Here is a 217,599-nt window from a genome sequence, read left to right as displayed (position 1 = left end):
TTCCCATGATCGCATGAATGTCCCATATGCATTTCCATCGCTGAGTTATTGATGCAGTTTTGTTCAAAATCGTGTGCTCTTTCAGAAAAGCCTACAACATCCAGTACTTTGCTCTAGAAATCTGGAGGAAACCCAGTGTTTCGCGAAAACTCAACAGTATAAGCTATTGTGTTTCATATGTTTATATGGCCCATTAAAAAAAACTCCAGATATTTTTTTTTAGAAAAAAAAATTACAGTTATCATTTTTCTCAATTTCATATCTCGATGCCCACATTTCAAAAAGCATCATGTGCAAACCATGCGTTTTGAGAAAAACGCATTTGAATGTTGAGCATCCATTTTCAATTACCATTTTTATATAAAAGCAAAATAAGATGTTCTAATGATAACAAACGATGAAAAACATTGCTTTTGGTGATACTTGATCATCCATATTCAATAAAACATTATTTCCGTAATTTTATTTAAGAAAAACAAACATAACTTCTTTTGAAATCACCAACGTCGATATCACCCTTCTGTCACTGAGGGGGGCGCTTTGTTATGATTTGTTTTTCTTCGCCGAATGTACATGGCGCTTTTTTCATGTTGCTTTTTTTTTCGTCACGAGGTTTATGTAGCCTTTTGTTTGACAGGTTGACAGGGCTATATAAACAGGGACTGCTGATGGCAGAGATTTTGTTTATGTTACTTTATTTAAAATCATGATTAAACAGACTTTACTGAAGTAACTTTTGTTCATTTTTTGTGGAGAGGTAGCTTATTAGAAGTACTTTCAGAATATACAATAACCCAGAAAGTGTCAAAATGTACATGATGCCTTTTGAAATGTTGCCGTCGATCTAAGCTATTTGATTGATTTTCAAGTGAAAAATAAAAATAAAAGTTAAAAGAGAGTTTTCTCAGCTGGAAGATAAAAATACATTTTCGAAATGGACACACATACACACTTTTCTCAATAAGGCCCAATAAGCTGAATATTTCCCCCCTTAAAATCGGCTTAAAAAGCTTTAAAATGTTTATGGAAATAAAAGTCTGATCTATTAAAAAACAGCGAAGTGAATTTCTCGCGTTTCGTTTCGTTTTCGTTTTCGTTAATTAAATAAGAAAATGTAACTAATCGGAGATTTATACAAAGGAAATCTATAATGTATTTCAAATTTAAAGGAAATTAAAAAAATACTGGAAAACAAAAGATGAAAACTAACTTGTCTAGGGAATATAAATCTTGAGGACTTTTTTCTGGGCCCCGTCCTGTCGCGTCCGTCAGTAGTCTTGTCGTACATTACAATTAGAAGCAGATCTGCCAATAAAATAGTACACTTTGACCAATTTATCTAATAATTTATGCCCAATTATTCATTTTAGGAAAACTAACTAACTTGAATCAACAACTACAACTAAACTGTCTGAAAGTAACTTGAATCTCAAATCCCCGAAATTTTAAATACAAAGGCAAACATTCCTTTACCTAGTTTTTAAACATGACTTGCCGCTTCCAAAACCAACAAACATAAATGGGACCATCCATAAACCACGTGGACAGTTTAGGGGGTATGGCGAAGTGCATTTCTCGCGTTTATAATAATATTAAGCACATTTTCAAGGCTGTTTAACGGTGCACATCAACCACAGCTTTTTCACCCAGATTTTTGTTACAGACATATTAGTATCTTCTAAACTACGGAAACTATCGATATGTTTTTTATTCATCCCCTAAGCTACTATGTCCATAAAAATTTACAGCAAAATTTGTCAATTTTTAAAATCAAATTACTTCAGGATTGGGTCCGTAAGTTCAACAATTTTAGAATAAGAAGACAACAACTTCCTTGGTTGCTGTGTACCCTTAAAAATATTTTGAATATCTAATTATTTTTGTATGTACAGTACCGCGGAAAGTTTTTATTTTAAGAGAAAAATTCAATCCAAAACTTAAAGTACTTTACGATTGTAAAAAAATTGACTATTAAAAATTATTTTAAAAAAAACCAAAAAATTGATTTTTAGGAATTATATTTTTTTATAAATAAAAATACATTTTAAAGCAAGTAAGATTTTCGTGATCCCTTAAGAAAAATTGACAGTTCATTTTGTGCGTATGTGTCGGTGCGTGCGCTTTTGAAATTCTTTGGGAGAAAAATAGAAAGATACAAATATTAAAAAACCTGAATTGAAAATTATTAAAATTCAAACAACAAATAGTAAAATTTAAAATGTTTGAGCCCGGATATTTGAAAATTTTGAAATTTGATTAAATTTTTATTGTTTTTTTATTGCTGAGTTTACATTTTTTTATTTTGACATTTTTGATATTTTTAATTAAGAATTTCTAAATTTTACAGACAGACATCTTGATTTTTTGAAAAAAAAAAATTAATTTTTTTTTGCTAGATTTATGATTTTTCAGATTTTTATTTTTTAAATTTTTGGATATTTGTATTCATGATTTTTTTTTCATTTCATTTCATTTTATTAGGTTGCTTACATCGGTGAAGTTGTTATCCTGAGCACTAGCGTGCACAGGGTGGGGCAACTGCCCTACCCTCCCTGAGAAATTTGTTCTTAATTTGGTCAGGGGGTGTCCATATATGACGTAATTTTCAAAACGTTCATATTATTGCCCCACCTTCCTCAAAGAGCTGGGCACGCTAGTGATCCTGAGTTGAGATATGGACTACCTTTCAACAGTTGATTTGTTAGAAATGGGGAGAGAGTTTACTGGTACTAAGGAGAACGAATACGATGGAGAAGGAAAAAAAATGCAAAAATAACCTTCGAAAATTCATGAAGTTTTAAATTTCATAATGTTTTTCTTTCTTTGTTTTTGAAGGTTATTTTTTTTTTAATTTTTCTTACGCTTGTTAGTGCTTCAGTTAAAGAAATTATTGTTATAAAACGGATTATGATGCAACACACAGCTGATAGAAACTCCAAAAATATGTTATTAACCCTCTACTGGCCAAATTTTTTTTTTCGAGAATTTGTATTTTCCCGTGTTTTAGAGGTCATTTTGAACAACTTTTGTTCTACGAAAAACTTTACTTCTCTTGCTTTATGTTTTTCTTGTTTCATTTTTAGTATTTTAATTTGCATTTATCTTGTTTAGTTTATGTTTGTTTTTGGTAGTATTTGGCCTACTCTACCACCTTCTATCATTACATTTTTCCTATCTAATTTTTTCATGTTTTTACAGTCATTTTTTTTTTTCAATTTTATGTTTGTTTTTCACATTTCTGCTATAAAATGGCACCATTATTATTTAAATTGTAAAAAAATGCCTAGAGGCATAGTCTGGGAAACTAGAAAAATTACTGCATACTTCTTTTTACTTAAAATATCGGAAATGTTGGTAAAGCACACAGCCAAAGTAGACCCCTAAAAAAATTACATTTTTAAAAACATTGGCAAAGTCACATAAAACAAGTAAAACTTCCAACTTAAAATTTTCTAAATTGTCCATGCTCCATACAAAAGATTTCCAAAAAAAGTGTCCACGTGGTTTGTGGATGGTCCCCAAGCCAAAAATAAAAATAGCAAAACCAAATTGAGTCATCAACACAAAAAAAAGTCAAAGTAGTTATGTCACAGACATAACCGGAATGGCGTAGACTACGTAAAGTTTTGAGATGTGGACATAGAGTTTTCCATATCTTAATTTTGAAGAATTAGCTAGATACTTGAAATACATTAACGGAATAAGATCGTAAATGGGAGATAGACCCCCCAGTAAAACAGAACTTACACACTCCAGTCAACTCTATCGGACCGCAACTGCCATGTAACCATACTTTGAATGTGTTGGTAAATCTTTCACTAGAAAGCCTTATTTAAACAATGGAAACATAGAATGGAGTGAGGCAACTCCGAAGAGTTGGGAAGTCTTCCCCTCCTACCACGAAAGATCCAAACGGTCCGGCCATCGAGAGGCAACTGGCTGACGGTGACGACGAGAAGGCGATGCGCGCTTCTTTTGCAGTTCTGGTCCTTCTCTTTCCTGCTGCTGCTGTTCTAGGCTGAGCTTTCCTGCTGCTGCTGCCGGTCCGACGTCTGAGACGTGAATGATGGGCTGAAATCTGGCGCTGTTTCTTATATATGTTTTCGGCCCGCTACTTCCCCTCGTTTTTCGCGACCGGTACCGGTCGCGCTGCTTGTGTGATTTTCCCCTCAAAATAGGTACTTGACCTTCCCGTCCGTGAGTGGGAAGCGCTCATTTTGCTTGCAAAGTCTCTGCATTTTGAAAATATTTTAAAACATTGAGTTGTTACAATAGTAAAATTATTTTGCCAACATTGAAAATTTAATAGCAAATTGCTGAATAATTTTCGAATCTAATGGAACCAAAATCGTGCCGTTTCGATTTGAGGGAAGGAAGATATAAGCGATTGACGGATGACGCAATATTCCAGGGCCTTCGGCCCGGGTTTTTTGGAATGGCACCCCAGTACCTTCGACAAAGACGTAAGTCTACGTCAAAAACACAAATAATTGTGCTAGAAATGTTCAATAACTTAAAATATTTTTACAGTTTTCCACCAGATGGAAATAAAAATAAATAACCATTTTTGCAATTCTGTCGTGAAATTACTTACTTTTCCTGTCATTCTTGAACGACGAAATAGCCTACTTTTCTGTACCAAAAATAACAGAATCGAATAGCAACACTTTTCAAAATAAATGCTGAAAAGTTCTACTTTTCAGCACTCAAATGTTTGCTGAAAAGTTGAACTTTTCAGCACTTGTTTCGAAAAGTAACACTTTTCAACATTTTTTTGTTTTAATCGATTTATTGACAAAATACATGAAAATTTGACATAAAATTTCACTCAGTGTGTGTTTTTTGGAATTGCAAAAAATGTTGTATGGAACTCGTTGCAAAACTTGATTTCTTCAGCACTCTTCTTATTTATCCAACTCGGTGAACCTTGGATTGGATAAATGTACGACTCGTGCTGAAAAAATCCTCTTTTTGCAACTTGTTGCATAAACTACTATTTCCTGGCTACTTTAATCTGAAGCCAATTTTCGGATAATCGAGTCTGGATTGTAATTCAGATCAATACAAGAAACATTTTACTGTCCCACTAGATGGATTAATCAAGGACATTCTATTAATATGTAGATTCCATAGATTCACGATACAGTATATACACAGTTATAGACCACAAAGGAACAACAGGTTGAAATCCCTGGAGAGAACGACCGGTCGTTCGTCGTGACCATTCACAATTGGAAGTCGCTTCCAACAGGACGCACGACAAGCGGCACTGCGCGGAAATGTGATTTATTTCCCAGTGTGTATTTTATTGACTTTTTGAAAGGAAAAGGGCGTGTTACATCCTACATGCTTTGTTACGCAACTTTCGGCAATAAGTTACTGTTCTAAAATCTAAAATTAAGTGATTTGCTAAAGCACTTTAACCGATAAGTGATAATGTTTTAAAAAACAATATACATTCCATTTTTTTCTGTGGGCTCTCATTGCTCTCTCTCACACTGAAGTAAACTTTTCCCAACTCAAACTCGCCAGGTGAAAAACGCAAAGCCGAACAAAGTGTGAGGTCATGTGGAAAGTGGTTGCAGTTCAGCAACTTCCGCTCGAGTGCAAGGACATCGAGGACGCGCTTCAAGTGTAAAGGACACTCTCTGGAGTGGACTCTCATTTGTGTTGTTTGTCGGCAGACGACGACGACGACGACGATGATGGCTCAGTGAATAAACTCATTAGATATGACCTGGTTGCACTTCTTAGGGTGGTGGTGAGCGTTTTGTTTTGGTGTTTCTGTTGGTGTTATCACGAGTTATTGATAAGATTAGAACCTCGAACTGAAAAGAGAGAGAGACACACAAGTTCACTGCCAGCAAACTGTTGCGACGACGTCAACGAGCTTTTTCAAAGTGCGAATCAGAGCAATTTGTGCAATTTAATCAGTGAATATTTAAAATAGTAAAAGTAGTTAAATCAGCATCAACTATGAGTGGCCCACGACCGAGAATCCTGCAGAAATTGACCGCCCACGGCAGTGACGTCACGTCGGTGGACTTTTTCGGAAACTCGCTGCTCGTTACAGGGTCAAGGTAAGAAGAAAGGTTGAGCGAAACCTGTGTTTGCCACATACGGCGTGCATTTCATTCATTTAGCCGTGAAGAGCTAATTAGGGGAATGATTATTAATTCACTGATTCACTAATTTCGTGCTGAGCGATGTGGATCAATTTGTTGGCATGATGGCTAAAAATCTTCATGGAAAGGAAAATTAATGAAAATAAAACCTAATTTAGTTAATTTTAATCTTCAGACTTTTCACTGAAACTTCAACTAAACAGCATTGCTCAATGGTTACATGATAGGTTGCATTACAGCTTTTGTGTTGAGTTTACAGTTTGTCCAACAAAGTACACTTTTTGAAAAGGTTTTTTGAACAGACAACAGTTCACTCTCGATTATCTAAAGCCTCGATTATCCGAAGTTTCGATTATCCGAATGTTTGTCGAGATCAAGAGAAAGAAATAAAAAAAACGTTACTTAATCCACCTTTAGGTGGTTGGTGCCTTCCTCACATTCATAAAGTAAAGACACTAAACATCCTCAAAAAAGTGAATAAATAACACTTATTTTTTATCAAATTATCGTGTATCAAAAAGTGGATCTCGTGGCGCAGGGGTAGCGGCTTCGGCTGCCGATCCCGATGATGCTATGAGACGCGGGTTCGATTCCCGCCTTATCCACTGAGCTTCTATCGGATGGTGAAGTAAAACGTCGGTCCCGGTTTCTCCTGTCTCGTCAGAGGCGCTGGAGCAGAAATCCCACGTTAGAGGAAGGCCATGCCCCGGGGGGCGTAGTGCCAATAGTTTCGTTTCGTATCAAAAACACTAAAGTACTTATAACTTTTGATAGGGTTGTCAGATCTTCAATCTTTTGGGCTTTTTGGAAAGGTCTTTTGATTACCTATCCAACGATGGGTCGCATGATAGATCCGGACATCTTTTTCATCAAAATATATGAGATCCGGCTTCAAAAAAGTCTATAAATAACACTTAAGTGCTCATAACTTTTGATGGGGTTGTCAGATTTTCAATCTTTTTAACGCGTTGGAAAGGTCTTTCAAATACCTTTCTAATAATATATTGCATGATGGGTTTTCTTACAAAAACCACCCTTTTTACAATCTTCCGAAGTTTAGCTAAAATCGTTTTTTAGCATAACTTTTGAAGTACTTTTCTAAACTTCATAATATTAACTAGGGTCTTGTGGGACCCCAAGACGGATCGAATGAGACCAAAACTGTCCAAATCGGTTCAGCCAGTCCGGAGATAATCGAGTGCATATTTTTCGGTGCACGGACTCACATCCAGACACACGCACACACATTTGTTCAGAATTTGATTCTGAGTCGATAGGTATACGTGAAGGTGAGTCTACGAGGTCAAATAAAGAAATTCATTTTTCGAGTGATTTTAAAGCCTTTCCTCATTGAGGTGAGGAAGGCAAAAAGTCAAGTTCAGTTTTAGAAAATCTGAAGCAACAGTATTACAAATCAAGAAAAAAAAATATTTTTGTGGTTTTCAGATCTGAGATCTAAATTAAAAAAAAAATGTTTCTCAAAAAAAAAAAAATATCGTTTGTTCAATAAAACAACTAAAATATATTGTTTTATGCCAACATGATTGAGAAAATTTTAAACAGGAAGAAATAAGCCTATTAGGCTGGTACAAATATTTTCAAAAGTTTTTGTCACCCCCTTCAAAATTGGCCCGAAAAATCAGGGGGCAAAAAAAATATTTTTACAATAAACTTTAAAATTTCAATGAACATTCAAGTGCAACCAACTGAAATCAAATTAAAATACATTCTTCTGCGTTTAAAATCATTTTTAGCATGTTTGGGTTTATTAAAAAATCTTAATATTTTTTGAAAATTTTCGATGCAAAATCTTTTTTTTCGATACAATTTTTGTTTTTGTCAGATCTTAGATTTTTTGAAACCTAATGATTGCAAAACAACTGAACTAGTGTAAAATGCATTTTAAAACACTTTTTTCATTTAAATGTGAAGACTATGGCTTGTTATTTAAATTTTTATATTTTTTTATTTTTTTGCCCCCCCTTGACCTCGGCCAGGGCCGAGGGACAAAAACTTTTTTAAATATTTGCATCGGCCTTATGTCATACATGATCAATATGACAAATAACTTTACAATAAGCTTTTTAAATCAGAACCTTATTTTTTTTTTTTTTTTGAATTATGTTTAATACCCTGTAAGGCTTTTTTTAATACCACAATATTCCTAATTACTGGTCGAGCTCTACAAGGGAAAAAAAGGCTTTGGCCGGCATTGCAATAAAAGGCAAGTATAGTTTGAATCAGGCTTGGGTTCTTTTAAAATGTCAGGCATGTTAAAAAAATGTAAATTATTATTACCGTCATCAGGGGTGACATTGAGTCTGGGATGTGAGATTGGGTCATGCAAATTTCAGCATTTTTGTATGAACCAATCTCAACCCAGACCCAATGTCACCCCTGATGACGGTATCGAAAACGACATAAAATTAATATATATTTTCGATTTTTCCGAAAAATATGTTGAGGTCCAAAAAAAACTAGCTGAACATTTGAAAAGGTCCTATGAAAATTTGATTTGTCGATTTCAAGGTCTCGGGACCAAAGAGCCCATGTCTGAAATATTTTTTCCTGATTTCTTGTAATATTTTACACAACATATCAAAAAATTGCGAATATCCATTAACACGTTTCGGAGATATGATTTTTTAAACATAATAACTGGGGTTTTCGACGCGCCGCGCGCGGAAACGGCAAAATGACGAAAACGGGTAAAAATCAACTGTTTTCACTAAAACTGCAGTTTGGTTGTAAATCGTGTGCTCTTTCAAAAGAGCCTATAACATCCAGTACTTTGTTCTAGAAATCAGGAGTAAATCCAGTTTTTTTTTCGCGAAAACTTAACACGTAGCCTTACGTATGGGACAAACTTCAAATGCGTTTTTCTCAACTTGCTGTTTTTGTCCCATATGCATTTATGCGAACATGGGCAGTATACATGTCTTGGTCAGGTTGTGCAAAAAATCTTTGAGCGTGTTATGAATTTTTGAATCAATAGGGGAGAGTGGGGAGACTTGATCCCCTTTTTTTGTATCGCACATAACTCTGTCAATTTCTCACAAAACTATAAACTTTTTGAATGAATTGAAAGCTTAAACATTCATCTATGTTTGGCTAATAAGGATATTTCATCAGATGAACTCTTCGAATCATGCCAAGCGTTTTAAAAAAATATTTTAAACCGGCATTTTAAAAATGTTAGGGGTAACTTGATCCCCCTTTCAACATTTTGAAGAAATCTTAAGCAAAATGTTTCTTATTCATCCAAACTTTTAATTTTCTATAAGTTACAGCAATTTCACATTAAACCTGTACGTTTGTGTTCAAAATATAACAAGTTTATTATGTTAAATATTTAAAAACTTAAAATATTATTTTTTAGACCAAAATTAAGCATGTTTACAAAAGCTGGAAATTTTTGTTTACGAAACTTTTGAAAAATGGTTCAAACTGCAGTAAGTTATGTACAACTATACTAAAGGAAACTATGTATGAAAACCCTGCCCAATTATTTAATCTTGAGGCTGATTCCAGTGACTGTAAAAATGCAGGGATCAAGTCTCCCTAAACGCACTTTTTTAAACAATTGATTGTGAAAATAGTATGACGATAAATTTAACATCAAATGCGTAAGGGGTTTGGAGTTGATAAGTTTATCAAACAATTCATGTATAAAAAAATATTTTTTTGAATAATTTTTGAGTGTTTTCTATACATATCAATACAAAGAAAAAAAGATCTCTTGGAAGCAGCGCCGTACCTAGGGGTTGGCGCAGTTGGCGACCGCCAAGGGCGCCAGCCCTTGGGGGGCGTCGAAAACGATGATTGTACAAATTTGTCACGTTATTATAAAATCCTAGAAAGGTATTCAGAACAAAAGGGGCGCCAAATTTTAAAGTAGGACTACAAAATAACTCGAAAATCTTGGTCGGAATATTACAAATATTACTTATAACACTTGGGGCGCCAAAATCAACTATTTCAATAATTGTACCAGAAATAAATTTAAAATTAAATTCTCTCAATTCATTTATCAAAGGGGGCGCTCAAGTGGCAAAAATTTCAGGGTTTTATAACAATTCTTTGAAATAGCTAGAGATTTTATGTTCCAACTACAGTATATAAAATTCAATTTAAATTTCACCATTTTTCCAGCATCAGGAACCATCAAGCTTTTTTATGTTTAGAAGTATTTTTTTTATACAATCAGCTATTTAATTGAAATTTACACATTTCTATTGAAAATCTGAAATAAAAAGAATAAGATATTTCAAGTTTAAAGAAAATGGCATTTGAGATATTTTTATCGTTTTAAATGCAAACTTGTGCGTTGAGATTGGCCTACGTTTTCGAAATACTGAAGTGTTTAAATTGAATATTTCTAACACAAAAAATGCTTTGACTTTTGTTAAATTTCTAGCAAAATATATTTTTTTTAAACATAAAAATGTTGGTTTTTTAAGAGCACATAAATTGCTCTAAATATATTATATTCTGCTGCTTGTATTCAATTGCTTGTAGCAAGAGTGAAAAAGTAAAATGTGGGTGTCTTCGACAAAGTTACATAGATTGGCATGCCCACCAACTTTTTAATCGTAAAAGTAAAATATTATACTATTTCTTGTATAATTTTGATTTGCAGAAACACCATTATCGCGGACACATTAGAATTTAAACCAAAGCAAAATTCCAACTCCAAAAACAGCAATTTTTTTTGGGAAAACACAAAGTTCCACTTAATTTTGCTTCTAGGGTCAATAATTTGAAGAATGTTAGTAACATTTTCCTTGAAGATTTTTGTTTTGTTATGTTTTAATGGAATGGATAAAGTTGCTTATCTTTCACATACATTTTTTTTATTTCATGGATTCCATGTGTTGGGCTATCCAGTGTAATTTCGCCTAAATTTTCACATTTACACAAACTATTCTAAAAGCTTTGTGTGTAGAGGGTGACTATTCTCGAGATTTTCAATTTCCCGGGAATCGAGAGTTGAATTTGGAAATTTCCCGGGAATTCCCGGTACCTGGTAGTGTTTATAACTATGCCAATAGTGCCAGTAATGTATAAAGAAAAGTTATAAATGTGTTTCTTTTCAATGAATTCAGTTACGATTTATTCATGCTTGTTTAATGAAACGTTAATTAGTAGTCTCATTATTTTTGGGAACTATGATCTACTTCTTGATTTTTTTCTGAATCTGCAATACAACTTGTTGTATGAACTTGTTATTAGATTTTTGAGAAATAACAAAATAGCTAATATATAATTTCCCAGTATCGGGATTTTTACAATATAATAAATAGCGACTCAAAACAACAATTTTAATATTTTTTTTTCTTTTTTAAAACTGTAAATATGCATTGAAGAAATAGTGGTCCGGAAAACCCGAATGTTCACATTTGGCGGACTTTACAAAGATTTCCAGAGTTTGTTTTTTTCTAAGATATAATTTAATATTGAGGTTTAAGCGAAACACAAAATTACTCCATGACATCAAAAAAGGAAATTACCTTGATACAGCGAAATTAAAATAATAAGAATAAAAAAAAATGGATTATAAGAATTGCTATGATTGAAAGAGGATATGAAAATTATACTCTTGGAAATAATAAACAAAAATATATAAAAAATAAGACTTTCTTCTTGTGGCTAACTGCTAAGTATGCTTTAAGTTTAATTTTGGGGTCCACATTATTTTAAGTTTTCCCAATTATAGTAATTGGAATTTTTAATAAGTTAAAATTTACACTTTCTGAATTAGAAGATAAGAGAAGCATTGGTTCATTCGAACTTGAACATCTTACATTGAACACCCAATGTTCTGAACAATTTCGAATTTTCAATTTTTTTTATTTGTTTATATAATTTTGCTTCGACCAAATTTCCCGGGAATCGAGAGGCCCAAAAATGGTCGATTTCCCGGGAATTCCCGCTCGTCACCCTCTATTTGAGTGTAATGGTTTTTATACAAAATTTTAAGAAACTTTAGATGTCGAATTTGCCTTTGTTTGAAGCTATGAATTTTCAAAAAACAAATTTTAGGAATTTTATATCAATCAAAAAACACAGTCACAGAGAAAAGAAATATTTTTTTCAAAAATAAATTGAAAAAAAAAAAAATAGTTTCAAAAGGAATCCATCCAAAAACAAATTTGAAAAGGAGTCCATTTTCTAATCAGTTAAACTATTTTTTCAGGAATGCAGGAAAATGCTGATACAATGAAATTTAGGCTAGGTCAGATCAAATTCTGTTCAAAACGATAAAACAACACTCTGCTATTTTCAGTCAACATTAATCCTAAAGCACCTTTTCGTTACAACCTATCTGTATTGGAAAGATATAAATCGATTGAAATGGTTTAAAAATAATAAAACATTAATTTGAATACTCTTCAAGGAATTAAATTGTGGTTGGATTTTTTAGCTGTTATATTTTTATTCAATCAATTACCATTATATTATTAAAACTCTTTGAAGCAATCGCTGAAAATTTAAGTAAACATATCAAAATGATGAAAAATTTGGAGGGGCGCCAAATTGATGCTTCGCCAAGGGCGCCGTGGACCCTAGGTACGGCTCTGCTTGGAAGTTTTTTGCAGCTCGTTTTAGAAAAATGTGTGTAACTGAATCTAAACATTTTTTAATTTTTTTCTTTGTTTTCTACAATGAGTTTTAGTTGATTTCGCACAACTTTCTAGAACAAAGCTAATTGTTTTACCCACATGCTGACGAGATACAGGCTTGGGATCAAGTCTCCCCGGGGATCAAGTCTCCCCACTCTCCCCTACAGATTTTTTCAAAAAATCGAAAAATCGGTCTGTTAACGCACATAAGAGCGTCTGTTGCTTGGGTCTTGGCATAATCGGATCTGGACAAAACTGAAAATCGCGGTTTAACTAGTGCACAGTAATTTATAATCGAAACTTTATTGCTCTTCGTTTCTGTCGGTTTATTGAACTGTACTGGACGGTAATTAGACGAGAAAACTGTAACTTTCTACATCTTAAGCTGTATTTCAGAACAGGACGGTTCTGTTCTGTCTGATCTGTTCTGTACTGTGTTTCGCGGAGCAATAGCCACTTCTAGAGAAGATTCTTGTGACCAAAGCTGGTAGTTCTAGCGGGAAATTCTATAACAATGCCAAGAACTCATTTGAAGATGCTTAGAATTATTCTGTAGTACTAGATCTAACTGAACTGATACAAATCTACAATCTGAACCTTTTGCATGCGCAAACAGGTCGTAAAAATTTTTCAACTTCATTTTTTGATGTAAAATTAAATTTGCAATCAATAATTACTTTAGTGAAATTTTGATAAAGTGCACCGTTTACAAGTAAAATCCATATTTAGGTGACTTTTTTGAAATTAATCGCAGTTTTTCATTTTTATAAATTAGTGCACATGTTTGCCCACTTATGAAAAAATATTTTTTAAAAACTGAGAAAATTCTCTCTATTTTGCTTTTTTGAACTTTGTTGATACGACCCTTAGTTGCTGAGATATTGCCATTAAAAATTGTGAGTTGTTTGGATGAGACTTAAAAACATCAAACAACCCACCATTTTTAATGTCGATATCTCAGGAAATAATGGTCCGATTTTCAATGTTAAAATATGAAACATTTGTGAAATTTTGCGATCTTTTCGAAACAAATATTTTCAAAATTTTTAAACCAAGACTGACATTTTAAAAGGGCGTTAAAATGAATGATTGACCCTTTTGAAATGTTTGTCTAGGTTTAAAAATTTTGAGAATATTTTTTTTCGAAAAGGTCGCCAAATTTCACAAATGTTTCATATTTTAACATTAAAAATCGGACCATTTTGCTAAGATATCGACATTAAAAAATGGTGGGTTGTTTGAATGAGACTTAGAAAACATCAATTTTCTTGTTTTTAAACCTTTGCATGGTAATATCTCAGCAAGGGTCCTGATTGCTCAAAATCAACCACTCCATTCGCGAGCACAAATAGCAGGCGACGCGATACTGCCCTGATGAATTCCTACTGTTTGTCACTTTGAAACCATTCGCTCCCGAACTCTCTCTTTTCTACTCTCCTTCTCTCTCCGAACGGTTCAGACAGGCCGATCGTCTCCGATCACTCTGAACTGAAAACATTTTTTCTCTGATGCGCTGCGTTATACTCATTGATTTGGGTTGCCTAAAATCAATGTTATCAATTAAATTGTGCATTTATTTTGATTTCATAACATTATAGACACCATTCAAAGAAACTTCCACCAAGAAAAAATCAAATTGATGGCAAACTGAGGGCGTGAAGACAAAATGACTGCCACGCTGGCATTTTGTGAGAGTGGCTCTTCGCTGAGCATGGTAGTGTGTGAGTGTCGTCGAGCGACGGAGTAGGCAAATATTTTCACGATGTATTTGTTCGCTGAGTGAACAGTTCGGGCCACTCGCTGGCTGCTTGCCAGACTCATTCGCTCATGAATGCTAGCGGGTTAGAATAGGCGACGAATGGATAGGCGATGAGTGAGTGGTTTCCAGTAGCGTGCCCAGCTCCTCGAGGAAGGTGGGGCAATCATAAGGACGTTTAAAAAATTTCGTCGTTTATGGACGCCCCCTGACTAAAATTAGAACAAATTTCTGAGGATGGTGGGGCAGCTGCCCCATGTTGCCCCACCCTGTGCACGCTAGTGGTGGTTTCTGTTCATTGAACCGAAAATCAGGACCCTTGTATCTCAACAACTAAGGGTCGTATCAAAAAAGCAAAATATAGAGAAATTTCTCAGCTTTTCAAAAGTGGGCAAACATGTGCACTAATTTTAAAAAATGAAACACTGCGACTTTTTTCAAAAAAGTTACCTAAATATGGATTTTACTTGAAAGCGGTGCACTTTATCAAAATTTCACTGAAGTACTTTTTAATTGCAAATTTGATTTTACATCGAAAAATGAAGTTAAATTTTTTTTGCGACCAATATTTCGATTTTTGAAAAAATCAGTATTGATAAAAAAAATTCATAACTCGGTCAAAGTTTTTTGCACAACTTGGAAATTTCTGAAAAGTTGCCATTTGATGTCCTCTTAAATATGTATATTAAAAAATAATAAAAATAGTGTTTTTTGCAAATCAAATTTTAGTGATAAAAAGTTAAATAAAAAATCACCAAAAAAATTTTTATATTGTGTCATTTTTTTCCAGTGTAGTCCGTATCCATACCTACAACTTTGCCGAAGACACCAAATCGATGAAAAAATTCCTTCAAAAGATACAGATGTTTGAATTTTCATACATCATTTTTGTATGGACAGCAGCCAAATTTGTATGGAAAATTATATGAACAAACTAATGATGCAAAATGGTTCTATTTGATTGGAACATTTACCTAAGAAGCTCCATTGATTGCGACAAATGCAAAAAATCACACCAGACTTGACTCGATTGGTCTTCAACTTGTTGAAGGTAGAAGGAAGGACATTGTTAATGGCATTGAAACAATGTGAGAAAAGTACCATTTCCGGTACATTAAAACACAAAACACAAAAATGGAAAAATCGCCAGCCGGTCGACTAAATAATTCATAACTTCCGCACGTACGAACGGCGGAAGGGTGGAAAAAGATCGATATTAAAAAGTGCACAGACGCCTATCGGCGATACTTTTTGTTGTTTTTGTTCCCACCCACACTCACCACTCATTCATCACTCAGAACCTGTCGAGCAACAGCCCTTAATGTGGGGGGGGGGGGGGCGGTTGAATGAAGATTTTTAAGGTGATCTATTTATTAACGAAAGGTTTAATGCTTATTTTTTTTTTCTTTTTTCAGCGACAAAACCGTTCGCGTATGGCGCTGGACCGCTGGAAGCGGCTTCAACGAGGAGTCCTTCTCGCCGCTGCTGGGTCACAAGTACGGCGTGACGAGCGTCCGGGTGTCACCGAAGGTAAGTGTAATTATTAAATTGGTTGATCAAAATTTATGGAAAATTCGGATAAAACATAAATTTTAATTAATTTTAAATCCCGTGTGTATTTCAAAAGAACAACCCCAAGTACTCACGCGCCGTCGGGTGCTGCTGCTCGACCTGGCGGAACCGGTACGCGTGCTGGTTCCGCTCGGTGGCCATCCCTAGCTCATGGTAGAACCGGGCCACGTACCCGTGCACGTCCTTAACCTTCACGAAGCACTCGAGCTTGGTAAAGTACTGCACGGCTTGTTCCAGCATGGGCAAACATTTGGCCATCGCGGCCAGCTTTTCCGGCGCGTCTTGTTCGACGGCCACCGTGCACTTGGTGAAGAGGAACAGCACCTTTGCCTTGTCGTAGATTCCGCCGTTGGTGAGGATGTTCTCGAGGCAACCTTTGACGGATTTGAGCGCTTGGGTGGGCAGCTTCATGGTGAGCAGGACGTGGCCAAAGTGCATCTCGATGAGGGCCTTCTCGTAGTCGAGGTAGTTTTTGTTGGCGATGACGAGGGCTTCGTTCAGGACGTTGATCACCTCCATTTGGGTGGTTTGCGGGGTTTGGGTGAGGGTGTGAGCGACGAGAATGAGGGCACGTACGCGGGTTAGAGGTTCCAGGGAGTCGTCGTCGAGCAGGAGACGGAGGAGTTGGTCGGCGGATTTCGGGTTGAGCCGGGCGAGGGCAAGATGGGCTCGTTGGAGCAGGGAGAGATGCTTGTCCAGCGGGTAGAGTTGGTAGCAGGCGTTGCTGGCGTCGGTCCATTCGCCGCGGAAGATGGCCTGGATCGAGCTGATGTAGAAGTCGGCAATCATCCAGGACTTGGAGAGCGGATAGCGGGGGAATCGTTCGCGGGTGTGTTTAAGCACGGTCAGCGAGAGGTTGAATTCGCCTTGGATGGCCAGCCAAATGATTAGTGAGCACAGGGCTTGACAGATTCCTTCGCCGTTGTAGGTTTTGCCGAGGGTTTTAAGGTCCGAGTTGAGCAACAGCTGGGAGCAGAGCGAAGAGATCTCGTTCTTGCCGTAGATTGCCCAGAGAGCGGCTCGTTCGGCGATACCGTTCGCGATCAAGTCCATCATCGACGTCTGGCAGTTGAGAATGTCCGATTTGAGCAGAACCTCAAACAACTTGGCCGGAGTGTAGCCGGTAGAAGCGGACGACTTGACCAGCGATTGAATTCCCAAGGAGATGGAGTGAACCAGGGTCATCAGCTCCTTGTTGGCGATGTTCTTCTCGGAAAACTGCGACTTGCTCGAGTCGAGCAGGCACAGCCAGGCGTGGGCCAACTGCAGACAGATCTTGTCACTGTTTTCCTGCGCCAACATTATACACTCCTTAATGCTCGCCAAAGCTTCCTCGTTGTGGTTAAACTGAGCATGAAGAATCGCCAAGTTCAGCGCCGAATACTGGTACTCCTTGTTGTCCTGAACCATCGTCATCGAGTGCAGCGTACTCCGATCAAACGAGCGATGAAGCGCATCCGTCGCGTTGAAGAAATCCCTCACCCTTACGCTGTTCAAATAACTCAAAAAGTAAGCCTGCGAGTACAGCGGATGATCGTGGATAATCTCGTTCAACCGAGCCTGCATCTCCTTCGGCGACAACGCCCCAATCTCATTATTCTGCAGCAACGCACTCTGCTGCGCCACAAACAGCTCCGACTGCTTGGTGGACCACTTACTAGTAGCGTTCCGATCCTTATAAACCGGCTGCGTCTCCGGCTTCATAAAACAATCGCTGTTCGAAAACGCACTCGCCGAAATCTGCACCGCCCTCGCCCCTTTCTCATAATACGACACAGAATTCCTATACAGCGCCATAAACTCCGGAAAGCTCATCTTATCCAGCGTGACGTAAACCCGCCGAAAGTACAACCCCACGATTCCAATCTGATAGCTGCTCGCATTATCCGTAATCAGCTTATCAATCACGTTGTACAAATCAAACAGCACCTCCACGCCCACCGTCTTCAGCAGCTTCATCAACTTCTCAAACTCCTCCAAATGAGCCCGATGAATCCCGTAAACCGGCGACGTCAGCAACCCGTACAAATCCTTATACGCCATGTCCGGGTACTGAATCAGCTTCAACAGCAGCATACAAAACTTCCTCCTATCCCGAGCCGTAAACTCCACCGCCGGATTCTCCTCCGCCAACTTTTTCAGCGACAAATACTCCTGAATCAGAAAGACCACGGCCAGCTTGTGCGGCGTCAGCTGGTCCATCGTCTTGGCCGTGCACTGGTTCGGCAGCCAGAAGCCAAATGATTCCGGTTCCTTTTTCGCGCTCATCGTTGCCACCTGAAAAACAATCGCGTCAATAATTGAAGGTAATTATTGTCCCTCTCCCCCTAACGCAACTGAACTTACCCCGAGGGAAAATCGATGGAAATTCACGAGTGAAAAAAGCCCGGATGCCGGCTCCGAGAAAGTTGTTTTTGTTATGGCCTTTGCGACGGTTTGTGTTTTGATCGCGGCGCAGTTGACGTTTCTCTGCTGTTGTAAGAGAGAGCAGAGCGGAGAGAGTAAGCGTCGCGACGCCTCTCTCCGTGAGAGAGGGAATGGACAGTGAACATTGCGCGCGAGGTGATGGAGAAGCACGTGTTGCGCTGCGGTTTAGGGTGGTGTATTGAGGGAGATTTTTTTTTAAATGTTCGAGGACTGATTTTGCTTTAGAATCAATTAAGGCTGTTGCAAATATTTATGTCCCTCGACTCTGGTCGGAATCAAAATATAAAAATTAAAATAACAAGCTGTGGTCTCAACATTAGCCCAGTTGTTTTGCAATCATTATTTGCGGTGCTGTACATTATAATTACACAATAAATTAAATATTTTTGATCGATCTCAGACATGCTAATTATGATCGTAAACCAGGGGTGCCCAAAGTTTTTAAATGGTGGGCCAAATTTGAAGCTAACATGAGCTTGCGGGCACAATTATTCATAAGCTGTTTATTGCATTTTTCATGTCACATAAAATATTGGAATTTGGTTAGGCCGCTGCAAACATTTGGCTGACGACAATGTTAATTTCACACATATAATGAACATGACAAAGATTTTTTTTCAATGCAATTGTATTTTCAATTAAATTTTGAAAGATGTTGAAAAAAATATTTAGAATTTGTGACATAAACTTATGGTAGGGCGTATTTTTTTTAATTAAATGCAACTTATGATGAAAAATCATTGCGAAAGCTCTTTTCTACAATTATCTTTTTAATTTCATTAAATTTTGGTTTGCCTGAATTATGTGTAATCTAAATGTCATGAAATCGAATCCTGAGGTAGGAGTTTTGTATGTGTAAAATATGGTTAAGGCCCAGTCCAAGAAAATGATGCGTTATGACTTTTGTAATAATATAATATACTATTTTTTATATCTTTATAATTTTCTGCTTCAGTAATGTTTGAATGTTTCTTAACTTATTATAAAATATGTTTGATGAACATTTTGGCGAAATTTACTATTTTTAAATTGATTCAATGAAATAGATTAATGAACAAAATATTTGTGTCGTAAAGTCGGGAATGCGAATAATTTATAAATTTAGTTAAAAAAAACATAAAATAATTTCACAGATGGGTCAACATTTGGCCCGCGGGCCATACGTTGGTCACCCCTGTTGTAAACGCAGGAAAATGGATTCCTAATTGTATTAAGTTGGTTACACTTCTATTTCCTTTAAAATTTTAAACTTTTTTGAAGTTTTGATTTTTCGAACCGATTTTGAATAGGGGAGGGGGAGGCGACATAAACTTTGAAAAATATTTGCAACGGCCTAATATTTAAAAAATTTAAAAAAAATCAAAGCACGCCTTCAACGATTTTTTGTATTTTAATATCAATAGGGTCCTAAAGCTCTAGGTAAATTCTTATGTACAACGGTAAAAAAACACGATTAAAACCCATTTCTGATTTTTTTACATCTTAATGCAAAAAAAATAATTTACAGGACAACATTTTTTCGATGCATCAACTAACGATCTGTCAAAGACCCTAAAGTTTAATGTTTTGATATCGTGTTTAAACTTTATAAAGTCTATAGAGTAATACATTAAATAATATAATAGAACAAAGTAAGATTCTTTCACGGATTTTTTCATATTTTGATTTTAAAAACATCCCTCTTCAATCACTCAATAATGTAAATTGGGTGATATTCAATCAAAAATTAAGATAACAGAGCAATTCCAGCCCAAAACAGGAATTTTTTAGGTACTTTTTTCTCGACCCTCTCCGATTTCAATGAAACTTTGTAGACATGTTATCCTAGGCCTATAAAAGCCATTTTTGTGTATATGGAGCCAGTTACACTCGATAATGACATTTGAGAAGGGTGTATGTTTTTAAATATTTTTTGTATTATGCAATTTAAATATTGCTGTATCTCGAAGCCATTGCATCGTATCAAAAAGTGGTCAAAGACAAACTTGAAGGAAATTTGACGGGCTTTCCGAAAAAAATACACTGAAAGAAAAAAAGCACTCCACTTTTATGAGATTTTTTGATTTTTAAGTTTAAAAGTCAAATTTGAAGATGAGCCCACGATTTTTTTTCGTTCAAAATTTTTTATGAAGATAGCCTAAGATGTTACAAAAAGACTCACGAAAAGTGCAGGATGTAGCAGCTCACCTAAAAAATACAAAAATCATTTACTGAAACTGTTTTTTTTTTCAAAAGTGCTCTAAACGTCAAAATTTTCAAAAACCGAACACGAGAGTCAATTCTCCAGACAATTTTACATAAAAGTCTCCATATTGACCATTGTCCTAAGTCCAATCCTTGTGAAGCTACAGTGGTTTTAAAAATAAAAATGTTGAAAAAATGGGTTTTTGGCAATTTCTATATGACAGACTTGATTTTTCAGTCTTGAAAATATTTTTACCGGAAAGCTCGTCCAATTTCCTATAAGTTTGTCTTTGACCACATTTCAATTGGATGTATGGGCTTACAGATATAAGCTAATTACATTGCTCATGACTGAAAACGTAATATTTTTTCAGTGTAGTGTAGTAACCTGGATAGTAAATTAACTTATATCTGCAAGCCCATGCATCCAATTGAAATGTGGTCAAAGACAAACTTATAGGAAATTGGACGAGCTTTCCGGTAAAAATATTTTCAAGACTGAAAAATCAAGTCTGTCATATAGAAATCGGCTCAAAATTTTTCTGAAGACTCGTTAAACCAGTTCTGTGTGCATGCCGAAAGCCGATCTTCAAAAAACTTTTTTTTTTAAATTGGTCCATACCATCTCGAGATATCTTGGCACCCGTAAATCAACTTGGTGTTTCGAGTAAAACGCTCAGAAAGTTTGCCAGTCCGCTTTGCACACGGCAAAATGTTTAGCTTAAAATGTTATCTAACTCAGTTTAATCATGTCATATCTTCATGAAACTTTCAAAAGTGATTGAAAATCAACTTTTTAGTGGATTTTAGTAGGGTTTATGGTGGTGGTGGGTCCGGTGGTGTAGTGGCTAGCGTGTATGGCCTGGGTTCAAACCCAGACGGACCCGGTGGCCTCGTGGCGCAGGGGTAGCGGCTTCGGTTGCCGATCCCGATGATGCTATGAGACGCGGGTTCGATTCCCGCCTTATCCACTGAGCTTCTATCGGATGGTGAAGTAAAACGTCGGTCCCGGTTTCTCCTGTCTCGTCAGAGGCGCTGGAGCAGAAATCCCACGTTAGAGGAAGGCCATGCCCCGGGGGGCGTAGTGCCAATAGTTTCGTTTTCGACCCGGTGGCATTTTTCGAGACGAGATTTGCCTGATCACGCCTCCTACGGATGGGGAATTAAAACGTCGGTCCATTTGCGTAAAAAGAGGTATTGGATGACTAGAGTGTGATCACCACATATAACCATCGGACGCCTTGAAATGAGCAGAAACTTGCAACAGAGCCCACAAAAGACCCGGGGGTCGTTAAAGTAAATTGCTTTACTTTTTTGGGTTTATTCAAAAATCTTTTAACTTTTTGAAAATGTTCGATGTTCAGTATCCCAAAAAGTTTTTTTTCAATAAAATTGTTTATTTGAACTAGTGTAAAATGCATTTTAAAACACTTTTCCCATTCATTTTTTAAATGACTTGTTATTTCAATTTTTATATTTTAAATTTATTTGCCCCTTTTCAAAACAAAAAAAACATTGAAAATAAATGTTAAAATCGTTTAATTATTGGCATATTTCTTCAAGTTTTAATTTAGAAAAAATAAATAATGGAGAGAATTTTAGTTAATTTTCAAAACTGTCATCAAAATTGAAACCACATTCACTTCTTTTAAATTGCCTTCCTTCTTTCCCCAAAAAGGGTGCCGTGCTAGCCTCAGCCTCGGTCGATGGCACCGTCATCTTGTGGAACCTGTCCACCGGTGAGGAGACGCACGTCCTCACCCAGGCAGCTGGCGAAGCGATCCGGGCGTGCATTTTCAGCCCGAACGGGGGTTCGATCGTCAGCTCCGACGACAGTGGCTCGATCTGCGTTTGGGGATTCGACAAGTCGCTGAAGCGGTAAGATGTGGACCACGCACAGACTGCGCAATCAATCGTAGAAAAAATCGCTCTAATTCGAGCGCCACGTTTTGTTTGATGTTCGGTTCGCGGTTCATGAGATTATTTGTAAATTGTAAACAAATATCCACTAATATATGTATATATTTTTTTTTATCTTCCAGCCAAATGAAGATTCATGACGAGGCAATTCACACCATCGCTTTCTCTAGCGACTCGAGCGTACTGCTGACGGCATGTACTCTTGGCAACATTCGATTCTACGCCGTCGAGGATGACTTTGATGGTGAGATACAGGGATGCTTTACTTTACTTTGTATGTTTGTATAGTTTTTTTTCTGTGCCCTGTTTCTTATAATCTTTCTCAAATGTTATGAGCATTTGAAATTGACCCTTTTGAAGATCTCATTGCCTAAACATTACGTCCAGAGCTTTTCGGGATTTGTTTGTCACGCACTACCTTTAACACTGGTTGGCATAAACCAAATAACTTTGCCGAAGACACCAAATCGATCAGAAAACCCCTTCTCGAGATATAGATTTTCGTTTTTTTTACAAAGCACTTTTTTATGGACAGCCTCAAATTAGCATGGAGACTTGTATGAATAAACTAATGATACAAAATGTCTTTTTAAAGCATAAGGCATCGATGGACAACGTTTTGTTTAAATAAAAAAAAAATAATATTGTAATGTATAAATAAAAAATACATTTTTTTTTAAATTTTTAGTACGACATTAACCCTCTACTGCCCATTTTTTTTCAAAATTTTTCATTTTGAGCAACGTTTGTTCTACGAAAAACTTACTTCTCTTGTGTTGTGTTTTTCTTGTTTCATTTTTAGTATTTTAGTTTGCATTTATCTTGTTTAGTTTATGTTTGTTATTGGTAGTATTTGGCCTATTCTACCACCTCCTATAGAAAATTTACTGCATACTTCTTTTTACTTAAAATATAGGAAATGTTAGTAAAAAAACACAGCCCTAAAATAATGACATTTTAAAAACATTGGCTAAGTCACATGGAACAAGTAAAACTTCTAACCCATAAATTTTCTAAAATTTAAAGAGTTTCTCCTTCCAATGCTTTTTAAAGATCAAAAATTGATTGAAAATTTGATTTTTGGCGTTTTTTTTTTAAATCGAAGCCCATCTAAAGGCGGGGTTGGGTTGTAGAGGGTTAAATCAAGCGAAAAAAATTTAAGTATGAAATACCTAATCAATGCGAATTTTTATTTCAAGCTGAAATTACAAAGCCGGATTGTTCTATTGACGCCGCTCACGACATGGGCGTCCTCTCGGCGGATTTCTGCAAGATTGTTCACACCGACCGTAAGTATTTCAAGCAAAACATTGTAATAGGACCGAAACCGAAGTGTAAACAATGAGTCTATCCTGCTCACGTCAGTTCATGTTTACATTAGGAACGAGCAGGATAGACTTTTTGTTTACATTTCGGCTTCGGCCATATTACAATATTTCGCTAGATTTGATCATAGTATACTTAAACATCTATTAATTTATTCAAACATCATCCCTTAAGCCTCCGATCACGTGTCCTTCATCTACACGGTGGCCACGTGCGGCACGGACCACTTTATCAAAATTTGGCGCCTGTTTTACATCCCGGCCAATGTGGACCGGTCGCGCAAGTCCCGACTCATTCCAAACACGCCGCAGGAACACTTTGCCGGCCAAGCGACCATCTACAGCACCGAGGTGATGAATGCCAGCTGCGTCCAGACGATTGCCGCCCACGGCAGTTCGGTGACATGCGTTAGGTAAGCGTCTTATCAGGGTGGACGAGTCCCGTATGACCAATCGATGGGCTGATAGTACCAAATGAACAAGCTTATTTGCTGTCCAATATTGGCCTATTTTTCTTTCTTTTTTTTTCTAATTGCAGGTTCAACAGCACCGGCACGCTGCTGATATCGAGCAGCCTCGATAAGACCATCAAAATCTGGAACCAGCAGGGGTCGTGCCTGAAGACACTGTCTGCGCACACGCGGTACGTCAACTGTTTGGCCGTCAACAGCGACTCGACGGTGATTGCGTCCGGGTCGAATGACCGGTCCGTGGTTATCTGGGACCTCACGGAAAACCTCACACTGGACTCTCACATTACCGGAATCCGGTCGCTGCTGTTTACGTTGGCCTCCAAGACGGCCGACACTCCGCTCGAGTATATCTGCCCGATTACGCACGAGATCATGCGGGATCCGGTGTACGCCGAAGGTAAGGTTCGGGGTTAGTTTTCGGATTGACCGCACCCGTCCACCGTGGCGCTGCTATGCATTTCGAGCGAAACTATGCATCTGATCAGTCTGTGTTGGAAAAAAGTTGCGTTGTGTTGCGATACAATTATGCTGCAATGCGGGACACTATCATCAGGTGACTCAATTGGTTTGGTTTTTCGGTTTCTTATCTAATCTGGGAGCAATTCAGCCCAAACACGCCCTTATTAATCGATACGCGGTGGTCCCTCTGCAGAAAGTAGCGCATTTGCTTCAAAGGATTTTCTTACCGCCGCAATTGCGATATTACTTTCTAGTGTTTTTCTTTGCAAAATGATACAATTTTTACGAGGTGGGGTTGATTCACCTACCGATAAATGCGAATTTGCGACCTACAAAAATTTCTCCAAACAAACTTTGGGGAAAAACCATTCGGCCCTGTCTAAATATTTTTGAAAAATTCAAAGTGCACGTGATTCTGGAGACCCCAAACATCATGCTTCCCTCGAGTTAAAGACTGCGCAGTCATTTTGTTGGACGGTGTTATTAATAATGTTTGTTTTACGATTTTTCATAGTATTCTTCAAAAAAGATCGTAAAAACAAACAATACCAAAAGACAAAGATCAATACATTTTAAATTTAAACAAACATTAATACCACGCCTTTTTGTCAGTGGTGTTCAGTGTTGAAAATTTCATTTTCAAGTAGAATTTTTATCAGAAGTGGCATATGATTTAATCAGGGCCTCGCCTCGAAACATCATACAGGAACAAAAGCGGCGAACCGAAGATTCGCGTGACGTTTTGGAATTTTGACAGTCTGGAACGCATGAATTACCCCATTATCGGTTTCCCGCACGGGTGAAATGAAAATTGTTGCACATGGCTGAAGTTGGAAATTTTGCAAATTATCTTAATTTATGCTAAATTTCATAATTTAAACAACAATCTAAAGCAAACTTGTTTAAAAACTAAAGATAAACTATAGGCACGATGATTTGTTGCGTAATCTTGCTTAGAATTGCGATGAAAGCGGTTTAAATTGAAATTTTTTTTTTCTGTTCTAGAATTCAACGTAATTTTGTTTATTATGTATGACTTTAAAATTAGTACGCAACGATTATAGAAAATTTTACACAAAATGATTTTTTTGGTTCGTCCACAAACAATCTCATGTTGGTAAACAAACGACGCCATATTGCCAATGTTGTTCGGTAGCTTATATCAGGCCATCGCCGGGGCCCTGGATTTAATAATGTTGTTCTACAAAATTAGGTTAAAAAACTTGTTTTTAAAGAAGTTTAAAAAAACGTAAATTTTAATGATTCTTTACATTTAAGTGGATGTATCTCTGGAACAAAAAGTCAAAATTTAAATGTATCTTTAGACGATTTTATAGGAAATATTCGGAACTTTTCGAAAAAAAACTTATTTACTACACTCAAACCCCGATTGTTTGACACAAATTGTTGTCAAACGAACGGGCCACTTTTAAGTTTGACAACCTCTTTACACAGAGCTCACACGCACACACACTACCAAACGATTGGTTTGATAGTAAGTGTGTGTCCCGTGTAAAAAGTAACAGTTCGTCACTTTTTAGTTTGATTTTGTGAAACCAACGGGGTACACTCAACCCCCGGTGATTGGTCACTTTTTCGTTTGACACTTTTTTAGTTTGTACCTCGCTGGATGGTCAAAGTCAAACTAAAAAGTGATGAACTGTCACTTTTTACACGGCGCCCACGCAAACTATCAAAACAAACGTTTGGTAGTGTGTGTGAACTCCGTGTAAAAGTGGTGTCAAACTAAAACGTGACCCCGTTCGTTTGACAACAGTTGTTGTCAAACCGTCGGGGTTTGAGTGTACAAACTAAGAAGTGTCAAACGAAAAAGTGACCAACCATCGGGAGTTTAGTGTAGCATAACCGACCACGATCGCATAAATGTCCCTTATGAATTTTCACTTCTTCAAAGTTTCACGTCAAAAAATAATAATAAATTTCTCAATAATTTTTGCCGTTTGATTTTTATACAATTTTTGAAGGAAGGGGTGACAATAACTTTAAAAAAATTGCATTAACTTAATAAAAAAAATAACAAATAATCTCAATCTTCTAAATTCCAGACGGCTTCACGTACGAGCGTAGCGCAATCCAGGAGTGGTTTGGCCGCGAAAAGGTCGTCTCGCCGATGACAAACGCGGAGCTGACCACCGACGAGCTGGTCGAGAACGGGAAGTTGAAGCAAAAAATCGAGGAATACATCAAACTGCTGGACTTGGACGGCTTCGAGTGAATCGTGATGGAGGAAGATTTTTTTTTAATTTCATTGTTTGAAAAATAATGTTTTTTGTTTTCCTTTTCTAAGTGTATTTTACATCACTTTTCTCTTGTGATAACAATTTAACACGAAATTGATGTGTATCTATACATTGGTAGGAATATATACTTACAATATACTGGCACGAAGATAATATAATACACAATTACAGCCATATCTAACTTTAAGGTGTTAATCAGCGCCGTTTTGTAGAGAGCGCGGTTTGTTCACTTATTTGGATATACCCAAAACTTTCATAAAACAAATAACAACAGTCGTGGTCAAATGCTGTGGAGCGAAACGATTAGTAAAATTAAAAAAAAAACTAATTAAAAGACTATTGAGCAGTTCTCTACGAAATTAGTCTTTTTTCTTTAATTTTAATTTTTGTATTTTAAAATCCGGCTGAAACTTTTTTTGGTGCCTTCGGTATGCCTAAAGAAGCCATTTTGCATCATTTGTTTGTACATATAATTTTCCATACAAATTTGGCAGCTGTCCGTACAAAAATGATATGTGAAAATTCAAAAATCTGTGTCTTTTGAAAGAAATTTCTGATCGATTTGGTGTCTTCGGCAAAGTTGTAGGTACGGATACGGACTGCACTGGAAAAAATTATACACGGTGAAAATTTTGTTTGGTGATTTTTAATTACACTTTTTGTCACTAAAATGTGAGTTACAAAAAAACACTATTTTTATTTTTTTTTTATATTCTGATATGTTTTAGGGGAAATTTCCAGAATGGGCAAAAAATGTTTGACCGAGTTATGATTTTTTGAATCAATACAGATTTTTTCAAAAAATTGAAATAATTTTTCAATTTCATTTTTTGACGTAAAATTGAATTTGCAATCAAAAAGTACTTTAGTGAAAATTTGATAAAGTACAGCGATTTCAAGTTAAATCCATTTTTAAGTAACTTTTTTCAAAATTGTCGCAGTTATTCATTTTATTCAATTAGTGTCCATGTTTGCCCACTTTTGAAAAAAATATTTTTGAAAAGCTAGGAAAATTCTCTATGTTTTGCTTTTTTGAACTTTGTTAATACGACCCTCAGTTGCTGAGATATTGCCATGCAAAGGTTTAAAAACAGGAAAATTGATGTTTTCTAGGTCTCACCCAAACAACCCACCATTTTCTAATGTCGATATCTCAGCAGCTAATGGTCCGATTTACAATGTTAAAACATGAAACATTAATGAAATTTTGCGATCTTTTCGAAAACAATATTTTGAAAAATTTTAAATCAAGACTCACATTTCAAAAGGGCGTAAAATTGAATGTTTGGTCCTTTTGAAAATTTAGTCTTGATTTAATTTTTACGACCAATTTTTCGATTTTTTTGAAAAAAAAATTATTGATTCAAAAAATCGGTCAATGATTTTTTTCCCATTCTGGAAATTCCTGAAAAATTGGCATTTTATGTCCCCTATAAAATATCAGAAAATAAAAAAAAATAAAAATAGTGTTTCCATATCCATACCTACAACTTTGCCGAAGACAACAAATCGATCAAAAAATTCTTTCAAAAGATACAGATTTTTGAATTTTCACATATCATTTTTGTTTGAACAGCAGCCAAATTTGTATGGAAAATTATATGTACAAACTAATGATGCAAAATGGCTTCTTTGGGCATACCAAAGGCACCAAAAAAGTTTCAGCCGGATTAGAAAATACGACAAAAATCGAATGACCAAAATCTCAGAGAATTGCTCTATTTTTTAAATTACGATCCCAATTCTTTACATTTTCAGGGAAAAAAGTATAACAAAATGCTTTACACATCATTACAGTTATGCGAATGTTACTGTATTTTTCCGATGGTCCAACATTTAAAAAATGTGAATGGATTAAAACACATTTTACTGATTAAAAATGTATAAATAAGAAATTTTTCCTAAACTTTCAAAACGTTATCAATCAGAGAAGGATTATTTTGTAAATTTAATTAGAACCGTTTTCCGGCGTCTGACGTTTTATTCAGTTTGGATATCAGTTAGTACAGGGTGGCCACCAAATTTTGATTTTAAATTTGCGGTTCTCCACGGTTTTCTCCCGAGAATAAAAGGAATTTTCCCAGAATGTTTTATATCATTTTTTTATCTAACCTGTGCTTTTTTAATGCTTTTTTAAATGCATGCTTTTGGCACAGTTTTTTTTTGTATAATATTTGTTATTTCTCAGGCTAGCTTTCAAAAGGTTGTACTGGTTGATCGTATTTCAATACAAAATCCAAACAAAATCCTAACATTCATAGAGCTTGGGATTTTTCATCTTTTTGCCTCTATTTTTTTAAACTCAACACAATAAAACGTTGTAACAGGACGTTTTGTAAATCATCTTCATTTCAAAAAATTTAACTTAAAATTTTTTAACTTTTGTGGAGAAAACAGTACTTAACATAATTTATGCAAATACTCTACAATACTTATGCCATTTTCTTTGGAAACAGATGGTATAAATTCAAGAAGAGTAATTCTTATAAAATAAACTACTTCTTAGTTTTTTTATTAGCTGAAATTTATGGTGTATTTCAACCAAAACAACAATTTGGTACATACAAAAATACAATAAAAATATTGTTTCTGATCAATTTTGTATCTTTGGCAAAATTGCCAATCACCTAACTGTGAGCTCAAAAAAAATAATAACAAACCATTGCAAAGTGGTCCAAATCGCAACATTAGTGGAAAATTGATATTCAGAAAAAAGGCAAAGGTAAACTTTTGGTTTGGTTAAAAATTAGAGTGATTCATGATTAGGGTGATTTTGGAAATCTAACTTTTCAGGAATATTTTTTGATTTTTTTGTATTCTAGAAAAGATTGATATTCGGGCACTATTAGAATTTAAAAAAAACATATTCGTTTTTCTTTAGACTTGAGATATCTTCATTCAAACTTTGAAAAATATTTGCAACAGGCTAAATTAATATTTAAACATATTTTGTGAAATAAAAAGGATGCATTTATTCAATTGTAGAATTAAAAACACAACATTTTTGTCTAAATTTTTCATTTCATTTCACAGGTTGCCAAAGGGAACCACGTGGCCTTTAATTTTGTAATTTTTAATTTTTAATTTCACAAATCGCTCCCCTACATCCGACCACGACTGCACTTGGCAAGTTTAATTTTCGTTTTCACAGTAGCGAGGTTATTCATAATAGGAATAATAGAATTCATCACACGTTAGTTTATGACGCAGAAAGGGGGAAACTACTATACATCTCAATGGTAGAAAACTCTATAGGTGCGTGTACTTTTGGAGAGCAATCAACGGGGGAAAAAGAGAGGAAGAGAGCGCGCGAGAGTTTTGTGTGACAAGTGATAAGCGGAGGCAATTACCCGCCACGAGGGCGCTGTCGGTGATGATTTTTACAGATGGCGCAATATGAAAGGTTATAATTTTGGGTGTAAATGTGGGTGAACGAGCGAGAATGTGTTTGTGATTAGGTGTCAGGTGGAAAAAAGAACGATCAATCTTCAAGTGCCTAAACTATGAACCATTTTCAAATTTTTATACTGAAGCACGATTTTTTTTGGTGTAGAGTTACGTCGTTGTTAGCCATGTGTCCTTGTTCGATTTGTTAATGACATAAATATACATACCGATACCGGTGGGTATCTTTGAAATTATCGGAAACGTGTGAGTTTTGCCTTTTCTTTTCGTCGAGTAGGCGATGACAGCATCACGTGGTCCAAGGTGACGAAAGAAAGAAGGTGCACACGCTGTCAAAATCATCTTCTTTCTTCCTCGTCACCTCACTGTTGAATATCGAATTGTACATAAAGAGAGCAATTCCATGACAGTGAATCATATCCCTACTGTCGACGGATAGCTCTCTTTATTTTCACATTCGAAACTGCAGAAAACTTTAAATTACTTCCAGGTTATGTTCCACGGTCCCGGATGACAGCTCCGATTCAAAGTGACAGCTCGAATCGCTCGTGCGTGCGTTGCCACTCGTGGTCGGTACTAAACTAGCGCACCCTACCGACGGTCACCGTCGATTTTATCACCACCAGAGTGTTTCAATTTTATCTTATTGTTATCACAGGCTTATCGCGCCACCTGCGTGAATGTGTGACTTGTGCACACAACCAACCAAGTCAGGAACTCGCGTTTGTAGTTGTAGCTGAGCAAGTGGCTTAGCGTGAATCTTCACCTCTTTCCCTGTCTCCGGATTCCCCTCGTGTCCGGTAGGTAAATTTTGGTTCCACCGAGAATGGGTTCGTTGAGGTTATGGTAGCTGAACACTACTCTCTCTCTCGCGCATCTCTCGGCGTTCTGTTTGTACACCTCGGATCTTCGCCGGATAAAACAGGTACCCATCGTCGTCGTCATTGTTTGCTCATAGTTACCCGCTCGGTATGGCTGTTGTGCTGCACGATGTCTCCAAATATCCAAACTACTACCCGAGGAACACTTCTTGGACCGACACGCTGGAGAGTCACACATCTGGCACGTTCCACGTTTCGGAACCGAATGAGCTGGTACGATTCGACAAGTGGCACTCTATAGCTGCTGACGAAGGTGCTGCATGCAGGTACTGCCGCCTCCGCCACCGCCAACGTCCCGGAAGCCACCTAACCCGGGCATCCAACTCGCACTTGTGAAATAAACAAATATGTGATAATTGATAAGATACCACCCCACAGACACACATCGTCGGTATAGAGTTGAGCTGGAGGAACTTGCAGGTACCCGCACTGTAACCGCCTTACTAAATCCGTAACGGTATCACGGGCACATGGCGCATTGAGTAGAGAAGAAGATCATCACAGCATCTAGCTGAATAATAGACTCGCAATGTTTGAACAATGTCGAAATGGACGAGATGGAAAATTTCCATCAAGCTGACGACGCTCCGGTTCAGAAAAGGTTTGAAGCTAAGATCTTGAACATAAACGGCAGCCGAGGGTCCTTTCAGGGCTGCGGAGTCGGGTCATATTTCATGCGACTCCGACTCCGGCTTTCTGAGATTAGCCGGCTCACGCTTTCAGCTCCAACCCACTCCGACTCCGACTCCAACTCCGGCCTACCAACTCTAGCCGACTCCGACTCCGACTCCAGCTTTCAACAAATTGTTGGCTCCGACTCCGACTCCACATATTTTTGAATGTTTCAAAAGTTAGTTAACTATTATTTCGAAAACATTGATAAATAGGATTCTAAAAACTCTCTAAGTTTAAAAAAAACGGAAAAAATTCTAGTTTTACAAATTTTTTACGTTATTGAAACATAAATCAAAAAATATCTCCAGTTAGTATATTTGGATTGGTTTACTTAACCTCAAATTTTCATTAAATTTATTAAAAGTTATTTTTGAATGATCATTAAAAGAAAGCTGGTCCTAATGATCGATTTAACATATAAATTCATTTTGCTCATTTTTAGCACAGACAAACGGACATGAAAGTCAGAACTAATTTTTGTTCAAAAAGTTTAAATTTGAATTTGGTTTGCTCACTAACGACATCTATCTACGATTATTAGAATCTCTCTCTCCCAAATGAAAGCTGGACATGTGTATGTATGTATGAGTATTAATGACAGATAACCAAAAGCGTGCATCAAAGGCAATCAGAACAAAACGTTGAAAAGGGAAAAATGGTTTGCTTTCGATACAAGAGAGAAAACGTTCCGCTTCGACGGAAATTCAGCATGTCACTGTTCAGACGACCAAAGGAAAATCGAGGCTGAATGGACAGTTTATTCCTCCCGGCCAAGTAAAGTCTCACAATGCAAGCGAGTGCCGTGTAGCTGACAACAACAAAACGGTCGCCAAAACATCTTCTCCTGCCGGTTGTGAAGGAGATTTAAAAGAATTAGTCAACAATCGGTTTCTAGCTTAAAAACGATGGGTCGGAGTAGGTTGGCGGTGGAAGACTCCACCCACCTTGAAGTCATGATTTGGAGCCGGATCGATCATTACGGAGACCATGCACTTGATTCCGCCGAATGAATAGAACCACGAGGTGGTTCCGTCAAGCCGCTTTCAGAATCTGTTGCATCGGTGGATTAAGCTGCGCTTTTTTATGCGGAGTGCTGGTTTGCCTGGTCAGAAGGTTCCATCGGAGGTTCCATAAATGCAGTTCTTTAATAATCGCTGCAAAAGCGGAACATGCCCCCTACTGCACAGTGGGAAGTTTGTGGAAAGTTGGTGGAAGACCCCACTCGTCTATCGGTGGGTAAACCAGCACTTCGCATAAAAAAGCGCAGCTTAATCCACCGGAGCAACAGGTTCTGAAAGTGGCCGGACGGAACCGCCTCCGAGTTCTGTTCATTCGGCGGAATCAAGTCTCCGTAATAATCGATCCTACTCCAAAACACGACTTCGAGCCACGTGTTGTCGACAACCAAAACAAAATCAAAATGAATGCTTTCATTTGAAAGAACTGTTGCTGAGCACAAGGGCGCCTCTGGTGGTGAATCCGAAAGGTATTCACCATGCTTTTCGATTTTTGAAAAATTACCGTTACATTTTTGGGACAAGCTAGTGACATCGACTTTCATGTCTGTTTGGCTGTGCTTTTAGGGTGGCATTTATCATAAGCGCGGTGCCTAAACTTTATTTTTTTTAATAACAATTTAAAACGCAACTATTTTTTAAAGCTCCATTGATTGACGTACATGGACATCAAGCCATGCCTGAAGAAGATTATTATTACTTATTATTATCTTCGTGGTAAGGACGCTTAAGTGGTCCATTTCAAATATCCGTGACCTAGAAAATATTTTAGCTGGGAAATTTTATTTTTTCTAATTTTAAAATTTTCTCTACATTTAAAAGGAAATTTTGAAATTAAATATGTCTTTAATGAACATTCTTATAATAATTACATTTCATTTACATTCTAAGTGGTATGGCTACATGCTCTTCATCTTTGTTATATTTTTCGTTTTCTTATTAACTGTTCACATTCATTTATTTACTTCAAATTGTTTTACATTTTTGCATTGAATCGAATACATTTGGGTAAAAAAGAAAAAAAATCACTTTAAGAACTAATCCTAACTTAAAACTAAAAAGCAAATTCATTGAAATATTCAAAATCATTAGAACGAGTTAACTACGAACTGTATTTTAAGATAAATCCTCCAAGGGTTCTCACTTGTTCTGCACGAGTTTTGCAACCACGCAGTGTTGTTGTCATCTCAATGAAAATGTTCATAAGTTCTTGTGGTGAAAACAGGTCACTACTGCCTTCATCCGTTGATGTTGGTTGGTTTTCCTTCGGTTGCTGACTGAAGCCAGGAGGTGCTGTATTCTCTGCAACTTTTTGCCGCTGATTCAACGGCAATGGCTGCAGATTTGGAACCACTCGAACAGATCCCGCTCCTGGCGACACCAAAGCAGGAAAATCCACGTCCGTGAAAGTTTGTGGTGTTTTGCGACGATTTGGTTGGTGTCTCGTCGTCGCTTGCTGCCGAATTCTCACAAACTCAGCACGTTTTGGGCAGCTTCGATTCTTGGTCGAATGGTCGCCGCCGCAATTGAAGCATTTTGCTTCGATGTTCTCGTTGATTGTGTTGCAAGCTTGAGTTTTGTGCTCACCTCCGCAGGTTGCACAACGACTCTTGATGAAACAGTTCCTTCCACCATGTCCAAACTGCAAACAGTTCGAACACTGTGTCACGTCACGGTGCACTGGACGATAACGTTCCCAAGACACGATGATGTTGAAAATTGCCCGAACTGCTTTCAGCTCAGACGGCGTTGTCGATTCTTTCTCGAGATGAACCAAGTATAGTTGATCACGATACTTGATGTCCTTGTTGTGTCTTGTCATCTTGAAGACTTCGATTACGTTCAACTTAAGAGTTTTGAGCTCTTCTTTCAGCACACTCACATCCATGTCGTACAGGCCACGGAGGACCTGTTTCATGGGGCGTTTACCTGGATCGTCATGGCTGTAGTATTCAATCTTTGTGTTGTTCAGGAAATCCCGAACGTAGTTGTAATCCTTTCTGGTAGGTAACAGAATTTTGAGTCCATCAGCACACAAGCGAATGGAAGCTCGTAAAGCACCAGATTTGATAAACCCGGTTAACCACTTTCGCACCGAATCCGATGACGATGTTTTCACAAAAATGGGTGGCAACTTTTCCCGTCGTTCAAATTCTTCTTTCTCGCTCACGTTCACTGGGAGGGTAGCGAACTGGTTTCCAGACAATTTTTGAGCGTCCTTGCTCAAACTGCCTGGCTTTGCAGGTAGCGCTTCGGAATTCTTTAGCTTCTTCAAATCTGCCGATCCTGCTGGTGAGGACCGCCTCTTTTTCTTGCCGTGAGGCATTTTTTGCACTTTTTAGCACTTTTTTGGTTTGTGAGGGATGCAGTCTGACTCGCTTCTCTGCTGATCGCAGACTGACATTTAAAAGGAGGCGCGCGATACATCTTGAATCTTCACCTTAAACGAAGCTTTATGCATGGTCGTGCTCCATCAAAATGTTTGAAAAAACTTAGAATTGGATAAAAAACAAAAATCCACAGTTATTTTTTTTTAAAGTCACGGAAATTTTGAAGGGATTCTTAAGCTATCATTCCTAGAAAAAACTAACTTAATCCACCTATGTGGTTGATGCCTTCCTCACTTTTTACCAACAATGGGTAATAAGAGTTTTTTGGACACATATTTCAGCTATTTTTTTTAATCCAGAAAAAACGTACACACATATAACTTAAGTAATCATAACTCGAGACAGGGTTGCCAGATCTTCAATGTTTTGGACTCGTTGGAAAGATTTTTCGATTACCTAAACAACGATGGGTCGGATGATGGATCCGGACATAGTTTACATACAGTTATGTGAGATCCAGCTTCCAAAAAGTACATAAATATTACTTAAGTGGCCATATCTCGAGACATGGTTGCCAGATCTTCAGTGTTTGGATTCGTTGGAAAGGTTTTTCGATTACCTAACCAACGATGGGTCGGATGGTGGATACGGACATAGTTTACATACATTTAAGTGGGATCCGGCTTCAAAAAAGTGCATCAAAATCACTTAAGAGGACATATCTCGAGACAGGGTTGCCAGATCTTCAATGTTTTGGACTCGTTGGAAAGGTTTTTTGATTACCTAACCAACGATGGGTCAGATGATGGATCCGGACATCGTTTACATACATTTAAGTGGGATCCGGCTTCAAAAAAGTGCATCAATATCACTTAAGAGGACATATCTCGAGACAGGGTTGCCAGATCTTCAGTGTTTTGGATTCGTTGGAAAGGTTTTTTGATTACCTAACCAACGATGGGTCGGATGGTGGATCCGGACATAGTTTACATACATTTAAGTGAGATCCGGCTTCAAAAAAGTGCATTAAAATCACTTAAGAGGACATATCTCGAGACAGGGTTGCCAGATCTTCAATGTTTTGGATTCGTTGGAAAGGTTTTTTGATTACCTAACCAACGATGGGTCGGATGGTGGATCCGGACATAGTTTACATACATTTAAGTGGGATCCGGCTTCAAAAAAGTGCATCAAAATCACTTAAGACGACATATCTCGAGACAGGGTTGCCAGATCTTCATTGTTTTGGACTCGTTGGAAAGGTTTTTTGATAACCCAACCAACGATGGGTCGGATGATGGATCCGGACAAAGTTTACATACATTTAAGTGAGATCCGGCTTCAAAAAAGTACATAAATGTCACTTAAGTGGCCATATCTCGAGACAGGGTTGCCAGATCTTCAATGTTTTGGACTCGTTTGAAAGGTATTTTGATTACCTAACCAACGATGGGTTGGATGATGGATCCGGACATAGTTTTCCTGCATATAAGTGAGATCCGGATAAATGTGAAAACACATTTTTATATATAACTTTTGAACTACTTATCGAAACTTCAAACAATTCAATAGCGATGTATGGGACCCTAAACCAAGTCGAATGCAACCGGTTTGATCAAAATCGGTCCAGCCAGTGCTGAGAAAACTTGGCAAGAATTTTGAACACATACATACATACACACACACACACATACACACACACACAGACATTTGTTCAGTTTTCGATTCTGAGTCGATAGGTAAACATGAATATAGGTCTACGAGCTGTATTTCAAAAGTTCATTTTTCGAGCAGGATTATAGCCTTACCTCAGTGAGGAAGGCAAAATGTTTTAGGTACATTGAGTTGCACTGTTCTATCATATTGGCGTGGGGAAAACAGTATGAGAAAATTCTTACCGGTTGAATAATATTTTGATTGTTTTGAATAATGTTTGAAATATTAATTAAAATCCTATCATTTTTCTATACATTTTTTAACCTTAAATCGAGCCTTAAATTCTATCCTATCCTGAAATCTTAAGATTTCTTCAACGATAATATGAAACAATATCAAAATAGTTTGCCTAAGTATCATCAATCTCAGATTTTAATAGAAAAATAGTAAACATTAGGACAATCGATATATATAACATATTCAATGATTAATTCAAAATTAGTTGCAACTTTTTTTGATCCTTTTTGTCAGTTTCAAATATTTTAAGCGCGACACTTTATTTGTTTTTACTCAGTTATAAACCAAATGTTCTTGTTGAGTTCCAAGTTATAGATTGTTATAATAGTTGATTATTTGTTGGAAGAGTTATACTGTCAGTGATTTTTTTCCGATTTCCATAAATAGTGTTTATTATTTTTTATCTTTCTGTGTACCCATCCAAGACATTCGCTATCGGTGTAAAAGATGACTGTGTGTGTACTTTTTTCAGAAAGAACTAGATTTAATTTGGTCAAATTTGAATTGAAAGGGTACATAAATGTAGGCTAAAGGAAGCAGTCGAGAATCAATTAAATATTTCTGACTACAGAACCAATATTGTTTTTTAATATTTGAGTTATGATGATACTACATACTTGGGTAAGAGTGGACATTTAGTGACCATAGATCTCTAAAAAATGAAAAAAATGACAACGCACGCGACTTGAAAAACAATTCAAAATATAGGAAGTTTAAAAAATTAAGCAGTTTTATAGCAAATACTGAAAAATAAAAAAAAATAAAACATCAATCAAATACTTCTTGAAAGAAAATCACCTTTTAATCAGAGAAGATTGTCATAAAGCCTCACATAGAATCGATGAAAATAAATTTCTCTTAGTGTCACCTAACTAGCCTGTTATTTTCAACTGACGATGTCTCGGAAACTATAGGAAACTTTTGCCACAAATCTGTAAAAAAAAAACTAAAATTTATTTGGAATTTATATATAAACGCTTCGGGAGAAGGTGGGGAAGTTTGTAAGCGTGTTTGCTTCTCAACCCAGCTAACTTGGATTCAATATCAGTATTAAAATGTTTGATCAATTTGATTATAACATAAGTTTCATATTCAACAATGTAACGAATTCAGTTGAGTGTCTAGTAAGTTGAGATTGGGTCATACAAAAATGCTGAAATTTGTCTGACCCCATCTCACTTTAGACTCAATGTCACCCCTGATGACGGTAGTAAAATTTATTATTTAAAAACCAAGTACGCATAAATCTAGGTTATATTATTCAAAAGTCAATAAAACAGTCCAACTATATTATACGAGAAAGAATTAATTTCCTTTTCAGTCCACCTCAGCTGTGAACTCGTAGCATTGCCTCATTTCGCAATTATTTGACGAAGGATGATAAAATATGGCGCTTATCTAAAGTCCCGCACTCACATTCCTGGTTGGTAAAGTTAAGCACAATCACGGTCCACAATCCGATCTTCTTTGCAAGCTCCGGACGCAGAGATACCAACTTGGGTTGAACAAATAATAATTAAAAGTGTACCCAATTTACATTGCTTATCTTATCGCGGCCCATTGTAAACACAATGCCGTCTTGCAGCATCCAATCTTTCCTACATTTCAAGAATAAAGTCGTTATATAAAGTCAGGTCAGGGGTTTTACCCAAAGTCATTTATTAGATGGCAGTCAGATTCCATTTTCACTTAAAAATGTTGAAAAAAATATTTTTTTTTGTAATAAATACAAATTTCAACCAAAATAACTTCAATTTAGGTACAAATTCAAATTCGAAAATCAATTCGATTGGCTCGATACCCAGAAGCTCCGCGAGAGCATGTTGCATGCATCATCTGTTTGTCCAAAAAATTAACATTTCTTACTCAATGTTTTCTCATTTTTAAGCGAGATCAGAACAGCAACAAAGACGACCACCACCAAAATCGGTAGCAGTTCGATTTTATGTTTATCATGTGGCTACGGATTTTAACACAATTTTTAAGTTGATTATAGCGTAAAATTACACGTTTTCGATCTGGGTTAGTCTTGGGAAAAAACATCGAATGACAGTTATTTGTGGCCCAAAAACGTGAAATACGTTATTTTTTCGTGTGAATTAAAAAAAGTTTTTGGGAAACTGGCTGTTACAAATCAAAAGAACGAATTCTTGTCACTAATTGTTTGTCAACCAGATTTCATTTAAGTCGTTTCTCGAAACAACTGTCAAATGCATGTAAATCTCAACTCATGTCATCTATGGTGAAATCAAAGTTGCAGTGGTGAATTTCTGATCATTCAATATGGCCGTTAAATTGTTCAATGGTGACTTAAAACGAGTCTGTTTGTCTGTGCTACGAAGTAATAAACTGCAAACATGAAATTTATAATTTGTTTTGGATTCTGGCTAGGAAAATTTCTATAAATCGATTTAAACTCTGAAATTGAGCTATTATTTTTATAAAGGCACTGAAAATCATACCAACGCAAAACGTGGCAAAATATTTAAACTAATTTGAGACGACGAATCTGCAATGCCGTTGACTTGACAGCAGTTGAATATAATTAAAGTCAGCGCAGACAAATTTATGAATTAGTTTATTGTACCAGTATCGCACCTTCATATGATTATAAAAGGATTCTTGTTTCTATAAAACATCCCAACTCTTTCTCTCTCACTCTCTTAAGTTTGCATCAACCGTCATTGCGCCATGGCGACCTCATGTGTGGAAAAAAGATGCTTCTCCACGAATTCTTGTCTCGCGTTGTACGGTGATAAGATAAGACAAAGTTACCTTTCTTTTAATAATCATATATAAACGAACCATCCTAGGCGGTAGACATTGTTTTGATATCACATTAAGCGCACAGGTGCTGGAGTGACAGAACTGTGTGCTCGCATCGTGACTTTTAGGTTTGAATGATGGTCGCATGATTGTCTCATGTTTGAATATTTAGTTGCTCACAGTAGGAACAATTACACACGTGAATTTAAAAAATAACAATTTTATCTTAAAAATAATTCATCTGAGCACTCTTTCAAACATATGAATAGTTTTTAAGGAAAACAATCCCCACAACTCGTAAAAAACGTTTAAAAGACCTCTCAAATGTTGTACAAAAACGAGGTTACTGAAGCTGCATCCCACCAAATTTACAATATTTGTTCTTTTCACTTCACGCACCTGGTAAGGAACCGCGGGCAAGGAAAATTTCAAATAAGCAGCAGCGGTAGCGAAAGCAAGCCGGAGAGGGTGAAGAAAAGCCTCATGAAATTGCTCCCTCTCCTTTGTGCTGCGGTTCGTAAACTGTTCCTTAATTTATTTCCTTTGCAGCTGCGTACTGGCCTTTAGTCCCGATTTCACAGACACTGTTACCAGATAGTCAACTTTAATGACTCGTAAAAAAAAATCTTCAATTATCATTGCTAGATGATGATATTTAAAGCATGTTCATTTCTAAAAAGGCAAACATACATTTTTTTAATCCTACCGTAAATTTAAGGTAATATAAGATATAAAAAACAAAAGCATCTAAATTGGACAAACATGCGATCATGACCATAGCTTAGCAAGTTCAACACGAAGCAGCACTGATGGTATGCAACCTGATTATTGCACTGATTAGTTGATGAGTTGTCCTCGACGGCGTTGGCGCCACCTTGAGTCAATACCTAATTCAAACGAGCTTGCATTGTTTTATCAAAATGTCGAGATCATTGTTTTGAGAAGAAATTTAATCCTGTAAATTGCTGTTTTTTTATTTAATTTTTCTATTAGTTTTACAAAAAAAACTAAACTCTACTAAAATATTAAAATGTTAGGCTTATGACATTAAAGTCACAACAAGCATAACTCGTCATCGACGTAATCACATGCAGAGCAATAAAACCCGATAAAAAAGAGTACAATTTTAAAACAAGCGGACTTATCGGAACCTACTGCCACAACAGATAAAAACACACTGAATGGAATAGAAATTATCAACCTATTTGTTTTGCATTATTATTGTTCAAATCAAAAACTCAAATTATTCGCTCTCTACAGCATTGCCTTGGCGTTCCCGATTACGAAATTCCTTTTCGAAACTTGATGTCCGAAGGCTTGATTGTTGAGGCAATTGCAAGCCTCTTTTACACCTAAGCTTCCATCCACCCCTGGATTCGAACTGACTACCTTTGGATTATTAGTCCAACTGCCTACCAGCGACTCCACCGAGGCAGAATCCAGGGAGAAGACTCCTAACGACATAACCTCTAAGTTTGACCGGGACCAACATTTACTTCCCTGTCCGACGGAAGGCGGCTGGAGGGTACAAAATTTAACCTCAATATTTTTCGTGTACGTGCACGCAACACATGCGCACGTAGATAACTCTATGGCAGCTGCGGTTTTGTTCGGATTAGATTTGCCATCTCTTTCTAGTGAAAGTTAACTAAATCGGAATTCAATTCGAATCGTATACGAACTCCATTTCAACAACCGGTACGTACACGGTCCGATTGAGTTTACTGGCCCAAGAGTGTGTAAGTTCTGTCATGTTGGGGAGTCCATCTCCCATTCACGATCTTATTCTGTTAATGTATTTCAAGTACAGTCATCCCTCATATTCGGAACAGATTACAGATCTGCCAATGTTCAACAAATCATAGAAAATCGATAATTGAACATAATGATTGGCTTTTTCTTTCATGTGAACGCTTTTCTTGCGATCTTTCGATTGATGTAAAGACCGGCTGTACGTTTGTTCATTTATACCAAGTTTTTAAAGAAAAACATTGGCCCTTGAAATCCACAAATTCGGAACACTTCTGGAGTTCTTTTTTTTTTTTTTTTTTGAAAAGGTTCAATAAACCAAATTTTCAGTTTTTGCTTTTTGGGTGTTTTTGAAACCGCCTTGAGTCAGGGGTATTAAAAAACACCCATAAAGCAAAAACTGAAAATTTGGTTTATTGGACCTTTTCAAAAAAAACTCCAGACTTTTTTCTTACGATGTAAACAAACTTTTTTTTCCTCTCCATGAGTACATATTTTTTTACAAAATAATGACTTTGCACTCTTAAAACTCACGTTTAGTAATGTTTTATGAATGGTCTGATAACTTTTTTGGGAAAATATCAGCTAAATTCAGGTGTTCCACAATTGTGGGAGATACAATAACATCCCACAATCATAGAACAGGCAATTTGGAGGCAGTGTTTTGGTGCTCTGGACAAAATAGTCTGAAAATGCAGTTTTTGTTTAAAAAGTATTACTTTTACTAGTGAAATAGCAAGAGAGTGTCAAAATAAAGGCCCTAAAAATAGCAGGGTCGGCAGAAAAGTTGCATTTTGCATTCTATTGACAAATTACGACAAAATTGTTCCGAATTTGTGGGTGTTCCGAATATGTGGGATGACTGTACATCCTAAAAAATATTTACAACAAGGTTTGTCTATTTTTAGAAATCAGATTGTTGCAGGATTGGGTCCGTAAGTTTGTCAATTTTGGAATAAGAAGACAAAAATTTCCTGGGCTGCTGTACACCCTTAAGGAAAGATGACTGTTTCTATTGAATGCTACTATTATATGAGCAACTCTCTACGAAATCGGCCGATTTCGACCATTTTTATTTTTTGTATTTTTTGATTTGGCTCAAACTTTGTGGGGGCCTTCCCTATGACCAAATATGCTATTTTGTGTCATTTGTTCACCCATACAAGTCTCCATACAATTTTGGCAGCTGTCCATACAAAAATGGTATGTGGGTAATTCTCTACCAACTCACACGAAATCGGGAAAAGTTGCCCCGACCCCTCTTCGATTTGCGTGAAACTTTGTCCTAAGGGGTAACTTTTGTCCCTGATCACGAATCCGAGGTCCGTTTTTTGATATCTCGTGACGGAGGGGCGGTACGACCCCTTCCATTTTTGAACATGCGAAAAAAGAGGTATTTTTCAATAATTTGCAGCCTGAAACGGTGATGAGATAGAAATTTGGTGTCAAAGGGACTTTTATGTAAAATTAGACGCCCGATTTGATGGCGTACTCAGAATTCCGAAAAACGTATTTTCATCGAAAAACACTAAAAAGTTTTAAAATCCTCCCATTTTCCGTTACTCGACTGTAAAAATTTTGGAACATGTCATTTAATGGGAAATTTAATGTACTTTTCGAATCTACATTGTCCCAGAAGGTCATTTTTCATTTAGAACAAAATTTTTCATTTTAAAATTTCGTGTTTTTCTAACTTTGCAGGGTTATTTTTTAGAGTGTAACAATGTTCTACAAAGTTGTAGAGCAGACAATTACAAAAATTTTGATATATAGACATAAGGGTTTGCTTATAAACATCACAAGTTATCGCGATTTTACGAAAAAAAGTTTTGAAAAAGTTACTTTTTGCGTTTCTCTTTGTTTCGTCGTCCGTGTCTGTCGCGGGTGACCATGAACGGCCATGATCGATGACGACCAACTTTTTCAAAACTTTTTTTCGTGAAATCGCGATAACTCGTGATGTTTATAAGCAAACCCCTTATGTCTATATATCAAAATTTTTGTAATTGTCTGCTCTACAACTTTGTAGAACATTGTTACACTCTAAAAAATAACCCTGCAAAGTTAGAAAAAACACGAAATTTTAAAATGAAAAATTTTGTTCTAAATGAAAAAATGACCCTTCTGGGACAATGTAGATTCGAAAAGTACATTAAATTTCCCATTATATGACATGTTTCAAAATTTTTTACAGTCGAGGAACGGAAAATGGGAGAATTTTAGAACTTTTTAGTGTTTTTTCGATGAAAATACGTTTTTCGGAATTCTGAGTACGCCATCAAATCGGGCGTCTAATTTTACATAAAAGTCCCTTTGACACCAAATTTCTATCTCATCACCGTTTCAGGCTGCAAATTATTGAAAACACCTCTTTTTCGCATGTTCAAAAATGGAAGGGGTCGTACCGCCCTCCGTCACGAGATATCAAAAACGGACCTCGGATTCGTGATCAGGGACAAAAGTTACCCCTTAGGACAAAGTTTCACGCAAATCGAAGAGGGGTCGGGGCAACTGCTGTGTGAGTTGGCGGAGAATTACCCATGTAAATATTCAAATAGCTGTAACTTTTGAGTGAATTTTCTGATCAATTTGGTGTCTTCGGCAAAGTTGTAGGTATTGTTGAGGACTTTTGAGAAAAAAATAGGTACACGGAAAAAAAATTTGCAGATTTTTTTATCAACTTTTTTCACTAAAACTCAATTTCCCAAAATACGTATTTTTTGATTTTCGAGATTTTTTGATATGTTTTAGGGGACAAAATCCGCAACTTTTGAGCCATAGAGAAACATGGTCAAAAAATCTGCCGCCGAGTTATGAATTTTTGAAAAAATAGTGATTTTTGGAAAAAATCGAAGTTTTATGCAAAAACAAGTTTGACATTACTTTTTAATGCAAAATTGAATTTGCAATCGAAAAGTATTTTACAGTTTTTTTGATAAAGGGCTCCGTTTTCAAAATATAGCCACCGAAAGTTTGATTTTAGCGAAATATTTGCAGTTTTTCAATTTTTAAAAATAGTGACCATGAGTGACCATTTCTAAAAATATTTTTTTTGAATAGTTCAGAAAATTTGCTATAAAATTGTCTAAGAGACATTGAAGATTGGACCTCGGGTTGCTGAGATAGAGCCGCTTTAAGAACAAGAAACACGAAAATTGAAGTTTTCTAAGTCTCACCAAACAACCCACCATTTTCTAATGACCATATCTCAGCAATTAATGGTCCGATTTTCAATGTTAATATATGAAACATTCGTGAAATTTTCTGATCTTTTCGAAAAAAATATTTAGAAAATTTTTAAATCAAGACTAACATTTTAAAAAGGCCAAATATTGAATATTACGCCCATTTAAAATGCTAGTCTTGATTTAAAAAATTACAAAATATTTTTTTTCGAAAAGATCGGAAAATTTTACGAATGTTTCATATATTGATAATCGGACCATTAGTTGCTGAGATATCGTCATTAGAAAATGGTGGGTTATTTTGGTGAGATTAAGAAAACTTCAATTTTCGTGTTTCTTTTTCTTAAAGCGGCTCTATCTCAGCAACCCGAGGTCCAATCTTCAATGTCTCTTAGACAATTTCATAGCAAATTTTCTGAACTTTAAAAAAAAAAATTTTAGAAATGGTCACTCATGGTCACTATTTTTAAAAATTGAAAAACTGCAAATATTTCGCTAAAATCAAACTTTCGGTGGCTATATCTTGAAAACGGAGCCCTTTATCAAAAAAACTGTAAAATACTTTTCGATTGCAAATTCAATTTTGCATTAAAAAGTAATGTCAAACTTGTTTTTGCATAAAACTTCGATTTTTCCAAAATCACTATTTTTCAAAATTCATAACTCGGCGGCAGATTTTGACCATGTTTCTATGGCTCAAAAGTTGCGGATTTTTGTCCCCTAAAACATATCAAAAATCTCGAAAATCAAAAATACGTATTTTGGGAAATTGAGTTTTAGTGAAAAAGTTGATAAAAAAAATCTGCAAATTTTTTTTCCGTGTACCTATTTTTTTCTCAAAAGTCCTCAACAATACCTACAACTTTGCCCAAGACACCAAATTGATCAGAAAATTCACTCAAAAGTTACAGCTATTTGAATATTTACATACCATTTTTGTATGGACAGCTGCCAAAATTGTATGGAGACTTGTATGGGAGAACAAATGACACAAAATAGCATATTTGGTCATAGGGAAGGCCCCCACAAAGTTTGAGCCAAATCAAAAAATACAAATAAAATCCATTTCCGGTTTTGGTAGAGAATTGCTCATATGAATGTTTACTTTTAATTGATTTCTAATAATAAGTCTTTCAAAAACTTATCACAAAATACTTTAGTAAATTTTAATAAGTTTTGGTATATAAGCCAAAATAAAAAAAAACTATTTGGTAACTGCAATCAAATGATTGATGATATCATCCTTGTGATAACTGGATGATTCCGAGAATATATTTTTTAACTTGACTGATTTATGTTAACATCATTTAAGTATTCGTAGCATTTACTTCTCAGTAAAAGATTATATGATTAAGTATGTATAGCTAACAATTCTTCAAATGATTTTTCTAATGAAAACTGATAAAATTTACTTCATTGAAGAAATATTTATTATGGTGTTATTTCTAAGCAATGATTTGAGGAAATTAATGAATTTCACGGAAATCTTTAAATTTAACGAATTTTACGCTGTCCGCGAAATCGTGAAAATTCACTAACCCTAGTCATTATGCAAAATAGTCTCTTCGGTCATAGAACAAGCAATAAACTATTTTTTTTACTCTATAAATTCAAAATGTTATCTTTAATTTCATGCAGTTAATCAACATTCATAAAGACGCATGTTCAACCTTAGTTTAACAAGAATTTCATAAAAGAAATTCGCAATTCCCAATTCGCAATTTTCAGTGTAAGAACGGGCCTTGACCGATCTTATGCACTAGGTTCCCGACGAACACGCACTGCCCTTACACCTACATCTCACCCTTGCTCTGAGTCAGTACGAGCAGCACGCTAGAACACGCTTTGAGTGTTCGTGCCAGGCATGCACACCTTCTTTTCCGGTTACGCATTTTAACTCGGCCGGGGGTGGTACATTACGTAGGGTTTGATGTAAGTATAAGCGCCTAATCATTTAAAGTGTGCCTAACAACTTTCATTAAAGCAAATTAGTTTGAATTCTAAAACTAATTGTTATTTTACTGAGTACCTACTGTTTTCTCATGAAATATTCCATAATGTTATGTCGTGTTTATCTGCTGATATTTCTTATGTCGCGGTGTTTTGTTACAATTTTTTGGACCTAAGCATGTTATTCAAAAGTTTACCAAAAGTACAATAGTAGTATATGTGTTAATCCTTCAATCATTCCATTAATTGAGTAAGGGCTCGAACCTCACTTGTTAGCAAACAATAGACAGTAAAGGAGAATATATTTTATAAAGAAGCAGTAGTAAGAGAATCATAATTGTGTGCTAAAAAAAAAAAAAAAAAGAATAAGCTTGATGTAGTAGATGTAGAAATAGGCAATAGTTAATAAATAGAGATAACAAAAAAGCTTAGATTATTGTTATGATGGGCAAGATAAAAAATTATTCAAATGAATAAATAAAGAAGGAAATCAACAAAGAATAGGCAAATGATAATTAGACTTGGTATCACTAGTACATTAGGGCAAGGTTTATTTTAAAGAAAACACACAGTTTGTTAAAGCAGCATTATTTGGAAAAAAAAGAGTGACAAGCATTGAGAGATACGAGAATCAAGAGTCAATAAAATCAAAACCAAATGGAAAACAGAAGAATCAGTGAAGAAGTACGAATCAGTAGAGCAAAATAAAAACAGGAGATAGATGGTAGCTGGAAATGGAAAGGAGAGAAACCCCGTTCTGCGACGTTCAGGTACATCCACAGCAGTTGACTCAACATACTGCAAATCAAAACAATACCGTCTACAATCACAAATAACTTCCCTTTCCCACATTGTCGCGCCCCTTTCTTCTGGCCGTCTCGACTCTGACCCTCGCTGGTCAAAGGTTTACGATCCGTTTCCACAGGCCACCAGCTAGGTCATCATGAAAACCAAGCCGTGGAGGTGGAGGTAAGAAAATAGGACACTTGCAAGGAACCAGAGCTATACTGTCCTGATCAAGAATGATCTAACAGGACTACGGACGTAGTCAGTGACGCTCCTTCCAGGATGTTCCTCGCCTAAGCGTCAACTGAAGAGGTATTATCAGTATCATTCGCCCTTGGCCTGCAACAAGAATTTCATAAAATAAATTCTGACAATTTCGGGATGTTATATGTTTTATTACATTGGTTTGCTTCGTAAAATAACAACTAAAAAAGGACAGTGTAACGATTTTTAGGTCTCCATTCAAATTAATAACAACTTGTAAAATTTAAATAATCGCCAGATAGTTAAGGTCACACTAATGTTGCATCCATAAAAGTACATGCAAGGCCTACCCCAAAAAGCTTAAAGCGAGCATCATTCGATTGCGTTGCCTATTCGTTGGGCGCATTCCAACAACGTGAACGAACGAAAGCAAGCCGAGAGCAATTTGAAATATAGTTTTGGAGCGTTGTTCCAAGTGCTTTTCTTTTTAGAATAATGGATGATTTTTAATTTGTTTGATATTATTACACATTTGTTTTACAGAAACTCTAATTGAAAATAAGTTCAATTCTAGGTTTTGAAGAACTTAAATTGTGAAACAATATGAGTTATATAATTTTCAACTCTTAGATTAACAAGAAATTGCGACGTTTCTTCATTAGATGTCTCAATAGCAGCGCACTGGAATTGCGTTCCAAGGGTCGTAAGTTCAATTCCCGAAGCGGAAGGGCTCTAGTTGTAATCATAGATATCAAGCTGCACACAGAGAATGCCGTGACCTATTGGCACAATTGAGTGAGAAGATCGTTTTCATGTAATGTTGAAACCAATGAAGTAATGTGAAAACATTGAAATAAAAACCCAGAATTTTAGTTTGAAGTTGAACAAATTAAATCAATTGAAATTAATCAAACGTTCGTAACATTTGGAGACGCTTCAAGCTGTATTAGTTAGTTCCAACAACCAACACACCCGAAACTAGTGTCAGTCGAGCCTTCCACCGTGCGTTCGACAGTTTTCAAAATAAAAATATACACATATATTCCTTCATTATCAATTCTCGTTCGCCGGTCGATCCCGAAAAGTTTCTGCCCGGCGCAACAAAGTGGTGTGCGTACTCGACCGCGCGACCGACCGCCTGACAAACAGATCCTCCATATTTTTTCGCGCGACTGTATCGCCGAGTTCAGTCTGCAAATATCGTTCGAACGGCGTGGGCAAGGCAGCCGGGATTCTATAGTATTACCTCCAGCAGTGTGGTGCCAGAGTGATAAGTGCAAAATGGCCTTCCGTGTGATGTCGACCAACAGCCTGAAGCAGGCCACCCTTCTCGGGGAGCTGCTGGCCCGTTCCTTCTCGACCGGTCCCAAGAACATCGGTTTTATTGGGCTTGGTAACATGGGCGGACCAATGGCCAGCAATCTGATGGCCAAGGTAAGGTGCTGGGGATTACTTTTTTGTTGGGTGGTGTTATGTAAGAAGAAGTGGAGAATACCAGTTTTGGGGAAGTCGTTACGGGTCGGCTTCGTGGCAAGGAAGGTTGTGCATGTGTTGGCCAACTGGCTTCCACCAAGGAATCTGGGAATAACTTACCTGAAAGAAGAAGAAAATGCGGAAAATTATGTAATATTATATTCTTAAATTTCAAAATTTCAGTTTGGAAGATTGTATAACTAAACCAGATTATTTATGCTCCAATTAAATTTAAATTTGGCACAAAGTGCCAAGTCATCGTGTTAGAGGTCATCTTCAAACCGGCTTAAGTCCAGCCTCCAAACCAGAATACGTTATCATGCTCCTCCAGTTTCAATACACACTTATGTTCAGTAAAGAATCGACTTATCAACTTCAATTACGTAAATAATGAGGTGGCGCAAATTTCGGCTCACATGTTGCCGACCGCGCACTTGAAATCGGCTGATTCTAGCAGACCAAAGCCCTGAACCGCACACCACCAATCCTGATAACAGCGACAGACTGTTTTGAACAAATATTTCCAAAGCAATCAGCATCATCACTAGGAGGAGTATCCATCCAGATGTCCAATTTGCATTTGTGTTGTTGTTGCTGACGCCAGTATAAAAATACTAACACTTTTACTTTTACACACAACCTACATACTAATGGAAACTGCCGCGTGGTGTGTTGTTGGCTCTTAAAATAATCACGACGCACGCGCTAGCGACCTTGAACCGAGCCGTGCCGAGGTTTGTTTTGAAGGGAAGCTGTGATATAATACAATGTAGTGTGGAGTAGAATTAGAGGATTAGAGGAAATTGTTAGGCAATCATGAAAAAATCAAAACACAATTAATCTCTGTTAGTTTGCAAAAAATCCTAATAGTTATCACGTCCTCTATAACCAATCTGCATTTTTTTCTGAAGCATAGTAAATTATCATTATTAAGATTTAGATCATTTAAAGATCTGTAGATAACCAATTTAAAGCATTTTTGAAATTGATTGTGTATAAATTTACCGAAAACCAATAAAAAACTGCTTTGTTTAAAAAAGGTAATAGAAATTGCAATTAGCTCGAGAATTTGCTTTTTTTTTTATAAAAAAAAGAAACACTTAACTGTAAAGCCAATCTCCCCACCCCATCATAAGAAAAAATACCAAAAAGTTTGAGTTTTAGGAAAAACAGTTCTTGATATGTAGCTGGGCGGAGAACAGGGGGTAACAGATTCCCAAAAAAGTGTCCACGTGGTTTATGGATGGTCCTTGGTCCCTAAGTTAGGTATTTAAAAAATACCGCGGCAAAAGCAAGGTTCCTCCTATGTAGAGATGGGCTTAATTGAGCGAACCGTTCTTATGAACCGGCTCAAGCTAAAGAACGAATGAGCGACCGCTCAGAAAAAATGAGCGGCGGTTCATTTTGTGAACCGGTTCTTTTCAAAGAACCGTCAAATCAAAGAGCGAGTCGAAGAACGAACCGAACGAGAGCGAATGAGCGAGAGCGAATGAACGGAAAGAACGAACGGAGCGCTTAATTAGCGTCGCTCGCGCCGTCGTCGACGTCGTCGAACGGCGTCGTTTTCGTTCACTCATTCGTTATTTCGCTCTCGCTCATTCGCTCTCGTTCGGTTCGTTCTTCCACGCGCTGGTGGTGACGGTGCGGTGGAGAAAAGAGGGGAAACTAGGTTCTCACCGGTCGCCTCATGTTCCAACATTATGGCGCACTTTATGCTTGTTGCTAGCCCGTGTCGAGGCGCCTGTGATTTTGAATCAGCTGACTGTCGCCCGATGTTGCATGATCTCATTATGAAAATATCGATACATTTCTCAAATGTTATGTATACATGAAGTTGTTACACGCATTCGAACATAGTTCGTATGCTAGTTTGCGGTTTTAATCCATGTATTGGACCGTTTGTGATTTAAAATGTAATTTACCACAGCACATCACACAAACTTGGTACTCTTTTGTGGTAATTGCTCAATAGTTTACTTAATGCATTTTTTTCTGATCTTCTTTTGACGCTTGTTTTGATCATTCATTTGCTATAATCAAAGTTGTCCTTTTTAACAAAAAACTGCATTTCCATAGTATTTTATCATGTGCAGCAAAAGCTACCTCAAATATGCCTGTTACTGAACACCAACTTAAATCTTTTGTTTCACAAAATAATGGAAAGATAATTATCAAAACGATAATTCAGCTTACTTTTCATAACTTTTAACGATTGAAAGCAATAATTTGGTTGAAAAACTTTTGAAACTTTTGAAGAAAACTCAAGTTTGTTGAACAAACAAATTTTGTTTATCTATCTATGAAAAAAGTTTTCGATATTTGTAGATTTCAGAGATCAATGTTTTTCTTCTTTTTCATATAAAACGTTTATATTTATATTTGAAATGCTTTCCAAAAAAGGATAAAGCAAATCGACGATTTTCTATGTTTTATGGATGATCTCCAATCTGTTCAGAATAAGTGCGATGAAAACATATATTTTTTAATTATCAATCAACAAAAAGCATACGAAGCGTGACACTCATGGACACTCTATTGGTCGTTCGAGCAGATGCTTCAGTTCCTTCCAGTCTATTTTCTGACTTTGAGCGAAATGAGCGGATGAGCCGTTCAAAAGAGCCGCTCATTTAAATGAGCGAACGAAAATGAGCGGCTCACAGAAATGAGCGGTTTTGCCCACCACTATATAGCGACTTGAATTTTCTTTTGAAAAAAAACTTCAAAAAGAATTTTTATTCGCTTAACTTACTTTTTGCATTTTTTTTATTTTCCTTGATTTAAAATTTCGGCCAGAGCCGGAGCAAATGCACTTGAACTTAAATTTTATAGGCCGAAAAAATATTTGATATTTTTTATTTATGAAAAAGACCAAAAAAACAAAACAAAAGTTCAATTTGAAATTAAGTGACCAAAAAGCACTATTTTTGATAGTTACCGGCTCCGTGGCTTAATGGTTGCGGCTTCTGCCTCGAAAGCAGAAGGTTCAGGGATCAAATCCCGGTCGGCTTCCTTGAAATTTGGAATCAGGAATTGAACTTTGAATATGAACAAAAAACCTTTAAGAATCAGGTGGGATTCGAACTCCCACCTTGGGATTGATGGTCTGGGACGCTAACTAGTCGGTCATCATGGAGTTAATGCTCTAGAACTGAACTGATCCGTAGTGGCGAAATAATGTCACAAGGTATAATATATCAAACCATTATATAACTACTAACACCGTCACCAAACACCAAATACATACATACAAAAAGTACTATTTTTGATAGTTTTTTTTCTATTCCATTTTTAGAATTAGTGAAATTAGTGGTGTTCCATTTTAAGATTCAATTTTTTGAAAACAAACTTCACAAGACAATTCCGAGCTTCAGACGATAACGATAGAAGTATTGTTATCGTTAACGAAATAAGATAACTTTATTTGCGATAGGTTATCGGAGATAGCATATTTAAATTGAGTTTTTCAAATGAACTTATTCTAACGAAATCCTCTCCTCTTTTTTTTTTCTTATAATGTAGCAAGTTCAAAACTAGAAGTACTAAAATTTTTATAAAATAACATATTTTTGAAGAAATAGTAAAACAATGCTGTTTTCATACTAATTGTTCTTAGAATTGCCAGCGTGACAAAGGGGGGGAGGTAAATTTTGGCTGATTTTAGCGTGACGTACTTTATGAATGAAGCCTTTGCGCAAAGTGAGGACTAAACCAATCGGTCCCAAACTTTGGGGAGTTGTTTAGGACCCCAAAAGGAACTGAAAAAGTGCTGTGCTGGAAAATCGATTTTGATATTACACCCTAATGAAGCGCTCCACAGGTAAAAAACAGAAACATTTGCTTTGACAATTTTCCCATACAAACGTCATGCGGTTAGAGGAAGGGTTCCCGTGGTCTGAATGAGCTCAAATTTGGTATTTCGACTAGGTATGGGTCCATCTTTGATTCCAGGGGGTCGAAGCCCGAATTTGGGCCACCCTAATACTTATACACTTTACTTTACAGAGTATGCCCAATAGTATCAGAAAAAAGTAAAATAGACATAAAAAATAATTGGAAAAGAAAGAGAGAACAAAAGTGCCTCAAATAAAACTCCAAAATAGAGAGAAAATTTAAAAAAAATATCGATGAAAATTGAGAAGAAGAGGAGTGTTTTATGACATCTTTACTTTAATTCCACAATTTAACTTCCAGGGCCACAAGCTGCACGTGTTTGACATCTCGGCCGACGCCAAGGACGCGCTGAAGGCCAAGGGAGCGACCACCTACGACAACGTGTCCGAGCTGTCCAAGGCGTCGGACTTCGTCGTGACCATGCTGCCCAACAACGACATCGTGGCCAACACGTACGATTCGATCCTGGCGGGTGGCATCAACACCAGCACCTTCTTCATCGACTCGAGCACGATCGACCCGAACGTGGCCAAGGCCGTCCAGCAGAAGGTGAAGGCCGCGGGGCGACCTTTGTCGATGCGCCCGTTTCCGGTGGAGTTCCCGGAGCTAAGAACGCCACGCTGACGTTCATGGTCGGTGGAACCGCTGACGAGTACGAAACGGTGAAGGGAATTTTGGAGGGCATGGGCAAGAAGATCACCCACTGCGGAGGATACGGAATGGGACAGGCCGCCAAGGTGTGCAACAACATGATGCTGGGCATTTCGATGTGCGGACTGGCCGAATGCATGAACCTGGCCATCCGTCTGGGACTGGACCCGAAGGTGTTTGCCGACATCATCAACGCCTCGACCGGACGCAGCTGGGCCTCGGAGATCAACAACCCCGTGCCCGGAGTCATCCCGACTGCCCCGGCTGCCAACTCGTACGCTGGCGGTTTCGCCACCGGACTCATCACCAAGGATTTGGGCATTGCGTCCGCCGTTGCGACCACAACCAACACGCCCATCCCGCTGGGAGCGCTCACCCACCAGATCTACCGGACGCTGATGGCCAAGGGGCTGGCCAACAAAGACTTCTCCGTCGTGTACGATTTTATCAAGAACGATAAGGCCTAAGACGGTGCCAGGAATGTTTCTTTCGCAAATGAATAACGTTATGTCTTCCAGAGATTGCATTTAAACTTTGAACAACTCGTTCCGAGGCGATTCTCCGCGTGGGGAATCCGGAAACGAGCCGCAGGGATTGATTTTTATTCTAGAGTAAATAGAGATGATGATAATAAAGTGACTCGAACTTTAACACTCTGGGTGTCTTTTACTCGTGACCAATTTCCGGTGGTGGAGCCTGGGGTTCGGTATTGACGACGTCCTGTTTGTAGACAAACTCTCTGGCATAGCCACAATCGGCCGGGTCACAGCTCTGCTCGCACGTGTAAACCGCCAGCGTGCCCCAGTCAATGTTTTCGTTTTTCAAACTGTTTAGCAGCTGGGGCATGATCTGAAGGAGGGATAGTTGGTTGATGTGAAACTTTTCTTAGTCTTATAGAATAATTGGGTACTAAAGCCCTATGTCAATTTTTATGTACAACGGTAAAAAACACGATCAAAAACCATTTCTGATCACTTTTTTTTTCATTTTAATGCAATTTTTTTGACAGGACAACATTTTTTTGATGGATCAACTATGGTCCCCTTGGAACAAGCTGTCAAGAGAGTTATCTACGTGCGTGTGTATTGCGTGTACGTACACGAAAAAGATTGAGGTTAAATTTTGTACCGACCAGCAAAACAAATGGCGTGCTAGTGTGCGTGAGAGCGGGTTTAGACAACTCTAGAAGGACCGCGAGGTTAGTTTTTTAAAAAAGATTTAAAAATCCATTTTAAACACTTTGTGGTCGTACAAAAGGTCATTGTACTCAGGAAAATAAGCTTTATCGCTGTAAACAATAATATCAGCCACCTAAGCTTCACTTTAGGACCCAATTAACTAATTAAGAACAAAGTTGTATGTTTGTGTTTGCGTTTGACTATTTTTTTCATTTAAAATAATTTAAAAAAAATAAAATTTCAGATTTCTTAGATTGAATTTTCTATTAAAAATCGGTTTTAAATATTCAAAAATCTATATTTTGGTAAGGGATTTTCTGATCGATTTGGTGGCTTTTCAAATTGAGAAAAATATTTTTAAAGTAATAAATAATTGAACCTTGTTGATTTTTTTTTTATTAATTCTTTTAATTACAAATATTTGGCGAATTTTTAAATAAACCCATAAATGAAAGAAAATTCAAGTACCTAGAATGCACTTCTCGAACACAGATGTGAATGTGTTAATTTTTTAAGGATAATTTTCGTTTTCAAACCATTCAAATCATTCAATTTCTAGTACCTCCCGGTACGAACTAAACTGGCATAAATAACGACATTCCGGTTATGTCAAGTCAAGGCATAAGTACTTTGACTTATTACAGTCGACTCTCTGGCTGTCGATCTTCTCGATATCAATAATTTTCCATCTATCGATGACTTCTTCAGTCCCTTCAATCTGCATACTTCAATTATCTTCATTCCTCAATATTTTCCCTTGCTTGAAGGATCTCTTCCTCGACGGTCCCTTGGATTCTGTTTGTTTTAAAAATCTCTTCCGGTTGTCAATAATTTCACTTTCTCATGGCTTGCATAGACATTTTTCTTGGCGAAACGAAGCTTTGAAGGGTGTTTGACATTAGTTTGTTTTTGTTTGATGGACGTTGCCATGATTCTCTCCCATAGCTGGGTACCAAGAAAAACATATTTTCAATCGAGTCTTCATTTTGCATCGTTCTGTAAACTGATGATTCTCTTCCACGACGGTCCCTTGGATATTGACAACCAGAGAGTCGACTGTATTTTTGTTTTTCAGTATTTTCAAACTTTTTCTTAGATTAAACCAATCACAATGAATTCCAAAAATGTTATTTATATCCAAAAACTCACCTGGAATTCGAACTTCCGAGGTCCTCCACACTGGTCACACGCTGGAATGCTCTCCGGAACTACCGGAGATAACCATAGAGGGGCACCTCTCCGATCGTAGCGTAAAATCTACATCGCCACCAAAAATTAACAAGTAATTTCAAAATACACAACATTTTATTCAACAAATTTACCTGATCTGGATCCGCCTCGATCCGCTTCTTGAACTTGTCAAAGTGCTTGTCCTCGACCTGCCCCGAGTAGTTGTCCAGCTCGCTTTCGGGCAGCTCGCTCAGCTCGCCCGTTTTACCCTCGCTCACCAGCCGCTCGTACTCCTCCATCTGTTTCCGCTCCACTTCCGCCGCGGACAGTTTTGGCTCGGCGTCCTAGCCGGATGAAATCAAAATTATTCAAAGGTGCTTTAAACTTCGTCGATGAAGTCTTACAATCTCCTCCGGTTCGGTGACGATCTCATACTGCGGAAACAGAATGGGAGAATTTCCTGACGGAGGACGCTCCTCACTTCCGCAGCTCGTCTTGTGGCCATTTTTCCAGTCGATTCGCTGGTGGATCACGCCACAGTAGTTGACCTTTTTACAGCGCGAACACTGCTGGGAGCCCCGGCAGCCGCAGACGGCGCACAGAGGGACCGGGGATGGAATTGGGTCGGACTTTTTCGATTCGTCTGGTGGATTAAAGCCGTAGAAGTCGTTCGATCGCGGCAGTTGGCTGCGAAACGCTAGGATGTTTCTGAAATGGGATTTTTAATGTATATTTTGAATTGCTTGTTCAAAAATTTAAGTTAATCTTACTTGCTCTGATTGTGTTCGTAGCAACTGGCCTTCGCGCAGACGAACAAGTAAACCATCCGATGAAAGCAGCTCTCTTTCTCCTCTAGAGGTGCATAAACCTAATGAAAATATGTTTGAATATTATTTTAAGACGCAAATTTAAATAAAAAGTATTATTACATCAAATTAAGTCAAATAAATTGTATTTTAACAAAGCCTAAACGAAAAACCTTATAAAAAATCCATCGAATTGAAATTCAACCTTGTTCACATACAAATTTAACTAAAGTACCAACATCTCATGGCAGGGTTGCCAGCTCTTTAATCCGATCTTTGAACATAAAAAATAGATGCCTAAAATAAAAGGCAGTGTTGCCTGATCTCGCATGCGTTAGTACATCCAATAAAGGTCCAACATTAAAAATGTCAGAGGTCCCGACAAATTTTCCCACATTAAAACCTCTTACCCTAAAATAACAGACCAAATCCCGGCACAACTCACCTGACAGAGAAAAACGCACGGCTCGCCGCACACACCGCAGAGCAGATCCTTCGCGGCGGGCAGGTTCTTCAGCTCGAGCCAGGCCGGCTTGCCGCCCACCTTGCTGCGAAAAAACTTGTTCGCCAGCAGCCACTCCTCGCACGGTTCCAGAAAACCCAGATCCACGGACGATTCCATTTCGGACGCACGTGCTGGGACTGTTTTTGTTTTCATTCAGTGCTGACAGCGCGCTCTTCGTACACGATGAATCGAACAGACGCAACTTTTGGGTGAAACGTCGCGTTTGACAAATGTGTTACTAAACGCACCCGCAAAGTTTGGCTTTGTTGTTTTCGATTTGTTGGTAAATTTGCACAATCTGTCAAAAAAGAGTTTGCATTTTTTGGGCTCTGCAGAAATTTTCGATTTTTCTGTGAAAACCCTAACAAAATTCAGCCGGAATGGCCGCGTTCAACCTGGCCAAGTTTCCGGACGTGTGCCGGGTGTGCATGAAGCCGGAATCGAAGCAGTTGATGCTGCGGCTGGACGGGACAACCCGCCGGAGAGGTGGCGGCGGTGGAGACAGTCTGGAAAAGTTCCTGGACGAAATTACCTTTCGCGTTTCGGAGGTTTGTTGAGTTACATTTTGCGGAAAATGTTCTTGTCCATGATCCACGACGGAGAACTTTAGATACTTGAATAGCACATCTCGAGATGAGAAAGGTTGTTTTATGAGCGTTTCATTTTGCTTTAAAAAATTGGATTTCGATCTAGTTTAAGCCTTCCGTATTTAACTTCGATTTTTAGCTTTATTTTTTCTCTCCTTTAGACATTATTTTAAAATTTGCAAAAAATGGCATTTTGGGCGCCCTGGGGCCTCCTGAGGGGGCGCTATATCTTTTTCATGAAGGCGCAGCACAAATCGGCAACTTGGCAAATTTGCAAAATGCAAAGTTTCTCTTGGGCCCTGCTGAGGGCGCCAAATTGTTTAAGGAGGGCGACATTTTTTTGTAAAGAACTTGTTAGTCGACGACTAACCTACAGCTCAGCCCTGTTTTTTCAACCATTTGGTTAGTTTATTTATCTCCGTTTTCTATCTTAAAGTTACCTTCTTAACCTGAAAAAAAGTTGTAAACTAACGGGCTCTCGTTACAAATAAACAATCAATTACAATTACTTTTATATATCCCTAAGACCACAGATGAAGTTTGTTTTCAAAAAAAAAATATGCTCAGTTCCTCCAATTATGAAACATCAATAAAGAGTCTTTTAATTGGTTGTAACTAGTCACTACCTTTCCTTATCGAGTTATGGAAGCTACGCGGCTACAGCCTTCCGTGGATGCTGTAACCATTTCTCAGATTCCCTCTCCGGAAACGGATTCTCCTTGCAACCATGGAAGCCCTCTATACTACCATCAATAGTTCATTGCTAAAAGGTTTCATAGGGCAGATATTTGAAAGATTTGTCCCCATTGCGAGGCCATGCGATCAACAAAATTATCCAGATTTCAACTCAAGCGCCACTTTATTTGCAGCACAAAATCGGCTGTTTGCCAAAAATGATTTGCACCGGATGCTCCGAGGAGCTTCAACGGTTTGCCACCCTCCGGCGGAGGCTGGTGTTGACTCTGCAGTTCATGGAGGCACTGATTGATCTGAAGAGCGACTCCAACTCGGAACCTCTGTCGAAGCTGTTCAAAAGCAACCAGCGCGAGCTGGATGCACTTTTCAAGGAGCTATCCCTCTGCAACAAGGAGGAAGCTCTGGTGGATGATTTGCTGGAGGAGTTTGCATCGTACGAATTTGCCACGATGCCGCTGGAGTTCACCATCAAGGAGGAGGATCCGGTTGAGATGGATTTTGGCGGCGACGATGACGATGATTTTCGGCAAGCCAACGATAATGGGAGCGACGACAGCTCGTCTGAGGACATCAAACCGGAGATGGTTCTCGTGGCATCCGATCAGGACTCGGACAGCAGTAGTAGCAGTAGCAGCAGCAGCAGCAGCTCCGATGCGCCGCAAAAGAAAAGACCCTACCGTAAAGGCCAAAACTTCAAGAAGAAAACCGAAGCGACCGGGCAGCGGCGAGGCCGGGGTCGCCCTCGTCTCTACAACAACGGGACGTTCCTCGACGAGCCGTGGTCGTGCGACAAGTGCAAATTCACCACCAAGTATCGGAACGCCGTGGAGCGGCACAAAAACGTGCATCTCAAGCGCGAGAATAAGATCTTTCCCTGCACAGACTGCAGGGAAGTGTTCAAAACGTACGATGAGATGCGCAACCACAGCTTGACCCATCCGGAGAACCAGGTTGTCTGCGAAGTGTGTGGGATTGCGCTGAAAAACAGCTACTCGCTGAAGGCGCACATGGAACGGCACGAGGATGGCCGGAAGTACTCTTGCGAATACTGTGACTATACTGCCCAGACGAGCTTGAGTTTGAAGGCTCACATGCAGGCCCACATCCGGGACAACTGGAACAAACGGTGCGAGGTGTGCGGAGTCGTGTTTAGGACGTAAGTTGTCGATTAAAATTTTCATAGTTAAATTAATCAAGAAACATACATTTTTTCAGAACGAGCCGCCTCAAACGCCACATGGAAAGCCACGACAACGAGCGGAAGTACGCCTGCGATCAATGTCCGGCACGGTTCAACACGTCAAACGCACTGCGTAATCACCGAACGCGCGTACATCTGGCCATCCGACACGCGTGCGAGCACTGCGACAAGACGTACGACCAGAAAATCGCTCTGCGTGACCACGTTGAACGAGTTCACCATGTAAGAGCTCTAACTTGAAACTCAAACTTGAACTCCTCACTTAAATCACTCATCTTCTAGATCCAATGCACCTTCATCTGCGACGTGTGCGTGCAAACCTTCGACAGCCAGCAAAAGCTGGACGTGCACCGAACCCGCCACGCCAACCCCAAACCCCTCGAGTGCAGCATCTGTCTTGCACTGCACACAACCCAGGAGGACTTCGATAACCACCAGTGCATCACCTACCAGGAGCACTACTTCTGCTGCGGAAAAGATCTTCGCAACCACCTGCAGTACAACAAGCACATGATGGTCAAGCACAACCTCAAGACGAACGCACGCGTCAAGCCCGTCCCCGGAATCCTGCTCTCGGGAACTCCGCGGCGCCCGGAAGCGACTCGAGCAGTGCCGCAAGTGTGACATCGCCTTTCCGACGCGGGCGCTGAAGCTGCAGCATTTGGCCATCTGCAGCCAGCAGGACGGCGCCGGAAAAGGTACCGCTGCCCGATCCGGTGCCGGTGAATGTTCCTGTGCCACCGGTGCCGGTGATATTGCCGCCGGTAGTGCAAGGGGGGCAGATGCATCAGCAACAGCAGCATATTCAACCGCATCCGGGGATGATGATGGACATGGATGGAAGTGTTGGCGGAGTGAGTACGGCGGGGGGATATTAAAACTTACTTTAAGAAATATTACTCTATGATTAACTGTCGTGTAGTGGAGATTTGCGTGTAAATGTGTTATTTATCCGAACGTTCCACAAATTGTTCTTTTAATTGTAAAATTTTCAACACCGCAAAGTATCACTTACTTTCTACTTTTACTGCTCGGACAACCTTCTCTGATGCAGCTGTCGTCTTTATGGCTCCAGCAGGCCACCAGAGACACTGCAGCGTGCTCACCCTCGTCAGGCAATGCAGCTTGATCGTTTGCGTCGCCGATGACAATCCTGACATCGTGTTTTGGACACTTCCTGAACTCGTGATCAAGAAGCTCGTAGTCATCGGCGTCGCTTCCCATGAGCGGGCGAGTGCGCGTTGATGATGCTCAGGTTGAAGAAACGGCCCTTGATACTCAACCGGCATATTCTGTCGTAGACTGGCCACCAACTAATCACGCGTTTCGCCATTACATAGTGTAGTCACCGTACTTCCGGTAGTCCTTCCCCTTTCAGCTCACCTCAAAGTTGAGAGACTTACAGTTCTACGTCACAAGTTTCCAATCCGTGGATCCCCAAAATCTGGTCGGCGTTTTCCAAAAATTCAACCTTTGTGTCGAAATACGTGTAGGTGGGTCTCGTGGCGCAGGGGTAGCGGCTTCGGCTGCCGATCCCGATGATGCTATGAGACGCGGGTTCGATTCCCACCTTATCCACTGAGCTTCTATCGGATGGTGAAGTAAAACGTCGGTCCCGGTTTCTCCTGTCTCGTCAGAGGCGCTGGAGCAGAAATCCCACGTTAGAGGAAGGCCATGCCCCGGGGGGGCGTAGTGCCAATAGTTTCGTTTCGTTTCGTCGAAATACAGTCCAAAGGTTTTTGTGGGACTTCGGATAATCAAATCATAAAAAAAAAAAAATCAAATTCGAATTCTGCAACCCCATTTTATGCAAATTGGAAAAGACACTGAAACGGAACGCCCGAGCCTCCCAAAAAAGTTGGAACGGTAACTTCAACTTGCTGGTTCTCGGGCATGATTTAACCAATCGGGGCGATTCTTGTTTCCAGTGATTTGTAAGAATGTCTACAAGATCCTAAAATTTTGCAGAACTTGTTTTGAACTAATCTGTAATTTCGCGAATTTAAACAATCCCGTCTACAATCACAACGTGGAGGTAAGAAAATAGGACACTTGCAAGGAACCATAGCTAAACTGGTTTGACCAAAATAATCTGACAGCACTACGGATGTAGTTGGGCTCCTTCCAGGATGTTCCTCGCCTGGGCGTCACCCGAAGAGGTATCATCAGTATCATCCACCATTGGCTTGCTGACTTAAAAGCATTGTAATTTGATGTGAACTGTCACTATCGCAGATTCGCCCTATGGAACTGTTTACTATGGATTTGGTCTCATTAGAAAACCGGAAATGAGGGAAAAGTCATAGCAATAATTTTGACCAAAATAGGAACCAAAAATATAGGTTTTTTTTTTATTTTAGATATTTTTAATACCTAAATAAAATTTAAATCCAAAGATTAAAAAAAAAACTAAAAATTATAAAATAGGAAAAAAATAAAGTTCCAAAATTTTATAAACCTAAGGATTTGATCATTTAAATGTAAATCGTATTCGATGATCCTCGCAAAAATGTCATTAAGAAAAATAAAAAAAAAACTTTTAATAGTGACACAAATTGTAACAACTAAGAATTTAAGAATTTTGCCGATCTTTTTTAAGGTCCAGAATATAAAAATTTAAGAATTAAAGAATCTAAAAATATAAGAATTTTCATAAGAGTTTTCAATTGTCAATTTTTAAAGTTTTAAATTTTCATTTTTAGATTTTTATTGAATTTAGATGTTCCGCATTTTTTTTTTTTGAGCATTAAAAAATCTGAATTTTCAAATTTTGGATTAAACAAGTATAAACATTAAAAAAGTTTTGAATTTTCATATTTGTGTTTTGAATGTTTTTGCAATTCGCAATTTGCAATTTTCAGTGTAAGAACGGGCCTTGACCGATCTTATGCACCAGGTTCCCGACGAACACGCACTGCCCTTACACCTACATCTCACCCTTGATCTGAGTCAGTACGAGCAACACGCTAGAACACGCTTTGAGTGTTCGTGCCAGGCATGCACACCTTCTTTTCCGGTTACGCATTTTAACTCGGCCGGGGGTGGTACATTACGTAGGGTTTGATGAAAGTATAAGCATTTAAACATTTATAGTGTATCTATCAATTTTCATTAATTCAAAAACTGTTTTATTTTTAGTTTGAACTCAAAAACTTATTTTTATTTACTGTACATTGTTTTCTCCTGAAATCTTTCCTAATGTTGAGTCGTGTTAATCTGTTGCTGTCGGGGTGTTTTGTTGCAATTTTTTGGACCTAAGCATGTTCTTCAAAAGTTTACCAAAAGTACAATAGTAATATTTGTGTAAATTCTTTCATCATTCCAAAAATTGAGTAAGGACTCGAACCTCATTTGTTTGAAGAAATAGATTGAAAAAAAAGGGACCGTGAAAGAAATATACTATTTAAAAAAACAAATAGTAAAAGAATGATAGCAATTTATTAAGCAGATAAAGAAATAAACAAAAATTAATAAATAGAGGAAACAAACAAGCTTAGATTGTATTAAGGGTAATTTATAGGGCAGATGAAAAATTATTCAAATAGATATATAAAGAAAAGGCACATGACAAACAAAATTGACATCGCTGCCAAATTAAGGGAAAACAGAACAGCAGCATCAATTGGTAAAATAGAGTGGAAAAGCGTTGAGAACTAAGATAATCAAAAAAGTAAAATCGAAAACAAATGGACGATTATAAACAGAAGGCATGTTAGAGAATCAGTAAAACAAAATAAACAGAATATAGATGGTAGATAAAAATGAAAATAAGAGAATGCGATGTTCAGGTACATCCACAGCAGTTGACTCAACATACTGCGAATCAAAACAATACCGTCTACAATCACAAATTACATCCCTGTACCACACTGGCGCGCCCCTTTCCTCTAGCCGTCTCTACTCTGACCCTCGCTGGTCAAAGGTTTACAAGTCGTTTCCACAGGCCACCAGCAAGGTCACATTTTGTCCGGAACACCAAGCCAACGTGGAGGTAAGAAAATAGGACACTTACAAGGAACCAGAGCTATACTGTCGTGATCAAGAATGATCTAACAGGACTACGGACGTAGTCAGTGACGCTCCTTCCAGGATGTTCCTTGCCTGAGCGTCAACTGAAGAGGTATCATCAGTATCAATCACCCTTGGCCTGCAATGTCATTCAGAAAAAAAAAATAAAATAAAAAACAGAAAAATCGAAAAAAAAAACTTTTAATAGTGACAAAAATTTAAGAAGAATCTACATGCTTTTTGCTTTCCTCGCCTCACTGAGGCAAGGCTATAAAATCACTTGAAAATTGAACTTCTTAAATATACCTTTTAGATATACCTTCACGTATCGAGAAATTAGTGCAACATGGAGTTAAACTTTCTGTCAAGCTGCTGTGAAGTTTACCATGACAGCTGCGAAAGTTTCACTCCATGTTACCGGCTCACATCTCTTTTTAATTTCTCGATACAAATCGACTCAGAATGAAATTCTGAACAAATGTCTGTGGGGATGTGTGTAGACATGATTTTTTTTCCACACGATTTTCTCCGAACTTGCTGAGCCGATTTTGGCCGGGTCAGCCTCATTCGATTCGTTTTGGGGTCCCATAAGACCCTATTAAAATTTATTTTGTTTTGTTAAGTATTTAAAAAGTTATGCTAAGAAAAAGATATTGGTATCTACAAAAAAGGGTGATTTTTTGCATAACCTCAAAAGGCTGGGTCTTTTTGTTTTCGTGCGAGAGTCGCGCCAGATGCGAAACGCCCGGTTGCCACAATGCTTCAAGTGAGAGTCTGCATGTTTTCTGGAAAAGTCTGTATTAGGTATTTATTTTTTCATAAACTTATTTTCATTATTACTTTGTAAATATGAGGAAGGCACCAACCACCTGATGGTGGATTAAGAAACGTTTTTTTTTTTCAACTAATTGTTTTCAATTGTCAATTTTTAAAATTTTTAAATTTCCATTTTTAGATTTTTATTGAATTTTGAATTCCTGAATTTTTCGAGTTTTGAATTTTAGATTTTTTAAATTTAGATGTTCCGGATTTTTTTTTATTTTTGAATATTAAAAAATCTGAATTTTCAAATTTTGGATTAAACAAGTATAAAAGTTTTGAATTTTAAAATTTTTGTTATGAATGTCGGCGCATTATTTTTGAATATTTTGATCTCTTTATTTTCCCCCAAGAATGTTTAATTTTAGAAAAAAAATACTTTCTACGGGTTAAATCGCATCTACAAATATTAAAAATGAGGTTAGAGTAAGAAAAAAAATTATTGAGGAAATCTTCAACAAAAATAATCTCTTCTTGAAGATTATTTCGACTTTCTTATTTAGAAATTACTAGCAAACATTTTTGGAGTTAAATTCAATTTTGTTTCGTCATCAAATTCTAAATTCTTTTTCAAAAATTCCCAAGTTCTAGGTTGGCTTTTCGGCTCATCTTTGAAGGTTATCAGAAAATGAGTGTGATAATAATAAAGAGTCATTTAACCTATTAATTTCAACCAGAAATTTAATCAAACTGAACAATAACAAACCTTCAGCGAACGCTCTTACACCTTAACCTCCCCCGCCACCAGCCAGGCACGTTTCCTGGTGCTGCTTCTTGGCAATCCGCGTCGGGAAGCACGCGTCACAGTTCTGGCAGATCTCGAAGCGCTTCCGCTGGGCCCGCAACGTTCCCAGCAGCACCCCCGGCTGGGGCTTAACGCGCACGTTCACCTTGAGCCCGTGCCGCAGAAACACGTGCCGGTTGTAGGGTTGATGGTCGTGAAAGTCCCGGTCGCAGCAGATGTAGTTGTCCCGGTAGGTTATGCACAGATGGTCGAAATACTGCTCCTGGGTGCCGAACACGAACAGGCAGCGTGCGCACTCGAACATTTTCGGATTTTCGTGGCGCGACTTGTGGATGGATAGTTTTCCTCGCTTTCGAAGCTGGCCACGCAGATGTCGCACAGGAAGCGCATCTGGATCTGAAAGATGGAGAGAAATTGTTTTTTTAGAACGTTGGCTTTTGGGGATTTGTGGGTTGCCTACCCCGTGGACGTGCTCGATGTGGTTCAGCATGTTGTCTCTGGTGTAAAACGGCTTGCTGCAGTGTTCACAGTGGAAGAACGGATTTTTGTGTACTCTCCGGATGTGTTTCATTAGTTGCGATCGCAGTTTGAACTTTTTATCGCACTGCTGGCACGGGAAGTTGAACACGTTGGAGTGGCAAATTTCGTGCGAGTCCCGGGTGCACTTGCGTTTGAATTCCAGCCCACAGGTGCCACATTTGAACATCGTTTCCGCCAGGTGGACACGTTTGATGTGAGACTGCATGTCCAGCTTAAGTTTGAAGACTTGTTGGCAATATTCACAGCTGAAACATGGTGGATTCTTGCTGTGTTGACGAACTTTGTGCATGGTCAGGTAGCCTCGATTGCTACACTGTAGGCCGCATTCGTCGCAGATCCATGTCCGGTGTTGTTTTTCAACGTGCGACGCCAAATACCGACGATCGGTAAATTCTGCGGAACAACCCTCTACCTTGCAGATGTGCTTCTTATTTTCACGCAACAGATGCGTTAGCTGGTGTGAGTGGAAAGTGCCCTTGCGGTGTGTTTTATACGGACACTTTGGACACTGCAGTGGCTCTTTGGACGACGGACCTCCGTAGATTTTAGTTGCCTGTGCCACTTTTGGATCTTCGATGCTCTCAATTGTGAGGGGCTTAGCGAGAATAGTTTCCCAATCGTGCCGCACGTTTTTACGACTCGTTTCCGGCTTCTTCCTTGGCTTCCTCCTGGAAGCCTTTTCGGGAACGGCCATTTCTTCGTCGCTATCGTCTATAAATTCCCAATTAACACCCGGTCCAACCTTCGCGGGCCCCAAGTCCGTCTCGTTCGTTTCAACAGCCTCAACCATATTTCCCCCAGTCAATCCCAGCAGTTCCTCCGGCGAGCACTCCTCGGCATACAAGACGTTCTCCTCTGGGTCATCATCCTCAGCTTCATCCTCCTCAGCAACCTCCACCGGTTCCGCGGCAGTTTCCTCCGTAACATCCACACCGACAAACCCACTCCCGCCCAACACCGCCGGCAGCGAGGCAATCCGATACTGCGGAAACTCTTCAATCAGTTCCTTGGCCCTAGGACGGCCAGTCTGGCACACGCCCAACTCCATCAGCATGGCCCGCATCGAAAGCTTCAGCGTGCGCGAACTCGTGAACAAACTCTTCATCGGTGCCGTGTTAAAGTCTCGCAGCTCGACCAGTGCGTTCATAAACAGATGCACCTGGCGGACCTTGGCGCGGAACCGGGCAAACGTCCGGAGCAGATCCTTGCACGGTGCGCAGATCGAGCGCGGGAACAGATGCCGTTTTTCTTCTTCGACCTGGAACGTGAGCGTGGCCAGGTACTGCTCGTAAGTGGCGCCCCCCTCGAAGACCTCGTCCTCGGTGTCCAGCGAAGTCATCTTGCGGTGCTGTTCCGGCATTAGGCACAGCCGGCACACGAAGGGAAACCTTTCTAGTTTGAAAATGGGCATTTCGCCGGCTATTTCATGGAATTTTCACTTGAAACTGCTGGAACGCGACTACGGACACTTGTGCGAGATCGAAACAAAAACAGTACACGTTGATTTGCAATTACTCACTTTGACAGCAAAGAACTGTTAAATGTGTCGTTTTAAGTTACCGTGCATATAAAAAGTTTTTATCTTTTTATGACTAGGGACCTAGGCTCTCTATTTATGACAGGTAAATATGTAACGTAGAATTACGTTTTTTGTTTTACTTCTGTTCAGTTCTTGATATTTTTTATTTTGGTTTTTTTTAATGTTTAAAATTTACATTTTTTGATTTGTAATTTTTGTGCTCTCACAAATTTAAATTTTGAATTGCCTTTGCCTAATATTGTTTTTTTAAATTTAGGTACTGTTATTTAGATTTCTATTATTTTTTTTTTAATTGAGATATTTAGAGTTTTAGAATTATGGAATTTTATAATTTTCGAATACTTTTTGTTATTCTTCGTCCACTACCTAATCTATACCCTAACTGGTTAAATCGCCCTTGCCATCACGGAACCGTGCGTCAATTTATAGATCCACAATCGAGGGGTGAGACACAAGCTCTAATCAACGATAATTAATCGGTTAGTTGATTAAAATTTACAGTTAGTTGATTAGTATTATTGCTAATCAATTAGCGTATCCCTCCTTTTAACTTTTATCTTGGGCTGACGAACAAACGTCAAAGCATCAAACAAAACAAAAAAATCTTCTCGGCTTGCGAGTGTTTTGCAAACGTATGCAACGCAAGTGGCCTACCTGGTTCCGGAACCGATTAAACCACCTCCAGGACAATCGCCGATTGAAGAGCTTTCCTAGCGTAGATGTTTTCCGAACAACCCATATTTTTAGAGAAGCTGGAACCAGTCAGGTTAGGTGCAAGTGGCTACCGAGAGCAGAGGAGGGAAGCCGATGAGAGCATAGGTCGTTTCCGTCGTAAGAACCGACTGCCAAAAGAGGCCAAGGAAATTCTTTCTCTGAAGTTTCAACTTGCAACAAATCTTCCAACAGTCGAAGCCGTTGCCGCAGTTTAGGGTGGAGAATAGGTTCGCGGTCAAGATCCTACCGGTGCGTAGCCGAATGGAATCGTAACGGCGTCCTTACGGACAGGTTATTCGTGTCGTAATCGGAACAACAAACCACGGCGCAGGTCCCGGAGTTAATCTTAACGTTCACGTTCAACCGGTTTCCCGACTGTCCTCTATCCCAAAACAGCTCGCATCCTGCTGAAGTCTTGCCACAGGGTTCACAGATTTGTGGCATTTGGGATTGAGTAAAATTAAAACTTCATTTAGAAAATTTTCTCATTTTTATTCGAACCTAAAGTTTATTCATTACGGTCGCTTTCAGATTTTTCAAAATACATTTCTATTTGTCGTCGATTAAATCGTCCATCTCGGAGTCATACTTGGTGTCGGTGTCCACAAATACGAGCGGTGCTAGCCCTGGACGTCGGGAGAGGAAAACTAATTCGTCTGTTGGATGTTCGCCGGGAGAATGGGCGAGATTTGGGCTGGCCGTTAATGGTAGCGAGGAGGATTTGCCGGGAGTTGAATTTGAGAGTGGCGAGGGAAACGGATCTTGAGGGAGCAACGAAGCGCTGTTTTCCAGGTTCAGAAGATGAAGTTATAGTGGCAAGGTTGTAGGTTTGCTGGTGGAAGTGACCGGGCAGCTGGTTTATAGGTTGCGGAACTGAGCTTCGGAATGTGGGCGTTCCCAGCCATGATGTTAACTGGTTTGGCCGCGTCAGTAGCTTTTTTTAACAGCCTAGGCTGTTTTCTCCCGACTTTCTTCACACGGATTGTACCGATCTGGATTGACCAGCTTGCGAATATTTCCGGCCGTTTCCTCTCTTGTGCTATAGTTTCCACTCCGGTCCCGTTTTTCTTTCTGGTTCTTGGTACATTTTCCTCCTTCTCCAGCTCTCGGCGTGCCTCTTCTCCTTTTAAGCTCTTCTAGCATTGCGTTGGGCCACGCTCAGCAGCTTGCCGTAATCCATGCTACGGCGGAGCCTGTAACCTGCCTGCACCGGATGGAACCGCACTCGGGCATAGATTTTACAGATAATTGGGCGAAATAAATGATTTTTTTCTGATGCAGTTCTGTTTCCTCCGTCTTATGCAAAACACGTTTTCAAACTGTCAAAATGGCTCGTCTCCAGATGTCAAGGTTATTTGATGTGGGATAGGAACGAGATATCAGATCAGCGATAATCAATTAGCTAATTGACTAAAATCAGCTCTAATTAACTAGTGTAAAAATAGTCGATTAACTGTGTCCTGCCCCTCGTCCACGATCTATAGATAGATATTACAATTCTGGAGTTTTTTTGTTTTTTTAAAGGTCCAGTAAACCAAAGTTTCAGTTTTTGCTTTTTGGGTGTTTTTGAAACCGCCTTGAGTCAGGGGTATGTATTGGACCTTTCCAAAAAAAAAATCCAGAATTATTCATTGTCTTGATTGATGATGATGTTGAAAGAGTCTTCCTTCCTTTCTTCACGCGTTGTGGTGTGGTTGTGCGGGTTCCGGGCAGCAATCTAATTGTATAAGAACAATGTTTGGATCATTCTGGCACCCATACAGCGTGGTACAGTCCGGTGCTCCATTGATGAGCAATAAAAAAATGGTTCTCACAATGTTGACGGCTTTTGTAACGTTTATTTTTACATTTTTTTTTTTTTAACAAACTCGATTAAAAAATCCACGGTCTCAACTTTTATTTTCTCCTCCAAGACACTTTTCCTGGTGCTGCTTTTTCTGTGTTCTCGTCGACAGGATGATGCCACACTTGAGGCAGCTCAAGATTCGTTTCTACAAGAAAATAAAATTATCAGCATCAGAACACCTTTATCGAAACATTGCCATTTTCCTACCCTTTTGGCGCGTATTTGCCCGAGCAAAAGGCTCAAATCTGGCTTAACCCGGGCGTTTACCTTGACGCCGTGCTTGTTGAACATGTGCCTGTTGTACTGCACAAAATGAAACAGATCTCGACCACAGCAAACGTAATCTTCTCTGTATGTGATGCACATATGGTCTGCTAACGGTTCCGGGGCGGAAACGCCGTCAAACATTGGCCACACTCGAGCTTTTGGGGTTATCGTGACGGGCTCGGTGGGCCGCCAGCTTCTCCTGGCTCTCGAAATTTGCCACGCAAATCTCACAGACGAAGCGCATCTGAATCTGAAACATAATTAGTCCGCATTAAAAAAGCGACAGTTGGAAAAATCTGACAAATCAAACCTCGTGTACGCTCTCGATGTGGTCCAACCACAAGCTCTTGGTGTGGAACATCCTGAGGCAGTGTTCACACTTGAACGATGCTTCCTTGTGCGCTCGGTGAACGTGGTTGTGCAGCAAGGGGTAAATTTTGAACTTTTTATCGCACTGCTGGCACGGAAAGTTGTACACGTCGCTGTGCGTAGCTAGGTGGTACTTGAGGGCAACTTTCCGGCGAAATTCCATCCCACATGTGTCACATTTGAAAAGATTCTCCAAAAGGTGCACATTTTTGACGTGAGTGTGCAGGTCGTTCTTAACCTTGAACGTTTTCTCGCAGTACCCGCACGGGTGCCGGTCGTTGCCGTGAGACCGTCGCATGTGGTCTTGCAATCTACTGGTGGATCCACACTGTTGACCACAGGTCTCGCAGACACACGTTACATGATTTGCCTCCATGTGTACGCGTAAACCCGCTCTAGTTGTGAACTGTTCAGAACAACCTTGCTCCTTGCACGGAAAAGTCCGATTTTCACGCCTAAGATGCGTCAGCTGATGCGAGTGGTAGTGCGTCGTGTTGATTGTTTTGTACGGGCATTTTGGACACTGCAGCGGCTCTTCCGCCTTTGGTGCCAAATCTCTTTCTTCCGGTTCGAGGCTGTTGAGCAACTCCAGATTGATACGTTTCCTTTTATTCGCAACCGTGATCGGGTTTGCTTTAAACTTAGGCTTTTTCTTGGTTGGTTTCTTAGCTTTATTATCTACAGCATCTAAGAGTTCCGTTTGGTCAATTGCATCCTCTTTCTGCGTAACATCTACCTTGATGCTTCCTCAGCTACAACTTCCCATGTCACCTCCTCAACCACCTCCTCGAGTAAGCATTCTTCAGCGAATGCATTGTTCGCTTCGCGTTTGTCCGACTCCGCGACACCTTCCGGCTCTATTTCTATTTCCATTTTGATTTCCTCGTCCAGATGGTAGTCTCTCGAAGCCGCCGGAAGTTGGGCGACTTGAAACTGCGGAAATTCGTCAATCAGATCCTCCGCTTGGAAGTCAGCGTTGGCACATAAGTTCAGCTGTTTGAGCATCGTCTGGACGGAGCCTGGTTTCGAATTGAAGAGATCCTTGATAGGGGCCGTGTTGAAATTCCGCAGCTCCACCAGAGCGTCCATAAACAGGTGAACGTTGCGAATTTTAGCGTGAAAACGGGCAATTGTTCGGAGCAGGTCCTTGCACTGGGGGCAGATCGAGCGCGGAAAGAGTTGGCGCCTTTCCTGGGGTTTGCGAAGTTTATAGCATAAAATTTATTTTTAAATTATCCGGAGTAAAATTTTGACAAGGACGTCGGATAATGGAGTACGAACTGTTTGGAAATATTTTAAATCCCTAGATTTTATATTTATGATAATTTTTATTATTATTTCAATTTTAACTTTTTTGGAAACGTAATTTCATTATTTTTTTCTTATTTCAGCGTAAATAAAATTTGCAAATTTTAAATTTTTTGTACATGGCATTTTCTGTTCGCGCATTTCGTCGGATGAGAAAGAAAATGTTGGCCCCACTCTAACCAAGAAGTTGTTAGGTCGTTTGCTCAGTCCAGGTATAGGAGTCGTCTCCCTAGAAAATAAACCTTCCTCGATTGAGTCGCTGGTCGGCAATTGGTCTCACAATCCAAAGGTCGTCAGTTCAAATCTCGGGATGGATGAGAGCTTAGGTGTAAGAGGGGTGTTGGATTGCCGCCTCACCGTTTGAAGCCTTCGGACACCTAGTTTCGAGGAAATTTGCAATAAAGAACGCCAAGATTGTCGGTTTTGAGCGAACAATTTGATTTTTAAAATAAAATAACGCTCCCAAAAATTTAAAATTAATTGTCAAACGTAGTCCTACGTCAAGACTAATTATCATATATTATAAATCGTGTTATTATTTATTAGCATTTAATATTAAAACTTCAACCATTTAAAATATTGGAAATAAGGAATTCAAAAGTTTTTTACCCAAACTACTCACCTCCTCTATCGGGAACGTGATTTTGGCCAGAAACTCCTCGAAGGTGGCACTCCCCTTGAAGCATTCATCCTTAGTGTCCAGCGACGTCATCTTCCGGATCTGTTCCGGCTTTAGGCACATCCGGCACACGTAAGGATACCTGTCCAGCCGAAAAATTGGCATTTCGCTGGTTATTTCATGGATTTTTTACTTGAAACGCGACAACAAAATTAAATTATTTGTGTACAATTTAAATCAAAGCACAAACAGTAAACGTTAAATTAAGATTTCGACATTTGTGAGCGTATCAACAAATGACTCGTTCTGATTGACAGTGTACAAAAAGTCTGCAAAAACTAGATGACGTTGGCTTACGTCTTTATTTTTCTTTATTGTTAAAGTTTGTGAAAATAAAGTTAAAAGAAAAGAGCACACTCAATTTTGTGTTTCTACTCCAATGCATGTTTCCTGGTGCTTCGTCTTTGTGTTCTTGTGGGAAGGATGATCTTACACTTTGGGCAGCTTAGAACTCGTTTCTGTAATTGATAACGACTATGTAATAGAAGCACGTTTTTCAACGGTTTCATTTCTCACCCTTTTGGTGCGTATATGCCCCAGCAAAAGGTCCGGATTCGGCTTAACGCGCACGTTCATCTTGACGCCATGCTCGATGATCATGTGCCTGTTGTACTGCACATGATGCCGCAAATCTTTTCCGCAGCAAACGTAATCGTCCCTGTACGTGATGCACACATGATGTGACAATTGTTCCTGCGCGTGAAACACAATCAAACAACGGCCACACTCGAGATTTTTGGGACTATCGTGGCGAGCTTTGTGGGTCGCCAGATCGTCCTGGCTGTAAAACGAAGCCACACAAACATCACAGAAGAAGCGCATCCGAATCTGAAACGCAATAATCCGTGTAAAATTTGTTCAAGAGTGATTTGGAGAAATCAAACCTTGTGCACGTTCTCGATGTGGTCCAGCAGCTTAAATTTAAAGTGGAACATCTGGAAGCAATGTTCGCACTCCTGCGTTGCTTCCTTGTGGACTGATTGTATATGCTTGTGCAGTAGGATCTTAACCTTAAACTTTTTGTCGCACTGCTGGCACGGAAAGTTGTAAACGTCACTGTGTCTCGCTTGATGATTTCTAAGTGCCGTTTTTGAACGATATTCCGTCCCGCATGTTTCACATTTGAACACGATTTCTCCAAGGTGAACAGCCTTGACGTGTTCCTGTAGGTCTTGCTTCACTTTGAAGATTTTCTGGCAGTACTGCACTTGAGTCGGTCGTTGCCATGAAAACGTACCAAGTGATCCTTCAGCTGGCCGTTAGAAGAAGACTGGTAACCGCAAATCTCACAAACACAAGCGGTATGCTTAGCCTCCACCATGTGCTTTTGTAAAGCCACTCGGGATGGGTACTGCTCCGTACAGCCAGGTGCGTGGCACGGGTAACTCCGACTTTCCCGTTTCAGATGGGTCCGTTGGTGCGAATTGTAATGCGTCTTTCGGGTTGTGGTGTACGGGCACTTTGGACACTGCAGTGGCTCTTTCGGAGTCTTGGTTTTGTATTTTCCTCTTTTCTTAGTTTGTTTTTGTGATAGGTGGTCTTGTACTAGTCGGATTATCGTCGTAAAATGAATACTAACTCGGAGTAGATTTAAGCACATTGTTTATTTACGCACGTCGAGTGCCGAGAGCGAGACGGCCCAGTGGGCTTGCATGTTTATGAATTGGCATGAGAATCAGCACATTACCACATCTCCCTTTTTATGGAAATGCTTATCTTCTTCACATCACAAAATCATTAAATTTGGTCGGGCAACGGCGGGTGCGCTTTCCTTTCGGAGGGGACTTCTCCTGAATTTCGATTTGATCGAATCCTCTGAAGTCTTCTCCGTCCGTGTCGGAATCCGCGAACTGTTCTCCGAGGTCTGCTGGCGGATCAACCACTCGCTTGAGATGAGCCACGTTCCGTTCGTAGGTTTTCCCGTTCTCCTGGTCCGACACGGTGACTCGACCACCTGAGCGATCTACTACGGTGAACTTCGTCGGATTGAACGTTGTCGTGAGTTTGTTGCCTGTAATAAGATCGATATTAGATTTGTTTTTTTAATGTATGATACCGTAACTTGAATAACCCAATACAGAGTACTTTTACCTGGTAGTAAGTTTTTCACAAGAACTGTATCACCTGGTTGAATTTGGACCTCTTTGGCACCTCGTCTGCTATCCTCTCTCTCCTTTTGCTTTTGCTTCAGAATGTAATCGCGATCAGAATAATCAGTGTTCACAGGAGCCGTTTCGATGTCACCCACTGATGGCATCTTGGATCTAATCGTTCTCCCGAACATCAGCTCAGAAGGAGTCTTACCCGTTGTTGTGTGTGGTGTCGTATAATACATAACAAGATAATCATGTAGATCCTTCTTCCAATCACGATGAAGAGCATGACTGATCTGTAATCTTTTCAACAGCGATCGGTTCTGTCTCTCCACGAGCCCGTTTTCTTGCGGCCAGTATGGTGTACTGTGATTGAGGGTGATGCCGTGGGTGTCGCAGTAGTCATCGAAGTCCTTGCTCACGAACTGTCTGGCGTTATCCAGGGTGATCGTTCTGGGATACCCGAGACGTGTGAAAATTTTGTCCAATCGGTTCACAGTCTCTTTAGCCGTTATCTTGATCATCACTTCAACCTCTTTGTATCTACTAAAGTAATCTATTATCACTAACAGATACTCGTTCGACGGAAGTGGACCCATGAAATCAATCGCCACGTCGACCCAAGGTTGGGTTGGCATCGGACGGCGAACCATCGGGGCAGGCTTTCCGGGTAATCCGACCAGCCTGCAGCCTTCGCACGCTTTAGTCCATGCCTTTGCCTCGCGATCCATGGATGGCCACCAGACCCGATCTCTCAAACGACTAACCATCAGTGACTCGCCCGGATGTCCTTCGTGAGCCAGGCTGAGAATCCTGTTCCTCAGCGTATGCGGAACGACCAGCATGTGTCCTCTTATCAGCAGATCACCAATCAATCCGAGTTCGTTGCGAAAATCTCAAATTCCTTCACCTCTGGATTACCCCACTTTCCATCCCGCAAGCACTGTGCAGCTAACTGCAGTTGACGATCTTCCCGCGACGCACGTTCTACCTCCTCTACATCTACCGCAGCTGACTCCTTGATCGCTAGGATCAAAAACTTGTTCTCCTTCTCAAAATCCTCGCCTGATGTCTCGTCCTGCACCAACCTCGAAAGCGAATCTGCAATGTTGTTCTGACCTCTCTTGTACTCCACCCTGTACTTGAATGATTGCAAACGTAACACCCAGCGCTCAATCCGGGCGCACGGCTTCGATGTCGGTGAGAATATGGACTCCAGCGGTTTGTGGTCAGTTTCCAGCTCGAATGTTCTTCCTATCAGATACACATCGAAACGTTCCACCGCCCATACCAGAGCGAGAGCCTCTTTCTCTGTCTGGCAGTAACGTTTCTCTGTGTCCGACAGACTTTTACTCGCATAGCTGATGATACGGGGGTTGATGTTGTGAAGGTCTTCGAACTGAACCAAAACTGCCCCGAGGGCCACAGGCGAAGCGTCTGCAATAATCCGTGTGCGCAGCGTATTATCGAAGAATTGCAGCGTTCGGATATCGCTTATCATTTCCTTTAGCTTCTGAAACGATCCTGTGTGTTGGGCTGTCCAGGTAAATCGTTTGTCTCCACGAAGCAGCTCACGAAGTGGAGCAGTGATTGTTGCGAGATTGGGCAGGAACCGCCCCACATAGGTAACTAGACCCAAAAAACTGCGGACTTCTTCGACGGATCTTGGTTCCCGGAACTTCTCAAGCGCTTCTGTCTTACCGACCGTCGGCCTTATTCCGTTGACAGAGATTATATGACCCAGGAACTCCAGCTCTTGCACCTTGAACAAACACTTCTCGTGATTGAGGAGAACGTCTCTCTCCTTCAGTACCTTCATCACCTCACTCAGCGCTTGGTCATGTTCCTCTTCGGTTGCTCCAAAACGATGATGTCGTCTATGTAGTTCACCGTGTTGTTGCAACCGACCAGAATTTGTTCCAGATGCTTGGAACATCTCCGGTGCGCAACTTATGCCGAACATCAAACGCGTGAATCTGAACAAACCCTTATGCGTGATGAAGGTGGTTATGTTACGACTCTGCTCCGCCAGCTCCATTTGGTAATACGACTCCCGAATGTCCAACCGGCTGAAAAATTTCGCCTCTTTCAGGCGTGGCAAGAAATCCTCGATAGTGGGCATCATGTGGTGCTCTCGTTTGATAGCCTCATTCGCCCTGCGCATATCTACGCAAAGCCGCAAGTCACCATTGTCTTTAACAATAGTAACCAATGGCGACACCCAATCACTCGCACCTGGTGTCCGTAATAAAACAATCAATGTACAACCCTAGCAAAACAATCCTTCGCCCTTTCTTACCTTTTACTGGCTCGATTATTTCCGATGCAAGCAGTTGATCCAATTTCTCTTCGACCCGAGTCAATAGCGCGATAGGAGGTCGTCGAACGTTCTGAACCACAGGCGTGACACTTTCATCAACCGGGACAATCAGCTTTATGTCCTTCATCTTGGGAAACGGTCTGCGTTCCTGAACTTCACCAGCGTTGACACTACTCGCCGATCTTCAAAACTCCCAGTTTCTTCGCCGTCGTTCTGCCCAACAACGGTTGCGTTCCACCTTCAACCACATAGAACGTATCGCTTCCTTCAATCCGGTCGGCTGCTCCATCTATTGCAATATCCGCTTCGAAAACGCAAACGATCTTCAGAGGAGCTGATTCCCGTCCGTACGCTCGGAAAATCTGATCACAATCGGTTCGGAAGTTTGTTGTCACCGCTCCTTGTACTCGCAGGTGCTCCCAGGCTCGATCATCCAGAATATTCTTAGCACTTCCGGAATCGATGAGCATCTGGATAAGAACACCTCCAACTTTAACCCAAATAAACTCATCTCCATCGCTGATGTTGTAGACGAAGCTTGTATTTTCGTCAGGGTCACTCGTGTTGTCTTCCACCTGCGCAATGCGTTCGTGTCTCGGATTGTACTTCGGCTTTTTGTTATCCCAGTGATTCTGAGAACCGCCCGGCCGCTTGGCGGGAACCACGTTCTGTGATTGCGGATGTGTTGGTCGCCGGCCGAACTCAGTTTTGCACCGTTTCGAAAATGACCATACCTCTTGCACCTGGTGCACTGAACGGATCGTGCCGGACACCTCGGATCATTTCCATAATGATCTTTATGGCCACACCGGTAACATTCACCCGTGGTGGGTGGTCCTCTTGAGGAGCTCTGGACGTTGAAAAGTTCACTCTTCTGACCGCCACCGCCTCCGTGCTCGCTGTATGCAGGAGTTGATCCCGATTTGCCTTCCATCAGCATCGACTGTTTTTTCACAGATTCGTACGAACTGACCACTCGAGTAACATCGTCCAGCGTGAGTTTTTCCTTCTGCAGCAATTGTTGTTTCAGTTCGACCGGAGCGTACAGGATCACTTTGTCAATAACAGCGATTGAACGGCTTTCTTCCAACGTGGTGCCGAAATTACACTTCTGAGCTACTTCTAGCGTCCGCCACAGAAACTTCTCCATGGTTTCCTCATCTTGAGGTTTCAGGTTCCAGAAAGTGTTCCGCTCAAACGCCTCGTGCTGCTTCGGCGAGAAGTATTCATCAAGCTTCTCGATGGCCACTTTGAACGGGTCAATATTCTTGGCTTTATCCTCCTCCACATCAGCCCCCGGAAGCGAAGCGAAAACTTCCTGGACATCTGGTCCAGCTTTTGCCAGAAACACATTCTTGAGCCGGGTCGCATTTTTCTCTTCATTTGCCGCCGCGATGTACTGGAAATTCCGCTTATATTTCACCCACTCATCTCTGATAATACTGTTCGGAATCGATCTGAATTTGAATTGTGGAATCTCCCACTTTTCCATTTTGTTCAAAGGACTAAAATAAGTAACAACGACTATTATTTCTTATTCTTTTTCACTGTGTTTACATTTGCTCACCTCAGTTTCTGTTGTATATTTCAATCCATTCGTACTCTCCTCGGTTCGGTTTTCCAACTTCGCGGCTTCCTATCTTGATTTCGGTTTTTTTTTTCAACCTGACGGCTTCCTGCCTCGGTTACGGTTTCTCCAACCTAACGGCTTCCTGCCTTAATTTCGGTTTTTCCAACCTGACGGCTTCCTGCCTCCACCGTGCAAAGCACCGGTTACTACTGTGAAGTAGTATGTAAACAATACAATCTTATTAGATTTATGCAAAAGTCCAGTTGGAAATAAAATTCCAGTTAAAAAGGAAAACAAAAAAAATGGCCGCCTCGTGGCTTTCGGTGATCGCATCAGCCGAAATTTGATTTTTCAACAAAACATCAAATATTTTGTCGATTTCCATAAACTCTTACCTGTAAACTGAAGAAAACTATCCCTTCGTCGCCAAATGTGATAGGTGGTCTTGTACTAGTCGGATTATCGTCGTAAAATGAATACTAACTCGGAGTAGATTTAAGCACATTGTTTATTTACGCACGTCGAGTGCCGAGAGCGAGACGGCCCAGTGGGCTTGCATGTTTATGAATTGGCATGAGAATCAGCACATTACCACAGTTTTACTTCAGGGTCATATGTTTCGCCGGTTGGTTCTAGAAGTTCACATCGTACTTCTTGATTTGTTTCATCGACAATTTCGATCTTCGGCTCGACCAGCTCTTCGAGTGGGCACTGCTCGGTAAATAAAGCGTCCGATTCGAGTTTTTCCGGCTCCACTTCTATTTTCACTTCAAATTCTTCGTTAAAAGAAGTATCTTTCAAAGTAGCCGGAAGCTGAGCAATTTGAAACTGTGGAAATTCTTCAATCAGATCCTCCGCTTGGCAGTCTGCCTTGCTGCACAGATCCAGCTCCGTGAGCATCGACCGTACGGTGTCTGGTTGCGTTTGGAAAAGATTCTTAATCGGTGCCGTGTTAAGGTCACGCAGCTCAGCTAGTGCGTTCATAAACAGGTGCACATTGTGGGTTTTGGCGCGAAATCGTGCAAAGTTTTGGAGCGAGTCCTTGCACTGAGGGCATATTGAGCGCGGAAACAGATGGCGCCTTTCCTGTGATTGATGATAACAATTGTTGTATAAGACAAGCACATCAACAAAATTACCAAAAGATTAATACGGGAAATACGTCTCAAATTGATATTTGGAGGCCGTTAAGCGATTGCCGAGACTGAACGTCAAGAAAATCATGGAAATCCAATTCATAAATGAAATTTACATATTTGAAAACAAACACATATTTTTGATAAACTTTTCTTTATCATAAATATTTTGAAACATAAAAAAAAACGTCCATGCTAACTAGGGGACAGCATCTAATTAAATCGTGCCTCTAATGTTGCCATATCAGGACTTAGACGTTCGATTACAGCTCCATTAAAAGCGTTTTTAACTGAAATCAAGTGATTAATAGCTCAATAGGAAGTGAGCAAGCAAGTTTCTATAAATACTTTTGCAAAATAAGTTGTTTAAATAGTGAAAATCAGCAAATTGATGGAGTTAGGTGCGCGTGCTTAACCTGCCGAACATACGAGAATTTCCCTATTTTGAAATTATTCAACGTAGTCCTACGTCTTTTAACTGCTCACCTCCGCAACCTCGAACGTGATCGTGGTCAAAAACTCCTCGAAGGTGGCACATCCTCGAAGCCTTCGTCCTCGGTGTCCAGCGGTGTCATTTTCAGGGTCTGTTCCGGCTTCAGACACATCCGGCACACGAAGGGATAACTTTCCAGCTTGAAAACGGGCATTTCACTGACAATTTCATGCAATTTTCACATGAAAATTACAGAACGATTCGACAGTTTGCGAGTGTATCCGAAACCAAAACAATACACGTTGATTTGAGATTGACAACTTGTTTCGACAAAACACATTAAATGAGTCGTTTTGATTGACCGTACATAGTTAGGACCAGTTTGACAGTTCAGACAGATTGACGTAGGAATACGTTTTTCAATTTTTGTATTCATGATTTTAAAAATCCAAGAATCTCGAGAATGTAAGTATTATTATTTTTTTAATTCAAGTTTTACACCCCGACAATACGCAAAAAAAAGAAAATTTCTCAAAGTTCAATGTTCAAGATCCCATCATGCCTCAAGCAAATGAGCTCAATCGAATCGAAGCGAGCTTCTTAGGTTATGGAACTGTGATATTTCGATTGATGCAGTTTTACAGCATATTCATTGTTTTTTTTTTTTTTATTTCGTAACAGAACTCATAAATCAAGTCGTCATTCAAACTTAAACCTGAATGTCACCAGCAAGACACGTTTCCTGGTGCTGCTTTTTCATCGTCCTCGACGGAAAGATGGCCTTACACTTGTTGCAACTCTCGACCCGTTTCTGCAATAAACACGAACGAAAAATAAGGTGACTTTTAAAAGCATAAATGCGCTGATCTTACCCTTTTTGCGCGTATTTGGCCCAGCAAAACGTTCGGCTCCGGCTTAACGCGGGCGTTTATCTTGACGCCATGCTTGACGAGCATGTGTTTGTTGTAGTGCAAATGCTGCCGCCAATCTCGCTCGCAGCAAACGTAATCCTCCCTGTTGGATGTCATGTATTAAAAATTTGAAGTTCAATTCAGAAATTAGAGAGCTACCTGTACGTGATGCACAAATGATCCACCATATTTTCTTTCGAGGGAAATACAATCAAGCAAAGACAGCACTCGAGGTCTTTGGGATGATCGTGACGAGCTTTGTGGGTCGCGAGCTCTTCCTGGCTATCGAACGTTGCAACACAAACGTCGCAAACAAAGCGCATCTGGACCTGGAAAGAATTTGCGCTATGAAATAAAGACTGTCGTTGAACAAAAAACTGACTTTTCAAACCCCGTGTCTGCTCTCGATGTGATCCAGCAGCATCCATCTAGTGTAGAACATCTTGGAACAGTGTTCGCACTCGAGCGTTGCTTCCTGGTGAACCCTGATGATGTGCTTATTCAGTAAGTTTTTCACCTTAAACTTTTTATCGCACTGCTGGCACGGAAAGTTGTACACGTCGCTGTGGGTAGCTTCGTGTACTGTAAGGGTACTTTTTCGCCGAAATTCCATCCCACACGTTTCACACTTGAAAACCCTTTCCGAGAGATGCACATTTACTATGTGGTTCCGCAAGTCTAGTTTCAGTTTGAATGTTTTCTGGCAGTACTCGCAGTTCAGGGTTTCTTTGTTGTGATAACGTTTGTTGTGTTCTTTTAATCTGGAGCCAGTTGAACACTGGAACCCACAAGTCTCGCAGATATAAGTAAATCCGCTGTGTTTCCCTTCCACGTGCATTTGTAAAAGCCGCAGGTTCGCGCACTTTTCGTACAGCCAGGTTCCTTGCAGGCATAACTGATATTTTCCCGCTTCAGATGCGTCAACTGATGTGAATGAAAATTTGACCGGTACATGGTTTTGAACGGGCACTTGGGGCACTGCAGCGGCTCTTTCACCTTCTTGGTGCCGTACTTTCTGTTTGCCAGCGCCTCACTCAAATCTCCCAGCTTGTCGAGCGTTAGCTCCTCTTCTGGTTCGCTGTCGTTTAGGAATTCATATTTTGCTCGCTTCTTTTTGCCGCTGTTGACGCAGCTTTTTCTTGGTTGGGATCTTTACTTCTTCATCGCTATCGTCTAGGCACTCCCATCGAAACTCGTCATCAACTGTAGATTCCTGCTCCGGAACACGCTCCTCGGACAACTCAACTTGACAAACAATTTCATTGACCAACCCGGCCAACTCTTCGGGCGGACATTCCTCAGCAAAAAAAGTTTCCTCTTCAGGTTCTTCGAATTCTTTTATTTCTTCGCAGCATTGCAGATCGACTTCTTTTTCTTTAACCTCGGCAACCTCGTCAACACCGTTCTGTTCCATCGTGGCCGGAAGTTTAGCAATTTGAAACAGTGGAAATTCATCAATCAAATCCTTCGCCTGGCAGTCATCCTTGTGGCACAAATCCAGCTCCGCGAGCATCGTCCGAACCGATTCCGGTTTCGTGTGGAAAAGTTCCTGCATCGGTACCGTGTTGAGGTCCCGCAGCTCGACCAGAGCGTTCATAAACAGGTGCACGTGGCGCACTTTGGTGTGAAAGCGGCCAAACATTTGGAGTAGGTCTTTGCACTGGGGGCAAATTGACCGCGGAAACAAATGGCGCTTTTCCTGGGTGAATTAATAAAATGATTAACTCTCTAACGCCTGGAATAATTTAGGTAATGCTTAACTTTGACCCGTTGAAAAAAGATATTTTTTAAGTTGTGCAACAGAGCACACCCAGGGAGATGAGAAACTTACGTTTAAACTTAAAAACTTGTTTTGTGAATATGTTAGAAACCTTATGTTCTGCACTTGAAGACAATTTTTTCTTAAAAATAAAATTATAATTGAACTATCTTTTAAAAATAATGTTATGCGTGGTTGTAAAGCTAGTACTTAATTAATGTGGATGAAATATGATCAGAAGTTAGTTTATATGTTTCCTCAAGGCTCTGAAAGGCATCATTCCCGATCGGCCATTTGGCGGCCATTCAAATCTTGATTCAGAATGTTTCAATCAAAAAATGGTTTTCTTTGTGTTGTTTGTAGAAGCATTTTACATATAGTGATTATTTTTTCATTTCAATTTACTTTTTCTGGACCGTGAATTCAGAACCATCATTGAAGTCATTGCCCCATGACCTTAATATTAGAGAGATCCTAAATAGGGAGACTGGTCTAAACTTGCTAAATCGATCTGGCAACGTATGTTTTGAGCCTGGCAACACTGATAAAACGCAAAGGCAAACGCTCGTTTGGATACGTCAAACTCGTGTCTGTTTGGGTACGTCAAATTCACTTCGACCAGTACCCCTATTTAGGATCTCTGCATAATATATGCAAAAAAAAAAGCAATTGGGTCCTAAAATGAAGCTTAGATTGCTGATATTTTTGTTTACAGCGATAAAGCTTATTTTTTTGAGTACAATGACCCTTTGTACGACCACAAAGAGTTAAAAATGGATTTTTAAATCAATTTTGAAAAATTAACCTCGCGGTCCTTCTTGACAGAAAAGCTCCTACTTGACAGCTCGTTCCAAGGGGACCATAGTTGATCCATCGAAAAAATGTTGTCTTGTCAAATTTTTTTTTGAGTTAAAATGAAAAAAAAAGATCAGAAATGGTTTTTAATCGTGTTTTTTTACCGTTGTACATAAAAATTGACACAGGGCTTTAGTACCCAATTGAAAATATTGTCAGATCTTAGAGAAATTAAATCCCGAAGTCTTGGTGCTCTGGTAGCCTTAAGCGTTAGAGGGTTAAAACAACTTTATATTTTTTTCTGGTCTAAAATCGAGAAAACTAATAATAAATAATTCTTTCACATTTTTATAATCGTTGCTACTAAAAAGGTTTTACGAAACGTAGTCCTACGTCAACATAAAACAAACGTCAGAATGTTTATCAAAAATGCAAAAATAACGAGAATTAACTAGATTTTTTTCACGTTAGTCAAAGATTTTGTTAGGAACGAGCAGGAAAAACTGTTTGTTTACTATATAGCTTATAAGCTCTTGGCTCATTGTTTTGCTAGAACTCACCTCTTCAACCTGGAACGACATCGTTGCCAGAAACTCCTCGAAGGTGGCACATCCCTCGAAGCTTTCATCCTCGGTGTCCAGCGACGTCATCTTGCGGTGCTGTTCCGGCTTTAGACACATCCGGCACACGTAGGGGTACCTTTCCAGCCTGAAGACGGTCATTTCGCGAGCAACTTCATGGAATTTTCACTTAAAACTGCGGGAACGCGGTGACAGCAACTTGCGAGTACCGAAATCAAAACATAAACAGTGCACGTCGATTTGAGATTGGTCACATTGTCAGCATGGTAACATTAAATGAGTCGTTTCGATTGACCGTACACAGTTTAACGTAGGGCTACGTTTTTGAATATCTTTTTTGCTGAGTGTTTTAGTACAATAGTACAATAAAGCATTCTTTGACTATGCATTTTTCATGCGTAAAAAGAAACGAAATAGCACGATTTTTAAGATCACCAGGAAAATGATAAGTTTCTCAAAATATAAATTAAATCTTTTGAAATTTTTTCAATAGTAATTTATTGAACAAATTTCTATTAATACGCAATTGAAAGCATTCAATTCAAACCTCTCCAGCTGTACACGTTTCCTGGTGCTGCTTCTTTTTTGTTCTTGAGGGAAGGATAATCTTACACTTTGAGCAACTTTGGACTGGTTTCTGTAATAAAAAACAACAATGTCATAGAAGCACAATTTTCCACAGTTTTATTACCTACCCTTTTGGCGCGCATTTCTCCCACCAACAGGTGCGGATCTGGCTTAACCCGAGCGTTTATCTTGACGCCATGCTCGAGGAACATGTGCCTGTTGTAATGCACGTGGTAACGCCAATCTCTCTCGCAGCAGTCGTAATCTTCCCTGTTGTTGGAAGCAAGGAGCAAAAGTTGAAGTTTTATTTAGAAACCACAAATTATACTAACCGGTATGTGATGCACATATGATCTTGCATCTGTTCATGCCCGGGAAACACTATCAGACATAGGCCACACTGCATGTGTTTGGGATTATCGTGACGAGCTTTGTGGGTCGCCAACTCATCCTGGCTGTTGAATGAGGCTACGCAAACATCACAAACGAAGCGCATTCGAATCTGAAACAGGATATTTTTTAACAATGTGTTTAAGTGATTTAGCTTAATCATACCTTGTGTACGCTTTCGATGTGATCCACCAGCGTCGATCTAGTGTAGAACATCCGGGAGCAGTGTTCGCACTCCAGCGACGCTTTATTGTGAACTACCAGCACATGCTTAAGTAGCAGGTTTTTAACCTTAAACTTTTTATCGCACTGCTGGCACGGAAAGTTGTAAACGTCGCTGTGAGTCGCTTGGTGGTTTTTAAGAGCAACTTTTCGCCGAAATTCCGTCCCGCATGTTTCACACTTGAAAACGTTTTCCGACAGATGTATTCGTTTGACGTGATCCTGCAGGTCCACCTTCACTTTGAACGTTCTCTCGCAGTATTCGCACTTGAACCTGTTGTTGGTATGAAAACGAATCAGGTGTTCTTTCAATTTGCCGTTCGTTGAACACTGGTATCCGCAGGTCTCACAGACGCACGCTATATGATTGGCCTGCACCATGTGCTTTTGCAAAGCTCGTACGTTTCCAAACTTCTCCTTACAATCTGGTTCAGTGCAGACAAAACTTCGATTTTCGCGTTTTAGATGCGACCGTTGGTGCGCATTGAAATGCGACTTTCTGATTGTTTTATACGGACATTTTGGACACTGCAGTGGCTCTTTTTCTTTGTTTTTGCTATATTTTCTGCGTACTTGTACTGCATCCAAACCTTCTTTTTCCGGCTCAGAAAGTTTTTGTTCAACATCCTCGCAAGCAACATTTTCAGAAACAGTTTCCTTTGTCGGCTCGACCAATTCTTCCTCCGCTGTAAAATCACCCGCGTCAGGTTCATCCAACTCCTCGACATCTTCCATATCTACTTCCACTTCCATGTTGAGTTTCTCGTCAGAACAAGCGTCGTTCAAAGTAGCCGGAAGTTGAGCAATTTGAAACTGCGGAAACTCTTCAATCAGATCCTCCGCTCGAAAGTCAGCCTTGTGACACAGGTCCAGCTCCGCGAGCATCGTCCGAACGGTGTCCGGTTTCGTCTGAAAAAGTTCCTTGACCGGTGCCGTGTTCAGGTCCCGCAGCTCAACCAGTGCGTTCATAAACAGGTGCACGTTGCGGACTTTGGTGCGAAAGTATGCGAACTTTTGGAGCGATTCCTTACACTGGGCGCAGATTGAGCGTGGGAACAGATGGCGCCTTTCCTGAGTTTGAGATTTTTGATACATTAGAAGTTTTGAAGTTGAATTGCATTCAATTAAATTAAATTCAAGAGCAAAAATGAACTTCGTCTTAGGCTATTGCTATTGGGTAGCAATTTTCAATTTCGTGAAGCAAAACAAAACGCCTGAACACCCTTTCCCATCTCCATCTCGGGACGTGCTATTCAAGTATCCAAAGTTCTTCGTCATGTTGGTTATCCTTGTACCGTTAACACTGCATCTTTTATTATCCAGCTCACCTCTTCAACCTGGAAAGTGATCATGGCTAGAAAGCCTTCGAAGGTTGTTCCCTCCTCGAGGTACTCGTCCTCGGTTTCAAGCGAAGTCATCTTGCTGGGTTGTTCCGGTTTTAGGCAGAGACGACACACGTAGGGATACCTTTCCAGCTTAAAAAATGTCATTACTAGCTATTTTATGATATTTATGATAAAATCGAAAATTTGAAACAGTTGGAACGTAGATTGAGATTGTGAAATCGAAATCAAAACAAAAACAATACACTTTGATTGTGGTTTATTCTTTTTCTTTACTATAGCACCGAAATGGATTGAATTTCACTCAGATCTGAGTCAAATTTCCCTAATTTACTCATTTCTGAGTAATTTCGGAATTCACGTAAACTGGGTGATTTCAAATGAGAGTGCATGCTGCTTATTTTTCTGTATACATAAATTTGACGTAGGATTACGCCTGAACGAATTTTTTTTATTAGGACCTATAAACATATGAAAGATAATAGCTTATTGGTCCTTTAAAAAAACTCTGCAAATTATAATCAAATTAAAATAATAATCAATCGCAATGTCTTCAAAAAAAAAAAAACAATGTTTTTATTACTAAGAACCACAAAACTAATTCATTAAGTCACAACCTGAAATCTAGGTATTCAATTCTGCAGTACACGTTTCCTGGTGCTGCTTTTTCAGTGTTCTTGTAGCGAAGACGGCCTCACATTTGGAGCAACTTTCAACTCGTTTCTGCAAGTTTAGTTAAAAATAATGGTTACTCTGCAATTCGTTTTTTCCAAACAATCAAATTATTGTCTTACTCTCTTGGCACGAACTTGGCCCTGCAAAAGGTGCGGATCCGGCTTAACCCGGGCGTTTATCTTGACTCCATGCTTGAGGAACATGTGCCGGTTGTATTGCTGATGCTGTCGCCAATCTCGCTTGCAGCAGGTGTAATCGTCCCTGTTGGGTACAGCAGTTAAATGATGATTTCTTTTTTTGAAGAGGTTCAAAAGAGCTACCTGTACGTGATGCACAAATGATCTTGCATTTGTTCCTGCGCGGGAAACACTATCAAACATAGGCCACACTCGAGATTTTTGGGATTTTCGTGACGAGCCTTGTGGGTCACCAGATCGTCCTGGGTGTAGAATATGGCCACGCACACATCACAGACGAAGCGCATCTGAATCTGAAAAAAACAGGATTTAACTATAGAAAAACGACTATTGTTTGATTGAGCAGCACTGATCTAACCTTATGCTTGGTCTCGATGTGGTCCATCAGCAAGGCTCTTCGGTGGAACATCTTGAAACAGTGTTCGCACTCAAGCGACGCCTCGTTATGTACTGTAGCAATGTGCTTTTGCAGTAAGTTTTTTATCTTGAACTTTTTATCACACTGCTGGCACGGAAAGTTGTAAACGTCGCGATGCCTGGCTTCGTGCGATTTAAGAATAGTTTTTCGACGAAACTCCATCCCACACGTCTCACACTTGAACACGCTGTCCGACAGGTGTATATTTTTGACATGGTTTCGCAGATCACATTTTGTCTTGAAAGTTCGCTGGCAGTACTCGCAGGTGATGCGCTCGTTACTGTGATAACGTAGGACATGTTCCTTCAATCTGGTAGTGGTAGGCATCCTTTCGCCGCAGGTCTCGCAGATAACCGATGAGTGTGATTCCATGTGGGATTGTAACAGCCGTAGTGACGCGCACGTTTTCGTACAATCAGGCTCCTTGCACGGGTAAGTCTTGTTTTCACGCCTCAGATGGGTCAGCTGATGTGAGTAAAAATTCGACTTGAAGATGGTTGTATACGGACACTTGGGACACTGCAGCGGCTCTTTTGCTTTCGCAGTACCGTACTTTCTGTTGGCTAGTGCCGCATCCAAATCGCCCACTCTTTCCAGTGTGAGTTCCACTGCTGGTTCGTTTTCGTTGAGAAGGTCCCACATGTCGCCCTTTTCCATTGCTTTTTTCCTTTCTGACGCTTTCAACGCTCTCAACTCTCTCTTTGTTGGTTTGTTGGGAAACTCTACTTCTTCGTCGCTATCATCAAAACACTCCCACCTTACATCAGGGTCAGGTTCCTGCTCCTGTTCAACATCAACTTGGTCAGGCTCCTGCTCCTGTTCAACATCATCTTGCATAATTTCTTCGGATGTCACATTTTCATCAGCAACTATTTCTTTAGTCAGCTCAGCTAATTCTTCCGGTGAGCATTCCTCAGCGAAAATATCATCCTCCTCCGGTTTTTCCAACGCATTAAACACTTCAACGCCTAGCGGTTCATCTTCTTCGACTTTGATTTGAACAATCTCACCAGGACAACTCTGCACCATAGTGGCCGGAAGTTTAGCAATTTTGCAGTGGGGAAATTCATCAATCAAATCTTGCGCAAAGAAGCCAACCGTGTGGCACAGGTCCAACTCGGCGAGCATCGTCCGGACCATGCCTAGTTTCGTCCTGCATAGCTCCTTAATCGGTGCCGTGTTGAAGTCTCGCAGCTCAACCAGTGCGTTCATAAACAGGTGCAGGTGGCGGACTTTGGTGCGAAAGCGGCCAAACATTTGGAGCAGTTCCTTGCACTGGGGACAGACCGACCGTGGGAAGAGATGGCGCTTTTCCTTGGGTTGGTGAGTTTTTTCATTAAAAAAAATCAAGTAAGTCGCACAATTAGTTATTAACCTATAGGGCCAATGGACAATTTTAAATCTCAATTTTTTAATTTCTGATGTAGGGAAAATATATCAGTTCCGGAAATCGCTTTCCGCATAATTGATCGACGCCATCAACATTATCAGCACAGCCGACAACAGTTATCCAAACTGCGAACAAAGCTAAACTTCGTTTACCTCGCCAAGATTAAAGCAAGTAGCTCGATTAATGCTCAATAAGCAAAAGCTCAGGTTACTCTGAGGGACTTTTCGATTACAATAAAATCAGAACGTTTTGGACAGTCAAACTCAACACTTTGGCGTAAACAATTAAGAGAAAACCACCCTTCCATCATGGAACCTTTATAACTTATCCATTCCCATCCTACTGAGCGGTCGTGTCTGAATGATGCTGGATAATCAGGTGTGTTCTTTGAAATTTACTAGAATCAATTACACCAACCAGTAGAGCCGCTTTATGTGAACATTTCTGTTTAATATGACTTTTACTAAAAGTGTTTCGTATTCCTTTAACAAGCATTGAACAAAAAAAAACCCAAGTGTATTCTAATCAGAGAAATCTTTTATCACAGACAAACAGACGTAAATCATTGAACTAATTTCGCTAAAATCCATCAATCACTAAATGCAACAAAAATTCATTAGTAACTAGCTCAATCTGGTGGCCAATTCTAAAATTGAGTGTTGCTATACAAAAGAGAAAGTGAAAGTGCACGTACACGCATGTGGTAGTGAGGGTAGGGAAATTTGTTTACTAAAACCAACATGTGGGTGGAGCAGCAGCAAGGACAGCCGAGCTATTTTGTTTCAGGACAAATCGAGAATTCAAAATATAACAGTCAGCACCGAGGTCAGCACTATTGCTGCTAGTGACCGGCGTGACCGGTTGATTGGCTTCGGAAGCCCGGTGAGTGCGATCGGTTCCTCGCATGATCAGGACCAGTCTTCTCCGAGAGGCAGAAACGAACAGCAAGTGTTTTAATTTTCCTCTGCCAACAAAGTGTCCACTGGATAAGACTCTACCGACATGTAAGAAAATGGTTTTTTTTTGACGAGTCAAATTGAATGTTTTCAGAAGAAGGTTCACCTCGCAGGAAGGTGGCAGGGTGGCAGGAAAATGGTTAAGCCGTTATCAATAACATGTCTGGCGGAGATTCCCGATAGAAGTCAGATAACTTAGCCCTGAAATCATTATCCGATTATGCGTGCGGAAAACCACCCGTCGCGTTCCGTTCCCGATCTTACTCAATGCACTATCGTTAGCATTATTTCGTTTTCGTTTAGCATTAGTCTTGATTGCAATGTATACCCGATTTTTCCAAATTCTAACACAAAGTTTGGATCAAGATGCAAAAAATCGTTGAACAATTTTTCTCTGCATGTCGTTTCTCATCTTTCACTGTCGACAAACAAAGGCAGAAATATTTTGGCGCGCTAGCTGAAACGTCAGTGTGATATGCGTTCTGACTGTAGCGCCATCCCTAGCTGGTGGACGTTCCGAAAACTTCATTTAAATTCAAATCAGCCGTTATATTCCTGATTGATGAACATAGAAAGAGATTTACGTCTGTTTGTCTGTGCTTTTATTATCGCTCTTTTGTGTTTGCCTAGTGCTGCCATTGGTGACGAAATTTTAAGCGAACACTCACGAAAAGTGGCCTTTATAGAGAAAGTTTCCTGGCCTCACTGGCTCACTCTTACTGGTGGTGGTACATTTGATCTTATTGGCATAAATTGCGTATTGACATGCTACAATGTAGTTAGTGAAGATATTCAAATATTTAACAACTTTTCGAGCAATGGCAACAAATATTTGAAAAGTTATAATTTTTCGAGACGTAATTTTTGGCCACAAACGGGCCTCGACATCAAACAGCTGTCAAATTACATATTTTTTAATATGAACCTTAATTTTTTAGCGTATAAAGTTTCATTGGTTGGAATCTGAGAAATCGCAAAACTCGTCTAAAAATCACGCTGATCCAATTTTAACGTCGCAGTTTATACGCTCTAAAAACTGAAAAATGTGTTACTATTAGCTGACCGAAATGGCACAGTTTTTGAACCATTTGATTCGATTTTTTTAAAGAAATTTCCCATTAAATTTTCAATTGCTGTACTTTAGTTTAACTTCAAAAAATATTTATCATAATTTACGGTATTTGAAGGCTAAATTTTAATGTAAGCTTCCTTAACATTTTAAACAATCAAAAGGCATAGACTTTGCTCCAACTCCAACAGAGGTAAAGTTCAAGAACACATTTTTTATTGATCAAAACTACCCTGAAGATGTTTCGATTGACTTAACGGACTTAACTGACATAAATTGCGTTATCCAACGCCATTCCGGTTATGTCTACCAAGATGATTACGGCATAAACTACTTGAACTTTTGTTTTGTAAAACGAAGTTCTGAGTAAACATTTATTCAATGTCGCCCAATAAAAATTGAACCAAAATGAACAGTTTTTGAATTCTAAAAAAAAAACAAAAACCTACCTCCTCAACCTGGAACGTGATCGTGGCCAGAAAGTCTTCCAGCGTTCCCCCCTCGAAGCACTCGTCCTCGGTGTCCAGCGACGTCATCTTCCGGTGCTGTTCCGGCTTCAGGCACAGCCGGCACACGAAGGTACGCTCGCAGCTTGAAGATGGACATTTTTCATGCGAAATTCAACAAAAAGCCAATTTTTTCTCGAAAGTGGCAGAGACCGCGAACGGACAGCACGGATGTAAACAAACGGTGACAGCGGCGAGCGTGCACGCTCAAAAAGATTCCTTCGTGAATGTATTTTTAAAAGTTAAATGACTGGTTTTACTTTAACGTGTACTGTGCGATTTGTTTTTGTTTACCAAATTTTACCGCGGCAGAATCGCGTTCTGAAACCTCTGGAGAATAAAAATGTCCTTCACCAAGTTGCAAAAGTACCCGTTCGTGTGCTGGCTATGTCTGCGGCCGGAGGCCGGCCAAACCATGACGCCGTTGGACACGGCTGAGGACTGCTTCGAGGGGACCACCATCCAAAACTATCTGACCGCAATGACCGGCAACGTGGATGAGGTGAGTGGGGTGTTATACGTTTAAAATGATTTAAATTAAATGAATCTTGTTGTTATACAGAACAAACGACATCTGTTTCCGCGGTCGATTTGTGCCGGCTGCAAGAAATCGCTGGAATCCTTTGCTCGGTTCCGAACCAAAGTTCGAACCGTATACGAGCTCTTGAATGGATTGGTTGAGCTGAGACATGCGAACGCGGAACCGATTCGAGAGTTTTTCGGTTCCAATTCAGCTATGCTAGCTGAGCTAAAGGTGTCCAGTGACGTCGAGGATCTGATCGCCGAGTTTCCACAGTTTCAAATCGCTTCATTGCCAGCCTCCATGATCGACAGCGTTTACGTTGAGAAGATTAAAACGGAGCAAGACGGTTTTGAGGAGGTTTTATTTGCCGTAGAATGCCTACCTCAAGAATTGGCCGAACTGAAGCAGGAAGCGTGGTTCGAAGGGTTAGATTACGAGCCAAGCCTCCCAGATCATGATGAAGCCTTTGAACCGGAAGACTTGCTCGGTGAAAATGAGTCTGAAAGTGAAGTTGACACGAAGCCGGTACTCAAGAAGAGGAAGTACACAAGACGGGATCCCAACGCGGAAGTCAAACAGAAACATGTCAAGCTGGACGAACCGCTGCGCTGCTCCAAGTGTTCGTACAAAACCCACTGGGCTTATCGAATGCAAGGCCACGAACGGACGCACGAGAAGCGTAAAAACAAGAAACATCACTGCAAAATGCCAAACTGCACGGAATGGTTCGACACGTACTCTCGATTAATGATCCACGTTGAATCCAAGCATCGGGCACACATTTGCGAACTGTGCGGCCAACAGTTTTCCTTCCGCGCCTCGCTGAAAGATCACATGGTTCGAGCTCACAGCGATGGCGAGCCTAAATTCAGCTGTGAGTACTGCCAGGCAAGCTACAAACTGAAAACGGATCTGTATGTGCACGTTCGGAACATACACCGGCCGCTGATGACGGTGCACAAGTGCGACATCTGTGGGGCAGAATTTAGGTTCAAACATCTGTTGGAATCTCATAAAAGATGGCACGGCGACTCGTACGATTTTCCCTGTACGCAGTGCGATAAAAAGTTCAAGAACAAACATTCCCTCGGAAAACACACCACCAAAGTGCACCGGGAACGGCTGTTCGCATGTGACCACTGCGAGCGGATGTTAGGTACCAAAGGTTCCTTGCTCGACCACATTGAACACGTTCACGAGATCCAAATGCGCTTCGTGTGCGATATCTGCGTGGCCGTGTTTGAGAGTCGCGACGTGCTGGCCACCCACACCGCGCGCCACCAGCACCCCAAACAGCACGAGTGTGGCCAATGTTTGGTGGTACTTCCGACGAAGGAGCTCTTCCGGGACCACGTGTGCATAACGTACCGCGACGATTACGTGTGCTGCGGGCGGGATCTGGTGTCGCACCAGCAGTACAACAAGCACCAGCTCGTCCAGCACGGCACCAAGGTGAACGCCCGGGTCAAGCCGGTTCCCGGTGCGCTGCTGGGACGGTTGCGGGCAACGAGGGTAAGTGCAAAATTTCAAAGATTTCCTTATTCTTAGGTTCCAAAAATCTAAAACTCTACAACTCTGCAAATTATATTCTGCAATTTTAGAATTAACAAGATTTACAAAATTTACAAGCTATACATAATTTAAAATTTACAAAATTATGTAAAATTCTCAAATTCAAAACTAGAAAAATAATCAAACTTCAATAAAATCATGATCTAGGAATTTTAGAGTGTAAAAAATGATAATAATAATTTTAAGATTAATTGTTTTGATTTTTCAATTGAACAACTGGCCTCTTGTTTGTTTTGAAATATTAAAATTCTTTATATTGCTCTATTAGTTATCCCAAGGAAAAAAAATCCAAGGCCTTAAGAAAATCGAGTCTGAAGCGTATACAAATTTTAAAAATTGAGAAATATGAAAAGTTTTATAATTTCAGGCAATTTTAGCGTGTTCAAACTTGAAAATTCTGTGATCAGTGATTTTCTAAATTTTGATGTTTTTCTTTTAATTTTGAATTTGAAAATTTTAAAATTTTGTAATTTGTCGTCAAAAGCATTAAGGAAATAAAGTAAAATAATTTTAACTGTCATGAATCGATTATCCGAAGTGCCGAGTATCGTGTAAGCAGCAGTGCTGCGATGTTTGATTTTTGTTGTGTTTTTTTTTGTGCTTCAGTTAATCAGAACTTCGAAAAAATATTTTCACAAAATTTATAAATTTCAAACGTTTTAACATTGTTAAATTCTTGAACGTTTAATAATTTCATATTTTAAATTAGAAATTTAAAAATCTATTTAGAAAAAATAGAAAAAATCTTATATTCTAAATTTTTAGAAGCTTAGATATTCTACAGTTCTAAGTAAATTCTAAAATATTCAAAATCCTAAAATTGAATATTAAAAAAAATGATTTAAAAGTACAATCTCACAAAACTCCTAGTTCCCTAATTCCATTGTTAATTTAAAGATTAAGGAAAAAATATTTCACAAGACTCTTGAATTCCAAAATTTCACTGTTTCAAAATTCTGAAATTTTTTAAAGCTTAATAATATTATAAGATTTACCTACCTATTTAAAATTCCGACAATTTTGTTAAAACGAAAAAAAGTTTACTGCATTCAAAATTCATACATTTATCAATGTAAAAATTTTTAAAATGCATCATTGGAAAAAAATCATAAATTCCAAAATTCCTATGTTTTAAATTTAAATAGATTTAAAAAAAGTATATTTTCACAAAATTCATAAATTCCAAACTTCCAATGTGTTAAAATCATGAATTCCTTAAAACTTTATATATTTTTTATTTTGAATTTTACAAATACTTAAAAATCCTAAAAATTTTTAATTCCAGATTTCAAAAAAATACAATACTTAAATCTTATATTAGAAATTTTCTGAGGATCAATTATTACAAAATATTAAAAATCCTAAAATTCCATGAAAAAAGATTTAATGCCTAATGATTTGATGCCTTTCTCGCGTTACTGAGGAAAGGCTATAAAATCACTCGAAAAATGAACTTCTCAATTAGACCTCCTAGACCCACCTTCATGTATACAGTATACCTATCGACTCAGAATCAAATTCTGAGCAACTGTCTGTGTGTGTGGTGGGATGTTGATCAAAAAATTGTCACTCGATTATCTCGACATTGGCCGAATCGATTTTGTCCGTTTTGGCGTCATTCGATCCGTCTTGGGGTCCCATAAGTCGCTATTAAAAATTATGCAGTTTAGTTAAGTAGGGGAACTTTCTCAGCCTATTTCTATTATCGGCCTATCAGCACTTTGATCATGAATTACAGCTTATATAAAGTGTTTTTTACTGTTCCAAAGTAATAAATAGCTCAAATAAAAGTGAGCAAGCAACTTTCCATTGTTGAAACATCTGAAAATGTTGATTTAATAGCAGAAACGGCAAAAGTGATGAGAATTGGTCGAACGGCTTAGTGTGATTAAAATGGGTATATTTCCCCTACTTCAAAAGTTATGCTAAAAAAACCATTTTAACAAAAGTCCGGAATAGAGGGTGACGATTCTCGAGATTTTAAATTTCCCGGGAATCGAGAGTTGAATTTCGCAATTTCCCGGGAATTCCCGGGACCCGGGATTTTTTTTTGCAAAATCAATGATTTGAAAGAATAATATCAAATTTACAACATTTGTATAAATTCTTTATTATCAAGTCATAGTTTACAAACACAATGTCAGTTTAATATCGAAGTTTCAATTACTTCGTGAAATTACTTGTTGAAAAGTTCATTTCAATGGTTTGTTGGAACTCAAAACTGCACCAAATTATTATTTTTTTTAGATGTTAAATTCTCACTAAATGATTTTTACTAAGTTTAATGAACTTGTCTGTGTCGTAGTTGGTGATGGTAGACATCAACTTTTTATTCGATTTTTTATAAATCTTAAGAAATATTTTAAATATCATTTTTCAAGATCGAAATTATGCTGTTAGACAAATATGAATCCTAATCAACATTTGACTGTAGTTTTTTTGCTCTCAACTGTTAATTAGCAAAAAAGGAATATTTACATTTACAAGGAAAACTGAACTGAACATTATAAAAAATGCCAGAGTTTTACTTAAATAAAAATTGTTTTATGGTGCCTTTTCGAAACTCAAAATTACATGCCTCCAAATTTCGAAATAAACTATAATGAAAGAAGTTTATTTACTTTCATCAAATACCTTGAGTTTTAATTTTTGGGCAGTGACTGCTAGTTTTTCAACGAAAAATTTGGGCCTCCCAATTTAGTGGTCGTGTCAAAAATTTCAAATGTTGAGATTTCTTTACAAGTTTGATTTTACACTTTCTGAATTTACAAATCAAAAAAGCAGTGGTAGAATCGTAACTAATAATGGTTTTATGTTTGTCTTCTGTGAATAGAATTTAACGTATCATTTTCCGTTGAAAAACTAGTCAAAGCCCAAAAATTAAAACTTGTAAGTAAACTTCCTTCATTAAAGGTTATTTCGAAATTTGCAGGCATGTAATTTTGAGTTTCGAAAAGGCACCATAAAACAATTTTTATTTAAGTAAAAATCACTAATATGATTTTTTTTTAATTTTATGCCTCAATATTTATAAGTGTGAAAATTCCCGGGAATCTCGACCAAATTTCCCGGTAATCGAGAGGCTCAAAAATGGCCGATTTCCCGGGAAATTTTTCCCGGGAATTCCCGCTCGTCACCTTCTAGTCCGGAAGATTGTGAAAAGGGTGGTTTTTGTAAGAAAACCCTTCATGCTATACATTTTCAGAAAGGTATTTAAAAGACCTTCCCAACGCGTCCAAGACATTGAAGATTTGACAACTCTATCAAAAGTTATAAGCACTTAAGTGTTATTTATACGCTTTTTGGAGGCCGGATCTCAGATATTTTGATAACATCGTTGTCCGGATCTCTCATGCGACCTATCAAAAGACCGTCCAAAACATTGAAGATCTGACAACCTTATCAAAAGTTATAAGCACTTAAGTGTTATTGACGCACTTTTTGGATTTTGGATAGCACCCTTTAAATGTGAGGAAGGCGCCAACCACCTAAGGGTGGATTAAGTAACGTTTTTTAATTCCGCTTTAAAATCTAAAATTCTCAAAAGTTTAATAATTGTATATTTTGATTTTTTTGAAATTCAGTAAAAAATAACTAAAGCTTACTACATTAAAAATTCTCAAATTGTTAAATTTTTATATTCTAGATTTCTAAAGTTTTACAATACAAAAATTCGAAATCTTTTATTCTAAATTTTCTGAGGTTTGAATATTCTACATTCTCCTTTTTGTTTGTTAATTTTAGAAACGCGTCGAGACTTGTCCAAAGTGTAAGGCCATTTTCAGCACCAAGAAGCTGCGAGACGAACACAAGAAGGTTTGTACGGTCGGAGAAAACGATTGCTAAAGGTATGTTTTGCTGCGAATAAAACATCCATGTTAATACGATCTGACGGAAGTGTATTTTTTTTTTAATTTTAGTTGTGAAATACATACCATAAAAAGGCATAAGGGGATTTTCTTTCGCTTAAAAAACTTGTCTTTTTTGTTTATCAGGGGAAAAACACTCAACCCCCGGTGGTTGGTCACTTTTTCGTTTGACACTTTTTTCGTTTGTACCCCGCTGGTTGGTCAAAGTCAAACTAAAAAGTGACGAACTGTCACTTTTTACACGGCGCTTACGCACACTATCAAACAAACGATTGGTAGTGTGTGTGAACTCCGTGTAAAAGGGGTGTCAAACTAAAAAGTGACCCCGATCGTTTGACAACAGTTGGTGTTAAACCATCGGGGTTCGAGTGTATTCAAATTTTAAAATCAACACTTCTGCAGCCTTTCAGCCTTTTTGGAATTCGTCAAAAGGAAGTTGCTTACTAATAATAATTTGGACTATTTATTACTGAGTGACACTTTTAAGAAAACTGTGGCTGATAGGCTTATTATGTAAATGTGATTAGAAAAGGAATATTTCCCCTACATGTTCATTTAATTGCAAACATAGAATCCCAAAACTAATACAACTAATGTTTTAATATCTACAGTACGAAGTTGATGAAATGTGTGTAGTAGTTGGCACTTGCATAAAAACCCTAAAACTCAAACCTAATTTTAGGTTTATAAAAAAGATAAAAAAGGTATTCTGTGAGTTTTCTTTAAAATCACAAATGTTCTTAAAAACTAATAAAAATCAATTACAGCTCAAACAAAAAAAAAAATGTCTGGAAAGAAAATCCATGCAAATTAGTTTTAAAAATACTTAAAATATGGAATGCGTTATGCATTGATTCAAAAATTAATCGTTTTTTTTTTGTTTATAAGAATTGGGTCCTAAAATAAAGCTTAGATTGCTGTTATTATTGTTTACAGCGATAAAGCTTATTTTTCTGAGTAAAATGACCCTTTGTACGACATCAAAGAGTTTAAAATGGATTTTTAAATCAATTTTGAAAAATTAACCTCGCGGTCCTTCTTGGCAGAAAAGTTCCTACTGATCCATCGAAAAAATGTTGTCTTGTAATTTTTTTTGCTTTAAAATGCAAAAAAAAGTGATCAGAAATGGTTGTTGATCGTGTTTTTCACCGTTGTACATAAAAATTGACATAGGGCTTTACTGCCGTTCTACGCATAATTGTCCCATGTCAGTTTTGGACGATTTTGACTTTGTTGCATTTTTAAGTTTAGTTTTATGTGTACTTTAAGAAAAACACATAAAATTTGGTACTTTGTTCGCAAACTCATTAAAAACAACACCAAGTCTGTTTGTCCCATCGTTGAACTTCTACGCATAATTGTCCCACCAAGTATTTTCTTACACGGAATCATCAGTTTTACTAAGCATTATGTCTTGTTTACCAGTTGTATAGCAAGATAATCACAAATAAGGGTGATAAACTGCTAACTGGGGCGATTAGGGACACATAGGGCGAATAGGAACCCATGGGACAATCATGCGTAGAAACACAGTAATCGATCGAAAAATTTCAATCGCGTTTTTCTCAGTTGCACTTTTTTGAACATGGGACAATTATGCGTAGAACGGCAGTTTAGTACCCAATTAAAAAAAGTAAGCAATTATTGAAGTTAGGGAAACATCGAAACATGTAGCATCACCCGAGGTCATTGGGCATTGTCTGGGCCCGCCTAAGCATATAGCATGGAGCTACCAGAAATCGGTGTCTTTCCTATGAATCTTCACCCGAATCCGTGCCACATTTATCCTCGTGTCGCTGCTTTGCCTGCCTGTTTGGAAAGACCTTTTCACACTTGAGGCATGTTTCCAACCGTTTCTGAAAAGAGATTTCTAAGGTCACACTGCTTAATATTCGAAAAGCTCGTAAGTTTACCCTTTTCGCGCGCAACTTTCCAGCGAGTTCTTTCGACTTTGGCTTCACCCGCACGTTCACCCTGACGCCATGCTTCACGAGCTGGTGCTTGTTGTAGGTCTTGTGATGGCCGTGATCCTTGCCGCAGCAAATATAATCTTTTCGGTACGTGATGCACAGGTGGTTGAACATTTGATCCTTGGAGTTGAACACCAACAGACAGGTGCCGCATTCCATCTGTGACGGGGATCGGTGGCGTGACTTGTGAACGCTCAGTTGATCTTTATCGTCGAACACTTCGACACAAACGTCGCATGTGAAGCGCATTTGGATCTACAATCAATGGGAGCCATTAAGAAAGGTCAACAAAAGGATTAGTAATGAGTGAAACTTACGCCATGGATAATCTCGATGTGATCTAACAGCACAAACCGACTGCGGAACGCTTTGCCACACTCGTCACAAATGTGGGACGGTGCCTTGTGAACCCGGTACTTGTGGGCGTGCATTAGACGTCTAGCCTTGAATTTTTTGTCACATTGCGTGCAAGGAAATCCGAACTCGTCCTTGTGGGTGAGCTTGTGTGCATCAAACGTAATTTTACTGAAGGTTTAAAATAATCAGGTTAATATCAGAACTCCGCTGAAAAAGTCTAAAAGATGCCACTCACTGTTTAAACTCCAGCCCGCACGTTTCGCAGCGAAACTTTTCCCTCGCCAGGTGTATCTTCTTGATGTGGTGGTTCAAGTCCTCCTTCACGTTGTACAGCCGCTTGCAGTACTCGCACTGGAACTCCTCTTCGTTCTTGTGCCGTGCCCGGTGGTTATCCAGGCCCGGCTTCGACGCCCACTTGAGGCCACACTCCTCACAGACGAACGTTTTGTGGGCGGTCCAGCGGTGATGATCGTACGCTTTCTTGTCGTGGAACACTGCGGTACAGTTTGCCATCCGACAGCACAACGTTTTGATCTCCTTCCGGGGTCGGCCCCGCCTTCGCTTCTGGGGCGATTTGCTTTGAGCGTCGGCAAGTTCGATCTCTTCGCCCAACGCGATCTCGTTTATGTTGATGGCACAGCCCAGGAAATCTTTGTTCAAAGTAGAATTTGGATTTATACAGGAGTCGACTGCTTCTTCTGCATGCTCCGGATCATCCACAATTTTCTCAACAATGCTTGGTGATTGATCGCTAGCATGTTGGTTTTCTTCTCCAAGTGCGATCTCGTTCAGGAAGATAGTAGCATTTCCAAGATCCTCTAGATCGCTTGAGTTAGGTTTAGATTGATCAACTTCCGGATATATCACTCTATAATTTTCACGAAGTTCATTCACTTCTACCAACGGAATCTGGTCTACAATGATCGTTACGCTATCACTTGCAAGGTCATTTAGATTGTTTGTGTTCGATTTAGTGTTCGGATCCCTTTCATGTTCCAAAATTTCATTTATAACATCAGCTGCACATGTCTCGACACCGTAGTCGAGTTGTAGCTCTTCAAAAAGTTTTTGCATAAAATCTCCCTTCATTCTGAAGAGGCCTTCTAAAGGAATTCTATTTCTAGCATGTTTCAACTCCGCTATAGCATACATCAGCAAGGAAATGTTCATAACATTGTTTAGATACTTTGCATGCAATCGTAGTCTCTCTAAGCATGGTTGGCATATCTGCTGCGGAAAAAGCTGGGACTTTTCATTTGCATCAAACGTAAGAGACGAGATATGATCTTCTACGGTTCCGTGAAACAGATCGTCACTTGTGTGGATTGAGACCATCGTGTCTGTTGTGAGATCTGGCAACTTGAAGCATAGTCGGCAAACGTTCGGGTAATGCTTCAGCCGGGAGATGACCATTTCAGTGCTTTATCGAAGGCAAATTACTTCCTATATTGCACCACATCTAGCTCAAAGTTTGGATTTTGATGCAGCTGTTGCACTTTGTTTTGCTGAGTTTTTTGCGAGTCGTTTTTGTGTTGTACGCTGAAAGAGAAACAATAATATAAATACCTACTGATTTAAAAAAAAGTTTGACAAACTTCTGCACCTTTATCACAGCCAGACTTGTACCTATGACATAAGTATTCTAATAAAAACTCAAATCTCTTCCGAGAAATTCCATTGAATGTTGCATTTTTGCATTATGATTACTCCGTGCAACAAAATTGGAAAAAGAAGAAACATAAACAAACTTTTCGGCACCCTCAGCAAACGTCAAAGCAGTATTTACCATTAGGTTTTACACCGTGACGTCATTTGACAGCTCGCGTGCACTGTTTACATAGACTTGGTCGTGTTCGAAACGAAAAGTGCTGGGTATTTTTTTATTCAAAGTCAATCGAAATTGCAAAGCTAAGCGGTATGTATATTGTTAGTGAATTTATTTGCAAGATTTCAAGTTTTTTTTAAATAACTTGCAGGTAACCGAATGCGAAGTGGGCGGCAAACTTGTTTACATGACCTGCTCGCTGAACCCGAACGAAAACGAATCCGTGCCGCTGGCGGAGATGGTCGAGCAATGCCTCGTTCCGACGTTCAAGCAAAGCCCTGGGAACCGACCACCAAGGACATGCAAATCCCGGAAAACTACCGCACCGTCTTCCGACCGCTTATGCTCCAGCTCCAGCTCCCGAGGACTTAGTCAAGTTTAACCGGTTCAACCTCGAGCGCTGCAACCTCGCCCTCCTCCACCAACAAAACACCGGCAGATTCTTCATCGTCCTGTTTGAGAAGAAAAAGAAGCTGCTCTCGGAGGATTTCCATCAAAAACCGCCGTCGAAGGCCTGCGAAGCAGAACCACCCCAAAAGAAGCTAAAACGCTACCACCGCAACCCGCTCAACCTCCTGACTCGGTGCCACGAAGACAAAAAGAAGAACATTTACTGGCCCAGGAGGGTCTCCAGATTGTTAACGGATGTATCGGCGAAGGATGGAGGACGCGTATTTTAAAGGACGACTTGATCAAGCTACTGTTTAAAAACGATCCGGAGAAGCCGCCGGAAATCGAAGGGCTGGGCGAGGAAGAAGTTGGAACTGTGCAGATGTGTGTCGGAGTATCGGCGGATCCGTTTGCGGTGCGGAACTATTATCCTCCTCGTAGGCGATTCTAGACGTGGGCCTGACGGAAAAGGACAGTTTGTCCTTGGTCCAAACTAGTACCAGGAATTAGGATAAAGCTTCGATTTCTTAGAAGTTGTTAATGAAATAAAATTAAATTCAAGAGTTTTTTTATTAGGTCCTAGGAACATATGAAAAACAAAAGCATATAGGACCTTTAAAAAAAATCTAGAATTTTCCGCAAATATTTGTTAGTATTTTCTTAATAAGAAACGTCGAAAAAATCTGCAAGAGGAAATTTTTTATGTGATGTTGAGGATTTCTCAATTAAATTTATTACTACACTCAACTCATTTTTAAACATCTGCTTACTGATTCTAAAAAAAATAAAAATTTTAGTTTTGATAACTTTTTAACCATATTTACTGTTTGCTTTATACATTCCATTTTTTATCTTGTGAATCATATTTCAAACGTTTCTCGAAGATATAGACATTAGAATGTTACAAAAATGATTATTGGAGCTAGTTTGGGTGGGCGTGCTGTGCTCAAATCCCAAATATGAGCTTGATTGAACGTAACTGGAGCAGCCTCTCCGCTTTTAAATTTTTATGGGTTTTTACCCGTACAATTTTTTTCTAAATCTTAACATTCTTGGGTTAAAAAATTATAGATCATAACAATTAAAAAGCTCTAGTATTCAAAAATTCAGAAACTCCAAAATTCAAAACTTTTTTAATTTTAAATGTTTTTTTTATCCAAAAATTTAATTTTTTAAATATACAAAAATTAAAAAATACCCTACATTTCTTAAATTCATATATTAAAAAAATCTACATTCAAGGCTCAAAAAATATAAGAAAAAAATTCAAATTATATGCAAGAATTTATAAAGTAAAAAATTAAAAATTCTAAACGCTTGAATGTTTAAATGCTTAATTTCTTAAATCCTTGAATTCTTATATTATTAAATACTTACAATTCTTAGTTCTTTAAATCAGTAATTCCTTGATTTCTTAATTCCTTAATTCTTAAGTTCAACCAATTGAAAAAAAGAACTGCAGAGTTCTTAAATTGTGAACCTACAAAAAATCAAAAAAATGTACAATTCTTAAATGCTTCCATTTTTTCACCATCTTAGATTACAGAAAAACTAATAACTTTGGAGTCATATTTCAGGTTAGAAAATTTTGGAGAAGAAAATAATACAAGCTTCGCGTTTCGATTTTTCTGAGTGACTCTTTGGTGAGTATCATCGGGTACGAACTGTATTTATTTTTTTTAAACAGATTTATAAATTTTTAAGATTTTCAAAATCATATATTTTATATTGTTTTAACCTGTTTACATTTTTTTAATTTAATTTTATTTACTTTAATATTCAAAGTTCTAAATGTTTTAATTTCTATTTTGGATTTCTTTTTTTTGCAAAAAATATTGTTATGGATTTTTCTTCTGGTTCACTTCATCCGAGCGAAAATAAATTTGTTGCGTTTCATGATTTTAAAATTGTATTGATTGAATACAACTCTAGAGATTTTTAATAGGTCCTATAAACATATGAAAGACAAAAGCTTATAGGACCTTTTAAAAAAAAACTCTGGAACTTTATTTAAACGTTTGTGATTTTTGCATTCCTCTTAAACGTAGAACGTGTTTAATTTTTGTTCTTGAACTTTTTTTTATCTCAGAATTTTTTTTATGAAACTCTGTGTATTTTTTTTATGTGGCGCGGAGTTCGCGCGGATTTTGTTTTTGGCTTCTCCGTAACAACCCTGACGACATGGTCCGCTAGACTGTAGTTGACCAGCACCCGAAGTACGGCCAATCCGAAATGCAAAAAGGTCTTGGTCTCCACCCTCCTGGGCCAGTAAATGTTCTTCTTTTTGTCTTCGTGGCACCGAGTCAGGAGGTTGAGCGGGTTGCGGTGGTAGCGTTTTAGCTTCTTTTGGGGTGGTTCTGCTTCGCAGGCCTTCGACGGCGGTTTTTGATGGAAATCCTCCGAGAGCAGCTTCTTTTTCTTCTCAAACAGGACGATGAAGAATCTGCCGGTGTTTTGTTGGTGGAGGAGGGCGAGGTTGCAGCGCTCGAGGTTGAACCGGTTAAACTTGACTAAGTCCTCGGGAGCTGGAGCTGGAGCATAAGCGGTCGAAAGACGGTGCGGTAGTTTTCCGGGATTTGCATGTCCTTGGTGGTCGGTTCCCAGGGCTTTGCTTGAGCGTCGGAACGAGGCATTGCTCGACCATCTCCGCCAGCAGCACGGATTCGTTTTCGTTCGGGTTCAGCCAGCAAAAACAAGTTTGCCGCCCACTTCGCATTCGGTTACCTGCAAATTATTTTAAAAAAAACTTGAAATCATGCAAATAAATTCACTTACAATATACATACCGCATAGCTTTGCAATTTCCACCGACCTTGAATAAAAAAAATACCCCGCACTTTTCGTTTCGAACACGACCAAGTCTATGTAAACAGTGCACGCGAGCTGTCAAACAGAAAAACACGATTGAGGTTAGCCGCGACGGCGTAAAACCTAATTGGCTGTCAGATCTTTTTCCGAATCGTAGTTTTTGAATACCTCCTTTCTCGCGTTTTTTTCGTCTAATGCATTTGTTTATGTCATTATCGTGTTCATAACAAACCGCAAAAAGTGCTCTCGGGTCAAGTCACTTGTCCGAAATTCGCCGGAAATGTTCCCGTCCGCAAAAGAAACCCACTACAGACTGGAACGCTACCCGGACGTATGCCGGCACTGTCTCCGGCCGCAAGAGGAGGCGGGAAGCTTTATGATATCACTGGAAACCCGGGATGAGCTCTTTGAGGGTAGCCTCGGCGAGTTCATTGAAGCGATCACCTTCCGGACGGATAAGGTAAGCCGGTTTAAATTAGATTAGCTTATCAAATTAACTATATGAAAGTAAAAATCACTTATGTTTGGCCGGTTCAATTCACGGATTATTCTCCTTACAAATCAAAATATTCAGCAAAACTTTTGACAGAAATTTGCTTGTTCCATTTTTACATCCGCAAACGACGTAAAATTTTGAGGATCGTCGTTCGTCGGATCCTCGAGGATTTTTGAATCCCCCAAAACCACCTAACAACTCACCCTTCTAAAATACTCAAAATACTACGTAATTTGTGAATGACGCAAATACAATGTTGTTCAGAGTACCCAATAAATAAACGTTCTCATAAAAAAATTAGTGTCAGTCGGCTTTATCGGACTGATTGAACGGCCTATGTCGACATAAACTTGCGCACATTGGTATAAAAAAATATCTTCAAAGATATTGAAAATGTAGTAATAGTAACCTATAGTAACCGCCGCTTTATTTTGATTGAAAAATGCATGTAAATGTAAAAAAAAGTTGGAGCTACTAGGAGTCACTAAATGTTCAAGATCGGAACATTTAAATGAAGAGTCGTTTAAACTCTTTCAGGCCAGATACGTCATATTATGACTCCAAAACCATTTCCAAATCAAGCCTGTAATTTTCGTATGGCCATAAGAGTAATTTTCCCATCATTAACTTAAACAATATTGAAAATCAGGCCTGAAAAGGTTAAAAGCTATCCGACTCTGCTGCCCTGTTTTTACCGAAAAGTATCTCTTTTTTAACATAAAAAAGCACACAACAAACTGCATCATTTGTTTCTCCCTCGTTTATCCAGAATAAATCCCATCTCTACCCGCAAACGGTTTGCGAGCCGTGTTTGGAAAATTTAAAGTTCTTCGCCAGGTTTCGCTCTAAACTGCTTTCCATTCACCGACTGATGAACGCCATGGTTGAACTGAAACACTCCAACATGAAGCCGGTGATGAATCTGTTCGAAGGCAGCCCAAATTCGATGAACGCGATTTTCCGCGACCTGCAACTTGTCCGCAAGGGTGGTGATCCCAAGGCGAAAAACCTGATAGCTGACTTCCGACAGTACCACATCGCTTCGCTGCCAAACGTTCTTCTTGCGGGAAGTGTCACGACGGAAACGCCGGTGTATTTCGACGACACTGCGAGTGTCGAGGGAAGTGACGATCATCGTATAGAAAACCAGCCGGAAGTGCAAGAGTGTGACCGCGTCGAAGTGTTGGAGGAAGAGTCTAGCTCGAAAATCCGGGATGATTTCGAAGCTGAATTTCGAGATGAAATAATCCAGTGCATAAAGTGTGCCTACCACACGGTGGATCAATCACTCTTCGAGGCTCACCAGAGGTCACACTTCCGACGCGAAACCGGAACCTACCTGTGCCGTGACTGCAGCGAAACATTTCCGAACCCCAAAGCGCTGAACAAACATCGTGCTCAGTCGCACAAGAAGCACGTGTGTGACGTGTGTGGGTTCAGAACTACAGGCAAAACTGTCTGCTAGTGCACATGGAACGACACAAGGCAAGTGGCGAGTATCAGTGCGAGTTTTGCCAGAAGAGCTTCAACGTGGAACAAGATCGGTTCCTGCACATAAAAAGAATGCACGAAAAGCAGGTCGCCTTGTGGAAGTGCGACACGTGTGGGCTGGAGTTCAAGCGGTAAAATGAGACGATTTCATTAGTTTAGGTTACAAGCACAACTCACAGAGTTATTTTTAGCAAATCAACACTGGAATTCCACGAGCTTGTACATCAGAACGTGTTTGCGCATCTGTGTATGCAGTGCGGAAGCAAGTTCAAAACTACGATGGCACTGAAACGACACATCTTCAAGGTTCACGGCGAGAAAACTCGAGCTTGTCCGCACTGTGACCGCAAGTACCACGAAAAGTACGCGCTGACCGATCACATTGAGAGCTCGCACGGGGTAATTCAGCAAAATACCTTGTTAATATCTGCAGAAAGTCTTAACCTACCACATTTCAGATTCAAATGCGCTTCTTCTGTGACGTTTGCGTCGAGTGGTTCGACAGCCAGGAGAAGCTGGCGATCCACATGGTGCGGCACAGCAGTCCGAAAGAGCTCGAGTGCGGTACCTGTTTGGTGGTTTTTAGCTCCCAGGAACTGCTGAGCGACCATCTGTGCATCTCGTACCGGGACGATTACGTGTGCTGCGACGAAGACTTTAAGTTTCACAAGTTTTACAACAACCACATGTTCATCAAGCACGGCACGCGAACAAACGTCCGCGTACGGATGAAGCCGGGCCAGCTATTTGGGGCGATGCGAATCAAAAGGGTAAGTGATGTGGTAACATATTAATGAAAACATAAAAAAAAGATATTTTTTTTTGCAGAAAAAAGTCATCAAGTGTCCCAAATGCCAAGCAAATTTTGCCTCTTACGCCAAGAAGTTCGAGCACATGAAAAATTGCAATGGATAAGATTATCGAACCAGAATGTTACCTATTAAGGCGAATTAAAAAAAATCACGAATATTTCGATAATTATAAAAAGTGTCTTTTCATATACCGCGAATATTACACGACATACACTGCCGTTTTGCGAATAATCTTATGTTCAAACAAGTGCAACTGAGAATAACGCGACTGAAATTTTTGACTGATTTCTGTGTTTCTACGCATTATTGTCCCGTGGGTCCCTATTCACCCCATAAGTCCCTAATCATCCCAGTTAGCAGTTTATCACTCTAATTTGTGATCCTCTTGCTATACAATAGGTAAACAAGACACAATACTTCGTAATACTGATAATTTCGTGAATGAAAATACTTGGTGGGACAATTGGGTCCTAAAATGAAGCTTAGATTGCTGATATTATTGTTTACAGCGATAAAGCTTATTTTATTTTTTTAACAGGATCAACAAATGTAATTACAAAAGCCGACTCGGTCCTAACCAGGTCCAAGTACCGAAAAGGACCTCATAATAAAAAAAAATAAAAAAAATAAAATAAAAAAAAACCTAATTTTTCTGAGTACAATGACCCTTTGTACGACCACAAAAAGTTTAAAATGGATTTTTAAATCAATTTTGAAAAATTTACCTCGCGGTTCTTCTTGACAGAAAAGCTCCTACTTGACAGCTCGTTCCAAGGGGACCATAGTTGATCCATCGAAAAAATGTTGTCTTGTCAAAAAAAAAAAAAATTGCATTAAAATGAAAAAAAGTAATCAGAAATGTTTTTTAAGCGTGTTTTTTACCGTTGTACATAAAAATTGACATAGGGCTTTAGTACCCAATTATGCGTAGAAGTGTACGAATGGGACAAACAGACTTGGTGTTGTTTTCAATGAGTTTCCGAACAAAGTACTAGAGTTTATGTGTTTTTCGAAAAGGAATCGTCAAACTAATCCACAATTATGCGTAGAACGGCAGTACACGACTTTGACATTTTTTGGCTATTTGATCTGACTGTTTGATCGACTGAATGTCTTGACACTAGGTTGACAAAGTTCGTACAGGGAGTTTGTGATCATCATCTGTCATCAACAGTCATCAGTGTTTATATTTTGAACTGCCCTCTAAGCAATGCTAGCGAGATGTCGAGCCGATGTAAAATCGTCGAAGGGCAATAAGGTCGATTGATTTTTAAATAGACTTTTTGGTTAACAATAAAAATAATTCAATATATCGACGCCAACATTTCAAACCATGCGTTTTGAGAAAAACGCATTTGAATGTTGACTGCTGATGCCAGATATATTTGGTTTATGTTACTTTATTAAAAATCATTATTAAGACTGGTTGCAACGCGAAGTTTTATAATTGTTTCAAATTGCGAGCAGTTTTAATTTTTTAGAACTGGTGGAAATGAAACTAGAACACGGTGCTCGCAACGCGCTGATCTAAATGTTGTTTCAAAAAAATGCTTTTAATTGTGTGCGTATGATTATCAACACAGCATCATAGTGTGTGTGTAAGAATACGTGGATATCTCCATATATCTGATTTTTTGACAAAGAACTTTGTCCTAAGGTTTCTATACGTGGTGTCAATCCAAAATTTTCGCGAAGCGAAAACGTTACGTGACGAATTCCCCTCTCGGCAAATTTCCCCTCTTTTGGTGCACGCTGGTTGGATGAACGAACGTTTCCCAATCAGTCAATCGAGAGACGTGAGATTGATGTATCTAAAATCACCCCCACTCCACCTCATAATTTTCGGATCGTCGACGAGCCAACAAAACTCGGCTCGGTCGGTCCCGAAAATTCATTCTATTGCTGGACGTCGACGAGAACACATCAGAAGCAGACGGCCTGGAGGTCCGGAAGCAGATGGCTTGGAGGCAAGGACCAGCTAAGACATTCCAGTCGCGGGAGTCGATCATTGGAACTGGACACCACCTGGACTGGAGTGGCCGGAGGTCCCGCGGATGTTCCGATGGGGGGACATTTGCCGGACCGTAAGATTTGGGGCAATATGGGTATCAAACTTTATGGTTTTTGATACCGGACATGAAATTTGACATATCGGCAGTAGTGGCCACAATCCGGAGTGGCCGGAGGTCCCGCGGATGTTCCGATGGGGAGACATTTGCCGAACCGTAAGAGTTGGGGCAATATGGGTATCAAACTTTATGGTTTTTGATACCGGACATGAAATTTGACATATCGGCAGTAGTGGCCACAATCCGGAGTGGCCGGAGGCCTCGCGGCTGTTCCGATGGGGGGACATTTGCCGGACCGTAAGATTTGGGGCAATATGGGTATCAAACTTTATGATTTTTGATAATGGACATAAAAAGTTGCATTTGGCCATTATCTGAAATTAAGCAGTTAAAATATATTGCTTATTAGGCAGGAAGTAATAAATAGATTACTGCGATACACATTTTTTGTGCCACTGCGAAAATCTGTTTCTGAAAATTTAGAATAACTATCTCGTAATCATTAAGAGCCCTGTAAAGGGTAGTTTTTAATGTCTGCTGTTCGAATTTCCTTTGCTGCCGCCAATTGCTTGCAACAGCCTTGCAAAAACATTCCCGCATCTTGGTAACTTTCGAGTAGTGAAGGATAGTAAATTGATTTCACTTTGATTTCTATTTCAGCTCCACTTGCAATTTCCGTCCCCTTAGTTCGATAGGACGGTTATTATAAGGGGGAAGTTTGGACCGGACATTCTAATCGAATTTCAACAATCATCTTGCAAAGTTCTTTGTCATACTGGTCATGTGTAACATAACCACCTGCACCTTTTTTGAAACTGAGTTCTATTCCAGTTCCAAATCGTCTCACGTTTGAAACAAACTCGTCGAGCAGTTTTATTCCGGTTTCAAAATACTGCTCGAAAAATAAAACTCCGCGTTGCGGGTGGTCTGTTTCAGTTCTATTTGAAAAATGAAACAGCTAGAACAAAGTAGAGCCGCGTTGCAACCAGTCTAAACAGACTTTAGTGAAGTAACTTTTGCTCATTTTTGGTGGAGAGGTAGCTTATTAGGAGTACTTTCAGAATATGCAATAACCTAGAAAGTGTCAAAATGTACATGATGCCATTTGAAATTGTGCCGTCGATATGTTGTAAAATAAGTTTGATTTTTATTAAATTTTATTAAAATTCTTTATTTTCATATATCCGGACAATATGATTAAATGCACTTTTGGGCCAATCTGTTAGATCTGATCTAACAGTGAAGTAGCAAAGCTACTTTCTGCCTGATCCTTTCCGCAAATTTCCATGTGCTGCTTCTTGAGCGTCCTCGTGGGAAATGTTTGCTCGCAACGGGCACATACCTCAATTCGTTTCTGAAAATCGAAGAAAATTAAAAATAGAGCAACGCTTCCACCCCGATCACTCCCTACCCTCGAGCAACGAATCCGGCCAAATAGCTGGCTCTGGTCCGCTTTAACGCGAACGTTCGTTTTCTGGCCGTGCACGATGAACATGTGCTTGTTGTACATCTTGTAGTAGCGCAGATCTTTACCGCAGCAAACGTAATCGTCCCGGAAGGTGATGCACAGATGGTCGCTCATTTCGTCCGTGGAGCCAAACACCGACAGACACGTGCCGCACTGCAGTTCCTTTGGTGCGCTGTGGCACACTCTGTGGGCGTCCAGCGTTTCCTGGCTGAAGAACAGCTGGACGCAGATGTCGCAGTAGAAGCGCATTTTTATCTGAAATGTGAGTTGGGTTAGACATTTTGTGATTGTGGACTGTTTCGTGGAACCTACCCCGTGGATGTTTTCAACATGATCCAGGTACAAATAGTTGACGTGGAACTTTTTGTCGCACCTTGTGCATGCGTGTCTCGGGGTTTCGTGTACCTTTATGACGTGATTTTTTAATGCAGAGGGTCTTTTGAACTTTTTGCCACATATTTCACACGTAAAATTGTAGGCTTCGCCGTGAGCTAGCTCGTGATCCTGCAGAATTGCTTTCCGCCTAAACTCCAGGCCGCACGTACCGCAAATGAACTTTCTGCTGGCAATGTGAACCTCACGGACGTGCACGCTAAGGTCATGGTGCGTTTTGAATTTTTTCTGACAGTACTTGCAATTGTAGTCACGTTGTTGGAGGTGGCGTTCCATGTGAATCTGAAGATGTCTCTTGCTATGGTGCCGGTAGCCACAGGTGTCGCAGACGAACGGTTTGTGCGTATTGTTCCGATGGATTCGTAGCGCGTACAGATTGTCGAATTCTTCGATGCAACCTTCTGTCTTGCAGTGAAACTTTTTCGGTTCTTCTGGCTTTTCAACCTCCGCTTTGGGTTTGGCTCTTTTGATGTATGGTCGCTTTCGAGGAGGTTCAGGTACGGACGGTTCGTTTGCTGGCTCTGTTCCCACTTCCGACGCTGGTAGTTCCGGGTTGACATCGATACTGAATGTGGCAATGTCATACTGCTTAAACTCGTAGATTAGATCGGTCGCCGTTGGATCGGGTTTATCGCAAATACTCAGATCCTTCAACACTGCTCTGACGGACTCTCGCTTGGTATCGAACAGGTCAACCAGTGGTCTCGAGTTGATGTGTCTCAGCTCCACCAAGGCGTTCATCAGTAGATGAACGGTTACTATTTTTGACCGGTATTTGGCAAAGAACCGGAGCAATTCCATACAAGTTAAGCACACTTGTTGGGGAAAGAACGGTGCTCTGTCCTAAAAATATTGTCAATTTAAACACCTCTCTTGCAAGGCCTTACAAAAACGACATCAAGTGCATTTCCCAAACACAGACGTGAAATTCAAGTCACCTGTAAAATGACACTTACCTCCGCAATCGGGACCGTGAACGAGGCCAGAAAGTCGCGGATCGTTGCCCAGTCCAGCGCGGGATCCGCCGAGTCCAGCGAGAACATCAGGCCGCCCGTGTCCGGTTCCAGACAGAGCCGACAAACGTGGGGGAACTTTTCCAGCTTGAAAACGGTCATTTTTTTTCTTGATTTCTTTTTTTTTAACTCACCGCTTTGCAGTGCACCTGAATACCTGAACATAAACAACTTTTGTTTTGATGATGAAAAATGACAGTTGCATTCGTCGAAACGGTCGACTTGGCTATGTCGACCAATTTCTTATTTCAACAGCTGTGAAATGTCTTATCGGCCCAACTCGTTTGTTTACATTGATTCCAAGAATGTTTTGAATTTTTTCGGCGGTTTGCAAGTTTTTTTTTTTAAATTAAAAAAAAATTAAATTAAACCCTTCATGGAAGTTCAAACAAAAGCCGTCAACATTCCTATGTTCAAGCTGCAACAGTTTCCGCACGTTTGTCGCCTTTGCCTGGAATCGGAATCCGACCATCGAGCGATTAATATGGTCCCACTGGATTCCGTGGACGACATGCTGCAAGGCGGAACTACCATCGAGGAATACATCGCGAAGGTTTCGTGTGAGGTTCCGGAGGTGAGAAAAATCATTTAATTTGATTTCCAACCCATATTTCAATGCTTTTTAAATTTTAGGGTAAGGCAGCCTTCTTCCCCCAGAAAGTTTGCCAACCGTGCCTGGAAATGCTCCGGTTCTACGCCAGGTACCGGTCCAAAATGTTGCACGTGTACCTTCTGACGGATGCGCTGGTCGAGCTTAAGCAGGGCAACACTAGACCGGTCGTGGATCTGTTCCGGAACCAAGGTGAAACGGTTCAGGCTCTGGTGAAGGATTTGGCACTTAGTGAAAAAGAGGATCCTTGCGTAACGGATTTGATCTATGAATTTAAGCAGTACGACGGTGTCACCATGCAGGGTGAGATAGAAGAGGATGATTCGAACGTTGAGATGGTCCAAGATCAAGATGATCAAACTAGGGTTGAAGTACTAGAACACCTCATCATTGAGCCTGTTTTCCGGAAGGGAATAGGGAGACCACCAAGCGAGGCAGGACAAGCTGACCATTCGAAGGAACCAGCTCACAAATTCTCATGCAAAGCTTACAAATGTCCCGAAGGATTCGACGATAAGGAATCCCACGATAAGCACTTTAACGAAACGCACAAAACGTTTGTGTGCGAAATTTGCGGCTTCAAGTTCAGCCAGAAGGCTCGCCTCGTGACCCACAAGCAACGTCACGCGTCCGAGCGAAACTTCCACTGCCAGTACTGCCGGAAAACGTTCAAAACGAAGCGCGACGTGGGCGTGCACACTCGCGAGATTCACATCCACCGGACGTTCAACTGTGAAATCTGCGGGCTGGAATTCAAGCGCAAGGGAGCGCTCAAATATCACGAGCTAACGCACACCAACTCGTTCGACCATCCGTGCCAGATGTGCGGCTCCAAGTTTAAATCCGATACAGCGCTCACTTGCCACGTGAAGAAGGTGCACACCGAGCGGCGGTACGGCTGCACAGAGTGTGAGAAAAAGTTTCACTCCAACCATCTGCTGATGGATCACATCGAGCGGATGCACGGGGTAAGTTTGATTCTTTTGGCTGAGGTAACTGAATTCATGAGAAGGAATCTGGACTGGACGAATGGAACGATCCTTAAGCGGTGTATGCACATCGGAAGGAACCGGTCAAGAAAAATTTCAAATGGGCAGCAGCGGCAGCGAAAGCAAGCCAGATAGGGTTAAGAAAAGCCCCAAGAGGACGCTCCCTGTCCTGCTGTTCGTAAAGCTGTTTCTTGACCCCTTTCCTTCCGATCTGCATACTAGCCTTTATAAGGGCATCTCCACCGCAGAGATCTAATTGCGTGGCAAACCTATCAATTGGATCCCCAGTTTTAGGTTTGCTCCGTACCTAATGCACGTTTTCGCACCGCTGGGAGCTAATTTGGCTACCGAATCAAGCCCACCGCGGGGATCTAATTTATTTATTTTCAAATTCTAGCCGTTTAGTTGATCGAAATCAATAAAACTACATTCTAGCATGATAGAACATACTTCCAATTGCATTATATGTCCTAATTGTTTACTTACATCAATAAAATATCATTTTCAAATTTTTAAAAGAGTTCATCCGATTTGCTCCCGACATGTTTGCACCCCAACTTTCGCACCGCGGGTAGCAAAGCTAAAGCTAAATTAGCCTTCGAGTTCATTCAGCGAAGAAAAAGTTCATCGGGATCCGTCGAGTAGCCAAGATAGGTGCTCGAAAAGTCCCCGAGCTGCCGGTGGCTAATGTTTTCAGCGATTTTTAGAATCATTTGTCTTTGTTTGGTTGAAGGTACATTTATTTTGATTATCAAATTTGAATGAATATTGAAAAAATCAGTAATTTGGTTCAAAACGACTTTATTAAAGCGGTATACGCACTTCGGAAGGAACCGGACAAGAAAAAAAATCAAATGGGCAGCAGCGGCAGCGCAAGCAAGTCAGAGAGGGTGAAGAAAAGCCCCAAGAAATCGCTCTCTCTCCTTTGTTCTGCTGTTCGTAAAGCTGTTTCTTGACCCCTTTCCTTCCGATCTGCATACTAGCCTTAAATTGAAAAAATGTGTTTTTTTATCATTATTAAGTATTTTTTAAATAAAAAATAATCAACCACCGATTTTTGATATAGGCAAATCATCACAGAAAATTTAAACATTTTTGAATTATGTATTAAAATTCAAATATATATCCAGAATTTTCCTTTTTGTATGCGACAAACGTTTTAATAATATTGTATTCGATATAATGATATTGAAAACACCCGCCAAATCTCTTGCAGAATTTTGAAATTAAATGGACAGATCTGGAGTTTTTTTTGAAAAGGTCCAATAAACCAAATTTCAAGTTTTTGCTTTTTGGGTGTTTTTGAAACCGCCTTGAGTCAGGGGTATTTAAAAACACCCAAAAAGCAAAAACTGCAAATTTGGTTTATTGGACCTTTTCAAAAAAAACTCCAGAGATATAGTTTTTTGGTCGAAATGAGTAAAAACAGAAGTTGTCTTTATAGCTGTCGGCCACTATTTCTAGTACCAACCAGCAACCTCTGGATTGTGATTCCAGTGCGCTGTTCAATTGATCCACACGGATCGAAATGAAGTAAACCAGAACGAAAATAAACTTGACAGTTATCATACAAATATCTTTTAACTGACTGAAAAACTCAATAGTAAAAAAAAATTGGAAATTCTAAATAAAAAGTATGCAGCATTGAATAATAATTTTAATATTAAAGTATTTATTTTATTTAGAAATTACATGTCGAAATTACCAAAGCTTAAAAATCTGAAATTAAGAAATTCAAAAATATAAATTTACGAAAACTTGAAATTCTAACATTCAAAAACACTATTTTTGTCAAAAATTGTATTCAAAATCAGGAATTTAAAAAATTATGATTTTAAGAATTTGTGAATTTAAGGATTTAAGAATTTCAGAATTTCAGAATTTCAGAATTTAAAAATTTAAAAATTTAAGAATTTAAGAATTTAATTTAAGAATTTAAGAATTTAAGAATTTAAATATTTAAGAATTTAACAATTTAAGAATTTAAGAATTCAACAAATTAAGAATTTAAGAATTTAAGAATTCAAGAAATTAAGAATTTAAGAATTTAAGAATTTAAGAATTTAAGAATTTAAGAATTTAAGAATTTAAGAATTTAAGAATTTAAGAATTTAAGAATTTAAGAATTTAAGAATTTAAGAATTTAAGAAATTAAGAATTTAAGAATTTAAGAATTTAAGAATTTAAGAATTTAAGAATTTAAGAATTTAAGAATTTAAGAATTTAAGAATTTAAGAATTTAAGAATTTAAGAATTTAAGAATTTAAGAATTTAAGAATTTAAGAATTTAAGAATTTAAGAATTTAAGAATTTAAGAATTTAAGAATTTAAGAATTTAAGAATTTAAGAATTTAAGAATTTAAGAATTTAAGAATTTAAGAATTTAAGAATTTAAGAATTTAAGAATTTAAGAATTTAAGAATTTAAGAATTTAAGAATTTAAGAATTTAAGAATTTAAGAATTTAAGAATTTAAGAATTTAAGAATTTAAAAATTTAAAAATTTCAGGAATTCAGAATTTAAAAATTTAGGAATTTAATTTAAGAATTTAAGAATTTAAGAAATTAAGAATTTAAGAATTTAAGAATTTAAGAATTTAAGAATTTAAGAATTTAAGAATTTAAGAATTTAAGAATTTAAGAATTTAAGAATTTAAGAATTTAAGAATTTAAGAATTTAAGAATTTAAGAATTTAAGAATTTAAGAATTTAAGAATTTAAGAATTTAAGAATTTAAGAATTTAAGAATTTAAGAATTTAAGAATTCTAAGAATTTAAGAATTTAAGAATTTAAGAATTTAAGAATTTAAGAATTTAAGAATTTAAGAATTTAAGAATTTAAGAATTTAAGAATTTAAGAATTTAAGAATTTAAGAATTTAAGAATTAAGAATTTAAGAATTTAAGAATTTAAGAATTTAAGAATTTAAGAATTTAAGAATTTAAGAATTTAAGAATTTAAGAATTTAAGAATTTAAGAACTAAGAATTAAGAATTTAAGAATTTAAGAATTTAAGAATTTAAGAATTTAAGAATTTAAGAATTTAAGAATTTAAGAATTTAAGAATTTAAGAATTTAAGAATTTAAGAATTAAGAATTTAAGAATTTAAGAATTTAAGAATTTAAGAATTTAAGAATTTAAGAATTTAAGAATTTAAGAATTTAAGAATTTAAGAATTTAAGAATTTAAGAATTTAAGAATTTAAGAATTTAAGAATTTAAGAATTTAAGAATTTAAGAATTTAAGAATTTAAGAATTTAAGAATTTAAGAATTTAAGAATTTAAGAATTTAAGAATTTAAGAATTTAAGAATTTAAGAATTTAAGAATTTAAGAATTTAAGAATTTAAGAATTTAAGAATTTAAGAATTTAAGAATTTAAGAATTTAAGAATTTAAGAATTTAAGAATTTAAGAATTTAAGAATTTAAGAATTTAAGAATTTAAGAATTTAAGAATTTAAGAATTTAAGAATTTAAGAATTTAAGAATTTAAGAATTTAAGAATTTAAGAATTTAAGAATTTAAGAATTTAAGAATTTAAGAATTTAAGAATTTAAGAATTTAAGAATTTAAGAATTTAAGAATTTAAGAATTTAAGAATTTAAGAATTTAAGAATTTAAGAATTTAAGAATTTAAGAATTTAAGAATTTAAGAATTTAAGAATTTAAGAATTTAAGAATTTAAGAATTTAAGAATTTAAGAATTTAAGAATTTAAGAATTTAAGAATTTAAGAATTTAAGAATTTAAGAATTTAAGAATTTAAGAATTTAAGAATTTAAGAATTTAAGAATTTCAGAATTTCAGAATTTAAGAATTTAAGAATTTCAGAATTTAAGAATTTAAGAAATTAAGAATTTAAGAATTTAAGAATTTAAGAATTTAAGAATTTAAGAATTTAAGAATTTAAGAATTTAAGAATTTAAGAATTTAAGAATTTAAGAATTTAAGAATTTAAGAATTTAAGAATTTAAGAATTTAAGAATTTAAGAATTTAAGAATTTAAGAATTTAAGAATTTAAGAATTTAAGAATTTAAGAACAAGAATTTAAGAATTTAAGAATAAGAATTTAAGAATTTAAGAATTTAAGAATTTAAGAATTTAAGAATTTAAGAATTTAAGAATTTAAGAATTTAAGAATTTAAGAATTTAAGAATTTAAGAATTTAAGAATTTAAGAATTTAAGAATTTAAGAATTTAAGAATTTAAGAATTTAAGAATTTAAGAATTTAAGAATTTAAGAATTTAAGAATTTAAAAATTTAAGAATTTAAGAATTTAAGAATTTAAGAATTTAAGAATTTAAGAATTTAAGAATTTAAGAATTTAAGAATTTAAGAATTTAAGAATTTAAGAATTTAAGAATTTAAGAATTCAAGAAATTAAGAATTTAAGAATTTAAAAATTTAAGAATTTAAAAATTTAAGAATTTAAAAATTTAAGAATTTAAGAATTTAATTTAAGAATTTAAGAAATTAAGATCAGGATTGCTAGAATTGCTTGTTTTCAAACCCGTATTGGCTTATTTAAAATATTATGCTTGAATTTTTATTTTTACTCAATACAAATGACTTGTCTCTTCCATGTCCGGCAGTAGATCGACAATGCGTTGACCAAAATTAAACAAACACAGCCCCAATCTGACCTAAAAAACTAAACTGCATCACCCCAGATTACCAGATTAGTCATTTTTCATGCGTAAACTTGCAGGCACGGAAGGGAAAATATCTCCAAACTCGAATAATTGAAAACGAAAAATCAATCATCACTCCTAATGTAAACATTTACTGACGTGAGTAGGATAAACTCTATGTTTACAAGTCACATTGGCCCAATTACATTGTTTTGCTACGCAATTAGGTCCCTGCGGTGGAGATGCCCTAATGAAAACATGGACACAAATTGAAACATGGAATGCGTTAACAAGCGCCAGGCTTAAAGCTAAAATGAAGTCGGTAATTCTTAGTCAGCAAAACGCAAGATGTCTTCTGATCAAGTTCTGTTATTTTCTGGTTTGCAAGCAGGCTTGCCACAAATACAGATTTTTTTGGCACATACCAAACACTCAATCGAGTATAACTTTAAAGAATAATATTCTTACCAAAAACTGAACATGCCAAAAGATGCTAACAATGTTTATCTTTTTGGCCAATATAACAAAAACTGCTCAAATGTATTTTAACTGTAAAAAAAAATCGTTTGTGTTTCGGACCTGTGCTAAAAAATCTGTATTTGTGGCAAGCCTGTTTGCAAGCATGAAATGGCTAACGTGCTTACCGAGTACGTTATGTAACATGTAACTGGGCTGAACGAAAAATAACGAGGGGACTACCGATCCATAATATTTATTTGATGAAATATAGAAATATAAGTTACTCAAATTTGTTTACAATGATTACTTTTCATATTTCTTTAATTGTGACTTGAAATTACATTAAAGTTTGAAAAAAGTTTTTTTATTTGTTGACCATGATTTTTGCATCCATTAACCCCTCGGTGATTTCGGTTTGTTTTGGTTTTTTGACGTTTGTCTGCTTTTTAACTGGGCTACGGCCCAGTTATCGAGCGCCCAGTTACCGAACAACTACTGTAATCCATAACTTACTTTTAAGAAGAAGAAAAATCTTAGACTTTCCTTCCCTTCTTAAATTTGTAAAGCGCCAAATGCGCTTCTTCTGCGACGTTTGCGTCGAGGTATTCACCAGCGAGCAGCAGTTGAACGTCCATCTGGCTCGTCACGCCGCGCCCGGCGAGCTCGAATGCGGCACCTGCCTGCGCGTGTACGGTTCTCGTGAGGAGCTGGCCGCCCACCTGTGCATCGAGTACCGCGAGAACTACGTGTGCTGCGCCAAGGACTGGCGCCACCACCGGTTCTACAACCGGCACGTCTTTATCGAGCACGGCGTCAAGACGAACGCCCGCGTCCGGATGCAGCCGGGCCAGCTGTTTGGCAAGATCCGGATGGCACGGGTGAGGAACGGGGAGGATGAGGTTGAATGTTATTTCTTTAACATTTGTTTATTGTGTTGTAGAAAGGAACGGAGGTTTGTACGCAATGCCAGCAGGTCATCAAGAGCAGCAAGAGAGAGCAACATCTGGAGACCTGCGTGGGAATTAAAACTGCTACTTTGTAGTTGATCTTGGTTTGTATTTATTTGTCTCAGTAGTTGAACATGGGAATCAACGGCGCGTCCTGAGCAGTATTGGTAGAAGCTTCAGGCGCAACCGCCGGCGGACCGGTGCAGGTTTCCTGGTGTCTCTGCTTTTTCGCCCGAGTTGGAAACACAGTTTCGCACTTGTGGCACATTTCGATGCGTTTCTACAACAGAAAAAAAGCAAATTTACTAAGATTTAATCTCGTTATTTACGATGACACTCACCCTCCTAAGCTTGGACAACCCCAGCAGTTCGTCGGGGTTCGGTCGGACGCGGGCGTTCGTCTTCTGGCCGTGCTTGATGAACATGTGCTTGTTGTACGCATAGTGGTACCGGAAGTCCCGTCCGCAGCAAAAGTAGTTATCTTGATAGGTGATGCACAGGTGGGCGGCCATGTCCTCGGCGGACAGGAACGCCACCAGACAGCGGCCGCACTCGAGCTCCTTGGGGTTGTCGTGGCGCAGCCGGTGCGTGGCCATTTCTTCCGGGTTCGTGAACGGCTGCACGCAGACATCGCACGGGAAGCGGCACTTGATCTGGAAGAATATGGTTCAGCTTGACCAGCTGTTAACTAGTGGAGATTCACTTACCCTGTGCACCGACTCAATGTGGTCTATCAGTTTCGTCCGGGAGGGGTATCGCTTATCGCAGTGACTGCACTCGTGCCGTAACTTGACTTGATCGCAGTAAATAATACGATGACTTTTGAGATTCTCGGACGATTTGAACTTCTTGCCGCAAGTTTGGCACGCATAACTCTTATCCACGTTGTGCGTTTCCGAGTGAGTTTTCAGCATATAATTTGAGGTAAATTTTAGTCCGCAAGTCTTGCATTCGAAATTTTTCTCACTCAGATGGATTCGCCGGATGTGCGTCCCCAGGTCCTGCTTCAAATTGAACCGCCGATCGCAGTACGTGCAGGCAAAGTTCTGATCGTTTTTGTGACGGGCCATGTGGTCCTTGAGGTCGCTCCGGCTGCTCAACCCGGTTCCGCAAATGTCGCACACGAACGGCTTGTGCATCTTGACGTTGTGCTTGTACAGCAGGTACGCATCCTTGAACACCTCCGGACAGCCCGGTTTGTCGCAGTGGAACTCGCGGCTCTTGATCTCGTGTTCTATGAGCTGATGAGCTTCAAACTCCCGCAGGTACTCCGTCGTGTAGGTACACTTTGTGCAACGTAGCTTGTACTGCAGTTTAATCTCCTTCAAATGTCTGTCATCTTCTTGGGCAACAGGCTGATCAATTTCATCCGGTTGGCTTTGATCAATTCCCGCAGGTTCTACACTACTCTCAACCGATTCATCTGGAGTCGACTCAACCGCCTTCACCCTCTTGACTCGCTTCACAACCACCTTCTGCACTGGGACCTTCCTCTTAACCCTCCGAACCGCTGGTCTTTCCGACTCCACCACATCGTCGCAAACCGGCTCAACGACATCGATTTCATCCGCCCGCTCCACGCTGGCGATCGCGTACGTCGGAAACTCCTCCATCAGCGTCTGGGCCGTGGCGTCCTCAACCTCCTCACAAACCCCCACGTCCTTCAGCAGAACCTCTATCGCGCTCTGCTTTCTCTCGAACAGATCCACGAGCGGTCGGCAGTTGGAGAACCGCAACTCCACGAGCGCGTTCATCAGCAAATGCACATTGGCCACCTTGGTCCGGTACCGGGCAAAGAACTTCAGCAGGTCGAAACACGGCTGGCAGACCACCTGCGGGAACAGATGCGCTTTGTGCTGCAAGAGTTCAAAACTAGCATTTCCCAAACACCAACTCCACATTCAAGCTTTGTTTGTTTTACCTGTTCGATTTTGAAGCTGATCCTGGTGATGAAGTCGCCGATGGTGCCCCCGTCGAACACGGGATCCCGCGTCCGCAGCGAGACCAGCTTGCCCTCCGGCGCGACCAGACACAGTCGGCACACGTTCGGGAAGTCGGCCAGCTTGAAGACGGGCATTTTCGGTTGATTTCGTTTGTAAAAGTGGCAACTCGACTGGATTATGTTTTTGTTTTGGCTTGCTGACAGTTCAATCGTCATCGCGATTAATGATCGAAATCATTACCTGTCAAAAACGGTTGGTTTCGTTTACATCGACTTCACTGAACTTAGCAGGCGCTGAGATGTTATTCCGGTAAAAGGTGTTGAAATTCACAATTTTTCTTTCTCAAAATAAATATGAAAAAAAAATATATCGTAGCATAACTTCATGTTAAAAAAATACAATGAATGTTTTTTTAACGGATCTTTTCAATCGCTGAGAACCACCTGGATGGAACGGCTACAAACGAAATTAAGATATTAATTCTTAAAATAAAAGAAATGGAGTTAACCCATACTCCGAAAGATCCATTTTATGCAAGAAAAGACCCGAGCATTGTACGATCACCACCAGTGCCGAATCCAGCTGCAACTAGTGCCACTTCCGTCGTCCAACAAGGCGTTCGGCAGCCTGTTTCAACGGTCAACATCTCAACTTCTTCTGCAGCGGATCCAGCTGAGACAAATGTCGACACTCCGCTTGTCGACATGTAACATGGCATATAAGTCAATGTCCTGGCGCCGGTTCTAGATAATAACCAGGACAACATTGGCTTGGTAAAAAATCTTGAAAAACAAAATCCTTGTTTCACAATCAGCATGAAAAAATAATATATATTTATTACAGGAGGACAGCGTAGACCAAGAAGAAGTGCCTCTGCCAGTAATGCCGGATCCAGCAGGGGACGAGTAAGTCAAGTTGACAACCATCGGCGATGACCAGCACATGATTTTTCTTGGTCACGTGAATGACCTGAAGAAGCAGTACGTAGCCAACTATGGAGTGGGAGGACATGAAAGAAGCAAAAAAAGCCACGTTGCGGAGCAACTTAAGATTTATAATGCTCTTGATAATAAGGTAACAGCATCCTCAAATATCGTAGAACTGAAGAAAGGTACTTGAATCATACGTCCCAAGCAGAGATGGTGTTTGCAACACAACAGTTTTCTGTTGCGTGGAAGCAGCAATATGCCTTGCGATACTATATAAGCTAACATTCATCAAAGATGGTCCCCACGAACATTCTTCGTTAGTAAACAAGTTACTAAATGGTACACAAAAAACGTCACTTTGCGGAATCCTTTATTAAAGTATTGTAAAAACCTAACTCTAACGCACTAACATTTACCTTAAACGCGATAGGTACGTGCTAAAAGAAAAGAAAGTATTTTTCACGACGACTTTCAGCTTAAAACACAGCTGGCAAAGCAAAGCGCGCCTCCCACGCCGACTAAACCAAATTCACCTTCCGCGCAATGTCCTCCTTCGAATCGTAATTATCCACGTACTCGATTTCGTACGTAACGCACCCGTCGTCGTCCTGCTGTTGCGGATTGGTGGTGCCCAAAAGCGTGCCTCCGCCAACCACGGGCTTTTCTCCCTCCACGGCCATCACGACGGGGATCTCCGTCGCACCCATAAAGTCCTGACCGTCACCGCCGCCGTCGCCACGACACGCAATCATGTGCTGCTTCTTTTGGTTTCTTGTTGGGAATTCCCGCTCGCACCGGGGACACCGCTCAGCTTGTTTCTAAAGGAGGAAATGGAATCAATACAGTTGTTGCTGACCGTTGCTCGAAGACACCTTACCCTCATGGCGCGAACCTGTCCCAACAGCAGTCCCTGGGTCGGTTTGACGCGCACGTTTGTCTTTAGGCCGTGCACCAGGAACATGTGCTTGTTGTAGTAAAAGTGATACTTGAAGTCGCGCTCGCAGCAAACGTAGTCGTCTCTGTTGGATGAAAGCGAATTAAATATTTCACCAAGTATCAATTAGGTATATCAACGTGTAATTACTTGTAGGTGATGCACAGATGTGAGTTGAACTCTTCCTGGCTAACGTACGCGGTCAGGCAGACTCCACACTGCAACGGTTTCGGGTTCTCGTGGTGGGTCTTGTGCTCCTCGAGCTTGTCGCGCGCATTGTAAGACTGCAGGCATATGTCGCACACGAAGTAGGTTTGGATCTGAAAAAATTGAGTGAAATAATTAGAAATAATAAGGTTGGGAACAGTCAGCTAAATTATTATTAAGAAGTGAAACAAAGTCCATATTGCGAGCAGTTTTTGAAACATTTCATGAGCCAATCAGTTCGTGTTCCAAGGGACAACTTTACCGAAGAGTGCGCAGAGATTCATCTACTCTGAAAAAAGTTATAGCAATTAAAAATTCTAGAGTTTTTTTTATAAGGTCCTATAAACATGTGGAAGACAATAGCTTATAGGACCTTTTTAAAAAAAAACTGTCTAATCTAATCTAAAAATTCAGAATAATATAAAAAATTAAAATGTAAAATTCAAAATCAACATTTCGATGCCAACATTTCAAAAAACATCATGTACAAACTACGCGTTTTGAGAAAAACGCATTTGAATGTTGTTCCATTTTCAATTCCCATTTTAATATAAAAGCAAAATAATATGTTCTAATGATAACAAACGATGAAAAACGTTGCTTTTATTGATACAAAAAAAAAACGGAATCGACGTAACACCTTATAATGTGGCCCTCTTAAACCTTGCGGTTTCGTCGACGGATCCACAGGCGTGTATCGTTCTTTTTGCGACAAGACTCCGCCTCCCGGGTCTCCTAAGTGTGAAGGTATGGGCACGGGGAGAGGGCACCGAATACCTATATTTACACTTAGAATTTTTTGCGTCCGCCCCGGGATTCGAACCGGCAACCTCTGGATTGTGAGTCCAGTGCGCGGTCCGATTGATCCACACAGGCAGACGATTGATACATGATCATCCAAATTCAATTAAACATTATTTCCGTAATTTTATTTGAGAAAAACAAACATAACTTCTTTTGAAATAACCATCGTCTATATAACCCTGCTGTCATTGAGGGGGACGCTTTGTTATGATTCGTTTTTCTTCGCCGAATGTACATGGCGCTTTTTTCATGATGCTTTTTTTTTCGTCACGAGGTTCATGTAGTCTTTTATTTGACAGGTTGACAGGGCTATATAAACAGGGAATGTTACTTTATTTAAAATCATGATTAAACAGACTTTACTGAAGTAACTTTTGCGCATTTTTGGTGGAGAGGTAGCTTATTAGGAGTACTTTCAGAATATGCAATAACCCAGAAAGTGTCAAAATGTACATGATGCCTTTTGCAATGTTACCGTCGATTTGAGAATTTTGAAAAAATAAAAACCAAGAATACAAAAATTAAAAAAAAAATTATCATTCCAAAAATTAAAAAAAAAATCCGAAATTTTATTTTTTTAATTTTTGGGTTCTATTCTATATTAGTTCTGAAATTCTAAATTTCTAAAATATTCTGAAATTTCAAAATACTTAAGTACCTAAATTTCAAAAATTCTGAGATTCTAATATTCTTATCGTTCATAAGTTCCAATATTTTATTATTCTTAAAGTTTGACGGTAACATTTCAAAAGACATCATGTACATTTTGACACTTTCTGGGTACTTGCATATTCTGAAAGTACTCCTAATAAGCTACCTCTCCACCAAAAATGAGCAAAAGTTACTTCAGTAAAGTCTGTTTAATCATGATTTTAAATAAAGTAACATAAACAAAATCTCTGCCATCAGCAGTCTCTGTTTATAAAGCCCTGTCAACCTGTCAAACAAAAGACTATATGAACCTCGTGACGGAAAAAAAGCAACATGAACAAAGCGCCATGTACATTCGGCGAAGAAAACCGAATCATAACAAAGCGTCCCCCTCAATGCAAGCAGGGTGATATAAACGTTGGTGATTTCAAAAGAAGTTAGGGGAGTGTGGGGTAATTTGGACACCCTAAGGAAATTGCTCTGTTACGGGCTGTATGGATATTTTAAAGGAATGTGGATGACACCAGAGGATAATAGAGACCATATTTGATGGAAAAATGTCATTCATTTCGATAAATTTTGATGAAAACCCCATTTTTATCGCAAAAATTAAAAGGTGTCCAAATTACCCCCACATTTTTGTGTGGGGGTAATATGAACACCCCTATGGGGTAATTTGGACATGCCTTGTGGGGTAATTTGGACATACCTTGTGGGGTAATATGAACACCTTTTGTGGGGTAATTTGGACACATGTTGAAGAATAAGTTTAACATTTGATTTTTTGAGCATGTTTCTTATCCTTCAACCTGGTTTTGTAATTGCTTTATATTTTGAAGTGTTGCTCACAATATTTCATCAAAGGTTGAAATAATGATTTTGTGATAGAACTATAATTCAATAGGAAGATAACAAATAGTTCAGTGTAGTATACATAATTTAATCATTAATACTGAAATTATTTAAACATTGATTCTGGATCAGGCACACTATACTTGTTTTGAGTGATTAAGGTATCGTTTATGTTTATATAAATGAATCTTTATATAGAACTTATTAGCCTGAAAATATTATATTTTTTTTTAATTTTACATTCTGTAGCCCTTCAAATTTAAATATTATTGTAAACCAGCAAAGAAATTAGAAATGTCAAAGAAATTAATTAAAAGCAATCAACACTAGAGTCTTGTTGAACGCCAAATGTACAGTAAGCAGATTTTCATCAATTCGAATATTGAAATAAATTTATCTAAATTTAAAAATAGGGGTTTTATGAAAGTTCTCTTTGCTCACATTCATTTTTGTTTGTTTTGACATATTAAATCCTTCTAAATTTATCTAAATTCCCCAACTCATCCAACCATGAAAGTTACTTTTTTGTTGCCTGACAGGTAGACTTTCAGGTATGTCCAAATTACCCCACAAGCCATGTCCAAATTACCCCCATAACATATTCTATCATAAATTGCGATTTTTGATGATAAAAATGGATAAAATGCACTATTTTTATACGTACATATCTCAGGCATCGTCCAAGCATCCCCCTTAAACAAAAAATGTCCACTTTTTTGCCATATAACTCCTGCAAAACCTTATTTCTTAACCTTCAAATATTAGAATTTAAGGCAGTGCCAACCGGCCTTTGGAAACTTTTACATATAATACCAAAACTACTTAACCTATTCCAACTTTTTTGGTTTGTCCATACTCCTAGGCCATTACTAGTACTAGCCTTATCACTTAAATTGCCGTTTTCACTTTATATCCGAAGAAAACGTGATTTTTAAAGGGGTGTCCAAATTACCCCCACTGTCCATATTACCCCAAACTCCCCTATGTTTATTTTTCTCAAATAAAATCATGGAAATAATGTTTTATTGAATTTGGATGATCAAGTATCAATAAAAGCAACGTTTTTCATCGTTTGTTATCATTAGAACATCTTATTTTGCTTTTATATTAAAATGGGAATTGAAAATGGATGCTCAATATTCAAATGCGTTTTTCTCAAAACGCATGGTTTGTACATGATGCTTTTTGAAATGTTGGCGTCGAGTTCTCAAACTCAAATATTAAAAAAAAATTAAACTTTTAAATTAAAAAAATAATAAAATTCTGAGATTCTTAATATCTGAAATTTCTAAATTCTAAAATTTCAAAAAAATTAAATTCCTAAATCCTTAAATTTAAAAAAATATATATTTATAAAATAAAAAAATGTTAAATTGAAGTTCAAAATTTAAAAAGCATAAAAACATTCAATTTTTTTTTTCTAAATTGAATATTTCTAGATTTTTTTTTGAATAGGTCCTATAAACATATGAAAGACAATAGTTTATAGGTCCTTTTTTTAAAAAAAAAAAAAAAACTCTAGATTTGAAAATTTTAAAATTTAGATTTAATTTGGTCATTTTGGTCATGTCTATAACACAACTTAAATTGATCTTAAGGTTCATCTACTCACATTGTGCACCTTCTCCATGTGCATCCGCAGCTTGTCCTTGCGTCCGTACGAGATCTCGCAATGTTCACACTGAAACCGGAAATCTTGATGGACCGACTTGACGTGCCGGTTCAAGTGCGTGTACGATTTAAACCCAAAACCACACATTGCGCACGTATGCGTCCGTTGATTCGTGTGCGATTTCAGGTGCTGGTTGAGGGTGGACTTTGTCTTGAACGTCAAATTACATTCCGGACACTTGACCTCGAACGCGTTCAGATGGACCTGTTTGGTGTGAAGAAGCATTTCCGGCCGCGTAAAGTACTCCATCGGGCAGTAATCGCACTTGTACTGACGAACGTCGGCGTGACGCTTCCGGTGCGTTTCAGGGCAAACTTCTGCTCGAAGGAGAGGCCGCACGTGTCGCACATGTAATCCCGATGCTCTTGCCGTTTGTGTTTGTCGAGTGCTTTTTTGGTTTCAAACTCTTCGTCGCACCGCTTGCAGTGCCAACCTCCGCCAGAGTTTCGCTCCTTGCGATCGTGCTTCTCCATGTGGGCTTCAAAGGTTCGCGGGTAGTAAGTCTTGAATTTGCACTTGGTGCACTGTTGAAGTGTTCCCTTGCGTTGACTTCGCGGTGAGGAGTTCCGTTTGCCTTTTTTAGACTGGCGAGATCGTTCGAGCAGGTCTTCGTCCAGTTCAAACTCCCCGTCGGAATCTTCCATGCCACCGTCAAAGTGTCCGTCTTCGGCACTTTCCAACATTTCCACAAGCGCGTGCCCGGCAAAGTGTTCCGACGCGTTCGAAAGCCGCTCGATCAGCATGTCGTTCTCGGACAGATCGCCACCGTCCTCCGTCACCCCGGAGGATTCCAACATTTCGTTCTTCAAGTTCTGCAACGGTTGATCGTCGTCGTCCTCATCCTCATCGGAATCCTCGATAACCTTCCGTGGACGACCCCTTCTCTTCACCTTTGGCGATCCCTCCACTTTCTTCGGACGACCTCGCCTTCTCTTCACGGCCGACTCCAAATACTCCACGATCATACTACCATCATCGACCTCGACCTTGACCAAAGCATCCTCCAGAAAATCGGCATCGAAATCCCCCTCTTCCCCCGACCGTTCCCTCTTCACGTCCGTCACCCCATTGATATCATACTTGGAAAACTCCCCGACCAAATCCTCCAACCTCAGCTCGGCCTTCTCCAGAATCTGCAACCGCTTCAGCAGTGCCGTCACGTACTCTTTATCTTCCGTGAATAGTTCCTTCAGCGTTGTAACGTTACCCTTCTTCAGCTGGGCCATCCCAAAGATAAACTTTAGCACGTAATTCAACCCCTTCCGATACTCCAAAAACTGGTCCAACTGTTCCAGACAGTCGCCGCAAATGCTGCCGGGAGTTAAATGGTTCAGCTCCTGAAAACAAAAGCCATAAAATTTCAAACCAAATCAAAACCACCACAAACAGACAGCTCAAACCCACCTCCGGGATCGGAAAGGTCAGCTCGTCCAGCAGGTCAATCAGCCGGGTACCGCCGTCTTTGTCGCGGGTTTCCCCCAAGCTGGTCATCTGGGACTTGGCTTTCGGCTGCAGACACGTCCGGCAAACGTGCGGGAACCGTTCCAGCTTGAAGGCGATCATTTTGATGACACTTTATTTCTTTCTTGTGAGTTTTCCTAAATGGCAATCGTTGGGTTCATGGTTCGCGGACCGGAATTTTCACAAGTTTCGGAATTACGGTGGCAGCCAGACAGCGAAGCGCGATTTCTCGTTAATTTTTTCGCGGAATATTTTGTAAACACAAAATTCACAACTGTCAGTCGCGTGAATGAAAAATTTTACAAACACATGCAGGGCTGTATACATCGTCGAATGTCGGAGTCTCAGATAAACAACTATTTTTTTTATTGAAGAATGAAAACAATAAAAACTAAAATTGGGTCCTAAAATGAAGCATAGATTGCTGATATTATTGTTTGCAGCGATAAAGCTTATTTTTCTGAGTACAATGACCCTTTGTACGACCACAAAGTGTTTAAAATGGATTTTTAACTCAATTTTGAAAAATTAACCTCGCGGTCCTTCTTGACAGAAAAGCTCCTACTTGACAGCTCGTTCCAAGGGGACCATAGTTGATCCATCGAAAAAAATGTTGTCTTGTCAAAAAAAAAAATTTGCTTTAAAATGAAAAAAAGTAATCAGAAATGGTTTTTAATCGTGTTTTTTACCGTTGTACATAAAAATTGACATAGGGTTTTAGTACCTAATTGGGTTCTAAAATGAAGCTTAGATTGCTGATATTATTGTTTACAGCGATAAAGCTTATTTTTCTGAGTACAATGTCCCTTTGTACGACCACAAAGAGTTTAAAATGGATTTTTGAATCAATTTTGAAAAATTAACTCCGCGGTCCTTCTTGACAGAAAAGGTCCTACTTGACAGCTCGTTCCAAGGGGATCATAGTTGATTCATCGAAAAAATGTTGTCTTGTCAACATTTTTTTTTTGCATTAAAGTGAAAAAAAGTGATCAGAAATGGTTTTTGATCGTGTTTTTTACCGTTGTACATAAAAATTCACATAGGGCTTTAGTACCCAATTCATGTTTTTTCTGGTTGCAGCCAAGTTCACTGAAAGAAACCGACATAGCAATGTCACATGTTTTCCACATGAATCTACCCCATACTACTTTGCATGTGAATGTCATGTGCAAAACACTTGAAAATTTTCAATCGTGCGCCGTATTCATTTCAAGTGCAAATCACGTTAGTTTCGTGTGACTTCGCACTTGATTTTGAAGTGCTGTTTACTTCAAATTTGAATGAATTGCTAATGTAATCCACATGTTTTTCTAATGAAAACCATGCGAGAATATTTTAGAAATGTGATATTTATGCAGTTTAAAAAAAACATTTTATTAATTTTAATAGATTTATTTTTTTTAACATTCTTTAAGGCAATGATTCTTCACACACTTTTCTTCCCAATAAAAATCACTGTATTTGCGGTCATGGTCTAAAATCTGTGTTCTTGAATCAAAAGTACTTTTAAGACACATCCCGGCCACCAACCCGACGGATTAAACGACGATTGTAAAGATCTCCGGCTTGAGGGAATGTCCTCTTGGTGAAGAGGCCGATGATAGAACCTTTGTTCCGATGTTCCAATTCTCTGCTCAGTAATCATCTTCTTGATGTAAATTTCTTAATGTTCATCTGTAAATTTAACAAATATACATCATTGAATAAGAAATTAATCACGGTCATTAGTTAGGACTTACCTCAAATATAATTTACAAAACGATAAGTCTTCTTTGCATGATCCTGTGCCTTAAACCTCAACAATTGGGTCCTAAAATGAAGCTTAGATTGCTGATATTATTGTTTACAGTGATAAAGCTTATTTTTCTGAGTACAATGACCCTTTGTACGACCACAAAGAGTTTAAAATGGATTTTTCAATCAATTTTGAAAAATTAACCTCGCGGTCCTTCTTGACAGAAAAGCTCCTACTTGACAGCTCGTTCCAAGGGAACCATAGTTGATCCATCGAAAAAATGTTGTCTTGTCGAAAAAAAAAATGCATTAAAATGAAAAAAAAGTGATCACAAATGGTTTTTAATCGTGTTTTTTACCGTTGTACACGAGGGGGATGACACTTCCGCGTTGACCGAGCGATAAAGATTCCTTTGCTAACCTTTTCAGCGTTCACTTTTATTTTTCCGCTTTTTCATGCTTTAACTTGCGATAACCGCGTTAACTCGCTTTTTCGTTTACCTTTTCTTGCGTTTTCGCATCACACTGCTCGATTTTTTTTGACAGCGAGAACTGTCAAGAGCAAATGACAGTTCTCGATGTCAAATCAGTCGAGCAGTTTTTTTGCCAATTTTTTCTCCGTCACCGGACTAGATCGTCGATTCAAAAAAACGGGGGCTCCCGGACAGGAGTAAGCAGGACACAGCGGCCCGGCTTTAGCATGTTGGCAGCATCCGGACAGAACGGCAGCAACTGCAACCTGAAAGGTCGGCATTGTTTACCGTCCGCTAAAAAAATTTAAGAAATACTAATTCACGCGTTTTGTCTTGAGTTTTGCATAAATCCGGTCGCTGGAGTACGTTGCGGACCCGGGAGAAGTGGAGTTCCGGCCCTGTGGTCGCTTTTCGGTGAAATTGATCGTGTCGCAGATTGAGGTTAGGATGAACGGATCCGACCGACGCTCGATCAATTCCAAAGGTGGAATGAACGACAAGTCGACGAACTCCGAAACGGCGAATTCCAGCGTCTCACAGCAGTTGCAGGAGATTTACGCAAAGCTGCAAAAGCTGGACGACCTGGAAAAGCTAAGCAAGGACCTCCTTGGGAAGCTGCTGCAGCTTGCGCATCGGATCGACGTCGTCTCCGCTGAAAACCTGCTGAAATGGGGAATATAGGAACTGCGGCAAGATCGGTTGCAGGAGGAAGTCCTTATCAAGGGAAAAATGTTGGAAGTCCGAATCAACACCTGGAGGTGTTCCGTGGTGTCTGCGGGCGCGCTGGGTTCAACGCGCCGGACGACGTGAAAGAACCTTCAAGTACAACAAACGTACTGACGCCGTGCTGGTGAAGTTCTGGAGGGTCGAGGACAAAGGTCGGTTCATTCGGTGCATCCTCAAGAACCTATTGCGCCATGAGACGGACCAGACGGATTCGGTTGAAAATAAACTGTTGTTGAACGAACTTCACGTGACCTCCACCACATTCCGGACGAGAGTGTTAGCGGAAACAACCTTGAAAGCGGAATTGAAGCCACCTCACTGGAACATCCTGAAGTTGCGATCCTGAGCTAGTGTGATGTTCAACTTTGCCAATGTCTACTTCTAGAAAAAAAGTTGTATGCGTACTTGATTGCTCAGTCGCTGCAATTGATTGCACGAGCCGGAAGTCTACCCTGCAACTGTTCTACCGGCTGAAACACAAATCTGTCTGCTGTGGAGGAAGCGTCTACAGCAAGAGTGTCGGTAGCGCTATGAGAGTTTTCCCAGAACGCGGTTGGATTTCTTTTGAAACAAGTTCTATTTTTAAGTATATTTATAATGTTAATAAAGTATTCTAACTATATTTAAAACTCATCTGACTAGTAGTTTTGTTCATCTTCATAGAAACAATCATCTTTTCGTTAAATTTTTGCTCCAGCAGCATAATCCGGCTGTCCAGGATGTCCAGGTCCGGCCATCGCTGCAGCGTCCTTCGATGGGCATGTTGATTACACGTGCACCTGCAAAGAAAATAATCATTAACATAAAAAAAGTCCTGCAAAACCCCTCTCCAACATTCTTACTCTTCGTTTAGATAAGCGTTACAAACGGTGCTCTTCGTTGTCGGCGATCGTCGTCGTCGTCGTCAGCTAGAGCAGAGCGAGACCGAACGCTTCCATGGCTATCGATTCCTCATCGGATGTTTCCGCGGCCAACACGCAAAGAGCGTCGTGCAGCGAACGATCCGCCTCGTCGGAACAGGCCTCTCCGAGGGGAACTCCGCTGAAGCGCAGTAGCGTGTCCTCGGCGATCATGACCTGTTCGATCAGATCGCAACGACCGAGACGAACCTGGTCCGGGTTATCACCTTTTCCTTCATCTTCTCCTTCTCGGCAATCTTCGCCATCGAGTCCATCTTGATGCTCGATCCAAAAACCTTGATTTCAATTCCCCGGATCACTTCAACCGCATCACGGCATCGACGGCCAACTTGGCAAAGTAGTTTTGCTGAGACAGAATCTTCGACCTGAGCGTCATCCAGGCAATGTTCATTAAATCCTCTAGGAACTTTTACACCTCCTTCGAGTTGTCCTGAGCCGCGGTAATCAGCGCCGAAGGTGTCGCCTTCGTGGTAGCTCTCCACCCGGCGATAATCGTCTGCGGGTGCAACTTTTGCTCGATCAACTTTTCCGCCTCTCGCAGCAACTCTGACGCCAGCACCGTCACGGAAGTCGTTCCATCGCCAACCTCATCGCGCTTCCAGGACTTATGTCCACGATGGCCCCCTCAAACGAGGACAGCCGGGCGAATTCGCCCTTCTCCTCGGCAAACGTTTCGACGCTTCGCTGGAGGAGGGTCACAATCAGGCCAAAGCTAGTGATGCAGCGTGGTGGTGCGCCTTTCAGCGGTCAGGCTGATCTACATCCAAGCGACTCGATTATCTGGCTACAAAAACAATAAAAATCACAACTAAAATCACTTAATCGCACTGCCAAAAAACATTACCCAAAACTTTGCTCCTCCTTGAGTTTGCGTCAAGATTTTCCGCCAAAGTCCGTCTTAAGCACTTGATGTTAGAGCCGCCTATCACACCCAACACACCGGGAGTAAAGTTAACTTTTCCGGTCGTCAAAATGTGCGGCGTGCTGTGAATGGTGGAGCCGGCGATCACACCGGAGCAAACTTTTCCGGCCGTTGACAAAAATCGCAATTTTTGCATTGTATTTTCTTTCTGTCAAAACTGCTTGAAAACAAACCAAAACAAATACCGAGTTGCCAAACATGACCAAAAACTGCTCGACGGCAAGGTTGCAAGATAGATTTCCCTGGCTCAAAAGTCGAGCAGACGCTGGTCGCTTTAACTCGCTTTAACGCGCGTTAACTTGCGATAACTTGCTTTAAGGTGGCGTTATGTGAAAACTCGGCACGATGAGTAGCGTTGATGCTTTTCGAGCTCGTTTTTGTGCGTTTTAGTGTGTTATCGCGGAGTGACGTCCCCCTCGGTTGTACACAAAAATTGACATAGGGCTTTAGTACCCAATTGCAGGAGCAAAAATTAACAGCTAATTCTCGTCTGCACTCTTCACCATCTTGATTTATAGGCAAAAGTTCAACGCTCGACATTCAAACCCAACACATTTCAATCTTAAGTGTTTTTCACTTAAAAATCATGGGAAAAGTCAAATGGGGCAAATCGAAGGGAAATTCATTTGAATCCAAAGTGAATACCATGCGATGCATTAATGAAATGTTTTTCGCTAACGATCAGCTGATTTCAAATGATTTTCTCATTCATTCAACATGCAAATCATATTTGAGTCATAGGAAAAGCATGTGATTTTATCGTGTTGTTTTTTGAAGACGCTCACGTGAAAAAACACATGAATTTGCTATGTTGATTTCTTTCAGTGTTGCAGTTGCGGTTGCTGCACCTTTCGGCACTGAAAGGGTCAATCGGCTCAATCCCACCCCTGCCGGATTCGGGCTGCCAGCCGCCAACTCCGACAAACTGACAGGTTGCGCGAAAGCTTTCCTGAACTCGCAAAACGCACATCGCCGCGACGGGAGCTTTCCATCAACTCGTCGCGCACAGCCGTCAGAAACGAAAAAGATGTCGGGAAGGAAGGCCAGCTGAAACCGCTCCACAAAAAGTGGCCAAGTGCAAGTGCAAGTGAAATTTCGACCCGTATTTCCACCCGCAAGCAGACTCTGGTGACGTTCCGCCGGGAAGGTATCGTGTGCGGAAGTTCTGGTAGAGCAGAAGATTAGTCTTTTCCGTTTTTTTGGTGTCGCTCGCTGGCCCCCATCAAAGTCGTCGCGATTTCTTCCTTATTCCTCGTTTTTCACGGGCGCGGGGGGAGACGGGCCAATCTCGGATCGTGGGGTGGTGTGTAAAGTGGCCACCAATACACACAGGCAACGTCAGTCGACCGCACACGAGATTGTGTGCCGACACACGTACAGCGGCAGCAGCAGCAGGGTGTGTTTGTGCTTCCTCGGGAATCGGTGGTAGTGTGCGGCGGCAGAAGTGGCCGCGGCCAGCAATAGTCGTGAATCGAAAAAGGATTTTTTTTTCTCTCCCCTCTGTTACTGCTGAAGGGGGTTTGGTAGCAACAGTGTTGCAAAGTTGATTGGAAGAGCAGGTGAAGAAGTCGAAGGAGGAGGAGGACACCATCCGGACTCGGTGAAGACGAGTTTTAAGGTGGCCACCTTCAGTTGTGTGGCTTTTTGTGCTGCGACGGCCGGCACTGACAACGGATGAGGAATCGACGCAGAGTGGCTGATTTTTGGAGCTTTTGAACAAGGAACGATTTTCAATTTTTCCGGATGGTGAGTACTCCGGTGTTAGCCTTGGGAATCTATTGTCCTAAATATGTAAATATCACATCACATTCTCATTTCAGTTTTTTTAAAGTTCTGTGGATTTGAGTATGGTACTCAGTTGGTTTTCAATTGAAACGTACTTTCATTAAATTAGTGAGACTCTTTCATCAAACAGTTCGAATGAAATTCCTATTTCTTGAACCAAACATAACTAATCATGCTAAACTGACAAATTTCTATTAATTTCAATTCTGTTTGCGAGAAGGTGGGATGTTACGAGCCTTTTTCGAGTAGTTAATTTATCTCTGTGGTTTTGTTTGCCTTCGTTCGGTGTGGAATTTAAAATATTTTCTCTTCTCTTAAGATAAATCGAACATCAAGTGGATGATGGGAAAAATAATCTTAGCATTTCAGCAAAAAACGCAATAATTTCTCGAAATTCTAAATTTAAATTCAAATAAAATATTACACTTCTCGTAAAAAACATGAATTCTAGAGTACTTTTTCAAAAGGTCCTATGTGCAAAAACCTCAATCTGAGAAATTTGATGATAAAGTTTTGGTGCACATTTTTAAATCCCATTCAAACACGTTTGGGTATTTTTCGATTCTGAAAACGCCCAAATGGGTCTAGAGTAATGCTTTTCAAGTGTACATCTCGGGATTATATAAAAGACAAGATTACGCTTAGTTCTGACGCAATTTGGTTCATACAACCTGTGAGTGCACATAGGACACGTTTCATAGAACAATTTTTGCACATAAGACATTGGCATTGGACTATATTCATGTGGCATTGCACATAAAACTTTATCAAATAAAATTTAAATCTCGATTTAAACAAAAACTAAATTTTGTATTAATAATGTATTTCAACCCTCTCGCAACGTGTAGGCATCAGCTGATGAAGAGCATGAAATATTTCAATGCCTCCAGCGCGTGAGAGGAGAGAGAAGCCGTTATTTACCAATGAGCATTCTGTCAGATGGGTGGCGGGTAGGATAATTTACGATGCCAAATTAATGCGCCAATGTAAACAATCAATATTGTTTACTTTGGCGCATAGGATAATTTGACATGGTAAATTGTCTTATCCGCCTATCGAGCTGTGAGCGCACATAATACATTTTTAATCTTTCGTTTTGAAAGTTTTGGCCCAAGTAGTGTAAACATATTATTTAACACTTATAAACAAGTGTTCCGATAGCCCCAGCAGCACTGCATGCGCACAACTTTTATGCCAAAGTGATTACCACGTCACGGATTATTACCATGTCCGATTATCACGCCACAGTCTCCCGCCTTGTCACACTTGCGACAACTCTCCACCCCCGACGTACTTGACGCCTACGGCCTAACGAAGGATGCAAGATGTTGATTCAGGAGCGGCCCTGAGAACCTTGCTCTTCGCCAAAGAATTATTCCGATCTCAGGGGTTGGATCTCCGAACGGGTTCTACGGCTGTTGCTTGGCCGAGGGTGAGGTCAGCTTGGGACTTGAAGAGCGCAAGTCGCACAAAACTGGAATCAATTGCGTTGATCGAGATGCTTATGCGGCGGTCCGAATCGCGCGCCTCGAAGTCATGTCCCCGAGCAAGTCCAGGATCTCATCCGAGTACTGGGTAAAGTGCTCGTATGAATCGAACGCCGCTTAACTGCCAGGGCCATGAACGAGTCGGTTAGGTTGCCGACTTGATACCGTTTGGGAGGAGTCTGGAAAAACGGAAAACATCGGGTCACAAAAAAAAAACAGAGGCACAGAAGAAAAACACTCGTAACGTGCTGTTGGCAGTTCATCAGCGGGACTTTGCCGGACAGCTCCAGATGCTGCAGGCAGGTCAAATCATAGGACGAGTACGCCCAATGGACGTAATCCAGCATTGCATTGCAGACTGCACGATAAGAAAGGTAGAAACGAGTAGTCGTAGAAAGGTCGAAAGGTAGTCGTGCGGAATATCCAAGATGGAAACATCCGAAACGATCAACCACTGCAGGTTTTCGTGCTCTTAGACAGACAGATGGACTTTATCTGGTTGTGACGTAGTTCTTAAGCTGGCTGATGAGCAGCTATTAGGACCTGTCGAGCGCGAAGAGTCACAAGCGATTCTTCAGCGAGGTAAGTTCGCTCAGATTAGCAGCCAATTCCTCCGTAAAACCAGTTCGTTTATGGCTGGCTGTGAGAAAAGATCATCACGACGACGAAGCCGCGACGCACTTGTCGTAGTGTCCATGCTGGAACTGAAAAACCACGGCGTAGTACTGACAGATCGTGCACGGCCGCCATGCGACCGCGTATTCCGTTACGGTGACGCTGCTCCAGCTGGACGATACCCTGCGTAGTCAGGAACAACACGTCGTGATCGGAGCGCTTCTGCAGAGCCTTTGTTACATACATGTAAATCGATAAAAAAAAAGTCAGAGGTTGGTGTGAGCACACACTTAATTTTATTAAAAAACTGTTATCAGGGCATTAAAAAACACATTTTCATCTATTATCAAAACATATTTGAAGACATTTGGTTGTATCACTGCCGAAATATACACAGAAAAAAATATTCCTAATCATCTTTTAGTGGATTCAAAAAAAATCTGTAATATGACATTTTGTGATTTTCTACATGTATGTAACCCCTTAACCGCCGCAACCTCTATGTTTCCGCCCACTCCGGTGGCCTCAGAAACACTAGTCTCAGCAGCTCGTGCATTTTGGATTCTCGGACACGTTGTCCCAAGCGGCCCAGACGACCTGCATCTGCGTGCGTAATTATGAGTTTGCCGTTGGCGAAGTTGTTGATAGCCGATCCGCCCGGGTTCCGGCAATCTTAATGTACTCGACGTTCGTCTTGAGGTTCTCTGACAGACCATGACCACGAAGCGGATGGCGCGCTCTTTTTTAAGGTTTCTAGAAGCGTCCTCCGTACCACGTCCGCCGCCGCTTGGTTGGTCGTTGTCGGGGGACCAGGTACCGTAAAGCAGTGCTGCGGGTGATGAAAAAGTAGTTTATGGTTAAGGTTTATTAAATTTAACAGCATAACATTTCCCTCCTGAAATGTGTTAACCGGTACCGTGGCCATCCGAAGTCGTCCCTGGCCAAAAGGTGGGATGTTTTCTGGCCTTCCGGATGTTTTTTGGTCGGTTCCGTGGCCATCCGGATGGCTTCTCTGTGCAAGAGGGATGATGCTTTTTGGCCATCCGGATGGCCACGGAACAGACAAAATCTATCCGGGCGGCCAAAAAGCATCCTCCCTTTTGGACAGGGACACCTTCCAGATAGCCACGGAACCAAGAAAACCCATCCGGAAAGCCAAATAATGGCCACGGTACCGGCAAACCCAACCCGAAAGGCCAAACAAATATTCGCCCTCTTGCACAGGGACGCCTTTCGGAGCCGATCCCAAGGTCCTGGAATCATCTTTGGGAATCACGGTAATTTTCCACCCTACTTACCGTATTTTTTTGTTCCGCAATCCTTCGCCCTCCGACACTTTTCTTTAAAAACTCAGACAGTCCACAACAATGATCTGTCCGGGATCCTATCAACCAAAACAAAAAACATATTTTATGCTGTTTTATGAGTTGTTTTGGTATGTCATGCTGGGAGTCGTATCCGCCAGATTCGGGAGAGAGAGCTCATTGGTTAAATTTTGCTCTTCTCTTTTGCTGTGTCAGGCATTGAAACATTTCATACTCTCGTACAGCTGACGTCTACACGTTAACCGGAACCTAGGCAAACATTATTTTTAAAAAGATATATGGATATAAAAAAATCTATCATTACTTTCTAATTATTCAAAAAAATGCGTACATACGTCGTTATTATATTAGCGTATGTGCATAATGATTGAAATATATTTAAAATTGTACATAGGTCGATTTGTTATTGTCGTATGTGCATCATTTTACTGAATGCACATAGGACACTGAGAGGTAAAACGACGTAAATTATTTTGTATGAAAATTTAAGAGAATGCTCATAGGTTATTTTGCATTTCGCTAATAATTTTAAAAATTAAATACTTAGAAGAAATCGGGTTTGAGGATAGTGTAGTTTCGGATATGCAGAACGTCATGCATTGTATAACTCAGTTTGTTTACTTTTGGCGCATAGGACCTTTTGAAAAAGTACTCTAGAATTTATGAAACACTCACATACGGGAGCGAAAAAAAGTTATGGCAATTGTCCACGCTCCATTCATGATTTTTTGTATGAACAATTGTCCCCAAAGCCACCAAAGGACCAAACATTCAATATTACGCCCTTTTAAAATGTTAGTCTTGGTTTAAATTTTTTTTAAATATTGTTTTCGAAAAGATCGGAAAATTTCACGAATGTTTCATATTTTAACATTGAAAATCGGACCATTAGTTGCTGAGATATCGACATAAAAAAATTGTGGGTTGTTTGAGTAAGACTTAGAGAACATCAATTTTCCTGTTTTTAAACCTTTGCATGGCAATATCTCAGCAACTATAGGTCGTATCAACAAAGTTTAAAAATGCAAAATATAGAGAAGTTTCTCAGCATTCCCAAAAAATTTTTTTTTAAAGGTGGGCAAACATGTGCACTAATTAAAAAAAATAAAAAAACTGCGGCTATTTTCAAAAAAGTCACCTAATAATCGATTTAATTTGAAAACGGTGCACTTTATCAAAATTTCACTTAAGTACTTTTTGATTGCAAATTTAATTTTACATCTAAAAATAAAATTGAAAAATTTTTGCGATCAATTTTTCGATTTTTGAAAAAATCAGTATTGATTCAAAAATTCATAACTCGCTCAAAGATTTTTTGCACAACCTGGAAATTTCTGTAAAGTTGGCATTTGATGTCCTCTAAAACATCAAAAAATTAAAAAAAAATTAAAAATTGTGTTTTTTTGCAAATCAAGTTTTAGTGACAAAAAGTTAAATAAAAAATCACCAATTTTTTTTACCGTGTATCATTTTTTTCAGTGTAGTCCATATTCATACCTACAACTTTGCCGAAGACACCAAATCGATCAAAAAATTCCTTCAAAAGATACAGATTTTTGAATTTTCATACATCATTTTTGTATGGCCAGCTGCCAAATTTGTATGGAAAATTATATGGACAAACTAATGATGCAAAATGGCTTCTTTGGGCATACCGAAGGCACCAAAAAAGTTTCAGTCGGATTAAAAAATACAAAAAATTAAATTTAAGAAAAAAGACCGATTTCGTGGAGAATTGCATAAGTCAAAGTGTAAGAATTCGCAGTTCAGATTGGGTGATCGAACTGCTGCTGGAATACAGTCTTTTAAAGTTTAAAATTTGTGAAAAATAAGTTTCTATTTTTTTTTCTACAATTGGATGCCTCTGTGCTCTCTTGTACTTAGCTTGCTGGTTTGCCTATCTAGTAAGCATAGGAGAGCACAGATTCGATTTACAATGAAATTTTACGCTCTTTTCAATAAAAGTAATTTTGATTTATTTTTCTAAACAAGCTTAAAATTAAAAAAAAAGGCAAAAAATAAGAAACTTTGATCGGTTTTTGATCATATTTTGGGTTTAAATGATAATTTTACATGGAAACTCAAAATATGACCAAAAATGGATTTTTCGACACTTTGGGTCTATTCTGAGGACAGATTCAGATTCAGCGGCCAAAACTACTTGAAAAAACTAGAGAGTCCAATTTCCCGTCCCGGGAAAAAAAAATCCCGGGAATTCCCGGGATTTCCCGGAAAAAAATATATCCCGTTTCCCGGGAAATTTGTAAATTTCCCGGGAATTCCCGAAATACAAGCGATAGTATACATATTCCTACCTTTTGGGCACCAATGTTTTGAAATTACTGTTCATATTGAACTAATCAGCTTGACTGTCAATTTCATGTCAAGGTTTAATTCAGATAATATTTATTTTTGAAGATTTTTGAATTAAAATTACGCTTTTATGGAATGAATATTTACTATTTAAATTTTGACAACTAATTTGACGTAATTTTGTTACATAATATGAAAATAAGATATTTACCTCTTCCGGCCAAGATTAAATTTGAGATTTGTTCAACAATTTTGATAACCTTGACCAAATTGGATAAAAATTGAATTGATGTGATTATTTTTTTTTCAAAAAGGTTTGTGCGAGACGAATTTGTTGAAAAGTATTCGAGAAATTACAGTTTGAAATTATACATTAATGAAGCACTTGAGCTACCAAGGGCGCAGGAGGGTTAAATATGAAAAAATATCGTTTAATTTCAACCACTTCTACACTATGAATTTTTTTTAACTTAACTAAAATCATACCATAAATGAAACCATGAAAAATCGTAAAAAACAACTTCGTATAATATGAAATTCACCCACACAGCAAATAAAGTAGTAATCCAGCTGCGTGTAAAAGGCCTGGGTGTAAAATAAATTTTGCATTATTTTATGAAATTCTGTGTAATATTACACCTTGAAATATGTAACCCATCAGTATGGGAAACCTACTTGACCGAAATGTCAAGCTGACATATACGTTTATCCTTTCCGTTTTTCATCGGTCTGATGGCCGAGCGGGCTAAGGCGCCAGTCCGTACTGTTGGTGCTGGGTTTGAATCCCGTCGGTTGCACCCTTTTTTATTGTGTTTACAAAAATTGTACATGCAGTGTGTAATATTAAGTGTTTATTTTGACGAAGGTGATGTGCATGCTTTTGTATGCGATTTTACCATCGGATTTTTTGCTGTGCAGAGAATGCAACATTATTTCATAATCTATATGAAATATTTGAAAACATTGAGTTGTGATTTCATGAAATAGTGTTTCAAGTTAAAAAGCGCTAGAAATTAGATTTTTAAGGCGAATCCAATGATTATCTATCTATTCACATGTCGGAAATACCGGTTCTGGTATATGTTGTTTGCCATGATAGACATTTTTTCTGCATGATTTTTTTTATTTCCATTTTATGGTCACTGATACAAATTTATAAGCAATTTTATGGTTGGAGAGCATAGATTTTCACTGTTCGAACACTTTGATTAAAAAAATACTTCTCAACAAAAATACTAATTATATTATTTTCGATTTGGTTCGATTTAAAGACAGTATAAAAAATGAGAAAATTTATATATTTTCTCAAAGTTGGATGATTTTTTAGATTTTTTACAAGCAGTCAAGCCATTAATTGATCCTCACACTTATTTTGACCATTGAAGTTGCTGTTATATACAATTGTGTTGCAAAATATTGATCAGAAACAGGACCAGTATAATTTTCGTAAAATTTCAAATTTCCCGGGAATTCCCGGGATTTCCCGGGAAATTTGTTGAAAATTTCCCGTTTCCCGGGAATTTTGTAACCCCGGGAAATTGGACGGTCTAGAAAAAATATATTTTTGGACAATTTTCGAAATTCGTTAGGGTGGTCCCATAAGGTTTCCCTTGAAAATTAGACTTTTTCAAATGGCAATATCTCGAGTTTAAAGAAAAACACCCCTGAGATTTTTTCAGCATTTGTGGTGCTGGATCTCCTCTTTCAAATGCAAGCTGGCGCTTAAAATTTGGCTTGCGCCTTTTCGAGATATTTAAGTTTTAAATTTGCATCTTTTTTACGTTTAAATCGCTGTAATTTTTGACCCTCACGCCCAAATGGACTTGTCAAGAAATAAAAATGTGTGTTTTTTAGAGCTCTAAAAGTGCCCCAAATACCACTTTTCTCTAAAACTTAACCCTGAATTGCCACGTAAAAAAAAGATTTTTGAAGGTTTGCTCAGATGCTTTCTATAAATTTGGTCGTAGAAGGCGTAGATTACGAGATAAAATTTTGGTGTCTTCAACAATGTTGCTTGGATTGGCAAGCCCAACAACTTTCTAGAAGACAAAAAAATTCCCAAAAATATTCCTGAAAAGTTAGATTTTCAAAATCACCCTAATTGTGAACCACCCTAATTTCCAACCAAACCAAAAGTTGCCCCTTTCCATATGCAACAACTCTACTGAAGACACCAAAGCTCCAAAACTTCATCTTTTTACGGAAAATCCATTTTCCACCTAATTTTGCGATCTGGACCACTGTGCTCTACCAATTTTGTCTTTTTTAGTCTCATACGATCCGTCTTGGGATTCCATAAGTCGCTTTTGAAAATTATTAAGTTTAGTTAAGTACACACTTCAAAAGTTACGTTAAAAACAAAAAAACGATTTTAACAATAGTCCGGAAGATTGTAAAAAGGGTATTCAAAAGACCTTTCCAACGAGTTCATAACATTGAAAATCTGACAGCCCTATCAAGAGTTATAAGCACTTAAGTGTTATTTGTGCACCTTTTGGAAGCCGGCTTCAGATATTTTAATGAAAACGTTGTCCGGATCAATCATGCGAGCCATCGTTGGATGCGTAATCAAAAAATCTTTCCAACGAGTTCAAAATACTTAAGATCTGACAACCGTATCAAAAGTATATTAATGTGGGGAAGGCACTAACCACCTCAAAGTGGATTATGCAACGTTTTCCAATATTTCATTGCCGCCATTTTTTCTCCCATCCTGGACTAAAAATTCTAAATTACATTAGCGTAGCTTAGGGGTTATACCTAAGCTCGACAATGAACAAAAAATAATTATGAAATTACTTCGAATAATCGAGCTTGGACTGTAGTCCTGTTTTTAACCTACAATTTTGCAGGAGCCAAATAATCAATGAGATAGTTTCTTGATAATATATCATTTTGTTCTCTTTTTTTACTCATAAGAAGTTTGCCTTATATTAGATTTCGTTTAGATATGTTGTACATAAAATTTCAATAGTTACATCGAATGTTACACTTAGTTGTTAATAAACTATTTATTTAAATCGTTTTTTCCCTAAAATAGTTAGGAATGACTTACCGGCCCCGGCCACGACCAGTGGTAGGATCACGGGGAAGTGGAAGGGAATGTTAGTCTCTATCACTCAAGTATCGGCCTAACATTCCCATCCACTTCCCCGTGACCCTACCACTGGTCGTGGCCGGCGCCGGTATTGATCAGCATGATAGGGGCCTTTGAGAAGTGGCGAAGCGAGGAAAGATAGCTCCCACTCATCTTCCACGGCTCGTGGATTCTGGAGGTCCTGGTCAACTGCTATGCTATGCTAAATAGTTAGGAATGACTTTTTTTTGTTAAAAACTCAATATGGTGTATCAACAATTCAATACAATTCCGTGGTGACGAATTATCAAATTTGGGTTCATCTAGATTCAATAAACAACAACTACCTGTATTTCCGTAAATATTCGAAAGATGAACAAACTTTTTTGCGCCTTTCTGCGTAGTTTCTGCCAATCCTGAAGAATTTCTACAAAAAAAAAGAAAATCTCAAAACTCAAATTTCTGCCACTTTCTGAACAAATTACGAACCTGCAAAACCTTTGGGCCGATCCACGGCGGGACCCTGGTCGGCCGGTCTCCTGTGTTGAGTCCCGTCGTCGTCATCAGGCGGCGGAGGAGCAACATCATTGTTACATTGAGTATAGAGAGGGAGAGAGGGTATACGCGGAAAGTTTTTATTGTTGTTGTTTCTCTTCTTTTCTCTTAAGTAACGCACACACAGTAGCAGTGGGAACGGAGATTCGTTCACCCACTGCCAGTGTTGCTAGTTGCCATTGCTTTTGGTAGTGTTAGGTTTATTTTACTACAAAGTTCTTATTTTATGAAATTTGATAGTTTTAGTTTTCCCAAGTCCCAAGAAATATTCCATTTTTTCTTAAATGTATTACAATGTAAAACTCCGATGGACCAGGAGAGGGAGAAGGGGAGCCCTCAAGCTTCCTTCAAATCCTCCGAGGAGGTAGAGGGGACGAGGAGAGGACAGCACGGGGTGTGCATGTGGCTGAGAGTGTATTGGTACCGTCAGGGAAATATAAAGGGGGAATCGGAGAGTATGTTTCAGATGAATGACGAACCCGATCCCGATCACCGCCACGGCAATTGCGGGTGGACCCCGACGAGTCGCGGGGACAAAATCTTCCGGAAGAAGGGTGCCCGTTCACATCAGGCTGAAAAGAAGAGGGGTGACCGAATGGAAATTGGCAACCAAAGAAGAAGACATCTGGCGGTGGTTGTGGTGGTGTGAACGAAGGAGAGCGAGCGAGAATGAATGCAAACGTGTTGGGAGGAGGTGCGAGAGGGAGGTTGAGTTGTTCACACGCGTGTGTGTGATGTATCGAGAGAAAGAGAGAGGGCGATTTGAGAGTTAGTGAAGGAGCGGCCCGAATATCGATCTCGTTTTGACATCTGGTTTTGGAAGTGATACACGACCACAACTGATCGGAAAACGGGGGGAGCAAAATTTCTTTGCTTAAAAAAAAGTTTTTCAATTTTTCAAACAGTCCTCAAAATTCATAGTTAACGATGATGAAAATTTTTCAGCAATTTAATTAAATATGGGTTTTACTCCTGCAACCACAAGTAACTATAAAATTAACAACAAAGTATATTATTCATTGATCTAATTTCAGAACGACAATTTGAAGAAGCTACGAGATCCGATTCCAATCCCAGTCAAGCAATCTGTCAATGCTAATGAAGGCGTTCTAGCACCCAGAAATGTCGAAGCATTCTATTGAGGCTACTAAAATCGTTCCAGGACCTACAGAGCCATCCCAAATCCGACAGAGTTCACCGATATCTCCAAGATATTGCAAACCATTGAAAGTAGCCTATTGTAGCTACTGAAATCGTTCCAGGAACCAGAGGTGCCACCAAGACATTCCAACTCGAAGAAAGCATTTCATAGAAGCTACTAAAATCGTCCCAGGTTCCGGATGTGTCACCAAGACATTCCAACTCGAAGAAAGCATTTCATAGAAGCTACTAAAATCGTCCCAGGTTCCAGAGGTGCCACCAAGACATTCCAACTCGAAGAAAGCATTTCATTGAAGCTACTAAAATCGTTCCAGGATCCAGATGCCACGAAGGAATTCCAACTCGAAAAAACATTTCATAGAAGTTACTAAAATCGTTCCAGGTTCCAGAGGTGCCACCAAGACATTCCAACTCGAAGAAAGCATTTCATAGAAGCTACTAAAATCGTCCCAGGTTCCGGATGTGTCACCAAGACATTCCAACTCGAAGAAAGCATTTCATTGAAGCTACTAAAATCGTCCCAGGTTCCAGAGGTGCCACCAAGACATTCCAACTCGAAGAAAGCATTTCATTGAAGCTACTAAAATCGTTCCAGGATCCAGAAATGCCACGAAGGAATTCCAACTCGAAAAAACATTTCATAGAAGCTACTAAAATCGTTCCAGGTTCCAGAGGTGCCACCAAGACATTCCAACTCGAAGAAAGCATTTCATTGAATCTACTAAAATCGTTCCAGGTTCCAGAGATGCCACCAAGACATTCCAGTTCGAAGAAAGCATTTCACTGAAGCTACTAAAATCGTTCCAGGATTCAGAAATGCATGCCACTCGAAGAAAGCAGTTCTTTGAAGCTACTAAAATCGTTCCAGGTTCCAGAGGTGCCACCAAGACATTCCAACTCGAAGAAAGCATTTCATTGCAGCTACTAAAATCGTACCAGGATTCAGAAATGCATGCCACTCGAAGAAAGCAGTTCTTTGAAGCTACTAAAATCGTTCCAGGTTCCAGAGGTGCCACCAAGACATTCCAACTCGAAGAAAGCATTTCATTGCAGCTACTAAAATCGTTCCAGGATCCAGAAATGCCACCAAGACATTCCAACTCGAAAAAAGCAGTTCTTTGAAGCTACTAAAATCGTTCCAGGATCCAGTTATGACGCCAAGATATTCCAGCATTGAAGCTATTAGATCTAGAAGTGCAACTTTCCAAATTGAAGGAATCATTACGTTGAAGCTGCTGAAAGCGTTCCTGGATTCAGAAATGCTACAAAGAAAATTCAACTTCGAGGAATTGTTCTATTAAAGCTACTAACATTGTTCCAGGTTCCAGAGGTGAAACCAAGACTATCTAACTTGAAGGAAGCATAACTTTGAAGCTACTAAGATCCAAAAGTGCAAACAGTACTTTTCAACAATACAACCTCCAGGATTTCCCGATGGTGACGCCACCTACAGTGTAACCTTCTCGTCGTCCTTGCATCGGCTTCAGGAAAAACTTGCGCAAATCTGCTGAAAAAAAAAAAAAAACAAAGTTGTATGACCCCTCGGTCGATCATCTTCAGCCAGGTGGTGTCACGTACACACTCTCGCGCACTCCAACTTGCACCAATACAGCAAGCGACACGCGAAGTGAGAGCAGGAGAGCTCCACACTTGCATCCCTCTCCAACAGCAGTCCCGCGGCTCGTGCCGTCCCGCTCGAGGGCTCGCTCGCTCAACAGTTCACGCTATCTCGCGGCCGCAGTCGTCGTGTACGCAAAAGACGGGAACGACGGACCTTTTGCTGTTCCCTTTCGTGCAAGTCCTTCGGAGTCCCGGTGCACTGGTCGAACGAGTCGGGTGCCACCATCTCGGGCGGAGAAAGTGAAGAAAGTGAGCCCCCCAAAGTGTGTGCGTGCGTGTGTGAAAGCAGCAGCAGCACCGTGCTGGCGTGAACCTAACCTAGAAAAGAGTCACGTCAAACGACGACGACGAGGTGGAGGAATCAAGCAAAAAAAAAAAAAAAGTTAACGAGCCGAGCTAGCAAAAATGGCGATCCGTCGAGAGTCGAAAAAATGATGTGGAGCTGCTCGTTGCGGTGAGAAGATTTTCCACAGCGCCGCTGTGTATCAAAATTGTGCCCCTGCGGAAAAGGGGGAACCCGTGAAGTGACGTGACGTGCTGGAGGCACGGTAGAAGGACGGAATAAGCTCAGCGAAAAAAAAGGAAAAAAAAGATTGTGTTCGTTTCCTTTGTGGAACTTTTTATTGCTTCTCTGTGCGTCTTGTACAAGAGACGACGGCGATCTGGTCGCTGTGAGTGTGTGCGTGGCAGCGCACCGTGCCTCCCCTGTATGTGTGCGGACGGCAGCGAAATTTTGACAGTTCGCTGAAGAAACGCGTGCAAAGAAGAAACAAACCATTGTACAACGGAGTAGAAGCAGAAGCGCAGCAAGCCGCGATCAGTGGAGGAATGGAGTGACACTTTCCGGAAGAGAGCACACATGCACACACAACTTGGAAGTAAGCAGCAGGTTTGACAGATTCTTCCGGAATACCTTTGCACAGAGGGGGGGAACCGAGTTTCACCATAGTCACCTTGAGAAGGGAACGGCGCTGTTACTAAGCCCCCCCCCCCCTGGCAAAACCGACCGAGAGACGGGACGGCCCTTTCGGTTACTTTTACCGAAATGTGTTCAAGGTTCTTGTTTTCGAACGTCGTCGGCGGCGATATTGGGTGACAGGACGCCGCCGGGAAGCTGTGCAGAAGTAAGAGCGCAAAAGTAGCTCAAGGTCGTTGGCGTTCCAGAATTTTGGGTCCGGGAACGTTGACGTCACAGGAATTTTGGGGGAGAATGTGACCTGGTTAGATTTCAGGTGGATAGGAGATCTTAACATAAATTTTAAGGAAAAGAAGATCAAGTAATTATAATTTGATATTGTGTATAGCCTAATTGAGGATTAAAAAATCATTTTCAACAGTAATTGAGATTTCTCGATTAGCAACTAAAAAGCTGTAATTACTTCAATAGAAACTGTCCGCAGGTCGGCTCCGATGGTGGTCACAAAAGGACGTCCAGCAGCAGTACAGTTAATTACTAGTGGGTGTCACCGATTTATATCGCTGCGAGGTTCAGTCTCGTTAGAAAAATCGATTGCCTCAGACGGGCACAAGTGCGGAGCTTTACTGGCAAGGATTACTGATGAAAGTATAGTTGTAAAATCAACACTCGTTAGAGTAGACATATGAATGCAAATATTTGGAAGGGTGTTATAAATCAAAATATTTAAACAAACACGATAAATATTTTCAGAAAGATCTTGGGCCTCCATAACTCAAAATCATCCAGTTTATTTTTCATAATATATTATGTTAACGTCAAATATTACTTAGGTTGATTTTATTTCATTAAAACTCATTTTTTTCAATTTGAATCGTCGCAAACCCCGATTTTTATTTTTTTACTTTAAAACGCTTATTTAAGTCACTTTAACTTAACTACAGCAAACCTGTCTATCAAACGAACAGATAACGTTTTTTTTTAACCAAGAACCTCTCAACTCAAGCTTGAACCAAATTACAGAACTTTTGAACTAAAAAAGTGCTACTTTTCAGCACTGAAATGGATGCTGAAAAGTTGAACTTTTCAACACTAGAATAGAAAAGTAACATTTTTCAATATTTTTTTGTTTTGAGTGGTGAATTTACTAAACACATCGATATTTGACATGAAACTCCATTCAAGAAGCGCTCGGTAAACCTCGTTGGATCAATGTACGACTCGTGCTAAAAAAAATCTTCTTTTTGCAACTTGTTACATAATAGTAGTTTATGAAACAAGTTGCAAAATTTCAGCACGAGTCGTACATTTATCAAGATTCAGAGTTGGAAAATACGAAGAGTGCTGAAAAAATCAAGTTTTGCAACGAGTTCCATGCAACATTTTTTGCAATTCCAAAAAAACACACACTGAGTGAAATTTTATGTCAAATTTTCATGTATTTTGTCTATAAATCGTTTAAATCAAAAAAATTTTGAAAAGTGTTACTTTTCGAAACAAGTGCTAAAAAGTAGATTTTTTCAGCATTTATTTTGAAAAGTGTTGCTTATCGATTCTGTTATTTTTAGTACAGATAAGTAGGCTATTTCGTCGTTCAAGAATGACAGGAAAAGTAAGTAGTTTCACGACGGAATTGCAAAAACTATTAGTTTTGGATTATTCGCCATACGTCAACAAAAGGGCACAACACTTTTGTAAACAATAGTGTATCCCTTTCACTCGAATGACAGTCTGCATACGGTGTGAGAGGAATACACTCTTGTTTACAAAAGTTTTGTGCCCTAATGAAATGGAAAGCACGAAATGACCGGTCACTTGTCGTAGATGAATAATGTTTGTAAACAACACGAAATAGTTAGCGATTTTTTCGATTCCCGATCGCTTTTTAATTATTAAATTGATCTTAAGTTCTTTTTTTTAAATAGAGGTAATTTTTCTGGCTGTGAAAGTTTAAACTAAGTAATCCCATCAATATTAAAAAAATGCACCAGCTCGTGAAACTAAAATCGTTATTTCATCAATGAATTCATCCAATAAAAATACTCTACTCTTCCTAGAAATTTCTTCCCAATGATTTCGATTTAAAAAAAATCCCACTTCATTCATGCTTCGATTCGATAAAAGTCTCCGCGCAGACCGTGTGCCGAAATTATTTGAAAAAATTGACACAGCTGGGTCGCAGCTTGACGCTGAGCGAGATTATTAAATGTGTCCCACTAAATCATGCGATCTTCGGAGGACATACACTTAATCGATGCCGCGCGTCCTCCCACGCCATACGCGCTGAATAAAAGTTAAGGTTGAAGGTTTCTAGTTTGAACTAGGAAATTATTTTGACCCTATTTTTGCTACGTGTTCCTATTTTGGTCCCAAGTGTACCCTAAATTGAGTCTGTATTTATTACGATAGGTCCAATAAAGGGTCACATTCCGCCGATTTCTCGATATCCAATGAATTTTCGGCTTGTAGGCAATCTATTTCCAGCATACACTCGCGCGTCTAACGTGTATGTGCTAACCTTTCCTATACCATAGATTATTAATTACCTAGATGTCTCACTTCGGGATTTTTCCATACATCCAGTTGGCGACATCCCTTTAGCGCTCCGAGCGCCACCACAGTCGAGTTACAGGTACTAAAATGTTTGGAAAAATCTAAGCATCCTGTGCACTTGCCTTGATGAAAGTTTGTTTTATTTTTGACAAAGTGTCAGGCCAGGTGTCAGCGGTTTTTTTCGTCTTAGAACAATCTGTTTTTGTAATTATACCTTTTCAATCCCGAAACATGGAGTATCTCGTCCTCTAGGCGTACGACGATCTTGACGACGATTCCTAGCAGGAAGATTCCGAGCAGCGAATCAAAACACGATCTTAAGGTGACCCACCTGAAGAAGTTCGTGGACAGTGCCCGCTCGATTGCGAACTCGCATCGGACTGTGCTGCTCCAATATGATCCCCACCACCTGGGAGGAAACGTTCGATTGGTGAGGGTAGTTTACAAACAGCATCGCTAGGCTTATTATGTGAGGAAGATACATTTAACTTTCTTTCAGATAAAAAATGCCAAAAACTTCAGCAAGGTCATGTCTTGAAGCTGGCACATCAAGAAAACAATCAGCTTTGATATTATGAATTTGAATGAGAGCGTCCGCCACCGTCTCCTACACAACAAGGCTTGAAACTTTGCTTGAAACTCAGTAATCATACGGAGCCTCAAAATGGAAAATATAAATAGCTTGATTTTATTATTCATGTTTTTATTATAAACGCTGTTAAAGCAAAATAATAAGATTTGTAAGAGAAATTGTTTCATATTGCTCTGCTGCATAACGTGGTTCTTGGGGCGTAAAGCCTTGACAAAGACTGCCGTAGAGTACCGTCCAAGTGACGCGCACACGTTCCTGCGTTCGCGCGTTGCGTCTCCACGTCTTCACGACGCACACACTGTCCGCCTCGCGTTCGTACACTGCACTTTCACGCCTTCCTGATGCGTCCTCACGACGACCACTGATCGAGCAACCTGTACGAGGATCTGCGCACCAAAAATGGAATACAAATCGCCCCGCGCTGACTGCAAGGCACGTCTAACTCCGTTGGCGGTGTTCGGTTATGTGTTCCTTGGCGTCGTTCCCGTAGCGTCGCGATGAACCGATTCCCAGTCTAGGAGGGGAGGGGTTTAGAGATTATCGCGATAGATGGATCTCTCACACTTACAGGTGTCTCGGTATTAGATTTACGGCGTGCCGAGTTCTCCTGATGTTCTTGTTCTCCACGTGGTGCTCTTGGTTCAAGTCGCTGCTGGTGAGCTCGCCGGGAAGGACTTCAGCTGGCAAACGGCATACTCTCGAGCTGACCCCTGGCTACGGCACAGTCCCGGGCATTACCAAACTACCCTTGTTGAAGTACACCGTTGAGGACAAGGCAACGGATTTTGGTAGACCACTTTGAAGTATGTCTTGGAAAATTTTAAAGAAGTGGTTTCTCGAGCCTGAAATTGTGAGACGGATTATATGTTTTAAGCAAGGTTTTAAGCGTCCTCGGAACTTTTTTTGATTTTTATCCTCACACATCTGCATGATCAGCATACGCGGCTTACACGGATTCATTGGCAGCAATTGGAACGGTAACTGTTACTAGTGCTTGCTTTTGCCGACCAAGACAGTCGGGATAAGCGACTTCCTGAACAGAAATTTGGCAGGAATCTGAATAAACGGCTCACCGGAATATTCGAGCGAGCAAACTCTCGAAATTGACATTACAATGTCAACAACGTTTCGAAATAGCAGGCAGGTTGCTATGATATTATAGAACCCTGAACTAAAACTGGGGAGAAAAAAAATGTTCCCTTCGGAAATATCCAAAATTAGTACCTGTGAATTGCCACCAGGTGCAATTTTGGCGTGGCGGTAGTGTCGCCAGCCCCAACAGGGGAGTGGCGTATCTATATATATTTAGTCTATGCCTATACGGAGCATGTTTCCGCCCCAATGCCAACCAGTTTTGACTGGAATCATCGGTGCCGATCCACCTACACCCAATAAAGACCAGACCATTAGACCATCGTTCAGCAGTAGCTGTACGGATTAGCCTGAACCGCCAGCAGGTAACAAGTTCGTTGATCTGATTTGTCCCGGCACGGTCCCTGTCCCGCGACGTGGAGGAAAAAATATCGATTCAATCAGATGTTTTCACCCCCTCTCTCCCCCTTCCACGGAACACCGAGAGCGGCAACTCTCACTCTCGGAACCGGCCACGGAAGCCGCTTCATGTGCCGGCCTGACTGTCACACAGCAGAACCGTTTGGCTTACCCGAAATTCTGTCCCGTTCTGTCGAGTCAAAGCGGCGTCTCTTTCACGGGTGTTCCAAAATTGTGCGCGCAAGGGACGGCTTACAGCCGGGTTCGGTTTTCCTTTATTTCTCTTTCTAACCCTTGAGGCTTGCGAGAGGGAGAGGAGAGAGCGAGACAGAGAGTATGGGAGAGGAGTTTGACGGGAACGGCTGTCACAGTATTGAGCCGTCGTTTTTGGCTATTCTTTTCTCTATTTCCCCCCTTTTTGGGACGGTTGGTCGGGTTGGATTGCGTGTAATGATGATGGAAAAGTCAAATTTTGTGACACGGTGACATGGAGCTGGTTTTCTTTGTTTGAAATTTTGGGTAGAGAGGCTTGATTTTTTGTTTGTTGTGCGTAGTTAGAATGGGAAGTACTATTTTATTTCTGCGTTATAGACAACAGGAAAAACACGGAAAAAGGTCAATTCTCAAAATCGTGAATTGTGTTCATGGGTTTAAGAACCACGAAGGAATATATTTACGTTTATAGTGCAAATGCATAAATCATAATCAATGAATGAATTCCTTAGTGGTTCGCAAATTCATGAACACAATTCACGATTACAGGAATTCCATAGTAACAGTGCAATACGGCGAATCTGCGTTTGTAAACAAGCAGTCTATCCCCCTCTTACTTGACGTGACGTGTCACTTGAGCAAAAGGGATAGACTGCTTGTTTACAAATGTAGATTCGCCCTTTTGAAATGTTACTACGGAATTGTTTTTTTCCTGTGTAGGGTTAGTAAAAACTTATTTACAGTCCAGACACAATTATCCGAAGGCCTTGGCAAAATTTCACTTCGGATAATCGAATCACGAAAAAATCACGTTGTCTTATTTTTGATTGTACAGCTTAAGTATGACCCTTAAACTACTCTAAAATGATTTACAATTTTTAAATTCAAGATGGCGGCCAAAAAAGCAATGATAAATTATTGAAAAAATGCATTTTTTAATTTTGCAGGCAATCAACCATTCAAATTTGACTAAAATGGGGTCGCTGAACTCGAATTTGATGTTTAAAGCATGAAAATAAAAAAAAAACATATTTTTTTTGTTCGTGATTCGATTATCCGAAGTCCCATACGAACCTTGGGATAGTCGAAACTTCGGATAATCGAGGCTTCGGGATAATCGAGTCTGGACTGTAATATGAAGTATCAAAAAAAGTCACGTATATCGTAGACATAATCACAACGGCATAGGTTCTCGTAATTATACTACTTCCTTTCGACAAATCAGTTATTTGGTTGGAGGGACTCTTTTGTAAATTTATTGAATAAAATTATGTTTAATTTAATTACACAAAGAGAAATGTCTTATGTCGAAGTCGAAGACAGCAAATCGATCAAAATAAGTGTTTAATTTTGTATGTTAATTTTTGTTTTTGTTTGTCAGACATTCGCTGCCTGATTTTGTATGACCAACCCGCAAAATTGTATGTAGGGGAAATTCTCGTATGTTTGGCAGGTTAATCACTCGCTCCTAACTCCATCCAATTAGCTTATTTTCACTATTTAAACAACTAATTGTGCAAAACTTTTGATAGAAACTTGCTTGCTCACTTCTTATTGAACTATTTATCACTCGAGTTCAGTTGAAAACGCTTTTAAATAGCTTTAATTGAATGTCAAAGTTCTGACCTGCCAACATTAGAGGCACGCTGGAATTAGATGCTGTTCCCCTATTTCACCGGAACCTGATTCTCACCACCATGACAGTCGCCCATAGCCAGCCACTCCCATCTTCGCCGCGCACCAGGAACAAGGAAAGGGCTTTAGAAGACGAGAAGTCTTCAAGCTATACTTTTTTTTAATGGGATAAGGGAATTTCTCCACGGATACGCTCCAAGCAAGCGTTGCGACCAGTGTTAAGTGTTAAGGGTGTGTGTGTGTGTGTGTGGTCCAATCCAATACCCGCTAACCGGTAGCGAAATTATGGGAAAGTATAATTTGTATCAGACTGTGTACATGCCGAATGCTGATACAGCTTATCTCAGTCCCGGGTATTAGGTGGTGATAGCCCTCGCGCTGCTTCCAACGACCCATTTCAGAATGACAGAGCTCCTTGCGGTCCAATTCCGAGGTCGCTGGGCATTGTTCGGCCCCGCCTAAACATAGAAGCAAGCATCTGAAGGAAACTCGATCTATATTTAGACTTCCAATCCCCTCAGGCAAATCAGGGATCAGCGCGCATTTAATAATATGAGAAGAAGAGATAACATGTTTCAACATTACGGATCAATTCACTGCTAGAGTGTAAACCTTCTGATGGCCGACTGCTTAGCGTCCCAAGACCACCAATCCAAAGGTGTGAGTTCGAATCCTACCTGATTCATTTTAGTTTTTATTCATATTCAAATTCCTGATTCCAAATTTCAAAGGTACCGACCGGGATAGGATCCCTGAACCTTCTGCTTGGGAGACAGAAGCCGTAACCATTAAGCCACGGAGCCGGCCCAGTGTTAAGTGTTAAGGGTCATATTTTATTCTCCCACAAAAAAACATTTTGCGGAAAAACTAATAATACAAAATGGCTTCTTTTAAAAAGGGATTTTTTTGAAAATTCTTGATCTCGAACTTCAAAATCGAAAGCTTGAAACTTCTTTAATAGGGTGGTACAAATTATTGTTTTATACATTTTCGTGCTATTAACTTCAATTGTGCAAAGTTTTTCTACCAATCGTTTCCAATTTTTGGGGGGTAATTCTCTACGGCTCCAAGAGGAGTCGCACACCCTAATGCTTCAAGCTGATTTTGTTTAACGGCTCCAAACAAGAGCATATCTCTGCCACCGTGCTTTGCTTTTCTTCTTTTGTTGCATCCAGCATTACTTTCTCACTCACTCACTACCACACTCCGAGTCATGTAACACAACCCTCTGTATTTATACTCTTGGATCATGCGCAAATTGGCGGATCTTCTCCAACGCGATTGGCAGTGTGCGAGAGCCGGCACTTTTCCGTCGTGTTGTTCGTGATGGTGTTGGTTGACCACTCGTTGTCGAGTTCGGAAGTTTGATTTTTCCGGTGGGTTCCGTTCCGGCCACTACCGCGTACCGCTTCCTGGGACTTTGTTGGGGAAAATTTGAATTTATAGAAAGTAAACTCTCTAAAACATTAGTATGCCAAATAAAAAAAAATAGGGTGATACAAAACATCACTGTAATAATACATTCTAACAAATTTGCACCTCTCTCTCTCTCTCCCTCCCTCTAACTAGCATGTAACGTTATAGTAAAAGTATGCGCCAAAAGGGAAGCAAAAGTTATGCTTGCTCCTCTCTCCGGTAACAAAGAACTTCTTTATGACTTGTTTTCTTTATTTTTGCCGTTCAACACCACCAGCGCCACCCTCCGGCTTTGATGTCGTTTTGGCCGAACATTATGGGGCTTTGTCAGCGATTTTTGGATTTTCGGTAGCGATTGTGCGCTATGTTGGTGAACGATAGAGAGAGGGTCTAATTTTAGGGGTCGAAAACAAAGTGTTTGGAGCTTTATGTTTGGGTTTTATTGCAACCAGCTTCAACATAACATCAAACAACTATAATTTTAAGAAATATTTTGAAAACTTTAAAAGTAATTTTTCCAAGAATCGATTTTACTCACGTCTATTTTATCAAATAGGGCCGTTGCAAAAAAGTTGAAAAATTGAAACTACCGTAAACTAGCGCCACGCCTTCCGTCGGATGGGGAAGTAAACTAGAAAAAGATTTAATAGATTTTTTAAAATTTCAAAATGTTAAATAACTATAGTTACGAAATTGTTGATTAGTAGGATTATTTCAATATCCTTAAAGTTTAAACATTTTCTCAATGAATATGAGTTCGCATCGAAAAAGGGATTGCAGTTTTCCACTAGGAAAAGATAAAATTAGGGGAAATATTCCCCATTTTAATTATAAGCGGTCGTGTTTGAATGATGCTGGATAATCTGGAGTGTTCCTTGAAATTTACTAAAACCAAGTACACCAACAACGAGTAGAGCAACTTTTTGTGAACATTTCTGTTTATTTTCACTTTTATTAAAAGTTATGCTTTTTCTTTTACAAGCATTTAAAAAAAAATCCAAATGCATTCTAATCAGTCGAGTGCATTGGGCCACACCCATTTTCCTATTTTCAGCTTAGTTCTTTTTTTTTCATCCTGCGCTCTTCCAGGTCTGCTTAGTGCTGCCAAAATTGATGAAATTTGAAGCGAACACTCACGAAAAGTAGCATTTATAGAGAAAATTCCCTGGCATCACTGGCTCACTCCAGCAGGCGCTGCTAGTGGTGTTGGTGGCCACCCTTTGCTCTTTATTTTCCTTCGCTTCTCGCTCGGTTTTCTTCAGCATTCGATTGGAATGGGTCGTCAAAATTCAAACGTCAAAAGACTTGGCGCGTTTGTTTTTTGATGGCACTTGCTAATTATTTACATGTTTCGGGATTATTTTTCAAGCGAGTGACTAGCTAATGTGAAAATGAACATGTTGCCGGTAGTTGGAAGCAATTTTATATCTTAAGCACTTTGAATTTGTTAGCGCAAGTGAAAAGATATTGATGGCGGCTTTCGTTAAGCAGTCAACCTATCATCTTGCGTGTGTCACTGTGTGTGCCATCAAAATGATGAGAAATGGTCTCGCAAAATTGAAATTATGATCAAAAGTGCATTCAATTCGATCTTTTTGGCCAGTAAATGGCATAAATTTCCGTGCTTACTTGAGGCGGTGCTGTTGCTGGTAAGTTTATAGCCTAAATAGTATTTTTGGAGCTTTAATCGAGCTTCAAACTCTCCATATGACGAAGATAGGTGTTTGATTAGAAAGGGTATATTTCCCCTAGTTTCTAAAAAATACTTCATGTATTATTTATACACAATTCGAAATTGTAGGCACAATTCAAATTTATACGCATTTTCAGTAGAATAAATTTCTTATAAAATGTGAAAACTTTTGAATAGTTGTTCAAATTTTGCTTAAAAGGGCTATCTATATTTTTATTTAAAAAACAGTTTTTTTTTAACTTTAGAACCGTAGATCCTCGAAAAATGGAAATTTCTTTTAAAAAAAAATTATGAATGTTAAGTTTTCTAGGTGTAAAGGCCAGTATGCATAATAAATTTTGCAATATTTTATCATAATATAAAAAAAATCGTCGAATTATGTAGCCCATCAGTGTGGAGAACCTAGTTGCCGAATTGCAAAACTGATATTGTCAATAAAAAAAATAGCTTATTTATAAATATATTTTATCATCATGAATTTTAAAATAATTTCTTAACGTGATAAAAGCCACACAGCAAAAAAAGATTGATCTGAAAGCTGTTTGAATGAATTTGAGGGTGTAAATTCGTCTCTTTTTTGTTTTTCATTCAATGTAGAAGTAAAATTTCAAACGTTTATGAATGATTTCGCCATCGCGCACTGTATTACATAAAATTGCCGTCTTTGTTGAATCGCTCTAAAATTTGCACAAGTTGCTTTAGCAAACCAGCTTTGCAAACATTTTTTTTCCTGTTTGAATCTTCAGTTCTTCGACCTTGGTCGCTTTTTCGAGCCCTCCCCCCCCCATGGGTGGCGCCATCTGGATGACACTTTTTTTTCGCAATGGGACTAGAACAAGTCCCACAAATTAGCAACTGCCCCCGAAATTAAGTTCTCTCAGAGAAGGTGTGTTTCTGTTACCCAAAGAGTGCTAAGTGACCAAACCCGTTCTGTTTTTTTTAGTCGGGTTATAATTTTGGGTAAATTTATTTGAGAACTGTGTGTTAATCACAGTTTGCCGCGATTATTTGTTATAAAAGAGCAGGGGAAAACGGGCGACTTTCGCATTTGCAGTGTCGACCTTGTCGCTTTCGAAAGTTTGTGGCAGTTGTTGGTCTTCTTATCACCAATTCTGGGTAAGTTCTCCAAGTGAACCGCTCCTTTAGTACACACACACACACAATTTAAAAAAGGTGTTGTACCTCCTCAGTGCTAAAGCTGATAACAGCGCTCGCCAAGAAGTATGACGCAGACTCCTCACACTTCCTAGACAAGTTGACGTCTCTGGGTTCGGCTTCCCCTGATAAGGGGTACACAATCACAATCTGGCTGTAATTTGTGTTCTCTGCGGTTTAAAAATAGATTGCCCAATCAGCCACCAGGTGTCACCACCGCTCGCCATTCGTGTTCTCTTCATGACAGTTACGTGATTTCGATCACTTCCGAGTATCGCGAGTCTTAAAAGACTCAGCACGAGACGCGCGCAAAACTGTTCGGGCGTGAAGTTTCTAATCAGGAATTGGAAAGACGTGCACGTGCGTGAAACTGTGGTGACGCGATTTAGATATAGGTTTGTTTGTCTGTGGCGATGTGTGATGACGGTGGGTGGTGAGGGGAATCCTCTCACTGAAGTTTTAGCAGCAAAGTGTTCCAAATCATTAGCAATTTTCACGCCTGGCTGACTTTTTGATCAGACGGTCGGCGGCGACGACACGTTCCAGTAGGTCGAGTGTAACGATATTGAGCTAGAGGAGAGCTATAGGTCGAAAAAGGGGTAAATTAGAGGAAAAAAATGGGCTGACGCCGAATTTAAACTGTTTTATTTTTATTTTTTTGTGTTACCATTTAAGTGCTAAAAAAAGTTGATTCAAATAAGATAAGTTTTTGTGCGGTCCAATCTGAGGAGAGGGGGATCAAAATTTAAAAAAATAAACAATGTATGATATCATATTTTTTCCCGTTTGTTTTTCAAGGCAATCGACTGCACAATTTTGTTCAACCCATTATTATTATTGTTTTACGGTTTTCTTTTCGCAATTTAAAAATCGGTCAGTTTTTTGCAGAGAAATGAAAAAGCATGCACATCACCTTCGTCAAAAAAGACACTTAAAATTACACACTGCAAGTAAAAATTTTCTAAACACAAAAAAAGTTGCAACTGACGGGACTCAAACCTAGCACCAACAGTAAGGACTGGCGCCTTAGCCCGCTCGGCCATCATACCGATGAAGAATGGAAAGGATAAACGCATATATGAGCATACTGATGGGTTACATATTTCAGGGTGTAATAGTATTTCATAAAATAATGCAAACATTATTTTAAACGGTGCTATTGTGAACTGAAATTGAGATTAATGAAAACAAAAACTTTAAATAAAATTTGTAACAGCCATAGTCCGAAGCACCGGGAAGGCTAATCAGAAAATTATGGCTCTGATTTCCTTAAATTCTAGCAAAATTTTGATTGTTTTGATATCAACAGCTCATTTGAGACTAGGGCGTCCAATTTTCTCGGGTTTTGAATTTCCGGGGAAATATATTGTTGAAATCCCGGGAAATCCCGGAATTCCGGGATTTTTTTACATTCTTCACGGAGAAAAATGAGTTCTCAAAATCGTGAACAAGCGTTCATGAAATTCGGAACCACGAACAAAGTGTTCAAATTTCATGGTACGTTTTTCAAAATCGTACCATGAAATTTGAACACTTTGTTCGTGGTTCCGAATTTCATGAACGCTTGTTCACGATTTTGAGAACTCATTTTTCTCCGTGTTAAAATCTATATTTTCATCTATCAACAAAATAAATTTGAAAACTTTTGGTTGTACCATTGCCTGGTTCCTGACGAAGGCAAATTTTCAAAAAAAAAATTAAATAAGATAAAAATATTTTTATGTTTTTCATATAAAAGCTAGAGAGCTTTTGATACTTGCTTTTTTCAAATATGCGAAATTCAAAAATCTGGCATCGTCATGCACACGGGAGGTCTTGTGAGTCTTCTCCCCAATTTTAGCCAATTTGGTCCATCATATCTTGAGAAAACAATGTTCACAAAGTTTGACAGTTTGCTTTGCGCATGCACACTTCGAAAAAATCGTGTAATTTTCTGTCTTATATGATGCACATAACTGGAGCGTCACATAAGACGGAAAATTACATCTGATTTGAAAATTACATGACCAAACCAGCGATTGGTATGGTCGTGTAAAATTACAATCATCGCAATGAATTGGAAAGCATTCCTATTAGAATCTACTTTTATTGGATTGTTTTTTTTTGGGCAGAGAAAGAAAAACACATTCTTACTGAAAAAAAAACATTTAATTTGATATTATTATAATAAAAAGGGTATAACAAAGCACGAGTGTTTTTGCCGTGGCGGAACGAATAATCAATCTCATCGCGCTTCCGGCTTCCGGTTCCAGTATAATCCAACTCACGGTGGTCGCGATGAGCGAAGTGTCCTACAATTTTCCTTCTTCTGTCACTACCGGAACGCCCGGCTGTGCCAGGAACTGTCCAACTACAGAAGACACTTTCATCGCGTTCTGCACAACGAGCCACAACCATCCAGCCGCGCCGGATATTGATCCGAGCTCGTCTCAGATCGTCGTACGCGTCTATCACCTAGCTGCGGTTGTCTAGCAAGGCCCCAGCCAACGGCTTCCGTCCGTTTTTGTCCCACCTGTCCTAAAGATGCGCCGTTCAGGATAGCTTCGTCGATTCGACATCGCTCCACACCCGGACCGCCAAACTGTTGTGCGCACCGGAACAGTTAAGTTGAAGTGCCGATGCGCCAGTACCGGAAAGCTGCCTCCTTGGCTAAATGCCGCCGTCTGCATCAATCGCAAACCTCCGCGGCACTATCAACCGTGCGTCGTTGCTGGGGCACAGCTTGAAGTTTGCTTCGCACTCCAGTTGTCCGTCGCCAGCAGCCGTCTCCGTGTGGTCGTTTGCTGGATAACCTTGACCAGCAGCTTGAACATGAAACGGACCGGTGCGTCATCGTCCGGAAGAAGGGAGGACATTTTTCTGACTGAAATTAAGAATTCAGAATTAAAATGACAGGAAAAATATAAACAAAAAATCATTAAACCTACCTTAGTAATTGATTTAATATCGCTTTTCAGCTCAATCGAAATAAAAAACCTGTACATTTCTCAAAAATCTACCGAAAAAACTTATTCGCGACCTCGACCGATTTTCTTGAATCTCAAACATGTTTGACGTTTGCAGCACCACGCTGCACTGTGAAGTGGAAAGACAGCAAATCAGCGTATAATTGGGGTATTCTAATGTAAAATTAAATCATCGCACAGAATATTACACGACAAAACACGCTCCAGTCATCTGCATCATCTTAGATGTAATGTTCAGTTAAAAATGATTTAATGTTACATTTTATCAGATACAATTTTTTTCTCTATTTTGTGACGGTGAATTTGGTTATTCAGCATCAAACCAAACATAATATTACGTTTGATTTTCGATTACATGATGAGTTTTTACGTCTGGTTTTGAATTCCGTTTGATGTAAAATTCATATTTTTTTAGTGTGTGGCAGAATTTGGTGCTTAAATCTCTTACTCAGTTTAATAATGACATATTTTCATAAAATTTTCAAACCGGCTCCGTGATTTAATGGTTGCGGCTTTTGCCTTGAAAGCAGAAGGCTCAGGGATCAAATCCCGGTCGGTTTCCTTGAAATTTGGAATGATGATTTGAACTTTTAATATGAACAAAAAAACCTTGACACCTTGGGATTGATGGTCTGGGACGCTAACCAGTTGTCCATCATGGAGTTAATGCTCTAGAACTGAATTTATCTGTAGTGGCGAAATAATGTCACAAGGTATAACATATCCAAACATTATATAACTACCCGGGCAGACGGTAACAACAAAATTCATGTCATTTCAATAACAAATGAATGTGCTATGGAATCTTCTTGAAAAATCAATTTTTGCATAAGGGTTTAATAACAGTTAATTTTATCATAACAGAATTTGTTATTGGTCTGACATTGGAGGAAAGCCAAAACAACTTTGGAATTAAATTTTTTGTTATGGAAGAATACCTCGAGCTGTTATTGGGATGATCGGATTAGTTGTTAAAATAACAAAAAATAATAACAAAGATTTGTTCGAAGAATAACTAAAAATGTTATTAGTCTGTTATTACAATAACGATCCAATAACGAAAAATAACAAATCATGTTATAAATCACATAAAATGTTATTGACCTACTATTTTCAAATATCAAAAAATGTTATTCCCAAGTTATTACCGTCTGCTCGGGTACTAACACCGTCTCAAAACAGCCCATGGCTATCTCATATACTCATGAACTGGAAGAGGGAGTCGTGGATGGCCTGGCCCGAGACATCTAGATTACCGATCTATGTCTGTACAATTTCAGAAGAAATCGTTAGCCAGAGAAAGGTATTTGCTTCAAAGGTTCTTGAGATTTATGGTGGTTTCTAACCGAACCGTCTCAGTTGAAATATACTGTGGTCATGGCCACGTCCTGCCAAGACGGGGTTTCAAATACATACATACATACAAATATCTTCATAAAACTTTCAGGAGTGATCATCTTTCAAGTGGATTTTATAAATTTTCTGCAATAAGTTTTTTTTTGCATTTTCTACATGTATGCAACCCCTTAAAAGAAATTAAAAATATATATTTTTTGTTTTTTATTCTGCTTTGGCCAACTGGGGAAAACCGGGACTAAATTGTGAATAGTTGAATATATTTTTTTCCAATTTTTTAAAATTATTAGTATTCAAAAATGTAATAACAAGTCTTTTAAAAGTATAGAGAGATAAATAAAAAATATTGTAAGCACTAGTAATTTTGGGAATCTGTAAACTCAAATTTCAACAATTTTCACTAATAAGCCAAATTAATGCTAATATATGCCGCATACAAATTTTAATGCTTTTAAATTCTTATCGGTTATTATTTATTCAACTATTAATGTATTTCTTCAAAAAAATTATGGGAGCGTTCTTTTATTACGTAACGCAGTAGGGGGGAGGGGGGTAGGAGGCCGTGTTACGCTACATACAAAATTTTTAAAATTTGTATGGAAATTTTGTTACGAGGGGGGGGAGGGGGTCTAAAAGTCCGATTTTTCGCGTTACGTAATAAAAGAACGCTCCCTATAAAAAAAATCCCGGAATTCGAAAATTCCCGGTTTTGGAAAAAATCCAGGGAATTCCCGGAATGGACGCACTATTTGAGCCCTAAAGAATGCCATTCACTAAAATTTCTGTCCAAATTTGTGCGATTCATAAGGCCTTATGCAAATTTCCGTGGATTGTCACTAGAGCGTCCAATTTCCCGGGGTTACAAAATTCCCGGGAAACGGGAAATTTTCAACAAATTTCCCGGGAAATCCCGGGAATTCCCGGGAAATTTTAAATATGACAAAAATTATTCTGATCCTGTTTCTGATTAATATTTTGCAACAGAATTGTACAGAACGTCACCTTTGATGTCCAAAATCAGTGTGAGGATCAATGAATGGCTTGAATGCTTGTAAAAAATCATGCAACTTTGAGAAAATATTATAAGTTTTCTTGTTGTTTATGCTTTCTTTCCAATCGTACCAAATCAAAAAAATATTATTAGTATTTTTTGTTGAAAAGTATTTTTTTAATCAAAGTGTTTGAACAGTGAAAATCTATGCCCCACAAAAATAAAGTTGCTTTTAAATTTGTCTCAGTGACCATATCGTTGAAACGAAAAAAATATCATGTAGAAATAATGTTTTTTATTTCAAATTACTTATTTCAGAACAAGTATTTTCAACTTGTGAACAAAAAGATAATCATTGAATTTGCCTAAAAAATCTAATTTCTAGCGCTTTTTAGCTTGAAACACTGTTTCATGAAACCAAACTCACAGTTTTACAAAAATTGAAGCGAGTTTTTGAAATATGGTTGGATTCTTTGGGTAAACTTCATAAGATTTTTCATGGTTCCATTTATGGAATGATTTTAGTTATATGGTTAAATGTTCTTATAAATTAATTAGTTTAAAATAATTTTCATAGTGTAAAAGTGGTTGAAATTAAACGATATTTTTTCATATTTTAAATTTAATGGTTATATCTTGAATACTTTTAAACAAATTCTTCTCGAACAGCCCTTTTTGAAAAAAATAATTATATCAATTAAATTTTCATCCAGTTTGGTCAAGGTAAACAAAAATGGTGAATATCTTATTTTCAAATGATATAACAAAAAAAGTCGTTAAAATAAATTGTCGAAAAGAAAATAGGCAATATTCATTCCATAATAGGGTAATTTTTGTTGCCCAACATATAACCAAACAATATTCCTAGTTGTGAATGCTTCAGGAATAAATATTATCTAAATTTAAACTTGCAATGAAATTAACAGACATAGTTCAATATGAACATTAAATTAAAATGAATAAAATCAAATGAGGTTCTCTAATTATTATTTTTTGAATGATTTCAAAACATTGGTGCCAAAAAGGTAAAAAAATGTATACTTCCGTTTGGATTTCGGGAATTCCCGGGAAATTTAAAAATTTCCCGGGAAACGGGAAATATTTTTTTCCGGGAAATCCCGGGAATTCCCGGGATTTTTTTCCCGGGACGGGAAATTGGACGCTCTAATTGTCACCATTACCAATCGACTTCTCGGAATTTTTCACATTAGAAAAGTCTTGGTTGAAAGTTCTAATTGACCGGCATCAATTAAGTCCGTTTGTTGTCTCGATGTTTCCCACTGTGCAATGAATTGCACCTTATTATACAGTATGATTTAACTTTTGGTTATTTTTGTTGAAAGCTTTTAAAAATCATGTTCATCATATGGATTTTAAGAATGAAAAAAATAACGAATTGCTGCAACAACATATTATATTGTGAAATAAATACATAAAAGTACTTAAAAACTGATAAACAATTGTTAAAAAAAATTGTCCACACAAAATATAGTGATATCATGAAAATTTACTATTTATCATCTAAGTAATGTTTTTTTTCTCGCAAAAACGATCAAATTTTCAGTAAAATATTTTTTTAAATCTAAAAATGAAAGAGACATTTCAAATACATTCTAATCTGATCTGATCAAAAATTTTAAAATCAATTTCTTACATTAAAAACCAGGATGTTTTAAAATCTTGTTCTATCAAAGTCTCAGTCAATACCTGGAATAAGATGATTATAAAAAATCCGACAAATTTTTTAACGTTTTTAATGGGTTATAACGAGCATTTCCTTAGCTTGTTACACTTGCCCCACTTTCCCCTATTCGAATTAAGTGTTAAGCTGAGTTATTTTTTGTGATTTGTTTATTAAATTTAAAATACCGTCATCAGGGGTGACATTAGGTCTGGAGGGTATGATTGGGTCATACAAATTTCAGTATTTTTGTATGACAAAATCTCTGTTATATAGATTGCAATAAAATGCCACCGTTCTCGAATCATGATTTACAATTATTATGAATAATAAAAAAAAAATCAAATAAGTTGGCCTTTCTACAAACTTCCTCCAGCTTTCTATGCTCAACATCACTCACAACACACACGGAAAAATCCGCAAAAGCAGCACACTTACACACGGGGCACGGCGGGCACAAATACACCCCCAGCGATCGATCGTGGTGCCCCAAACACGTTTTGTGGATCGACCATAGACCAACACTCTGCCATCGGAGTTGTGTATTGGGAGAGAGAGAGCAAAGTGTCTTTTTTACCGGTTTATTTCGCTTTTTTTTTTGCCTTCTCCTCCTCTCGGACTGAACTGAGCTCTGATCAAAGTTGAGCCAAGCTAAGGCAGACTGCCAGCCAGCGAGCAACCGACGATGACGTAATTTTTTTTCGAGCTCTTCACCATACCGCGCACACTATCATCATCCGACGCGACTCCAGCTCAGCTGTGTGTAGATAGATGTACGTGTCTGTACGTTGAAGTTTTCTTTTTTTTTTTTGCTTATGGCGATCCTCTCCAGGTTCAGGCACTTGGCAACACTACTGTGTTTAGTGTCTGAGAGGGTTGTTAAAATTACTAGTCGTTGTCTCCAGAGTATGAGTAGAAGTTCGGACCTGTAAACTACAAAACTAATTAATAATTGTTACAATGGATTCAGGGAAGCTCACTGAAGACGTCCACCTCATAGCTACGTAGCTCAGATGGCACATCGACGAGGAGGTTATCACCCGCTGACCGGCCGCGAAATTATGGGAAAGCGTAAATTATATCAGACTTGGCTAATGCTGAAACAGCTTTTCTCAGTCGCTGGTATTATTGCCCTATCCCTAAACCTTTTAGACTTTTTCAACTGTTTGTCACAATACTTCCAACTACTAATCTTCTCTAGTGCCATAGCTGCCATAGAGCTGCAAATATGCTATATGGCCGGTCACAACCAGACAGACCATCACCACCGGAATAAACATTGAAGTACTGACTATCGAGCCGTCAGCAGCCTGCCAGTGGTCAGCTCAGTCCACCACCATTAGAATGCCATTTCGAACAGACACATACTTTGGCTCTGATGGTCGTCCCGTCCCGTCGTTGTCGCAGAATTATGCAGAATGCGCGGCGATGCTCTACCGTTACAATATTTCAATTGAAATTCGAAGGCCAAACGGCCGTTGCCACATGGTGTGCGGCCTGTGACTACTGGGGTTGGTCTGTGGCCGGGCCGGGGGAAAACAGTAGATCGTGGTTAGAAGAGCGAATTGGATTTATAGAGGAAGATGATTACCATACAACTTTGTTGCGATATGGGCTATTGTTGTGGTGATTTATTCAGTGCTTAGTGATACAGTTTAATAAAACAACAGACTTTTCGCTTACTTTTTCAAAAGGTCCTATGTACATAGGAAACCCGTGGCGCATTAGTTGTTTTTAATATAGATTTATAATACAGCAATTCTTAAATGTTCAGGTTATCGCAGTCTTAGTAAAAAACTAGACTTTTCTCGTTTTTGTAATTTTTCCGTTTTTGCGCGTGACGCCTCGAAAAACTCTTTTTTTTTATTTTGAAAAAATCATACCTCGGAATCGTACGGGTTGACATCGCCATTTTTTTATAAGTTATCCCGAGCAGACGGTAAACTTGTAGGAAATTTTACGGACTTTCCGAAAAAAATACACTGAAAGAAAAAAACACTCCACATTTATGAGATTTTTGGATTTTTAAGTTTAAAAGTCAAATTTGAAGGTGAGCCCACGATTTTTTTTTCGTTCAAAATTTTTGTGAAAATAGCCTAAGATGTTACAAAAAGACTCACGAAAAATGCAGGATGGAGCAACTCACCTAAAAAAATACAAAAATCATTTACTGAAACTGTTTTTTTTAAGTGCTCTTCACATCAAAATTTTCACAAAACGGAATACGGGAATCGATTCTCTAGACAATTTTACATAAAAGTCTCCATATTGACCATTGTCCTAAGTCCAATCCTTGTGAAGTTACAGCGGTTTTAAAAATAAAAATGTTGAAAAAATAGGTTTTTTTATGGTTTTTGGCAATTTCTATATGACCCACTTGATTTTTCAGTCTCGAAAATATTTTTAACGGAAAGCTTGTCCAATTTCCCATAAGTTTGTCTTTGACCACATTTCAATTGGATGCATGGGCTTACAGATATAAGCTAATTTACTATCCAGGTTACTATACTACACTGAAAAAATATTATGTTTTCAGTTATGAGCAATGTAATTAGCTTATATCTGTAAGCCCATGTATCCAATTGAAATGTGGTCAAAGATCCTGCATTTTTCGTGAGTCTTTTTGTAACATCATATGCTATTTTCAAAAAAAAAAAAAATTGAACGAAAAAAAAAATCGTGGGCTCACCTTCAAATTTGACTTTTTAACTTAAAAATTAAAAAAATCTCATAAATGTGAAGTGTTTTTTTCTTTCAGTGTAATTTTTTCGGAAAGCCCGTAAAATTTCCGTTCCGTTCCCTACAAGTTAGTCTTTGACCACTTTTAGATACGATGCTACGGTTTTGAGATACAGCAATATTTAAATTATGAAATACAAAAATATTTAAAACACTTATGCCCTTCTCAAATGTAATTATCGAGTGTAACTGGCTCCATTTACACAAAAATGTCTTATATATGCCTAGGATAACATGTCTACAAAATTTCATTGAAATCGGAGAGGGTTGAAAAAAAGGACTTAAAAAATTCCTGTTATGGGCTGGAATTGCTCTAACATAAACTGTTATTCAACTCTTATGCAAAAATGAATTTTTCAAGAAAAATCCATAACACTTTTTGTTATTTTAACAGAATTTGTTATTGAAATGGCATGAATTTTGTTATTACCGTCTGCCCGGGATGTGAAATTTTCCGGGGAATCCGACAAAAATATTTTTAGACACAGGCTCTTTTGTCCAGACATGATCAAACCCGAGCAGACGGAAATAACTTGGAAATAACATTTTTTGATAATTGAAAATACTAGACCAAAAACATTTTATGTTATTCATAACAAGATTTGTTTTTCGTCGTTATGATTTTTTTTTTGTTTTTGGATTGTTATTGATTTTTGACATTGACATTGACATTTTGAGTTATTCTTCGAACAAATCTTTGTTATTCTTTTTCGTTATTTTAACAAAAAATCCGATCATCCCAATAACAGTAACTGTTGGAGTTATTATTCCATAACAAAAAATGTTTTCCCCAAGTTGTTTTGGCTTTCAATCATCAGACCAATAACAAATTTTGTTATGATAACATAAACTGTTAATAAACTCTTATGCAAAAATTTATTTTACAAGAAAATTCCATAACATTTTCTCTTATTTTAACAGTATTTGTTATTAAAATGGCATGAATTATGTTATTACCGTCTGCCCGGGAAACGGCATTTTATGTTTTCATACGATTTTTTCAAATTGTTGGCTTTTTTTTTTGGATCTCAAATTATTTTTCCTTGAAAGGCAAACTTTATAACCTTTCATTTGCGCCCAAGACAGCTAATTTTATTTTTGTTGAGCCTTATGACCACTGCGACCAATTAGAGGAATATTGAGGTAAAAAAAATTGTTAAAATGGCACAGAGTTATGATTTTTTGAAATATATGGTTTTTGCGAAAATTGACGAAAATTGCCGTTTTTGGGACCACCCTAGCACAGGGTGGTAGTCACCTAACAGTCAAACAAAAAAAAAAAAACGAGTCTAATTATTTCGGCTAAAGAACTTCCAGAAAAATTTTGAGCACGATCGGAGAACTGTTTTCGGCTCTTCAAATGGAATTGCTGAATATCTAGATTTTTTTTTATGTGCTCTGCCCATAATGGAAAATTTGACAATAATGTCAAATGAAGAAAAGTTTTTGTCGCCAATTTTTGGTCAAGACAATGTCTCATTAGAATGGAATATGAGCCGTTTGGTTTTTCTCATCGGAAGCTTAAACTGAACACTGTTTTAGTGAAATTCAAATTTCAGAAGGTGCATTGGAACACCCTTAACCACTTGCACAGTGGTCCGAAACCGAAATCTAGCGTGACAAAATTGATAGCGGTCGCGTGTAGAGATTTAGGATTCGGGACAAATGATCAGGGTCAATACAGTCCAGACTCGATTATCCGAATCACGAACGAAAATTTCGAAAATTTACTTTAAACATCAAATTCGAGTTCTGCGACCCAATTTTAGTCGAATTTGAATGGTTGATTGTCTGTAAAATTAAAATAATGCATTTTTACAATAATTCATCATCGCCATTTTGGCCGCCATCTTGGATTTAAAAATTCTAAATCACTTTAGAGTAGTTTAAGGGTCATACTAAACTACAATCAAAAATAAGACAACGAAAAAAATGTTTTGTTTCGTGATTCGACTATCCGATGTTTCGATTATCCGAAGTGAAATTTTTGCCAAAGCCTTCCGGATAATCGATCTGGACTGTATGGGCATCTTTTGGTATTGTGGACATTAGGATGGTCAAAATTTTAGGGTGGTCCAAATTTTTATTTTCGCAGGATGACGAGATAGCTCTACAGTCCAGACTCGGTTATCCGAAGGTTTGTAAAGGCCTTCGGATAATCGACTCAGGATTTTTTAGTATTTTCTTATTTTTATTATCAAATTCGAGTTCTGTGACTGCATTTTAGTTGAAATTCCATGGTTTATAGCCAATCAAATTAAAAAATGCATTTTTTCAATATTTCATCTCCGCAATTTTGACCGCCATCTTGGATTTCAAAATTCTAAATCACTTTAGAGTAGTTAAGGGGTCATACTTAAGCTCGACAATCAAAAATAAAATAAAAAGTTTGTTTAACTCATTTTATCTTAATCTGAAAATGAGTTTTAATCGTTTTGTGCCCATAACTTTTGTTAGAATTGATCAAAATTCTTTTTTCAAGAATAAAAATGTAGAGTTTTTTTAAAAGGTCCTATAAACATGTGAAACAAAATAGCTTATAGGACCTTAAAAAACTCTAGAAATGTTCATTGTTACAAGCTCTACAATTGTCTAGAAGGGCCAAAAAATATAACATAACATAATATAACAGAAGAGACAAGTTTCACTAAAATATTATAGGAGTCAACATAATTATTATTTTTTGTATAAACACAGTGTCTATCAAAGTAGGGTGACTTTAATAAACACTGTGTGTTCCCAAATAATAATTTTATTAACTTTGTTGGTTTTCAACGAAACAATTTTTAAACACAATTGAAGAAATCTTTGTGAGCTTAAATTATACTATTTTGTCCTATTGATATAATGTTTGCCGTAATTTCAAAAATCTGAAAGTTTAGGTTGAGAAAATTTCACACCAGTTCGACATTTCAACATTGATAATCTGATTAATGGTTTCGAAGATATCATCGATTGATAATCGAAAAATATCATTTTTGATAATTTTTATTCTTTACAAAGCCATATCTCAGCAACCAGAGGACGGATCAACAATGGCGAAAATAGCAAATTGTAGAGAATTTTCTCAGCTTTTTGAGTATATGTGAAAAAAAGTGAACGAAAATGACTATTTGGATACAAGGAACCGATGGACAGTATATTATACAAATCAAAAAAGACAATGATAAGCTGATCATCCCAAATTTTTTATCCTAAAATCCCAGAAAATAGAGTCGATTCTGTATGGCATTTAAAAAAAATTAAAATTTTTACAAGGGTCATGTAAGGGGTTACATACATGTAAATCGTCTAAAATGTCAGAGATTGGTATGAGCACACATTTCAATTTTTTTTAAATCTTTTTGCAGGGCATTAAAATATACATTTTCATCTATTAAAAACATAAATATGAAGACATTTAGAGCTACCATTGCCGAAATATAGTTATTTTAAATTAGCAGTTTCAAAAAACGGGTGCCACGATACCTCAACACTGTTTTGACCAAATCGGCTCAAAATTTTGGTGAAGAATTTAAATTAAAAAAAATATATTTTTATGCTTTCATATAGAAACGTTTTTGATTTTTGTATTTTTTTTAAAAAAAGCTAATTTTCAAAATCGGGCTTAATCATGCATACGGGATATATCTTGAGAGTCTTCACCCCAAATTTCAGCCAATTTGGTCCATCCCATCTTGAGATATTGTGGCACCCGTAAATCTACTCGGTGTTTGGAGAAAAACGTTCACAAAGTTTGACAATTCGCTTTCTTTCAGGAGTGATTGAAAATCATCTTTTTAGCGAATTTACTGAATTTACTGTAATATGATATTTTGTGATTTTCTACATGTATGTAACTTCTTAATCATTCATGGGCAGTGCAGGTAAAGCAAAACAGTTATAAAACAAAAACGCTTTTTGAAATAATATGATATTCTGGTGCTCTTTTGGTTCAATTTGATTTATTTAACATCGAAACATTAAGTCGAATGTAAGTAGAATATTCGACTATATTTTTGAAATTTAAAAAAAAAACCTTTAATGGTTCTACGATTTTATTTTCCTGTGTTCTTCTTATCCATTTACTCGAATTTCGCTATAAAAGCCCAAGCGGTCGGAAAATCTGATCTCAATATTTTTCAACATTGTGTTAAACTTTGCTTCTTTTGTTAATGAAAAAGTTACCACAGAGCCAGTACAAAAACACAAAACATAAATTTACGGTAACTGCTTGCAAATAAATGCAGGTGGTTATGTTATAGACATGACCAAAATGACTAAGGCTTTGCTAGAATCTTAATTAAAGAAAATCCCATTTGTATAATTACGAAAAAATGATGCTTTATAAGGTGGTGTGCAACAAGGAGTTAAATGATTTAATTTCTCCACCGCACGAGCGGTTCAAGTCCTGAAACGTTTTGCATACCGCCCCGCTTCCATCTGTCGTCACACATTTCTATGCTCAACCATCGGTATAGTCTGTGTAGTAGTAGTTGCCCATTGCTGTGCAGATACTTGTGTACGACAACGACGTCGACGACGGACGCCGCCCGGGTCCACGGCGCGCAGACCTTGAACACAATTCAACAAGTTTCGGTTTCTCTCTTATCAGAAGGAGAGTAGACTTGCTGGTCGTCGTTTTCTGGTTTTAGATTTTAGTTATGGTTACTTTAATGTGTTCAGACTAATTACAGTGTTGTCTCTCTTTCTCCTGTTTTAATTTGCAGAATCAATCGCATGAAGATGGATCTCGTGCCGCGGAGAACCGCCTCAGCAGCAGCAGTAGCAGTTCCCTGTAAATGTGCCTTACGAGCAGAATGTGACGACGACCACGTTGTTGTTGGTGAAGAAGAAGAGGAAGAAGCTGTGACAGTGGGCGAAGAAGAAGAAGAAGCGCACAACTATTAACGATAGTGCTCTGTATAGTGTCACTCAAAACACACACGAACAGTCACACAAGTGCACACATACACACCCTCACTCACTCTCAGATGATTGTGAACCGCGTGTGAACTGTGCTCGCGAGCTAGAAGAGAGATTAGAGAGGAAAAAGAAGAGGGAGCAGCAGCAGCACACCCACAACAAACCGGTCCAGCCGAATGAGCTAGTTCAACCACAATCAACCCTCGATTATTTAATGGGCCAGCAGCAGCAGAACCAGATCTCCGGGGACATCTTGACCCAAGACGGTATTGTGGTGATCGCTGCCGTAACTGATCGAAGCCGGTTCTTCCTCAATGAGGAGTCCAGCCAACACAAATATTTAGCTTTTTCCCTAAACTATTCCTCCAATTACAATAACCGATAGAAGGAAGAAGCAGGACCTCTTTGTCCACTCTTCCACAAAAAAAAAAACACACACACACACAACAGTAACGCGTAACGCGTAACAAGCAAGAACAAAGGGTAAACAATCGCGACCAGAGACATTACTAGCAGCAGCTTCAATTGCAACCCCCCCTCGCGCCAACCTCCTTCCACGTTAGACCCGAAGTTGGCTAAGCCAAACAAGCGCGCCGCGTTGATAAGTCACTCACACACACACACACACCCTCTCGCTCGGGTACATGTGCCACCAGCAGCCCGCCGTCTCACCAAGACGTACGCGCACACTAGTCGTAGCCACTAGGCCAGAACACCAAGTCGTCGCCGCTAGTCGTCGAGAATGGACGAGGACAGCAGCGTTGTGCTTTACCGTGCGACGACCGCCATCGGCACTTCCGCGATTGGCGCAGCGGGCGAGGAGCAGCAGCTCAGCTGCCAGCCCGATGACATCCTGGAGGTGTACGTTCCGGCCAGCAGTGTGAACACGGGCGGGGGAGTCGCCCCGGTGTGGTACCGGGCGACCAACCGGAGAAGCGGCAAGGCGGGCTATGTGCAGTGTAAGTACACACTATTTACTGTGTTACGCTAAGCTACCTGCTCTGATGGTGGAGGAGTTTTTTTTGTTCGGATTTGCTTCCATTTGTTCTGATTTGTTCGATCAATCGGAGATTGCGATCGTAAGCGAGTCAGTTGATACCGTTATGTTTCAACCATCAGGGTTGGACAGTTGATTTTATTGTTTTACGATGCTAAGCTCACTTTTTTTTGTTCAAAGGAGTTGGAGGTGCTGTCGGCCTTCACAATCATTATGCTTGGATCGCTTTTAAACATTGACAAATTCAATTTGAACACAATTTGCAAGATTTTAGAAATCAGAATTATGTGCCGATATCTCACGACAGAGTTGGCAATAACCAATTCTTTCAACATCAGCATTCGTTGGTGAAATCTTTAAATAATAGTAATTTTCCTTAAAATTTAAGTAAATGGCATGAACAGTGTTAAGGAGTTACATACTTGTAGAAAATCACAAAATTTCATATTACAGAAAATTTATTGAATCCACTAAAAAGATGATTTTCAATCACTCCTGAAACTTTCATAAAGATAATCCATGATTAAACTGAGTTAGAGACGATTTTAAGCTCAAAATTTTGCCATGCTCAAAGTGGGCTGTCAAACTTTGTTGGCATTTTTCTCTAAACCCCGAGTTGATTGACGTGTGCCACGATATCTCGAGATGAGATGGACCAAATTGGCTGAAATTTGAGGTGAAGACTCTCAAGATGTATCCCGTGTGCATGACGAAGCAAAAAATACAAAAAATTACAAAAATCAAAAACTAACGGGTTTTTATATGAAAAACACATTTTTTTATCTTTTTTTAAATAAACTTTTTGAAAATCGGGCTTCGTCATGCACACGGGATCCACTTAGTGAGTCTTCACCAAAATTTTGAGCAGATTTGGTCAAGACAGTGTTGAGATATCGTGGCACCTGTTTTTTGAAACTGCTAACTTGAAATTGCTATATCTCGGCAATGATGCATCCAAATATCTTTAAATTTCTGGAGTTTTTTTTGAAAAGGACCAATAAACCAAATTTCAAGTTTTTGCTTTTTGGGTGTTTTTGAAACCGCCTTGAGTTAGGGGTAAAACACCCAAAAAGCAAAAACTGAAAATTTGGTTTATTGGACCTTTTAAAAAAAACTCCAGATTTGTTTTGTTAGTAGGTGAAAATATATATTTTAATGCCCTGAAAAAAAAAATTAAAAAAAAGTTGAAGTGTGTGCTCATACTAGCCTTTGACTTTATTGCCGATTTACATGTATGTAACCCCTTAATTTGCTATATATTTCAGCTGGATTGCCTTTTTTAATATTCCGTTATCAAAAACTTAAGGGAACATCTCATGTTTTTGACATGTTAACTAGAAAAGTCATTTCTCCGAAAAAAACACTTCCCCCAATTGTCATTTACCCGAATATCATTTCCCCGAATTCACTGAAATACCACATCCCCGAACAGCAACTTGCCCTAAAAACATTATCCCGAATTTACACATTGCCGAAAATCATTTTCCGAATGGTCATATCGCAGAATGGGCTTTTTATTGCTATTCCTACCTTTTAACTTTGAAAAAAAAAATGTTGGATAAGATATAAGGCTTTCTAGTCAGAAATTTACCAACACATTCAAAGTATGTTTACATTACAGCTGGACGTTTGTTTGCATCAGGTTTCCTATCTCTTTCTACCAAAAGTTTTTTTTTCAGGCGACTTCTAGCAGGCTTTTTTGACTGGCCGCCCGATATGTCGGCAAACATACTTCGCAGGGCAGTGACAGCTCGGGCTCGATCAATGTTTGCATCAGGACACTGTGACGAGAAGTTCGTCATTTTTGGGTTAAATTATATTTTTTTCACTGGGCCTAGAAAGCCTTATAAAGCCATTCTTCAGAAATCTTCGTATTAGTTTTAAGGACGTATTAGACTTTGGCAAACAAACAAACAAACTCGTACTTTTTTTTGTGTTTGACAGTTTGCCAAACTTGCAAACTTGTTTGCGGCAATCTCGCAAGGGACCATCCATAAACCACGTGGACACTTTTTTGGTAATCTCGAACCCCCCCCCCCCCTCGTGGACAATTGTCCATACAAAAAAAAATCTTTTTTGTATGGAGCGTGGACAATCGCCATACCCCCCCCCCCCATAAAGTGTCCACGTGGTTTATGGATGGTCCCTCAAACAAAGCCAAATGTACAACTCGTGCTGAATAAGTCATCATTTTGTAACTTTTTTGCATAAACTTATATTTTCTAAAGTTGATGGACACTATGTTAAAAAAATTCTGGAGTTTTTTTTTTTTGAAAAGTTCCTATAAACCAAATTTTCAATTTTTGCTTTTTGGGTGTTTTTAGAACCGCCGTGAGTCAAGGGTATTCATAAACACCCAAAAAGCAAAAAATGAAAATTTGGTTTGTAGGACCTTTTCAAAAAAACACTCCAGAATTATAATAATTAAATCATCCAATATTTTCACTTAAAAATTGTTATAAATATATTATCAAAATTTACCTACATTAGTAATACTTAAGATTTAAATAAACAATAAATGTAAAATAAATAATAATCTTGGAACCACAGATCATAAATAGAAGTATGTAACACTTGAACAAAATCTTTTAGTGACATCATTGATATTTTCATTTTTTGACAGAAGCATAACTGTAATAATTTACAGGGTGGCCACTCAAGTCGGGAAAACCGGGAAAAATCCGCGAAATATTGGGAAAAAGTCGGGAATTTACGATTTTTTGTCAAAAAATTGGGAAAAGTCGGGAGTCCCAAGTCTGAAAATTATTTTCTATCTCTTGAATGATTTTATAATATTTTATGCAATTTTCAAATTAATTTCACTCAATTCTTTTATAGCAACTTACTTTAAATTTAAGGTTCCTTTCACTTTTTAACCTATTTAAGGCTATTTTAGACATTGCATAAGAATTACATACTAATAAACTGCCGCTCGAATCTAGTCCGTCCCATATGTAAAAAGTGAGTGCTGTGATAACGCCATGAGAAGCTCGAAAAATGTTTCACCGTTTTACATTTTTAATCAACAATTTTGAAATCTTTTTTCAACAATTATTTCAATATTGGTTTAAATAATACCCCTACTCCAATTTTGACTTGAAACAGTTTAAATTTATAAGTTAATTTGGTAAATTTTCGTGCTGGGACTGACCTGACTTTATTTGTCCATCAATAAAGGCAAGTCTGTCAGGTTATCAAGGTAGGCTTAAACATTTACAACAGAAAATTATCTGTCAACTGTTGGTTTGATTTGGTAGTTTTTGAAGCATTTTTAATTAAATTTCTAAAAGTATGTTTGTTTCAGGCTAATCTTGTTTGACGAATAGTTTTAGTATTATTCCTGAGTATGAAGCTTTAACCGGCGACGAGACAGTCAATTTCTTTTGCTGCAGAGAGAGGAGATATTTGAGTAAACGTCTCAGTATATGGACCCTTGAAATTGACCGCAATCTGCGTTGGAAGTGGAACCTAATCCAGAACCAGGACCATGGGGTTTCATTCAATAAGGAACAGAACTGTCTTTTTTTAAATAATAGTTACAATGGTATGTAGTTTCTTTTTTTACCGTGATTGTCCCTTGCATGAGGAAAAAAAGGCAGAATACGTATCGAGTATAACGTTTCAAAATCTATAAATATTAATTAAATATCATCAACTTAAGTTCAATATGCTCTTTGAGACATAGTCTGGGGGTTATTTAAAAAACTACACATTTATTTGATCGATTTGTGAGCCATTTCTAACCAAGAACTGACTTACCTTTATTTTGCATATGGGACAGCACACAAGTCATTTTTATTTTGGAAATTCTAGAACAAACATGACTTTTTTATTAAATAGGTTTGAAGTAGATGTTAAAACAAGACTTTTGTCGGGCTTATCTCAAAATCGACAAATATACATATGGGACGGACTTGCTTCGAGCGGCAGTAAATAAATTGGATGGTTAGGATGGCAAGCATTTGACACAGATTTTCTATTTTTTTATTCAAACAAAATCTAACTTTAAACAGCAACAAAGCTAAGGGACCATCCATAAACCACGTGGACACATCGGGGTCCACGCTCCATACAAAAAAGTTTTTTTTTGTATAGGCAATTGTCGACGAAGGGGGGGGGGGGGTTGAGATTTCCAAAAAGGTGTCCACGTGGTTTGTGGATGGTCCCTAATGCAAAATCAATTTGAAAACAATTTCTAAAAATCAACGATTATGGCCAGCGTCAAGTTATGGTTGGTTTCATCTTGTTGCATTGCTTAACTGTAACGCGCACTCTGATAAAAAAATAAATTATGAATCGTTTAAAATTTAGTTATCTTTATATTATTGCCATTCCCATTTTAATTTACAGTTCAAAACAAATATCAACATCTTTATGTTTGGCAATTTTTTTAAATAAACGTTGAATTTATTGTTAAGCTTTCGGTTATTTCCTATAGACTGATTTCATGTATTCTCTCTGAATCATTGTTGCTTTCGTTTTTAAAGTATTGTTTTAGGAATTTATTTTCTTAGTTTTACTCAAATTTTCAATAATTTTTATTCATTTTGAACCTTTGTTGAAAAGTTGGATAAATAGTAGTTTACAAAAATACTTTAGATAAAAAAAATGCCTACTATTTGAGGTACTGAATAAGTCGGGAATTTGAAATTAGAATTTGAGTAGTCACCCTGTAATAATGTAAAAACATTTTGTAATGCTTTTTGTTTAAAAAGTATTGAAAATTACGCCTGAATTTCTTTTTATACTCCTTTTTAGTTCTTTGAGCGGTCATATCCGAATGTCAGATCAACAATGTCCGAAAATGAAAATTGTAGAATAATTTTGCAGGTATTCTATTTTTTTTTCCAAATCTAATAAAAACTTTTCAAAGAGCACTACTTTTTTCAAAAATCATAGCTTGGCGAAAATCTAAACTTCCGTCATTCCATATCCAAAAAATGAAAAACAAATCGAAGGCGGTAAAATTTGTCAAAATCGAGTTTTTGTGATTCAAAAGTTAATTTAGAAAAATATTTTTTTCCGTGCACTTATTTTTTAATAGTCCTAATCGAAACTTAAAACTCTGCCATCAGAAAATTTCTTTTCATGATTTTCAAGATCAAACTCTTTGGATAATCCAATGAAGCAAAATGACTTATTTATGGAGTTTTTGAAGCAATAAAGTTCACCTCTTTTATTATGAAAATTTGGTTTATTGAGTCCACAAAAAAATCTAGATATCGATCTAAGTTTCATCCAAATAAAAAAATTTTTTTTTTTGCGAAATTCTAGAGAACTGCTCAGGAAGTCTTCTGCATTGTTTATGTGTTCATTTTTTGTTAAAAGTTATGAATGGAATTACAATTCTAATATTATTTTACTTTTTTCGTGATTTAAACGAACATCAATTGTCGCCACTATGCTTTACAAGTTGCATTGCTGAAGAAAGGTCTTATTTAAATCATTAAATAATAGCAAAGAAGAAATTACCAACTTTAGACGAAAATAAAGTTTAAATTTCTAGGAAACAGTTGATTTTAGACTAAAAATAACACTGAACTACAAAAAATATCAAAAATGACTCGAGCGAAAGCTTGAACTTTGAGGTCCCCAGAATCACCTGCACTTTGTATTTTTCAAAAATATTTAGACAGGGTCGAATGGTTATGCCCCAAAGTTTGTATGGAGAATTAGGGCGATTCATCGCTGTTGCATACAACCACAAAATTGCATGCAACATAATTCTCCATACAAACTTTGGAGAAAACCCATTCGACCCTGTCTAAATATTAAAATTCATGCTTCCCTTCGAGTTAAGCCTGCGCAGAAATTTTGTTGGTTGGTGTAAGCATACCGCGGTTCCGTTGTATGATACCCTTCTCTTCTCTCTTCCAGTGCACAATCTGGCCCGTTGCGATGGCACCAGCATGACAACCTCCGCGTCCCCGTCGTCCCACTACCTGCCGGTAACCGGCCTGGTAAGCAGTGGTGGCATCGTCGGCGACCCTTCCAGCACCAGCAATACTAGTAATAACAACAACAACAACAACAACAACGGTAGCACCGTCGATCCGAGCACGGTGGAACCGGTCACGACGGTGGTGGCCACGATGGCGAACCTTACGCTCACCAAGTCCACCAAGGACAGCAATAGTCTGACGCTGAACCTGACGACGACGGCCCCTTCCGGCCACGGCAGCAGCGGCCTCGAGGACATTTACGTCCAGTGCGTCAACCCGAGCACCGGTGCCGGTTTGGGTAATATAAACCGTTTGCCCCCCTCTTTTTTTTGACACTTTCCACCCCCTTTTCACGCTCTGTCCCTGCACACAGACACACACACACACACACACAAACGAATTCTTTTTCTTTCGGGGGGTGAGCTTGGGCACAGACCAGATGCGTCCCGGGGGAACCGATGATGGCTTGTTCCTGAGGTTTTTGTTTTTTTTGGTATCTGGTTGAGTCAAAATTTAAAAACGCTACACAAAACTAAAACCGGGACGCTCGTTTTTTTAGAACAATTCTAGATGTAAATAGCTTCAGGGAGTTGGAGGTGCTGGCCAAATCTGCAATGAGAGCAATCCAACAAAAAAAAAAATCGCGGATGTTAGCAGTATGACTCCCCTAGCAATTGGCGCATTTTACGTGCGGCTTATGTTGTTTACTTGCTATCAAATTCATTCTGCTTAGAATTGCTTTCATTGCACGCTTTCCGGTTCCGGTTCGCATCTGGTCTGTGGAGGTTTCGTTTTTGGTTCCAGTTTGTTTGGCTGTTTTCTTTCCGTGTCTGTCTCGAGATCGAATCATGTCTTGTAACCCAGTATAGTCTTGTCTTTTGCGCGCATGCCAACGGAAAGCAGGCAGCCAACCTATCGAAACTATCCGCTATCGGTGAGGGATCTCTCTAAATCTCAGATATTGCTTACGAATAATTTAAGCGTTACAGATTCCATCTAGATTTTAAAGGAATTCCTCACCCATACAATACAACCAGCAAACAAAACGCAAGCTACCCCCTTTTCGCACTGCACAATAGAAAATGCAAACAACACACACACAATCATTCCAAAATCCCATTTTTATCTATATAAAAAAATATTGCCTCTTATATTTGAGAAATAATACCAATTCATTATCAATTATCATTATAGTTAATAAAATGGATGAATTTAGTAATAAAAACATTAACAAATGTCACACGACCGTACCTGTTTATTTTGTAACTCCTATTATCTGTTTACTTTGTAAGTATTCCACACAAAACATAAGGGGCAATATGAGCGGAGTCGATAATCACTGACACTGTGCTATTCTCTGTCTCGTTTTTCTCTCCTTTCATGACATTATTTGATCGCCGCCGCTGCCGACCGCGCAAAACAACACCGTTGAACAAACGAAACAGGTCGCGACTACATCTGGGGACTCGGACTGCAAGGACGGCAGTGTAGACGTAAGGATACCTTCTTCTTCTTTTTAAACTACAGTAGTTGTTCGGTAACTGGGCTGCTTTTTAACTGGGCGCTCGATAACTGGACCGTAGCCGAGTTAAAAAAACAGACAAACGTCAAAAAACCACAACAAACCAAAATGACCGAGGGGTTAATGGATGCAAAAATCATATTCAATAAGTAAAAAAAAACTTTTTTCAAACTTTTGTTTAATTTCAAGTTACAATTAAAGAAATATGAAAAGTAAGCATTGTAAATAAATTTGAGTAACTTTTATTTTTATATTTCATCTGGAAAATATTATGCATCGTTATGTTAGTTAGCAACATTTTTCTCAAGTTACCGATCAACTACTGTACTGCAATTTGTATTTTGTTCAACAAAAAAAAAAAAAAATAGACTTTCAAAAAAGTTTAGAATTAAATGATTTAGAAACTCATGAAACCACTCTCAAAGACTTCTGAGTTTGTCTTTTTCAAAAGCAAACCTTTAATTTAACTTTCTTCAGTAACAAAAAATAAATTCCATACACCCACAACAAAAAAAAGGTTGCAGAAATTGTAATCCTAGTCTTACTACGTTAAATGATAGCTTTTGAATCAAAATATGCATTAATTTAATGTTTAAAACACGCTCATTAATTCTGGTAGTGTGTAAACTTAACAGTGATCTGCATTCTCCACCAATCTTCCAAAAAATTTATTTCAAATGCAAATTTCTCGAAAACTAATCAAAGGAATTGTTGAGTGATTCTCATTAATTTCGCGATTTTTTAAAGATTTTTTTCATATAGGTCTCCATACCGGGTCGATCATATAAAATGGGTATGTGAATATTCTAAAATCTGTACCTTGGAAAAGAATTTTCTAATCGAGTACACGGAGAAACAGCTTTTTAGTTTTGTTTTTTTTTGGTTCAGACTCGATTATCCGAAGGCCTTGGAAAAATTTCACTTCGGATGGTCAAAACTTCGGATAATCGAATCACGACTTTTTTTCGTTGTCTAATTTTTTATTGTCATGCTTAAATATGACCCCTAAACTACGCTAAATTGATTTAAAATGTTTAAATCCAAGATGGCGGCTAATATGACGGTGTAGAAATATTGAAAAATGCATTTTATAACTTAATAGGCAATCATCTATTCAAATTTGATTACAATGGGGTCGCAGAACTCGAATTTGATGTTTAAAATAAGAAAAAAAAACGTATTTTTTCTTGAATCGATTATCCGAAGTGCCATTCAAAACATCGGATAATCGAGTCTGGACTGTATCAAAATATGAAACTGTTGTGAAATTTTCTGTACTTAACTCTAAAAATGTTTTAAAATTTTCAGGTCAAGCCTGACACTTGAAAATGTTGAAAATAAATGTTTATAGCCTTAGTTAGACTTGATTGAAATTTTTTTGAAAATATTTTTAAGGAAAAGCAAAAAAAAATCATTTATTTTCATTTATTGACATTGAAAATCGAACCAATAGTTGTAATTTTTAAGATATTATCAGAAATCAGAAAAACTAGGTTGAGAGCCAGTTGTCCGATAAACAAAGTCTAAAAAGGAAAATTGCAGGAAATTTCCTCAGCTCTTTGATTTATTTTTTGCAGGGTTGCTTTCGTTCAAAAAATATGTTCAGTCATATTTGATTGAAAATTTGATTTAGCATCTTAAAAATAATTAATCATAAATTTTGTATGACTGTATTGTCGATTTTATGCTAAAATCGTATTTTTTCCAAAATTATTATTAAGATATCAAATTTGGGAATTCAACTTTTAGTAATAAAAAGTGAACTATCAAAAATCGGCATTTTTTCCGTGTACTCATTTTTTCTGGACAGACCTGTATTGAAGACTTCGAATCGATCAACAAATTCCTTTTCTTGGTACAGATTTTAAAATATACACATACCCATTTTGTATGACCAGCCCGCAAAATTTGTATAGAGACTTGTATGGAAAAACAATTTCAAAAAAGAAAAAAAAAGACGCAAAATGTTAACATATAAAAATTCAAATTCTATCACATTTTGTAAAGTCCGTCAAAGAAGATATGTTACAGACAGAACCGGAATGACGTAGGACTACGTACAGTTTTAATGGGTGGACATTAAGGTGTAATAATTGTATTGAAAATAGAAAAATTGGTCAAATTTGAGAAGCACAGCAATTTTTAATACCTTTTATGATCCTAAACAATTCTCCAATGTTTTCAATAATGGGAATGGAAAAATTAATTATTTTAGAGTATTTTTTTTCGGCCATCCGATTTTTTTAATGTATGTCCAAAGAAGCAATTTTGTATCATCAGATTGCTTATATATTTTTCCATACAAAAATGGTATGCAACTAAAAACTTAACTAAAAAAATATATTTTTTAAGATTTTTTAAAATCTATTTAGTGTTTTGGACATAGTTGTAGGTACAGTAGTTGTTCGGTAACTGGGCATTGTTTATCTTGGCTGGTTTTTAACTGGGTGCTCGATAACTCGAGGGGTTTATGGATGCAAAAATCATGTTCAGAACATAAATAAAAACTTTTTTCAAACTTTTATGTAATTTCAAGTCACAATTAAAGAATTATGAAAAGTTATCATTGTGAATAAATTTTAGTAACTTTTATTTTTCTGTTTCATCAAGAAAATATTATGCATCGGTAGTCCCCTCGTTAATTTTTGTTAACGAACAGCATCCGGTGACTGGGCTACGTTCTCAGCCCAGTTACCGAACAAGTACTGTATGTGGATGAGGATTTCACAAAAAAAATTACACACGGATTTTTTTTCTGTTTTAAATAAACATGGAATAAAAACACTATTTTAATGTGACATAAAATACCATCTTTTCCGAAAATTCCGGAAAGGGCAACACACATTTTGGCAAGGTTTTACTGTTAAACAAAAAAGAATAGTTTCCAAAAAAAGATAAAAAATGGTCAAGCATGTTTTATGCTTCAGTTTTTCATGTAAAATTAAATTTGCAATCAAAATCTACTTAACTGAAATTTTGATAAAGTTAAAGCCATTGTTTGGAAAAGTTGCAGTTTTTGAATTAAAAAAATGTTTTTAAATAAAAAAATATTTTTTCCATTTTTGAAATATTTTCGAAATGCTGAGAAAATTCTTGATACGGCCTATGGTTGCTCGTTGATCACCGATTTTTTGGGAACTAACTAACTGAATTTTCACTGCTAAAACATTTTTTCAAAAAAAAAAAAACCTGAACATGGCTGCAACTTAAAAACCTTAACCTTACCAAAATTTTACTCAATGCTTTTTGAAATTTGAGTTCACATTTAAAAAAATATGTCAACAAACTTTTTTAACCCTTTTTTTATTTTTCTGAAAAATGACAAAACTGTTTCAAAAAAAAGTTACTTAAGGGTGCACAGCAACCAAAAAAGTTGTTGTCTTCTTATTCCAAAATTGTCAAACTTACGGACCCAATCCTGCACAAGTTCGATTGTAAAAAAGTCAAATTTTGTTGTAAGCTATTTTGTAAGCAGTACTTTGGGGGATGAATAAAAAAATATATCGATAGTGTCCGTAGTTTTGAAGATACTAAAATGTCTGTAACAAAAGCTGTGCAAAAGCTCTGGTTGATGTGCACCGTTTATCAATGATTTTTAACTTTTTCTCGAGTTTTCTGAAAAGATGGCGTTTTATGTTGGACAAAAAAAAAATGAAATAACAAGCCATAGCCACGTGTTCTGTTGTTTTGAAAATATATGATTTGATTTAAAAACCAAAAATTTTAGCGAAAAAAAACACTTTTTGCGATACTAAACACCAAAATTTGGGTACTAAAGCCCTATGTCAATTTTTATGTACAACGGTAAAAAACAGTAGGACCTTTTCTGTCAAGAAGGGCCGAGAAGTTAATTTTTAAAAATTGAATTGAAAATATATTTTAAATCCTTTGCGGTCCTTCAAAACGTCATTGTATACTCAGAAAAATAAGCTTTATCGTTGTGAACAATAACATCACAAATTTAAGCTTAATTTTAGGACCAAATTTTAAATTTTTGCCTTCTTTACTGAGGAAAGGCTATAAAAATACTCGGAAAATAAAGTTTTTAATTTAACCTCCTAGACCCACGTTCATTTAAACTTATCGAATCAGAATAAAATTCTGAACAAATATCTGTGCGCAGCTTGATATTGAAAATTGTACAGTTTCATTAAGTCGTTTAAAAAAAAAAAAAGTTAAAATAAAAAGGTTATATAACCGACTACAAAAAATGTGATTTTCAACATAACCTCAAATGGCCGGATCTGATCGCCACGAAAAGCCTTGTAGAGGGATGCCATTTTCTTCAAAGGCGGTGTCTGTATGTTATATACAAAAAGTCTGTAGGTAGTTAGATTTTTTTATTCATAACTTATTTTTAATGGGACCTCACTTTAGGGCCATCCATAAACCATGTGGACAATTTAAGGAGTGTGGTGGGAGGGGAGAGTGGAGGTGAGCGGGGGTGGGGGGTGTTCTAATTACTCTATAAATGTGATGAAGGCACCTTCCCCCTAAAGGTGGATTAAATAACTTTTTTTTAAATCAACCCAAACATGCTAAAATTGATTCTAAACACGATGCATTTTAAATTAACTTCAGCTGATTGCACTTAAATCTTCATTAAAGTTTTCAAGTTTTTGAAAAAAAAAAAAATGTTTTGCCCCCTTCTTTTTCGGGCCCAATTTGTCGGTGTAGTCCGCATCCTTACCTTAAACTTTACCAAAGACCCTTCAAAAGATACAGATTTTTGGATTGTCAAGTACCATTTTTGTATGGACAGCTTGTACATAAAACACGTGGCTTCAAAATATTAAATTTGGCGTGACGGCTTTACCTTAAATTTCATAGTTTCATAGTTTTCAAAAACAAACTTCGAGGCCCCCAAATATTTTTTTTCGAATTCTAAAAATGTCAAAAAAGTCGAGTTTTAAAAATGTTCAGTAAACGGATGAACAATTTTCGAAAATATTAAATTCTTGCCTAATAGTCAAATGTTGTGGTTGATTTTTGGGATTACAAAAAGATTGGTTGTTATTTGATGGTTTAAATTATGTCACAGAAAAAGACCACATTTTTTTTGATAAATTTTCCATAGTTGTGAAATTACACACCATTGCTTATCTAATCCAATTGCATCACTATTCAAACGCGTTTATTCTGGTTCTTATTACACACGCGAATCCAAATTGCTAACAGATTTGTCACACTCATTTTCATTTTCCTCTTCTCGCCCTCCCCAGAATGCTGGTCCTGTTTCCACATCAAGTGCTTACCGCTAGCCATTCATGATATGTGCCAAAGAAATCCCGAAGTTTACCCGAAGATGCCGAACACCTATAGCTCCGACAAGGTTTGTACTTTCCGCAGGAACTAACGCATCTTTAATCCACCCCTAATTCGCTGTTTTCTAACTCACAGTCAATTACCGAATGGACGTCCGCCAACGTGCTCGAGTGGATGGCTGCTAACAATCTGTACACCTACGCTGACGTGTTTAAAGCGAAAGATATCAAAGGCTGTGATTTATCGAACCTGGATCGTGATAAACTGGGAGTGAGTGCTTTGAAGAGTTCTGACTGTGACTTTGTACTAATTTGAACATCTTATTCCGCCTTCCAGCAAATGGGTATCAAAAATGAATTCCACCAGCAGACCATCCTGGCGTCCATCAAGGATCTGCTGACGAGCGCGGAGAAGCCAATCCAGAGTGGCGTGACGGTGCGGACAACGAGCGGCGGGGTCGTGTTCGGCATGACCGGGCTAGACGAAGCCGGAGATGTGGCCAACGCGGCGGACAAGCACTCGCAGCACGACCTCGTGGACCACTCGTTCTCGAAGCTGGTCAAATGTGATAAGTGTCAGCAGTACCTGCGGGGGCTGATTCATCAGGGACTGCTCTGTAAGCAGTGTAATCTCATCGTCCACCGGCAGTGCTCGGCCACGGGCGGACTCAAACCGTGCGGACCGACGCTCATGGCGTCTTCGACCACGACGACGACGGCGACCAACTCAACGACCAACCGCATCCAGCAGGTCTTCGGGCTGGGGCTGTGCCAGCAGTTCAACGCGGCCGAACTGCCCGCGCCCCAGATCGTCATCATCCTGTGCAACGAGCTCGAGCAGAAGGCCATGTGCGACATGAACCTAGATCTGTACAAACTGTACCGGACGACGCCGCCCAACTACGACGAGGTCAACAAGCTGCGCGACTCGCTCAACGAGAACCTCATCAACACCGATCTGTCCGCGTTCTCGCCCGAGTGCGTGGCCACCGTGCTGAAAAAGTTCCTGCGCGAGCTGCCCGACCCGATCATTCCGGTCATGTTCTACGACAAGTTTGTCGAAACGTCCAGTAAGACTCCAAAACTCCCCGTCTCCAAAAACCAAAATTAATCCCATTTTTCCCCACCCTCGACTTCAACAGAGATCGCGAGCGACGCGGAAGCGGTGAAGCAGCTGCGGGCGTACATCCACGATCTGCCCATCTACCACAACATGACGCTCAAGTACATCATGATCCACCTGATACGAATCTGTCGAATGCAGTACCAGCGGGGGTTGAAGGCGCAGCCCACGATACTGATACAAGTTTGGTGCCATATCCTGATGCGGCCGCCGTGGGAGAAGATTGTGTAAGTAGCCCTTCAAGTTTTCTTTTTTTAAATGTATAACCTTTAAATGAACGTTAAAGTCCTGATGAGTCAACATAAGTTGGTTGATGGAAATACTTGCGTTTTCCATGACAAAAAAAAAATGCTTTGAAAAGTGAAGTTTCTAAGACGAAAAATGTAATTTCGGATCATACGGAATGTGAAGATTTCATTAAGTTTACTGAAAAGTGTTGTTGTTGTTAATTTTATTATATTTTTTTACTTTGGCTATGCTGCCGTTCTACGCATAATTGTCCCATGTTCAAAAAAGTGCAACTGAGAAAAACGCGATTGAAATTTTTCGACCGATTTCTGTGTTTCTACGCATAATTGTCCCGTGGGTGCCTATTCGCCCTATGTGTCCCTAATCGCCCCAGTTAGCAGTTTATCACCCTTATTTGTGATCCTCTTGCTATACAACAGGTAAACAAGGCATAATGCTTAGTAAAACTAATGATTCCGTGTAAGAAAATACTTGGTGGGACAATTATGCGTAGAAGTTCAACGATGGGACAAACAGACTTGGTGTTGTTTTTGATGAGTTTCCGAACAGAGTACCAGATTTTATGTGTTTTTCTAAAAGTACACATCAGACTAAACTTAAAAATGGCATAAAGTCAAAATCGTCAAAAACTGACATGGGACAATTATGCGTAGAACGGCAGTATGGGTCCTTAAAAATTGGAAAATATGTTATTAACCTAAAAATGGTTCCCATACTTGCTCAGGATTATGCAACATAGAAGGTATTGCTTTGATTCAAAGCAGACAAATACTCTGTCAACTCACAGTGGTCTCAAAAATCAAACCATCCACATTAACGACCCCCGGGTCTTTTGTGGTCTCTATTGCAAGTTTCTGCTCGAACCTAGGAGTCCGAAGGCTTGAATGGGGAGGGCACCCAAACCTCTTTCTACTCCAAGGAACCTTCCACCCCAGTGTTTGAACTGACGACCTTTGGATTGCGAGTCCAACCGCCGCCAGCGATTCCACCGGAGTAGGCTTGGTTTGGTGTGTTGTTTGTACTTATGGCATGGAGACAACTCCTACACCTGGAATGACTTAACGGCCTAACAACCAAGGCCGGGACCGACATTTTACTTCCTCATCCGATGGAAGGTTGCAACAGATGGGAACACAGTGGTCTAGAATATGTTTGACATTTATCAATAGCATCCCGGCTATTCCCGGATCTTAATTCCCGATATTTTCTCAAAACAAGCAATTTCCGATTCCCGGGATTTTTTTTGTCTATTTTGTCCCGGGAATTTCCGAAATTATAAAAAAAATGAGCAAATTTTGGTATTAAAATTCAGATTTGGTTGAGGAACAGTTGAATACTAAGTAATCGATAAGATTTTATAGCATTTAAATTTATATTCGGCTTATATATCAGCATAAATTTGGCTTATTAGAGAATTTTATTTTTTTAATTATTTTTAAAAGACTTGGTATTATATTTACGTATATTTATGATTTTTAACCTAAAAAAAATAATCAAAAAAGCAAATCAGAACAAAAGTCACGAACTAGGACAGCTGTTTTGACAAATGTTTTGTTTGTTTTTTTTTATTATTAATTTCGGTGAAAACAGGAACAGAACAAAACAACACCGACTTATAAATGTATTGTTCATAAATTTGCTGTACCTATTCAGACTGTAGTCCCGATTTTCCCCAGTTCACACTTGACCAATTCTCTACGAAATCGGCCTTTTTTCTTCAATTTTAATTTTTGTATTTTTTAATCCGACTGAAACTTTTTTGGTGCCTTCGGTATGCTCAAAGAAGCCATTTTGCATCATTAGTTTGTCCATATAATTTTCCATACAAATTTTGCAGCTGTCCATACAAAAATGATGTATGAAAATTCAAAAATCTGTATCTTTTGAAGGATTTTTTGATCGATTTAGTGTCTTCGGCAAAGTTGTAGGTATGAATATGGACTACACTGGAAAAAAATGTTACACGTTTAAAAAAAAATTGTGATTTTTTATTTAACTTTTTGTCACTAAAACTTGATTTGCAAAAAACACTATTTTTTTCTTCATTTTTTGATTGTTTTAGAGGACATCAAATGCCAACTTTTCAGAAATTTCCAGGTTGTGCAAAAAATCTTTGACCGAGTTATGATATTTTTAATCAATACTGATTTTTTCAAAAAATCGAAATATTAGTCGCAAAAATTTTTCAACTTCATTTTTCGATGTAAAATCAAATTTGCAATCAAAAAGTACTTTAGTGAAATTTTGATAAAGTGCACCGTTTTCAAGTTATAGCCTTTTTAGGTGACTTTTTTGAAAATAGTCGCAGTTTTTCATTTTTTTTTTAAATTACTGCACATGTTTGCCTACTTCAGAAAAAAATATTTTTGAAAAGCTGAGAAAATTCTCTATATTTTGCATTTTTGAATTTTGTTGATACGACCCTTAGTTGCTGAGATATTGCCATGCAAAGGTTTAAAAACAGGAAAATTGATGTTTTCTAAGTCCCATCCAAACAACCCACCATTTTCCAATGTCGATATCTCAGCAACTTATGGTCCGATTTTCAATGTTAAAATATGAAACATTTGTGAAATTTTCCGATCTTTTCGAAAACAATATTTTCAAAATTTTCAAATCAAGATTAACATTTCAAAAAGGCAAAACATTCAATATTACGCCCTTTTTAAAAGTTAGTCTGGGCAAAAAAATTTAAATATTTTTTTCGAAATATATATATAATATAAATACATACATTAACATTGTGAATCGGACCATTAGTTGCTGAGATATCGACATTAGAAAATGGTGGGTTGTTTGGATGAGACTTAGAAAACAGCAATTTTCCTGTTTTTTTTAACCTTTGCATAGCAATATCTCAGCAACTTAGGGTCGTATCAACAAAGTTCAAAAAAGTTAAATATAGAGAGTTTTCTCAGCTTTTCAAAAATATTTTTTTCAAAAGTGGCCAAACATTTGCAGTAATTTAAAAAATGAAAAACTGCGACTATTTTCAAAAAAGTTACCTAAAAAAGGCTATAACATGAAAACGGTGCACTTTAACAACATTTCACTAAAGTACTTTTTGATTGCAAATTTAATTTTACATCGAAAAATGAGGTTGAACAATTATTGCGACCAATATTTCGATTTTTTTGCACAACCTGTAAATTTCGGAAAAGTTGGCATTTGATGTCTCATGATGTCTCATATCAAAAATTGAAAAAAATTAAAAATAGTGTTTCTTGCAAATCAAGTTTTAGTGACAAAAACTTAAATAAAAAATCATCAAAAAAATTTTTACCGTGTATAATTTTTTTCAGTGTAGTCCATATCCATACCTACAACTTTGCCGAATACACTAAATTGATCAAAAATTCATTTTTTTTTTTTTTTTTTTTTTTTTTGGGAGGGTGATCCAGCCGCACATCGTTGATGTCGAAACCTCTAAACTGGGCCCTCGTCCTGTCACGTCCGTCAGTAGTCTTGTCGTACATTACAACTAGAATCAGATCTGCCAATGAATTAGTACACTTCGACCAAATAAACACTGACGCTGTATGGATCTGACTCTAGAATAAATGCACAGTTGTGTGTTATTCATAAGTCCAAAATGTTCAATTATTCATATAAGTCCAAATATTCATTTGCGGATAACTACCTAACTTGAATTGAATACAAGATTTAAAGCAACCTATCTGAAAGCTACTCTTATCTCAAATCCCCGACATTTTAATTATTAACAAAAAAAAAACGTTTCTGGCTTCTTTTTAAAAAAAAAAAAAAACAAAAAAAAAATAACAGTTGATATTTTACAAGTCGTGAATTGAAAAAGAGACGACCATTTGTTCGTCAGAATTCCAGTAGATCCTCGATTCGCAACAATGGTCGATACAATCATAATCCGACAACCGTTAGTTCAACAGATCAACGAATTTAGTCCGATATCATTTCACTATTGATTGATCGAGACTCTATGGAAATTTTGACAAATCAGAATGGTTTTTATGCTACTTGAATGAAAATCACCGATTCTGATAGAATCACTAAATTCACTGTTACTAATTTTGTCCCTAAATAACTAAAGGCAAAGTATAAAAAGTTGATATTTATAGTTAAAATCCTAAATTCTACAAACACTATTTTTTTAAACCCGCATCCTAACCTGACACCCACATTAAGATAGGGAAAAATCACATATGTAGCGGTTCATTGTACAAATGTGATATTTCCACTATCAGAGAACCTCCTTGTCTCGATGACAGCTTACCGGCCATCGATTAAGCCCTGAGACACGCCAAAGTGGGTTCTCGCAGCATGAAGTGGTGTCCATGTGTAAAAATGGAAGCTTCAGCAATATACTGAACACTTCGATTTTAATTCCACATCGAATCAAATCATACTCTTTGCCAAACAAGCATCAAACCTATGACACTCATTATGACAAAGCCCAGGGAAATTGATCAAAAAATTCATTCAAAAGATACAGATTTTTGAATTATCATGCATCATTTTTGTTTGGACAGCAGCCGAATTTGTATGGAAATTTATATGAACAAACTTATAATGCAAAATGGCTTTTTTGGGCATACCGAAGGCACCAAAAAAGTTTCAGTCGGATTAAAAATTACAAAAAAAATCGAATGACCGAAATTTTAGAGAACTGCTCAAAGATAAGTTGTAAAATATGTTTAATATAAAAAAATAAATTCTAAACTCACAAAAAAAAATCATTGGCTGTTATCATTTTATTTAATTTTTCGTTTGTTTTTTTTTTTTCATAGACAGTTTCGAAGAATTTTTTAAAGCTTTTTTCAGTTTGGTCATTTAAAAAAAATAAAAGTAAAAAAATGTTTCAAAACTTTCACGGGATTAAAAAAAAATCCCGTCTCCCGGGAAATTCAAAACCCGGAAAAAATAGATGCCCTTATAGCATCAGAGCAAACCCTCAAAAACCAGTTTTTTGAACGTAGCAATTGAGGGTGATATTAAACACTCTTGAAACAAAAAAAAACCAAAAAAAAAATCTTTAGAAAAATAACAATGAATTCGGGAGAATAAGATGTATTTTTAAAACTCAGATATATCGAAAAAATGCAAGTCAATTTTATGTATTCGAAACCCAGACACTGAAAATATCTCAGAGATATTTTTTTTCAAACTAGAGAAAAGTTCATTTGAAAATGTCTTATTCTAAAAAGAAAAGTGAGCGTCAACACTCAAATGAAATTGGAGAATTTTGCCCGCTAATCTGAATCTACTATCAGAATTGAGTCAAAGTGTGAAAATATTGATTTATGATCATATTTGGAGTTTCTGTAGATGGAATTGCAGCATGTTGAAAATGCGTAACCGGAAGAGGTGTGAATGCCCGGCTCGAACACTTAAAGCGTGTTCTAGCGTGTCGCTCGCACTGACTCAGAGGAAGGGTGAGATGTAGGTGTACGGGCAGTGCATGTTCGTCGGGAACCTGGTGCATAAGATAGGTGAGGGCCCGTTCTTACACTGAAAATTGCAAATAGCTAATTTTGCACCTATCCATTTGTTTTTCAATTATTAGTTTTAATTTTTTTTTAATATTGACAATTTATTTTTCGTCAAAATGCTTTTTGAGGTACAGTACAACAGAATTTTACAAAAATTCTAATATTTTTCAACGAGCTCAAACATGTTGAATAATCAAAGTAGAAAAATGCGTTTCAAATAGTTTTAAGTTGATTAGACTGCTATCTCCATTGCAAAATTTAAATTTTCTGAAAAAAGTCTTATTTTTGCAACTTGTTGCATAAACTATTTAAATGTACTTTTATTATTTCATCAGACAGAAGAATTTCAGCAAAAAAAGTCGACGATAACTAAAGACTAAAAGCCTACTACCACCAACACCACCAGCTGCGCGTTTAGGAGTAAGCCAGTGACGCCAGGAGACTTCTTCTGGAAATGCTACATTTAGTTAGTTTAACCCTAAATTTTTGTTTCACATGACATGAACGGACAGTCTCAATAGTGCGGTAAAACAAAAAAAAAATAATGGTAAATAATAGAATTTGTGTCGGTAACGGGGCATGCTCGGCAGCCGAGAATAGGCTTTGGAAATATTTTTTTTAAATGCTTAAAAAAGTAATAGGAATCACTTTTGGTAAAAAGCAACATAATCAGAATTGTTCACAAAAAGTTGCTCAACTCGGTGATCTTTTTTGGTTTTAGCCAATTTCCAGGAAATCCCCGTGCTTGATATCATTCAGACAGCACCGCTTAGACTGATGGGAATGGGCATATTTGGGCTGACCTATCAAACATATAACTTTAAAAAATTACAAACATATGCAAGAAACCGGTAAAAACATAATTTTTGAACATGTTTTTTTTAAACTAAAATTTTAAAATCTCTCTCAGACTTTCCAAAAGTTAGCCTTAAATTGAACAACTGGAATTATTGAATTCCCCTTCTAGATTAATAAAAACCGTAACTAATAATTTTTTCCACCTCTCTCCCCACCCTTTCAGTCAAATCGTGTACAACACGGAGAACCACCTACGCATCATGGAGCTGCTGCTGTACAAGCTGGACTGGAAGGAGAAGCTGCCGGAGTTTCTGTCGACACCGGCCGTGCCCCCGCGCAAGACGTCGCGGAGTACCGGGGTCGGTTCGGCAAGCTCGTCGCTGTCCCTGTCATCGACGTCCTCTTCCTCAACCTCCACGACGGTGACCCAGCAGCCCCAACCGGGTGCCGCAGGAGGTAGCTTGAAGAAGCCGTCGGCGATACAATCGCCGGCCGGCCCTACTGCTGTGATACCGAGTCCCCTCGCGGATGGCGCCATGGGGACGTACAACAACACGAACGGCGTGGACGCGGTCCGGGGGATGCGGGGGACGATGGCGGTGGGTGACGCGGACACGCCGGCGGACCTGCGAGAGGCGGAGTGGTACTGGGGACGGATTTCGCGCGACGAAGCCAAGGAGAAGATGACGGACGTGCAGGACGGGTCGTTTTTGGTGCGGGACGCCACGAGCGGCGGCGGGGAGTACACGCTGACGCTGAAGAAGGACGGTACGGATCGGGTGATTAAGATTTATCACTGCAACGGGCGGTACGGGTTCACGAAGGAGTGTAATCACGCGAGCGTGGTGGAGCTGATTGCGTTTTACAAGCGGGAATCGCTCAAGGAGTACAACACGATCCTGGACATTAAGCTGATGTATCCGATTTCGCGGTTCGACGACGACAACTACTTGGGTGGAGTTGTGGGCGAGGAAGCCGGGGACGATAAGGAGCGGATGGCGCGGCTGTTTATCGACACGGCGAAGCAGCTGGCGGAGAAGCAGACGGAGCGGGAACGATTGCAGGAAAAGTACAACCAGGCGAAGGGGACGGTCGACTTGAAGAAGCAAGCCCAGGAGGCGTTCGCCGAGGCGGAAAAGTTGTTCCGGGAGCAGCTTACGATTCAGGCCCGCTTCGAGTTTGAGGCGCAACCGCACGAAAAGTCCGGCATCGGTGCCAACAACGTGCTGATTCGGGAACGGATGGAGGAGCTGGTGCTGTGCAGCCAGCAGCTGCAGCAAGCGATGGAAGAGGAAAAGGCCAACATTATGACCTTCGAGCGGGAGCTCAACTCGCTCAACCCGGAACTGATGACGCTGAGCAAAACCAAGGACCACTATCTGGAGCATCTGCACCGGCTCAAGTTCACCGACGGCGAAATCAAACAGATGCTCGCCGATGGCAACTGGTCGGCGGCGCCGAGTTCCAACCTTCCGCACGAGGACGAAACCACCTGGCTCAAGATCGCGTACAACCGGCAGCAGGCGGAGCAGGAACTCGCCGGTCGACCCACCGGCACCTTCCTCATCCGGGGTCGCGTCGGCGGTCAGTTTGCGCTGTCCATCACGTGCAACGAAACGGTCAACCACTGCATCATCCACCAGACGGAGCGGGGTTACGGGTTTGCCGAACCGTACAACATCTACGGTTCGCTCAAGCAACTCGTGCTGCACTACGCGAACAATTCGCTCGAGGAGCACAACGACACGCTGCAGACGACGCTCAAGTATCCGGCGCTGGCTCTGCCCAGAACGGCCTCCAACTAGGTTTTGATTTGATTTGATGTTCCCCCTCACACTCAACTCACCAGTTCCGCAGAAGTCGTCTCTCGTTTTGTTATTTTGTACAGCTTGGTTGATTTTTTGTAAGAAGAATCGTGGTAAAAAACGCATTTTAGAATGGGTAGCGCGCGCACGAGGCGGTTCGCAATTGGCTTCCCAATTACCTATTTCTTTCTTTTTTTTTTTCATTAGCTAGGAATATATATATGTATTTATATATACTAATTATGAAATACAAAATACAGCTGCGTCGCGCGTTGCGTTGAGAATGAATTTTTGCTCCTGGAGCGAATAGGAATAAAACAGCGAAAACAAGTTTTGGTTTCTTTCTTTTTTTCTGGGAAGATTACCGGGGCCAGTATGATGAAGGAGGAGGAGAAGGAAGGGGCGGTGAGCGGATCTTTATTGTTTGTTTATATTTTTTGTGACCAATCGACATTCGAACGAATGAGCGCAACTTAAGTTCACTCACACAATCTTTTTTTTTCTCGCCAGAAATACATTCGTACGGAGCTTCACGAACAACGAAGGGAGAAAGGTTGAGAGAGAGAGAAAAATAAAGAGAGAGCATGTGCCTTCGTATCGGGCGGCTGCCAGAGTGCCGAGCTCGGTTTTGTTTGTTTCAACTTTGTGTGCGTTCACTGACGAACGCTTTGTGTGAGCATTCAAATATCGTTGTCAACGATGAATGATGAAGATGACTGACAGCGCTTTCAAATGATCGCTCAAGAAGTCATTAGACTACGACAAACAAACTCGCAAACAAACAAACTTTTTGACAGTTTGGCAGTTTGCCTGCTTTGTTTGTATGTCTGCACACATTTGGCTTTGTTTGCGAGTTTGCCGCAAACAAGTTTACTAGTTTGGCAAACTGTCAACCACAAAGAAGTGCGAGTTTGTTTGTTTGTTTGCACTAGTCTAATAGCTCCTTCAGTTTCAGTCACTGATTGTTTCCGTTCAAGCACTGTCTGGACTTACTTTTTATTTACAAATATGGAAATTCAACAGCTGATATCAAAAATTCTGACGCGATTCCATTTCGACTTTCATTCAATTAAAAAAAGTGTTTCGATGGAAATGATTTAGATCAATGATGAATTTAATTCGATCAATTATGAATTCTGTAATTCTGTTTTTTTTTGTGAATTCTAACTAGAAAATGTTGACCATTTATGAATTTCGTTTTTCTTCACGATTTTGTTGATCAATATGGTCCTAAAGTGACGATAAAGCTTATTTTCTGAGTACAATGACCCTTTGAACGACCGCGACAGAAAGGTCCTACTTGACAGCTCGTTCCAATGAGACCATAGTTGATCCATCGAAAAATGTTGTCTTGTCATTTTTTGCACTAAAATGAAAAAAGTGATCATAAATGGTTTTAACCGTGTTTTTACCATTATACATAAAAATTGACATAGGGCTTTAGTACCCAATTGCAAAAATATAAATGTAAACTAAATCTGGCAACAAAAAAATTACAATTTTTCATTAATCATAAAAATTATGAGCAGCTTATAAATAAAAATTGAAGAAAGTATGTCTACCTTATTTTTAACTTCAAAAGTTAAAAATTAAACTAAAATTCCGTTCAGTAAGTCCCTTTACCCCCGACAATCAAATGAAAATGAAGCATTTTTGATGGAATTTTCTCTCCCTCCTTTATTTGCAAAAAAAAAACCCGCCCAAAAAGAAAGAAAGCAAATAATTGAACAAAACAAGAGCGATTTGTGGGCGGCGAGACCGAGAGAGCGTGAATTTACGGAGAAGAGAGGAGAACCGAAGACAAATAAAAGAGAGCGAGCGAGAGCGAAGAGAGAAACCGAATCAGAGGCGGTCCCAGTTCTTTGATTGATTAGAAATTTGTTGTTGATATATCCAAGGTCAGGTCCAATATTTGCAGGCCTTTCGGGAAGATTGACAGAGCAGAAAGCAGCACAGCAGCAGCGGCTAATTTAGAGATGCATATATCGATGTAAAACTGTAAAAATTATCTATTATCTGTTTTTATTTTTAAACTTTGTTTAAGAGAGAGAGAGGGAAGAGCAGAGAGTGTTCGTGATTCACACGAGCACGTGAGAATAAAAGAATGGGAACAGGCTCGTGCGATTCCTTTCTTGTGTAATTATTATTATTTTATAAGTTTAATGATTTTTGTGGCGGCACCATAGTTTGGTTTGCCTTGAACGCAGCGAAAAGGGCAACAACAAAAATCGAAGAAAATCGTGAGATGTGAAACATAAACAAAACAAGAAGAAAAAAACCTTAGGAGATATATATCAATTGATTTAATCATTTTAAACTGTGTTAATAATCGTAACGTTAGAATTCGAAAGTAAACTATAGGGAGGGTGAAGAAAATGCGAACTTACCGCGGAGAAGAAGAAAGGAGGCCTGTGAGAATGAAGCATCGGAAATCAAAAAAATACTGAACCCAATACTGCTACACAGTGGAGCAAAATAAACCATTATAAATAAAAACAAACAGAAAAAAAAACACGAGCGTTTAAAAAGGAAACAAACAAACAAATATATATATGTCTGGAAAGCCAATGTGAAACAAAGTAAATTAGTAATCAAAACAAAACAAAAGAACAGAGTTTTAATTTTAAAAGAAAGAAAACAAAACTTATTACAAAAAAAAAGAAAAGAAAAAAACACACACAAGCATAAGAAATATATAATAACAAAATCGTAGATGATGTGAAACTTAAACTACAAAGCGAGTAAAGCGAGAGAAACAATTGCAAATTTGTAACGTCTAAGTTTATTAGGAATGAAACAAATTGGACACACGAAAAAACACACAACACAGCAACTGACAAAAAAACAAACGGAACCATTTTTGTGTGTGCAAAACAAAGCAAAGCAAACAAACAAAACAAAACTCTAGGAAGAATAACAAATTTTTCGGCAGCAATTTGTGATCAGAGTCGTTCTCACCGCAGTTTGCGGCATAGCGGCGCGGCGCGTGAGCTTCAGAGGAAAGGAAGAAAACGAAAGAATCAGTAACTTTATAAACCAGTTGTGGGTGTGGTTTCGAAATTTCTTAAAATTAGCAAAAAAGATAGAAGAAATAGTGCACACAATTCTAAGTAAACAAACGACGAGCAGAATAATTAGTTGAGGTGAAATGAACCAGACATACAGACACACACACACTCACAATCAAACAATTTGTAGTGGCATTGAATTTAACAAACTTTTCGAACTCGTCAGATCAACCCACAAATACACACACAAATACAAGCAAACACGTACGCCAAAACAGATTTCGACGTTAGTTTTTGTTTCTGTTGAAAAAAAAAGTCAATTTTTGAAACAAATTCAGTACTAGTTCCAAACATTTCCGTTCTTGGAGTGAGGGCAGCACTTATTTTTTGTTTGATCAGTTTTCGTTTTCATTTTTTCATCTGTTAAGCAATATTGTTTTGTGTTTTTCTCCTTTTATACTTTTTTCATGCAATTTTTATGCTTTTATTTTATATTGCTATGAAAATTTTTATGCAATTTTTAAATCAGCCAAAAATGTTTGTTTAAACTTTGAAGGAGCACTTTGTTATAGATTTAACCAGGGATGGAATAATCGCAAAAAAATCATTTTCGTTTGCGAACTTTCTTCACCCGCGAAAGAGAGAGGAAGCAAATCACGCAAAAGAAAATCGCTCCCGAAATTCTCAAAAATCAATCTGCTGATGATTTTTTGTGAATTTCCTTGTCAGCACCCACTTAATAATATTTATTTCAATTTGTTTACACATATTGCCCATCTACAAAATGAGACAGGTAATTTTTGACGTTACACTTGCAAGTGTAGTAGTGAAAAAGATGTTTTGCCGAATAATCAAGATGATGATTTTTTCGATTCTTTTTACCGATCTTTCGTGCGCGAGAGGAGAGCCATGCTCTCTTCGAATTTTTCCTCTTGATGTACGTCCAGAGATTTTCTTTTGATGATCATTATGCCATCGCTGGATTTAACAATTTTGATTTTTTCAATATTTTTTTCTTATGATTTTATCTGATTTGAGTCTAGATAGCTCGTTTTGCGTTACTTTTTTGTTCCTATTGAAGTCATCAATTTAATTAAATTTTTAAAATATTTTGTAGTTTTCCTGTGACTTTGAACCTTTTCTGGTATTTTCATATTTTATCAATTTAAAAATAAATGTGTGTCGTTTATTACTTTAAATATGCTTTTTATTTAACTTGATTTATTTTTCCATTATTTAGAAAATTTTACACGAAATTTATTTTATCCTGTTTTGCCAGTCAAATTGAGCAAATTTTGATCACATTACTGATCGTCTTTTGTTTTTTGTGTTTTTCTTTTTGAATTCAATTATTTTGTTTAATTTTTAAGAGGCTTTTCTATCGTTTTCTGATTTTCCAACCACTTTTTTAATAGTTACATGTTATTTTCATTTCTTGATTTACTTCACTTTTTATTGAAAATTTTCAAACGATTTTCATGCAATTTTGAACACTTTTCAATTATTTCAAGCTCTGGGCTTTTTTATAAATTATATTATTTTTTTGTTTTCTATAAATTTTATATTTATGATTTACTTTTTCTTATTTTCTAAACTTCTATAATTTTTACACGTTGTTGTTTTTTTAATATTTTTTTTTCATATTATAAAATATTCCTACAAATTTTTTTACAAATTTGTATTTGTTCATGTTTAAACCAAAAACCTCAATAATTGATCAGTAGACATCAGTGTCATTTTTGTAAATTTAATGTCGTTTATATCTTTTTTGATTTTTTTTTTGATTTTACGAAGACTGAAATAATTCAAATACGATACTCTTCTGAAATCGTGAAGCCAACAGTGCCATCTGTTGGCTGAATAGCGAATCCGTAAGGATTTCTTTAGGAGTGAAACGGGAAGGCAGCGCCATATTGAAACCACGACTCAAGTTTGTGTAAGCAACTTTAAGAAAAATGCCATAACTTCTGTTTTTGCAGATGGTCGATAGCAAGCAACCTTTCGAGTTCAGCAATTGGGTCCTAAAATGAAGCCTATATTTGAGGTATTGTTGTTCGCAAAGGATTTATGGATTTTTAATTCAATTTTTGAAAATTAACTTCGCGACTTTTGCTGACAGAAAAGTTCCTACTTGACAGCTTGTTCCAAGGGGACCACAGTTGATCTATCGAAAAATGTTGTCTTGTCCTTTTTCCTTTTAAGTGAAAAAGTGATCAGAAATGGTTTTTAGTCGTGTTTTGGCCGTTGTACATAAAAATGATCATAGGGCTTTAGGACTCTATTGATTTAAGGCGAACAGAAGTTTTCCAAGAACTGGCGATCCGTTCTACCGCTCACGAAAATGATTCTGTCGGGGAAATAGTTTGTTTCTTTCGAAAAAAGAAAGTTTTTTTTCGACAATTTTTGAAAATTAACGTCGAAATTTGCTCCATTTCAAAACAAACAATCCACAACAACACACAGAAATACAGCGAAAGATGTGACCAAACAAAATATTTGTACTAAAAAGCAATGACCGTGTTAAACTTTAAAAAGAAAGAGAGAGAGAGAAAAATAATTGTGAATCCCCACCTGAAAGTAACGAAAACCGAGACGATAAACGAATCAACAACAGCAAAACAACCAAGCAGAAAAGAGAAGCAAATAGTCATTCTAACATCAAAGCAACCCAGATAAACCAACGCATTTGGCGGTCGAAACTTTCACACACACACAAACACACAAACACCCACATTTGCCTATTTGTCCTCCCCCCCTTTTTATATACGTGGTAAGTGAAACACTCACACACACTCTAAAAAAAACAAAACAAAACAAAAACACATGTGAAACATGTACAAATTAATATTAACAACTAATAAAAACACACACAAACACACACTTACACTCACACAAGTGAAAACAAAAAACGTTTAAAAACGACAAAATACCAATTGTGAACGCGAATAAAGTAAAACTTCTTTTTTTTAAGAAAATGATAAAAAAAACAAGAAGACCAAACCCCTTTCTATAATCCACCCCCTTCCCCTTGCTCTATATTTTCTTTGTCCTGTGTAAGGTAGATGTGTATAATCAATGTGTAATACGTAAAACAAAAAAAAAACAAAAGAAGTAGAAGGAGAAGGAGAAACAAAAACACAAATCGAAAAAGAATATCTCTGCGAGAAGAAAAAGAAGGCGAGCGAGCGAGAGAGAGAACGGCAAAAACTAACCTTTATATATACATATACTATTGAAAGTGAAAAGGAAGAGGAAAAATCGAAGAAAAGGAGCGTTAATAATGTAGTTTGTTTTTAATTCTTTTAAGTCTCGCCCCCTATCGAATAAGTCGAACACGTTTTTGTTTACATTTTTACTGAGCAAAACAAGAAAACACACACTCATACACTACCGTTGAAAATATGGAAATCATTTATAGTTTAGTTCAGACACACACACTCACACTCACACACACAACATAACATACACAGACAAGTATAAATATATATATGATAAAGAATAAAAACAAAACAAGAAAACTAGTAATTATGTAATACAAAACAAGCTAGAGCTGTGGTCGTCGTTTTTACTAGCATTTTTCAAATTGACAAAAAAAAAAAAACAAAACAACAAATAATAATAAAGAAAAAAACGAAAAGAGAATGTGATGAATTTCGAAAAGAGGTGATATTGTGACAAGTGGGTGCGCGAAAGAGAGCGAGAGCGGGTGAGAGAGCAAGTAAAAGAGAGTGTCGCCGCGAGAGGCAAAAAAACAAACCGAACACACACAAACAAGAGAAGGGCACAGAAGAGCGTGGCGTTGCGCTCACTCTCTCTCTCTCTCGCGGGAGAGAGTGCGCGCGTGCTCGTTCGATGGAAAGAGAACAATAGACGGAGCGCGAGAGTTGAGCAGGTTCGCAGAAAATCAAGCGGGACGGAATGTTAGGATTTATTACAATTACACAACAGCAAAACAAAAAAGCAGTGTTAGAATAGATAGGTGTTAGGAAACAAAGGAAGAATAAACAAAGTGAACACTCATCTCTTCTAAAATAATCAAGCTCGTCTCTTTTTTTTCTATAGAAACAAACAAAAACACAAAACAAAACAAACGCAGGTCCCATCTTCTCACACTTACACATAAAACAACAAACACACAAACAAATAAGCAAGTGAAATAACAATATTACCTCTGTTATTAAAAGTAAAGAAAAAGAGTCAAATCCGTTTGATGGAGAAACCCTCCCTTCCCCTCCCCTCCAATCTATCCATTTGTATACAGAGAACACAGAAAACACAACAGATATTTAACCAATAGGAAAGGCTACCATAATAGAATATATAAAAAGGAACATGCTCACAAACGCACCGCACACACATACACAAAATCAGAAACAAAAAAATTCCATCAATTGTTTACCATTGCCGTCGCTTCACTCACACAGCAAAACAGAAAAATTTGACATTTACCATAAAGAAGGAAAAAAAAAAAACGAAAAAGAACTATGAAAAATTGAACATCGTTGAAAAAAATAATACTCCTACCCAAAACAAACTGTCGCAAACAAACAAACAAGAAAAAAAAAGTTGCAAACGAACACATTTGAACGTCAGAAAAGAGAACGCAAACAAAAAAAAAACAAAAACAAGCGAGAAATCTTTCATTTCACTTTCCTATCCAGTAGTAGACAAATAAATAAGCAAACAAATTGAAGAAGCTTCGGAACAGAGAGCAGCAGAGGTCAATAGGCACGTACTGTTGTTGCAAAAGAAAAGGAAAGAAAGCAAATGCAAAGATCCCCACACACACATAAACGGTCAGATGAGGAGAGAGAAGGAAAAAAATAGAAACGCAGTCAAATGTGAGGTGAAAACAGAGAAAAAATACAAAATAAAATTATATGTGATTGAATGTAAATACATTTGTATTATAAAAATATTAAAAATGAAAAAACTTTTTTTTGAAATATTGTTTGATGACATTTCCTTTGTTGTTATTTTTCTTCTAAAGGAGGTATAACATTGCAACAATGTTTGTTTAAAAAACATTTAAAGTAAATTTGTCCCTAAAACCTGCATGAATAATTCTCTTTTGATTTTGTTTGTTTTATCGATTTCATCGATCATTGGTTTTTTTTAATCAGGTCTCAAGAAGAAGTGTATCCTTCTTTGCTGATCGATTTGGTGTCTTTGGCAAAGTTGTAGGTTACATATCATATTTATTATAGCTAAAATTGTGAATTCCCAAAAATGCGTATTTTTCAATTTAAAAAGCGATATTTATTAAAGTAAAAAAAAAACATCATAGAATCCTTGAAAAATTATTTAAATTCTGTAATTTTGTAATTTCTGTAATTTCGGAACACCGTCCCGTCCGTCCGTCTTCAGCTGAAAATTCATGCTGTCCCATGTTGCATGTTCGAGTTAAGACCTACGGAAAACCTTGCCGCGAGGAGAGGTGGGTGAACCGGTACACGAGCCACCTACGACATAATTCCTCGGGCGGCCCAGGTCAACTCGAAGTTACCCCAAGCACCCCAGTGCAGGACACATTGGGGGTAGAAAGTGGATAGAACTTTCAGTAAATACAATAGTTATGACAATATAGGTTCATACAATCTTTATTCCTTGATCTTACCTTTTGACACTATGAAACCTCAAACCTTCATCCATTGCACAGTGGTCCAGTTCGCAAAATTAAGTGAAAAATGGATTTTCCGTAAAAAGATGAAGTTTTGGAGCTTTGGTGTCTTCAGAAGAGTTGTTGCATATGGAAAGGGGCACTTTTAGAGCTCTAAAAACCAAACATTTTTATCATTTAACAAGGCAATTTGGATTTAAGGGTCAAAAGTTACAGCGATTTTAAGGTAAAAAAGATGCAAATTTAAAACTTAATTATCTCGAAATGGCGCAAGCCAAATTTTAAGCGCCAGGTTACATTTGAAAGAGGAGATCCAGCACTAAAACTCGAGATATCTTCATTTGAAAAAGTCTAATTTTCAAGGGAAACCCTTATGGGACCACCTAACGAATTTCGAAAATTATCCAAATATATGTTTTTCGTGTAATTTTGCCCGCTGAATCTGAATCAGCCCTCAGAATTGACCCAAAGTGTCGAAAAATCAATTTTTTGTCATATTTTGGGTTTCCATGTAAAATTATCAGACTGCATTATCAGATTTTTTGAACAATTTTACTCTTGAAATAGTTCAAATTGTTATTGAAACAGAATTCAAAAATATCTTCAAATTTTTTAGAATTTTCATTACCAAAAGCTTTACAGTAAATTTGTATTTTTATTTATTTTTCTTTATATTACTAATTTTTCAAATTAGACTTTCGAAGGAACCGTACCAAAAGTGAATTTGACGTAATCACTATCAAAATCACCCCGGTTAAAAAAAAACAATTTATCAAAACGCTCTATGAAATTCTTTTTTTTTTAAACGTTCATGGACATACCCAGGGTGGCCACCTCGGGAAAAAACCGGGATTTTTATCCACCGGGAAAAACTCGGGAATTCGACTGAGAAACCGGGAAAATATTTTTAGTTTATATAAAATTTGACAAAAGCCTCTTTAATGTATTCAAAATGTTCTTTTCTCAAATAGAATATTATTCCTGTTATTCTAAATGAAGAATTCGCGAAAACTATGTTTGAATTTGTGTAATAAACTCATGCTTCTTGGCTAGGGATGTTTATTTTCTGATGTAGCCTATGATATTTTACTTGGTGAATTTGTTGTTTTTTTAATATAGCAAATTGTTTGCTCTACAGCAGCAGTTCTCAACCTTGGGTACATGTACCCCTGGGAGTACCACGAACGGTCTCAGGTGGTCCGGAAGACAAACCCCGTAATGGCGAACATTTGTCCCAAACAAAATATTCAAGAGACAAAAATAACAAATTGATTTGAAGCAACAAACTAACAACCATATTTAAGGTGCAGTGAATAACGGGTGAATTTATAAATATGAGCATGAGCATGGTTGACTGCCACTGCGCTGCTACTCCGTTATTGACAGATCAGCTGAAGTTAAACAATGAATCAAAAATGATCAGTGGGAGCCAACCATCCGTTCACTGTTTAACCTCTGAAGATCCCTACTTTATTAGTCAATATCGACGCCCTCCCATGAAGCCTGCAGTTCAACGAAAGGGAGGAATGTTAGTCCGATAGTTGAAGTTGCAGACTCATCAAGCACATAGTTTTACGCTATATACAGTAGTTGTTCGGTAACTGGGCGTTGTTTAACTGGGCTGCTTTTTAACTGGGCGCTCGATAACTGGGCCGTAGCCCAGTTAAAAGCAGACAAATGTCAAAAACCAAAACAAACCGAAATCACCGAGGGGTTAATGGATGCAAAAATCATGGTCAACAATTAACAAACTTTTTTCAAACTTTTATGTTATTTTAAGTCACAATTAAAGAAATATGAAAAGTAATCATTGTAAATAAATTTTAGTTTTGTTTATTTTTATATTTCATCAAATAAATATTATGCATCGGTAGTCCCCTCGTTATTTTCGTCCAGCCCAGTTAGCGAACAGCATTCGATGACTGGGCTACATTCTCAGCCCAGTTACCGAACAACTACTGTACTTGTTGATACCGCTTGAGACCGTTGAATCTCCTTCAAGCATCACGTGATTATTTTCTTTTTTAGGATAAGGTATTGGCTTTTCGATGCCTCCCGAGCTACGACGCTATGGGAGGACTTTCATAACAGACCCGTCGGCGAGCCTTCCGAGCAACGATGCTATGGGAAGGTCTTTCTGGTTAACACACAAAATCACTCACACACAGTTATTTTGCTCCACTATTAACTCAACAATCCAAATTGTCAGTGCGTCTTTCGTTCATTATATAGAAATGGCTTTTTCACCGCAAAAAAATAAAACCTTATTCGAAAAATTTAAACACAATCCACCCGACGCCGTGCCTTCCGATCAACGATGATATAGGAAGGGCTTTAAAAATCACAAAAGAAATCACTTTTCACTCCGAATATTTTTTACGACCACGCGCTCCCTTTGCCAATTATGCACTGATGACGCTGCATTTTCAGAGGGTAATCTTCTCCTCGCAGCACACAATACACGATAAAAATGCGAAACAAAAGGCACACAAAAAAAATCACTTTTCACTCCGAGTCCTAATGATGCCATTATTTAATTATAATAACCACTCACCCAAGCACACAAACAGCGACACAAAAGAAATGAAAATGAGCATGCAAAAAATTTGCATTCGTTAAGCAATTTTAAGAATTTGAAGATAAGTCCACCGTTTTTGAGTTTTTTTTCAACGAATATTTGTTTCAAATTTGTAAATTGTGCCAACTACCATTTAGGTATTTAAACCATTCAAAATGTTAGTAAAAATATCTTATGTTTTATAATGTGGATATTGTCAATTCGACCTTTTTTCTAAAATATTAGTTTTGCATAAAGTTAAAATCAGGTTTTTTTATTTAAGGTTCAAGATTTTGGAAACATTGTCACTCAAAAACAAACTTTTGAAATATTTTTCGAGGCCTCAAAAGAATGGATCGAAAATGTTCAAAAATGAAAGCAGTTAAGAATTTTCTCAACCATTCTATTTTTTTAGAGATAAAATTATTATTATTTATTTTTTGAAGAAAGCAACATCTTCTGAAAAGTACTATTAAATAGCATGTTTAAATCTGAAATCAAAACAGTTTGTGAAAATCTTTTGAATGTATATTTTGAGCAGTTTCAAAAACAATTCGTCCGTCATCAGAAATTTACATAAAATAAAATTCAAAAAAAATATGGGAGATGTTTGTAGCAATGAAAAAGTCAATGAAAATCTGGTTTACAAATATGGAATATTGGAATATCTCCAAATTTATGGACATTTTCAGTAGTAAGTAGTTTAACAAAAATAATATAATATAAATAAATATATAAAAATACTTGAAGATTCACTATTCGCCATATTGGACGCCATCTTGAATTACACGCTCCTGGGTCGCCGTGACCGATTTTCATTGTCATATTCGGGTTCATCGGCCCGAAATTAGTTAAAATCGACACGTCGACAACCTTCATACTGCGATATTGTTAACTTCTCTATATAGCCGCCATATTGGTCGCCATCTTGAATATCTCGTTTCCCTTTAGGAATCCGGCTTCGTGACCGTGATATTCGGACTGATTTGCCGTCAGACACAAGAAAATGAGCCCTTTTTCGATTTCATGCCTTGACTACAAGTGTGACCAGAATTTCCATACAAACTAAAATAGACTTAAATCAATACTTTAACCGACTTAATCAGTATATTTTCAAAAACAAAAGATTGCATTGCCTTCAGAAAATGTGTATCAACATAAATTTGTGAAAAACAAGAAAAAATTTCCACATTTTCCAACATCATGTATGACGTGTCACAAGTGTGCACGATCATTTTGATGATAAAATTGGTCTATGTCACAAGTGTGTATTGCGATATCCGGGAAACGGAAGCGAGTTTCCAAAATCGGGTTAAAGCATCTTGTAGTGTTTGTTAAGTATAGTAAAACGTCATCATTAACTCATTTTCGACCAAAATGGTCTATGTCACAAGATAGCACACAGCTGACGATGTATCATTTTTAATCACGGGAAAATGCTATTTATTTCACGTGGACTTTGAAAGTTGGAACTGGTTTGCAAATTCATAGGCAACAGGTAACCTTCTAATAAAACTCAAACTATAAAACAAAAGCTGGCCGCAAAGGGAGATAAACATTGTTGTTGGTTTAGTTGATTTGATTTGATTTGATGTGTTAACCAACAGGGCCACAAGGATGACCTATGTAGCGGTTGCCTAGAATTACAGTGGCTCAGACTTAAAGGGAGCATCTTCAAATTACTGCCGTATGAAGGGCCAAAAGGGGATGGTTGGACGCGAACAAGCAAAATCACTCACGGTGTCCTCAGGGGGAGAGAATCTCCTTCCGACAGTAACCTCCGATAACTCCGAAAAAAGTCTGACAATGCTGAAAAACAGGGCTCGCACCCTGTTGGGGGCCTAAAAGGGCGCGGCAGACAGCTGGAGACTGACAGAGGTCAATAGATCTAGTAATTAGACAATCCTTTAGAATTATATAATTAATAAACTATTTCCCCCTTATGACGTAGTTCTGGTCTTCTACTATCCACATCCAGTCTCCGCCATTACAGCATACCGTCCACTGCCCTGATGCTCGCTCCCCGATCCCCGGCTTTGATTCTAACTACTGAAAAAAGGAAATATAGTTGAGAAAAGGTCAATGCGGATGGAGAGCAAATCGAGCTCAGTATCCCCTCACAAAGACTGGTAGTAAGTGTGAAAAAGCAATGAAAAATGTAAAGAAAGATAAGAAGAAAAATGAAAAATAGTATGTCAATGCGGATGGATCGATGATCCCCTCACAAGGACATAAAAGAGACAGATGGTAGGAAAGCAAAAGAAGAATAGAATATCAGGAATAAGAAATAGTCAATGCAGATGGAGAGCAAATAGAGCTTTGTGTCCTTCCACAAGTTAAACACTTTAAATACTTTAAATACTTTAACAACCATAAATACTATTAATACGTTCAATACATTACATACTTCAAATACTCTTAATACTTTAAATACTTGAAATACTCAAAAAAACATTAAATACTTTGAAAACTTTATTTGAATATTTGAAATACCTGAAATACATTCAAAACTTTAAATGCTTTAAAAATTAAATCATTTTAAAAACAATAAATACTTTAAAATCTTTAAATACATTACATTACATTCCTTTCAATACTTAAATAACATTAAAAATTTTAAATACTTTAAATACTTTAAAAAATTAGATACTTTGAAAATTCCATTTGAATTTTGAAATATTTGAAATATATTAAAAACTTTAAATACTTTAAAACTATAAATATTTAGAAAACTTTAAATACATTAATAACTTTAAACACTTTTAAAACTTAAATTTCTTTAAATACTTGAAATACTTTAAAAACTTTAAATACAATAAATACATTGAATACTTTGAAATGGTATTAAATTTGGATACATATTTTTACTTTGAATACTCAGAATACTTGAATTTCTTTGAATACTTTCAATACTCCATGAAAATACTTTGATTACTTTAAATACTTAAAAACGTTAAATACACTATTTACTTTGAAAACTTTAAATACTAAGACTTAAGAGACAATAAATATTTTAAGTACTTGAAAAATTTCAGATAAATTAAATACTAAATTTTTGTTTAATATTTTAAAAACTTTAAATAATTTCAATACTTCTAATACCTTTCAATACTTCAAATGATTTGATTTTGTTTGACTTCAAATGAATGGAAAAATGAGAGAACCGATGGAGTAGAAATTGAGCTCCATAACCTCATAAAAACATCAATATAGAAAAATATTCAACTCATTACTTCAATCATTTGAAATGTTTGTAACAACCCCTTTATCACCCATACTTCCTTTTTAAAATTTTAAATAACAAATTAATCAAAACGGCGATAATAAATTATTCAAAGTCCCATTGATTTGAATTTTTTTTTAATTCTGAACATTTTAACTCTGGATAAAAGTTGTTTTGATTTTCAGGCACCGTAACAAAATATAAATAAACACGGTCATAATATTTCATCATACAAATTCCAAGCAGCAGAAACCAAATTAATAATTTTATATTAAATTTGAAAAAATATATCATGTGAAATTTTTGCACAGTACAGAAAAATTTTATTGAACAAAAATCCATCAAAACAGTGTGGATTTTAAAAAAGTCAAGAATGTCATGAAATTTTTAACTTTGACAAAATAAAAAAGATGTCGATGCCTTCACTAATATGAAAAAATATAAAATATATTAAATAAGAAAAATGGAACTTCCTCACCGGGATTCTGCTGTACATCCGCAAACTTATTCCGTTGCAGTCAATCCGTCTAACAGCTTCCGACTGCGTCAGGGACTCCAACACCATCGCCATCGGACTCTTAACCGATAGCCATCTCCTTTCAAACTTCCAGAGGTCACGACTCTCTTCGAACACTTCCAAGTCTCTTAGATCCAAATGGCACTCCGTAAAACACCAAGCATTTCCTTTTCAACTGCACCCTTTGAACCCGTTGAATTTTTCTTCGCAAAAAATCTTTTCTTTTGGAAACACTAATCCATTTGGTGGGGGACACTCCACTTCTTCTTCGTAGAATTAACGGTACGCGGCGAACCACGGAACAGAACTTAACCGACGAATTTTGATATTTTTTCAATTTTTACTGAAAAATATTTTTATCAAAAATGACGCGAGAAAACATGTTTACGGCCTTCCTGTTGCGCGACCTACTTCGATCCATAAGCATGATCCATTTCAACATTGTTGTTGGTTTAGTAGACACTTAACTGAAGATTGTGGTTTGGTTTTGGTTTTGGCAATAGTTTATCAAAATTCTATTTTTTCAGAAAAAAATGCAACGTTTTTAACTCTGTGTGCTGTATTGAATTCCATTTTAATTAAAATTTAAGCAAAACAATTTCGTTGGGTAAATTTAGATTTGAAAATACACAGTCGATCCTGCTAACGTCAGCGAAGGTTTACATTTAGAATGAGTAGGATAGCTTGCTTGTTTTCAAAACCACATTGGTTCATTCAAAATGTTTTGCTTGAATTTTGCTTTTTACGCAATACAAAAGACCTTTTCAAATGTCCGGGAGAAGATCGACAATGCGACAAATTCTCTGTAATTCTGTAATTTCGGAACCTTTTCATAGGAAACCCAAAGTGCATTGGTTGTTTTGAAAAAGTAATCTAGAATTTATCAAACACTGCCCCAGCGCGACATAAACAAACACCCCAGATTGTCAAAAGTCATTTTTCATGTGTAAACTTGCAGCAGAGGAGGGAAAATAACTCCAAACTCGAAAAATTGAACTCGAAAAATCAAGCATCTCTCCTAATGTAAACATTTACTGACGTTTACAAACTCACATTTACAATTGTTTTGCCTGAAAAAACCATCCGTTAGATGATTTGCTCCCGTTAGATCCCGGGGCAAACCTAAGTTTTGTTTAGATTCGGATGAACACGGATGAACTCGAAGCTAAATTAGCTCTCGCACAAGTACCGCGGTGGGCTTGACGCGGGTGCCAAATTAGCTTTGCAACGCAATTAGGTCCCTGCGGTGGAGATGCCCTAACTAGGTCCCAATTAGAGTTGTAGGCCCGATGCAGGACTAATCTAGAGGTTCAGGCCTGTATCGGCCCTACATTTCTCACCGAAGTGTGGATGCTTCTCTCATTCAAGTCTTCGGAAGACTAGTGCAGAGCAAAAAAAATCGCAAAACCTGTGTTAGATGCATTCGGATGGTTTCGTTTTCGTTTTTAGAGATGTCGAAAGCATTGAGTTGTTTTGTATGGTTAAATAAGTTAGCATTTATTACCGTTGCAGCAAGTTTAGGATGCCTTTTAAATAAAATATATGTTTAATAGAAGGTAAGGGGACCATCCATGGGATCCAGACTGTTAGGCTAAGTTTTTATGCTTGATCAAGAAAAGTCTGCATAACAAAATAAGTGCAAGCTTCAAACTTGCGCTCGTGCCTTTTCGGATCGTACGTTGCCTTCTTCAAGTGATGATAGTTTGGTAGAATCTTCCGCAGATAGTCCAACTGCACCATTTGAGACTAAAACGTAGAATTAACACCAATAAGAGCCAAATTGAAACAAAATGCTTCTAAACAAACTATCAAACTCACCCGCTGCTTCTCGATCGCCTCCCGCTGCTGGCAGTGCTGCCCAAAGATGACCGTCTTTTCCGGCAGGACCTGCTCGCCCACCAGCCGGCAGCCGGCCCCGATGACGCACCCGTTCGAAACGGTCACGTCGGCCGAAACGTAGCTTTTGCACTCGAACACGTTCCGTTCGCCAATTTTGAGCGCCTCGACGGTGCAACCGACCTCGAAGATGTTGTCCGGCCCGATGACCAGCGGCTTGACCGTCCCGTCCAGCACGTCCTGGTACGCTTTGTGGCCCTTCGGGACGCGGTGCACGATCGTGGCGTACTCTTCGACGATGCAGTTCTCACCGATTATGATCGGGCCCGACTCGGCGATGATGGTCGTACTGGGATGGATCAGACACCCGCTGGAGATGGTGATGTCGCCTCGGAGGTTGCTGTCCTCGCACACCATCGAGCGGGGCATTATTTTGATGCTGGAAGTGAGCGTCGGATGGATTACGGGCTGCTGTTTGAGTTAAAGCGTATAATTATTACTTACTCGTTCTTGAGATTCATTGTGGAATGAGGAAAAGTCTGAAAAACTTTGATTTTTTCTGGGAAATTAACAGTAATAACAGGGACTTGGGCGAAATTTGTTGAAGTAAACAAGAAAACGGTACACGACAGCTCAGCTGATTTTGACATTTCTTTTAAGCAAGGTACCGTTGTAGGGTTCCATGTTGCAGTGTTAACGGAATCCTCACCAGAATATTACATATTATTTTGATTTTTTTCATTTTTTTCAATAAATAATAATGAAATTACGCGCAAAAAAATTTGGAGCGATTTTTTGTTCACAAAAATTACAGATTTGATCAAATCGAGTTCTGAAAAGTTCTAGGATCATCTAGAAATCCTTACAATTAGGGTTAGTGAAATTTCACGATTTCGCAGACAGCGTGAAATTCGTGAAATTTGTCTTTTTCCGCGAAATCCCGTGAAATTTTATGTTTGTGTGAAACTGTTACGATTTTTCTCAAAATGATTTGTCTAACTCAAATAAGAATAAATATCTTATGAACTACTGTAGAATTAAGTGTGTGAATACTCTTGTTCAATTACTAACATAGGGTTAGTAATTTTTGACGATTTCGTGGACGGCGTGAAGTTCGAGAAATTTATCAATTTTCTCAAATCATGTTTTTTTTTTCAAAATAACAACAAAATAAATATTTCATCCATACAGACTATTTAAGTTAATTTTATTAGTTTTCAATTGAAAAGCTTGATATGCAACATTTGAAGAATTGTTCAGATTTTCAGTGTTTTAGGAACTTACTAAGTTTAATTCGGTAATTAATTCGGTAATTTCGGAATACACCCTTCCGGCAGCAGCTGAAGATTCATGCAGTCCCACGTCGCATGTTCGGGTGTAGACCTACGGAAGACCTTGCCGCGAGGATAGGTGAGTAAGACTCCCCAGGTCAACCATAAGCTACCCCAGGTTCTCCGTGCAGGACGCATTGGGGGTAGAAAGCGGATAGAATAAGCAAAAGATCAAAGCAGGCCACGAGGCATACTTTTAAAGTGGTTATTATCTGCAAAGAAATTTGTATTAACAAAAGGATCAAACATAAAAAGGCGATACTAATTAATAGTTACTTCCCTGCGACCTTGGAGGTCTCTCGGTTGGATATCTAGCCGTGGACACCAAGCTTGGTAGCAATCCTCGTCAGTCGGTGTGGTATTGATCACAGCTGGTGTTATCCTGCGGTTGCGTAGCAAGTCAGATGCTCGCTCATTCAGTTTGAAACGAAAAGAACAAAAGAGAACACAAGAAAACATTAGATTCTGATAGTGAGTTTCAACTCAGCTGTAAAGTGTAGGTATAATATTAAATATATTTATAATAATATTTTCACTTCACGATTATTTATTGACACTTTATTTAGTTAGCTTTCACTATCACTTTCACTATTTCTTCGGGTCGTCTAATTTTCGTCGTGCTCCCGTACTTGAAGAATTCCGCATAACTAATCATTGCTGGTTAGAAGTTTCATGTCGAACATGTTACAAACTAACACAACAGTGACACAGAAACAGAACTTCACAAGCACGGACATTTTGACCTCCCAGTGAATTAATACCGAACTTTAACTATTTTTTGTACAACTATTATCTAAAATATCAAAAGCAGCTCAGTAAAACTCACTGGGAGC

At 38.5% G+C, this 217,599-nt stretch overlaps 24 protein-coding genes and 3 long non-coding RNA genes across 31 annotated transcripts; 7 read left to right on the top strand and 20 right to left on the bottom strand.

Moving 5' to 3' along the window:
- Nucleotides 1-5,186: 5,186 nt before the first annotated feature.
- Nucleotides 5,187-27,483, top strand: LOC6048739 (WD repeat, SAM and U-box domain-containing protein 1). The gene is made up of 8 exons (XM_038262711.1): nt 5,187-6,080; nt 15,920-16,034; nt 22,366-22,565; nt 22,730-22,851; nt 23,807-23,896; nt 24,108-24,345; nt 24,471-24,802; nt 26,931-27,483. The coding sequence occupies exons 1-8, from the start codon at nt 5,977-5,979 to the stop codon at nt 27,098-27,100; spliced, it is 1,371 nt and encodes a 456-aa protein (XP_038118639.1). The 5' UTR covers nt 5,187-5,976; the 3' UTR covers nt 27,101-27,483.
- LOC6053688 (anaphase-promoting complex subunit 5) lies at nt 16,101-18,535 on the bottom strand. Its single transcript, XM_038262710.1, has 2 exons — nt 18,423-18,535; nt 16,101-18,353 (listed from the first exon to the last, which is right to left on the bottom strand). The coding sequence occupies exon 2, from the start codon at nt 18,342-18,344 to the stop codon at nt 16,125-16,127; it is 2,220 nt and encodes a 739-aa protein (XP_038118638.1). The 5' UTR covers nt 18,345-18,353; nt 18,423-18,535; the 3' UTR covers nt 16,101-16,124.
- A 21,133-nt stretch (nt 27,484-48,616) lies between the features above and the next one.
- LOC119769598 lies at nt 48,617-50,137 on the bottom strand. Of its 2 annotated transcripts, none has more exons than XR_005278442.1 (2): nt 49,700-50,137; nt 48,617-49,618 (listed from the first exon to the last, which is right to left on the bottom strand). It is a non-coding gene; the product is annotated as an uncharacterized LOC119769598 (long non-coding RNA). The 2 variants fall into 2 exon arrangements; XR_005278443.1 differs by having other exon boundaries at nt 49,843-50,137.
- LOC6048738 (probable 3-hydroxyisobutyrate dehydrogenase, mitochondrial) lies at nt 49,127-54,691 on the top strand. Its single transcript, XM_001865579.2, is given in 3 exon segments — nt 49,127-49,459; nt 53,690-53,945; nt 53,948-54,691. Coding segments are annotated over 3 exon segments (969 nt in total). The 5' UTR covers nt 49,127-49,306; the 3' UTR covers nt 54,508-54,691.
- On the bottom strand, nt 54,562-57,862 carry LOC6048737 (programmed cell death protein 2). Its single transcript, XM_001865578.2, has 6 exons — nt 57,640-57,862; nt 57,159-57,256; nt 56,793-57,096; nt 56,541-56,732; nt 56,368-56,475; nt 54,562-54,889 (listed from the first exon to the last, which is right to left on the bottom strand). Exons 1-6 carry the CDS (start codon nt 57,850-57,852, stop codon nt 54,707-54,709), a joined length of 1,098 nt encoding a protein of 365 aa, XP_001865613.2. The 5' UTR covers nt 57,853-57,862; the 3' UTR covers nt 54,562-54,706.
- A 115-nt stretch (nt 57,863-57,977) lies between these two features.
- On the top strand, nt 57,978-61,109 carry LOC6048736 (zinc finger protein 3 homolog). The gene is given in 5 exon segments (XM_038265016.1): nt 57,978-58,247; nt 59,156-60,138; nt 60,198-60,405; nt 60,466-60,759; nt 60,761-61,109. Coding segments are annotated over 5 exon segments (1,983 nt in total). The 5' UTR covers nt 57,978-58,079; the 3' UTR covers nt 61,091-61,109.
- A 4,746-nt stretch (nt 61,110-65,855) lies between these two features.
- Nucleotides 65,856-67,803, bottom strand: LOC6048735 (PR domain zinc finger protein 5). Its single transcript, XM_001865576.2, has 2 exons — nt 66,216-67,803; nt 65,856-66,151 (listed from the first exon to the last, which is right to left on the bottom strand). Exons 1-2 carry the CDS (start codon nt 67,704-67,706, stop codon nt 65,990-65,992), a joined length of 1,653 nt encoding a protein of 550 aa, XP_001865611.2. The 5' UTR covers nt 67,707-67,803; the 3' UTR covers nt 65,856-65,989.
- Nucleotides 67,804-70,359: 2,556 nt separating this feature from the next.
- LOC6048734 (zinc finger protein 723) lies at nt 70,360-71,755 on the bottom strand. The gene is made up of 3 exons (XM_001865575.2): nt 70,973-71,755; nt 70,603-70,912; nt 70,360-70,540 (listed from the first exon to the last, which is right to left on the bottom strand). Exons 1-2 carry the CDS (start codon nt 71,405-71,407, stop codon nt 70,796-70,798), a joined length of 552 nt encoding a protein of 183 aa, XP_001865610.2. The 5' UTR covers nt 71,408-71,755; the 3' UTR covers nt 70,360-70,540; nt 70,603-70,795.
- On the bottom strand, nt 71,732-73,231 carry LOC119770361. The gene is made up of 2 exons (XM_038265077.1): nt 72,962-73,231; nt 71,732-72,222 (listed from the first exon to the last, which is right to left on the bottom strand). Exons 1-2 carry the CDS (start codon nt 73,121-73,123, stop codon nt 71,764-71,766), a joined length of 621 nt encoding a protein of 206 aa, XP_038121005.1. The 5' UTR covers nt 73,124-73,231; the 3' UTR covers nt 71,732-71,763.
- A 63-nt stretch (nt 73,232-73,294) lies between these two features.
- LOC6044386 (zinc finger C2H2 protein ECU03_0790) lies at nt 73,295-74,541 on the bottom strand. Its single transcript, XM_038265078.1, has 3 exons — nt 73,903-74,541; nt 73,535-73,846; nt 73,295-73,476 (listed from the first exon to the last, which is right to left on the bottom strand). The coding sequence occupies exons 1-3, from the start codon at nt 73,951-73,953 to the stop codon at nt 73,390-73,392; spliced, it is 450 nt and encodes a 149-aa protein (XP_038121006.1). The 5' UTR covers nt 73,954-74,541; the 3' UTR covers nt 73,295-73,389.
- Nucleotides 74,542-74,605: 64 nt separating this feature from the next.
- On the bottom strand, nt 74,606-77,601 carry LOC119770359 (uncharacterized protein K02A2.6-like). 2 transcript variants are annotated; one of them, XM_038265072.1, is made up of 2 exons: nt 77,411-77,601; nt 74,606-75,029 (listed from the first exon to the last, which is right to left on the bottom strand). In XM_038265072.1, the coding sequence occupies exons 1-2, from the start codon at nt 77,556-77,558 to the stop codon at nt 74,740-74,742; spliced, it is 438 nt and encodes a 145-aa protein (XP_038121000.1). In that variant the 5' UTR covers nt 77,559-77,601; the 3' UTR covers nt 74,606-74,739. The 2 variants fall into 2 exon arrangements, with proteins under 2 accessions (XP_038121000.1, XP_038120999.1); XM_038265071.1 differs by lacking the exon at nt 77,411-77,601 and adding an exon at nt 75,110-75,995.
- Nucleotides 77,602-79,376, bottom strand: LOC119769303. Its single transcript, XM_038261284.1, has 3 exons — nt 78,999-79,376; nt 78,072-78,936; nt 77,602-78,006 (listed from the first exon to the last, which is right to left on the bottom strand). Exons 2-3 carry the CDS (start codon nt 78,921-78,923, stop codon nt 77,602-77,604), a joined length of 1,257 nt encoding a protein of 418 aa, XP_038117212.1. The 5' UTR covers nt 78,924-78,936; nt 78,999-79,376.
- Nucleotides 79,377-79,597: 221 nt separating this feature from the next.
- Nucleotides 79,598-80,871, bottom strand: LOC119770362. The gene is made up of 2 exons (XR_005278789.1): nt 80,624-80,871; nt 79,598-80,087 (listed from the first exon to the last, which is right to left on the bottom strand). It is a non-coding gene; the product is annotated as an uncharacterized LOC119770362 (long non-coding RNA).
- A 347-nt stretch (nt 80,872-81,218) lies between these two features.
- On the bottom strand, nt 81,219-82,342 carry LOC6048730 (zinc finger protein 595). The gene is made up of 4 exons (XM_038265073.1): nt 81,873-82,342; nt 81,641-81,810; nt 81,443-81,584; nt 81,219-81,381 (listed from the first exon to the last, which is right to left on the bottom strand). The coding sequence occupies exons 1-4, from the start codon at nt 82,317-82,319 to the stop codon at nt 81,280-81,282; spliced, it is 861 nt and encodes a 286-aa protein (XP_038121001.1). The 5' UTR covers nt 82,320-82,342; the 3' UTR covers nt 81,219-81,279.
- Nucleotides 82,150-84,857, bottom strand: LOC119770360. The gene is made up of 2 exons (XM_038265074.1): nt 84,596-84,857; nt 82,150-83,180 (listed from the first exon to the last, which is right to left on the bottom strand). Exons 1-2 carry the CDS (start codon nt 84,755-84,757, stop codon nt 82,575-82,577), a joined length of 768 nt encoding a protein of 255 aa, XP_038121002.1. The 5' UTR covers nt 84,758-84,857; the 3' UTR covers nt 82,150-82,574.
- Nucleotides 84,858-85,089: 232 nt separating this feature from the next.
- Nucleotides 85,090-87,387, bottom strand: LOC6048729 (zinc finger protein 184). Its single transcript, XM_001865570.2, has 5 exons — nt 87,124-87,387; nt 85,739-86,866; nt 85,516-85,685; nt 85,312-85,453; nt 85,090-85,253 (listed from the first exon to the last, which is right to left on the bottom strand). Exons 1-5 carry the CDS (start codon nt 87,283-87,285, stop codon nt 85,158-85,160), a joined length of 1,698 nt encoding a protein of 565 aa, XP_001865605.2. The 5' UTR covers nt 87,286-87,387; the 3' UTR covers nt 85,090-85,157.
- Nucleotides 87,388-87,711: 324 nt separating this feature from the next.
- Nucleotides 87,712-92,547, bottom strand: LOC6048727 (zinc finger protein 708). The gene is made up of 5 exons (XM_038265070.1): nt 92,293-92,547; nt 88,369-89,742; nt 88,134-88,303; nt 87,933-88,074; nt 87,712-87,861 (listed from the first exon to the last, which is right to left on the bottom strand). Exons 1-5 carry the CDS (start codon nt 92,377-92,379, stop codon nt 87,763-87,765), a joined length of 1,872 nt encoding a protein of 623 aa, XP_038120998.1. The 5' UTR covers nt 92,380-92,547; the 3' UTR covers nt 87,712-87,762.
- Nucleotides 92,548-92,624: 77 nt separating this feature from the next.
- Nucleotides 92,625-98,338, top strand: LOC6048725 (zinc finger protein 62 homolog). Its single transcript, XM_001865567.2, has 3 exons — nt 92,625-92,851; nt 92,912-94,384; nt 98,189-98,338. The coding sequence occupies exons 1-3, from the start codon at nt 92,693-92,695 to the stop codon at nt 98,288-98,290; spliced, it is 1,734 nt and encodes a 577-aa protein (XP_001865602.2). The 5' UTR covers nt 92,625-92,692; the 3' UTR covers nt 98,291-98,338.
- Nucleotides 98,339-99,925: 1,587 nt separating this feature from the next.
- LOC6044389 (zinc finger and SCAN domain-containing protein 12) lies at nt 99,926-102,419 on the bottom strand. The gene is made up of 5 exons (XM_038265210.1): nt 102,244-102,419; nt 100,876-102,179; nt 100,601-100,808; nt 100,227-100,538; nt 99,926-100,169 (listed from the first exon to the last, which is right to left on the bottom strand). The coding sequence occupies exons 2-5, from the start codon at nt 102,051-102,053 to the stop codon at nt 100,065-100,067; spliced, it is 1,803 nt and encodes a 600-aa protein (XP_038121138.1). The 5' UTR covers nt 102,054-102,179; nt 102,244-102,419; the 3' UTR covers nt 99,926-100,064.
- Nucleotides 102,420-105,836: 3,417 nt separating this feature from the next.
- Nucleotides 105,837-108,610, top strand: LOC6044390 (zinc finger protein 729). Its single transcript, XM_038265335.1, is given in 6 exon segments — nt 105,837-106,123; nt 106,929-107,625; nt 107,628-107,781; nt 107,842-108,049; nt 108,109-108,420; nt 108,479-108,610. Coding segments are annotated over 6 exon segments (1,638 nt in total). The 5' UTR covers nt 105,837-105,943; the 3' UTR covers nt 108,566-108,610.
- Nucleotides 108,611-111,679: 3,069 nt separating this feature from the next.
- On the bottom strand, nt 111,680-113,597 carry LOC6048728 (zinc finger protein 808). Its single transcript, XM_001865564.2, has 4 exons — nt 113,349-113,597; nt 112,312-113,235; nt 111,943-112,254; nt 111,680-111,885 (listed from the first exon to the last, which is right to left on the bottom strand). The coding sequence occupies exons 1-4, from the start codon at nt 113,568-113,570 to the stop codon at nt 111,754-111,756; spliced, it is 1,590 nt and encodes a 529-aa protein (XP_001865599.2). The 5' UTR covers nt 113,571-113,597; the 3' UTR covers nt 111,680-111,753.
- An 85-nt stretch (nt 113,598-113,682) lies between these two features.
- On the top strand, nt 113,683-121,351 carry LOC6048752 (zinc finger protein 226). Its single transcript, XM_038259977.1, has 4 exons — nt 113,683-113,979; nt 114,039-114,983; nt 120,662-120,973; nt 121,036-121,351. The coding sequence occupies exons 1-4, from the start codon at nt 113,782-113,784 to the stop codon at nt 121,135-121,137; spliced, it is 1,557 nt and encodes a 518-aa protein (XP_038115905.1). The 5' UTR covers nt 113,683-113,781; the 3' UTR covers nt 121,138-121,351.
- On the bottom strand, nt 121,131-123,236 carry LOC6044392 (zinc finger protein 62 homolog). The gene is made up of 4 exons (XM_001861878.2): nt 122,964-123,236; nt 121,750-122,898; nt 121,384-121,695; nt 121,131-121,322 (listed from the first exon to the last, which is right to left on the bottom strand). The coding sequence occupies exons 1-4, from the start codon at nt 123,198-123,200 to the stop codon at nt 121,164-121,166; spliced, it is 1,857 nt and encodes a 618-aa protein (XP_001861913.2). The 5' UTR covers nt 123,201-123,236; the 3' UTR covers nt 121,131-121,163.
- A 1,031-nt stretch (nt 123,237-124,267) lies between these two features.
- Nucleotides 124,268-130,773, bottom strand: LOC6044394 (zinc finger protein 649). The gene is given in 6 exon segments (XM_038259975.1): nt 124,268-124,732; nt 124,792-124,933; nt 124,999-125,168; nt 128,975-129,342; nt 129,345-130,371; nt 130,439-130,773. Coding segments are annotated over 6 exon segments (2,166 nt in total). The 5' UTR covers nt 130,598-130,773; the 3' UTR covers nt 124,268-124,432.
- A 5,484-nt stretch (nt 130,774-136,257) lies between these two features.
- Nucleotides 136,258-199,004, top strand: LOC6044397 (phosphatidylinositol 3-kinase regulatory subunit alpha). Of its 3 annotated transcripts, none has more exons than XM_038258579.1 (10): nt 136,258-137,016; nt 175,314-176,468; nt 182,384-182,746; nt 183,643-183,735; nt 183,894-183,941; nt 189,193-189,302; nt 189,371-189,505; nt 189,572-190,304; nt 190,377-190,584; nt 197,093-199,004. In XM_038258579.1, exons 2-10 carry the CDS (start codon nt 176,252-176,254, stop codon nt 198,672-198,674), a joined length of 3,489 nt encoding a protein of 1,162 aa, XP_038114507.1. In that variant the 5' UTR covers nt 136,258-137,016; nt 175,314-176,251; the 3' UTR covers nt 198,675-199,004. The 3 variants fall into 3 exon arrangements, with proteins under 3 accessions (XP_038114507.1, XP_038114509.1, XP_038114508.1); XM_038258580.1 differs by lacking the exon at nt 136,258-137,016 and adding an exon at nt 149,310-150,085; XM_038258581.1 differs by lacking the exon at nt 183,643-183,735 and having other exon boundaries at nt 136,259-137,016.
- Nucleotides 139,905-140,769, bottom strand: LOC119768572. The gene is made up of 2 exons (XR_005278074.1): nt 140,456-140,769; nt 139,905-139,986 (listed from the first exon to the last, which is right to left on the bottom strand). It is a non-coding gene; the product is annotated as an uncharacterized LOC119768572 (long non-coding RNA).
- A 16,058-nt stretch (nt 199,005-215,062) lies between the features above and the next one.
- Nucleotides 215,063-216,063, bottom strand: LOC6052012 (dynactin subunit 6). Its single transcript, XM_001868317.2, has 3 exons — nt 215,940-216,063; nt 215,418-215,874; nt 215,063-215,345 (listed from the first exon to the last, which is right to left on the bottom strand). Exons 1-3 carry the CDS (start codon nt 215,954-215,956, stop codon nt 215,199-215,201), a joined length of 621 nt encoding a protein of 206 aa, XP_001868352.2. The 5' UTR covers nt 215,957-216,063; the 3' UTR covers nt 215,063-215,198.
- Nucleotides 216,064-217,599: the final 1,536 nt, after the last annotated feature.

The sequence above is a fragment of the Culex quinquefasciatus genome, chromosome 3 (assembly GCF_015732765.1).
Source record: "Culex quinquefasciatus strain JHB chromosome 3, VPISU_Cqui_1.0_pri_paternal, whole genome shotgun sequence".
NCBI classification, from domain to species: domain Eukaryota; kingdom Metazoa; phylum Arthropoda; class Insecta; order Diptera; family Culicidae; genus Culex; species Culex quinquefasciatus.
This window is presented reverse-complemented; position numbering and strand designations above follow the sequence as displayed.

Bases quoted from the DNA above. Each gene is read 5' to 3' on its own strand.
- LOC6048739 (XM_038262711.1), top strand. From the start codon at position 5,977: ATGAGTGGCCCACGACCGAGAATCCTGCAGAAATTGACCGCCCACGGC. The intron at 22,566-22,729 runs GTAAGATGTGGA...TTTATCTTCCAG, and splicing joins TTCGACAAGTCGCTGAAGCG to CCAAATGAAGATTCATGACG. The intron at 22,852-23,806 runs GTGAGATACAGG...TTTTATTTCAAG, and splicing joins CGTCGAGGATGACTTTGATG to CTGAAATTACAAAGCCGGAT.
- LOC6053688 (XM_038262710.1), bottom strand. From the start codon at position 18,344: ATGAGCGCGAAAAAGGAACCGGAATCATTTGGCTTCTGGCTGCCGAAC.
- LOC6048737 (XM_001865578.2), bottom strand. From the start codon at position 57,852: ATGAAAACAAAAACAGTCCCAGCACGTGCGTCCGAAATGGAATCGTCC. The intron at 57,257-57,639 runs GTGAGTTGTGCC...TATTTTCATTAG, and splicing joins CGTGCGTTTTTCTCTGTCAG to GTTTATGCACCTCTAGAGGA. The intron at 57,097-57,158 runs GTAAGATTAACT...ATCCCATTTCAG, and splicing joins TACGAACACAATCAGAGCAA to AAACATCCTAGCGTTTCGCA.
- LOC6048735 (XM_001865576.2), bottom strand. From the start codon at position 67,706: ATGCCCATTTTCAAACTAGAAAGGTTTCCCTTCGTGTGCCGGCTGTGC. The intron at 66,152-66,215 runs GTAGGCAACCCA...TCCATCTTTCAG, and splicing joins ACATCGAGCACGTCCACGGG to ATCCAGATGCGCTTCCTGTG.
- LOC6048734 (XM_001865575.2), bottom strand. From the start codon at position 71,407: ATGGAGGCAAATCATGTAACGTGTGTCTGCGAGACCTGTGGTCAACAG. The intron at 70,913-70,972 runs GTTTGATTTGTC...ATTATGTTTCAG, and splicing joins ACATCGAGAGCGTACACGAG to ATTCAGATGCGCTTCGTCTG.
- LOC119770361 (XM_038265077.1), bottom strand. From the start codon at position 73,123: ATGCCAATTTTTCGGCTGGACAGGTATCCTTACGTGTGCCGGATGTGC. The intron at 72,223-72,961 runs GTGAGTAGTTTG...CGCAAACCCCAG, and splicing joins TCACGTTCCCGATAGAGGAG to GAAAGGCGCCAACTCTTTCC.
- LOC6044386 (XM_038265078.1), bottom strand. From the start codon at position 73,953: ATGTTCCACTTTAAATTTAAGCTGCTGGACCACATCGAGAACGTGCAC. The intron at 73,847-73,902 runs GTTTGATTTCTC...ATTGCGTTTCAG, and splicing joins ACATCGAGAACGTGCACAAG to ATTCGGATGCGCTTCTTCTG. The intron at 73,477-73,534 runs GTGAGAAATGAA...TATCAATTACAG, and splicing joins GGCATATACGCACCAAAAGG to AAACGAGTTCTAAGCTGCCC.
- LOC119770359 (XM_038265071.1), bottom strand. From the start codon at position 75,956: ATGCTGGTCGTTCCGCATACGCTGAGGAACAGGATTCTCAGCCTGGCT. The intron at 75,030-75,109 runs GTAAAAGTACTC...ATCTTATTACAG, and splicing joins TGTGAAAAACTTACTACCAG to GCAACAAACTCACGACAACG.
- LOC119769303 (XM_038261284.1), bottom strand. From the start codon at position 78,923: ATGGAAAAGTGGGAGATTCCACAATTCAAATTCAGATCGATTCCGAAC. The intron at 78,007-78,071 runs GTTCTCAGAATC...CGCATTGCGCAG, and splicing joins TCCCGCCAAGCGGCCGGGCG to GTGGAAGACAACACGAGTGA.
- LOC6048730 (XM_038265073.1), bottom strand. From the start codon at position 82,319: ATGCACGTGGAAGGGAAACACAGCGGATTTACTTATATCTGCGAGACT. The intron at 81,585-81,640 runs GTAGCTCTCTAA...GACATCCAACAG, and splicing joins CATTTGTGCATCACGTACAG to GGAGGATTACGTTTGCTGCG. The intron at 81,382-81,442 runs GTAAGATCAGCG...TGTTTATTGCAG, and splicing joins GCCAAATACGCGCAAAAAGG to AAACGGGTCGAGAGTTGCAA.
- LOC119770360 (XM_038265074.1), bottom strand. From the start codon at position 84,757: ATGACCGTCTTCAGGCTGGAAAGGTACCCCTACGTGTGCCGGATGTGT. The intron at 83,181-84,595 runs GTGAGTTCTAGC...TAATTCACCCAG, and splicing joins TGTCGTTCCAGGTTGAAGAG to GAAAAGCGCCATTTGTTTCC.
- LOC6048729 (XM_001865570.2), bottom strand. From the start codon at position 87,285: ATGACATTTTTTAAGCTGGAAAGGTATCCCTACGTGTGTCGTCTCTGC. The intron at 86,867-87,123 runs GTGAGCTGGATA...TCTCAAACTCAG, and splicing joins TCACTTTCCAGGTTGAAGAG to GAAAGGCGCCATCTGTTCCC. The intron at 85,686-85,738 runs GTATGATTAAGC...ATCCTGTTTCAG, and splicing joins ACATCGAAAGCGTACACAAG to ATTCGAATGCGCTTCGTTTG.
- LOC6048727 (XM_038265070.1), bottom strand. From the start codon at position 92,379: ATGACGTCGCTGGACACCGAGGACGAGTGCTTCGAGGGGGGAACGCTG. The intron at 89,743-92,292 runs GTAGGTTTTTGT...CACCAACCCAAG, and splicing joins TCACGTTCCAGGTTGAGGAG to GAAAAGCGCCATCTCTTCCC. The intron at 88,304-88,368 runs GTTAGATCAGTG...TGTTTTTTTCAG, and splicing joins ACATCGAGACCAAGCATAAG to ATTCAGATGCGCTTCGTCTG.
- LOC6048725 (XM_001865567.2), top strand. From the start codon at position 92,693: ATGTCCTTCACCAAGTTGCAAAAGTACCCGTTCGTGTGCTGGCTATGT. The intron at 92,852-92,911 runs GTGAGTGGGGTG...GTTGTTATACAG, and splicing joins TGACCGGCAACGTGGATGAG to AACAAACGACATCTGTTTCC. The intron at 94,385-98,188 runs GTAAGTGCAAAA...TGTTAATTTTAG, and splicing joins GACGGTTGCGGGCAACGAGG to AAACGCGTCGAGACTTGTCC.
- LOC6044389 (XM_038265210.1), bottom strand. From the start codon at position 102,053: ATGGTCATCTCCCGGCTGAAGCATTACCCGAACGTTTGCCGACTATGC. The intron at 100,539-100,600 runs GTAAGTTTCACT...CATTGATTGTAG, and splicing joins ACATCGAGATTATCCATGGC to ATCCAAATGCGCTTCACATG. The intron at 100,170-100,226 runs GTAAACTTACGA...ATCTCTTTTCAG, and splicing joins GAAAGTTGCGCGCGAAAAGG to AAACGGTTGGAAACATGCCT.
- LOC6048728 (XM_001865564.2), bottom strand. From the start codon at position 113,570: ATGTTCAGGTATTCAGGTGCACTGCAAAGCGGTGAGTTAAAAAAAAAG. The intron at 112,255-112,311 runs GTAGGTTCCACG...CTCACATTTCAG, and splicing joins ATGTTGAAAACATCCACGGG to ATAAAAATGCGCTTCTACTG. The intron at 111,886-111,942 runs GTAGGGAGTGAT...TTCGATTTTCAG, and splicing joins GCCGGATTCGTTGCTCGAGG to AAACGAATTGAGGTATGTGC.
- LOC6048752 (XM_038259977.1), top strand. From the start codon at position 113,782: ATGGAAGTTCAAACAAAAGCCGTCAACATTCCTATGTTCAAGCTGCAA. The intron at 113,980-114,038 runs GTGAGAAAAATC...TTTAAATTTTAG, and splicing joins TTTCGTGTGAGGTTCCGGAG to GGTAAGGCAGCCTTCTTCCC. The intron at 114,984-120,661 runs GTAAGTTTGATT...AAATTTGTAAAG, and splicing joins ACATCGAGCGGATGCACGGG to CGCCAAATGCGCTTCTTCTG.
- LOC6044392 (XM_001861878.2), bottom strand. From the start codon at position 123,200: ATGACGATTGAACTGTCAGCAAGCCAAAACAAAAACATAATCCAGTCG. The intron at 122,899-122,963 runs GTAAAACAAACA...GAACTCTTGCAG, and splicing joins TCAGCTTCAAAATCGAACAG to CACAAAGCGCATCTGTTCCC. The intron at 121,696-121,749 runs GTAAGTGAATCT...ATATTCTTCCAG, and splicing joins ACATTGAGTCGGTGCACAGG to ATCAAGTGCCGCTTCCCGTG.
- LOC6044397 (XM_038258579.1), top strand. From the start codon at position 176,252: ATGGACGAGGACAGCAGCGTTGTGCTTTACCGTGCGACGACCGCCATC. The intron at 190,305-190,376 runs GTAAGACTCCAA...CGACTTCAACAG, and splicing joins CAAGTTTGTCGAAACGTCCA to AGATCGCGAGCGACGCGGAA. The intron at 190,585-197,092 runs GTAAGTAGCCCT...CCACCCTTTCAG, and splicing joins CCGCCGTGGGAGAAGATTGT to TCAAATCGTGTACAACACGG.
- LOC6052012 (XM_001868317.2), bottom strand. The intron at 215,346-215,417 runs GTGAGTTTGATA...TCTACGTTTTAG, and splicing joins AGGCGATCGAGAAGCAGCGG to TCTCAAATGGTGCAGTTGGA.